This window comes from Peromyscus californicus, unplaced genomic scaffold, assembly GCF_007827085.1.
Source record: "Peromyscus californicus insignis strain IS unplaced genomic scaffold, ASM782708v3 Scaffold_13__1_contigs__length_99412109, whole genome shotgun sequence".
In the NCBI taxonomy this organism is placed as follows: Eukaryota; Metazoa; Chordata; class Mammalia; order Rodentia; family Cricetidae; genus Peromyscus; species Peromyscus californicus.
The window spans coordinates 35,461,185-35,749,542 of record NW_026294424.1 but is presented as its reverse complement, the minus strand read 5'-3'; the positions used below and the strand labels follow the sequence as shown (position 1 = coordinate 35,749,542).

The window sequence follows — 288,358 nt, the reverse complement described above, 5'->3', positions numbered from 1 at the left end:
CATTTCTCTGTCGTTGGGAGATCCTTGTGTCTTTCTCGGGGTCCTCTTTACTAGGTAGCCTCCCTGAAGGTGTAAGTTACAGTCTTGTTATACTTTGCTTTACATTTAGTATCCACCTATGAGTGAGTATATACCATGTTTGTCTTTCTGAGTCTGGGTTACCTCACTCAGGATGATTTTTTTCTAGTTCCATCCATTTGCTTGCATACCTCATGATGTCATTGTTTTTCTCTGCTGAGTAGTACTCCATTGTGTATATGTACCACATTTTAGTTATCTGTTCTTCTGTTGAAGGGCATCTAGGTTGTTTCGAGGTTCTGACTATTACAAATAATGCTGCTATGAACATAGTTGAGCATGTGTCCTTGTGGTATGACTGAGCATTCCTTGGGTATATGCCCAAGAGTGGTATAGCTGGATCTTGGGGGAGATTGATTCCCAATTTTCTAAGAAAGCACCATGTTGATTTCCAAAGTGGCTGTACAAGATAGAAAATCTGAGTAAATGAACAGGAAACACAGATGCAAGCATAACCAACAGAATACAAGAGATGGAAGAGAGGATCTTTGGTGTAGAGGATACAATAGAGGAAATGGATTTGTCAGCTAAAGAAAATACCAAAGCCAAAAAAGTCATAACACAAAATGTCCAAGAACTCTGGGACACTATGAAAAGACCAAACATAAGAAAAATAGGGATAGAGGAAGAATACCAACTCAAAGGCACAGAAAATATATTCAATAAGATCATAGAAGAAAACTTTCCCAACTTAAAGAAGGAAATGCCTATGAAGATATAAGAAGCCTGTAGAACACCAAACAGACTAGACCCCCCCAAAAGTTCCCTCGCCACATAATAATTAAACAACTAAACCTACAGAATAAAGAAAGAATATTAAGAGCAGCAAAGGGAAAAGGCCAAGTGACTTATAAAGGCAAACCCATCAGAATTTTCTTATTATAGAATTTGAAGTCTTTATAACATTTTCATAGTAAAAATGTTAAATGATAATTTTTCCAAGTTTTTTTTTCTTTGATTACTTTAGGTGGCTTTTTTCCATTGAAGTTTCTTTTTCAATTGGAAATTTTCCCTTGTTTTCATTCAAATTTTGGGGACAGTGTTTTCTAAAATTTCTTTTCAGAGTGTTAGGGGGATGGCTCATCTACAACTCAGGTTCCAGTATTTGAAACCCTCCTCTGGCTTCCATGGGCACCAGAAAAACACATCATACATATATGCATGTAGATAAAACACTCATAAAATAAAAATAAATCTACAGGTAAAATATACAAATAAGTAAAATTAAAATTAAATTTCTTTTCAGGTGATAAGATGCTTGCATGAGTCAAAATTTTATCTTACTTGTTTTTCTTTATGTCCTAGATATATTGCTATATGGATATAGCTCTCTTCTTTTGTATGTCTTACTGAGTTTAAATTTAAGTTTAAATTTAAATTAAAGTGGCTTTATAAAAATTTAAAAGCTTCCAAGGGTAGATGTCACTCATTTCCACTATTCTCTATTTATATCATTGAGGATATACACAGTCAATTTATTTTTCATTAACATGAAAGAAGAAAAGTTCAGAATGATCATTAACTAAATTGAGAAGAACCTCAGTACCTTCATAATTGACATTTCATTTATCTGGAAACCTTAACTGATCTAAACAATATTCATTTTCCTCATCTAAACTGCGGTACTTGTTACTGCTCCTATCCATGTGTATTTAATGAGGACTCCACAATCTCACTAACCTACTCAATCATTTTACCTGTCTGCCATGGTAATTTTAATTCCTTCCATCCACTTTGATACTTATCATTGCTTTCTCACACCTACCAATGCTTCCTAATGCTCAGAAATAGGATAATTAACAGTGGGGTATTCTATGCATGACTTTAGGTAGACTACATTTTCATTCTCCTTATGGGGAGGTGGTTTCAAGCTAAGAATAATTATTCTATTAAAAATAATTAAATTCTGAAAAAATAATTAAATTACTGTATTTTAATCAATAATGGAGAGTGAATTTTGCCCAAGGCCGTGTTAATCTCCACAGTTATGATTATATTTTTCTGAGAACTAGTAATTTGGCTTTATTTAAACATTTAATTTTAAATTAATTCTTAACATTTTTAAATAATATAATGATATAGCATTTAAAACACCATATTAAAACCTTCTTGCTGCAATCATGATTTGCATATCAAATTATTTATATTTATTTAATTTTGTTTAGCTATGTCCTCTTACTATAGTAAATGTCATTTTGTTTACTAGTATTTTCTGCTATAACCCAGCAGACACCTATAACCAGGCCTAGCATAGTATAATTGCTCCAAAAAATGAGATTTATCCATTCAGTAAACTGAAAAATCCCTATTTACCTTTTATGTGTTAGAATTCAGTATTAAGTACCATATGATTCACCAAAAGCTCTGAAACAATTTAAATATCGTCAAGCTTATCTTTGCTCTCAAGTTATGGCTAGGTTAAATCAGCAGGGAGGCTAACTGCTAGCCAAAGGTGGTTGGTTCTGCACCTGTTATGGTTGGGTTTAGATGCAGTGAGCTCCCCTAAGCATTTAAAGCAGATTTCAAACTTAGCAATAGTGATTTTCAATTTTGAGTGAGTTTTTAAACTGTACCTCTATCTAATGATCAAAATTAACATATGTTGACTGTTTGCTACTTAGATATGAAAGATTTTTTCAAGTATAACATTGAATATACTTACTTATGCATTTTTGTATCTATTTAGTATATGTAACGTATTAAATAATACATATTTAATTTAAGAACAAGTTAAAAATCACTGTCTCAGTAATTAATATATCATTTGCTTTTCTGGGTTTTATGATTTATTAAAATGGAATGACATTATTTGTGGCTATCTATGGTACATTAGTTCAATACTATCCTGAATACACATGTGTGATTGTACTTTTCTGGTAGCTCATTCATATTTGTTCCTGTAAGTATACATGTTAACTTGCTCATATTTTTTCCTGGTTGAGAAATATTGCACTAAATATTTGACCATTGTCTTCTCATACTTGATAGTTTTTCAATTTGTTTTTATGATTATAACAACTTCTATGTTTTTTGTCTTTTGACAGTTCTATCAATTTCTAATTTGAAGAATTTCTCAGTTTCCACATGTTGGCATGTAGTCAACACACATTTCAGTCTCCATGTTTAATTTGCTGTATTATTACTTTAATAATTATGGTTTCATTCCTATTATCACTCATTTGTTTTTCTTGAATCTCACCAAAGAGATATTAATTTATTTAGCCTTTTGTCTTACTTATTTGAAATATATAATTTGTTTTTTAATAATTTCAAAAAGTTATTGTGTGTATGTGTTTTGCTTGTATATGTGTATATCTATGTAACACATGTGTGCCTGATGCTGTGATTCCAGAAGAGGGAATCAGATCCCATGCGACTGGAGTTACAGATGACTGTAAGCTGTTATGTGGATGCTGGAATCAAACCTAGGTCCTCTGGAAGAGTAGCCAGTGTGCTTAACCACTCCCCAACCCATAATTTCCTTTTCTACACTACACTAATTGTATTAAGTGAAGGGTTTCATTACATTACCATACATGCATATAAATAAATTTGGTCATATTCACCCCCTCTATTTCCTTTTCCTCTGCTGGGTTTAAATGTGGACACCAACCAGAAGACAGCTTGTCCCACTTGACTGCCCCAAGCTTAATTCAATGAACTTAGAATTATCTCCTTGCTTTTCCTAAAGATGTCTGGATGCTGAATCAGTGTTTTTGCCTTCTATGTCTCTCTCTCTCTCTCTCTCTCTCTCTCTCTCTCTCTCTCTCTCTCTCTCTCTCTGTCTCATTTTTGATCTTTGGTTTATTGCTGTCACTTGTGTCCTTATAGCAGCTTGATTTATTTATTTGTTTGATACTTTATAATTTTCTACAGTGTCTAATGACCCAAACAATATCCTAGAAGCCACATTGTTCAGTCAATTTTTATAGAAACTAAATCTATTTTAGCAGGAACATTATTCATATATGCAAATATAACACAATGGTATAAATCAAATAGTCATACACATGTTTTAAATTCTGAAATATTTAATCCGTCTGTATCTCTTACAATTTTTATATAGGTAAGCCTCATTATATCACGAAATAAGGTTTTTTTTCTTATTAGTTTTTTTAGTTGACTGATATTTATGGTTATTTATGTAGGCTAATCTGGGTCTGTGGGTTCATCACATGTCAACAATTTGCTTCTATAAAGAATAAAGATTCTTTCATGGTAGAGTCTTTATTTTTTCTTTTGGCTTGTTGTTTTTGTAATAGGCATGAAAGTTAGTACAGTGACTACCTTAATAACTACATTCTGTATTCTTAAATGTGTTTCTTTCTGAAACAGGGTCTAAATTAGCCCAGGCTAGTCACAATCTATGTAGTGAGGATAATCTTTTTTTCATATATATTTATTTATTAAGAGATTTTCTGTTCATTTTACATACCAAACATAGATTCCCCTGTCCCCCTTCTCCCGCCACTGAACCTTCCCGCCCCCAATCCACACCCGATTCCCACCTCCTCTAAGGTAAGGTCTCCCCTGGAGACTCAGCAGAGTCTAGTACATTCAATTGAGGCAGGTCGAAGCCCCTCCTCCCTGCACCAAGGCTGCACAGTGTCTCATCATAGGCACTAGGTTCCAAAAACCAGCTCATGCACTAGGGACAGGTCCCGAACCCACTGCCTGGGGGCCCCCTAAACAGTTTAAGCTATACAACTGTCTTGCTCATCCAGAGGGACTAGTCCAGTACCATGGGGTTTCTGCTGAGGAAAATATTAATGTTCTGATCTGCCTACTGCTTCCTACTGAGAGCTGAGATTACATGGATGTTCTTCCACACTCTGTTTATTCTATACTGAGGATTAAAATCTAGGCTTCATGCATGCCAGGCAAGCATTCTACCTGTTGAGCTACATGGCCAGAATAAAGTAGTCTTTCTCAAGTAATTACATTGTTTGCTTTCTAGATATTACTATGAAACAAACAGATGAAGAAATTGGTCATTATTACTAAAAACAAGCAAAGGAATAAAGGCAGTTACTTCTATTAACAGTAACAAAAGCAATGGGTGTGCCTAAAGAACTCAGATGTCACCATTAGCTATAAACTACAGAACGACTGGTATTTAGAATGGTGACAGAAATTAGTTGGAGTTCACAAAATGAAGGGAAAAAAATCATCAAAACTGTGAGTTAGTGATACAGAGCGTTAGACATCCAAATCCTAGTATTTCAGAGTGGAGGCAAGAAGCCAAAGTAGTCCTCAGTTATAGAGTGAGATGAGTCAGCATGGGATAAAAAGATCTGGCAGTAAAAACAAGAACTAAAGGGAGGTAAATATAAAAATATTTTAAATGTAACACTTAAAAACTAAAACATAAATTGGAGAAATTCCATAATCCATTAATGTTTAGCATCAGAGGAGACATAGCCTGATAAAAATAATCAAACTCAAAGGCAGACACATTTATCAGAATTGTGGAGATAATGCCATTTGCATAATAAATCAACACAGTGGACATTGAACTAAGATACACAGGACATGAATAACATGTGATCTTATCTTATGAACACAATCAAACAGTTTTGCACTTACAAGTAGAGTAGAATAGTGGTTGCTGGGAGCTAAAGGCATGGGAAAATGATGAGATTGTGGTCAACAAGTCTCATGTCATGCTTGAAATTTCCCCAAAGAGAAAATTCAATGTGTTCTGTCATCAAATGAAAGAATAAGGAAAAGAAATCAAAATTAAAGGGGAGAAAGAAAATGTTAAATATGTAAGGTAATGGCCATGCTCATTAGCTTGACTGTGATGATTGTTTCAGTGTGTGTGTACTTATCAAACTATCATTCTATAGCTTTAGTACCTATCTCTAATAAACTGGGAGGTGGTGCAGCATTTGTAGTATTGTAGGCAGACTACTGCACAGAAATACACATATAAAACAAGAATAAAGACAGAAAGAACAGACAGCCTAATGAGGGATCTGTGCCGTGGGAGGAGCTATTGATTTGGTAAGTAATTGAAGCCTCCAGAGTTAATAGCCAGCTGTGATCAGAGTGACATCAGAGATGAGGCCCTGACAATGCTAAATCTAACTGAGAACTAAATGGAAAGGCATCTTGAGGTAGAACCTCCAAGCTCCTTATTTTCTGAGTCAGTGACCTACAAAAACTTGGAGTTAATAGTGTATTATGTTAAGATCCTGGGGGTAATTTGTATGTGAAGTGTGGGTTACTTTTCTTGTTGCTGTCACCACATTCCTGACCAGAAGTAACTTTAGGGAGGAAGGTTTTATTTTGGATCATGGTTTGAAGGATTTTAGTAAGTCATGATGGAGAATGTATGGTGAATTTAGGTTTCATAGAGGATGGGGATGGAAATTAGGTTAGACAATGACAACCCTCAAAGCCTTCTCCTTGGCCACACAGTTGCTCCCATCAGGCCCTGTTTTCTAGAGCTTCCTTGGCCTTCCAAACAATATCACCAGGCAGGGACCAAGCAATGAAACACAGGAATCTCAAATACATTCCATAGTATGCTGCCATGAACAATGTGTTTACATGTCCTAGTCAGCTTGTTGTACCATGATAACATGCCAGAAGAGGGGGCTGAAGCAGCAGGGTTTTATTTCAAATAGCTTTGGAACTGAGAAGTCATAGATAGAAGATGAAGCATGCTTGCTTCATCTTTAATCACCATTCACTTTCTTTCTTGGTCTTCTTTCTAGGGGGTTGCTTTCTTCTAGTGTTCTCATGCACACAGGATGGCAGAGAAGCCAACACTTTAGTATCTGTTTTTACAAGGATAGAGGTTCCATTATGAGGGCCCAACTTCATGACCTCATCTAGAACAAATCATATCCAAAGACCCTACTACCAATAACACCACAATTAGGATTCAAACATCGACATTTGGAGTGTGTGTGTGTGTGTGTGTGTGTGTGTGTGTGTGTGTGTGTGTGTGTGTGATAACTAAACCTATACCAACACAAGAAAAACAAGCATCTGTGTAGATAGATACATAACCATCAATCATCAAACACGGAACTCACTGCAAAGCCTCAAGTTATCAGCAATGGATTTCAAGCTATTTACCTCATCCTACACAGACTCTTTTCTTCCAAAATCTATTGATTTCTCTTTGTGGAAAAATCTTGTGCTCTTGGTCAATTTTCTTTCCTCTTATGAACACAGAATTTATTTTAAATTATAGGGAAGATTACTCTGTTGCTTTTCTAGTCAAAAATATATTTTGGTTATGTTTCCAAGTCAGTGCAATACACAAATATGTGTTGAATTTTGCACAGGTGGCAGAGTGTCTTGGGTCATGAATCACCACCCTTTGTATAATGTATCCAGTATCGATGGACATTTAGCTTCCTTCCATTGCTTTGATTAACAAAACAGAGATGAATATCCCTGCACATTCATCTCTGCAGCACTGCTAAATTGCTGCCTCAGGAAGTGTTTCTAAAAGTGTGATGGCTCTCTGCTCACAACAGAGTGAACATTTCAAATGATTTATCTTCCTTTTCCATTTGCAAATTATATGCCACACTTTTTCTAAAGTGTGCTGTTTATCCCAACAAGCCAAAACCAGAAAACTATGTGAAACCCTTCCATATCTCACCTCAAGCCCTTCTTTCTTATGTTGTCTAACTTACTGCCCTTGTTTATTCAGACAAAGCTAAGCCATGCTTCAATGTGTCTTCATGTAGCTCATTGTAAAATATGTTAACTCTATAGAGTAGTTGATTTACTTTTAGAGGTGTCTTGTTTCTTTCATCTTTATTGAATTGGCTTTGATTTCCAAAAGTTACACATGTAATTTTTAAATTAACTTTAATTAGTTAAGACCACTGATCATTTGCCCTGGGTCATCATATCTTCTTTCCAGTCATTGTCAGTACCTGCCAGATAATAAAGAAAAATAAATTCTCCTCTCTCTCTCTCTCTCTCTCTCTCTCTCTCTCTCTCTCTCTCTCTCATCTATCTACCTATCTCTATCTCTCTTTCTTTCCCTCTGTCATTTTTTGTCTTCCATATTATACACTCAGTTTCCTTGTTTTTATCTTTCAGACTCTGAATTTCTGTTAACTGTATAACTTTGTTTTTCATTTGAAGGTCTTTTGATTGCATCAGGCCTTGTCTCTGTGGTGAAGAGATATATGAGGTTGCAAATGGGACTGACCTATATTCATTTGGCTTGATCTCTTCAATTGATATACATATCATATACATATAAAGGGTATATATACCATATATATATGTGTATATATATATATGGTATATATACAAAGGATATATATAAAACACATAGTCCAACTGTGAACAATGGCTATTTACCAATAGAAGATCCAGGAATTCAGTAGTTGTTCCATTCATGAGGCTGGATGTCTCAACGTTCTTCAGTGTACACCAGAATCCCAAAGAAGTAGGCTCTAATGCCTGTGAAGGAATGGGCTTGGCATTGAGACTGAGAGCAAGCAGACAGAGAGAGCAAGTTTTTTTCTTCTATAACCTTTATATAGGCTGCCAGAAGAAGATATGCCCAGATTAAATTTGGAGCTTCCTATCACAAAAGATCTAGATTAAAGGTATATCTTCTCACTTCAAAGACATGATTAGAATTGGGTCTTCTGAATTCAAATGACTTAATTAAGAAGAAATTACTCACAGGTATGCCCAGTCATTTGGGTTTCAATTACAGATGTAATCAATTTGACAACTAAGAACAGCCATCACAAAGGCTTTAGGAGCATCTGAAAAAAGCAGAAACTCTAACATACTGACTGTGTTGATTGTCATCCCTAGACCCAGCCCAGGCTGTCATGGCCAAGTGAATGAATCTGAACACTGGACCCATTATTGAGACAAGATTATCCTAATCAAAGTCTGTATGAACAAGTTAGGGAACCATAACTACACCCATGGAATCTGTCAAACCCTGAGTTGTCTCAATGCTACTTATCTATTTTTATGATATAAAACATAAGCAAGAGAAATTGCTGCAAGTTGCAGCAAAATATAATGGAATTCAGCTACTAAGCTACTACTTGGAAAGGTCAAGGACTTTTCTGAAGGTCAAGTCATGGCTTAAGAAGTCTTGGTGATATTTTAGCTTTTGTATATATATTAGCTGGTTCCTACAATTGATTTTCTTGTATGCTATGTGTGCTTCCAAGAACTCCCAACAGTGTATTTATCTAAAATACCTATCAAGCATCCAAGACCAAATGATCTCCAGAACTAAGGTAATACCCTTATGGAAACAACACCTGTCTCCTAGGTCAGGTGGATAACTTTATTTCTTCTGCAATTTAATCTGAGACCCTCCTTTCTTACACAGCCTTACTAACATTATAGACTCCTAACATTTTGACCTAACCACTTCTAGGAATGTAGTTTGAGTACATAAATTCCCTTTTTCTAATATATTAACCGATTTTTGCTCTCAGTTGACCTCCTCCTTTACCACTCCTTTTTGGGTTGTGAAAAAAAGCCTGAAGGTCACTGCCTGAGGAAAACTCTTGTCTGCCTTTATGACCCTATAAGAATTCAAATCTGGTGACCTTGCTTTGGCTAGAGCACTGCTAGCTATTGCATAGGTATATAATTGTAAACCTCAGAGACAAAAAAATGATTTTGGAGGATTTGGACTGGAAAGAATTTGGACTGGGGAACTAGATGGAGAACTAGAAGAATGAGATGGAAGATGAGGAAGAGCCAGATGGGAAAGAATGAGGGGGGTAAGAATGAGATGAAAAAGACCAAGATGAGACAGAACTAAGATGAGAGAATTAAGATAGAACTTAGAGGGGACAGCAAATAAATGTAGAGAGAAATCAGGCAAGAAAGGAGCTAGGCTTGAGTACAGAACTGTAGCTGTGTAGATAGAATCTTATTCCATAGGAATAAAGTAGACAGACTAAGAGCTCAGTGTACTTAGATCCATTTCCTGAAAATAATTCTCACTGTTCATAGCCTCTCTCCTGGGCCCCTGGGAAGAATATTGTTAAAGATGGTCCTATAATAACATTCTAGAAGAAATGGCTCATTTTCATTGACAGAATAATAAGTATCAGGCCTGAAAAAAATGTCTGATGTAGTCCAATATTGTGGGTTCAGCATGGAGTTCTTATGGAAGCCAGGGAGCTAGAAAGAGGCAAACAGCAGGTGGGTGCCTTAAGGGTCAAAGGTAGTAGAATTTTGGGTCTATGAAAGCAGAGTGGGGAAGTCCTAGAGATAGAAAGTTTTAAGCAGGCAAGAGTTGGGGAATAATGGAAATAACTACAAAGTGAGGGGATCTTAATTTAAACAAATGGACTATAATAAAGCCAACAAAATATAAACCTGCTGGGCAGTGGTAGTGCCTTAATTCCAGCACTCAGGAGGCAGAGTCAAGTGGAGCTCTATGAGTTTGAGACCAGTACCAAGTGAGATTCAGGAAAGGCACAAAGCTACACAGAGAAACTCTGTCTCAAAGAACATGTGTGTGTGTGTGTGTGTGTGTGTGTGTGTGTGTGTGTGTGTGTGTGTATGTGTGTGTATGTATGTATATATATATATATATATATATATATATATATCATATTTAGAAAAAATGGAGAGGAAATACTCTGTATAGTTGGAAAGAGTTTCAACTAAAATCTGTAGGAAAAAAAAGAGGAAAAGAAAAAAACAGTGTAGGGGGAGAGACAGCTCCTTATGAGTGGGTGATCAGAAAATTCTCTAGGATATGAAAACAATACAGGCTCTTGCCATTCCTCTGGCTTGTTCTGTCTCTCTGATTTTTCAGCATTCACCCCAATACCTGGCTCTAGGTTTGTTTTTATTAACAAAACCTTCTAACAATTCATGCTACAGGAAAGTAGGCTAAGTAACACATGAGGAACAAATCATTAACCAGAACTCTTCCATGATTTCTGCTCAAGGTCCTGCCTCCAGGTTCCTAACTTGAATTTTTGCCTTCTCTCAGTTATGACCTGAGAGTTGTACAATGAAATAAACCCCTTCATCCCTGAATTCTTCTCTGTCATAGTGACCATCCTGTCAATAGAAACTATAAATGAGACAAGTGCTATGTAGGCAGCCATAGGCAGGGGCATCAATGATATTACCCAGCTATGAACCCAACTATAAGACAAATCTGTTAGGCAACTTGTGTCCACTGAATAAAATAGTTGAAATATTTTTACAGAGACACTGATAAGATTTGAGTCTTGCTCCATGGGAAAAAATCTATTTCATGGACTACAGATTTTGTCAAAACCCATGGATAGGGAACTACAGGCTTCACTGGGGATGCTTCATGCTATACCATTGGTTAGCTAAACTGGCATAGTGTCAAACTGCATTGTAAGTATTTATGTTTATTGTGGTGATATACTGTGTACCCTAATAAACTTGCCTGAGGATCAGAGGACACAGACAGACACTAGATTAGACAGAGAGGTCAGGCAGTGGTGGGTACATAACCTTAATACTATCACTAGGGAGGCAGAGATTCATCTGGATCTCTGTGAGTTCAAAAGCACACTCAAAACAGAGCCAGGCAGTAGTGGTACACACCTTTAATCCCAGTACTGGGAAATACACATGCCTTTAATCCCAGGAAGTAATGTCTGGGCAGAGAAAGGTATATAAGGCATGAGGAAACAGAAAGTCACTCTCTTTAGGCTGAGGATTTTGTAGAGGCAAGAACTAGTGACTGACTGCTCTACTTCTCTGATCTTTCAGCTTTCACCCTGATTTCTGGCTTTGGGATTTTTTTTTTATAAAAACACCATTTAGATTAGAATAATATTTGGTGTCCAACATGTAGGGCATGAATTCATGAAAAAGCCACTTGTCTGTGGCCTTTCAGGCCCCGGCTCAGGCCTGAGCTGCATGAGTCCAGAGACTCCACCCCATGTGGGCCAGAATCTCTAACACCTGGCTGAGTTTCTGTTGGAGCCTCTGCAAAAACTCCGCATGCTCAAGCACCAAACACTCCAGAGCTGATTTTGCAGGTTCCTGGGTGCACAAAGCTGGCTTTTTGGCTTCTTTCCTCTCCTGGTGGGTCCTGGATTTCTTTGGGTCCCCTCCTTGGGCTGCTGCCACACCGTCGTCTAAATTGTCATTATCAGCAGATTTGGTGAGTCAATGAAGATTTCTTACAGGGAGAAATTAGTTTAAAAAAGAAACATTTTTTACAATGGAGGGAATTTGGTTTCTGTTTGATAATACAGTTGACAGTCTGAAAATGGAACAATTAACTGAGAGGATAATCAATGTAGATTTATCTAATGTCAATTATAAATATTATTTGTTTGATCATTTTTGTTTTATCATCAAAAAAATGGTTAATTTGAATGCCAAGATAAAAATTTTAGAAAAACTTGTTAAGACAGATCATAGAGATATTCAGATCAGACAGAGAAGTTTAAAGGTGAACCAATCTTAACATTGCATTATATGGTTACAGAGAAACAGCCTAAGTCTTTCAAACAGCCAACCTTAATCTATCCAGTAACCTTACAGGAACTGCCAAATGCTCAAGGCTGTGTAAAAGCTGACTGGACTCCTGTGTAAATGTTAGATTTGAGAAGATTCAAAGAAACTATAGTGTCATATGGTATGCATGCTCCATTTGTAAAGCAGATGTTGAACTCATGGTCAACTTGTAACAGAATTATCCCTCAAGACTGGAGAGATTTGGTTACAGCTGTTTTAGAAGCTGATCCACAATTACAATGCAGGACCTGATGGAATGATGAGGCAAAGACTACTGAAGAACAAAGTATAGCTAGAGGTATAGAAATCTCCCAAGATCAACTTCTTGGATAGGGAGATTATGTAAATGTAGAAAGGCAATCTCTATATGATGACCACCTAGCTTTATACTGAAAAGCAGCCTTGAATGCTTAGGACAGAACTGAAAAAATAGGAAAGAAAATTGACTCATTACAAAAGTTATACAGTGCTGAAAAGAAACCTTCCCTATATGATTTCTTATAAAGGCTGTCTTTAGCGGTAACTAGAGTGATACCAAATTCAGAAGCTAGGCAGATAATAATTGAATCTTTGGCCTTTGAAAATGCTAGTGCACAATGCAAAAAAGGAATTAGGCCATTAAAGGTAAGATCAGCACCTTTGGAGGAGTGGATCTGAGATATGAATATTGAATCTCAGGAACATGATGCTGCTTAGATAGGAGAGGTGATTTCGGGTGTTTGTAGAAAAGTAGTAATGTCAGATGTTTCAAATGTGGTAAATAAGGTCACCTAAAAATGGACTGTAAACAGGGAGTTCCTAGAAACATTGTGTTTTCAAGGAAAAATGGCAACAGAATGCCCCTCTCTTCTGGATCATGCAGAAGATGTGGTAAAGGCAAACATTGGGCTAGCAAATGTTGATCAACAAAGGATGGAGGAGGTAATCCTTTGCCTTTGTCATTGGGAAATGCCCTGACAAATTCAATTCAGTCCTTTCCTGCCATCATGGAAGAAATCTCTTCTCAGAGAAATTAAAGAACCTAATGCCTATTGAAAAAATCCATACTGCTCAAGGTGATAGAACAGCTATAGAAGAGAAAACAAAAAGTTTGGCAAATATGTGCCAAACTTCTATAAATGAACAAAGATCAAAATTAAAAATTCAAATAAATGATATTCTTATTGAAGGTCTTGTAGACATAGGTGAAGATGTAACAATAATTGCACCAGAATTTTGACATTCAAATAGGAATCTTCAGGAGGTAAATTTTCAAATTTTAGGGATTGGAACATTATCTCAAGTGAAACAGAGTATGAGGTGGGTTGAATGTATAGGGTCAGAAGGACAGAGAGGAAAATTTAAGCCATATGTGGCTAATATAGCTCTGAATCTATGTGATTTATTACAACAATGGAATATCTAGATCAACATTCTGCCAGTCTCAGAAACAAACCATAAACTAACATAGGTTTCTGAGAAAATATTAGAAGGTATTATAAAGAATAATCACTGATCATCCAGATTGTACAAAAACAAGGCACTTTCAAAGATATCAACAGCCCTACCTTTAAAATAGTTAACAGACAAGCCTGTATGTGTTCAGTAATGGCCTTTAAAAACAGAGAAACTTAATTGTATGCTATTCTGTTGGTATTAATGGATTTTAGAGAACCTCTGAACACAGCTACTGACTCTCACTATGCTGAAAGAGTGGTCTTACATATTGAAACTGCTGAATTTATCTCTGAGGAGTAAGAATTAACTTTGTTATTTATTCAGTTACAAGAGATAATCATTAATGGGAAACATCTCTTATATATAAAACTCACATCTGAACCCAGATGTGTCTGTCAGGGCCCCTAGCAAAAGGTAATGATGAGACTGATAAACTATTGATAAGAAATGTGCTGGAGGCCTCAGAATTTTATTAAAAACATCATGTCAATAGTAAGGGTTTAAAAGGAATTTTTCCATAACCTGTCAACAAGCCAAGGAAATTATAAGGAAATGTCCACTTATTCTTTATAGAAGCAAACTACACTACCAGCAGGATGTAACCCAAAGGGTACTCAAAGAAATGAAATCTGGTAGATGGATGTGTTTCATTTTGTAGAATTTGGAAAATTGAAATATGTAAACCACATCATTGATACCTATTCAGGAATTCAATGGACAAATAAATACTCTGAGTTCCAAAAAGGCTGATTCTGTAATCACACATTTGCTAGAAGTTATGGATGTACCTGTCCAAATTGAAACTGACAATGCTCCAGCATGTATCTTGTAAAATGAAACAGTTTTTTGCTTATTGCAATATAAAGCATATTACAGGTATACCACAAAATCCTACAGGCCAAGCAGTCATAGAAAGATCAAATTGAACTCTAAAGTATATGCTAAATAAACAAAAAGAGGTAACAAAAATCCCCATAAATAGATTACATAAAGCTTTATAACTTTGAATTTTTTCAATACTAATGACAAAGGAACAACAGTATAGAAGAATGAGAAGAATTTCAGCTCAAAGATATAGAAAAAATAAATTATAGAAGTAAACTTTCCCAACCTAAAGAAACACATGCCTATGAAGGTAAAGGAAGCTTATGGAACACCAAAGAGACTGGACAAAAAAAGTCCCCTTGCCACATAATAGCTGAAGTACTAAACATACAGAATAAAGAAAAAAAGCCAAGGAACATACAAAGGCAGACCTATTAGAACTACATCCAACTTCTCAATGGAGACTCTAAAAGCCAGAAGGTCTTGGACAGATGTTTTGCAGACAGGAAAAGACCAGGATGTCAGCCCCAACTACTGTACCCAGCAAAACTTTCAATCACCATAGATGGGGAGAAAACAAAATATTCCATGACAAAACCAGTTTTAAACAATAGCTATCCAGAAATCCAGCCCTAAAGAAAATACTAGAAGGAAAACTCCAACCCAAAGAAGTTGGCTGCACCCACAAAAACACAGGCAACAGATAATCTCATACCAGCAAAACCCAAAGAACAGAAACACACATGCTACCAGCAAAAAAACAAAAAGCAGAAAACAAAAAACAAAAAAGTAACAGGAATTCACAATGATTTATAAATGGAGGCTTTTTTCTGTCCTGCCATGTTCCATGGCCACTTATAAATACTCACTCAGAGCTGCTTGATATTAATTACAAACTGTTTGGCCTATTGCTCAGGTTTATTACTAACTAGCTCTTACAACTTAAATTAACCCATTCATTTATTTAAAGAATTTTTTGAAGATTTTATATACCAGCCATAGATGCTCCATTATCCCTCCTCCCACCCCCCCAACCTTCCCCCTTACTCCCCATTCCCTCCTCTAAAAGGGTAGAGGCTCACATGGCAAGTCAGCAAACCCTGGTACATTCAGTTGAGGCAGGACCAAGCCCCCACCCCACATTGCAACAAGGCTGAGCAAAGTGCCCACAAGGTAAATTAACCCATTTCTTTTCATCTGTGTTTTGTCACCACATGGCCATGGCATTATGAGTCTGCTGGCATCTTGCTCCTTGGGCTGATGGTTGGTGTCTCCCTCAACACTGCCCATGTTTCTCTCTGCATTCAGTTTGGCTTTCCTGCCTGGCTGTGTTCTGCTCTGTCACCAACCAAAGCAGCTTTATTAATCAACCAATAAAAGCAACACATATTCACAGCATACAGAAGGAAATCCTACATCAATCACTGGTCATTAATATTTTTTAATATCAATAGACTCAATTCACCTATAAAAAAAAGCACAGGCCAACAGAATGGATATGAAAACAGGATGTATCCTGCTGCATACAAGAAACACACCTCAACTTCAAAGACAGACATTACCTCAGAGTAAAGGGTTGGGAAAAAATTTTCCAATCAAATTAACTTAAGAAGCAAGCTGGTGTGGCTATCCTAAAATCTAACAAAATAGACTTCAAACTAATATTAATCAAAAGAGATCAAGAAGGACATTTCATATCCATCACAGGAAAAATCAATCAAGATAAAGTCTTAATTCTGAATATATATTACCCCAATACAAGGACACCAACATTTGTAAAAGACACATTACTAAAGCTTAAATCACACATCAAAACTCACACATTAATAATGGAAGGTTTCAACATCCACTCTCACCAAGGGGCAGGTCTGTCAGACAGAAACTTAACAGAGAAATAAGGGAACTAACAGAGGTTATGACTCAAATGGACTTAACAGATATCTACAAAATATTTCACCCAAATACAAAAGAGTATACCTTCTTACAAGCACCTTCTGAAACCTTTTCTAAAACTGATCACATACTCAGTCACAAAGCAAATCTCAACAGATACAAATAAATTGTAATAACTCCCTGTATCTTATCAGGTCCCCATAGATTAATGTTAGAATTCACTGAAAACACAAACTACAGAAAGCCTACAAACTCATGGAAACTGAATGACTCTCACCTGATTTACCACAGGGTCAAGGAAGAAGTAAAGAAAGAAATTAAAGACTTCCTAGAAATCAATTAAAATGAGTGCACAACATACGCAAACTTATGGGACATTATGAAACAATGCTAAGAGGAAGTTCATAGCACTAAGTGCCTGCATAAAGAATTTGCAGAAATTTCCTGGTGGTGGTAGCACATGACTTTAATCCCAGCACTCGGGAGGCAGGTGTATCTCTGTGAGTTCAAGGTCAGCCTGGGCGACAGAGTGAGTTCCAGGAAAGGTGGAAAGCTACACACAGAAACCCTGTCTCAAAAAACCAAAAAAAAAAAAAAAAAAGGATTTGCAGAAATCTCACACTAGTGATTTAACAGCAACACCTGAAAGCTCTAGAACAAAAGGAAGCAAATGTAGATGGCAGGAAATAATCAAAGTCTGGAATGAAATCAATAAAATAGAAACAAAGAACAATACAAAGAATCAATAAAACAAATAGTTGGTTCTTTGAGAAAATTACCAAGATAGACAAACCCTATACAAATTAACCAAAAGGCAGATAAAGATTATTGAAATTAACAAAACCTGAAATGAAAAAGGAAACATAACAACAAACATGGAGGAAATCCAGAGAATCATTTGTTATACTTCAAAAACCTGTACTGCACAAAATTGGAAAATGTAAAAGAAATGGACAATTTTCGTGATAGGAACCACATACCAAAATTAAATCAAGACCAAATAAACAATTTAAGTAGACATATAATAGCTAAGGAAATAGAAGCAGTTCTTAAAATGTCTCCCAACCAAGAAAAAGTCCAGGGCCACATGATTTCAGCACAGAATTCTACCAGAATTTCAAAGAAGAGCTAATACCAATACTCCATCAAAATTCAATACCTCTTCATGCCAAAGGTGTTGGAGAGATCAGAAATACAAGGAACATACCTAAACATAATAAAGCCAATTTACAGCAAGCCAACAGCCAACATCAAATTAAAGGGAGAGAAACTCGAAGTGATTCCACTAAAATCAAGAACAAGACAAGTCTGTCCACTTGCCACACCAACTCCAGTGTTGTTCGTGTGACATGAACAATTATGTCAATAATAGCGGATGGGAGATACATGTCCCATGGGACTAAGCTCCCTGGAGGTCCCTGGCAGAGTGTCCGTGTTATGCCTCCTTCTTGAAGGAGGCGTGCTTCATGGATCATGAGCTCCTTGGGCTATGAGTTCTGTATAACTGCTTTTCTGATAATGTTCTAATTAATCTATAAAACATAGTCAAAATTAATGAATGCTTGGGTTGTGAACTATGGAGGAAAGGGGAAGCTGGACATGGACCTTATTTGGATATAGCAGAATGAGCTATTCCTTAAATACCTCAAGCCACTAGATAATAGAAAGTATAATAGTTCAGGCACTTCTAGGGAATGACCACTCACCCACTAGGAATCCTTTAGGAATCCCAACTAAAGTGATTTATGGCAGAAAAATGTTATCTCATAGGAGGCAGATGGTGGGCCCCTCTGTTGAGGAAGTTCAGCATGGGAAACTTAAGAACTACAACAGAACTCCTTCCCCTTACAGGAGTAAAAGTGCAAGAGTCCATATTTCAGCACGTAAAAAGGTTTTATGTTAAAACAGATATGTGATAAAATAACTGAAGAAAGACTTAGGGGAGGATCTACAGCATCCAAATTGGCTAAATGGGTCATGAGAACCAGAAAAGTAGAAATACATAATAAACTAGAGACCAACTGAGATAAAAATGAAGGACACAGGCACAACCACAAAGAAGCCTTCACAAGTCTAGGGACTGTACTAAATTTAAAAAACACAGACTGCTCTTTGGGTCATAAAGTTCTTGTGGGTGAAGGGATATGTCTAGCGTCAATTAATAATTGTGTGCTTGCTGTTTTTTAAAGATGATGTAATTGAATTATTGCCAAGCTCTTGTTGTTCCTTGTATGATTTGATAGTTTTCTTTTCTGTATATAAACTACTGATTTACAGAAGTAAAGTTGCAGCAGATTCAAACCACTTCTGAGTGTGTTGTCTGTCATTCACCGAATCCTTGCCTTCCTGACTACCCAAGCTCTGGTCCCCCTACGGTCATGGTACCCCCGATGGGCCAGTCCGTGACATCCACTCTCCCCATATCTATTCAATATAGTACTCAAAGTTCTAGCTAGAGCAATAAGACAACAAAAGGAGATCAAGGGGATACAAATTGGAAAGGAAGAATTCAAACTTTTGCTATTTGCAGGTGATAGGATACTATAATAAGTGACCCAAAAAATTCTACAAGGGAACTCCTACAGCTGATAAACACCTTCAGTGACATGGCAGAATAAAGATTAACTAAAAAAAAAAAAAAAAAAAAAAAAAAAAAAAAAAAAAACAGTAGCCCTCCTGTATACAAATGAAAAATGGGCTGAAAAAGAATTCAGAGAAAAAAATCCCTTTACAACAGCTACAAATAATATAAAATATCTTAGGGTAACTATAAGAAAATAAGTGAAAGACCTGTATGACAAGAATTTTAAGTCTTTGAAGAAAGAAATTGAAGATGTTATCAGAAAATGGAAAGATCTCTCATGCTCATGGTTCAGTAGGATTAACATAGTAAAAATGTCCATCTTATGAAAAGCAATCTACAGATTCAATGCAATCCCCATTAAAATCCCAACACAATTCTTTTCAGACTTTGAAAGAACAATATTCAACTTCTTATGAAAAATAAAAATAAAAGAAAGCTAAAACAACCCTAAATAACAAAGAACTTCCACAGGCATCACCATCCCTGACTTCAAGCTCTACTATGGAGCTAAACTGGTAAAAACCACATGGCATTGGCATAAAAACAGACAGGTGAATAAATGCAATTAAATCAGAGACTCAGACTTAAATTCAGACACCTAAGGACACCTGATTTTTTTTTTACGAAGAAACCAAAATCATTCAATGAAAAAAAGAAAGCATCTTTGACAAATGGTGTTGGCATAACTGGATAGTTGGAGTGTAGAGGAGTGTAAATACATACATATCTATTACCCTGCACAAAACTCAAGTCCAAGTGGATCAAAGACCTCAACATAATCCAATAACACTGAACCTGATAGAAGAGAAAGTGGGAAGTAACCTTGAACATATTGGCACAGGAGATGATTTCCTGCATATGACACCGGTAGCAAAGACACTGAGATTAACAATTAATAAATGGGACCATCTGAAACTAAAATCTTCTGTAAGGCAAAGGACACTGACAATAAGAAAAAAGCAGCAGCCTGAGAAAAGATCTTCACCAACCCCATATCTGACAGAGAGCTGATCTCCAAAGTATATAAATAACTCAAGAAACTAGACATCAAAATACCAAATTTATCTGATTAATAAATGGGGTACAGATCTAAATAGAGAATTCTCAACAGAAGAATCTCAAATGGCCAAAAGACACTTAAAGAATTGTTGAACATACTTAGCTATCAGGGTGATGCAAATCAAAAGGACTCTGAGATAACATCTTACACCTATTAGAATGGCTTAAATCAAAAACACTGATGGCAGCTTATGTTGGAGGGGATGTGGAGTAAGGGGAACACTCCTCCACTGCTGGTGGGAGTGCTAACTTTGTACAGCCACTTTGGAAATCAATATGATGGTTTCTTAGAAAATTGGGAATCAATCTACCTCATGACCCAACTATGTCCAACCACAGTTGCTCAACTATGTTCATAGCAGCATTATTTGTAATAGCCAGAAGGTGAAAATAACCTAGATGCCCCTCAACTGAAGAATGGATAAGGAAAATGTGGTGCATTTACACAATTGAGTATTACTCAGGTGTAAAAAGCAATGACATCATGAAATTTGCAGGCAAATGGATGGGATGAGAAAAAAAATTATTCTAAGTGGGGTAAACCAGACCCCAAAAGAAAAACATGATATGTATTCACTCAAACTTGGATATTAGGAGTACAGGATGACCAACCTACAATCCACATCCACAGAGAGGCTAGATACCACAGAGGGTCCAGAGAGAGATGTGTGGATTTCCCTGGGAAGGGGAAATAGAAGAGATTTCCTGGGTAAAATGGGAGCAGGGGTCGGGGGATGAGAGGATGGGAACTTGAGGGAGTGAGTTGGGAAGGCTGGGCATAGGAGGTTGGTCAGGGACAGATTTAAAACTCAGCAAATATCACTTGTACAGAAGGGCAGTATAGCTTTACTATATAGGGAAGACCCCTCTAAGGAGGCAGAAAGCTGTATACAAGTTTAGTTATTGAAAGTCCTCTATCCTTATTCACTAAGAATGCTGACTTTATCACTTATGAACCATCTTCAAGTGTTTTAGAAAGAAAATTGATTCATTTTATACTCACAGTTTCTATACTTTCTTTTCCATTATAAAATGTTTCCATGCAATTCATGATTTTTTGGAGTTTTGCTCTAAAACGATTCCAATGAATACAATCGCCTGCTTTCTAAAACTTTCCCATCTATGTCCCCTACTACAAACATCCATACAACTACTCCTTGGCTATATTAAAGAAGGACAGGAATGGGCTGAAGATTAATTCACTGTCAGATTTACTATTCCACAGTCCTTCATAACATGGAGTTATAGGAAAACAAGAGAAGAATTGTTTCTACCAGAATTCTGGACTCTGGGGAATCCTCCAATTTTTAGTTCTTCAGACTTTAAAGAATCAATTTTTAGTCATTATACACTTGGAATTTTAGCGGCATTCTGGTTTCAGATTAGGTACTTTCGTCATAGGCACAAATTTGAATTTCAGTGATATTGGAGACAAAACAGGGAAGATCAAAAAGGAAATCAAACCCCTACTTGGACTCTGATGCTTTTTGACCCTGGTAAGAGCTGGCCTCCTCGATCTCACAGGCTCTATGACCTGGTTATTCAGGGCAACAGGACCTGCAGTGCTTATGTCAGTATATCCATAACAGCTTTGTCAGCAACTCCTTCTCTTGTTCTCTGACTTCACACGTGGTCACTGTACATTACTCACATACTGAATACCTTGCAGTGAATTATTTGGACTTGCACTGCATCATCTCACTCTGGATGTTTGGCTTCTGGGCTTTTTCATGTCAGATATTTCACTGAGGTGGACAAAGAATGGGAATCAGTATAACAGGATCATGTAACCCATGTCTCTCAAAAGCTAATCTGTTAGGGAAAAGAGCTAATGATTTGGATAACAATATCAATAAAATAAAATTGTCAAAATTAGTAAATTGGAAATAATGGTGTTTAATTTTCCATTCAACATTAGGCATTGTATATTTTGTTAAGTACTAATTACTCTTAGTACAGAGTTGGCTGGTCATCATAATGATCAGCAATATCTAATATTTAAAATCTTACACTCTACTGGGCAAAAACAATTGCAAACATGGGCAAATAAGTATGAACATTTTAAATAATCATAAGTGGTACTACATGGTAGTGATATGGTGGGACCACGGAGTTCATAGTGTGATAAATGTAATTTTTGTTTCTGTGATAACCAGGTATATAAAACCACCACCACAAGAAAATTTTGTCTATTCTGAGTATTTTAAGTGGAAAACTTGAATTTTTCCAACACCAAATCTTGATTCATCTTGTTCCCTCAGTCTGTTTGTTGTTCATGAGTTATAATTATGCAAAGCACAGCTCAGTTAACATCTCTCAAACAAATGCCTTCCAATTGTTCTGGCTCAAATTAATTATACATACCTTGTCCTTTAACATGGCCACCAGCACTGCCACCTTAGCACTTACTCCACATAATCTTCCAGTGTGTTTGCGTTGGTGGCTCCCCCAAAGACAACAGATTCTGTGAGGGGAGAGGCAAGGCTTCATTCACCTTCCTTCTCCCAGGTGTTTTGCATTTGCATGTTTCTAGAAAATTCAAAATTGTAGACTTTAGGGTCTAAGCAAATAGAAAATGAAGTTCATTTTATAGGAAAAAAACTAATGTTTAAAAAGCAAATAAATGCTGGGATATATATATATATATATATATATATATATATATATATATATATATATATATATATATATATATATAAATTATCCTTCACAGTTGAAGTTTATTTCCCTTCTGTACATGGGGACAAAATAAATAATTCTTTTGGCATTTATATTGACATGGATTAATCATTAATTATTTTCCCCCAATTCCAACCTTTTCTTTGGTTTGACACTGAAGTTCCCTTACTAGGCTCTGGTTGAGATAGAAGAGTAGAGTTCATCCTGTATTAAAAATATACCTAAATTCCACTTCTACTCTGGCATGTGGTTTTTTGGGAGGCTTTTCAACAGGCCAGACAGTCTATTATGAAGTTCCCATTGCTTTCTAAAGAGGATACAGCCAACTCAAACCATTTTGTCTCAAACAAGAGAGCAAAAGGAGGGGTGATGTCCCTGTGATGTGACAATTTCACATGCCTGTTCAGAAAATCCATGATCTATCACAATCAAGCAAACTAAATTTCATAGCAAGAACCAGAAAGATACAAGGCTGGGGATTGTGAAATACAAGTGATTATCTTCTCATTAGTAGCAGAAATTGCTTCTGAGAAGGCAAGAAAAATAAGTCCATGATTCTTTGGGTGAGAAGTCTGCATATACCCTGGAAAGCAGGATCTCAGGAAGGCTGACTTCTCTGGAGGAGGTTATTCTTGGAAACTGAATGTGAGCCTTCCCAACATGCCGATTCTTTCCCATAGGAGCCTTCACAAGCATTTTAAATCATTGGCATTAGTTCTTTTAATGTTGATACAAAGTTTAAGTAAAATAGTTGTTGGTCTACTGCATGCTGATTCTTTCCACAGAAACTTACTAGAACAAAGGCATGCACAGCCCAGAGAGACATAAGAATTTCCATTCTTTTATGACATGGATGGCCCAGTGGATAATACATGACTGAAGATCCAGGAAGAAAAAAGCCTGCAGTTTCATGGACTGATGGTAGAAAGCACTAACACATTTTCTGTTTTATAAACTCAAGGGTCATGTGACATTAATACTAACTGTTCCTGCCAAAAGCATTGATCCTGATGGGAATACTAATTCATTTGACCAGATGTGTGATAATGTCACTCTGAAAGGTGGTTCCAGTATACTGATCTGACTTTCACTAACACTGAAATTGCCCTGCTAATAGAGTATGTCTGCATTAGTGGCTTGCCAGTGGGACTTCAATCACTGTAAATCATATAGAATCCAGGGCTGCAAAGCTAAAGAAAAGATTTTCAGATTCCAACAAGAGCACTTCACTGAGATCACATTCCAGAAGTCAGGATTATCAACACAGATATCAAATCTCAATTGCCTTGTTCTGCTCATATAGTCCTGTTTAAATGAATAAATATGTATTAAACATCATTACACTGAACATCAGATAAAAATATATGACTGAGATGAGCAAGGTTCCCATTTAAGAATGTTTGCCTCTTTATAATGTCATATAGAATAAAAATATACTGAACCAAAGACCAAGGAACTATAGAAAGGCAAAGGGAAAGTATTGAAAGACTTGTCTGGGGTGATGGAGCAGTACTTAGTAGTGTGAAAGGAAGGATCAGCTCTTGTAAATGTATACATGCTGAGGGATAATGCTTTTGTACACTGGTTTAATAAAACAACTGATTGGCCAATAGTCAGGCAGGAAGTATAGGCAGGATAAGCAGACAAGTAGAATTCTGGGAAGAGGAAGGCTGAGTCGGGAGACACCAGCCCACCACCCAGGAAGCAGCATGTAATGTCACATAGGTAAAGCCATGGAAAATGTGACAACACATAGATTAACAGAAATGGACTGAGTTTAAGTGTGAGAGCTAGTCAATAGTAAGCCTGAAAAAATGGCCAAGCAGTTTAAATTAATATAAGCCTCTGTGTACTTACTTGAGTCTGAGCATCTGTGGACCAGGTATGAAAAGGAAATCTTTGGGCTACAAAGCAGTGGAAGGAAACAAATAAAATGTTCAAGACCTAAAAATGGAAATAGAAGCAAGGAACTACAGATGCAAGCAACACCAAGAGAATATACAAGATGGAAGAGAGAATCTAAGGCACTCAAGATACAATAGAAAATTAGATACATCAGTCAAATAAAAAAAGTTAAATCTAAAAAACTGACACAAAACATCCAGAAAATCTGTGATACTATGAAAATACCAAATCTAATTGTAATAGAAATAAAACTTGAGAAAGCTTAAAAAAAAAAAAAAGATTCTAAAACAGAATTAAAAACAGCTTCCCAGTTGTCTCTCTCAGGCCAACCACAGCCTGCAGGCTTGAGCTACTTGCTCTATGGCAGGTTTGTGGCATGCAGGCTTGACCTGCAGCATGATGGATTCCCACCACAGTACACAGAGGCATCTCCAAGCCACACATTATGCTACGTGGTGGATTTAGCCTTTGCTAGTACAGATTCAAAAGAAAAGAAAAGAAAGAAAAAAAGAGGTTTCTGGGCTACATGCAGCTTTGATAGAAGCATAGACCCACTGCCTCACAGAGTCACTGGACAGCATAGCTCCCAGAGCTGGCTGAGAATTATCTCCACCATGTTGGAAAGCTGAGGTGGGCAGAGCCAACAGCTGAAGCTGCCATTTCAGTCCTAGTCATGCTGCAGTTTAAAGCAATAGATTCACAATAAGACAGATTCAGATGGGATAAACCCTAAATAGTTTACAATATATGTAAAAATGTATATAGACTTGAAACAAAGAAAAAAAGAGGATAAACAGTTAAAGAAATAAAAAGTTTTAAAAAATAAAGTCTTTAAAGAGACAGTAAAGGTAATGTAAAAAACAAGCCACATAAAGATGGATATCACACAGAGAGTCTAGTTTATATTGTCATTGGGATTTTTAATTACAAAAAGACATTCGATTGCAAAAGCTGCTGAGTTAAATCAATATGTATATTTTAAAGATATCTTGACTTCAAACTTTATGTCTAAGGATATGTTGCTTTGAAAAAGAGGGTCTGCTTTTGTTTCCACAGAAGATGAGAACCAGGCTCATATGGTTTGATCAAGGAAGAACCCCTGAGAGGTCTCCAGAAGTTCCAACATCCAGATCAGCTTCAAGGCAACTGGCTCAGGCAATGCTGTAGCTGAAAGTTTTTCTGTGTCCTGCCTGGTCTGCAGCTGCTCAGACCCAAGTAAACACACACAGGCTTATATTAATTAAAATTGCTTGGCCATTAGATCAGGCTGATTACTGACTAGCTCTTACACTTAAACTCAGGCCATTTCTATTAATTTATATATCGCCATGTTTTCCATGGCTTTACCTGTACACCATTACAAGCTACTCCTTGAATGGCATTCTGGCATATCCTGACTCAGCCTTCTTCTTCCCAGACTTTTCCTTGTCTGATTATCCTGCCTATACTTTCTGCCTGGCTACTGGCCAATCAGCATTTTATTTATCAACCAATCAGAGCAATACATATTCACAGCATACAGAACATCCCACAGCACAATGTAGCCTCACAGACTACTCCAGTCAGGACTTGACCACAATTGTTAATTTTCTCAGTATCCCCATAAGACTACCAGTGCCCCCTCTCAGCAGGAAGTAGTAGAAGAAGCTATGCCCAAATTCCCTAAATATTGTTTATAAATGCTTATTTTTATTTAAAACAGGTTGATTATAAGTACAATCTCTTTCTAAAAAAGAAAAGGGGATATGATATAGATATGCTAGGATGAAAGGGTAGATTAATGAACCTACTTTTAAAGAGCACCAACTTGTTTAAAATGATTTACATTGGTATAGATTTTAGTTTATTGACACAAATTTAAAGTTAATTTTGTTATACTATATGTATATTTGTACTCTTTTTTAAGGTATTGTGTTTGTGCAGCTCATTTAAATTGTAATGGATAGTTAAGAAATACAGATTAATAATTAGTTTTTTATGCTAGTCAAACTTATAGTCATGCTAAGTTTTCTAGGTATATATAGATATAATTTAGTTAGGTAGGTAATCTTCAAACACTTCAAAGACCTACAGAATAGGGCATTTAAAATGTTTTAAAAACTGGAATTTCTGGACAGTGAGACATGTCTGCTCCTGGCAGGACCAATTTACTTCAGAGAAAAAGATGGGCATTGAAGACACTTCATATGGAGTTTATCTTCTTCTTGGCAAAAATAGCGATTTGGGCAAGAAACTGTTCTTGCCTGGACTGCTTGACAAAATGATGTATCTACTGGACATGCAGGACCCATAGGAACTTTGCAAGGTGAGGTGGTCCTTCAGATTCTTGCTTCACAGAAGAAACTGCCACCAGACATTCTACAGGACACAGAGAGAAGCAACTAAGAGACTGTAGGCATGTAGGCTGAACCATGTATGCCCCAATGTTACGGAGGAACTTTGGATGACTGTCCAGGCAGCCAGATGTCTCTGTCATTCTAGAAATTTGGAAGTTGCTTACAATGCTCTTCTTGTTCACTGAAGTAATATTATATCCTTCATAGGTCTTTGATGTAGTTGAAGACTAGATAGTTATAATTTTCATTAGTTATGGTAAAAGACAAGTTAGATATAAAACCTTAGACTCACAAATATAGGATAAATAAAATATTTTCTTTGAATTTGTCAAATATAAATAAAATAGATATTATAACTGTAATTCTTGGTTGATGCCTGTTTTGTTATATATAATTTTACCATGTTAAAGTTAAAACTCTCCTTTTTAATTTAATGGAAAAGGGGAAATGATGTGGGATAATGCTTTTGTACACTGGTTTAATAAAACACTGATTGGCCAGGAGCCAGACCGAAAATATAGGCAGGATAAGCAGACAAGTAGAATTCTGAGAAGAGGAAGGCTAAGTCAGGAGATGCCAGCCCACTCTCCAGGAAGCAGCATGTAAGGGTACACAGATAAAGCCACGGAACACATGGCAACATATAGATGAACAGAAATGGGCTGAGTTTAAATGTAGGAGCTAGTCAGTGGTAGGCCTGAGCTAATGGCCATGCAGTTTTAATTAATGTAACCCTGTGTGTGTTTACTTGGGTTTGAGCAGCTATGGACTGGGCAGGACATCGGGAAACTTTCAGCTGCATATACAAGAATCCATCAAGTGATGAAGGATGTTTCCAGGCAGAATAAAGTTGTGATGTCCATATAAACTTGGAGAGGAAAATGGTCCTGAAGAAAGCTGAGGCCCTTGAAGCATCTGTGCAAATAAAATGGTACAGCATGGTTAAAAGAGAGAAATAGGAGAGTTCAGGTCACACAGACAAGTTCAGCTGTGTTTTGCCATAAGTACAAAGAAAATTTAATGAGGGGTTACATGGAGAAGCCATAGACTCTGTAAGTCACCTAATCATATACTAGAGCCTATCTGAAGGCATGTAATTCAGAGTACTCTCATAGAATTCTATAGTTGATTGAAGTGTTACTTAGCTTCCCAGTTGAATTTATGGGAGAGAGAATTTTAGAAGGACCTTAATTTGAACAGTCAACTTGCTGGAATTTAAATTAAACACAGGCCATCATCTCTTGATGGTGTTGGTGGTCTGTTGTGTGGGTATCTTTGTGGATTTCTGTGGGCCTCTCTAGCACTTTGCTTCTTCCTATTCTCATGTGGTCTTCATTTACCATGGTCTCCTATTCCTTGTTCTCCCTCTGTGTTGTTGATCCAGCTGGGATCTCCCGCTCCCCCAAGCTCTCTTTCCCTCAACCCTCGCCTTTCATTACCCCCACTCATGTCCAGGCTGTTCATGTAGATCTCATTCCATTTCTCTGTCATTGGGCGATCCCTGTGTCTTTCTTGGGGTCCTGTTTTCCAGGTAGCCTCCCTGGTGATGTGAGTAGCAGACAAGTCATCCTTGTTTCATGTCTAGTATCCTGCTATGAGTGAGTATATACCATGTTTGTCTTTCTGAGTCTGGGTTACCTCACTCAGGATGATTTTTTCTAGATCCATCCATTTGTCTGCAAACCTCATGATGCCATTGTTTTTCTCTGCTGAGTAGTATTCCATTGTGTATATGTACCACATTTTGTTTATCCATTCTTCAGTTGAAGGGCATCTGGGTTGTTTCCATGTTCTGGCTATTACAAACAATGCTGATATGAACATAGCTGAACAAGTGCTCTTATGGTGTGGTTGAGTATTTCTTGGGTATATGCCCAAGAGTGGTATAAAACCGACATGTGGACCAATGGAATCGAATTGAAGACCCTGACATTAATCCGCACACCTATGAACATATAATTTTTGACAAAGAAGCCAAAAGTGCACAATGGAAAAAAGAAAGCATCTTCAACAAATGGTGCTGGCAAAACTGGATATCAACATGTAGAAGGCTGCAAATAGATCCATATCTATCACCGTGCACAAAACTTAAGTCCAAGTGGATCAAGGACCTCAACATAAATCCAGCTACTCTGAACCTGCTAGAAGAGAAAATAGGAAGTAGTCTTGAACGCATTGGCATAGGAGACTACTTCCTAAATAGAACACCAGTAGCACAGACTCTGAGAGAAACAATCAATCAATGGGACCTCTTGAAACTGAGAAGCTTTTGTAGAGCAAAGGATACGGTCAACAAGGCAAAGCGACAACCTACAGAATGGGAAAAGATCTTCACCAACCCCACATCTGACAGAGGACTGATATCCAGAATATATAAGGAATTCAAGACATTAGACATCAAAATGCCCAACAGTCCAATTAAGAAATGGGCTATAGAACTAAACAGAGAATTCTCAACAGAGGAAACTCAAATGGCTGAAAGACATTTAAGGAATTGCTCAACATCCCTAATCATCAGGGAAATGCAAATCAAAACAACTCTGAGATACCACCTTACGCCTGTCAGAATGGCTAAGATCAAAAACACTGAAGACACCTTATGCTGGAGAGGATGTGGAGCTAGGGGAACTCTCCTCCACTGCTGGTGGGAATGCAAGCTTGTACAACCACTTTGGAAATCAATATGGCGCTTTCTTAGAAAATTGGGAATCAATCTCCCCCAAGGTGGTCTGTGTATGTGTGTGCACACGCTCATGCACTGTATCCTGTAACGCTTGGGCCTGAAATTATGACTGGGATGGCATGGGGATGAAGAAATTGCAGATATACATACAAAATGTTTAGGCAGGGTGGGATGTGCTCACTCTGATGGAGGGCATCTACCTCAGTGGAAACTCAGTCAATGTGTTTACTGTGCACGGCACAAGGATGAATGGCTAGTTCGTCTTGGTGGGAGGACTCTGGGGGAATCAGTCTAGAGGAACAAACCAGAAGGAGGAAATTGTTTTCTAGTTTTCTGCAAACAAGGGATTTAGCTAAAAACGAACCATGCATAGACACCCATACTTGAACCAGAGAAATTCTTTGCCATTTCTCTGATCCTCATCTGGGGAAGGAATTTCCTTAACCATGGGTCTGTGGTACCAGAATCCCTGAAATGATTGTGCACATGCCAACAATACACAGTCATTCAGGACTGCCTCTGCTCACCATAGTCTTAATTTGGATTATTTTGGTCTGTTTGTTTTTACTTTTAATGATTAGGCTTCATAGCTTGAGAATGGTAGAATTCTCACACATACCCTCCTAGTCCCATAGCTTCTCTCTTTTCCAGTTTTACATTCACATATGCAGCTAGTGCAATTGTTAAAGGGATGCAATTAGTTAGTAGTAGTAGTAGTAGTAGTAGTAGTAGTAGTAGTAGTATTGTTGTTAGTGGTGGTGGTGGTTTTGTCATTGTCCCTCAAGTTCATATTTTTCATTGTGAGTTTTCTAAAATAGTTACTATCCATTATAGTATAGTTTATAGTCGTAAAGAATAGTTTGTTGTCTTAAAATATTCATTTGCCTCAGCCCTCCATCCTTCCTCTTCCAGCACCAAAACTTGAGTAATCTTTGATCTTGTTAATCTGTCAACAGTTTTACAGTTTCATACGCAGCTAGCTGGAATCCTTCAATTGACAGGCCTTCCAGATATGCCTTAATGTCTATAATAAACATTAACTCCCTCCCATGTCCTTCAGCAACTTGATAGTTCATCATTTTTTACCTGGATAATTATTTCACCGTAAGGATATGCCACACTTGACTTTTTCATTAACCTGGGTAAAACTATATTTCAGATTCCTTTAGTCTGTAACCATTGTAAGTAAAGATGTTCCATATTGTCAAGTGTAATTCCTGAGAACATTTTCAATGCATCTAGGTGAGCATCCTGAGCAAAATTCCTGTATTACATGGTGTGAATGTGCAAAGTTTTATAAGGAAATGCTCAAACTGCACCAAAGTAGAAGTGCTCCTTCCTTCACATTTGTGTTCCTTCAGAAAAGGAATGAGAGACCTCCTGGGTCACACACCATTATTGTGCCCATTCTGGTAACTGCATCATATCATACAAGTGTATTAATAATATTGAAGATTTTCATCCATTCATTTTTAACAATCAATTTAGCAATTATTCATTCCTACAACAATATTTCATTTACAATAATATAATAAATAAGAATTTTTTCTATTAATCCACTATATGCTCTAGTGTGTGAATCAGACACTAAGGGTAGAAGATCATTTAAATAGCACTCCCACTTTGCTTTCTTCTGGGAGCTCAATGTTTTACAGGGAAGGTAGAAGTTTAAGCAGAACTGTGCCAAGTAGAAAAGCATGGTGCAGTGGAAGTCCTGAGGGTTCGTACCTAACACCCCTTTAATACAACTGGAGGACTTTGTAATGTGAGGAATTCTAGAATTCTATACCAGCTGGTGGAAAAAGAAGGAACTATGGGCTGTTCAGTCTGGTATCTGGTACAAACCTCAGGTCCAGAATGGCAATCTTGTTGGATATGTTTCCAGAGGTATTGACAGGCAGGCCACTATCAGGAGAGCTGAGTGATATGAAAGAGTATGGTTATTCAGCCTCGAAGTGTTTGCTTACCTAAGCCAATTTTTCACTAAGAGTCTTAATTTATCACATTGATAATATGTAAAACTTCATAATCTGTACAAAATACAAATAGTCTTCATAGCATTGTCACAGGCTTTAAAAACATTCTAACATGTTATGAGACACAACTTGTGTGTGTCTGTTATAAATTATTTAATGCATGATAGTTACATAAAATATGAATGAATCAACAATTAAGTAATGATCTCACACTAATAAATTATAATTATGAACATTTTAGTTTATGATATGCTATGTTTGCATGCATGTATAGATGAAAGCATTAAGAAAATTGATCACTCAACACTAGTTCATTTCATTAAGTGGAGGTTTCAACTTCATTTTAAATGGTTTCTGAGTAATCAATCTTCGAAATGCACAAGGAATGATTTATTTATCAATTATCCCTTGAAGGTTAGTTGAGGCACTTCCATTTTTTCATATTATAAATAAATCTCAAATGGAATTATGGTACAAAATTTGGGGAAAATCAATTCAATTATTTTCCTCAGGAAATTCATTTTGCATTTAAATTGTAAGATCAAAGTATATGTATCTATTTAGTAAGACTTTAATAAACGTTGCTAAATAATTAAGTAGGTTTATAAAATAACATCATACTGTGAGTTTGTATAACAATGTACACATGCATGTGTATATGCCATAGAATTCTTAGAAGGTAAGAGATGTTCAATATGTGTTTATTTTACCATATCTGTGGTGTGTTTTAATCTTTATCAATATAAGAAGTATGGGATGTCAGTGTTGCTTAATTTGTCACAAAAAACCCCATGGTTAGATTCTTGTCATTACCCGCCCATTCTCTTGAGAGAGAAAAAAAAAGTGAATTCATTTTATCACTGCCCACGTCTGAAATACCTTGGGGTCTTGTTGCTATTAGAATACAGGCTATCTGACTGTCCTTGATAAGGTTGCTTTACCACCTTATGTTGAGATTGGAGAATACCGGAGTCCTACGTAGATTCTCACTCTTCACTTTGTTTTGTGGGTGTTTCTCTTCCTTCTGCTACTCTGCCTGCAATAATATTTTTGAGATAATGATCTGACAGACAGTACTGCTCCTGAGTAAGACCCCAGTCTCCTTGTCAGTACCCTCGAGAGGACTTCTTTGGGATGCTAATGGAGTGCCAGCATCACCCACAGACACCTCAGAAAACAACTCCGTTTTGTTGTACTAATAACACTGTCTGAAATGACTTCTTTTTTTTTTCCCATGGCTCTTTTCAGTTTATTGCATGAAGGAGTTACACTAGTCCAAGTTAAAAGCGGACCCCAAATGACTACATTATACAAGCTGTGAGGTTTTTAAACTCGTGACAAGGGACAGAAGGGAAATTCTACTCATTGCAAGGAAATCCTCACTTCAGAGAGTCACAAGCACTTAAAAAAACCCATGGACCTTCAGCTGGTCGTCCTTAGCCAGTCCAGTCTCTATCAGGAATTGGCATATGTTCTTGCGCTGGTCACCCTGTAGCTGAATTACTTCTCCATATTCTGGATGCTCAATTACAGTACCATTGCAGGTAAATTTCTTCTTAAACGCCTTCACTAGTTTCTTTTTATCGTAATCATCAGTGATCCCTTGGACAGTAGTAAGGGTCTTCCTGCCGTTTCTCTGTTGAATTCTTATATGGATATGATCCTCAGTGGCAGCAGGAAGCAGGTCATCACCCTTACTTGCATCAGCAAAGAGGTGGAGGTTCTGGATAGCAGACATACAATATGATTTCTTTTCCTCCGTGGAAACGGCCTGCCTGCGGAAGGCGGCTGCAGGAGAAGGCGGACGGTGGGGGGACGGAGCGTCTGGAAGCGAGGGGGCTCGAGGGAGAGGCAGCTGAGTCCTCGGCGGCGGCTCAGTGACTGGGCCTGAAATGACTTCTTGTTAGGACTTTGCTCATGTCCTCTAGTCTACTTTAAGCCAATTGCTTTGATTTTTTCTAATATGCCATAAAAAATGGTAAATACATAATATATGACTGAATTATCATTTTAGTATATATTATAATAATTAATTTTAGATCATATATTCCTTGTATAATTAAAACTATAGATTCTCAATCTTTCTATATTAAATTGGATATTCATAATCTTTATTTCAACTGATTGTATCTTCCCCTTCTTAAGAATTCTTTGCTTGGGAAAAAAAACAACAGGATAGCCAAAAGAATCCTGTCCAATAAAACAACCTCTGGAAGCATGACAATCCCTGACTTCAAGCTCTACTATAGAGATACAGTAATAAAAACAGCTTGGTACTGGCATAAAAACCGACATGTGGACCAATGGAACTGAACTGAAGACTCTGACATAAATCCGCACACCTATGAACATATGATTTTTGACAAAGAAGCCAAAACTATACAATGGAAAAAAAGAAAGCATCTTCAACAAATGGTGCTGGCATAACTGGATGTCAACATGTAGAAGACTGCAAATAGATCCATATCTGTCATCATGCACAAAACTTAAGTCCAGGTGGATCAAAGACCTCAACATAAATCCAATTACTCTGAACCTGATAGAAGAGAAAGTAGGACGTAGTTTTGAATGCATCGGCACCAGAGATCACTTCTTAAATATAACACCAGTAGCACAGACACTGAGAGAAACAATTAATAAATGGGACCTCTTGAAACTGAGAAGCTTTTGTAGGGCAAAGGACATGGTCAACAAGACAAAACGATAGCCTACAGAATGAGAAAAGATCTTCACCAACCCCACATCTGACAGAGGGCTGATATCCAGAATATATAAAGAACTCAAGAAATTAGACATCAAAAATGACCAACAGTCCAATTAAGAAATGGGCTATAGAGCTAAACAGAGAATTCTCAACAGAGGAAGCTCAAATGCCTGAAAGACAATTAAGGAATTGTTCAACATCCTTAATCATCAGGGAAATGCAAATCAAAATGACTCTGAAATACCACACCTGTCCGAATGGCTAAGATCAAAAACACCGAAGAGAGCTTATGTTGGAGAGGATGTCGAGCAAGGGGAACACTCCACTGTTGGTGGGAATGCAAACTTGGACCACCACTTTGGAAATCAATATGGTACTTTCTTAGAAAATTGGGAATTAACCTCCCTCAAGACCCAGTTATGCCACTCTTGGGCATATACCCAAGGAATGCTCAATCATACCACAAGGACACATGCTCAACTATGTTCATAGCAGCATTGTTTGTAATAGTCAGAACCTGGAAACAACCTAGATGCCCTTCAACAGAAGAATGGATAAAGAAAATGTGTTACATAAACACAATGGAGTACTACTCATCAGAGAAAAACAATGACATCATGAGGTTTGCAAGCAAAAGGATGGAACTAGAAAAAATAATCCTGAGTGAGGTAACCCAGACTCAGAAAGACAAACATGGTATGTACTCACTCATAGATGAATACTAGATGTAAAGCAAAGTATAACAAGACTGTAACTCACAACTCCAGGGAGGCTACCTAGTAAAGAGGACCCCAAGAAAGACACAGGGATCTCCCAATGACAGAGAAATAGATGAGATCTACATGAGCAAACTGGGGGTGGGTGGGTAATGGGGAGCAAGGATTGGGGGAAAGAGAGCTTAGGGGTCCCAGATGGATCAGGAGCAGAGTGGAAGAAAGGGGAGGGAGATACCATGATGAATGAAGACCCCAGGGGAATAGGAAGAAGCAGAGTGCTAGAGAGATCCCCAGAAATCCACAAAGATAACTCCACTGTAGATTACTGACAATGGTCAAGAGAGTGCCTGAGCTGACCTGCTCTGGTGATCAAATGGCCAAACACCCTGACTGTCATAATAGAACTCTCATCCAGTGTCTGATGGAAGCAGATGCAGTGATCCACGGCTGAGCCCCAGGTGGAGCTCTGGGAGTCCAATTGGCAAGAGAGAGGAGGGATTGTATGAGCAGGAGATATTGAGACCATGATTGAAAAAAGCACAGGGACAAATATCCAAACTAGTGGAAACGCATGAACTGTGAACCAATGGCTGATTAGCCCCCATGGAACTGGACCAGGCCCTCTGGATATGTAAGACAGTTGATTAGCCTGAACTCTTTGGGCAGCCCCCAGGCAGTGGAACCAGGACCTGTCCTTGGTGCATGGGCTGGCTTTTTGGAGCCTGGGGCCTATGCTGGGATACTTTGCTCAGCCTTGGTGTAGGGAGGAGGGGACTGGGGCTGCCTAGGCTGAGTCTACCAGGCTGGACTGACTCCCCAGGGGAGACCTTGCCTTGGAGGAGGTGGGAATGGGTGGTGGATTGGGGAGGAGCACTGGGGTTTGGGAAGAGGGAGGATGGGGGGAATCCTTGGCTGATATGTGAAATTAAGTTAATTATAAAATATATATATATATATATATAAAGAATTCTTTGCCACTGACACAACAATAATGCTTTCCATGGCATTTCTCTGAAATATTTACTAACTAGTCACTTGTTTTATACTTTTTAAAATTGATATCTGTGTGTAATTATTCTTGAAGTCTACTTGTCAAAATGTGTAAGTCTCATTTTGTGTCTGTGGAGGAGTAATGATGGTAAAGTCCTATTTGTAGGCTTTGCCTAAAAATTAATGTGTACAACACAATGTGCCTATTGTTTCTCCCAGAGTAATTATAATGATACCTTTCATAAGTGTACTGGATAATTGGAAATCATATTGTTATAGAAATGGAGAGACTAGCCGGGCGGTGGTGGCGCATGCCTTTAATACCAGCAGTCGGGAGGCAGAGCCAGGTGGATCTCTGTGAGTTCGAGGCCAGCCTGAGCTACCAAGTGAGTCCCAGGAAAGGCGCAAAGCTACACAGAGGAACCCTGTCTCGAAAAACCAAAAAAAAAAAAAAAAATGGAGAGACTAACAAATCTTATTTTTCTCCAAACAACCCCTTTGTTCCAATATGCTGCTTCTGATCTATTCTTTACCAGTTATTGGAATTATTTGTATTAACATTCTAAATTCAAAAACATAATTCACTCTCAACATTTTCATTGCTGCTAAATAATTTATCTCATTTAGATCTGTACTGTCATCACTGAGGTTTTGTTAACTGTTGAAGTTTAAACAATAGCAAAACATGACACCCTGCAAGTTTCCTTTGTATCTGTGCAATGTTGACTTTTCCAAGTAAGCTTGGGGATATTTTCCTCAAAATTGTCTCACCCCCCCATTGATATTAAAAATCACATTTTTCAAGTACTATCAGTTTGTGTAGAATTGAAAAGTTTTTGCCTTAATTGTGCTGACTCAAATTCACAGTCTATATCTGTATCCATGTCATGATGTAACTTGGATATTTCTACTCAATTTCTCTTTAAATTTAAATTTAAATTATATAGTTCAAGTTTTATTATTTTATTTATAGCTATACAAATTTTAATTCCTGCTGCATATGAAAACTAATTGTATGGAACTGCTAACGTTTCATAAAGGAAACATTAATTTTGCCTCAAAAGCTAATAATCAAAATATTTTTACTCATTAAAACAAATTGTGTTTTTTAAAAGATGAATTGCATTCTGCTAAGATTTATACTATTTCTAAATGATAACGATAATACTTTTTAATCTGCAATGTTTGCCACATTACTTTCTTTATAATTTTCCTGAAACTTTTAGGAAAGCATCTATAAAAAGAGGTAATAGCTGACAGTCCTTGTATTTGTTAACTGAGCCTTATATTACTTCATTTATCTGAACCATTTCCTCTCAGAAGGAGGGAGGAACACTGTGTTATTGAATCACATTCTACTTACACATTCATGCATGCAATGGGTAAGATGTGAGCATTTTTTTGAGGACTGAGAAGCTCTTTCCCCTTCAGGTGTCTACATGTGTCACCTTCCGCCTTTAACTGTACTCCACTTCTGCCACCTCACAGCATGTGTCACAGTCTGTTTTCTTTATGTTGTTTATTTTCACATTCACTAGTTCTCCAGCTCAAGTTGCCTCATTTTTAATGTAGAATATGGAACATACACATTTGAAATTTGCATAAATGTTTAATTTATTTTTAACTGGTACATAAAAATCTAAAATTGAACTGTGGTGGTATTGTGTTCCCCAAAATATTGTGTACCCTAATAAACTTATCTGGGGACAGAGAACAGAACAGCCACTATATATAGAGGCCAGAAGATGGTGGCACACACACCTTTAATCCTATCCCTTGGGAGGCAGAGATCCATCCGGATCTCTGTAAGATCAAGGCCACACTGGAAACAGCCAGGAATGGTGACTCATGCCTTTAATCCTAGGAAGTGATGCCAGAAAGGCACATAAGGCGTGACGACCAGGAACTAGCGTGGTTAAGGTTTTAGGCTTTTAGCAGCAGTTCAGCTGAAATCCATTTGGATGAGGACTCAGAGCTTTCCAGTCTGAGGAAACAGGATCAGCTGAGGAATTGGCAAGGTGAGGAAGCTGTGGCTTGTTCTGCTTCTCTGATCTTCCAGCATTCACCCCAATACCTGGCTCCAGGTTTGTTTTTATTAATAAGAATTGTTAAGATTCCTGCTACATTGACCCAGAATAATCATGATCCAAAACATGATCACATTGAGTAATATTTGAAATAGTGAAAATTATCTCTCAGGTGTTTATCATTTCTGTATGGTGAAAACTTTCAAAATTTCCCTGTTCTGTATTTTATTAACATGTAGATTGTAAATGTTATCTATAGCTACTCCACTGTACAATAAAAAAAGCAAAACTTCTTATTCACAGCTGCCCATTGATCAGTCTCTTCCTCCTTCCCTCATCTTCCAAGCTTCTAGGGAGCATTGTTGTACCCTCAACGTTCATGCAATCAAATAAATATCATTCTATAATGCACAAATAGTACTTTGTCTTGTTGAGCTCAACACTTCTCACATGAGTTTGGTTCAGTTATTGACAGATACAATTCTTTGAAGACTAGCATCCATCAGGCAAATGGACAATGATTATATTAAGTGAGGAAACTTGTGGATTCATGTTCATCACAGTTGAAGCACAGCATTAAAAAGAAGTGCATGGGTTCACTCTGTGATATACAAGTGTGGATGACTTCAAAGCAAATTCTTGATTTCCCTATGTGATATGTAATCACTGTAGGGATACATTTCAAGGAATGCACCATTTGAGTACTTTTGGTATTCTCTGAATATCATAGAATGTAGTTAGACAAATCTATACTGTCTGGTAAGTACACATCAATGGCATATGTTATATAACATCATGTGTCCAATATTTCATTGCCTCAAAGTTTGTTATTATCATTGAAAATCCCCATGACTTTTTATCTTCATTGCTGAATTACATTTTCCTCCAAAACCCAGACTGGAGAAATAATGTATAAGGAGTCACATTTTTGAACCACCAATAATAATTTAACACATTTTTCAACCTTTATTGTTTCTTTGTACTATTTGATTGTTTACCAGAGATTTCTTTTGAATAATGTGAATCAGAGCATAAAAAGGATAAAAATTTAAAAATAATGAATGGGATCTTGGAGAGACTGCTAAGTGGTTATAAAAATCTTTTGGAGGACTCAGGGTCTATTCCCAGCATCGACTTGTGACTCATAATCATCTATAACTACAGTTCCAGGGGATCTGATATACTATTTTAACCTCTGCAGTCACCAGACACATGTGAAGTGCACATATACGAGTGGTAAAACTTTCATACTCTTAGAATAAAATAAATATAAACCATTTTTAAATTATAAATAATTAACAGGTATAAAGATCAATACACAAAGCTAATGAAAGAGGAAAAAGACAGAGGCAGAGAGAATGAAAGCAAAGAAGAAAGGAAGGAAGGAAAAATGGTTTAATTTTCCTCCTTTTAAACAGGCCTGAAGTTCAATTAGACAGCTGTTGGTTTCCATCAAGATCTAAGTACCACTATTGCACCTTTAGAGATATCTTGCTGTGGTGGCCATTTTCGTAGTTTATAGCTGTCACAGAAGGGTAAGACTATTGATTGCTTCCTTCCTTAGGCAACTTGCATAGCACCCTCTGATACTGTGGAAGCTAATCCTCAGGGAGGACGTTTTCAGATCATATCTACCTCAGATCCTCCAAGTCTTGTATACTAAGTGTGTAATGCGATGTCTTCAGCAATAGGAAACAACCAAAGGCAACAGCAATAGCCTGACTTGTCTTGAGAGTCTCTTGGGTACTCAGACCAACAACTCAAAAGTAGTTTCTTATGCCTGGTACTAGATTTTCTGTTAGATAGTCTACAGCTCTTGTGGGAGCATTGTCACATCGTCAGCCCAAGTAGTATAATTTCATCTCTCTCTCTCTCTCTCTCTCTCTCTCTCTCTATCTCTATCTCTCTATCTATAAAATATGTGTGTATTGAACATTATATAATATAGTATATATTATATCTCAATTTTAAGCAAATATAAAATAATGTAATATGATTTCATATGGCATTTCCACCCATCCTTAGTGTTGTTTCTTCTCCCTTCTTTCTCTATTGATCCATCACAATTAAAGATTCCCTCCTATCAACTTTATAAAAACATACTTTATGCCAAAATAGTATTTTACAAAGTGTAAATGTGCATTTATTACTGTATATTCCTTAGCACAGAGCTCAATATATACAATCCATTGCTCATGGCTACAAATTTGCGTATTTTTCCTCTATCATCTTATTCTTAAGTAGCATTAGAGTAGTGTCTGCGGCACTTGTTTAGTTATTGGTAGATAAAAGTTTTCTCTTTCTGTAAAGCTTTCCTGAAAGGCAGAGACTGTATCATACCTATACTTTTTGTTTATTTTTCTATCAGGAGAATTAGTAATCAGTACTAGATTCTTTATAAAATGTGTGGTTGTAGTGAGAAACTATCGGAATGGTAAAATCAATTTAGATATTTAAAGCAGTTAAACATCAGCTGCCGTCTGTTAATAACATAAGACAACTAGCTGGGAAGCTCCAGAAATTTGCTGTATTTAAAAATAAATGATAATGCTGATTTTTAAGATTTCAGATTTGTTTGTACTTGACCTAACCTTAAGTGTGTGTGACCTAGCAAGGTAGAGAGAGCTGAGTGAAAATTATTTTTGTTTGATCCTCACAGAAGACTATCTGTCCCTTACTTAAGGCTTCTGCCATGATCTTCCTGACTGCAAAATTCTGTCTGGAACTTCTGTTCACCTATTATGTTTTATCCAATATGTTTTCTACATTCATGAAACATTGACTTAGCAGTCTTGAATATCCAGAATGGAGATTTAGAGAGTAGTAGTGTACACTTTGAGGAAAGAGGTTTTAAATTCTAAGAATACCAGGTATCCTAAGCTTCCTGAGTGCACAATTGGACTGGATGTATGCAGTAATATGAGCAGAAAATGGTGGCTAGAGAAATGGCTCAAAACACTTGGTATAAAGCTCTGATGACTGGAGTTCAGATCCCTGTACCCACCTGACTAGAAAGACAGGAATGTAAATCGACATCTGTAACTCTAGTTTTGAAGATGCAGAGTTTGGAGGATTACAGGGCCTTATTGACTTTCAACTAAGCTGAAATACACAAGCTCCAGGTTCAGTGAGAAAACCTGCCTTAAAGTAATAAAACATAGAGTGATAGAGGGAGATATCCAACATACTCCTCTGACCTCTATGATCAAATATACCACCTACACCTCTGTAAGTCAAACCAGTTCTACATATTAACTTGTAATTAGAGCTCCAGCAATTTATACTTGATGTTAGTCATCAAAACAGGTGTATTGCATGTGGATAAGTCAGTTTGGTAAGCCTGGGGAAGGCATGGATTGAGGCACTTTAGAGAAACATTTGAATTTTATGAAAAAGAGGGAATAGCCACCAAGAGATACTCAGTGAAGAGCAGCTCTGAGATGATGTTGGGAAAACCAGAGTGTAATTTATGTGTTCTTTTCATATTCTTGATTGAAGTAATTGCATGGAGTCCACTTGCCATCTTTTTTTTTTTTTTGGTTTTTCGAGACAGGGTTTCTCTGTGTAGCTTTGCGCCTTTCCTGGAACTCATTTGGTAGCCCAGGCTGGCCTCGAACTCACAGAGATCCGCCTGGCTCTGCCTCCCAAGTGCTGGGATTAAAGGCATGCGCCACCACCGCCCGGCATCCACTTGCCATCTTAAAGCTTCAGTATCTGCAAGAAATGGAGATTCAACAGCACACATGACACAATGAAAGAAAATAATGAAGGTTTTGTGGGTGCAACTTTCTATATACAAGTGGTAGCTTCTCCTATACATAAGAAACTATCCCAAAGCAGATGTCTGGACCTCTGACTCTCACAATTCTCTGACTTCCTCTTCTGCAATGTTCCTTGAACCTTAAGTGTAGGGGCTGTGTTGTGTATCCGTTGGGATTGGCTCACACGCAATCAATTGTTCTCTTCATTTTGACCAGTTGTAGATTACTGGGAATAAGGAAAATAGCAGTTGCCATGCCAATGTGGATTGGGGGAATGTTACAATGCCCCCACACAGATGAAAAACTATTGCTGAAAGAAAGAATAGGCTTTATCCAGGGACAAACCCACTATTAAACTGTTAGGTTATTTACCCCCAGTGGTCATCCATAAATACACACTAAATAAATAAATATTAAATGATTTTAGAAAGTTTTATATGTATATATGTGTGTGTAAAACAACTGTATATATATATATATATATATATATATATATATATATATCAACAATAATTAAAGAAGTTATAAATTTGGGAGGGAGGTGGGAAAATGAAAGGCATTGGTGAGAGGAAAGGGAAGGATGGCAATGATGTAAACACAGTACTCATGTATTATATTCCCCAAAATAATAAGAATTATGTAAAAATCAAAATTAAATAATAAAAATAAAAACAAAATAATGAAGAGCACTGGTTCTTTAGATGTACATAGCTCAACATATGATACTTGTGGTCAGGAAAGTCTTATCCTTCCTCTTTCTGAGAATTCTGTGTGCATAGTAGGAACATTTAAAGCATGTCGGTAAGATGATGACCCATGTCTCTCCTTAATCATCACTATTTTGCTCTCTTTTAGGTCATTTACTTTTTTTAACAAACATTTGAAACTTATTGTGTATGGTGATAATTGTGTTCCCCCAAATATTTTTCACCCTAATAAACTTATCTGAGATCAGAGAACAGAACAGCCACTAGATATAGAGGTCAGAAAATGATGGCACACACACCTTTAATCCTAGCATTCCGAAGGCAGAGATCCATCTGGATCTCTGTGAGTTCAAGGCCACACTGGAAACAGCCAGGCATGGTGACACATGCCTTTGATCCCAGGAAGTGATGGCAGAAAGCAGAAAGGTATTTAAGGTGTGAGGACCAGGAACTAGAGCTGGTTAAGCTTTTGAGCAACAGTTCAGCTGAAATTCCTTCTGGATGAGGACTCAGAGGCTTCCAGTCTGAGGAAACAGGATCAGCTGAAGAATTGGCAAGGTGAGGTGGCTGTGGCTTGTTCTGTTTCTCTGATCATTCAGCATTCACATCAATATCTGGCTCTGGGTTTGTTTTTATTAATAAGAACTTTTAAGATTTGTGCTACAATTGTGTTGTAGTATTTGCAAGACAAAAACCTGAAATGTTAAGAATTTGACAAAATTGCCCAAGTTTATAGTAGACCCTAAGTGAGTGGCCTTAGTGTCTACATTCAATATCTACATTGAAAGGCCAAAATTGTTTCTAATCCTCTCTACTTGAATTTAGGCTGGATAAAGCAACTCCTCTCTTATGAGTAGAAATTCACATTAAATTGATTCTTCTCAGAAGAATTAGGTATTATAAGATGGTAGCTGCCAGACTGGATATATCATATTTGCTGTCTTGTTTATTCTGAGGAAAGGCAAAAGCCATGATTGCTGTGGGGGAGGCTGGTACAATGTGAGTGAACCCAGAAATATGTCTTCTAAAACTTTCTACTAGCCAATAGAATGATCTTGGATTATCTTCCACTGCCTAATCACTGCTTTAGAAGTAGATCATGTCCCACAGGATGTTTGAGATGATTGCAACCAGGGTCCATAGCTTGATTACAAATTTATGAGAGAGATGAAGTCAAAGCAACTCATGTAACCACTGCCCAGGTCTGAATCATGGACACTGTAAATTAATAAACAGTTTTATTCTCAGTAGCTGAGTTTGGTGAGGATATGTAGCACATAAATAGCTAAGAAAAGATTCAATATTACTCCAGAAACCTGCTTTCTGGTAATGCCACAGTAGAATTAATAGCATGTGCCATTTTTCTAAGCACTTTACAATTTCCAAGAATGTCAATATTATGCAAGATCCCAGCAAAGAAAGTCTATATCAACAATTTACAGTCAAAGAAATTCATATATAAAATATAGAGATCAATGGTGTGATGTATATGAATAATGGTATAATTTGCTATTTTTAAATTTACAGTGGAAGATTGTTTAGCTGCCATGATGATAATGGAATTAAAGGATAAGAGTAAATGACAGATTCATTCAGGAAATTAAATATGTTGACTTTAGAATAATTGACTTGCTGAGTGGGTGGAAATGACTATTGAGGAAAAGGTAGAGATAATGAAGGTGTTTAAATTTTGATTGCAGGTACCTGGAAAATGGATTTCAGAAAGCCTTCTAGCTAAGAATAGCAAAACTAGAGAAACAAAATGAGGAGGAAAAGAGAGCAGGCTCTGTTTCTCTCTCAGCTCATGCAATTTGTTTGGCTTCTACACATTACTCCTCTCCTATGCATTCCTTCTCAAGGAGCCCAGTGCTTCAGTCTTATTTCTCTGGATATTCAAATAGACACTTCTTTTAGAACACAATTACTTTGAGGTACATCCAATGTCTGTGAAAGGGCAACTGGTCCACACTGAGGGACATTAAGCAGGAATGAGAGGTGGTCTCCTCTGCTGAGTCTGATGTTAGGAAAACATTATCAGTTTTTGTAGATGTTCTTATTGAGGCAAATTTACACAACAAAATTAACCTTTTAAAAATCATATATGTTTAATTGTATATGGATGAATATACGCCTTCATGTATTTCTGTGTACCACAGGCATGCCTGGTACCTATGGAAGATAAAAGGCACTGGATCCCCTGGAATTGGAATTATAGATGGTTGTGAGCCTGCATATGGATGCCAGGAACCAAACTTGGGTTGTGTGCAAGAGGAGCAACTGATCGTAACCACTGAGCCCCCTCTTCAGTCTCAAAATTAGCCTTTATACAGGGCATTTATCACAACCACATGTTCCATAACCATCATCTTTGCCAGCTTCCAAAATTCCTATCCATTCTCATCCTATCTACAACCCCTGACATTTTGCTATCACCAGAGATTTACCTAATCTTGGTATTTCACATAAATCAATCTACATAATATTTGATATTAAATACCACATTTATCGATTATTTCACCAATTAACATGTTTTTAATTGAAAATATATTTTTTCATACAGTATATTTTGATTATGAATTTCCCTCTCCCAATTCCTCTGACATCCTTTCCATTCCCTGCCATCTAAATCTATATCTTTTCTGTCTCATGTTAGAAAACAATAATAATAATAATAATAATAATAATAATAATAAACAAATTGTAATAAAATAAAACAAAGAAACAGAAGTAAAAGAACCAAAGAAAAATCCTGAAAAACACATATAAACGTAGAGACATACAGGTTTGTACATATAGAAATCCCACAAAAACACAAAACTGGAAGGTATACCATATATGCAATGACTTGTAAGGTATTTTAAAAAATGACATAACCAACACATTAGGTGACAAAGAAACTCCAAAGATGCCATTGAGTTAGTTTTGTATAGACCCCTACTACTAGGCATGGGGCCTACCCTCAAGAGTGGTTTGTATCTCCAGTGAGATAGAGAGAACTAACTTTTCATTTGTGATTACTTCATTTGGAGATAGCTTCTGGTTTAGGTATGGGGGCTTGTGTCCATTTTCCTGAATTCTGAGACCTCATCTGTCACAGACCCATGTAGACCCTGTGCATTCTACAACAGTCTCTGTGACTTCATATGTATATTTGTCCTGTTGTGTTTTAGAGTCTTGTTACCTTGGTGTCCTCCATCCTCTCAGTCACTTACAATATTTCTGCCTCATTTTCTGCAGAGTTCCCTGAGCCCCAAGGGGAAGGATTTGATGGAGACATCCCATTTAGGAATCAGTGTTCTAAGGTCTTTTACTCACTGCACATTGTCAAATTGTGGGTTTCTTTATTTGTTCCCATCTGCTGCAGGAGGAAACTTCTCTAATGATGACTAAGCAAGGTACTAATCTATGAGTACAACAGAATGTCATTAGGAGTCATTTTATTGCTACTTACCTTTAAAAGAACAATAGCATTACTTTTCTCATAGGTTCATGCCCTATCTAGTATTAGGTTATTGGCCACTTTAGCACTGTTGTGCATGGGTTCCAGGTCATAAAGTGGGACTTAAAATCAATTTTCAACCAGAATTGTGCCATGTATCAATTCTTTTCCACAGCTGCATAATATTCCACTATGTCATACTACAACAGCCTATTCATGTGTTGAAGGGCATCAGTCTGTTTCCACCTTTAGGATACTGGAATAGACCTTTTATTGATCAGTTGTGAAAAGTTTTGTCTGACTCTCTGCTATATATATAAAATACACTACATTTCAGGAAGTATCTAAGAGTCATTTTTATGAGTATTATCTTAGCTCACTTGCACGGATATTTAGTTTTATTTTCTCTATTGTATCTTAAATCTGTATAAATCCTTCGTATACCAAGGACGTTCTGTTATTTTCTGAGTAAATATTACAAGCTCTACTTGGTTACCTAATAATACCAATGCAGCAGTCAAAAGCATTCTCAGATAACCATTTCAATTTTAAGTAAGAGGGCACCATTATGCTTCAAAACAGTTTCCATGATTTGCTTAAAATATTATCATTTTTTCTTTGTCTTTTATGAGCTCCAGTGCTTTGTGAAGTCACCTACCACCTACCAGTTTATGATTTGTTTACTTCAAAGTCTTTGGAGTTATTTCCAAGGGAGTCTGCTACACTAAGCTATGGATTGCCTCAAAAGTCTTGAGAGATTTCCCTGTTTCCTGGTATTGTTAGTGATTCCCCTTGTTTCTAGCCCATTTTATATCTCTCTGTCAATTACGTGTCATGTGTTCTGAATAATGTAAGAAGGGTCTCACAGCAGCATGTAGAACAATAGGAGACTTACAGCATGCTGCTCTTATTTGTTATTTAAACTGAGCCCAGTGGAAAAACGGAGTTTGTATTTTTCCTTAGTGTTATTTTTTTCCTTATAAGCTTACAACACCAAAAGATTTCTTTGAATTATAAGGTTATTATTAAGGAGGAAAACAGCCACAATATTTAGGCTCATATAAAAATATTTCATTTCAATGTTGTCTTATGATAAATATTTTGTTTCTAATGGTTAAAAACTCGGTTTGACATTTCATTTGAGACATATGAAAATAATTAATAACCCTGGGTCCAAGGGTCTGTTTGTTGATTTTTGTTCTCTGGTTTGAATGTGAAGTGTGAAACTTCCAAAGGATTCAGACAGAATCCTTATTCTTATTTAGATTCTGAACGTGAAATCCAGAGCCCCATTCATGCCAATCAAGCAATCCACCACTGATATAAAACCCCAGGCCTTGAATCCTGTGATATAAAAGTCCTGGTGCTTATCAAACTAAAAGGAAGAAAAGCAGTAACAACCATAGTGCTTTTTAGCTCCCATAGACACCTGTAAGAGGTCAATAGATGTTTTGTTTATTTATTGAGCAGTAATAGAGTAAAGAATGGGTACATTGTTATCAGTGGCTTTGGTTAGGTTTCAGTGCTGAGGCTGGGGTGGACAGTTATTTATGTGTCTCAGTGGTCTTGCCAAGTTGAGTCTCCACAGACCCTGCTGATGAGTATTTAATTAGTGGAAATAATACATTCAGTTGGGAAATCTTCTGATCCAAGACCTTCATACTTTTCTCTGCTTTTCACGGCAAATACAATGAGTGTCCTGTAAAGAGGTAATCTATCAGGAACCAACAGGGTGTGGAGCACAACTTACATCTCTCAGTTTCCCTCTTCCATAGTCAGAAGCTACCCAAGTCCAAAGTCTGTCCTCACTAATGCCCAAAGAGTACTAGGAACAATGCAACCAACACCCAGATGTTGGTGTGGTTTGGATTCTTGCCTTAACTTCTTTGTTTTAGAATGACCCTTTGATGTCAGCTACCCTTAGAAAGTGGCTCATTCAGCCCGAAGAACTTTCTAGAGTTTATGAGATGGACATTTACTTCAGCTTTTTTTTTTTAATAAAGGTACTCTTTCTTGAACCATAAAACATGTATGACAACAGTTCCTATCAGTTTCAGATTCTTTGAAAGTGAAATGTATAACATGTCTGTATACCTCCCTCTTCTGTATACCTCCATAGCCTAATCCTAACCACCTTAGCCAGAAATCTATCCATGTGCTCTTTGCCTCACTCTTCAGACCTATTTTGCCAATGTCCTTCTGGCTTCTCACATGGAACTAATAAAATTAAAGCCATCACTCCCAGAATGCAGAAGTCATAAGCATAACATAGGTTTATGCGGAGCCATCTTAAGGTTGCCCCAGCCATGTTGAACAGCAGTTTTTTCTTATCAAGTCATGTTAATAGCCAGATAGTTGATTTGTGGACAAAGCCTTCTACTGTAGCTTTCTATTCAGAAGGTGAGTATGCTCCTGTTTTATGCATTTAAGGGTCACAGTTGACTTCTTTAGTTGAGTCCTTGATATCTCAAAGTCAGGTATCTGTCAAAAAATGGGCATTTCTGATTTGATGCCCTATCCTTACTTTGTATCTTTGTTTCTCTCCCTTTCCTTTCCTTTTATCTCCATATGCTTTTTGGTGGATAGTGATGGATTCTATTTGTCAGATAATCTGCAAGACACTCAGCAAATAAAAACAACCAAATAAGTATGCAAATGAAAGCTTCCTGTAGAAGAAGCACAGATGAAGAGAGATGGATGATAAAATTCAGTCAGCAATGAGGTCACAAATATAATACCCAGTAGGTAGGATGTGTCATACTACATATTATTTTTTGTGAGAAAAGGAAGTTTTAAAAAAATGTAGAAACAGTTCCAACTCACTGAACTGCTGAATTGCCACCTAGTGGGGAGAGAAAAATCAATGTCCGGCAGCTTGCAGCAGCATGCTACAAAGTCAAAGAGCAGAGCATACTAATTGATCATCCAATATCAAAGGATTAGCCCTGAAAGCATATACATACAAATGACAGTATATGGACTGATAAGGCTGTGTTTAGATTCTTAAGAAAACACAAAAGCACATACACACACACACACACACACACACACACACACATACACACACACACACACACACGTACACACATTCATATGTAACAACAATTAAAGAATAGAAGGCCATTAATTTGAAAGATTGCTCTGGAGGGAGGAAAGGGAAGGGGCAAATAATGCAACCATATGAAAACCTCAAAATATTTTTTTAATTGAGAAAAATCAAAGGTTGTTGCTTGGTAAGAGTCTTTTTTTTCCTGGGGTAGTTGACAGATAACTTCTGCATAAGATATTAAAGCTTAATTTTGAAGAATTTATCATTGTCAGAGAAACTGGACATATTACAGACTTAGAACACCATGAAGTAAAAGTTGTAAAGTCAAATTATTCTTTAAAATATTTGGAACGAAACAAGGCCAGACTTTAGATTAAATGGAATAGAGAGTTTATAGGTCCCCAGACCACTACTGTAGGTTCTGGAAAAAACATTGTGAAGTTATTTGGCGATTCACAAAAACCAATCTACCAAAGGAAGGCTGGGAAACCTTGCGGAAATGAGCCCAGGAGATGAGGAGTTAAGAGAATCTTGTATATACGGTACTCAGAAGAAGAGTGAGAAAAGCAGTTCACTGAGGAAACCCCCACACAGCCTAAATGATCTGTATCTTAGAAAGCTAACAGAATATTGCTATGTCTTTAATGCAGCTGAAAGAAGAAGCTGAAAGAAGGAAAATCATTGGCTGAATGTTAAAACCTTGTGTGGAGCAGGAGTTAAATGATAGCAAACCAATTTGCCATTTTTTTTAAATATTATTTTTAATATGACACAAAAGCTTGAATGTTTCCTCCAGTTTATCTTTAAAGAATAGAGTGCCATTCCACATAACTCACACTCGCTTTTTTATGGATGCCTTTAACTCTTTTCTGCTTGAGGGTTGTGTGTTTAGTCATATCCATCTATGACAATGTACCTTTCAGTGTAGTGTAGTGTTCATTCCAAGAGCAATCCCATGGGTGAGGGGGTGATGCTGTACTTATTATGTTTGAGATGAGAAAAGAGATGTTTAACATGTTACGGGGACTTTATCAAGGTCATCAGACATCTAAGGGAGAATTGAAAAAAGAATCCTTTGTGTTTTTACTGTCAAATCAAAAGAGTCAAACTCTACTTGCATCTTTAAGCCTTGCCTACATCTCAGAGCCACCAGATAATCCTTTAAAATATAAATTACATTTGGGAAGCTTTCCATTTGCAGACATAAATGAAAGGATAATGCAGAGAGTCCTCCAGATACCTTTCTATATTATTGATATCTTACAACTGTGAGGAAATGTGTTATATCAACAAATTAATACTATTATATCATCAACCAAAGGGTATATGTTATTTATACTACCTTAGTCTTTTATGCAAAATCCCTTATCTGCCCTTGAATGTCACATTATTTAGTCTCCCAAGGCTCCTTTTGGCTGTGACAATTCCTCAGACTTCAGCATTACTTATGGCTGTTGATTCTGATCCAGATCACCTGGGCTGAGGTCGTGTTTGTCAGATTCCTCCACTCTACAGTCCCTCCTTTTCTCTCCTTTCCAGGCTATGCCCATGGGCACGAGGAAGGAGTGGGCATTTGCTTCCCATTTCTAAGGACAGAGAAGCTGTGGGAATCCTTCTTCATGAGACATCTGCCTCTCTTTTCATTTAATTAGGCAATATTTTATTCATATATGCATGGCTTCATAGTTATTGATGTTATACTTTTAGTCTTAATTTAATATTGCTTAATATTATATTCAAATTGTTCATCATTTGACATTTGGTACAGGTTTTAAAACAATAAAAAACAAATTTACTTTCAAAATTATCTTTGCTGGTATGTAGACAAGCAGCTGAACCTGCTATATCAACCTAGTATTCTGCAACCTTTCTATATTTGCTTATTTCCAAGGAATAGTTTTATCCTTTTTAAAAATAATCATTCACTTCATTTATATTAATTCTTAGTTAATTTCATATGTGTATACAATACAATATGCTCCTCAATATGCACCACATTCCTTCTCCAGCCCCTTCCTTACCCCTCTTGTCTCACATCCTTCCCAAATTCATGTCCTCTTTTCATAGGCCACTAAGTGAAGTCAGCATTGTTCTTGTGTGCATGGGTGTAGAGCCATCGGCCAGCACATGGGCATCTTAGTGGACCACACTTCTCCAAAGAAAACTGACACTTCCTACCCCAACAGCCTTCAACTGTGGAGGTTCCTCAACCACACTGGGAATTTTCTACATACACAATCATGTCATCAACTGTGAGTAAAGGTTTCTGTTTGCATCTTTCTTTAACTTAAATTTGTTTTCGTATTAGTGTACTGCTTACAACTTCCAGTCCAGTGATGAAGAGAAGTGGTGGTGGGAAGAGCCATGCCTTTCTCTAGATCTTAGAAGGAATAGTCTAGGTTATCATACTTACAGAAGATGTTATCAGTAGATGTTTAATAGGTGGTGTTTGTCCACTAGAGACATTTGTTCTGCTTTCCTAATTTATTAAGAGATTTTATCATGAGTGAGTGTGGGGATTTTGTTACCTGTTCTCTGTAAGTTAGCAAATAAGATCTTTCCTTTTTAGCCTATTGATTTATTTACAGCTTGTGTCATTGGGCTAGTACTCATTTGAAGATGCTTGATAATTATTTTATAAGTGAGTAGGCAGTGGCTGTAGTTGCCATTGTTTTGAAGTGTTTGCCCCCATGTTTATGAGAGACATCAATCTGTCATTTTGAACTTTTGTGTTGCCTTGGCCAAGTTTTGGTCTAGTTCAGTTTACAGTGAGAGACTATGGTTTTCTTCCCATAAATATTTGGTATAATTTACTATGAAAAAATATTTAAGTCTGGTTCTTTTCAGAAAATTATTAATTATCTATTTAATTTTTTTAATAAAAATAATCTAATCCAAGTTGATTCTCTACATTTTATTATCTTTAATCTTTCAAGGAATTTGGTTCATGTTTTTATCCTTTATCAAATTTTGAACATAGAATTTTTCATAGCATTCTGTTTATCTTTTAATGATATTAGCTCAGTAGTAAAATATTTCCCTTATTTTAGATATTAGTAAGTAGGATCTTCACTTAATAAGTCTTATTGGTATTTTCAATGAAACAGCTTTTCATTCTATTAATTTTCTCTATTGATTTTTTTTCCTTTCACTGATTTCTGTTCCAATTTTCACTTATTTTCTTATAGTCACTTTAAGATTGCCTTGTCCTCTACACAGTTTTGCTTTTAACTTCCAGTTGCAAAGAAATACTTTAGGGGCAGCCCCTACCTCTACTCGATTACATGCCAGTGCTGGCTATCCCCACACAAAGATGTGTTTCTTAAGCATTGCAGATTGAAATTAAAGGGACTAAGACATTTCCTGACTATCTAGACAGTTGCCATCTATGTTTTCTTGGTATGTGTTTGTCTTCATTAGATTTTCTATTACTGTGAAGAGACGCCATGATAACGGCAATGTTTATAAAGGAAAACCTTTAATTGAGGGCTTAAAGTTTCAGAGGTTTAGTTCATTATCATCATGGTGGATCATGGTAGCATGCAGGCAGACACAGTGTTGAAGAAGGAATTGAGAGTTCTACATCTTGATCTGCAGACAACAGGAAGTGAACTGTGTAACTGGACATAGCTTGAGTGTAAGAGACCTCAAAGCCCACCCCCACAGCAACACACTTCCCTCAACAAGGTCACACCTACTTCAGCAAGGCCACACCTCCTAATACTGCCACTCCCTATGAACATATGGGGGCCAATTACATTCAACTTATCACAGTGTTTCCTATGGAACTTTATTAAATTGTTCTCTTTGAAAGTAGTGGCTTCTCTATGACATCAGTTGGTCCTGAATTGTAAGAAATATCGCATTAACATTTACCTTGCCTCAGTCACACTCAATAGCATGCGGCTCTAAGTAGAGAGTTAATATTTTCTCAGTGATCCTAGGTTATGAACTAAGGATAGAAAAAAACTAAAAAAACTCTATCAAATTAGAAATACAATAGCTACCTACTTACCGTATCTCTAGAGGAAAAGAAGGTGAGGGATAATGGTGAAAGCAGATTATGACAATAAACACAGGAAAAAAAAATTTCCCCCTCCAAAATCACAGGAAACCTGTAAAGGGATGATAAAGACACAATATTGCCTCTGCCAAAGAGTAATGAATAGTTTAAAATGTAACAATGATGTGATAAAGTCTCTTCCACTATGTGAGATCCACCCTTGGCTTCCTGGAGATAATGTGGATCCAAATTCCATATCTATTTCCTTTGGAATGAACAATAAACTGCTGGGGGGAATACAACTATGCATAAAATCATTGGCTTTTGGATAGTACCAAAACTGGATTTAGTAATTGAAATTAGCCCTTTTAAGAGGAGAAAATATGCTATTTTATTATGATATCCACACATAGGAGTAAATAGACAATTCCCATTCACTGATTCATTCTACCAAATGGAAAACATCCTTTTATATGTTATGGTTTACTTAATCATCTCTTGGCTTTTGTTCTTGAGGACAACTAAAATAAACTGTCCTAGCCATTATCTATTTGTGAGTATTTGAGATAAACAGGAAATATTGTAGCTCATCAGATTCATCTTATCATAATATCACATGACATTTAATTACCAGACCAAACTTAGTAACTTTTCCATTCACTCTTAAATATTTGGGAAGTACTTTCAGCACAATGCCAGGAATTGAGTCTAGAGGTACATGCATACCTCTATACTGAGCATGTCACTTGGGATTGACTCCAGCACTGCATACATGCTTGGCATATCAATAACATTCCTGACCATTTTTTAAAAATATGTCTAAATAGAGTCTCGCTGATATAAGCCATGATTGAAATTTCAGTCTTCCCAAGGGCTGAGCCATGTATGTGCTGTTAAGCCAGCCACAAGGCTATGTGTTTAAATATTAGTCATATGATTTGACTATAAAGCAAAGCAATAGCTGGAGAGATGGCTCAGTGGTTAAGAGCACTTAATACTCTTGGTTCATTTCCCAGCACCCAAATCAGATAACTCACAATTGCCTATAGTTAATAGTTCTAACTGATCTAAAACTCTTTTCTGTCCTCCATTGGCACCTGCATACACAAGGTGCACATAAACTCATGTAGGCATGATAACATAACATAATGAAAATAAATATTCTTTAAAAAGCAAGCATCATGTATGATGCTAGTCAGTACCTCAAAGATAAGGGATATTTAAGCATGCCATACTGAAAACTGCATCAGACTTCCCCTTAGTGAATATGAGATAACTTCTTTCTTATGCTTCTTGGCAAACATTTATTGTATGAATAAATAGTAAGTGGGTTTAAAATCACCTGTGAGATAAAATATGGTGTCACCATGAAGGAAGTTGATTGTTGCAGAAAATCTAATTGCCATGTAATCAGGTGTGAGTTGTTTTTGAAATTAGTACATACTGTCACAGGGACTCCTGAGAGGCAAACACTAAAGAAGTCTAGACAATCAGATTTGGTACTAGATTAAAGCTGATAACAAATGATATCAAATGTGGCTCACACTGGGTCAGGCCTACAGAATTCTCAGAAAATAGGCTTGAATATGTAAAAATCACTGAAGTGAGATGGGGTTCAGTGTATACTGAGGAGGGTCAAGAGACCTGGATAGATGGAGAAGGGGCTCAATGTTCACTGAGATTGTTAAGAGGGTCTAGAATCAGAATGTTTCTCAGGAAAGTTCAATCAGGTGTATTGTGCAGTGCCTAGCACATGGTAAGCACCTAATGATATTTGTAAGTCTATCCTCTGACTTTGCTAAAATGGGGGCCACTAGAATGTTTAGTTAAGGCTAACCCCTATAAAGACTGCCCTAGTTCTTGAGTGACTGGAACAGCCATGTGGGGCAGAATAGATGAGAAACTGTATTCAGGAATGGGAATGGTGATGGGACCAAGATGAGACTCTCAAGACCAATCACAAATGCCCGACTTTCTGCAATTTACAGAAAGCAAAACAACAAGCATTCTCCAGTTACCCACGGTTGTTTTTGATAGACAACAGCAGGAGAAGGTCTATGTTCACAAACTGCTGTAAAAATAATGATTGTTAAAATCAACTTATTCCTAACAAGCAATGTCAGAAACCTTCCATAAATGAAACTTTGTACGAGTATGTGAAAACATGATAAAATAATACGTTTTATGCCCTCCTCTTTCATGGCTTCCTTTCCAAAATGTGTCTAAATGAATCTAGAAATTCTCTCTTGTGTGACAGAACAGTTTAAGCTTTCAACTATCTTTCTTAATAGGCAGAAATATAAAACTTTCAACCAAATAATACCACCTGCTCTCTCCTTTCATCCTCTCAGCTTTCCACACCAGGAGATTTGACCAGGTCTCAGCATGTGTTTAATCAACCCAGAACCAAGTTCTTAAGGATGAGTATTGCCTTCCATCTCTTAAAATTCCTGCCTGAGAAAAACGTCCAAAGAATTGCAGTGTTTACACTACAACAAAGAATTGTCAAACCTTCAACACCCCGTCAAAATGTACCTTCTATGACACAAAACTGTGTAATTCCAAGGCCTGAAAACAATGAGGCAACAGACGGGATGGCAAAATAACTCAGCAAGTGAAGGGTTTGCCTTTTCAATCCCCAGAAACCACATCAAAAAATGAAATAAAATCTGGGCATGGCAACACATGTTTATAATGACAGAATGGGAAAATCGAGACAGGTAGATGTCTGGGGGTCACTAGCCAACCAGTTTAAAGTACTCAGAGAATTCCAAGGCAGTGAACTGTCTCAAAACCCAAGCAGCAACCTAAGGAATAATGACCAATGTTGACTTTTGGCTTTCTCTCTCTCTCCCTCTCTCTCTCTCTCTCTCTCTCTCTCTCTCTCTCTCTCTCTCTCTCTCTCTCTCACCTCTCTCTCTCTCACACACACACACACACACACACACACACACACACGCACGCACGCACACACACACACACACACACACACACTGCAGAAGGTATGAACCTCACTTCACCAGCATCAGTTAGCAAAGAAGAGTGTCATTAAAGACTTTCCAGTCATCACTTTAAAAGGCTTCCATTTTCAGTGTAGTTTAACTCAGTTTCCACTGAAGTCATCGTCCCCTGAAGCAACAGTCCTAACAAATCTGTCTCACTGTTTTCACATGTGCCTTGTTAGTCAATTTTCTTTTACATGCTTCATTGGCATAATTATTTTCTCCCCTTGATTTGAACATCACCAATACACAGAGGGCAATCTACAACCATGTGGAGAAACTGCAACAATGCAATGTTTTACTCAACACTGTAGCAACAGGACAACAAGCTGTACTGGCAGCCCATCTGCCTTTCTTCTCCTCATTAGAACTTAGTTTTGAGGTGACCAGTGCTGCCTCTATTGGCTCTTACTTGACAGCAGCTGCAAACCCAGCAGCTCTTGCTCTGCAAAGTGGCCCTGCCTCCTGCAGAGGAGATTTCCTCTCTCATCCTAATGCCTTCAGAAGATCAAATAAAATGACTTTCACTTCCATTTCTTTTGTAAATCACGCTCATTTAAGTTCCAATTTCTTCTTGTTGTTAGAATTTTTTCGACAGGACACGTGGTGGCATATTGTAACAGGGAATGGAATTGGGATCAAAGGGCCATCCTTAGTTGAACATGGTGATTCTATTTGTTTCATATGGTTTAAATTATCCTGAAACTCATGGATATCCAAGCACAGAACATTTGGAAAGTAAATGGCTCGGCCCTGGCAGGCACACAGTTTTTAGATGATGAGTTAGATATTGCAGAACATCTTGACTCCCTACGTGTTCACAGATACCTCTACTAAACATTGTATTTTATAGAAACAAAAGATACAGAGGAAAGACACTTAACCTTGTCCACTGATTAAAAAAATTTAACAACATTAGGGAATGATCTGGAGTAGGAAAGTTAGGCATTCACACAATGAGAGTCCTAGACTTTACAGAATGGATAAGTTATGGAATGGTATAGAATTCTCTATGAGAATTTTAGTGACAGATTCCTTCAGATGAAATGACAATTATCTATAACAATCAGCTCAAGAAATAAAAGGGCTTTACTTCAGTTGCTGGATAGTATCACAAAATAGACCTGTTCTCTACACATTAGTATAACAGCTTATTTGTTCATACTGGCTTTGCTCCCATATAAAAGAAGGTCAGAGCACTTCTGTCATCTGGCCTCTACTAAAAGCTTTCAAAAGTGACCTGTCAAGAGGTGGAGTTGCAAAGTGGAAAGGATCAGTTCTTCAGAATGGACAAGTGCACTGACATAGAATCCAAGCTATTGTGGCAGCAAACCATAGATAAAGAAACCTGGAATTGTGAATAATAGACACGTACTATCAGCGTTGTTTGAAATCATCTGAGACAACTTCTAAAGCTAATTGTAAAGCGGTTAAAGCCACTCTTACAACAACATTAATGACAGACCCAAAGAATACTGAGAAGATCTGACCTAGATCTAGGGTTAGGCTCCATGGCAAGGGAGGGAAAATTCTTCCACACATTCCATGTTTCCTTCAAAGTGAAGGGACTCCATTACTATAAAAATCCCTGGCCCTATTGTTACCTATCTTACTTCCTCTCTTGGAAGATGGCTTGTATCTCTGATTGGTGCACATAGGGGAAGGAATATGATTTGTAGAACTGAGACACTCTGTTTTTGAAGCAGGTCTGCCTATGCACAACTTTGAATTTTGACAGTAGCCTGTGAAGTGAACTGATTTGAGAGCTCTGCCACACTAGGAATAGATGCCCAAAGGCTGTCTGGATGAGAATTTCAAGTTCATACCCTATGTTTAGCATTAAGACATTCACTTCACCAATATCACTCGTATTTGTTGCAAATTTTTGGTTTCTTTATAGGACTTTGCTGGTGAATATTTAATACACCCTTCCAGGAAGAAAAACAAAACAAACATATACACAAACAAAATCCCACATGTGTAGAATCTGCAGTTCTATGCTGCAAATAACTCAAGCAAAGTTTATTTCACCAACACAAATGGATGAGAATTAAAACAGGCACACAAGGACAGGCAAATGTGACTCATCCCTATTAGTTCCCACTTCACTTTTTTACCTAATTTCACACGGATAAAATTCTAGTTAGAGAAGAATGGCTATTGATCAGGCTCTCTCCCACTCCACTCACTTATTCCCATATGAACACTTACACATTTTATCACAGCATCATTTGGGGGTTAAATCCCCACTACTCATTACACAAACAAACTTGTAAACAATATATGTGGTATTTACAATGTATACAATATTCATAAAATGTGTGATCATACATAAACATATATGCAGTATTATACAAACTTGTAGTAACTGCTCATGTATTAAGAGCTTTGAAACTTAATGAACTTGATTCTCTGTCTATTTTATCTCCATTACGTTAATTTTAAAAGGCTAAGGTAATCACTCAAAATAAGCAAAATCTAAATATTAGTTGCAATCTGAAGCAGAAAGCCATCAAGGTGGTAGATGTGAGGTGTTTCACAGCATATAGTTCTCCAGTTCTGCATATCTGTAGGCCTTTGCTAGTTGATTTCTCTCTGCCTTCATTGGTGATGAGTGCCTATCCATGCAAATGTAGCATACAGAATAGATGGAAACGGAGAAAGGCACACTGCCAGTCAAAATAGCAATACAAATGCATAAACTGGGACTAAAATTTGTCTTGTCTGTATGTAGTGATTGTCTTTGAGATACAAGAAATTCCTCTGATTCCTTCTATGGCATGCTTTAATAGGGCAAAATTACACACTGCCTGTCCTTGGCAGCAAATAGCAGGCAGATTAAAGTTGTGTTTGGCTTATAATTAAGGTATTGCTCTGACACTGAAAGCTCTTAGAAGACTGAATCTCAATTAACATCCTGAACTTCTGTCATTTTAATTGACCATCTAACCTTTCTATTTTAAACAGAAGTTTATTTTTCCCTAGAGCCATGTCTTCTGTTGATCACTTTCCCTGCCCTGTATTGTGAATTTCATTGATATTATAAAATATTGCCATTACTGGGTTGCCATTCTCTGCCTCCTAGGCACACATATGTACTTACTCCACATGTGCACAAATGTTTAAAGTTTGAAATGTATATATGTTTATAGCTATATGTAAAGATGCACACACACACATATACATATATATATATATATATATATATATATATATATATATATTAGGTATTACCACATTACTGTCTTAAATTGTGATGTTCTTTTTGAATATATATATTCTTGAATGTGGTCATCTGATGATTAAATACATTTTAATCACACAAAAGTAGGGCTGGATATAGCTCAGTGGTAGAATGTTTGTCTAGCATGTGTGAGGTCTTAGGTTCAATCTCCAGCCCTGCAAGAAAAAATAAACAGTATGCTCCAGGGATAACCGTGTGTGCTCACACATTTATTCACACACAGGTACACATAAATGAAGAATGTGGTATTTTTAGACAGCTGGCAAAAGCATTTACAGTCAGATGACTGCAATCCCTCTCCTAACTGTCGCTGCAGGGCTCTAAGTGTTCCTATCAACAGGGCAGCCCTGGCTGGAAACACCTGAAACTGTTCTTTTGGGGAACTGCCTTTGGTACTAACTCTTCTCTGTACTAACCAGTGACAACTCTTGGCAAAACTCGGCCCTTTGAGAGTTGACTGAATTTCTCAAAACTGCCACAGGCACTTGGAATCAAGAGTGCAGAGTGTGGCTGGTGGAAACACTGTGGATACAGCTTGGAATAGACGGCTCTGTGTGACTTTTCTATAATGAGGCTTTATTGCTCTCTGTAGCTCTTGACCTGTGTCTAAAGTCAGGTCTAAATAAGGCATTCATAGCACACTAAAGCAAGTGCTTATGAAACCTCTTTTCTTAATTGCCTCCTTTGGCTATGCAAAATAACATGTAATTAGGAGCAACACATTCACTTTGTACCAACAATGAAATGTAATAATTCTTAATGAATGCTACTGGCTACAAGGTATGACATATATACCTTATTCATGTACATATATACATGCATGAAAACCTGAAATATATACATATAATATATTAATACACATACATGTTTGTGTATGCATGTATATGTTTCTGAGGTTGTGGATTTAATAGTTTATTTACCTTGTTTGTGAGGTGGGCATGAGTCTCCTACATAAGGAGATTTTTTTTGAGGGTTAGATAGGAGAGCATAGGATATATGCTTTAAAGATCTTGAGGGAGCTACATGCCTTTAATATATACTTATTAGCTTTTCTTCCACTAATCATTCCTTCCTCTGACAATTAAAATTTGGGGGAAAGTTCTTACCTTTTTTAATGATTTTGTAAATGCAGTTAATAAGTGCTACATAATCAAAAGCAGGAAAACAGGACATCGCCACCAAATGCACGAGTCCTAAAAGAGAAAGGCCAAGAATTTTAGGGTTTCGTAGTCACCTCAATACCACAAAACACTTTACATGCAGCTGATAAATTATGAGAAAACATCTCAACCTGAAGCAAAATGCTTTGTGTAACCCATTTGCCACTCACACTTTGGTAGACAATGATAAAATAGACAAGGCGAAAAGGCATGTGACCCCAAAGGCTCAAGACAAACAAGAGCACTGGCAGCCCCAGTCTACGCAGCCTTTTCAAACACTGTTTCATTTCTGGCTCCCAGAGAGCCCAGCTGAAAACAGGAGATGCGGCAACGCTGATTGTGTTGACTTTGAACTGAGTGTGTGACTGCTCAGAGGTTACAGTCCCCAGGAGCCCTTTGCTTCTGTGCTTCAACCCCCACTCCCCTCCCACACACACACATTCAGAACTGCTTGCTCTCACTTGGTTCTGCTTAGTGCCAGCATTATGTGAACACAAAGGCAGAAGTGGGGCATTGGGATGAACCTGCCAGCCTCAATTTCATTTTCTCTCACAGGGGCCACAACAGCTATTGAAAAAAAAAAAAAAAACTTCAACCATTCTTTAACAGGCCACAGAGGAAAGCTATTTTCTAAGGAGTGTATTGTTTCACTTACACTGAATTTTGTTTTTGTTTTCAGATGGGAGATGTGCTTTGGGGGCTGCTTTGGGGGAAAATGGCTCAGAACCAGAACCTGTCATTAGGTGGAAGTGCTCCTTGGCAAAAGCAGTAATTTTACACCATAGCCTGCATTTACCACCCAATCAACTTATTGCAGAAGAGGTTTTTATCCTTTACTTTTGACTGGATCCTTGTGCCTGATAGTGAGAGAAGTTCCTGCCTGAGCCCAGCTGTCACCCCAGCCACAAGGGGAGTAGCATTATATTTTGCATTTCCTGGATTATGGCTAAGGTTGTTGAAGTATTTGCATGAAGTCAATGGGAAAGGACAGTCTAAGTTTCAACGACCCAGTTTCTCAGGTAGAACACAGCTGTGACCTAGTGTATGATGGGACAGTTAATACAGAAAGTCATCAAGCTCACTCTGGTGTCCACGTGTTAAGACTAAGAGAATTTGGTTGTTTTGCATGATGACACAGAAAGAATTGGGGCAGCCTACAAGTGTTCCAGGAAAGTGGAATAAGGTCTCAGAAACAGAGATCTTAGAATTTAAAAAGAAAGAAAATCAAAACAAACAAATAAGAGACAAATAAGACAAAAGTAAAAAAGGCGAAAGTAAACAAAATGAAACAAAAAGCTCACCAAAAAACAAAACAACAACAGTAAAAATGGAATTTATTTTGTGTTGGTCAGCTACTACTTTGTAACTATGAATGTTTGCCTGTGGTATATACACATGCCGGTGTAGTATGCTTGAAAGTCAGAAAAAGGCTTTGGATCCCCAGGACCGGAGTTACAGATGGTAGTGGGCCACCTTGTGGGTTGCTGGGTACTGGATTTGGCTCTTCTGCAAAATCTGCAAGTGTTCTTGTCCACTAAACTGCTTCTCTAACCACAAGAGGTAAGAATTATTTGCGCATGAGAAGTGGCATCCCCAAGTGAGATGAGAGACATTAAAATATACTGTAGTCAAGAACCAGACCTAGGGACAGTTCTTTGAAAAGATCTCCTTGATATTTCATCATTAACCATTTGGTTTTAGCTTTCGTGAGTACCTGCTTGGCACAGATGCTCCAATTAACTTACATTCTGCTTAGACAAATGGCCTGTCATAGGACTATTTTATGCAAATCAAAAGAATTCTGTTTGATGGTTTGAAAAAAAGCAAACTGCAAGAAGCTAGGTGATAGAATATGAAGAACAGAGCATTTGAGTTTGTAAAAGAAAAGGGGATTAAAAGAAGCAAACATCCTTGAATGAATTCTGGAAAAGTTTGGGAAATTATGAGGAACATTTGGTGGCAGATTAGTATCTGAACCAGCTGATTAATAGTTAAATGTTATCATTTGGTGCAGACCTAAATCTCAGATACTTGAAGCTGTTTCAAGAAACTAATGCTAGTATGGTTAACACAACAATCACACTTCAGTTTTCCTTGGCTTTTCCATGGGTGAGTCTCCAAAGGTGAAATATAAAACCTACATTATTTAAGGTAGTGTGTAAGATTTTGATCTCATCCTACTGTCCTTATTTTGTTATCCTAAAACTTTGTCTACAACACCTGACATTGAGATAAAAAATAAAGAGGAGGGGGGAGAGTATGAACTAAAAACTCTACAAAATTGACCTGGAAAATAAAACCAATTTCATAGGCAGTTACAGCATAGAAGGAAAAGAGCCAAAAAACCAGTTATGTAAAAAGATGGAAAATTTGGGGGGATGATGTAGTTCCCAGAACCCTCTTTCTAGTGAGAAATTAGTATTCTTAACAAAATGCTAAGTGATTTTTCTGCTGAACTCTAATAGGATTAAGCTGTATTCTGGGACCTCACTCCATTGACTGCCAGTTGGCTGTCAGTCAAGAATCCAGTGACCTTTAAGAGATTTTCTTTTCTTTCTGTATCTAACATGATTATCCACATTTAATAGATAATCTAACAAGGTTACTCACTCCTTCTCTCCCTTAAAAAATACCTACCAAGAGTCAATCTTTGAATTTTCCCATTAAGGGGCTTTATTAAAATCTCTCAAGCAAGACTGTAATAAAACTTCAGCCCTTGAGTATAACTACATGGTCTGATTTATTTTTTATTCAATAAATGTATACAGGAGCCTACTGTGGATGTCTCAAAACAACAAAATACAAAGCTAGAGACCAGATGCTGCTAGTAGGCAGAAGTGCAAAATATACATGTGAAAGACATAGATAGCACTGGGGAGGAGGAGGAGCATTACTTAGAATTCACTGGTTACAGTATCATACTTTGACAATGCCTGATAAGGAAAACCCTGGGTATGTGGGGTTATCTAGCATTTGATATGGTACTAGTATAAATTGAGATGTGGTATCATATACATTTGTTTGGGAGACTGTTAAAGGTAGAATTTACAGTATCAATAAAGATTATATGTTGAAATCAAAAGCTTTGAAAGTAAAAGAGTGTATAAACTATATTATATTGCAAAATGAAATTTACTTTAAAAGAATAATGATGTTCCAAGAAAAGAGAGCAATTACATATTTATGTTTCAGTGGATATTCAAAGAGTTCTAGATGATGTTTGTGTCCTCTGGGACCCTGTTTTATATGTTGCTTGGCTGGCTTCCTCTCAGTTCTAAGAACAATATGTTACAAAAATCATGCAAAACTGTTCCCCAACTTGGTAAGGGATGATGGTAGATGATATCTTTAATTTGATAGCAAACTAAGAAGATACATTTCTAAAACTGAAGCACTGAAGTAATGTGGTGATGTATTGGTTCAAGCAATGTCATTTAATTTCCAATGCGTACAGAACATTCTGTTATATTCTGCACGATGGTGACAAAAATCACCTGTGTGCTTTGCTCCTCTAACTACAGAGCTATGAGTGACACGTTTCACATTTTTAAATACAAACACATAACACACCAAAGAATCATGCTATAGGTAAATCCCTAATAACCACTGATAATTTACCAGGGGCCCTAGACAGTTTAGAGAGTTTTTAAGTGAGCTGTTTTTGTGGCCTATAACATGTACTTGGAAGATGAGCATATAATTTTTTGACTTAAGGATCTCTTCTGCAGTGGCTGGCACTCACTGGTACACGAGATAAATGTGGTTTTAAAGAGGGAACCTGAACAGCACCCCTCAATTTCCCCTCAGATTTAGCTTGTCCGAGGTATCCATCTATAGTCATTGGTGGAGGTTGGGACTACTTGATTTAAGCATGAAGAGCCCTCCCTTGTGTGGCCTCTAATAAAGCTACAAGAAGGTCATTACAGTGAGTTAATACACTCAGATATTTTATACATTAGCACTAGTAATACAGTGAAATGGCTCCATGGTAAAGGCACTTTCTATGCAGCCTCACAACCCGAGTTCAATCCCCAGGGTCCACACCTTGGAAGAAGAGAAATAACTCTCACAAGTTGTCCTCTATCCTCCTCACAGAACACTCACAAAAGCAAAAGTAAACAAGATGAATATATGTTTTTAAAGTTTTTATGTGTGTGTGTGTGTGCATGCGTGTGTGTGTGTGTGTGTGTGTGTGTGTGTGTGTGTGTGTGTGTATGTCCCACATGTACAGGTGACTATGGAGCCCAGAAAAGAAATTCAAACATCCTGTAGGTGAATTACAGGAATTTATGAGCTGTAAGACATGGGTGCTTGGGAAATGCACTTGGGTCTTTTGGAAGAACAGCAAATACGCCAAAAGCACTATGTAATATATCGTAACCACATTTTTTTCCCTCTGCAACTCTAATTTTCCTCAAGTTAAGTGGTGTTGACTGGTGCTCTTGCACCCAACCATGTGGAAGATAAAGTAGACTCATTAAGTTTGATCATATCTGGTAATATCTATGAAATTTATGAACATTTCTGAGATTAGTTATTCCTGGTCATCCCAGCAGCAAATTTTGTGAGCTTTAAAGACACAGAATAGTAGACCTGGTGCCTGATCGTATAACATATGCTATTAAGTCTTGAACCAACAGAGGAAAACAAAGTTTGAAATATCAGATACCAGCATCTAATGTCTGTAACACCAGTTTAGTCTTTGGTTATTTTATGCTGCATGTGGAAAATTATCAATTCTCATAAAAACCTACTCAAAACAGAAGTATGTTCTCTTAGGAATATATCTCAGGTGGTAATGGTCATGGGGAAGCGGTAGTTTAAAAGGAGCCTCTCAGAGGCTGTCGTGCATGTCTTGTGGAATTGGAACACAACAATGCCTATCAGTTTTTTGTCTCAATAATGTCTAGATACAAAAGGAAGACTAGAAACTGCTTCTCCCAATAACAGAGTAAAGTACAAGATACACTTTCTCCATGTGTTTCCTAGCAAAGAGAAGACTCCATAAACAAGCATCACTCAATCCAAGAAAACCATAGTTGAGATCAAAGAAAGAGTCTCTGTATACTCAGAGATGAAGAACTATCCAGGAAGTCTCACATCATAGGCTTTCTGATCCTAAGTAGCAACACAGCCACCCACTTTCCTACAGTGTCCTCTCATCTAGAAGCTATCAGAAATAGTGCTAAGTAGTTGTCTTGGTTAATGTTCTATTGCTGTGAAGAAATACCATAACTAAGGCAACTTATGAAAGAAGGCATTTTTAAGAGGCTTGCTTACAGTATCACAAGGTTAGTCCATCATTATCATGGCAATGAGCATGGTGGCACACAGGCAGGCATGGTGCTGGATAAGAAACTGAGAGCTTTACATCCTGTTCCACAGGCAGAGAAAGAGAAATAGAAAGGGAGGGGCACTAGCAAGGGCTTTTGAAACCTCAAAGTCCAGCCCCAGAGATACATGTCCTCTAACAAGGACATATCTGTTCCAACAAGGTCATACCTCCCAATCATTCCAAGTAGTATATCAACTGAAAACCAAGTGTTCAAACTTGGGGGTCTTTCTCATTCAAACCACCACAGTTATAAAAGAGAAAAATAGCCGGACGGTGGTGGCGCATGCCTTTAATCCCAGCACTCGGGAGGCGGAGCCAGGCGGATCTCTGTGAGTTCGAGGCCAGCCTGGGCTACCAAGTGAGTTCCAGGACAGGCGCAAAGCTACACAGAGAAACCCTGTCTCGAAAAACCAAAAAAAAAAAGGGAGAAAAATAGAAGCCTACATCAGATCCTGGCCTATAAATGGACTGAGAGTCTGAAAAATTAGCCCACCTGCAATCCTACAAATGCTAAATCAGAATGGAGTTTTAAAGGAAAGAAAAAGGACGAAAAGATTGCCTATTATCTAATAATATTTAGTGCTTGTGAAATCATCCTAAAATTTCAAACACAAGTTAAAAAAATAAGTCCCTACAATTCAGCAAAGAAAGAATGACTAGCTTACATTTCTACATTTCTATTTAAAAATTTTTGAGAATTTTTTACATGTATACTCTATTCACATCATTTCCACTCCCTGTCTCCCCCCACGAACTTCTCCAATCTCCCCAAATCTCTCATTTTGAGGTCCCAATATGACCTCTTTTTCTTCAATTATTATTGTGACACATATATGTGCTACATATGTATGCATAAACATGACCTGTTTAGTTCATTTTAGTATTGTTCATATGTGTATATGTTTAGGGATAACTACTTAGGAATAAATAACCTTTCACAGGCTCATCACTGAAGAACACTGATTTTTCTTCTCTCAGAAACCATTAATTGCTTTTAGCTCTACATGGTTTTGGGGGCACTTTTGAGATTCCCCCATCTACACTGTTATGTCAACTGCTGTTGTCATCGTACCAAATCCCTTGTAGGTAACCATGAGATATAATGGGTGCAGTTCCCTGTCATATATAGAAGACAATGTCTAAAGAGAAATGTTCCAGTCCTTTGGTACATTCTGTTCTTCTGCTTCATTTTCCATGATGAGCCTTAGAGGTTGTATTCTAGATGTAACAATTTGTGCATTTCACAGTCTGTTTTTCTCTTCATTTTTACCAATAATGAGCTGTGGATTTCCATAATAATCTCCATTTAGTATATAGACTAAGAGATTCTTTGATGAAGGATGAGAGCTAAATCTATCATAAACATAAGTTTTCAGAATGGCATTAGAAATTATATTGGTTTAGAAATGTGTCAGAAGTATGTACTCTTCAACAATCTAATGAAAATTGTAAAGTCTTTGCACCGAAGTGGCCAGCCTCTAAAGAATTCTTCAGTGTTGCAATAATGACACTTGCATCTTGGCAGTAATCAACAGCTGTTTAATTGAACTTAATGTCCATTCAGTAGAAGGGGATTCATGCCTGGTATTGTAAACCTAGCCAACTCTCCAAGGCTGATGATGTCAACTCTACTTTTCTAGCTCAGTTTTTAGAATTTTTTTTTCCAGACAGGGTTTCTCTGTGCAGTTTTGCGCCTTTCCTAAAACTCACTTTGTAGCCTAGGCTGACCTCAAACTCACAGAGATCCACCTGTCTCTGCCTCCCAAGTGCTGGGATTAAAGGCATGAGCCACCACCGCCCTGCCCAGTTTTTAGAATTAACCCAGTTTCTCATATGGCAGGTGTAAAAAATATTTGGTTACACATGCTTCTTTTCTACCCATCGGGTTCACTCCTTCAATTTTGTTTTGTTGTTGTTTTTGTACTTTAAAAAACAATACTACTGTCACATATACGCTTATCATGTAGCACATTTTAATAAGTGAATAACTGCTTCTGTTGTGCACATGATCTATGTGAAAAATATTAAAATGAAGAACAAAAGCACTCCTTGACCCTAGAAAACATTCAGTGTACGCACTTAGCAGATTAAAGTTTTTCAGACAATCACAAGCTCCAGGGAAGTGCCAACTCCAGAGTTTCAGAGATGTACCAATGTGATTTGTCTTGTATGTTCAACACTTCTGAGTGGGTATCTAAAAACCTTGCTAATGAATAAGGTCTTATTACATCATCAAAACTAATGAGAAATTTCAACATTTGGCTGAATCATGAGAAAAATTTTCGAAGTTATTGGGCATATTGATCTCCCAGCAGGTCATTAGCCATCTAAAGCAAACTCCACCACGGGAGCTGGAAACACAGGAAATTTGCAGCTCAGATGGAAAGCTCACCCATCAGGGGTCTTATTTATCTCTCCCAGTCCACACCCGGCACCATCCCAGCTTCTGGATCTACATCCCTGCTGCTTCTTTCTTGGTCCTTTCTATTTTCCTAGAAGGCCTCCTAGTGCTCCCTGCGTCAGGAAGCTAGCAGGATATCCAACAGAGGTTTAAGAATGCATGCAACTTTATGGCCCATTTACTTAAAACCATATTTGACTAAAAGAAAATTGGAGCAGAGGAGCCTCTCTCTCTCTCTCTCTCTCTCTCTCTCTCTCTCTCTCTCTCTCTCTCTCTCTCTCTCTCTCTCTCTTCTCTTTCCCTCTCCTCCCTCCCCTCTCTCTTCTTAAATAAATCTTTATCTAGCTCATCCCCCACCCCCCGCATGAATATATTTCTTTTCTTTCAAAATACAACTGAAATCATTCCACCCATGCAAAATCATACTCAGCCACCCTGTCATAGATGCATATTAACTTCTTCTAATCACATAATATAGGCAATCTCTTTTAATGTATCGGGAAATATAAAAATATATAGCAAACCTTGGGCAATAATTGAGGCCAGTTGTCATCTTGAAAGCTGAACATCACTCAAAATGATTTAATAATTTTCTGTTTACAATAATAACTAGTAAGGATAAAATCTCCTAATAATAATAGTTAAGAAGTGCATAGAGGATAGGTTTGTGTCAATTTTTATTCATTTTTAACAAAGAAATTTAACATTCTCACCTACAAGACTTACCTGTTCAACACATAAGCCACAGCAACATCTGTAAGTACCACATAAGTGAGGAAAAATGTACCCCAAAACATCAGTCTACAAGACAGCAAATCAACACAGAGTCCCAACCCAGTGCAACTGAGCTGTATTGGAGGCACTCATTATTTGCTTGAAATCTCAGCAGCAGATAACTTTCCAAAAATAATGGTTCTCCTGAGCTGAAATGTGCATCTCAAAAGTTCATATGTGTAAAATCTATCTTAGTATTCCAGAAAGATTTGAGGAAAAGGAACTTTTAAGAAGTAATTAAGTTAAAATGAAGTCTTCTAAGTGAGTCTAATTCCATTATAAGTTGTATCATTAATGTTTGCAATCATTATATGTGTATTCATGTATGCAAATAATATGTATCATTATTCACATATTTACCAAGTAAAGATCTTGGAAGATGGCCATACACAAGACAAGGGGACTTTAAACTAACCATCTGTATGGATAGTTTGACTAGGATTATAGTCTCTAAAACTGATAGGAAGTAAATGTATATTACTTGAGCTTCTCAGTCCCTGATAGCTTGTGACAGCTCCTACTACAAACTACAAAGAGGGCAAGGGTCTGTGATGGTAATTTAGAAATTTCACTCTGAGATTATAAAGTGAGCAGAGTAGATGGAAAGCCAGTGACCCTAGAAGATAGACACATGGACATTTCCAGATGTATGTTGCTGGAGAGCGGAGCAAAAAAGCAGTATGCTAATTGGTATAGATTTCATCTTATTAGACAGTGAGTTGTTGGTTAACAAGAGAAATAGTTCTTCGCTGTGGACTACACATTAGCAGAATTGTTTCACCTTCTTTACTTCCCTCGGGCATTTTAATTATTCTATGATTTGTGACTTATTGCCATTCTCACCTGCAATGAAGAAAGCCACATGCCAAATGGGGGAATAAAGCCACCTTTGCAACAGGGCATTAATTAATTGGCAGGGAGTCTGAAAGGGTGTTAGAGTGGATTGATCACAACAGATGGAGACAAGTCGCTTGTAGAGGGGAACATCTGGAGTTGTCTATGCTTCTTCTCCATGCTTGCAAATTCAAAGCAGAATTAATACAACCTATTATCAGAAGCAATCAGCAACCACATGAGTGAAGCATTTTATTCTATGTAGGAATGCAGTCATTAATTAAAAGGAGTCAGGTTCTTAACTCTATGATTTGGATGACTGGATGGGTTACTAGAGCTCAGCTGTGATGAAAAGTATTTGCAACATACTGTTGATTTTGTTTCATTTTGGAAAGCAAGTTTTGTTTACCATGAGGAAGATATCTAAGTCAAACCACATTAAACCACAAAGATTTAAATAATGATAGCTCTGTGGATTACAGAAGCATACTGCTTTGGTTCAGATCCTATGACCATTACATTATGGTTACATAATCTACGGAATGTCAAAGGCATCGCTCTGCCTCTGATTACTATTACTAAAATAATTGAGGAAATAATGACCACAGCTACAAACATTATGGCTTCGCCATACATTACAATGTATTTTAAAGCTATTCTATCATTTAATCCTCAGAATAGCCTTATTATCATGAAATTGAGGCAGAAATTAGCATAGTTCAAGTCACTGAGGTACCAGGTTATAAAACTGAAAACAAACCCAGGCAACTTTTCCTGCATCTGTGCTTTCCTGATACTCTGATAGCTCAATGTAGCTTGTTTTCCTATTATTGTTCTTATCAATTATTTTTCATGAACATAAAATCATGTATGTACATGTATTGTACATACATGTCATGTACAACTGGTCAACGTAAATCTCATCTTTTAATGCTGGTCTACCTCATTCTGAGTCTTAAGCAGGTTGTTTCTTGAACCCTGAACTAAAACTTTGCTCTCATCTTTCTTGCCAAGATGCTGATTGGCATGGTCTCCTCTCAATCCTTCAGTTCCCTCCAGAATTAAAACCAGCTATTGATGTGCATCTAAATTCTGGTATCTGACCAGAGTTACTCTTGCTCAGAACTTTGTTTTCAATATCTCCACATTCATTTTATCTACTCACCAATGCTTCTTCAAATAAGTTCAGGCCACTCTTTATATTGCAACTACATCTTCCCCATTGACGCATTAGGGTACTCTCAGAACATATATCTTCCTTTCTTCCAGATAACTTAATGAAGCTTAAGGATTTATAAATGGAAGGAGAATATATGATTGACAAAGTGGGCTAAGAACAGGAAGCACTTATTTTGAACTCCTGATGTTAGTGTGTATGAACTGTGTGACTTCAGATGATGCGGCAGACTTATTTTGGACTTAGATAAATCATCTTTACCATGCAGGTGGCATTAGTCTTCTCCTTAGAGAGTTGTCTTAAATATTAAGAATGAACACATGTGCAGATCTCATCACAGGTAGCAGTATATGATAATATTACTTTGTCATTATGTGCAGATCTCATCACAGGTAGCAGTATATGATAATATTACTTTGTCATTATGTTACTTTATCATTATATATATGTATATATATATATGTTATTATTATTTTGACTTTAATTTTCTTTAAGTCATTATAACCTACAGTACAAAACATATTAGATACCCTAGTGAAGAGTCAACAAAGAACACATGATCAGATTTTCTTCTCTAAATTTCCAAAGGATTGTCATGACTTTTATTTTGTGGGGGATTGCACATACTACAGCTTTTTGTGGAAGTTGGAGAACAACTTGTGGGACTTAGTCCTCTCCTTCCAAAATGTGGATCCTGATGTCTGAACTCAGGTCACCTGGCAAGTTCCTTTCTCTGATGAGGCATCTCATGAGACCATCTTCTACTCAAGAAAAGCAGATACTTGTGTAACCTGAGTGCCTTCAAAGCACACATAGTCACTGATACATTTGCAAAGCATTTTTCTTTGTTGCTGAATGCTTTTGAAGCATCTGAGGATTAACAATTGAGTTACTAAAGTAAAATTCCTAAGGCAGCTAGCTCATAATGAAAAGTTCCATTAAGTTTAGTATTTCAGAGATTCTAAATTCAAAGCTGGTTGGCCTCTGTGGTTTGACATTCAGTGAAAATGGTGGATGATGTCTTATCAAGGCATAATGATATGTAGAAGAAAACTGATGTAGAATGTGGGAATAAAAAAGAAAACACCACATAAAACCCCGTGAGAACTCAAAAGGAACTTGTGTAACTGCTAGATAGCATGTGCAACTTTCCCTCAAGGAGCACACCTCCAGTTTCCTGTTGTGGGAGGGACTTTCTGTATGCTGTGGATATGCATTGCTACCATTGGTTAATAAAGAAGCTGCTTTGCCTATGAAAAGACAGAAGACAGCCAGGTGGGAAATCCAAGAGAAGTACAGGAAGAAAAAAGGCAGGGTCAGAGGAGACCCTGCGAGCCACAGCCTGAGAAGCAAGATGTAATGGAACTCAGGTAAAGACACAAGACACTTGGCAATACATAGATTAATAGAAATGGGTTAATTTAAGATGAAAGAACTAGCTTGCAAGAATCCTGAGCCATAGACCAAACAGTTTGCAATTAATATTAAGCCTCTGACTGGTTATTCAGGTACCAGTGGGCAGGAAAGATTCATACAGCTACATTTGGCACACAGACGTTTGGCAGGAATTTTCACATAAAACCTGAGAACTTAAAAAAGAAGTTCTATCAGTTGCTGGAGAAAGGTTCTATGATGACAGTTAGGGTATTCACTGATCTGATTACTGGGGTAACCCAGTTTGGGTACCCTCACCAGGCCGAGCTCCAGGAGTCCAGACAAAGAGAGAGAAGAGGGATTTTATGAACAAGGGGATCAAGAGCATGATGGGGAAACCAACAGAGAAAACCAAACCAAACTAGTGGGAACCGATGAAATTTAGACTGACACCTGTGGAGCCTCCATGGAACTGGAGTAGGCCCTCTGCATAAGTGAGACAGTTATGTAGCTTGATCTGCTTAAGGGGTGCCCTGGAAGTAGTATCAGGATCCATCACTGGTGCATGAACAGGCTTTTTGGAGCCCATTATCTATGGTGGGACACCTTGCACAGCCTTGAAGCAGGGGGAGGGGCTTGGATCTGCCTCTACTGATGTACCAGGCTCTGCTGATTCCTCATAGGAGGACTTACCTTCTTGTAGGAGGGATTGGGGGGTGTGGGTTGACAGGGAAGGCTGGAGGGGCAGAAGGAGGGAAGAGAGGGGGATCTGTGATTGGTATGTAAAATGAATAAAAAATTTCTTAAAATTTTTTTTTAAAAGGTTCGAAAACAGAGCCAAGAACAGCTTTAGTTCATGTTGCTCATTATGAGCTGCAGTACAGAGATGAGTTCCCGGGCTATGGCGAGCTTCACCAGCAACATGATAGACTCCCGTGGTCTCTTACAGGCCATGATACAAAGAGGCTTCTCCCAGTAGCTTCTTGCAGGCTTGAGAGCACAGCTGTGGGCTTAAAATCACAGTTCCATGCTACTTAATACTACTTCCCAGAATTGGGGAGGTAAGCATGACTTATTGGTACCGGCACCATATTGAAAACATGAGCAGGGCAGAGCCAACAGCCAAAGTTGCACTTTTATCCTGGCCACTCAGCTTAGTTTAAAAAATATTCTGGTCAGAAAAGGATTAAAGATACACAATACAGCAGATTCAGATGGAAAAAAAAAAAAAAACCTCTAAACAGGTTACAGTGTGTTTAAAAATACATGTAGGCTTGAGAGAGAAAAGAAAAAGGGTAGAAAAAGTCCTCAAAAAAGGAATAGAGTAATTTTAAAAAGCCACATAAAGATGGAAAATACACAGAAAGTCTGGATACTGTACATTATTATGTTGTCTTTGGGATTTTTTTTTTTTAACTGCAGAGAGACATTTGATTATAAGGGCTGCTAAGTTAAACAAACATATATATTTTTTTAAATTTTTTTTTATTTTGCAATACAATTCAGTTCTACATATCAGCCACAGATTCCCTTGTTCTCCCCCCTACGGCCCCCCTCACCTTCCCCCAAGCCCACCCCCATTCCCACCTCCTCCAGGGCAAAGCCTCTCCCGCAGACTGAGATCAACCTAGTAGACTCAGTCCAGGTAGGTCCAGTCCCCTCCTCCCAGGCCGAGCCAAGCAATCCTGCATAGGCCCCAGGTTTCAAACAGCCAACTCATGCAATGAGCACAGGACCTGGTCCCACTGCCTGGATGCCTCCCAAACAGATAACCCCCCCCCCCCCACCATAGACTGCTGGCAATGGTTGAGATACAGACCGAACTGACCTACTCTGGTGATGGGATGACCAAACACCCTAATTGTTGTGCTAGAAACTCCATCCAACTACTGAGGTATCTGATGCAGAGATCCATGGCTAGGCCCCAGGTGGATCTCTGGGAGTCCAATTAGTGAGAATGAGGAGGGTTTATATGAGCGAGAATTGTTGAGACCAAGGTTGGATAAAGCACAGGGGCAAATAGCCAAACAAATGGAAACACATGAACTATGAACCAATGGCTGAGGGGTTCCCAACTGGATCAGGTCTCTGAATGGGTGAGACAGCTGATTGGCTTGATCTGTTTGGGAGGCATCCAACATATAGATTTTAAATGTATCTTGACTTCAAAATTTGTGTCTGTGGATATGTTGCTTTGGAAAAGAGGTTCTTCTTTTGTTTCCACAGATGATGAGAAGTTGTGAATTCCTTCCAGGTTAATATGGTCCATCAAGGAAGACCCTCTGAGAAGTCTCCAATGGGAGTTATGGCCCAGATGATCCAACATCCAGAACAGCTTCAAGACAGCTGGCTGAGATTATGCATCCTCACAGACTACTCCATTCAGGACTTGACCATAATCCTAAATTTTCTCAGAATTCCTATAAGATTGCCAGCACTCCCAATCATCAGAAAATAGTATAGAAAGCTATGCCTACATCCCCCAAATATTGTTTATGAATGTTTTTTTTTGTTTAAAAGGGGTTCATTATAAATGGAATCTCTTTCTAAAGAAAAAGGGGGATATAATATAGAAATGATAAAATGATAGTTATTGAATCTACTATAATCAAAAAAACCTGTTTATCTCAAAGTACTTTACACTGGTATGGATTTTGGTTTATTAATACAAATTTAAGGTCAATTTTGTTATACTGTATGTACAATGTACATTTCTACTCTTCTTTAGGGTATTATGTTTATGCAGCTTATTTAAAAATGTAATTAAGAAATACAGATTAATAGTCATTTGTAGTATCAAACTTATAGTCATATTAGGTATGCTTCCAAGGTCAAACAGATGCATTTTAGATAGATAGGTCATCTTTAAACTCTTCAGAGAGCTACAGAATATAGCATTTAAGATGTTTAAATAACATAGATTCTTTTGTTTAAGACAATAAGACATGTCTGCTCCTGGCAACACCAATTACTTCAAAGAGGATGATGGGCATTGAAGAAACTCATTACAGAGCTTGATTATAATATGGAAAAGGCTAGCCATTTGGGCAAGAAACTGCTCTTGCCTGGACTGATTGATAAACTGGACATGCAGGATCCATAGAAAACTGACCATTGGACTTTGTCAAAACAAGGCAAGATCGTCCTTCAGGTTCCTGCTTCACAGAAGAAACATTCTGCAGGCCACAGAGAAAAGCAAGTGATGAACTTTGCCAAAAGATGAAGCATTACTTTAAATTTCCTGCTTCACCAAAAAATATACCAGGGATTCTAGTCCTGTAGGCTGAAGATAGATGCCCCAGTGCTACAAAGGAAATTTGAGTGACTGTCCAGGCAGCCAGATGTCTCTGTCATGTCTAGAATTATGTAAGTTGCTTGCAATGAACTTCCTGTTTACTCAGATAATATTATAGCCTTTTGGGGTCTTTGATGGAGTTGAAGACTAGACAGTTATAATTATAGTTTGCCTTAGTCATGATAAAAGATAAATTAAATATAAAACTTTAGACTCACAAAAATAGGATAGATGATAAAATATTTTCTTTAATTTTGTCTACTACAAATAGACTAGATATTGTAACTATAATTATTGCTTGATAACTGTTTTGTTATATGTAATTGTACTATGTTAAAATGAAAACCTTACATTTTGGTTAGACAGAAAAGGAGAAGTTCTGTGAAATGGTCTTTCTGTATGCTGTGAATATGTGTTGCTACCATTGGCTAATAATCTACCTTGGCATATGGTAAGACAGGTTATATATAGGCAGGAGGCAAAAGCAAAGATACAGGGAGAAAAAAGGTGGAGTCAGGAAGATGTCAGGGGCAAGATGCCAGCAGACCAGAAATGCCATGGCCACATGGCAATACATAGACTAATAGACATGGGTCAATTTAAGGTGAAAGAGCTAGCTAACAAGAAGCCTGAGCCATAGACCAAAGAGTTTGTAATTAGTATTAAGCCTCTGACTGATTATTTGGGTACTGGTAGGCAGGAAAGATTTATCCAGCTACAGTTTCCTAGGAACTTTCCATTGACATTCACTTCTCAAAAGTTATACCATCTCTCCAAAACATCATCCCTAAACCAGACCTTCAACACACAACCATTTGCAGCTATATCCGCTTCCCAATCACAGCAGTTTCTGTAATGTAGGGTGATCTCCAGAAAAATCAGTAAGAAGTGATTCAAAGTCCATGAGTTTGTCAGTCCAATCACTCATATGTACAAGCTTTATCCTCCAGCCATTACCAACAGGAATATTTGGGTCCTTCTTTGCTGAAAAGTTGATTTTATTTTACAGCTAGTTCATGGTCCAGGTCAGGGCAGAGAGAGATGTTGTTTCCTTAGCTCCTCTCAAACAAATATGATGTGTGAGTTATGGACCTTGAAAAATGAACAAGGTATAAAATTTTAGAGAATAAATTATTCATGGAATGACTTTGTTATTAGTGTGGTTTGAACAGATACCTGTCATCCTAACCTAAGCATAGGTCATGCTGATGTTATTTTTTTCTGTAATCTTGTTGAATTGCAGCCTGCATCATATAGCACAGCCGAGTTTTCAGTTGCAGTTAGTTTCACAAATGTGTGGCTTCTGGTATACTTATGATACAACTAAGAGTTCACAGTACAGATTATTACACATCTATGGCATTTTTCAAGAAAGATGCCTGACAAAATTTGCAGTTGTTTCTGGAATGCCACCCATGTATAGACTCCTGGCATCCAGGTTGCAGCATCCAAGATTTGGTCTGTACTGTGGTCCTGCAATCCACATTAGAAACCATCCCAGTAGAGAATGGCTTCAGAGAGTACATCAGAATTAGCCAACAGAGATGGAAATGTGACTGCATGAAGATAGCACTATGATAGATATTTTGGAATCTCTTGCACTTCTTATTATGTCATTTGTCACTTTCTTTGTTTGCTCCCTACTTGCATACGATCTTGCTGCCTTGATGTTCTGTCCTACCAAGGGCACAGAATTAGTGAAGTCAAGAATTGTGGACAAAGGAGCTTCAAGAAAACACAATTTTCCCTTCAGAGGGAGTAATAGACAGCTTATGGTAGAGCCAAATGTAAGTGGCCATGGCCCATGAACATAAGACTCAGGTTGCTCAAAATTTCATGTTCAACATGGTAGCAATTTTATGAAGTGTAATAGAACAAGGAAAGTCATAAGTCAACACTTCTCAAATACATTGATGGAATCATCAGTTAAGTTGGTTATTGTCCTCAGATGCTATCTAATGAATTTACCATCTTGGTTGATGCATAACAAAAGATTTTTACTTAATAGTCACAAGCTATTTATTTAATAATCACAAGGATGTTAGCACACATATAGAAGTGTGCACTAAATGTTTAATAACAGGGCTAAAACAGCCCAATAATATTTAACACTGGATTTACCACATTTCAGCCTTACCACATTGACTATCAGTCTTTGTAGTTGCAAATGCTTTCTGGGAAATATTCACAACAGAAATCTTGGAACTAGTAAACAAAACAAAGCCTTCCTTTTCACTTCTATCTCTTACCATGACATGTGATGGGAAGTCTGATCAGTGCACTGAGACTGAATTCCAATTAGAGTTTGAACCCAAAGCGCCATATCCAATCCTTAACACATGTTACTTGCTGAAGACCTGGACTCGAGGCAGACTGGGAAGTTGAGATACCTAATGCCATGTGTAAAAACAATGAATGCTCAACTTGCCCTGGCAGACAGTATTCACAGTGAATTGTAGTGATGCAATGAATAATGATAAAGTTAACCCTTCACAGTGATATTTTCCCAACTGACTTTAATTCCACCTTAGATACCAAAGTTTGGCAAACTGACAGATATACAGAATGGCCCCAGAGAGGCCAACTACAAGATAAGAATACTAAGTTTCTGCAAATAGTTGTGTCAGAAATAATAGCTTCTGAAATGGCTTCTTTAAAAAAAAATATGTGAATGTATATGTCCTTGTCTGTATGTGAATGTGAGTGCAGGTGCTCACAGAGAGCAAAAGATGATGTCTCATGGCCTGACCTCAGGTTGCAGGCATCAGTGAGCCACCCAATGTGGGTGCTGGGGACAGAACTTCTTTGCTCTTTATTGCTGAGCCATTTTTCCAGCCCAGACATAACTTTTTAAAGAGTGGTTATTGTTAGCATTCAGACCCACCCCTTGGGGACGTGATCAATATGCAGACAATACCTTGGCCCTCTGAGGGTCCTAACAACATTATGCGTTCATTGCTATGTGATCTATCTGCATATGTGCAACATCTTTTCATAAAAGGTGGGTACCCCACCCGCTTTCTCTCTTTCTCTATTCCCATGAAGTTCAGTCTTCACCTCCTCTCTCCCCCCTTCCAATCTCTTTTTCTCTTCTTCTCTTCTTCCTCTTCTCTCCTCAGCTCCCTCCTCTCCCTTCCTCCCACTAAAACTCTTGATGTGTGTGTGGTCTGCATGGTGTTATCTTCTCTCCACGGCTCCCACCTGCTGTGACCACAGTGCTCCATTTTAAATATACAACAGCTGTTATCTTGTGTTTTCCGGTTCTGTGACGTCAGTGCCAATGACATAACCATTTTGTCTTTCATGACTTCTTTGGATGGTTAAGCTGGTGAGAAACATCACACAAACAGTGTTGATCAACAATTCTAACATCATGGAGGAAGAAATAGATCATTTTTGAGAAAGAAGAGCCAATCTACAAAAGCTAAAAGGATAATATCTCCACCAACAAGTTGGTGGCCCTTCTTGCTGAGATGGAATGTACTTTAGATTTTCAATTTTTCCAACTTCGACTTTCAAGCATAAGAAAACTTGGGAATATGCTTGCATAGATATTTAGTATACTTGAATTTCAATTTAGAAAATAGTTCATCTTTTTTTAGTATTTTTCTAGTGATGTCATGGTGTTAAAAAAAATCTAAATTCAATCAACTGTCTCACCTATTCAGAGGGCCTGATCCAGTTGGGGGCCCCTCAGCCATTGGTTCATAGTTCATGTGTTTCCATTCTTTTGGCTATTTGTCCCTGTGCTTTATCCAACCTTGGTCTCAACAATTCTCGCTTATATAAACCCTCCTCTTTCTCGCCAATTGGACTCCTGGAGCTCCACCCAGGGCCTGGCTGTGGATCTCTGCATCCAGTTCCCTCAGCCATTGGATGGGGTTTCTAGCATGACAATTAGGGTGTTTGGCCATCCCATCACCAGAGTAGGTCAGTTCGGGCTGTCTCTCGACCATTGCCAGCAGTCTATTGTGGGAGCATCTTTGATTGGCTAGATCTGTTTGGGAGGCATCCAGGCAGTGGGACCAGGTCCTGTGCTCAGTGCATGAGTTGGCTGTTTGAAACCTGAGGCTTATGCAGGGACTCTTGGCTCAGCCTGGGAGGAGGGGACTGGACCTGCCTGGACTGAGTCTACTAGGTTGATCTCAATCCTCGGGGGAGTCTTTGCCCTGGAGGAGATGGGAATGGGGGGTGCGCTGGGGGGAAGGGGAGAGGGCGGGAGGGGGGAGAACAAGGGAATCCGTGGCTGATATGTAGAATTAAATTATATTGTAAAATTAAATTAAATTAAAAAATATAAAAAAAATCTAAATTCAAATATGGGCTATTTAACTTTGTTAGTCTGGGGAGTAATAGGCAGACACCTGGGAAGAGGAAATGGCTTGTTAAGTTTCTGCTCTGATGTGAGTGTAAGGAAAGCATGATGCTAAGAGAATATGATATGGATCAAGGGAAGAAAACAGGAGAGGATTACCTCTGTTTTCTTTTCAACTGATATCATTAGTAAAACACTCGCAACTTTTCTATTCTATAACTTATCACATCATGAACGAATCTTGCAGCTGATAGGCAGACAAGTCATAAGCTGTACACACTGAACTCAAAATCTTCTTATTTGGAGAAGTCTGAAATCCTTGTCTTTTTGCCTTACATCATACACTTTTCTCTTTCTGTCGACAGAGCCTTGGGTAGCTGTTGTGTGGGTGGAAAAGCATCTTACTAATCTCTTTAGATGTCTGAATTGTGAGTCAGGGCAAAAAGCAGGGAATGTACCTGCCAGGTAAATACAGTGTGTCCCTCAAATGTATGTTATCATCAACAAAGAAAGATTTCCTTGTATGTAGAGAAGCTGGTTTTGTTTTGACTTACTTCTTCAAATGCACATGGATAGAATTTCGAGGGAATTTTCCAGTCTTGCAGGGAAGAAGAAAAGGGTATAAAATGAGTTGTCTCACAATCTGAGACAAATGTACCTGATGTGTGTGGTAGTATAGGAGAGAACAGAGTCGAAGTAGCTGGTATTTGGGGGGTTGTGATCATTTAGAACATTCTGTCTATCTGGAAATAGTTCCAAGTCAGCATCAAATGTTCTTTGCACCAGGGTCAAATGAGACAAGGCTGGAAATAGGGATGAATTGGCTCACATTGTATGTAAGTCATCTCAAGCTTTCATTTTGTGGGAAATAAAATCTCAAGTGCATTGGTATTTCCTACCTATATGTATTTCCCTTTTGGTCAAGTCCTGGGGAAGTTTTTGCCAGTCACCAGGGGGTATTTCATGATATAATCTGCTGTGGAACCTATAAAAAATGTCCATTGTAAATACATGAGAATATATTAGCCCCCTTTATCAATCAACATCTTTTGGTGTTCCTCTAAATTGAAACGCTCTTGAAACAGCAACAATTTCCACCTTTGAACATACCAAACTTTGGGTGACAGAGCTCTCTCACAATGTCAACTAGTCTGGTTGCTACAGAGAAAAGCAGAGCTTTTATCTTCCTTAGAAGTAATTCTCCCAACTCAGGCAAGCATTCCAGTAAAAACAGCGTGTGTGTCGGAGTACTCAAGTGCCATCTCTGTGTAGTCGAATCAAAACAGGCTCACAGAATTTGGGATCTGGCCTAGTCTTATACATATATTAGCTATATACTTTACATATATATATATATATATATATATATATATATATATATATATATAGAGAGAGAGAGAGAGAGAGAGAGAGCAAGGCTGAATTCTGAAACTATATCACATGCCTGGGCCAAAGTTTGACTCTACCTCATTAACTCTCAGTCTAAATACAAGTAAAATAACGATTGCTTGATGCCTCAGTTTCCTCATCAGTATAATGGGAAATTATATTTCCTAAGTTTAAATCCAATATATGAGATAAATGTAATTTTCTTGAAAATTCCCAGCATAAGAAATATTGTCAGCTAAGTGTTTTGTTTTGAGTTTGTTTCATGATGATATAAAGCCCACATTCTTTGCTCTCCATTGAAAGCTCTTTGCATTAGCAGATCTGTATGTATGACAGTGTTTAAAGCTCAACTACCTCAGGGAACAATACCTTCTTTCTACATCATGAAGTCAGGACTGTACCTAATTCATTTTAGCATCAACCTTGGTGTAGTCATCCCCACTTAGCTGCACTTACATATTTGGTACTTTTAGTTGCCTATGATCAACTATCTTCTAAAAATATTAAGTAAGTTACACAAATAAACAGTTCCTTTGTTGTTAGGAGCTAATGTTCTAGCATATTGTCATAATTGCCCCATTGTCTTGTGAATTATGACATTTTATTGTGCTTCCTTTATAAATTAAATTTGATGCCTTTGTATGTGCATGACAAAGAGTCAGTGTGGGGTCTGGTACTATGCTCAGGCTCAGGCACTCACCAGCCTTGGAATACTTCTGCAGATAAGGGGATTACTATCTCTGTATGAATATGCATTAACTGAGTGGAATCACCCATTCTACCCCACAAAAGACTTGTCAGAGACTCCACCCTTGTCCTAAATGCCACAGTCCCAGATCTCTGAATTCACAAGCAACAACCTCTTCATGTTCCTCTCAACTCAGGTCCCAACAAATGTTTTCTCTCTGGGGATGGAGAGTATCTTGGTGAGTCTCACCTCACATGTCATAAAGCCTGATTTCTATCCTTAGCATGGCCCAAAATGTTACAAATTTTAAAATATGTGAATAAATATTACCTCCTAATGCTTAAACTACCATTGTTTAAAAGTTGTGAGAGAGAAGTAGAAGAAAATGAAAATTAAGAAAAAACAAAGACAAAATACCAAAACAATTTGTCTACACTTTTAAAAAGGAGTTAATGTATATTGCATTCTGATTTTTCTTTAATCCATGTAGAAGCAACAGAGTAAATAAGGAGGCCCACATTTTACCAAAAAGAAATAGTAAATGTAATGAGTTGAATGTATATTAAAAAATTAGTAACCTGTTCCAATTATTGCAAGCTTGCTCTTTTACTCACGGTATCCTGATATTAATGGAAATTAATCTTTATATTTTAATTTCATGGTTAGGATAATTCAGATGAAAGTGTTGCAAGCCCTTGGTATTAATAACCACTCATGAATATTTTGACAAAAATTCTGGGTTGTTTTTTTTTTTTTGCCCTGTAGTTAGAGTTGTGTTTCTACATTCAAGCTGCCCTTTAATTTCCTAAACTATTTTTTGGCTGGTAAAAAATTCAACCACAGAAAAAATGTTTAATAATTATAGTATTAATCCACATGAAAGTTTTGTGTTATTAATCTGAAATCTGGGCCTTTAGCCCATTTGCTCATAATTTAAATGTCTTTTTTATACAGAGAAAATATTCAGGGAGCTGAAGTCTGAGAAAACTAATTGTCCATAAGACTTCTCCAGAGGAAGAAGAGCCAGGCTTTATACCAATAGGGACCATAATATGTGCATCTACAACAGGAAGCTTTTCAGTATGTCAGTTCTAGTCAGCATGCATGTGAACATGGCCCTTGAATCATTCACACACATAGATCATATGAACGCTAGCTACTAATTCAAATACATGGCATGAAAATTTCATCTATCATGTCAATTCTATACTATCCTAACACCCCACTGGCCATGACCTTGGCAGAGGATTTTACACCTGATCATCTCATGCAGAGAATTTTCAAAATGAAAACAATGACAGAGTGAAACACATTCAGTTAATGATAGCTCCATGCCATGTGACTTTGGGACTAGTGACAATACCAGAGGTAGCTGGAAAGAGTTCCAGAGCTTCTAACATTTCAGAAATCCTTCCAATATGTATTTATTTTTTATAAAATTCCTCCTCTTTGCTTCCTGCAGTTGTAAATCACAGTATGCTTTACTTATAGGAAGGTCTATTTGTAAGACCAGAGAAGAAAGCTCACTGTTTCATGCCAGCCAGGGTTACATAGTGAGTTCACATCTCTAAAACGCAATTCATTGCATCAGAACTCTTTATTAATAAGTAGTGTGTTTCATTTGCTGCCAAGTTAAACAAGATACCTCACTTGAAATATTGAGAAGAAATCTGTGTTGAGTCTGGTTAACTTTTGTGGGTTCATGCTAATTTTATTATGGATGGATCCTAGTAATTCCTAGTGTGGATAAGTGACCCTGACCTAAGATTTTATGTAAAATGTCCACAGAGTCTGAGTACTCAACTTTGGAACTTGCATGCATCTCAAGCCAGTTAGTGTCTGTCTTCCCTGGAAATGTTCTATAGCAGTTCTACTAACGTGCAATGGCAATGCTTACAAAGGAATATCACTGGGCAAGGTGATCAAGAAACCAACATGAAGAACAAGGGAGACACAAGAGAGGATGGAAGCACAGCCAGGATTTCACTAGAATCTGCAGTTACCTCAGCTAGAGGTTAGATGTACCACATCGAGCTGAGTGATAGGAGCTCACAAACTCATGTGTGTTTCTCAAGCAGTGGCTTTCAGAACTCATGTAAATCATCCTAAAAGATGTACTAATGACATAAGATATAAAGTAAACGTCATGTGCACTGACTTGTGGCTCAGGCCACGGCACAAGAGGTGGCTCGAGTCCAGAGGTGGAGGACTCTGTTTGACAAAGTTCCAGCAACACTTCACCAAGAGATCTGGTGACCAGTGTGCTGGCTTTTGCTTTCATTTTTAGGAGCAATTGTTCACATAATGGGGAGTTTTCTATTTAGGCAGCCCTGGGGGAAATATATTCATGTTTGTGAAGGAAACTTTGAAGACAGGGGTCATGGACTGAATGCAGTCACAGAAGGAAGCATCTTCCTTGTGCCCCAAGGATTGTGGTATCAATAGGGTAGATTCTGAGAAACGCAGCTGTGGATACAAGATGTCACGAGTATATCCATTGCCCTATACTGGAGCCTAAATAGAGGAAATAAGAATAGTGTGAGTTGATGTAAAGGGAATGATATACCAGAACCTTCCTTTCTGGGAGTATATGAAAGGAACAGGTTCATACTACAAAAGTGAGGAATAGAAAAATGCTATAATCAGCCAGTTAAATGCTTATCATGAGATATTTTGTAAAGCTTGCATTTTAGAAACCTTCAAATAATTCTACCATGTTACTTGGTTAAGGTAAAAATATTTTCAGACTCTCTAACTTATTGTAACCACATGAACAGGGAACTTAGACACAGGCTGTAAAAATAGAAGGTCCTATGCTTTGCAGACCCTAAGAAATGTGTAACTTCCTAATTTGACAGATGCTGTCTGAAGATGTTATTTCAAATAAGACTGTGTTTTGTACTTTGCTTTTTCACCACGGATATTTAATGGGGAAGAGAAAAAGAGATCTGGGACTCTGATGCTTGCCAAATGACTTGTGTAGTCAATATGCTATATAAACAAAGAGTCTCTCTGATTAAAAGAGAGCTGAAGAACCCTCAGATGAGCATTCAACCCTTTACTCCCCTGCTGAATCCACATCTCCTCTTTGGGGCCTGAACTCCACTAAAGCTGGACTTTGGCAGACTTGTATGATATTTCAGATGAGAAATCTGAAGAAAGTGACACGTGTTTTACCCTACATCATTTAAATAGTTTACAAACCAATGACGTTTCACAATTAGGATGGAGGGGGATTTCTATTTCAACAGTGTCTATGAGTGTTATTAATAGTATTACTCTCCATATATCAAATGATTATATTATATAGATAGTGGTACATAGTATATCAGTGCACACACATTTACATATATACATATATATACTTTTACATATATGTTTGTTTATGTATGTTATATGTATATATATATATATATATACTCATATATGCAGACATATGTAATGACATAATACAATTGACATTTTTTGATGATAGCTCCACTACTCACTGAGTGGATATTCTGCACAGCTGAACACTTCCTCACAGAATGAGAACAGAATAAATACCTGAAGATCTTAAAATCATCTTGGTTTTTTTTTTTTGGTTTTTTGAGACAGGGTTTCTCTGTAGTTTTGCACCTTTCCTGGGACTCACTTGGTAGCCCAGACTGGTCTCAAACTCACAGAGATCCACATGCCTCTGCCTCCCAAGTGCTGAGATTAAAGTCGTGCACTACCACCACCTGGCTTAAAATCATCTTGACCTGAGAAAAGCAGGCTGATCTAAGGCATGGAAGCCTCAAGGACATTCTTCATAAAATCTATGCCCCTTTTCACTGGTTTAAATATTTTATTTTCCCTTCCTGTTTTGCATTTAGGATGAGCAATGGAAGTCAAGCTGAGTGCTTAAGCACATTGTTGAGAGTGCCATGTCACTCTAGGTAGAACATTTCTTTGGCAGGTGTCATTTCTGTTTCCCCCACGTGATGTGGCAGTCTTGATTCAGAACTGAATCCACTAGGACTTGTTCCCTTTCGTTTAAGCTGTTTGTGACTAGGGAGGCAGACAGGAGTTTTACATTAGTAAGTCTCTAATAGTGAGAACAAAATTCCTCAACTCTGGGCACTCAGCAGCATAAACAGAAGCACATAACAATGGAAGCAAACTTTGTGTAGACACCGAGAGGGAGAGGTTAGCATGACACCATAATTGCTATTTCTCTCCTGATTTAAGGGCAACACAGCTGACCTATCCATGTAAGGAAGAAATATGGAACTTGGAAAATCTTATTCCTTCATGTTCAAAAACAAAACAAATCAAACCAGGAATTTCAAGTAGAATATTAAAACCTTTAGATTGAATTTTAAAATGTTTAAACACTTGCGTTTTCTAAAAGCCAAGACAATTTGTTAACATAATAGAAAGCAGTATTTCAGAATAAAAATTAATACATTAAAAGTAACAATAAGACCTGTTTTATTATCTTTCTCCTAATTTCGAGCTTGTGACTTGATTTTTCTAAGCAGCATTCTTTTGACTTGTCTTAGGGGCAGAATAATCTGAAATAAAAATGTGGGCAAAAATTTAAAGCATTTATCATTTATAAACATACAATATCAAGGAAAGATGAGGTAAGGCATCATGGAAAGACAAAATAGTATCTATCCAGGAGGTCTATTCTTGGTCCAAAGCTTAGGTGAACTGCTGGATCATGGATCTGTTTCCAAGGGATCAGAAAGACTTCCATTTCATAAATTCATTTTTATTTTGTTTATGGAACCTTTAGGAGGTGGGTCTTTGCTGAGAAAATTCATCACTGGAAATGGGCTTTGAGGGTTTGTGTGTAATAAAATCTGACCTCTCTGCTTCTTGTTCCTGCTTCCATACCATGCCTTCTCTGCCACTATGGACTCCCATTCTGGAGCTGTACCTTTCTTTCTAAAGTTGATTTGAGTCATGATATTTTATCACAGCAACTAGAAAGTAAACTAATACAGATTCCAAGAATACACAATGATAAAATATTTTATTTCAAGAACAATGGTATAGGAAAACCTGGGTATTCATATACAAAAATGAAACTGATTTTAGCACACACTGTGCAGAATAGTAAATCCAAAGCCATTGTGATTTACATGTAAAACTTGAAATGATACTACAGGGAAAAAAGTCAGGAGGAAACATTATGACTTTAGACTTGGCAATGATTAGAAGCACAGACAACAAAATGAATCTGTACTTAGACTGAACTAGTCAGAGCCCCTTCTGCACAGAAAGGAAAATGACCAACAGAATGGAAGGGCAATGTGCATGACGACAGAGGGAATTATTTGCAAAGCATGCTTCTGATCAGAGTGTAATCTTCAAATTGAGAAATTCCTCCAACCCAGTGTTCAAACAAAACAATGGATAAAAAAAATCAACAACCCAGTTTAAAGGGAACAAAGGATGTTCACTGTGCATTTCTCCAAGTAAAACATAGAAATTACTAACAAGTTTATGAAGGAAGGGTGTAATGGCAACAATCAAGGACAGACAAGTTACAAACATGATGAAATCCATCTCACAGTGGTCAGAATAATTAGTGAAAAGCAGCAGTTGTTGTCAAGTTAATAAGAAATGGGGAAACTTGTAGACTTCAATAGTGAATGTCCACTGATGCAAGGGCTATACACAAAACTATGGGACTTTCTCAAAAGGCCAAAAGCAGAGCATATAATCCCCATTCGTTTTTCTACATATAGACATTTAAAAGGCATGATATTAGCATTTTGAAGAAGTGTGAGAACTACATGTATTGTGGCACTTTACACATTTAGAAAAATTCCATGTGTCTCTCCATGAAAAAGTATGTAGATGAAGATAGCCTGGTATATGCACACAGTAAAAGAGTAAATCCCTCCATTTCCTACACCATTAAACTCAGAAAAAAATTAACATTAGTATATATACCAATGTAATAAAAAATAATGCTGATTTCATGTAAACTCGTGAGATATATTAGACTTTGGAGCACAAAATCAGCAAAGTTCATGTGAAAATTTTTCATGAAAGTTGGCAAGAAGGTATAAGCACCTTTGATATCCTATTGCACATTGGAGATCAGGGACTTTCTTTTGGGTAATGTTACAAATATTAATGCCATGTGTCACGGACCAAGTTGAACTGTGCCTGGTACGTGTCTCTCCAAAATGAGTAGTACTGGATGCAATACCATCTCATGAGGACATTTTAGGATGATTGTGTCTCAAGTTCTCCTTCCTTTAAGAAATATGTGAGCAAAACAAGTTAAAAATGGAGAAGAGACTTAAGGCTTCAGATTTTCTTTTGTTTTGGTTTGGTTTGGGTTTTGTGTCAATATCACTTACTTGTCTCTGTTACTTCTGGGGCCTTGGACAGGACAACACAGCAGGGAGGATACAGAACAAAGCTGCTTCCCTGCGGAGAGCAGGCAGGGGAAAACAGACAGAAGAATGTACAGGGGGCATAATATTGTCTTCCAAGGTACCCTGTGAGTCAGCATGCCCACTCCCCGTCTCTTCCAGTATCTCCCAATAATGCCATCAAATTATGCATCCTTCAAGGTATTGATTCATGGATTAAGTCAGGGCCCCTTATTTTCTCATCACTTTCCAAAAGGTAAGTCCCTTTAACCAAGCCCCCAATGCATGTTCCTGTGGAGGATATTTCATAATCAGACTATAGTGCCACCCCTTCAGTGAATCATAGGGAAAGGCTTTGGAGAGTAAGAAATAGGGAAGTGCTTGTTCGTTCTATTAGTTGTTTTTTTATACCACACTAGAATATATCCATTTCTTGCAAATCTTATATCATTCTGATTGCCTCTGGCAGTTACATATACATCAAAAGTTTTGTTGCAAGAATGCATTCTGTAGTCTGTGCACCATAACCTGTCTAGTTTAGAAATCCAAACCTATGCTATGAACACTGGAAAAACAAATTGTAAACATGCCCATTGTTACACTTATTACAAGCTTGTTTCTAGTTCCCTAGACTATGGTGGTACAAAAATAAAAGCTATTCTTAAAATAATCCAAAAAGGCTTAGAGAGTATTACATTAAATTTAAATCATTTTTGGTGGAAAAGTAGATGTAAGTTTTTGTGAATTTCATTTAAAGGCAGAAAAGATGGCCGTAATCCACCCCTAGAATAGTCATCCTCCCCAAAGCCATCACATTGCTTCCCTCAGTCCTTCAGGGTTCTTTAAATATTACGTTCCTTATAAGTCTTCCTTGTGTACTTTATCTAATATTTAATGCCTCTCCTGCCTGAATGTTTTATACAACCTGTGCTTCTATTTTTCTCCATCTTATCATGACCTACTAACCTACTACAAATTTTATTTATTTTTCATGGTACTCTAGAGGCTATGTACTGCCTACTTTCATCGCATGGAAATAAGTCCACCAGAGTGGGACATCTGAACATCTTGGTCACTGTTTTAAATCCCTAGTTTATAAATTGATGCCTGGTATATAATTGTTAGTTTGTAAATACTTACTGAATAGTTCAAATAACTAATTTTTTTTCCACTGAAAATCAACAAAACAAGTGTTGTTATCTATGTTTTAATATAAAAACACTGTGTCCAAAGGTGGTAGTTGCTACGCTACAACCTCAGGGTAAATAACAGCCTTCCTCTGAGAAGGGACAATATGAAAGCAGGTCAGGCTAGCCACATGACACACGAAGGTGGGCACAGAAAGGAGAAAGTGCAAAGCTGTCGTGAAGGTACACCGAAGTCAGCATGAAGTCTAAGGATCAAAACCTGAGGAGGGAATTCCAGATCCTCACAGAGATACACAATTAAAATGGTAGTGTTGAGGAAAATAATAATGTCTCAGCAGAATGTGTGTGACTGGGCTGTAGACTTATCACACTGCAATAGTCTAATAAAAGCCACAATGTCTTATATTGAATAGATAAATCGTAGCTTTGAGCGTGAGAAAGCATAGGGCCAGAGAAATGACCCCTACTCTTCCAGAGGCTGTCTCACTCACTCTTCATTTCATTCCTACTGCTTTGCACGAACAATTTCAAATGGAGAACTGAGTTCTAAGAAGTCATGTGACTTTCTCATGATGAACACATGACTGAGCTGAAGGCAGAGATGAGAGCAGGACAGGCTTTCAGACCCACTCCCAGCCCTTTATTTGGCCAATTATAGCCAGCTTTTATCCACTATGGGAAATAAATGAGCCCTCCAAAATACAGAAATGGCTGCAATAGTGCCTAAGAATATATTTGTGGCTCAAATAAAGAAAACTGATGCTGTGAGCTCATTTGCTTATCCTGGAATATAAAATATTAAAAATAACTCTTGACGGTGTATTCTGAAGTGGAGCTAAGCAGAATTAAAATAACCTTGCTGAAGTGAACCTGGATTGGCTTTTTCTCCACGACAACCGTCTAAAGGATAATGATTAAGTTTTTCAGAATAAAACATTGCAATGAGCTCAGGAATTGCTATATTTAAAGTAGGTCGATAAGCTCACTGGTTGACTCATTGATTCATTTACTTGTTACTCAGAACTGTGTTTTAATATATCACCAGATGGACTTCAGTTTTATTTTATATTCTGTATTAGGTTCTGAATATAAAAAAATAACACCCGCCGGGCGGTGGTGGCGCACGCCTTTAATCCCAGCACTCGGGAGGCAGAGCCAGGCGGATCTCTGTGAGTTCGAGGCCAGCCTGGGCTACCAAGTGAGTCCCAGGAAAGGCGCAAAGCTACACAGAGAAACCCTGTCTCGAAAAACCAAAAAATAAAAAAATAAAAAAATAACACCCTTGATGAACTTAACAGAGAAAAATTATAAACTTGATGCATGTTAATATTTTTCCAGTGATAAACTAAGATGTTCAGGAAAGGTAGAATTAACTTATTAGTTTGCAAGCATAAAAGAAATAAACAGTGATATAGCAGTCCTGTGCCAGCAATATATATATATATATATATATATAAATGTGATCTTACCATAAATGTAATATACCATTGTATTTCTATTTAGTAATTGTGAAAAGGAAGGAATAAATATTGGGAATTTATGAAGGGTACACATAACATATACAGCATTGGACAAAAAAATACTTATAAGGAACTAAAAATTCTTATAGTCAGAGAATTGCGTTGTCTTAAAATATACAAAATATGAAATAATTGAATAAATACATAGATTTGTAAATGGCTGGTTCACTCAGCTGAATAATTAAAAATGAAAATAAATGGCAGTGCAAAAGATTGGAGAGAATTTTATATTGATGATCAATGAATTTAAATATATTACAGCCTAAAAGAAACAAATATAGAACAGAATTGATACAGTCCTTTTATCATCAATGTCTGTTAGGGGAAATATCAACTATGATATGATGTGTATAGATATCACTCACCAAGAATAGACATGTAAAGGGAATGGTAAAGTAAAGCTATGGATAAGTATTATACAAACTCAAAAATCAGGACTTCAGTAATAGAGTGAATGTGGAACTGGGGATATTAGGCTTTACAGAATTTAAATATTATTAAGGCTATGGTATGGTGTAACTAAGAAATAAAAACATGTTGCAGGGGATGGAGGAGAAAGAGAAACAAGGTATGAGTGAGAAGGATTCATAGATTAGTGAGATCTTATTCCTTCCCAGAGAAGTGTCTTTGTACAGTAGACAGCGTTTAATAAATTCACAAGTGGTCAAAATGAAGAAAATAAGTGTCTCAATAAGGACACCTATATTACAACTTGTATTCGTTACTTGTCGATTACTATAATAAGACATCTTGACCAAGGCAACTTGAAAAAAGAAGAAGGAGAAGAAGAGGAAAAGGAGGAGGACGAGGAGGAGGGGGGGAGGAGGAGAGGGGGAAGGAGAAGAAGAAGAAGAAGAAGAAGAAGAAGAAGAAGAAGAAGAAGAAGAAGAAGAAGAAGAAGAAGAAGAAGAAGAAGAAGGAGACTTTAGTTAGGCTTAGGTCCCAAAGGGTTGAGAGTCTAACACCATCAAGGCAGACAAGCATGGCAGGAGGCAGGCCAGGCTGCTGAAGCACCAGCTGAAAATTCATGTCTTAAACGACAAGAAGCAGAGCACTCACTGAGATTGACTTGAAGCTTTCAAAACCTCAAAGTGACATAGCTCCTCCAGCAAGGCCACATCTCCTAAGCCTACCTGAACAGTGCCACCAACTGGGGACCAAATTTTCAAATGCTTGAGACTACTGGTAACATCCAGTTCAAACTACCAATTAGTGCCTACCCAGAGAACATTGTGGAAGATATGAGCATTGGATTGAAGAGCTAGAGATCAGGAAAGACTGGGCAAAATGAAGTTCATGTTAAGGCAGGGCTGTTGCAATTAGGAACTCATAGCAGTTGCATTTGCCTGGACTAACACAAGCCAATCAACACTGTAACTTAGATTGGGGGATCATCACACCCCACATGTCGGTAGGCAGCTTTTGATGGCTGCTGGGGAAGAAGAGGTAGTTTCCTTTAAGGAAGTGGCCCCTGTTAGAGCAATCATACTCCAGTGAGTGGCACCATACGCATGCATATATGAACAGCACCAATTGGACTCAGTGGGTTATTCTCAAAAAATGGATGGTGAAGTTGGAGAAGGGTGTAGAAGTAGTTAGCAGATGGATTCAGGAGGATATGGAGTGAAGGGTGGGCAGTAGGGGTGAATACAAACAAAATACATTGCATTAATGTATGAAAAATTCAAAAAAGGAATAATTGGTATTTGAGGGAAGTGAACTACTTTTGAGCTTTAGAAATGCAATCCCATTATTTCAAGAAATATATATAATTCACATGATTCTTGAGAGTTGTTGAAATAAATCCTCAGAATATAGAAACAAATGAGATATGTGTGCTGTCCTCAACAAATGTCTATGGAAGTAAAAGATTTGTGAGCAAGTAATTTCAAGATGGTTTGGTTTAATCAGTAACAGAATACAGATAAGATATGCTAGTATCATAGAAAGGAGACAAGCTGCTACTCTAAATGTTGATAGAACATTTATATGGATAATATTTATAATTAAATCTAAATTGCTATTCAGGGCAAAGAGCCTTTGTGTCTATGTTCCCACACTTTAAATTTGTTTTAATTCTTTCTTTAAACTCCAGTGAGCACTGCCCCTGAGTGCTATGTATTGCAACCCATAAATAGCAAATGGACCTGAGCCCTGTGTTTGCAAAGCCAAACGATGTTGATGTCATTTGAGCAAATTAGTGTTCCAGAATTATTTCTTTAACTAGAAAAATATGCAGATGCCAACTTTTCACATGGATGCCATTGACAGAAACTGCTTGGCCTCCTCCATGGCATTTCACAACAACACAAACAGAACCTCTGTTCCAAAATAGACTTCTCTGTAAGTTGGCATCTTCCTTCCAGCTTTTGTTCATGGGTATTTGAATATTATCTATCCGTGTGGAGGGTGGGAGTTATTTGCAATGCAACATCTTAAGCTGAAATGTGTCTAAGGGAATAAAAACAAATGTCGAAGGTTTCACAAGTCTAGGTTGAAGAATAGTTACTTAAAGACTCACACTGTTTGCGGCAATGTGTACTTGGACAGAAGGAAAGATGAAGCACCCAGAATGCTGATTTCTGGTGATGCCATCACAACAGAGTGTTTATACAGAATGGTGGAATGTACATCAGACATCAACACCTGATATTAGCACTGACAAAAGGAGAATTCCAAGGACCAAAATAATAAAGGGAAAATTATTAAAATCCTCATATCATAGACTAGATATCAGCCAGGGACAAAACTAGAGTGGTAGAGGGAAGAATTGCCCCAGAGATTCTGTCACGCAATGTGCTATACAAGATTTAATTTCAATAATTGAACAAAATTGGTCTTTCACTGGAAAATCAATTATTTTGCATTTTTAAGAGGTAGAAAAGAGTAGGGTAATGACATTTTAAGCTACAACTGACATTCAAAGCAAAGTTTGACAATAAGATAATAAGATATGTAAAATATAGACCTGTTTTCATCAGAAAGAGCACATTTGAATATATCTTTATATGTGTATAATGGTATTTAATTGTCATATATATGGCAATTGAAAAAAGCAAATTTAAAGACATTTTATTTTATACATATATGGAAATTATTGCAAATATTATCTGTAATTTGGATATGTTTATTAATTTATGCTGACACAATACTCAATTTATTGATTGGCATGTGGTTCACCCTCCATAATTCTGTTTCCATCTTTGCCCAATGTAATTCCAAAGTCCTTATAACTCAGTAAGTAAATGTTCCCAGAATCTGGAATCCCTGAAATGCCTATAGAGTAATAAAGGTGTCTAGATGTGTGGGATCCCAACCGAAACTTTATTTGCAGGTTGTTTCACTGTTTTGAGTGGACCCTTGTTGGTTTATAGCTAAGACCCTGACCAAACAATGCCTCTTAGAGTTCATGGATGCTCAGTGTACGATGTGGTCTCTCCTGCTAGTCTTTTACCTTGCATATTGTGCATATCCTTTTTACTCTATGTAAATCTTTATTTACTTATTCCTCAGTGAGATAAAAAGACAGAATCAATAGATCAACTCCTTTGTAGTTATTCACAGATTAAAATGCAGTAAACCATGCCTTTAGGAAACATAAGAGGAGACCTAGGTGGAAAAAAACATTTTATTTTATCACGTTTTCTTCAAATGTTCAGAACTTTCTCCTGAGAGTAAAGAGGCAGCCAGTGAAGGTTGCATGAGTGAGTATAGAGTGCTGTCCGTAATGTGCTTGCCCTTGAGAAGATCAAGGAAAGACACAGGGATCTTTAGCCAACACTGCTCTCTTTTTCTCTTTCTTCTTCCTCTCTCTCTCTTTCTCTCTCTCTCTCTCTCTCTCTCTCTCTCTCTCTCTCTCTCTCTCTCTCTCTCTCTCTCTCTCTCTGATGAATTCTGAATCAGTGGCCCAAGTGTTCTTTCTTGTGCTCTTAGGTGATTTTCTGTCAACAAAGAACCCTAAGCCCCTTACTGCATGGCAATAAATTCAGCTCATTAACCAACACCCCAGAAAGACACAAAGCATCAGTACTAATAGATATTCTAAGGAATTCGGCACAATCTTCAACTCCATGAGCCTATGTTTCAACTCAACCTAAAATCTTCACTGCAAATATACAATCACAGAAAATATAGAAATTATCCATATTCTTAGAAATGAAGTAGATCTTGATTATATCCTCTACAAGACATCTACATATTATATAAATATGATAGATTACCAAGGTAAAGTATATTGTATATTTTCATTTAAGGATTTATGATTTGGGGAATAAGCATTAATCATAAAACTCAGAAGATCTGGGCATAAACAAGAACATAAATAAATGATTCATCCACTTGGTAGCTACTTTCCCTCTCTAAATGCCTCATGGCCTTTCTGTAACCCACCTCTTATCATGCCAGATCTCATTGGAGCAATCAGTAATGTCCCAAGAAATGAGAATTCTCACTCCTTGGAGTAGAATGAACCAAGCAACGACCACAGCTCACACAACAACCTCTAAACCCTAAACCAACAAAGACCAAATAGCAGGTTGATGTTCTGCTTCAAATTTTGTCCTTTTAACTGAGACCATGGAAGGGCTGTCTTCTCCAGTACTTGTCTATTACTTCTGCATAAATAATTATCTCACTTTTAATAGTTTCAAACAAACAGAATATTTACAATCTCACTATTTCCCAGGGTCAGAAGCTGAGATTGGTCCAAACTGTACCTTCATTTTCTAGATGCTCGCTTACCTTCTCTAATCAAAAAAAAAAAAAAAAAAAAAAAAAAAAGAAAAAACAAAAAAACAATATTCAGTTGTGGTATCAAAGACTGTCCCAAGACTGCTGGTCAGGATCATGCCTAGACAGTAGAATGGACACAGTTCTTTGCACAAAGGCATTGTGATAGGTCACCTGGACACAGACTTTACCTTTTCCAAGCCAGGTAGAAAGAAATATCTTGGCAAGAATGGGATGCTTCTTTTAAGAGCCTCCATCATGTAAATCATGCCTACATACAAATGCGTCATTTTGATGAACTGATTATGTACATCCTTGTTATTTTCTTTATTTTCTATATATTTATTATTTTTGTCTTCATTCATTACAAAAGATATAACACATTGTTAAATAAAAATGTCAGAGAATTATTTACTTTTGCATTTGTTTTTCACTTTTGAAATGACATACAAATATTCTCTTTAAAATGTAATCTTTGAAAATTTCATACATGTACACAATGTATGTTGATTATGTTCCTTCCTTCCAGATACCACTGGCCTCCCCTACAACCCGACTCCTCCCAGCTTTATGTTCTCTTCTTTTTTGGCAGCATACTGAAACTAATTAAGTGCTGTCTTTTATAGGTATAGGGCCATTTTCTGCGGTATGTGCAACCTACTGGTCATCAATTCCCAAAGAAAAGTGATTCCCACTCCGTCAAAGCCATCAAATCTCAAGGGACCCTCAGCTATAGGATCTTGGAAATCCCTCCTTCTTCTACTCTTGTATTTTCAAATGCCTTGATCTTACACAAATTGGTTTTGTACAGGGTACCACAAATTCTGTGAATTCATGTGTGCAGCATCCCCCCCATATTCAGGGAACAGCATTTCATAGCAGTTTCCATCATCCACCAGTTATTTTATCTTGCTCTTTCTCTTCTTCATTGTTCCCTGTGTCTTAGGAAGGAAGTATTAATTTATATGTCCCTTCAACAACTGAGCCCTCACTATCATATATTCTCAACACCTTGAACAGTTATGGTCTCAGCATTAACCAGTACCCATTGCAATACGAAGCTTCTATGATAAACATTGAAAAAAAAAGCACAAATCTGTGGATCTAAACATAAATATTTAGAATACAGTTAGACAAAATGGCCATTAGAAAAAAAATCAATTGATTTTCTATTTGGTCTATGACTTTCACAGTCATAGACTTTGACCGTGCTATAGTATTAGGCACAAAAATCCACTAGTTAATTAGCAAATTTAAAATCTAATCGAAAAAAGAGTTTGAACAGAAGTACCCCACATGGGTGAGCAATGCTTCTCCCAAAAGACATGTGTTATTAAATGAAAATCTCTTTGTATACTTATGATATATTGATTAGGGAGTTCTCAGAAGCACCCAAAACCACAGAAGCTATTGCCTTTGCTTTTGGTTAACTATCATAATGACGTGGCAAGACCCTATTGCTGAAGATGCATTATGCTGCCATTGAAGGATAAAGAGAAATCAATTTTGAATTGACCAGGAATCTCCCTGCTGGGTAGCTTTGATTGTGCTGGAAGGTGTTGTACAGGCTGCTGGAAGAGAAAAGACATCAATCGTCTTATCCAACATTGGACCCTGAATTCTATACTACTAATCCCCCAGGCAAGATGTGGCCACTGATGCAATAATGACATGAGTGTTATGGGGAAAACCAATCACTCTTGATTTGACATTAAAATATTCTATCAACATTCAATACATTCTATTTTGAACTAAAAGTAACTACATTAATATTAGGATGTTATCTTGTATGTTTAATTTGCTGTTTGATTTTTAAATTATGAACAAATATTGACTTTTCAGCATGAATGTTATTTTTATACAGTGGTTTCTTTAACATTTTAATGTGATCTAAGTTTCAATTTGAGTAATGTATGTGTCCTTAGAATATATTCACCTTCATATTTTACATATATGAAGCAACCAACTATTTCCTTTATATAAGAATGCATATTGCCTATGCTTTTCTTTTTCTCTAACTACTAAATTCTGGTTTTAATAGCAAAGTGAGTTAAACAAAATTTAAGTAAATAGATAAACTACATAATTAAAATTATAAAATAAAGGCAAAATAAATTGAAGATGACAAAGTAAGTGAAAAGAGGCATTCATGTACAAGTTTATGTTCAAACTAAATTTGTGAAAATGTCCATACCACTTAGAATGATTTAGTGATCCAATGTGATCACTCCCAATGCCACCACAAAAGATCCCACATTGAAAAGCAATCTTAATAAAATAATAAAAGTGAAAGCATCAAAAGTCCTGATTTTAGGAGAGTCTGTCAGGATCCAGCAACCAACACAGCATAATCTTAGCATAAAATTTGACTCACGAAATATGAATAGATTATAAATAAATCCAAGACATGATGCATGCATCTATAGCAATGTGTGAAATATACACTGGAGAACTTACAGCCTGTTTAATAAATAGTGCTGCAAAAAGTGAAGGTCCATGTAGAGAACAACAAAGGCTGGCCTCTATCTTGAACAATTCACGTAAACCAACTCAAAATATATCAAATACCTAACCGTAAGACCAGAAAATATAAAGCTACTTGAGAAGACAGAACTGAAGGACTTTTAATATATCACCATAGGCAATGGATTTTTAAGACTCTTAAAGTGCAAGCAACGAAGAAGGAGAAATAGATAAATGGAATGATGTCAAACTGAGCAATTCATCATAGCAATGGGAAGAGTCAACATAGGGAAAAAAAACAACCTAATGGATTAGGGAAATATCTGCAAGCTTTACATCTAAGAAGAGATTAACTTCTAGAATACAAAGGGAGTTTTAAAACTCAGACATAAACCTCAATACTGTAATTTAAAAACAGGCTAATGAATCCCAGTACATAACTCTGGAAAGAAAATAAGAAACGGTCAATCAGTACATGAAAATATGCTTAATGTGTTTAATCACTGAATAAATGGAATTTGAAAATTGCAATGAGATATCATCTTACCCAGCTATTCTCAACAAGCAAATAATAACAAATGCTATTCAACAGTGGAGAAAAAGCAATCCTTATTCATCAGTGGATATGTAATTTATCTGGACAGCAAGAACCACGCAGAGTATCTTCAAATGCTTCAAATTAAACCTCACAAATGATCTACTAGTGCTTAGGCTTCTGAACGAGATACCTGTGTGACAGTGAGACAAAATACCTCAGAAAAACAGTTTACAAGAGGAACGATTTAGTTTGGGTCATGGTTTAAGTGTGTTGCAATCCATCACAGCAGTGAGGTTTGGGAGCATGTATGAGAAGGGGAATGTATGGCAGAGATCCTTACATCATGGCACACTTGAAAACAGAGAGAGTACGGTTGGGAGAAGAGGAAGGTTTATCATTCAAAAATCCACCATTAACTAATACATATGCCTTTGAATTCCCGTATTCCTTCTTGTTCCATCTATTCGTTGGCTACTAAAGATAAAGTGAGTGACTAGACTCTGCTTTCAGTCATGATTATTTTTCCTTGACACAAACCAAAGACAGCAGATGATCACTACCTGAATCTTCTGGAATCATAAGTCCAAACAAATTTCCCTCCTTTAAAATTGTTTCTTTTTTCAAGTATTTTTTCACTTGTGATGTAAAGCTTATTATAATATTATTAACTGATCCTCAAATTATATAACAAAGTTATAATAATTAAGAAATCATGTTTCTGATATGAAAATATTAACACAAATCCAGGCAAGGTGATTCATGCCTATAATCCCACACTTGGAAGGCAGAAGCAGGAAGATCATGAGACTCTGACTGGAAACAACACACACACACACACACACACACACACACACACACACATATACCACACACCATATACACATACATGCATACCACACAACACATACATACCATACAACACACACACATACACACACACACACACACACACACACACACACACACCACACACACGCACATACACACACACATGCACATACACATATATACAAATACATACACATGCACGTGCGCACACACACACACACAAACATAACACACACCACATACATCTCACACATGTATATTATCACATATGTATCCCATATTTTATATATATATACATACATATACATATACATATATATATATAATACATAACTACTTGTGCAAATCTATAATCTCAGTACTTGTTAGGCTGAATCAGGAAGATCTCAAGTCCAAGGCCAGCCTGGGAAACTTAGTGAAACTCTGTCTCAAAAGAAAAAAAATGTCTCTGCTGTTAGGGGCTAAGTAGGGACAGAGGCCCTCCAGAATCCTGGGTATTGACAAGAATACTGGGTATTTGTCCCCTCCCAGGTCCTCCTTGAGAAGGCCAGCAGTGGACTGGTGCCAGGATTTCAGGGGTTCAACTCTGGGGTGTGAAGCTTGTATTTTCCATGCAGCAGCTGTTATCAAATATTACAGACACTGAGATGTGAATTCTCTGCTTAGTGTACCATCATAGACCTTGCAAAAAAGGAACTAGATGTACTTTGAGCTCCCATCATTCTGCTGTCAGGGAAACTTTACTGCCTGTTTTTCTACTTCCGCATTTGAGGATATTGAATCTGTTGATACTAATAAACTTGCTGACTTGGGTCACCAGCTCTTGCAGCACTCCTGATCCCAGCTTTTGAATCTTTCCATTCTCATACCTGATTCCTCCTTGTTGGAGTCCTAGCATGAACTCATGAAGAACATTTGGCCTGGCTCACTTAGGATATAATTTACTGAGGGTATACTTAACCTACCATGTGACCAATCCCTAGGTTCAGTTCAGAGTGATGTTAATTAACTAATCAATCAATTAATCAATAAACATCATTTAATAAAAGAGAATAGGAAACTATAAGACAGACCCACTCATTTTGTAATAAATTGATCAGTAACCAAATTTCCAAGTACATAAGAGAAAATAAACTTTCCTAATGAAGGACATTGGGAAAAGTAGATATTCACATATAAAGCATAAAACTACCAAACATCACATTAAAAGAACCTCAATGTGGATTAAAGTGTTATAGATGACTTGAAAACAGAAGAGTGCCTATGCAGCATTGTCTCGCCAATAATTGTTCAACCTTGAGTGCTCAGGGAATGAGAACATAAATAGACAAATGTGATCACAAGCTAAAAATTTTCTCTCCAGAAAAGGAAACAATTAACAGGGTGAAAATACAACCTATAAAGTGCTATAAAATGTTGTAATGCATTTAGGATCCTATGAGTCAATTTACTATCAAGAAACTATCCTATTAAAAACAGGCGAAGGGCCTAAATGCCATTTATCAAAGGAAAGCACAGAAAAGGATAAGACTCAATACCATTGATCATCAGGGAAATATAAACTAAAACCACAGTGAGATATAGTTTCACACCCACCAGCCTGGCCTCTGTAGATTTGAGACATGCCGGCAAGTATGTGGAGGATAGGGAGTCCTAGCACATTGAAAATGTAAGTTGATGGAGCCATCATAAAATTTTCTCTAAAACCAAAATTTGAGTTGCTTTATGACTCAGCAGTCCTACATCTGAATGTGCGTCCAGAGGATCTGCAATCAAAATATCAAAGGGTAACTGTGTTCTTCGGTATAACATAGCATTGTTCACGAAGAGCTACTGTATGCAATCAACCCAAAGCTCTCCACCCAATGAATGGAAAAAAGGCACAAGCATACACAATAGAATGTTTCTGCTTTTTGAACAAAGGAATTGTGTGTGCTATTTCTTGACATGGATGAGCAGAGAGTATTGGGGGTGGTGTTATGAGACTCCTGGAGAGATGTGAACAAAACACACATCTGTTCATCAGAAATAAGGGACCAATGACAGACCAAAGTAACCATTCTACCAAGTCCACCTTACAAACCAATGAACATGTTGGGGTTACTTACAAGAATGCAAGTGAAGGGATGTTTATATGGGCATGGGAGGCTCACAGGCAACTGCTTCACCAAAATCCCCACCCTAAATCCGATGATAACTCATGGAAGCTGCATTCCAGGAGTTCTGTGCATGGTTTGCAGCAAATTTGACAAGACAGTTTCCTCTCTACCAAGGAGTTTTTGTATGGTCTTTAGGAAAGAGGAACTTTGTAAAACTTGTAAGTTTCAGGGACTCTCTGAGGTTTGTGAGTCCTTTACTTTCTAAATCTTAGATGTTTCTCTCTAGGATGGAGTGTTTAAATTCCGAAGCTGGTCCTACAAAACAAGTGGTAGATATGCCAGTTAGCTTGACTCAGTCATTCACAGCATAGGTATCTAATGTATTACTTGTCCTTCCATAAGTACATATGAGTAGTACTGGTAAATATAAAATGAAGCTAAAGATAAAATTTAAAAAGCTAGAGACCACTAAAGAAGCATATATGTTTATGCTTATACAATTTACTTAGTGTAAACCTATTTTAAAGGGAGAAAAGGTATATCAAATTGCTTTTTAAGCTCAAGCTTTAAAATCTTATACAAGGAGATAGACATGATGGCAAACACATATAATTCCAGGTCTTGGAGGTGGAGACAGGATAATTACAAAATTTCATAGAAGAATTTCTTCAAAAAGAACCAAAAACTATAGGAAAGTATTAAGCATGTAATCACAAGGCCCCAAGTTCAGTTCTCTAGCCTCCATTAAAAGCCACATGAAGTGACACATCTGTAACTCCAGTGTTATGTGGAGGGTTCCACTGGACAGTCTGGCTAGCTGAACTGGTTCACCTCAGGTTCCATAAAGATACTGTTTCAAAATAAGATGAAGTCAGGGTTTGAAAGTGAAACTGCAATGGCCATCTGTGAGGTGAAAGGCCAAGTCAGGTCTAAAAGAAGGAAATCGCAGTTTCCAATCTAAGTCCAGGTCCAGATAGGTGAACAAGTGGGACATGCAGTGGAGGAGGCAGAATGAACAACTTGTACCAAGCTGAAGCTCCAGAGCTAGTCAGGGGAGACACTTGCTAGTTGGTTTTTGATACACACACCAAGTATCAGGTGATGGGTGGTTGTGGAACCCTGCCAGTGTCTGGTGTCCATTTATTTAGGGGCTGCAAATGAGGGAGTTGCACCCTTTCCTCAGTCTGGCGAGTCTGACATGATTTTAAAACAACCATGTGCCCCTACAGTAATTATTCACCCTGATAAATTTATAGCTAGCTCCCTTTCTACTCCTAGGAATACGTCATTGATCAATCTGTGCTACATGGGTGGTGCCAGAGAGATGGTGTGGTTTGTGCATCCACCAGGAGCTACAGTCATCTCCCCCCACCCCACTTCCCCCCCAAAAATGAAATCAAAAGCTGCTTGTAAAATGGAATCTCCTAAACCTAGGCATAGCCTGAAAACTTGTTTTAGATAATGCAATATGAAGTAACTTTGAGGAGGGCATAGGCTGATCTCAATGGATATCAACTGAGGAGGATATCTATTGTCACCCTCTTGCCTGCCACATGTACACACATACACAGAAGTGTACATAGATTAACACATACGAATATGTATTGTGTGCATAACTACAGAAAACGGGGCGGGGGGGAGAGGGAGAGAGCAATTCCAGCAATATAATGGTGCTTTGTTTGTTTCCATAGCTGTTGTCTAATTTATTCACAAAGGAAATCTAGAAAAGTGGGCATTGTAATTTCTATCTTTATCTCAGGGCAAAGAAACCAGAGTCTCTGCTTGGTGGGGTGACTTATTCCAGAACATTTGGGCAATCTGCAGTGCAGCCAGATCTTAAATTGGCAGCAGTTGACTGCAAGCTCAGTGTGTTTTCACTCTGGTCTGCTGTACTCGTAAGTAGTACATTTGAGTAATTTTTCATTTATATTAATTCTCTAAATGTACTTGGGGGAAAGTAAGATGTGCAAGAGCATTTTAAAAAGCAATTGGAAAATGAAAGTCAGGAGGGCAAGCCCTAAAGCACAATACACCAATTCAGAGAAATGAAGGGCAGGTCTAGCGTGGCTGTGGGGCAGGCAGGGTAGGACATGAAATAGAAGCATTGAGGTCAAGCTTAAGATGACAAATGCCTGTGAGGCTGATTCCCCATTATTATTGTTATTCAAACAAAGACCCACAGCTGCTACCTGGACCTTTGGCCTAAACCACAGGCTCCTTTAAAATCTGTTGTGAATTCCTCTCAAAGGGTTCTTCTTAAGCAACATTTTTTTAAGTGAATAAAAGATTTTAAAAAATGACAGTGGACGGAGCTCCTTTGCTCACTAGTGAGTTTGTAGCTTAATAACTTAATAGCTTCTGTTCCCAACCTCCCCACATGAGAATATTAAATAATAACAAAACAAAGCAAAACACCACTTGCTGCAGATATGAAATAGGAAGTACCATAGTACTTCATTTTGTAAGAGCTCCATTGGCTCACTCAGATAGCATTGATGGAGGAAGGAGGAAGCAGTTGGGAAGAAAGCTAAAAATTTCATTTTCCTTCCTAACATCAGACACTCTCCTATGCATTTGCAATGCAAGTCTCAAAAGAATTCGGCAAAGCAAGTGTTTTTCCCTTAGGCCGCTTTGGCAAATGTGTTGCACAAACTAAAATCCAACCTGCCACCTGTTTTGTAAATAAGGCATTTTACTTCTATTAACTGGTGCATGATCCTGCTTTTGACTTAAAACTGTTACAAGAATCTCACTCTGGCTTCCCCTTTGTTCCATGTGATTTCTGTTGAAATATTTTCAAAGAAACGCACAGTGTAGAAGATGGAGTTCATCCCAGAGTGAAGGGAGGCACCTGCAAGAGATGAGACTGAGGACTGGCCAAAGAGACCAGTGTGGAGGAAAATACTTTCATAGGGTGAGAGTGAACAATGGTTGGGAAGAATAGCTAATGGGTATCTTCTCTCCAGAGATGCCACTGTGAAGCAGAGCATCATCAAGGGTAAGAGTGGACAATAGCCATGGAGCCCATTGCGCAGCTATGCAAGGTTTTGTTGTTTTTATCAAAGGTAGTTACCCAAGCAAGTAATAAAGAATGAAATAGGTTGAAATTTCCTACTGTACTTATAGTTAAGAACAATGTGCTGTGGTCTGCTTCTGTAATTCTGCTTGCTTCCTGCATCAGCTAAACCCAATTTCTTTACCAAATAGTTAATCAAACCTTATTGTTCCAGCTTCTGTAAACATGCCTTCTGCAAAACAAAACAAAAAACTCTTGTTCATGGTCCTTGGTTGCATAAGCTAAAGTTCAAACTCAACAATAACAGAAAAGTTCAGAAATGACACTAAATAGTCTATAATGTAAAAATTGTGGATCAGGACCCAACCTTTCAGAGTGTTAGCTCAACTGGGTCTGCCAGGATAATAAAACGGAGTTCTCTAACTCTCCAATCTGTGCTCTATCCTGAACCCTCCATTCCCCCTTTGTGCCAATTAACCAATCACATCAGACTGAATTGAGAACTCCCACCAGTGGAATGAGATGCAGTCACAGCTTATGTTAGGGATAAAAGACAGGAGCCATGTTGGCCCTGGTGGGTTCAAACCTAGCCCAGTTTGCATTCTGGTGCAAACTTTTTACAAAAGATTTGCTTTGCCACTATACTTTCACTTTGTGATTTCCTTTGTGCAACATGGAGATTATTCATTCCTTGCTTCTAACACCTAAGTGATTAAGTAGGCTTTGTACTATTTTCTGAGAATGTTTTCCTGGTGTGACTGACAGACTCATTTGGACCACCCCTTAAGAGAAGGGCCAATGAGGAGGGTTTATATGAGCGAGAATTGTTGAGACCAAGGTTGGATAAAGCACAGGGACAAATAGCCAAATGAATGGAAACACATGAACTATGAACCAAGGGCTGAGGGGTCCCCACTGGATCAGGCCCTCCGAATGGGTGAGACAGTTGATTGGCTTGATCTCTTTGGGAGGCATCCAGGCAGTGGGACCAGATCTTGTGCTCATTGCATGAGTTGGCTGTTTGAAACCTGGGGCCTATGCAGGATTGTTTGGCTCGGCCTGGGAGGAGGGGACTAGACCTACCTGGACTGAGTCTACCAGGTTGACCTCAGTCTGTGGGGAAGGCTTTGCCCTGGAGGAGATGGGAATGGGGGGGGGGTTGGGGAGAAGGTGAGGGGGACGGGAGCGGGGAGAACAAGGGAATCCGTGGCTGATATGTAGAACTGAATTGTATTGCAAAATAAATTAAAATAAATTAAAAAAAAAAGCATGTTATAATTGAAAGCAAAAAAAAAAAAAAAAGAGAAGGGCCAGTGGTACAACTTTTTAGCAAGAAAATCTCTTGCTAGATAGAACTCCTTGATATTTGGGGCATTTTAGAAAATCATAGCACACACCTTTAGTTCCAGCACTAGGGAGGCAGAGGTAGGCAGATCTATGTAGATTTGAGGCCAGCCTGGTCTACAGAGTGAGTTTCAGGATAGCCAGGACTGTTACACAGAGAAACCCTGTCTCATAAAACCAAATACCAAAACATAAAAAAAAAAGAAAAGAAAGAAAGCCATATCTTTACCTGGGACCAGAAATGCAACTCTGATCTCCGTCCAATTGAACAGTGATAAGAACTTGGATATTTTAGATCTTGAATTCACAAACTGCTCATAACAAGGACAAGTCTGTGCTGGTTGTTTTAGTATCTACTTGACACAATCTAGGATTATCTGGGAACAGGGAAACTCAATTAAGAAAATGTCTCCAAAAGATTGGCCAGTAGGCAAGTCTGAGAGGTACTTTCTTGGTGAATGGTTGATTGACGGGGGAGCAAGCCCAGTGTGGGTGGTGCCACTCTTGGGCAGAAGGTTTGAGTGGCCTAAGTATGTAGACTGAGCCAGCCATGGGACAAACTAGAAAGCAGCTCTCCTCCAAGGCCTCTACATCAATTCCTGCCTCCAGGTTCCTGCCCTATCTTCCCTTCATGATAGACTACCACACAGAACTGTAAGAGATAACAGGATCCCTCACCTTTCCCTAAGTTACTTTGGTTATGATGTTTATCATAATAATAATAAACAACTATGGCAAAGTCTATCCTCAATCACCTGCAAGCCTGCTGATATCTTGCTAACTATACAACATAACGTTGGAATAAGTGTAAGAGAAGTAAGGCCATCAAAGTCTTTTCCTCAGTTTACTAGACCTTTGCAGAAAATTTCTGTAAAATCCTAGGCAGAAACATCGAGACAAAGAGAGGAAATGCTGTGTTCAAGGTAAAACAACTCTTCCTTGAGAACACATTGATCTCTCATTTTCTTAGTTTGGTGAGAGCAAAATGCAAAGATGATCAAGACATGTGAAATATGGTTCTTAAAGGGAACTTTCACATGAGGGATGATAATTTTGTGTGTGAGAACCTAGACCTACAGTGGAAAAAAAACTTTCACCTCAGAATTTGAACTGTAAATAAGATAACCAGTTCCTTCATATTTAATGTGAGTTTTACCTTCTATTATGCAGTGCACAATGTTGATCATTTTAGTCTGTAGATGAGGAAGGAAATATTGATACACGCCAAGTGTATCCTTTGCTATCAGTTCAAATGCTTGTATTTCTGCTAGAAAATGTGCTCACTTTCAAAGGATTTCCTTTTGAATGTAATATTTCTTTGAGTGTTTTGCTTTGCTCTGATTTCCTATGACCCTGCCCTGGATGAAGGGGTGAACAAGGCTGCTGACTTCAGTCCACAGGGAGGAAAAGGCTTGGCAGGCAGGAGGAAACATCTGGGCACAAAGATGTGAATCTCTGAACCAATAGTGGGTACCTTAATTTTTTTTTCTTATTAGCATTTCCTTTGCACCTTAGATAACTATTCACTAGTTTTGTTTTGTTTTTGATGCCACCAGATCACAGAGTCAAAAATTCATGAGATTATTACTTTGAGTTATTCAGAAGGGGACGGTACTTGTCTTTCTTGTTAACCATGTGACTGGGCACCTGAGGATGCATTCGTGTCTCAGCATCTCTGCCCTCATTTTCTCAATGGGTTACTATAAATTTCAAAACAGCTAATGTGTGTACATACAGCTTAAAGCAACTCAAATACAGATTTTAGAGACCAGGTAAGAAAAAAATTAGAGGTATCATAGTAAGGTGACAATGGTGATACTGATAATAAAAAGATAACCAGTTGAAGTCGGGCGGTGGTGGCACACACCTTTAACCCCAGCACTCAGGAGGCAGAGGCAGGCAGATCTCTGTGAGTTCGAGGACAGCCTGGTCTACAGAAGGAGTTCCAGGACAGGCTCCAAAACTAAACAGAGAAGTCCTGTCTCAACCCCCCGCCGCCAAAAAAAAGATGACCAGTTGAAAACTCTTTTGAAATATAATTAGGCTGTTTTTATTATGTTTTCTAGGGAAAATATTTTAAATCAAGATGCTCTAAGAAAAGGAAGCACAATCACAGAAAGACTCCTTATACACCAGGCTTCAGAGAACGTTGGCCCAGAGAACATTGTGCAAGTCAGGGGCTGAGGAGGAAGGATGTATAAAGCTACCCAGAACCCAACTCAATACAAAAATCTATAAGTAGGCATGAAAACGTAAGAAGACGGCAAGTGGCCTATGTTGATGCCCTCTTATTAGTGATGTCTTAGTACAGTTATCTTTTAATAGTTCGCTCGACTTATACATCCCTCTAGCAACTCAAATTCAGTCATCTCAGTCTCAGTTCTTATTCCCCACATCCTTCTCCCTTAAAAAATCAAGGACACTTTCCCTTATTCATGATGTCACATTAATGTATTCGTTCCTATTAAGTGGCCCAGTTTATCTGGCAGGAAAACTGGTTTTTGTTTTGTTTTTCCCATCTAAAACTCATCAAATCTGCTCTCATTTGGCCAGGCTTACTTACAATGACTCTGGCCAAATAGTTTATCATATTTTCCTCCACTCCAGCCATGTCCTTTGTCTGGCTTCCCTGATTTCAGTGCTTCTTTCTACTGAACTCCCTTTGGTGTCCTTTTGCTCAGTTATTTTCTCTTCTAAGCTTGCACAGTATGCACAGTATGGCACAGCGGGTGATGGCATTTCCACGTTGTCACTGGGTGACTGGCCATTTTCATGCACTACACTAGACCACAGAAGCTATTTCAGAGTAAAGCTGTGAATTCCACAAACTTGGAATGAAATAGAGACTTGGTAACTTATTCCTGGTTGGCAGGAATATAAACATTTACTCTATGTATACCAAAGTGCAAAATTGTGAGATGTCTGAATCTAGAGACATTAATGAACTTTTGACCTAAAGTGATTTTCAGATGTATATAAATCTGAATAAAATATAATTTTAAGTGTATAAATTATGCACAATAAAATATTTTAAAATAATAAAGGAGAATTAAGAAGGTTCCATTGACAGCTCTAAACTGCCTGTGTCTTCAAGACTGTCTTTCTTTTGTTTGCAGAAGTAAGAACAAAGATATTCCATGTGACTTCTTTCCCATGATTTTTATCCTGAAAATTTTGTGGCCATCTTTCTACTTTTAACTTCCTGATTTATACAAATGAGAATAACCTTATCTGAAGGGTATTCTAGAATAATACTGATTTTATGAAAATACATATTACATTCTATAAACTTCTATAGCTATGGGAAATCTTTACTATCTAGGTCTGTGGATTCCAAACCCTTTTACAAGACAACACATTAGGAGATCAAAGTGATTTTTAAAAATACTTTGAGATATGAAAACTTTTACAGTGCATTTAATTTCATCACATGAAATCAGAACATATTTACTATGAGAAAATGTGCGTCTCTGAAGGCAATGTGAAAGGCAATCAATGCTGCTGGAAATGGGGAAAAAAGTGACTTCAGGGAGAGTTGTTTCACCAAGCTCCTCCTGCTAAGGTTGCTGTTGATGTCTGCTTCCATATACTATACACACTTATTTTACCTTTTGTTAGTACTTGTCAGGGGCTAGGTAACGCTAATTGAAAGAAATTAGATATGCCCTCACACTAGAGAAAGTTTTAAAAGTTGACTGAGTTTTTTCTGTATCTTTGTGAAAAGATGTAGATGGGTTCCATAACTAAGGTTTTAAACCTTTAAACCTGTATTTGGAAGTGTGAAAATATTTTTATAGTTAATTTATTGCATGATGAATAACTAATACTTTCAGCCCAGGTTATACTTTGTGCAAAAAATATTTCTTTATTTTATTTTTTCAACTTTTAAGGACCAGAGAAAGTACTTAAATATTCTGAGAAAAAAAGCAAAAGTGATATTATCCAGTTTCATAGATGGACTTTGGTCAGTGCCCAGACATATGTGCTCTGGTGACAGAGTGAATATATCATTGGCATAGGGCAGTAAGGTTAACTTTGTCAGATGATATGACAGGGAGAGGCTCAATATTTCTGGAATATTGAATAAGTATGAAAGGAAACTGATAAGAATGTCATAGATAGGCTGCCCTTTGCTGTGGTCTTGACATGCTCCCTATAGAATAGGCACTGAGACTCCTAGAGAGTTCCTAGAGAACTTAAGATTTAGAGACAAAGATGCATGGTTGCATTCCAGCTCCTTTATGTGTGCGCTGAACTGTATTTGGTGACTTGATGGGCTGGTGTTAAATTCTTTGTTATATATGCCTAACTAATAATAACTGATAATTCTGTATAGATGATAGTGTCCACAAATACACATAAGCTCAGCTGTCTGGTTTTTCTTTGAGACAAGGTCTTATGATGAAGCCCGGGCTAATGTAGAATTTATAATGCTTCCTGCCTCTTGCACCTGAGTGCTGAGATCACAGGTGTGTACCATCATCTCTAGTTCTGAGTTGTTTTTTTTTAATTATTTCTTTTATTGTTGGAATTATAACATAATTATATCATTTCCCAATTTGCTTTCCTCCCACCAAAGCCTACCATATACTCCCCCTTCATCTCTTTCATATCCATGGACTCTTTTTCATTAACTGTTGTTACATACAAGCATACATATGTACCATACTTCTAAATACAAAATACAACCTGCTCAGTGTGTATATTACATGTATGCTTGTAAGCATATAAACACAAAATGCCTTATATTTATAAATGTTAGTAAGTACCAAATTGTTACTTACTAATATAAGGTATGAGAGATGGGATATATCAAACATTTATATTTATTACTATGCCAAGATTATATACACACACAACTATTTTTTAAAAAGGTTCAGTGATTAAACTTGAAATAAGAAATGCAGAGATAAGAACTTTGGAGATATGAAGTAGACAGGAGCTAAGTGATATACTCCTCAAACTCGGAAAAGTGATAACCAATGCTTCTGCTTTCATCAGAACCACACATAATTTTTGCTTAAAATATCCTATGTTCCTTTTCTAAAGAAACATGAAAATCCTTCTAACTGAATGTTAAATCAGCATATCTATGTCATTATCTCCCAATGTTCTCTTCCTGTGTATTGCTCAAAATGCTGAGCCTGCTTACTACATCAGCTAATGTGTCCAAGATATTCTGCCATAGTTTCATGCCTGTTACCTGCGCAGTTTCCAGGGAACTGTTGTGTCTCTTTAAGTGTGTATGCCCCAGCAAGTGAACAGGTGTCTATATGAATGAGAGAAATAACATTATTCCTGGGTAATTATGTGCTGCTTTGTTTAGTTCCTCCTCTATGAGTATAAAGATCCTGAAGGAGCATGGAAGGAAGTATTAGTTTTCCACAGTAAGATTCAGAACACTCAACTGACTTAGAGTGATGAGGATAGGACTTGGGGTGGGGCAGGTTCAAGACCTGGTGTCACATCCTGCCTCTGACTTGCTTGCTTAGGTGATTTGTCTGTGAACTGCAATGCATGACTGGTCATGTCTAGGTCACCATACAGAATATTTTAAAATATCCCATATACCAAGCATTCTGAAATCTTTGTTTATTATTGTTATGACTGTTTCATTACTTCTTTTTTAAATAATTTTTTATTAAAAAATTTCTTTCCTTTTATATACCAACCTCTGTTCCTGCTCCCTCCCCTTCTCCCACTCCCCCCACTCCTCCCATCCCACCCCCATTCCCTCCTCATAGAGGGTAAGGTTTCTCTTGGGTAGTCAACATAGGCTGGCATACCAAGTTGGGGCCAGGCCTAGCCCCTCTCCCCTGCATCAAGGCTGAGTAAGGCATCACACCATAAGGAATGGGCTCTAAAAAGCCAGTTCTTGTACCTGGGATAAATCCTGGTCCCATGCCAGGAGATCCACAAACATATCAAGCCATGCAACATTTACCCACATTCAGAGGGCCTAGTTTGGTCCAATGCAGGTTCCTCAGCTGTCAGTCTAGAGTCCATGAGCTCCCATTAGCTTGGGTCAGCTATTCCTGTGGTTTTTCCCATCATTATTCTGACCCTCCTTGCTCTTATAATCCTTCCTCTTTATCTTCAACTGAACTCCAGGATCTTGGCCAAGTGTTTGGCGGTGGGTTTCTGCATCTGCTTCCATCAGTCACTGGATGTAGGTTCTATGATGACAATTAGGGTTGACACAAATCTGAATGCAGGGGAAGGCTAGTTCAAGCACTCTCTTCACCATTGCTATGAGTCTTAGTAGGGGACAACCGATCGTGTGAGTTCCTGGGTTTTCCCTAGCTGCAGATTTCTCCCCATCCCTTTGATGGTACACTCTGTCAGGATATCTCTTGCATTGCTCTCCCTCCCTGTCTCTCCCCCATGTTCCCACTTCCCATCCCCCCATCTCCTCCCATCCCCTCCCATCCTCTCTCCTCTATTCCCCACTCCCAGTTTACCCAGTAGATCTTAAACTTTTCCCCTTCCTGGGTGATCCATGTGTGTCCCTCTTAGTGTTCTCCTCTTTACCTAGCTTCTCTGGGGTTGTGGATTGTAGTAGCCTGGTTATCCTTTGATTTGCATCTAATATTCACTTATGAGTGAGTATATACACCATTGTATAAATATACCACATTTTCTTTATCCATTCTTCCATTGAAGAGCATCTAGGTTCTTTCCAGTTTCTGGCTATTATGAAAAATGCTGCTATGAACATAGTTGAGCATGTGTCCTTATGGTATGATTGAGCATTCCTTGGGTATATACCCAAGAGTGGTATAGCTGGGTCTTGAGGGAGGTTGATTCCCAATTTTCTGAGATACTGCCATACTGATTTCCAGAGTGGCTGTATAGGATTTTTTCCCACCAGTAGAAAGAGTGTTCCCCTTTCTCCACATACTCTCCAACATAAGCTGTCATCTGTGTTTTTGATCTTAGCCATTCTGACAGATATAAGATGGTAACTCAAGAGTTGTTTTGATTTGCATTTCCCTGGTTGCTGAAGATGTTAAACATTTCCTTAAATGTCTTTCAGTCATTTGAGATTCTTCTGTTGAGAATTCTCTGTTTAGCTCTATAGCCCATTTTTAGCTGGATTATTCGATATTTTGCTGTCTAGTTCCTTGAGTTCTTTATATATTTTGGAGATCAGCCCTCTATCAGATGTAGGGTTGGTAAAGATCTTTTCCCATTCTGTAGGCTGCCTTTTTGTCTTATTGGCAGTATCCTTCACCTTACAGAAGCTTCTCAGTTTCAGGATGTCCTATTTATTAATTGTTGCTCTCAGTGTCTGTGCTAATGCTGTTATATTTAGGAAGTGGACTCCTGTGCCAATGCGCTCAAGGCTACTTCCCATTTTCTCTTCTATGAGGTTCAGTATAAGTGGATTTATGTTGAGGTCTTTGATCCTTTCGGACTTGAGTTTTGTGTATGGTGATAGATATGGACCTATTTGCATTCTTCTACATGTAGATATCCAGTTATGCCAGCACCATTTGCTGAAGATGCTTTCTTTTTTCCATTGCATAATTTTGGCTTCTTTGTCAAAAATCAGATGTTCCTAGGTGTGTAGATTAATGTCAAGGTCTTCAATTTGATTCCATTGAGCAATGTGTCTGTTTTTATGCCAATACCAAGATGTTTTTATTATTATATCTCTATAGTAGATCTTGAAGTCAGGGATGGTGATGCCTCTCAAAGTTCCTTTATTGTATAGGATTGTTTTGGCTATCTTGGGTTTTTGTTTTCCATATGAAGTTGAGTATTGTTCTTTCAAGGTCTGTGAAGAATTACATTGGGATTTTGATGTGGATTGCATTGAATCTGTAGATTGTTTTTGGTAAGATTGCCATTTTTTACTATGTTGATCCTACCTATCGAAGAACATGGGAAATCTTTCCATTTTCTGATATCTTCTTCAATTTCTTTTTCTTTTCACTTTGTTTTTTTATGAAAAATTTTCATTTCATTTTATATACCAATCAAAGGTCCCCCTCTTCCCTCCTCCCACCTCCCCACCTCCCCCTCCCAACCCATCCTCACCCCTCCCCACAAGAAGGCAAGGCCTCCCATGAGGAGGCACATCCAGTAGAGGCAAGTCCAAGCCCCTCCCCTTGCCTCAAGGCTGAGAAAGGTGTCCCATCATAGGTAGTGGGCTCCAAAAGCATGCTCATGCACCAGGGTTGGATTCTAATCCCACCACCTCGGGTCCCCCAAGCAGGTCAAGCTACACAACTGTCTCACCATGCAGGCTCCACAGCCATTGATCCAACTTTCATGCTTCAAAAACTTAAAGTTCTTGTCATACAGGTCTTTCACTTGTTTGGTTAGAGTTACCCCAAGATATTTTATGTTATTTGTAGCTATTGTAAAGGGTGATGTTTCTCTAATTTGTTTCTCATCCAATTTATCATTTGTATATAGGAAGGCTACTGATTTTTTTTTGAGTTAATCTTATATCTTGCCACATTACTGAAGGTGTTTATCAGCTATAGGAGTTCCCTGGTAGAATTCGGGGATTTCCTTATGTATACTATCATAACATCTGCAAATAGTGAAAGTTTGACTTCTTCCTTTCCAATTTGTATCCCCATCATGTCCTTTTGTTGTTTTATTGATTTAGTTAGAACTTCAAGTACTATATTGACTAGGTATGGAGAGAGTGGACAACCTTGTCTTGTTCCTGGTTTTATTGGAATCACTTTGAGTTTCTTGCCATATAGTTTGATGTTGGTTGTTGGCTTGCTGTATATTGCCTTTATAGGAAAAGGAGTGCTGGAAGTTATTGCTAAGAATTTCAGACACTTTACAACTCCATAAATAATATTATAAATATCATAAACACTAGTATCATAGATCATAAAGATTCAGAAGAATACACACACACACACACACACACACACACACACACACACACATATATATATATATATATATATATATATATATATATATATATATCAGAGTAATTATATGGCTGTGAAAATTACCACATTTATAAACACAATGATCATTTACTGGTATTGCAAAGTATGTATAAAAACACTAGGGAAATGTATTGTGTGCAATGAAGCTATCTTAGCTTCCTAATATTAAAGAATATTGTGTTTATATGCATACACACTCACATACATACTACAAAAGTAAAACTAAGTATTATTAAAATATATGAAATAAAGATATTAATAAGCTAAGGTGAGGGTTATGTTTTCTCCCAAACCCTGGGCAAGCCTTGAGGAACCAGACATCTTAAGTCTATGCAGCTGTAGGATAGACAGTTTCAGAAATCTCTAATTTATGATAAATATGAATATGATGAATCTGATTCCAGGCTTACATAGTTATGACTCAGAGTAGTCTCTTTTCTTCTTTTCCAAGTATAGATAAGGAGTTTGTATCTTATAAGCTTTTAGCCAGCATGTGTCAGTGGCACTGGCAACCCAGTGGCAGCACCCACTCTCATGGCTGAACATTCAGAAAGCATCTAAAGTTCTTTCCTATGTGGACTGTTTCAGTCACAACCTAAACTAAGAAACATTGAACTTTGGGATGGATATTGTCAATACCATATTATACTTCAAAGGAATATAAGGGTTCCATTCTCTCCTCTATACTCACACTCTGGCCTGATACCTACAAGAAAAATGGTTTCAGTGCCCAAAAGATGAAAGACTGTAGCAGATGCTTGACACCTCATTGCCTTTTCAGTACCTCAGCAAAATGACATATACATAGCAGTTGATTATTACCTAAAAAAATAAATAAGCATGTGCTAACCTCTGTGACCACAAGATAAACCCAAGTGTGGGCCAGAGATTGTATAAACTTCAATCTAGTTCCTATGTAGGCTATATGCATTGAAAATACATGGACTTGCTTGCAATGTTTTGTGGTATCTTTGAACTGGACTTTAACATAGGTAATTAGAGCATCTGTGCATGCTATCTTCTGAAATCTAGAGTTATAAAAGAATTTATGCAGCTGGGTATGGTAGTACATGCCTTTAATTCCAGCAATCAGGAAGCAGAGACAGGCAGATTTCTGAGTTTGAGGCCACACTGGTCTACAGAGTGAGTTCCAAGACAGCCAGAGCTACACTGAGAAACCATGTCTCAAAAATCAAATAAAAAGTATTTACCCATATATGTTTCAAAATATTCTATGTTTCTGCACAATTTTAATTAGCCAGTGCATTTCTTAACTCCATTTACTGTGTTTGCCCTTTAATGGATCAACTAGGGGAAATTGCTTTCAAGCTTTTATAATATGAAGAAATAAATAAATCAGTCCTTTTTTGATCATATATTACTGGAATCAACTTCCTAATATTTTGCATAAATTTTTTACAAGTGTGCTCATATGTTCATAAGTGAAATTGAAATACATGTGCCAGTTTTCATATTTTTCATGGTTTGATATGAAAATTATCTCAGTCTTAAGAAAAGATACAGGTAAATTGCTCATTTCAAAGTTCTCTGGCACACTATGTAAGCTCAGAATGGACTCTAATCTCCAGTGCTTCTTGGATCTTCAGTATTACTATCTGAGAAACTTGTCATTTTTTCTGAGTGGGTTCAGCCATTTTTCCTTAGAGAATCACTGTGTTCTTCCCACAATAGTTATTCAATTTAGACAAAGAACAAGCCTTAATTGTCGCCATTCTTATTCTCCAACTCCGACTACCTCTAGTTTTTATTCTGTTTCTTCTCTGACAGTCCTTTCTCTTTCTTTATGTTCCCATCAGAGATATCCCTTTTGTATAACTGTCTGAACTGATCCCGTTTCAATTTTCTCTCTTACAGAAATCTCAAGGACCCAAGAGAATGGAGCACATCAGGGTTCAGGAAATGGCCTTTCAATATTTTCAAGAAACTGAATGCTCCCATCTTGCTAAAAAAGACCCATTACCCAATTTCTGAGTGTTCCTTGGAGGAATGTATGATGTCTTCTGTAAAATCATTTGACAGGTATTCAAAGAATACTGCATATGCCCAGGCCCAAGCCAGGTATTGAGCACAAAGTACATGCTGACCTTGTCCTCTTTGCCCCAAACTCTCACAGTGGGTTTGGTGATGAATTTTCCACAAGAAAACAATTAGAGCCAAAGATCAATGAATAGATATGAAGCAGAGAAGCCAAAGGAGGGAATATTTAAATGTTAAGGGACAAGAAGTTTAAGGACAAGGAGTGAACTTTCAAAGAGCAATTGTAGATAACTGAGTCTTTGCCTAAGAATATCCCACTCACTGTAGATAGCACAACTTGTGGATTCCTGTGGTCTTTGGCAAGGAAAGACAGTTTATTTTCCTATTTACATCTTATCCATTGTCGCATGCTATCACATGTTTAAAGTTATACCCGGTTACAATTGCTTGTTCCATCAGTTGATATAACATGAATAATCATGAGCAGTAAATGTTCACCAGTCATCAGGATGGCATAGCAACTAGGAAAAACAACGAGTGTGTCATCACCATACTCTTTTTTTGGAAGTGAAAGTCATTCTGCCTCATGAAAAGGGCAGTAAAAACATGAAAGGACAAGATATAAAATTGCAGGAATGATCAGAGATAAAAGATGATCAGATGGTAAGAGTTGGTTGAAGACTATAAGCTTATTTTACTTATGTTAAGGTCTGTAAAAGCTGATGATGAAGAAGACATCAGCTTAGCCAAACAGCAGGGGGAGGTGGGGGGGGTATATAAACTTGTTATGCCTCAGCATACACAAGCACCTTTGCATCTACAGGCATCCCACTTTAAAAAAAAAAAAAGAATTGCCTGCAATTTTTATATAACAGTCCAGTCTTGTGTAGAAGAGAAAATCTCTCAAACTGAAAGTTGTATGTGCTTATCAGACTCTGTGACCCAGACAAGCATTTAAAATCCTCCAGCCTGGAGAATTTGGAAAGTCTAAAAGAGAAACATCTAAATTTAGTTGCTTTGCTCTGAAGGGAAATACTAAGGAAATACCTGTGGACAACTGTAAAAACTGAAAGTCTATGTTTGGGATCTGTAGTTGGAAGAACTAGATGGATCAGGATAGAGGAGAAAACAGATTGAAAAAATGGAACTGAACCCACGAATTGGCTGCAGAACTTCAGCAAGGTTGAACAATAGGCCTCTAAACTGGGCATGAGTCTGCAAGAGCACATTTTGACTGTTAAAGTTAACTGTAGACAATTTGCAAGTGAAATAGATCAGCTTATGACCTTGGTGCAGAAGAGAGGCTGTGTTTCAGCTAATTTTGAAGTTGAACTAACTTCCAAAAGAATCAACAGCCCATGAGGCTAATAGAGAATGTTTCACTAACCATTACATATCAAATCATTTCTCAGGCTGCTCCAACAGGAGTCCAGGGACATCCAACAGAGACTCCCTTGCTCTCTATGAGCCTTAATCTCTTAGCTGCAGGCATTGTCAGAATGCCACTGATACTTATTTGCCAAAAGAAAACGATTTTGGTAGCTGCTCTAGGTTATTATACTGTGTCTTTCCCCAAACAGCCCTGTGTGGTCCCTGGAGTTGGGTCAGGAAGTTCTGGAAGGGTTAAGATGCTTTTAGTAGATGGGTTGCAGTATGGGGGGTGGGTGTCTCTTAGGTCCAAAGGCTAGTATCTCATTTCGTTGTAGCTTTGGGGTCCTGGCTCACAAAAGGAACTGTTTCTTCTACATATGTTCACACCATGTGCTGACTCATTAGAGGCCTAAAGCACTGCTCTCCCAATCTTGGAAGGGAGCTGTAAAATCACGAGGTCAAGAAACCCTTTACTCTTTATATGCTCACTTAATTCCTTCAAGCAACAATTTGTTCTAGTAAAGAGAAGTTGAAGAATGCAAAGATGGACCCCTTCTCACCCATAGATCTCTACACTTTATAAGAATCTCACATCTTGTCTATTTCTATGTTATTTCCTCCCAGCATTATAAGTGGTGTGAGAACCATTGATTGTGTGTAGATAAACTCTGGGTCACTTTGATGTGTCTAATTTATCATTTTATTAAGACAAAGTTAGAGATTATATCACATTGATTAAATTTAATGTGTGTGTGTCCTCTCAGAGTTCTTGTTGAAAACCTAATCCTAATGAGATGATGGGATTTATATTTGGGCATTTGGAGAGGTAACTATGTCATGAGGCTGTAACTCTTGTATTGGAACTAGTTCCCTTATGAGAAGAGGCTAAACTTGCAGTTGGCTGCCATTGTTTTTTTTTCCTGACACACCCAGAGTGAAAAAGGTAAGCCATCGAGATCCTTGGAGAAGAACTTAAGACCCTTCCAAGGCAACACTCTGACTTGGGCTTATAGTCTCAACAAACATGGGAAATATATTATGGCTTTTTATAAACCCATTGTTCCTAGTACTTGTAACAGCAGTTTGTTAAGACATCTCTAGACATAGCACACTCACAGTGACATTAGGTCCCAATAATCCACAGACCGCCAACGCCATGGCCTTAAGAATTTTGTGTCTTGCGTTTCAGTCTATGTTTTTCTGCTAACTGCTGCCACAACCCTAGTGTGACTTCTTTGTTTACCCTGAACTTGTGCCCTGTGACACACAGGAAGAGGAGATGGTAATTTTACTTCCTCACTTATGGCTAGACTATAAAGAAAGAAATGATGTTAAATATGTTTGAATACTACAATTGCTACCAGGAATGTGAAATGAAAAAGCAGACTCGTAAAAATGCCCAAGTTTAAATTAGAAATAAACTTTGATCTTCTAGTTACAAATGTGAATGAGACCTGTAGATAACATCAATGTCATGGAGTAGTTCACAGTCTCCTCAGGGAGCCTGAGCACCTTGGTCTACACTCTCTAAGTCCAATAATCAGACAAGTAGATAGTGACAAGCAGGTTTCACAGATACTCTGCATTTCAGGTTTCTTGTCAGATAAATTTGAGTAATGTTACCCAGGCATGATACTGTTATACCAGCGTTAATGGTTATCAATTGTGTCTATGCACTTGATGTGAAGGTTAACTATCTTAAAGTCCATAAGGTACTTTAATCAAAGCCTTACACAGAGAAATCCCTCAATCCATGCTAGTAATCACATTTATTTCAGTTATGTTTTCTGAAATGAAAAGGATTAAGATACTTCTCCCTATAGCATAGTGTAATTTATTTTGAAATGCTATGTCAACATCAAAACACAGCTAAAATTTTGTAGTAGGTAAAAGTGAATAACAGGGAAGAGTATTTTTTTTCTTGATAGAGTATAAGTCATGTATCTTAGGTGTAATTCCTAATAAATTTTACACACACCCACAACCACCCCTATACACACACACACACACACACACACACACACACACACACACACACACACACACCAGAATGAACATCCAGACACACTGTAGTTTTGATTACTCTCTGTGTAGAATCATTTTCTTCTTCAGTATTAAACCTTGGGGTATAAGAACTCAGGACTTCCAGAAAATCAGCAAATGTTACTTTGTTTCAGAAAGTTCTTTATTCCTAAGAGATCAGTGAGTATAAATAATTAGTTTTAGTACTTTCTCTTTTGTATTATTATAAAATTTTATATATATATATATATATATATATATATATATATATATATATATATATATATATATATAGTATTTTGATCTACTCTCATGACCTTACTCCAACTTTCCTGAAGGACCTCAAATTCACCCCCCACACCCAAATGTAAGTTCTCCTTTTTCTTATATAACCTACTGAGTCCAATTAGTGCTACCCATGTGCACATGAGCGTGGCAAAATTCACTAGAACATGGTCAACTTACTCCACAAAGAAAAGTAACTCTCCAGGAGTCATCAGCTGCCAATAGGTCCTCAGCTTGTTGGACCTCAGATGCCCCTCACCCCACATGCTGGAATTTTTTTTTTTTCTGTTTTTCGAGACAGGGTTTATCTGTGTAGTTTTGGTGCCTGTCCTGGAGCTTGCTCTGTAGACCAGGCTGGCCTCAAACTCACAGAGATTCACCTGGCTTTGCCTCCCGAGTGCTGGGATTAAAGGCATGCACCACCGCTGCCTGGCACGCGAATTTTTTAGCCAACTTGATTTTGCATAGGTCTTCTGTAAATAACCGTAAATGCTGTGATCCCATGTGTGTAACAGTCATGCCCTGTTGAGAAGATAGCACTCCACAGACACTCCTTCTATCCTCATTACATTGTTTTCAGCTGCCTCTTCTGAGATGTCCCCTGAGCCTTGGGAGGAAGGCTGGATACAGATCTCTCACCTGGGACTGATCACCCAAACTCACTTATTTACTGTACTTTGAACAGTTGTGAAACTCTGCATTAACCACTTCCCACAGCAATAAGCATCTCTGACCAATATTGATAAGAGCATAAATCTGTGGATACAGGCATAAATATTTAGAAGGCAGTTTGACACCATGACCATTTAGCAAAAACAGCATCAGTATGTTCTCCTCAGCATGAGCATACACCAAAAGGACTTCATGACTTATTACTGAGAGAACTGTTCATTCATGTGTTCATTACTGTACTATTCATAATAGCTAAGAAATGAAATAAACCTAGATGTCCAACAACTGACAAATGAATCATAAAATATGATGCATGTTGTACATAATGGAATATTACTTGGCTGTGATGAAAAAAATGAATTCATAAAATTTGCAGGTAAATGGATATAACTATAAGAAATTATACTGACTGAAGTCACCTATGTCTCAAAAGATGAACGCCACATGTTATTTTTTCTCATATTTGATTCCTAGCTTCAAATATGTTGTTTTGCATGTTTAACCTGGAATGCATGCAGAAATTAGAAATCTATAAACAGACTGTATTAAGGGAAGAAGATAGTTTATTATAGGTAAGATGATGGTACAGAGAGGAATACTGGGGACAGAAAATTTCAGACAGGTGAGGAATGATAGGGATGGGAAATGAGAGGATGGGAGGAGGAGTAACCCAAATGAAGAGTACATGGAAAAGCTACAGGGGAACCTACAATCTTGCAATGCAAGGAAAAATATAATGAGGGCATTGCAAAGCACATGTGCCCTGATTAGTTCTGATTATTAATTTGACACAAGTTGCAAAGAGAGAAGTTCAGTCTGAGAATTTCTTTAATCACATTGGCCTGTGGACATTCTATAGGGCACTGTATTGAATGCTAATTGATTTAGAAGAACACAGTCCACTGTGAGTGGTATCATATCTAGGCAAGTGGTTTTGGGATGTGTAAGAAAGCTATCTGAGAATATACCAGTGAGTAAGCCAAAATTACACCAGCAGGCAGAATTTCTCTATTATTTTTGCTTGAAGTTCCTGCCTTGAGTTCCTGCCCTGATTTCCTTGATGATGGACTGTGTCCTAGAAGTGTAAGTGAAATAAATCTATTCCTTCCCAAGCTGTTTTAGGTAAAAATGGCATGTGCTCTCATCACTTTGACCAGTTATAAATCTTTGTATTAACCACTGTTCAAAGTAAAATGTAGCCAGTCTGACCAAGGTTGAGAAAATCAAGTGTATATAGGAATAAACACACTATTTTAAAGGCAGTTTGACAGCATAACAAAACAATAGAGGTTCAACCCTAGGGCTACAACTTCCTTAACCATAGGCTTTTGACCAGATTTACAATTCAATAATTCCTTCCTACAATTTGGATCTCAATCTAATCAGAAAGTATTTGGTTAACCCATAGGGTCAGTCACATCTACCACTATTGTTATCATAGGATACAATTTGCCTGGCAGGTTGATATTGCATGTAGTATGCAATATCCAGGACTCGGTAATACCATTCTTATCTGTGGTGATATATTCTGTACCCTAATAAAATTTACCTGAAGATCAGAGAGACAAAGGAACAAGCTACAGTCACTACCTCTTACCTCACCAACTCCTCAGCCTGAAAAAGCCATCAGTTCCTGCCTCCTCATGCATTATATGCCTTTCTCCTCCCAGCCATCACTTCCTGTCTCAACCTTCCTAATGCTGGGATTAAAGGCATGTGACTTTCAAATACTGTGATTAAAGGTGTATACCACCACTACTTGGCTCTGTTTCTCTCCTAGACTGAATCAATCTCATGTAGTCCAGTGTGACTATGAACTCAGAGATCCAGGCAGATCTCTGCATCCCAAGTGCTAGGATTAAACTTGTGTGACACCACTGCCTGGCTTCTGTGTTTAATCTAGTGAGTTGTTCAGGTCTCTGATCTTCAGGCAAATTTTATTAGGGTACACAATATATCACCACATTTAATACAAGGCATGAGGAGACAGGAACTGAAGGCTTTTTCAGGCTGAGAAGTTTTTGAGTAAAGAAGGGTGGCTTGTTCCTTTGTCTCTCTGATCTTCAGGCAAATTTTGTTAGGCTACACAATATATAACCACACTTACCTTTTCTCTTCCAGCAATCTGAAAAGCACCTTCTAGCATTACAGAAGCTACACATTATGGAGGGACTTTTGAAGTCATTTGGAGATAGTTTTCTCTATGTCATACAACCAAAATGTGTAGTGTCTTCAATGGTAGAATTTCAACATCTATTAATGGCAGGTAATCAAGAATAATAGTTATAGCCTGTATTAATAGAGGTGCAGCTGGAGTCTCTCTGGCCAGTAGCTCATAGGGAGTTATCCTGGGTCTTTCTTTTAGAAGAGTAACTGTGAATGTTCAGCCATAGATGGTATAGCTAGACCATCAACTCTCCCTAAGACTTAGAAAATATGGATCAAGATGGGTTGGAAACAATATAAGAGCTTGAGGATATGGAAGTGTGGTGTGGATGCTGTTTCCTAGATATAACATGCTCATTGCACTCAGAAGCCCCCAGCCACTATGGTTAACTACACAAGATTTGCACAAGACAAAGTTAGACAAAAATTCTAGAATGGATGTAGAAGGAGTTTTACCACCCCACTCCTAGCTATAGAGTCACTGGTAGTTGATGGGTGTTGAGAAAGAGACTGAATTTTCTTTGAGAGTGCAACCACTGGTAGTTTGAATATGCTCTAATGACTGGCCCCAAATGCATGTTCATATGAGCAGCAGCAATTTGACTCAGTTTGTTAAAATTGCAAAAGGAAGAAGATGTGAAGTTGTTGTAGGAATTGTTTTGCCAATAGCTTTGGGGTACAAGCCTTAGGGTGTGGCTTCTTGTCTGCATACAGGACCACTTAAGGGGAGAGAAAGAGAGGGCCATGCTCTCTCTTGGGGTGAGGAGACTGGGTCAGGCAGTAGAAAGTGGCTTGCAGTTGGTCCCCATTGGCCTTGAGGAGAATGGAAGCTGGTTCAGCAGGCAGCAAGTCTACTTTGCTTTGTATTAGTGAGTCTGTTTCCCCATCGCACCCCTTAAATTGACATATACATATACCTCTATGGGCTCTCCCCTCATGAAGTTGGAGGGGACATTTGTTAAGGAAAACTTGGAGGAGCTGGAGGTAGCTTAGGGAGTGGATGTTTTACTTAGGTTTCTATTGTTGTGATAAATCCCAGGACTAAAAGCAACTTTGGAAGGAAAAGATTTATCTCACCTTGCAGATTACATTCCATCATTGAGAGAAGTCAGAGTGGCAACTAAAGGCAGGAAGTTAGAGGCAGGAACTGAAGCTGAATCGTAGATTGCTTCTCTTGGCTTGCTCCACCAATTCTTTTATAAAATTCAGGGTCATCTGCCCAAGAGTGACAGTGCTCCAAGCAACCTGGGCCCCACCATAATGTGGTGATATTTTGTTTGTGCTTTATCAAATAAATCTTTCCTGAAGATCAGAGTGGAGAGCTAGTCCCTAGAGGCCAGGAAGTGGTGGCACACACCTTTAGTCTTACCACTTGGGAAGAAGAAACAGGAAGTGATATGGCTGGGTGGAGAGAGGAAGTGATATGGCAGGGTGGAGTGGAAACAGGAGCTCAGCCTTTCAGGCTGAGGATTCAGTAGAGATAAGAAGTCTCTCTAGTGGCTGGCTCCTTTACTGATCTTTCAGAAAGATTTATTTGTTAAAGCAGAAACAAAATATCACCACACATATTAATCTTTATTCAGGAATATACCCTACAGTTAATCTCAAGTTGATAAAAAATTAACCAGGATGTTAGATATGATCAAAATTTGTCAAATATGTGCATGAAATTCTCAAAGAGTAAAAATAAATAATATAATTATATAATATACATTATTGGGTACTAAGTGTTAAAATAAAATTTATTATAAAATGTATCATTGATAAGGTGGTCTTGTTCTGGCAAAATGCTTTTGAGAGCTCATTTTTAAATCATTCTGCTATGCAACTTATATTATTTAGGTTTTCAACACCTCAATTTTTGTCACTTAGGAAAAATAATAATTAGGAATGAAAATATTTAAAAATCCCCAGGAAGTTTTCCATGAAAAATTCTTTCCTCTTTTATGGGTATCCTAAGTTGTTCACTCATGTATTCATCCAAAGCATTTTGTAGGGTGCATCCTTTGTATTGAACACTGGATGATAGATAATAAGTAAATGGAATTAATGAAATTTGAACTTGAAGAAGCACATGTTCTAATGCAGCAGTGTGAAGATACATGAACAGATATGAAAAGACCTTGAATAGGTGGTATTTATAATAGAAGTCCATCAAGGATTCAGAGTGTTGTATCTGGGTGTTTCTGTTAGATTCAGGAATTGTTCTAGGTGGACTTCTAAGAAAGATGACTAGAAGTTGTTTGCACAGGGCCCTGTAAGGAGAAGAATATTCTATTTCATAGACACAGTATCATAGTTAGGGTTTCTATTGCTGTGCAAAGACACCATCATGACCATGGAAACTATTATAAACGAAAACATTTAATTGGGGTGACTCAGAGTTCAGATGTTCAATCCATTATCATCATGATGGAGAGCATGATGGTGTATAGGCAGATATAGTGGTGGAGTATCTGAGAGTCCTACATCTTGCAGGCAACGGGAAGTCAACTGACTTATTGAGTGGTGTCCTCAGCATAGGAAACCTCAAAGCCCCCCCCCCCCCCACAGTGACACACTTCCTCCAACAAGGCCGTACCCACTCTAACAAAGCCACACCTCCTAATAGTGCCACTCCATATGAGCTTATGTAAGCCAAATTATCACATAGAGATAGAAGTTTGAAAATTCATAAGGATCAGCTTTATCATGAAATAAGAAGCAATCATTTGTTGATTCTCATTAGCACAGACAGCCACATACTGAAATTCAAGTATGAAAGTCAATCTATCAAGTGAATGAAAGGTGAAAGATATGCTCTAGCTATTCTCATAACTGACAAATTACAATTCAAACAAAAATTATGTAGGGACATAGATAAGACTACTAAACATCAATACAGTGATTAAGCCATTAGGAAAGTATAGCAAGTTAAACATTTATACATTGTTGTCGAATATTATTTTAACTATGTAAAGATGTGTTACATTTGTTTATGCTGCAGATATTACTTTAATTATTTAAATTTGTGTTACTTTTGTTTATGCTACATTTGCTTAACAATATAAGGATGTGTGTTTAATTATGTAAAGATGAATTTCATCTTTTTCATCTTGTCTGCCTAAGGCGCCAGATTGATCTAATAAAAAGCTTACTGGCCAATAGCTAGGCAGGAGAAAGGATAGGAAGGGCTGGCAGGGAGAGAGAATAAATAGGAGGAGAAATCTAGGCTCAAGAAAAAGAATGAGGAGGAATGAGAGAAGAAGGAGGAGGAGAATGAGGGAGGTACCTGGAGCAAGAAGCCAGGCAGATGCCAGTCAGACATAGAGAAGCTGTGAAAGTAAGATATACAGAAGTAAGAAAAGTAATAAACCCCGAGGCAAAATGTAGATAAAGAGAATCAGGTTAATTTAAGTTAAAAGAGCTATCCACAAATGTGCCTAAGCTAGGCCGAGCATTCAAAACTAATAATAAATTTCTGTGTCATGATTTGGGAGCTGATTGGTGGCCCAAAAGAAAACACCTGGTACAATAGATCACATTCAGGGACTCTAAATTTCCTAAAATACACAGCAATAGACAAACAATTACATAGTTTCTGATATAGTGATGAAGGTAATTTTAATAATCCACCATCATCTTTAGATAGCTCATCCAAACCAAAAATTACCAAAGAAACTTCAAAATCAAATTGTGCCATAAAACAAGCGGATTTAACTGATATATATGGATTATTTCATCCAGGATATGTTTTCAGTTGCCCAGGAAACCTTCTCTTAAACAAGCCACAGTCTAGGTAAAGAAAGCAAAGCAAGGACTAAGGAATGTAAAAGAATAGAAACAATTTCTCATGTTTTGGTAGATTATGGTGGAATAAAACCAGAAATCAGTAATAAGAGACATCATGAAAACTTTACAAATAACTAGAACCTGAACAGTACTTATCCAATACTAACGGATCTTTGAACAAATCAATAAGGCCATGAAGAAATTCTTAGAGTCAGGTGCTGGAGAGATGGCTCACTAGTTAAGAGAACTTCCAGATCGCTACAGAACCTGAGTTTGAGTCCTAAGACTCATTTTGGAGTCTTCTATAACTCCATCTTCAGATGACCTGGTGCCCACCTCTGGTTTCTATGGGCACAGGCTCATACATGTAGCAGACAGACAAATACAGATACACATGCATTAAAAAAAAAACCATTTTGGGAGACTGGCCCCCAGCTCCCATCCTTCCCTGGACTTCCTTTCTGGACAAGAGGTGAGTGTCTGGACTCAGCCTAGATCCCATCCCTGGGCACCAGCCACTCTGGGGAAGACCTGCCCAACTTGGCCCCAGGTTCTGGCCACCAGGCAGGTTCCCTTCTACCCCTACCAGGAAGGCTCCCCTTCTCCAAGACCGCCGGCAAACCCTGCAATCTCCACACCCTGCCCCCACGCCCATCATCGCCCAAGACCCCAGCCACTTCCTGCGACTACAGACCGGCCCCCAGCGCCCATTTTGCCCTGGACTTCCCGTCTGGACAAGAGCTCCCATCCTGCCCCGGACTTCCCATCTGGATAAGAAAGCTCCCATCTGGCCAAGAGAGAGAGACTTCCTGAATCTGTCAGCTCTTTCTGGACCAAGTGCACTGATAAGACAAAGAAACAGCCTCCAGAATGGGAAAAGGTCTTCACCAACCCCACATCTGACAGAGGACTGATATCCAGAATATATAAGGAACTCAAGAAATTAGACATCAAAATCCTAAGGGAACTCTCCTCCACTGCTGGTGGGAATGCAAGCTTGTACAACCACTTTGGAAATCAATATGGCGCTTTCTTAGAAAATTGGGAATCCATCTCCCCCAAGATCCAGCTATACCACTCTTGGGCATATACCCAAGGAATGCTCAATCATACCACAAGGGCACTTGCTCAGCTATGTTCATATCAGCATTGTTTGTAACGGTCAGAACCTGGAAACAACCTAGATGTCCTTCAACTGAAGAATGGATAAATAAAATGTGGTACATATACACAATGGAATACTACTCAGCAGAGAAAAACTGACATCATGAGGTTTGCAGGCAAATGGATGGATCTAGAAAAAAATCATCCTGAGTGAGGTAACCCAGACTCAGAAAGACAAGCATGGTGTGTACTCACTCATAGGAGGATATTAGATGTGGAACAAGGATGACTGGACTGCTACTCACATCACCAGGGAGGCTACCTGGAAAACAGAACCCCAAGAAAGATACGGGGATTGCCCAATGATGGAGAAATGGATGAGATCTACATGAACAGCCTGGACATGAGTGGGGGTAATGAAGGGCGAAGGGTGAAGGAAAGAGAGCTTGGGGGAGTGGGAGATCCCAGCTGGATCAACAACAGAGAGGGAGAACAAGGAATGTTCATGGTAAATAAAGACCACATGAGAATAGGAAGAAGCAAAGTGCTAGAGAGGCCCACAGAAATCCACAAAGATGCCCCCACAATAGACTGCTTGCAATGGTAGGGAGACAGCCCAAACTGACCTACTCTGGTGATAGGATGGCCAAACACCCTAAATGTCGTGCTAGAAAACCCATCCAATGACTGAGGGAACTGGATGCAGGGATCCATGGCTAGGCCCCGGGTGCAGCTCTGGGAGTCCAACTGGCGAGAAAGAGGAGGGTTTATATGAGCGAGAATTGTTGAGATCAAGGTTGGATAAAGCATAGGGACAAATAGTCAAATGAATGGAAACACATGAACTATGAACCAGTGACTGAGGGGCCCCCAACTGGATCAGGCCCTCTGATTAGGTGAGACAGTTGATTGGCTTGATCTGTTTGGGAGGCATCCAGGCAGTGGGACCGGGTCCTGTGCTCAGTGCATGAGTTGGCTGTTTGAAATGTGGGTCTTATGCAAGGATGCTTGGCTCAGCCTGGGAGGAGGGGACTGGACCTGCCTGGACTGAGTCTACCAGGTTGATCTCAATCCTCGGGGGAGTCTTTGCCCTGGAGGAGATGGGAATGGAGGGTGGGCTGGGAGGAAGGGAGGGGGGTGGGAGAGAGGAGAACAAGGGAATCCATGGCTGATATGTAGAATTAAACTATATTGTAAAATAAAATTAAATTAAAAAAATCATTTTGAAAAAGAAAATTCTCTGCTGAGTAGTACTCCATTGTGTATGTACCATATTTTATTTATCCATTCTTCAGTTGATGGGCATCTAGGTTGTTTCCAGGTTCTGACTATTACAAACAATGATGAACATAGCTGAGTATATGCCCTTGTGGTATGATTGAGCATTGCTTGGGTATATGCCCAAGAGTGGTATAGCTGGATCTTGGGGGAGATTGATTCCCAATTTTCTAAGAAAATGCCATATTGATTTCCAAAGTGGCTGTACAAGCTTGCATTCCCACCAACAGTGGAGGAGAGCAAGGGGCTCCACATCCTCTCCAGCATAAGGTGTCTTCAGTGTTTTTGATCTTAACCATTATGATGGGTGTAAGGTGGTATCTCAGAGTCATTTTGATTTGCATTTCCCTGATGATTAGGGATGTTGAGCAATTCCTTAAATGTCTTTCAGCCATTTGAGCTTCCTCTGTTGAGAATTCTCTGTTTAGCTCTATAGCCCATTTCTTAATTTGACTGTTGGGCATTTTGATGTCTAATTTCTTGAGTTCTTTATATATTCTAGATATCAGCCCTCTGTCAGTTGTGGGGTTGGTAAAGATCTTTTCCCATTCTGTAGGCTGTTGCTTTGTCTTGTTGACCGTGTCCTTTGCTCTACAAAAGCTTCTCAGTTTCAAGAGGTCCCATTTATTGTTCCTCTCAATGTCTGTGCTACTGGTGTTATATTTAGGAAGTGATCTCCAGTGCCAATGCATTCAAGACTACTTCCTACTTTCTCTTCTGTCAGGTTCAGAGTAACTGGATAAGGTCTTTGAAAAATAATGACATCATGAGGTTTGCAGGCAAATGGATGGATCTAGAAAAAATCATACTGAATGAGGTAACCCAGACTCAGAAAGATAAACATGGTATGTACTCACTCATAGGTGGATACTAGATGTAAAGCAAAGGATAACTAGATACTCACAACTCCAGGGAGGCTACCTAGTAAAGAGGACCCTAAGAAAGACACAGGGATCACCCAATGACAGAGAAATGGATGAGATCTACATGAGCAAACTGGATATGGGGGTTGGGGGTAGTGAAGGGCAAGGGTCAGGGGAAAGAGAGCCTAGGGGAGCAGGAGATCCCAGCTGGATCAAGAACAGAGAGGGAAAACAAGGAAGGAGATACCATGATAAATGAAGACCCCATGGAAATAGGAAGAAGCAAAGTGCTAGAGAGGTCCCCAGAAATCCACAAAGATACCTCCACAATTGACTACTGGCAATGGTCTAGAGAAAGCCCGAACTGACCTACTCTGGTGATCGGATGGCCAAACACCCTAACTGTCGTGATAGAACTCTCATCCAATGACTGATGGAAGCAGATGCAGAGATCCACGGCTAGGCCCCTGGTGGAACTCCAGGAGTCCAATCGGTGAGAGAGAGGTGGGATTATATGAGCAAAGATATTGAAACCTTGATTGGAAAAAACAGAGGGACAAATAGCCAAACTAGTGGAAACACATGAACTATGAACCAATAGCTGAGGAGCCCACATGGAACTGGATCGGGTCCTCTGGATAAGTGAGAGAGCTGATTAGCTTGAACTATTTAGGAGGCCCCCAGGCAGTAGGACCAGGACCTGTCCTTAGTGCATGAGCTGGTTTTTTGGAACCTAGGGCCTATGCTGGGACAATTTGCTCAGCTTAGGTGAAGGGAGGAGGGGACTGGACCTGCCTCAACTGAATCTACTAGTCTGAGCTTAATCCCCAGGGGAGCCCTTGCCTTGGAGGAGGTGGATTGGGGGGAAGGTGGGGGTAGGGGTGGAAGGAGAGAGGACAGGGGAATCCGTGGCTGATATGTAAAATTAAATTAATTATAAAATAAAAAAGAAGAAAATTCTAGAATCAAATGAATATGAAAGCATTATTTATTATAACTTTTGAGTATATTTATCACAGTTCTAAGAGGGTTATTAATAATAATTATAAGTATTTATATTGAAGAAATTGGTAGGGTCTCAAATAAATATGCTAGTGATAGACTATAAGATGCTAAAACAAACCAAACCCCAAAGAGTTAGGTAGTAGAAATAATAAAGATTAGAGCAGTTGTTACTAAAATGGAGACTAATTTATATATTAGATACTTAGATATATTTAGATAATATTAAAATCCTAATGATAAATGATATACCACATATAATATAGATGAAGCATCGTAATACATTTAAAATAGTAAAATATAAATTATTGTATACCATGTAAATATCCTCTTATTTAAAGTTCAAAACAATTCATCAAAATATGTACTTATTTGCAATATCATATGTAGCGAATTTCTAAACAGTCTTTTAAATAAGAAACACAGAGCCAAATACAGGAGTATTAGCCGAAGAGATCAGAGAAATAGCAAATAGCCATGACTAGCCGTAGATTAACACCACACAGTAGCTTGCCCGGAGAGAGAGAGACTTCTTCCTTTCTAACCTGTGTTTCTATTGCCTTCCTGTTCTGCCTTTTCATTGGCTCTAAGCCCAGCCACATGACTTCCTCATCACTGCCTGTCTATACAGACCTCCAGGTTTCTATGTTTGGTACTGAGATTAAAGGTGTGGGTCACCATGCTTGGCTGTGTCCTTGACCACACAGACTCTGCCTGCCATGTGATCAGATTAAGGGCATGTGCTACCACCGCTGGACTTCTATTCCTGGCTTGCTATGACCTCTGATCTCCAGGCAAACTTTATTTATTAACAAACAAATAAAATATCACATTTCAGCACAAATAAAATATCACCACAATCATATATACACAAAAAACAAAATAAAAGAAATTTGGGGATGGTAGTTACTTGAAGTAAGTAGGATACAAAATAGACACTAAAGGACCCTATATTAGTATTCCAAGATCCTTCCCTGAGTTGTGAGTTCACAGTTTTGTTTTGTTTTGTTTTTATGAAAATATTTCAGAATAATTTAATTTCGAAATGAAAGTGATCCATGAGTCAGAGATAATTTCATGTCCAAGGATTATAAATAACACAACTACACGTGTCCTTTAAAGAGGAAACAAAATCAGAAGGCCTGATGTCTTTTAGGCATCAAAAATGAAATGTTGATAGTGAGAAAAGTTCTTGACCTCTTGAAAGTCTAAATTAGGTCAAATGTAAATAGAAGACCATGCTCCTTGGGGCCCCCTATGTCAGGGAGAGGCTAGCCAGACAGGAAAGAATCCAAAGATACAAATAACAACATAAAGCTCTACCACACTTTTGAAGTTGTGGATGATTGGGTTAGTCTGGTAGCCATCTGACACCAAAATGTCCAGAGTCAGCTTGACATGTACATACAAAGGCCACAAGGGGCAGATGGACTCCGTTCTGGGAGTGTGGCAGAATTGGAGCCTAAGGGGCAAAAGAAATGGAAAAGAATAATTTATAAGAGAAGTTCCATAGTACATTGAAATACATAGGGTATCTGAATAATTGCCTTGAATCCTGATCCGGCTGGTTCTTACATTGTTAGGAAAAGTCATTTCCTCTGCCTAAGCCTAGGTTCATCCTGTGCTGCCATTCTCAATTACAGAGGCTTATTTGGGGATCAAGTGACAATATGTACCCAAACATACTTTAGAAATTTTTTTAAAAATGCCTAACAAAGGAGAGAAGTATTTATTGTTTTGTTAAGCAAATATGTTGAGGATTGAGCAAGCCTAAGACACACTGGGATATCTCTGACATTTTTAAGTACCTATTTAATTATGTAAGTGGACAGTACGGTTTTAGAAGACGGAAGTATTAATCTGCCTTTTATATATGCCTTTCACCTAGCTTGTTAGCTGCTTCTACATTTTCTGTACACACAGAAGTAATTAATAAAATAATTATGAACAGTTTTAGTGCTGGCCTTTTTAAACCAGTTGCCCTATGACTTTGGTTTGAAAGGTGGGACCCTTCCAACCACCCTCTGTATAGATGTCACTGTAACCCTCATGAGAGAAATACAGTACAATCTTGTTTAAAAATTCACTTACTCATTAAAGTCACAAATGACAAATATTCAAAATTTGTAAACATAGTGGTAGCATGGTCTGTCTTCTTATCTTTTGGATCTAGTCATCAGAGGAGGCGGCCAGGTGCACTGAGTTCTAGACATGCACCATGCTGTTTTCAAGCTTTGCGATATCCCACTCCTTTCCCCGTGCCTGGCATTCTCTTGCCATTGTTGCTCTGCGTCTACAGTGAACAGCACAGGTTACCGTAACAGTCAGCACCTATGCATCTCCTTCCCTCAGGCCCTGACAGCAATTGATAATTCTTCTATTTGCCATCATAAACACCACATAAAATAAGCAATTCTGTGGGAATTCTCTTATGGCAAATGAAACTATACCCTTCATCTCATCACCCACCATCTTGCTCAAAAACATATTTATATATTATATGTATATATTTGGTGCAAAAAGAAGGGGATGAATCTTCTACCGTCTGCCTTTGTTGTGCACAGGGGATATCCGTAGTGGGGAACAGGGAATGATGGCATTTCCTGTGGATTTCTATACAACAACCCACAACTAGAACAAGGGAAAATAGCAAGTAATATTTTGAGCTTCTCAAATTTGCCCAGGACTGACAGTCTCTCTTATACAGAATTGGCTTTGAAGAATTTAATTGGATTTTATTAAACAGTAAATTGTCACGTATGTAATATGTGGAGGTGGGTGATTGATGCAGAATTCTGAAAAATTATTTTAATGTGCCAGAAGAACAATGGATTTGTGAGAACTGTAATTTATGGTAGTTGGACGTGGGTATGCATTAACCTAGATAAAGACAAGCCACATTTAAAGGAACACCACTGACCTCCTTCTCTATCTACAGCATCATGGTTAGCAAGGCCAGGCTAGCCAGAATAGCTCAACTGTATTAAGTTTCAAGCTGTTACATCTGCTTCATTTGATCAACACTTCAGAACATTTCTGCTAGCGCTTGTTTATAAATGTAAGATTTTGAATATTATTAAGTCATTATATTTCCAGCAACAAAACATGCTGAAGAAATTAACCATGTCTCTCTTGTTTCTTTTTTAAAGAAAAAAAATTAAGTTCATGGATTTCTCTAGGGGACTCAATTATTTCTTCTCACAAGCTCATATACTGAAGATCTAACTTCTAGAATAACTTTATGGGGAGGTTAAAGCCTTTAAGAGATGAGAAAATTAAATATAGTCATAATTAGATCAGCAACCCCACTTGCCTGGAGAATTAGCAGGAAGAGTAAGAAGCCCCAGTGTCCCTGTCTCACTGGGCACATGAAAACCTCCAGTCAAGGTGACTCACCAGACATGTTTAGATCTCTAGCTTCCAAACTAGTGACAAAGCAAATGACTGTGATTTACACAGTTCACCATTCAGTCCCCAGCATTTTGTTATGGCATATTAGCACACCAAAAAAGGTAACACAGGGAAACACCGAGTTGAAACATACATGGCAGTAAATTTCAACACATGCTTATCATCATGTATGCAGCTATCAACCAGGTAAGTGAACATTTTTATTTACAGCAGTAAAGCAAATTCCAGTGCCCTTCTCTGAGAGTCTGGCCTCTCCTTGTTACCCAGAGGCAAACACTGTTCTGAATTGTGACACCATAGGTTAAGTTTTGCCCAGAGAGGTAACAGTTAAGTGAAGCTTACAACACATACTGTTTGTCCTCTGAATTCATTCCCTTCAGTGTGTCTGAGATTTATCTTGGTTACTTCATGTATCAGTCATTTTTACACACAGAGGGAGATTCGTTTTTTTCCATAAACATATCTAGTTGTTTCTGCTAAATTAATTAAAAATAATTTTCTTTGCTGAACTAGTTAGTTGTCTTTTGTTAAAAATTACTTAGTGTGGTTGTTGTGAATGTGTTTGTGGAAACTGGATTCTACTACACTATTAGCTTATATTTATGAAACATTGATGCTATCTGAATTACTGTCTTTATATGGAATTAGATTTTTTACTTATTAAATATTTAAGTTGTTTTAAAATTAAAATATAGCTACATCATTTCCACCTTCTCTTTCCTCCCTCCAGCCCCTCCCATGTACTCTCCCTTGCTCTATCTCAAAATCATAGCCTCCTTTTTGTTAATTGTTATTGTAACAACCATGTGCACATGCACACACAAACACACACACATAATGCACATATATCTAATAATATATATAGGTCAGGGATCAGGCTTTACATGTATCAGGACGACTGTTCAGTATTGAATAGCCAATTAAGAGCTCTTGCTCTTTATTTTTCATTTGTGTCTGTAAAAATGAATGTGTGTGAGTGTGTTCAAATGCATGTGTAAGCACATGAAAGAATGGGCATGTGTCATTAGATGCATGTATACACATCATCACTTATTCTCTTCATGTTAACTGGTTATAGATATGTCACAGTCTCCATCTTTTTCAAAAGGAAGCTTCTTTGATGAGAAATGAAGGCTACACTTATTGGTGGATATAAGGGTTGATATTAGAAAATGCATGGAGAATTATATTGCTTTAGAAACGTGGCAGTAGAAGGTTGTTCCCTAAGGCCCATGGCAGTTGGAAGGGGTGCAGGACAGGCACTAATTCCCTGCTACTGAGTGAGCCTTAACTCCTATTAGACTGTTATTGTTTATCGTCAAGATATAAGTACCACTACTACAACCTTCAAGATATCTTTCCATGCTGATTATTTTGTGGTGGTGAATATTACACCTGGGCAGGACTGTTCATCACTTTTTTCCCTTGTCATCTTACACAGCAACTTCAGATTCTACGAGAGCTAGTCCTCATGGACTTCAGGCCAGTACCAGCTTGATTCTTCCAAGTTGTGTGTCCCAAGTGTGTGGTGTCTTCAGTAATAGTGTCTTACCTTCACATTCTGAGAGGCAACCAAGGGTAATAATAATATCCTATATTATTTTGTGGGGTCTCTTCAACCTCCCTGACCTAAACCTCAAAGGAGGATGTCCCTTGCCTGACACTGGAGTTTTTATTAAATAGTGTATAGCTCCTGGGGGGATTCCATATGAAATAACACCATATATAACATCAGGTAACACACACACACACACACACACACACACACACACACACACACACACACACACGCACGCACATGCTCCCTGATGCTTCATGTGGTATTAAAATGGGGGTTTAAGGATGAGAGTCTAATGGATGGCAGCTAATTATTGGAGTGCTACCCTAAGAAAAGATTCTGGCACTTGATGGACCCCAGTTAATGACTGAAGGAGTAAATTCTTATAAAAGGAGTGATCCTGGCCTGTCATTCCTGTTGCATCCTTCCTTGACATGTAACTTCTTTCTCTCTATCATATCTGCTCTTGTCTGGTGCCATCTGCTGTACTGGCATGTAGCCAGAATATTTTCACTGGAAGCCAAGATGGGACTTTCAGCCCACCCCCCAAACATTGTGATATAAGCTTCTTTTCTTGATATATTACACAGGCATAGATGCTTTTATTATAGCCATAAAAATGAGAGAAGATGCCACTTTTCATTACATTCATTAATTTATTACAAATAAAGAAAGTTCCTTGTTAGACCAGAACTTTGTCTTCTCCTAGTTTACCCAAGCAGTAAGTTTTAGGAAAAGTAAACACAATGCATACAAAAGTTTAGAATATCTGGTTTAGAGCTCTAATGTAATAAAGGTGACTCAAGGATACTCAACATTGGATGAATATAATATACAGAATAAGACCAAACATTTCACTCAGTGATAATAGGACAGTAGGGTACCTTGGTATTACCTCATTCTTGCAAATAAACCAATGGTTAGATATCCAAAGTTCAAGGATAGACATACTCCAGAAAAGGAATGTAGCTATGATGTTCTGGTTCCTAGTCAGCTGGATGAGGCAGAGATGATTCCCCCCTTTAAAAGGGAACTCAAATACCTACCCTGGAGATGAGGAGGAATCCCTCATGGGGAAGCTTTGGTAAGCATTATACCTACAGACTGGTCTAGGCTTCAAGGAACACACACTAGACCAATCCCATCTGCTGTTGGCATGAAGAACAGGTACCTCCTGCTTGCTGTGGTTAGGTTTGTTCTGACTGCTGAGGGGAGACAGCTGTGCAGGTGGAGAGATAGCAGGAAGCAGTGAAGAGGCTTCCAGAAGCAAGTTTCTTCTCTTTAATTGACCACTCCACTTATATATAAACCTTACAGTGTACAGAGATTGGTATTTAAATCAAATACACACAAGCTTCCCATACAAATTTGTCGTTTAACAACTTCACAATTCAAGACAAATATGCTTTGACATTTCTGAGACATATTTCTGAGAACAAAAGGAAAATAATTCCTTTGTCTTTGCATAATTAAATTAAATTTCTGTAATGCATAGATAGTCAATTTGCATTTCTTAAACATTGTTTGGGAGACATGGGACATATTTCAAATATATAACTTTTTAACTTTAAAATATAATAACATCATTTCTCTCCTTCCTCCTGCTCCTTCCATATCTGATCACCCCTCCCTCCTCTTCAACAACTGTATGGTTACATATTCATTTAAACAAGTGAACATATAATTACAACCTGCTAAGTCATTTAGTGTTACCTGTATGTATATGTTTCTAGGGCTAATCATTTGGTATTGTATAATATCAAGAGACTCATCCCTAAAGAAGACTAATTCTCTCTCTCTCAGTAATTATTAATTTTTGCATCTCTCTATCTAGGGGTGGGGGCCTCATGAGATTGGGATGTGTTTTTTGTCCTACTCCAATATTACTATTTAAAGTGTAAATTTAGATACTAAAGTGTCTTATGTCTTCACAACAGCACAAGCATGTCAAGCTGTGCACTTAGCTGGCTCATGATTCTGAAGGCTGGAGCTTTCAAACAGCATGATGTCAACATTTTTGTGGGTTTGGTGAGTCCCCCTTCCCTTGACTATGTCTATTGTTGTGAGAAAGTGGACCAGGAGCTACAATCATTAAGAAAGAGAGAGAACATAATGGAACAGAAAGATGCAGAGATTCATGGGCCATGCTCAGCCATCTTGGTAGCAACTGACATTTGTAAAACCTTACAAGGATCCTATAAAAACTAAATTAACCTCTTCCAAGCAGATGATCCCAGGGACACAATTACTTTTCACCAGCATGCTCTTTTTTAAAACTTACTTTAATTTTGAAATTATAATGTAATTGCATCATTTTCCACATCCTTTTTCTTCTTCCAAATCCTCTTATATATACCCCCTTACTCACTTTCAACAGCATAGCCTCTTTATTCATTAATTTTTGTTACATGTATATATGTATAGACACATATATTGCTAAATATAACAGGCTACACTCTTAAAAGTTTTGCTGCCTCTTGTCATCACCATACTCAAGAGTCTGTCTTCCATCACAAGAACCAATGAGCAACACACTCAAAGCATAGCTAACCAATATGGTCTCTACATGTCAGGATGTCAGGGAATACCAACTGAAGGCAAGGACAGGGGGATCAGAGCTGAAAGACCAGAACAAGTCCTACATCTTGAGTCCTTATTTCTGGCAAGAATTTAACTTGATATCATTGGTCATGACTTTGAGAGATCTGATTCCAAATGTTTATTATCCCTTACTATTTTTGTACCCCATGAATCCTGGAGCAGTCTCAAGGGAGAGGGACACTTTTAAACCACATGAAAACATATAATTGTATATTTTATAATTTTGCTTTAATTTATAATAATATTGCAGCTGTTTGACCATGACTACCTGTCCCACTTGATAACATGTTATGAGCGATTTCCTGTGCCAGTAAATAGAGCTCTATGCTGTTATTTTTGGTAACTGCCTTTGTCCTATTGTATAGTGTGGTATAATTTGCTCCACTCCTCCTGGCTTATTTTTCAGTGTTAAGGATGTTTAATGTTTGGGTTTCAATAAGAACCAAATATGCAGCTGTGGTTATGAGCTACTAAATTTAGCTCTAAAAAATTTATCAACCTTATTTTATTTCATTTACCACACCTTTTCAGAGTTAAATGGAAATGGCAATGTTTTATAATTATTTTAAAAAAGCTTAAAGTGTTTTATAAGGACTTCAGAGAGGTCAAAAGACACAAAGAAACATGTGACTCAAAATGGCTTCCCTATTCCCTGGCAAAAATACATATTATTAAATTTATGAGAATATCCTCTTCTCACATTTCCTCCAGACCCTCAATTAATTGTGACACACTGAAGGTACAGATAGACATTCATCAGAGCCATTGGTTAGATTAGCTCCAAAGATAAAGATTCCACAAGAAGATACATTCAGTGACACCAGTGTCCTGGTGACACCTCCTTTGCCTACTCCTTCCCAGAAACGCCAAAGAAAACTACCCTTCGACCACATATTTGAGGTGCTACACAATAAATCATGCAAGCAGGGTCCATTAAAGATAAGAGATAAAATGTTATATTAATAGTTATACAATGCAACTGGCATAAGCAAAATTATGCTGGCAAGACTGAGACACACAGACAATCCAAATGTATTGGCTGAAAAACTCAGAAATGATTGCTGAAGGGTTTTATTCTCTTCTGCAGCTGAGAAGTTAGTTGGAAACTAAAGTCAAACTTCTGCTCAGGGTCTCTTCCTTCTCTGTGGATTTCTACATGCTCAGATGACTTTGCAAGTTAATTCTGGAGTTTTAGACACTTATTATAGCAACTGTGTGGGATCAATTGGCTACTGTGTTGCTGCTGTTGTTGTTGAATTACCTTCCTAGACATAATTCTGGGTAGTATTTACTCTTATTTATACTCCATTTATTATTTTATTCCTTTGTTCTTCACATTTAAAAACTCTTAAGTTCATGCCTATATATTAAATAATTGTGGGCAATATCTAAGTCAGTAGTTTTCAACCTTCCTAATGCTGCAATCCTTTAATAGAGCTCTGCTGTGGGATGTTCTGTATTCTGTGAATGTGTTGCTCTGGTTGATGAATAAAAAGCTGATTGGCCAGTAGCCAAGCAGAAAGTATAGGCCAGACAAGCAGACGAGGAGAATTCTGGGAAAGGAAGGCTGAGTCAGGAGACACCAGCTTGCTGTCCAGGGAGCACCATGTAATGGCATACAGGTAAAGCCACGGGACATGTGGTGATATATAGATTAATAGTTATGGGCTAATTTAAGATATAAGAGCTAGCTAGCAAAAGGCTTGAGCCATGGTCATGCAGTTATAATTAATATAAGTCTCTGTGTTTACTTGGGTCTGAGCAGCTACAGAACTGGCAAGTGAGAGAGATTTATCTCCACTGCTGACCGGCCAGGACACAGGAAAACTTCAGTTACAGAGCTTCTCATGTTGTGGTGACCCCCAGCCATAAAATTATTTTCATTGCTGCTTCCTAAGTGTAATTTTCCTACTGTTAGGAATCGTGAGCCAGGCAGTGGCAGGACATACCTTTAATGTCAAAACTTGGGAGGCAGAGGCATGGGGGTCTCTTTGAGTTCAAGGTCAGCCTGGTCTACAGAATGAGTTCCAGGACAGCCTCTCAAAACACATTCCCCTAACTCCCGTGCTGGACAGCGGTGGTGCACTCCTTTAATCCCAGCACTCCGGAGGCAGAGCCAGGCAGATCTCTGTGAGTTCAAGGCCAACCTGGTCTACAGAGTGAGATCCAGGACAGGCACCAAAGTTACACAGAGAAACTCTGTCTGGAAAAACAAAACAAACAAAAAAAATCAAAACACATCCCCTCCCTCGCCATGAAAAAAAAAGGGAATCATAATGTAAATATCTTATAGACAACAGCTGTTTGGCTCACAAGGTCGCAACTCACAGACTGAGAACCACTGATTTAAGTATTTTGTGTTTTTTTTGTTTTGTTTTGTTTTTTTCTTCCCATGAAATTAAGGAAAGGCAAAAGGGTAGTTCATAGGTTTTAACACTAGAGGGAGTGCTGGCCAAGATTTTGAGTCTACAACCTGAAAGAGCAGTGACTTTCTAAAAAAAGAAACACCTGGGGTTGTTTCCTTAAGTCTGAAACAGAATGAGAGTTTATCTGTGCCCCATAAAAGCCTTGTCTTGGTTTATGCTTAAATGCTGTTTGAATTTTAACAGCTATCAGGAATTTTAGTTGCTTCATCTGTGGCCATCCATCTGAAACCTCATTCTTCCTTTTTTCTATAACCCTCCTGGTTTTCTGGTTTACCTCTGGTAACTAACTCACCATGATATAGTAAAATTACTTGGTGATGTTTCCATTGCAATGCTATGAGTTTATGAGGTTAATGGGGGCATAATAGCTTCACTCTTTCTAGCACAAAGTTGATGTTTGGTTAGTGCCAAGTGAATAATGAAAGAAAGAATGAATAAATGGCAAAAAAGGAAAAAAAGGCGATAAGATCAGACATGAAATAATACAAGAGAAACTTGTGTTTTAGGATGGAATTTTGGTATAAGTTATATGGACCCTTCTGACTAGGGCTGTAAAATTCAATTTAAAAGCTTCAAAGATAGAAAGAACATCTGGAATAAAATGAAATAGATGGTTACTGTTTTGGTTTATTTTCAGTTTCTCATAACAGGGAAGTGATGGCTGCCTCATATGCTTTGACAGCCCCTGGCTAAATTGAGACTCCAGGACAGAGCAGCTTACAACTCTGCCTTGATGGAAATAAAAGGGGCTTAGGCGGGCTTGTGTACAGCGTGGCTTTCACTTGATACCTCTTTTTACCTGGGATATGGGCTAATGCCTGTTTTGTTGAGCAGTCATCAGGTTCTCTCACAGGGGAAACTAGTTCCTACTAGCCCATTTCCTTGTAGTTCTTGTTTGATTCTTGTTTAGATTGTACCTGTTTGATGACATATGTGTTCCTGGAAACCTGGGCTGTGTTCTCTCTGGTGTGCTGGGGAAACCCAGGATGGGGTAGCCTCTTCTGGAGGTGGAGTATGCAAATTCACAGCACAGCCACAACAGGAATCAAGTTCATAGCATTTTACTTATAGACCCTAGGCGGGAACACTGTTGTCAGCTGGGAGCTTGTCTCTTGCATGGGTCAGATGAAACACGAGGCAGTAAAAGGGCCAAAATTACCTCATCAAAATTCTTGTTTACCTTGAAAAAGACTAACAAGTATGATTTTTCCTATTCCCTTTCTTTCTTTTTCTTTTCTATCTTTCTTCCTTCCTTCCTTCCTTCCTTCCTTCCTTCCTTTCTTCTTTCCTTCCTTTCTTTATTTCTCTTCTTCTTCTATTTCTTCTCTTCTTCTTTTTAGTTTAAAGATACATTTTTGGATCATTGGGTATAAGGTTCTTGATTCTGCCTTGCAGGAGAGTTAGTACTCCATGTCACATGTCACCAACTGCTGTCTATGTGCCTGCAGTCAGATAACTCTTCAGTTAAAATGTTGTAATGAATAAGATTGAAGATAAGACATCCAGGTGATGCCTTGCTATAGGTTGGTGCAGGGTTTGACATTCACTCATTAATTCTTTCCTTATAATGTACATGAACACCTACGAGTTCAATTATTATTCTGTCACAGAACCCACTTTTCTATGTCTTGAACATGATGAGACCATGAGCTTCTTTTTCAAATGCCTTTTAGAAACCTGGTTTTAAAACTAGGCATCTATTTCAGATTCTAATATTCCTGTCAGACATCATAGGATTTTAATTTACCTTGACACATGCTTCAGGACAGGTTGTTATTGATCCTTCATTTCTACGTAAGTGCTAATTTATTCAATTATTCAATACAAATTATTTTGAATGGATTTTCTATGATATACATGCACTTAATTCTTATTTCAAATGCTAAAGTTTAATACTTTGTCTATTTTTGCTCTTCAAATCCAACACTCTCTGTGTGCTTTCTGTCTTCAGATGGTTACTTTTTTTTCACTGTAAAATGTTGAGCCCACAAACACTGATGAGCTTTCTCTAATGTCAACTTCAAGACACTCTAAAATCAATATCAGAATGTAATTAGCCTGCCATAAGCTGGACATTTGAACTCAAGACAATTTACAGCAAATTTCTACTTTGCTCCATTTCAGATGATTTTCCTTCCTTAGGATGTTTATTTTTGCCCCTGAAGATGGTTGGCCAGCCATTCTTTTCAGCCTTTCATTGACACACTGACAAGCATCCTAACAACATGGACTCAACACTGCTCAGGTCCCTCAAGTCTTTATACTGTGTATTGGGCAATTTAAGGAAGAAAGAATTTATTTGGGCTCATGGCTCCAGAGCGAGAGTCCATAATGGTCAGGGAGGCACAGTGGCAGACAACAGGATCCGGACACTGAGAGATCACATCTCAGCCACACACAGGAAGGAGAGATTGGACTGGTAGTTACATAAGGCTTTCCAGTCTCAAGGCCCATTTCTGGTGATGTATTTCCTCCAGGAAGGCTGCATGTCCTAAGGGTTCTATGATCTTTTGTAAACACTGCTACTGACATTGGGTACCAAGTGTTCATGTATTCAATCCAACAAGGGACATTTCTCATTCAAGCCATTATACTCTGTAACCCAAGTTCCATATAAAATAGAAAAAAAGGGGGGGGGAGAGCATGACTAAGGATATTTTCTGATATTATAGAAAAATACCTGAGACTTAGCATTTTACAGAGAAATCAGGCTTATTTAGCTTGTATTTGTGAACTGTGAGGTGGGATGTCAGAGCTAGAAGTCTATTGTTAAAGAGCTCCATCAGCTAGGACTCTTTCAAAGGCCTCCAGGAAACAACTCTGCCATGGGAGATGCTAACAAGGAAGAGAGCACACGGAGAGGCAGGGAGCAGAGAAACTAGAGGTTGACATTTACTCTTCTGAAAACAACTCTATAAGTCAACTGGCACCAGGATCCTAATAAACTACATGTCTTATTCTCAATGGTGACAGCACAGCGATCTGAGAATCTTCCACTAGCATGTGTTAAGTTCCAATCTCCTTTCAACGTGGCCCCAGGAGAACCAAGCTCCCCATGAAACTGTGAGGAGCACATTCTGAAACATAACAAAGCCCCTCACAACATTTCCCTACCTTGCTTTAGTTTGTGACATCTGGTCTGAGACCAGACTTTTAGGAAGAGCTACTTCTGTTCTTTATATACTACATTTTCAACAAGCCACAGATATGACTTCTAAATCAAAATTTTTATGTATTCTTCATGTGTATGTGTGTGTATAGATGTGTGTGTGTGTGTGTGTGTGTGTGTGTGTGTGTGTGTGTGTGTGTGTGTGTGATGTCTGCACATGTCTAGGGGGTCTGTGTATACATTCAGGCCAGGAAAGGATATCTGTTTTCCTGTTCTACCCCTTCTCTCCTTATTCCTTTTAAATAAAATCTCTCACTGACCCTGACTGAAGCTTCTTGTGACATCTAACTTCATGTGATCTGTGAGTCATGGAAAATTTCTTAGCATGAGATGGAGATATAGCTCAGTAGTGAGACACTTGTCTAGCATGCATTAGCTTCTGGGTTTGATCCCTATCACACAGGGAGGCAGGGAGAAAAAAGGAAAGGAAAAGGGGAGGAGAGTGAGCTTAATCATGAATATAAAATCCTATGGCCCATTTAATTTTTAAATAGATCCAAACAATGACCAGAAAAAAATCATGACTTGCGCGTTTTTTTTTCAAATGGGGAGGGTTATCAATATTTCTTAGTAAAATTATCTTTTTTGCTCTCAAATACTGTATTCACAGTGGCTTAATTTAAAAACACTTTGCAAAATGGCTGAGTAAGAATGCTCAAGCCATAAATCCACAAGCTCCCACTGAATACTGATTGAGTGCTTATGTCTATTCACAGAAAATTTATTATGGAAAATGAAGAGAGAGAAGCAACAACAATTAAGATATAAATAAAGAACAAGGAGTGAGGACAGGTCTCCAAGGCCTAATGTGACTTTTGTGTGCAATTTCTCATTTCCTTTCAGTTCTCTGTCTTTTCCTATTCTCTCCCAGGAACACCGTCTCCTCAGGAGCCATGGTCTTCCCTGGTGCAAGATCACTGGAAACTTTACAGAGGAAATGGCTCTTTTGTTTTCACTCTTCATTCATCCTCTTTTCTTTTGCCAAAACAAATATATTTGCATTCTGAAATGAACAGCCCAGCCAACAGTGCTTTCCACTGTAAAAGGTTTATTTGAACCTTCTGGAAGCTTCGAGGGTAAAACTGAAAAGTCCGAGCTCCCTTCCTTCATCCCACTTGGAACTCCTCAGAAATTACACTGTCAGAATGAATGCTTCCTCCTCAGTCTCTTGACTTATTGGCTTTGTGTCAAATTCTTTGGTGGTTTTATTTGTCAATCAGCGCACATCCTACATGACTTTCATGTGAAAAGCATCTTAAAACTTTTTAAATGCCTATTCAGGCTTTTCTCTTGAAATATTCTGTTCTTGGCAACATTGTTTTCCTGACATGGGAAGGAAGGTAATGATATTTGTTTTCCATATAATGAAACTGATATTTATTAGAATTAGCAACTTATTAAAGTCACATGGAGCCTAGCAAAGCCAGAATGTAGACACCAGAATTACGATGGCACATTAAAGATGATTCTGGAATATGCTCTTAGCATCAAATATGGTTAGGCTTATAGGGAAGGATACTAGTTATATTACTCACACTGAGTAAGAAGACAAATGTTTCGTTTGTGACGAGGGGTGTTTGTGGCTCTTCCTAGAGTCACCAGAGGGGACCCTTGAGAAGAGTGGGGACAAAAACCAGCACTCCACAGATTGAAACTTACAGGATGATGTAAAATTTAAGAGAAGCTCTTGGTAGAACTGCACCCTGTGCACTCTCTAGGCCAACTGCCTGAAAAATCTGCTCTAAGACAAACCCATGTGCTAATGAAAAGTTATTAATGGAAGTCTACAAATTGAAAGTTATTAGGGAAATGAGGGAAAAGGAAAAAAATCAAAAAGTTGGTTAAATAGTATCTACTGAGAAAATTATCCATTTCCTTTGGATTTTCAAATTTGCTGAAGTATGTATTTTCAAAGTATGTCCTTATGAGGCTTCAGATTTCCTTGGTGTTTGTTCTTACGTACCCCTTTTCATTTCTAATTTTGTTATTTTGGAATTTCTCTCTTCATTTTTTCATTTAGATAAGGGTTTGTTAGTTTCATTGATTTTTCTCATAAAACCAACTCTTTTTTGTTTTTTGTTTTTGGTTTTTCAGTACATGGTTTCTCTATGCAATACCAAACTGGCCTCTAACTCACAGAGATTGCCTGCCTCTGCCTCCAGAGTGCTGGGATTAAAGGTGTGTGCTACCACTGCCCTGCAAAACCAACTCTTTGTTTCATTGATCCTTTGTCAATTTTTTTTTCTATTTTATTGATTTTAGCCCTGAATTTGATTTTTTTCTTGCTGTCTACAACTTTGGGGTGTGATTTCTTCTTTTTTGTTCTAGAGATTTTAGGTGTGCTGTTAAATTACCAGTATGAGATTTCTCCATTTTTTTTTAATGTAGGCACTTAGTGCTATGAACTTGTTTCTAAGAACTACCTTCCTTGTGTTCCATAAGTATGATCATGTTCTATATTCATTTTCTTTCAATTATAGAAAGTTTTTTTAATTTTTAAAAAATTTCTGTCTTAACCCATTTTCAGTCATTAGATTCAGCTTCTATGAATTTGTTAGCTTTCTATTGTTTCTGTTGATGTTGATATCCAGCTTTAATCCATATTGGTCAGACAGGATGAAGGGTATTATTTTAATTTTCTTGTACCTGTTCAGACTTGCTTTGTTTCTGAGTATGTGGTCAATTTTGTTGAAGGTTTCTTGAAGTACAGTGATAAAAGGTATATTCTTTTGTGCTTAGGTGAAATGTTCTGTAAGTATCTGTTAGGTCCATTTGGTTCATAATGTCAGGTAGTTCCAACATTTCTGTTTAGTTTCTGTCTGGGTGACCTGTCTGTTAATGAGAGTGGAGAACTGTAGTCTCCAACCATCAGTGTATCAGGATCAGTGTGTGATTTAAGCCGTAGTAATGTGCCTTTTACTAACTTGGTTGCCCTTGTGTTTGGGGTACTGTTGTTAAGAACTGAAATGTCTTCTAGGTAGATTTTCCCTTGGGTGAATACGTAGTATTCTTCTTTATATCTTCTGATTGATTTTAATTTAAAGTCTATTTTCTCAAAAATTAAAATGGCTGCATCATATTGCTCCTTACACCTACTTATTTGTTTGGAATATCTTTTCCCAACCTTTACCCTGAGGTGATTCCTATCCTTGATGTTAAGGTGTGTTTTTAGGATACAGCAGAAAGGTGAATCCTCTTTTCCTATCAGTTACATTAGTCTGTGTCTTTTCATTGGAAAATTGAGACCATTGATATTGAGATATATCAATAACTAATTATTGTTGATTCCTGTTATTTTGTGGTTTGTGTTCTTGTTGTTATTATTGTTGGTAGTGGTGGTTTTTGTTTGTTGCTGTTTGGTGGTAGTGGTGGTGCGTGTGTGTGTGTGTGTGTGTGTGTGTGTGTGGGTGTGTGTGTTATCCTTCTTTTGAATTTGCTGGTCTGGGATTATTTATGTGTTGGGTTTTCTTGGGTGTGGTTAACCTACTTCATTGGAGTTTACCTTCTAATACCTTCGGTAGAGCTGGATATGTAGATAGATATTGCTTAAATTTGGTTTTATTGTGGAATGTCTTGTTTTTTCCATCTATGGTGTTTGAAAGTTTTGCTGTGTATAGTAGTCTGGGCTAGCATCCATGGTCTCTCAGAGTCTCCAGCACATTGTTCCAGGCCCATCTGCCTTTTGGAGTTTCCATTTAGAAGTGAGGTATAATTCTAATAGGTCTGCCTTTATATGTTACTTGATCTCTTTCCCTTGAAACTTTTTAACATTCTTTCTTTGTTCTGTTTGAGTAGTATTTTGATTATTATGTGCCAAAGTACTTTCTTTTCTGGTCCATACTATTTGGCATTATATATGTTTCTTGTACTTTGATAGGTATCTTCTTCTTTAGGTTAGTGAAATTTTCTTCTATGATTTCATTGAAAATATTTTCTTTGTTTTTGACCAGCGTTTCTACTCCTTCCTCTGTTTCTATTATTCTTAGATTTGGTCTTTCCATAGTGCCCAGATTTCCTGAATGTTTTGTGCCATCACTTTTTTTAGAGTTAGCATTTTTTCTTCTAGAGTTAACATTTTAGAGTTAACATAGACCAAGGTATTCATTTCTTCTATTATCTCTTCAGTTCTTGAGACTCTCTCTTCCATATTTTGTATTTGATCGGTGAGGCTTGCCTCTGAGGTTCCTGTTTGAGCTCCTCAACTTTTCCTTTCCAGAATTTCCTCACTTTCTGTGTGTGCAAGTGTTATTGATTCTCTTGATACTTTCAGGTCTTGAGGTGTTTTGTTTTTCATTCCCTTCTACTGTTTGTTTGTGTTTTCATAGATTTCTTTAAGAGAATTATTCACTTCTTCTTTAAAGACCTTTATCATATTATTTATACAGGCTGTTGTAAAGTCTTTCTTCTTGTTCTTCAGCAGTGCTAGGATAGTCTAGGTCGATTGTGCTAGGGTTGCTAAGTTCTAATTGAAACATCTTCTTGCTGTTATTGGTTGTGCTTTTACCCTGGTGTCTGGGTATCTGGGTTTGGGAAGATTGTAAATCTGGGTCCTGATAGCTCATCCTATCTTTGTTGGGTAGATGTTTTCTTCCTTGGTTTCTGTTGCCCTTTGGTTATTAGGTGGTCTTATGTTGCCTAGAAGGAAATTCTTCTGGAGTTTTGGCTCTGCTTCCTTGTCAAGAGTGGCAGTAATTAGGAAAATTTTAAACTAAACAGATGAAATGGAGCTGAGCAGATAGCCCTGTGGCTACAATGCTTGTTATACAACAATGAGGCCCTAAGTTCATATCCTCAGTCTGTCATTTAAAAAATAATAGTAAACAAACAAATAAATGAAAAAAAGCTGATTAAACAAATAAATAAATAAATTAGGGAAGAAATAGAGAAAGACATGTAACATTGACTTCTGATTTTCATATGCACATGCTAAGATTATAAAGAAATTAAAGAGTTAAAATTTAGAAGAGACTTTTCTGGAAGTGCATGGTTGCTGCAGAAGATAAGCAGTGAAGCTCCAACAACCATTTAATACAGCCTGATTTATAAGATGAAAAGCAATACAACAAGTTGTGGATAATTTAAGGAAATCCATAAATTTAAAATAAAACTTGATTGGGATTGCATTGTTAATAGACTACTAAATTTCTAGTAAATTTAAATTTTAACCCATTAGAACCAATAAGAGGATAATTATAGAGCAAAGGCTATATAATAAAATAAAAAATAACTGTAAGATTCATGTAGAAAGATCAGGAAACTTACAGAGAAGAAAATATTAGGCAAAAAGTTAAGTGTTTAACACCAACACGTTATCTCAGAAGGTAATGTAGCAAGATATTTAACATGGTCCTGTTACTTCTCTATGGATTCTATCTAGACCACTCAAGATTTTTTAATTCCACAAAATCTATAATCAATATATAGAATTCGATATATCCTGAGTTAAGCCTGCATTGCTGAGCTTTTTATTCAGTTGCTACTATTGTCTCATTGAGCATGAAGAGGTACCTTGAGTATGCCAGTAAGTTTTTTATATTTTTTTATTTGTGTACATGTGGTGTGTGTGTGTGTGTGTGTATGTGTGTGTGTGTATGTGTGTGCGCACGCGTGTGTGTGTGTGTGTGTGTGTGTGTGTGTGTGTGTGTGTGTGTGTGTGACCTGTGTGCTGGTACCCAAATGGGACTGGGGAGGGTGTCAGATCAACTTCAGCTGGAGCTTCAGGTTCTATGAGCTATCATACATGGGTCCTGGGAATCAAATTCAGTTCACTGATCTGTTTTTCTAGACCTTAATGTTTTAATTTTTGTTTTTGGACTTTCTTTATTTGGTTTGTTATTGTTATTTTATTGAAATGGGTCTTACTTCATGGCTCCGGCTGGCAGGAAAGCAGAGCTCTGCCTGTCTCTCCCTCCAGAATGTTGGGATTAAAGGCATTGTTAAAGCTTTTAATGCACACTAATATATTGCTAAAGAAGCAATTGAGTTATGTGGGAAGTTAAGGGTTTCTTTCTAGGTCATTCAGCTAGTCATTGACCAAGTGGACCCCAATATCTGTTCATCAGTCCAATATTTGTCTTCCAAAGCAAAACGTTTTCCATTGGAACTATAAATACAGTTAGTAAAACTTACAGAAAAATCTAGTTTATGAAAATATCTAAAGTCATTGAATTCAGACAGTGACATATAATTAGGCTCTTTATCAAATAGTTTACATGAAAATTTATATATATATATATATATATATAGACATTAGGGAAAAAAATGAAGCGAAGAAAGTTGTAACCAGACTGAGTCTTTGCTTGAATAAATTATGATTGAAAATACTTTTTAACACACAAAGGAATAGTTTCACAGTAGAAAGGACACTGCTGAGTTAGGGACCATATCTCCATATATATTATTCCTTTCACTTAGTCTCCAGAAAGATGACAATAAAGAAAAAAAACAAGAACTCCATAACCTAGAGGAGAAAAAGAGAACTAAAAATAAATATGCACATATCTCAGCTATGAGTACTTTAAAGTAGAATAAAATCATAACTCTTATTTTAAAGTGTCTTGGTACTTATTTCAAATGGAAGAGTTGCATCAGAAGCAAATTGTGTTGTTACAACCCATTAAAGCATCATTTGACACCAGAGAGGGTTAAAATATTCCCTGATGGTCTTGTCTCTGTACCTTTGTGTTCTTTCTTCTTCCCACTGCAGGGGGTGGAGGGCATTTAAATTGATTCATGAGGGTGATATTCTACAACCCCTCAGATTTAGGAACAGGTTTTTTTTTCCTACTCACAATTAGGCTCCCATACAAAGTCTTTACTTCAAGCACATGTTTAATCAGTCACACTAGATTTTATTTACAATGATTAAACTTATTTTTATTCTCTACAGTGTCAGACATTGTAGCAAGTGCTGGGCAATTTTAGGTGGCCTCATCAATAAGGCAGCTTCCCTCAGGTTCCATTTTTCATACTTTATACCAGTCCTAGACCGAGATCTAAACTCATTCCTAACTGTATTTTCTTTCTACATGCTCTAAAATGATCCTGTCTTTGAAATTGTGCAAAATGTGGTTGTTTATAAATTCCTTCATCAGGTACTTTTCCAATTGACTTCAAATGTCTTTTTAATGACAAACTCACAGAAATTATGGTTTGAAATGTGATCAGACATACAGCAGAATATGCCTTCTCTCTGATTCAATCCATCAGATGTCTGAAGGCCACAATTCATCTTCTCCATCATTGCTGCCAGGGATGATGGGCTAACGACTTTTTAAAGAGACCAATCCTTAGAGCATCGTGCATGCTATCCACTTCTTCCTTGGCTTAAAGTTTTAGACGCGCCGGGCGGCGGTGGCGCACGCCTTTAATCCCAGCACTCGGGAGGCAGAGCCAGGCGGATCTCTGTGAGTTCGAGGCCAGTCTGGGCTACCAAGTGAGTTCCAGAAGAGGCGCAAAGCTACACAGAGAAACCCTGTCTCGAAAAACCAAAAAAAAAAAAAAAAAAAAAAAAAAAAAAAAGTTTTAGACGCAGCTGCCTTCCTGAAGCCTCTACACATTGGCCTCTGGTTATGCAGACTTAACAGAAAACAATGCTGGTCAATTATGGGAACTGCTGTTTGCTCTGTTCATCACGCACGCACCCTCCCTCTGGGAACTGTGCCCTACTTTCCATCAAGAAAACTTTCTTCTTCCAAACTTGGTCTATCAAAGAAGAGAAGCAAGTATATTGTTTCCCAGGACCAAGTCAGTCAAGTGTGTGCTCCTCCTGGGACAACAATCTTAGGGTTGAATACAAACATAATGCAGGGAAATTAAGGGGAAAAACTTCAGCTCTAGAGTTATTTTTTATTTGAGTTCTGTAGCAGGTAGCTTGTCCTCTTCCGTCCTTCCTTCCTTCCTTCTCTCCTTCCCTCCCTCCCTCCCTTTCTTTCTTCTTCTTTCTCTTTTTCCTTTTTCATTCTAATTTGCCAGATGGTTTCTCTTGCAAAAGAACCAGACATCTTAGAAATAAATATCCGTTCTATGTCAATTCTCCAAGGAGGTAGAAGACTAAAAATACCCCAACTTGATTAATAAGGCCAACATGACCTCATAACTGAAATGAGATGAAGATTTTATTATAATATGTTTATTAATTCTCTGGGAGTTTTATACAATGTATTTTGGTCACATTCACCCCCTTACTCTTCCTTCCAACTCCTTTCAGACCCACTCCCACTTTATAGTCCTCCAACTTAGTATTTTTTTTTTAAAAAATAATCAACCAAGATTCCTTAGCACTCATTAATAAAAAGTTTTAATATGTTCTTAACTGAAATAGAATTATACCACTTTTTCTTTCCTTTTCCTCCCCCTAGCCTCTCCCAGTTACCCTTCCCCAGAACCCTCCCATGTTGCACAACTCTCAAGTTTTCTTTTTCTTTATTATTGTTGCATACACATTTGTGCATGTGCAAATATCTATAAATAGAGTCTGGTGCATCCATTTTTATTGGTGCTGTATACATGGTTTCAGGGCTGACCACTCTGCATTGGACAATCAATAATGGGACTCATCCCTGAGAAAGACTAATTATCCTTCTCCCAGCAGTCACTAGCTGCCTGTGAATTTCTGTCTATGGATAGGCCCCTACAAAAATTTCCCCCTTTCACATTAATATGCTATAGGTATTGCCCTTGTCCCAGCCTTGTTTATGCATTCATTTCTATGAGACTTTTTCACAGTAGACTTCCTGGTATTCTGGCCCTTACATTTTTTTCTGCTCCTTGAGCCATAGATGCAGGAGCTGTGATGTAGATGTATCCACTGGGGGGTGGGCTTGGCTCCCCACAATTTGTTGACACCTGTGTTGTATACCGAAGTGATTTTCTGTGGTCAAAGTTTGCTTACCAAGAGGTAGTTTTCTACATTTTTGAAAATATATTTTTACTTGAAATTTTTTTTTTTACATTTATTTATTTGAGAAGGTTACATGCCATAGTCCACCTGTGGAGGTCAGAGGACAACTTGTGGGAATCGATCCTGTCCTTCCACCACGTGGGGATCTAAGGATCCAACTTCAGCTTGGTTGTAGGTGCCTTTTACCCACTGAGCCAGCTTTCTGGTCTAGGCCTTCTTTTAACTATTACTATAGAGAGTTATATGAAGACACAAGACATGTGGTGGTTAATCTATATGTCCATTTTGCTAACTAAGAAATGCTCAGTTATCAGGTGAAGTGTTATTCCTATCTGTGTTTATAATGGTGTGTATGGGGGGACTAGTACTTCAGTTAGTGTGCTGGGTACAGATTCTGCTCACCAATGTGAGCAGTCATCCCCCACTCGACTCAGGACTTAAAAAGAAAAGAAGAAAATCAGTACAAGGCAAAATTCCTCCCCCTTCCTGAGCCAGGATGTTCCTCTTCTCTGCTCTCAGACATGGGTTTCCTTGTTCTTGGGTCTTCAGACACTGGATTCAGACTAAACACCTTTTTTTCTTTCCTCTGTATGTCAGAGCTCAGACTACACTGCACCATTTCACGACTTCTTAATTCTTTAGTTTTCGGAGAGCATATTGTGAGACGTCTGAGTCTCCATCAGTCTGTGAGCTTATTCTTCAAATATTGTCTATGGAATATAGTCCACAGATAATATATATGCCTGAAATTGAAATCATGGATTCAAAAATCCCTAAAACAATGTCATCAAATCCAATCCAGTAGTATATAGAAAGAATGTGTTATAACCAGGTTCATCTTATACCAGCAACGTAAATTTGATTCAGCCCTTGACGTGCAGCATAATTCACCATGTTAATATACTGAAATCATAAAAATATGACAACATCATAAATATGTTACAAATTTCAATATTCCTTTACATTATAACCTTCTATGACACTAGAAATTAAAATGAATGTTACCATTCTGAGTGATGACATGATACAATGCTTTTTTATAAAAACTGAATTCTTTCCTCCTAAAATTAAACAAAAGCAAAATGCCTGCTCTCTCAGGTTCTATCTTATATTCTGTTGACATTCCTAACAATACAATCAATGAAGAAAAGACACACTAACCACAAAGAAATGAACGCACATATCTTTCTTTGTAGACAACATGATTACTATAGAAAAAGTCTCAAAGAGTCTAAAAGAACTACTGGAAGGAATAAATACTTTTAACAACTTCATCAGTTCCTAGATAAAAGTAAGAAAGAATCAATTACATATCTTAACACTAGTGACAAAAAAGAAGTTGAGATTTATAAACAGTGTTACAGCAGGTCAAAATTTAAGATACTAGTAGGTAAGAAATTGACAAAATGTGTGCCAGTGTTATATGCTGAGAAGTATACAGAGGGAAATAGATGTAAAAAAAATAGAGAAACATGCCATGGTTATGAGTTCAATGACTCAGTATTGATCAATTTTATCAAAATCAATCTACAAATAACAACATAATGCTAATTAAAATCTTTACAATTAAGTTTTTATAAGAAAATAATTTAAAAGTTACAGAGAAGACTAACATAAACAACTTAAGCAGTATTAGAAAAGAACAGAGCTGAAGTATTCACCATCTCTGATTCCAAGACTAATTGTGAAGCTGAAATGGCTAAGATAGACACATGGTGAAAGATGCAGCAAGAGAAGTCAATAACTTTAAGGGACAGGTTCTCCAATGCAGCTGATCACCTCAACTATCTGGGTGGCTACTTTACAATAAAACTTAATGTAAACTAAAATTTGAATTTCATGCAACTTTCATATGTCATGATTTTTTTGATTGAGTAACAAATTCTCCACAGGTGCCTATCCTGAGCAGATTTCTACCAGGGTCTAGAATCGATGTTACAAGTGGCTGGGATACTAATCTGAGGGATATCAAATGAATCTAAGCACACCAAGATCTTTAGCCCATTCACTTTATTCTTCCAAGTCAATTCTATCTACACAGCTTCGTTTCTGTTCTCATACTTAGCTCTTCTCTGTCCCTTCTTCTGCTGTTTTCTCATTGTCCTAAACTAGGTTTCTCTTTCATCTTTCTCCCCGCAAGCATATATATGTACATTCATTAATAACTTGTTAGTTAAAAACTACAAAGTAAACTCTCAAGGACAAGTATTCTGATAAGAATCAAACTTGACAAAGACTTGGTCAGCTTAATTGGTGACTGACAACAGCTGTAGGTTGTAAAAAGTCCTGGCTATCTCTTAAAGGGATAGCTGCAAGGATTACAAGGGAAGAAATTAAACCAATGAGAGATTTAAGGAAAAGCCAAGAATACCTGTGCTATTTTATGTGGTTAATAATATCCAGACACAATTAGTCAGTTAACAGCCTTTTTCTGTTAATCACCTGAATCTCAGAACCTATACATAATTAGTCTACTGAGCCTAAAATCTTGCAATAAAAACTGGTGTAGAAATAAACACAAAGTATTAATTGCTTTTGAATCAGAGTGGAGAAGTACCAGTGGGAGGAGCTTAGGGCAACATAGATGTTATTGATCTCTTGAAGGACTAAGATATACTAAGGCCAGACACCTGCACTATCACTTCCAGTTAGCTATAATTCTCCTGAAGTGTTTTGATCCAACAAGACCAGGCACCTGCAATTCTTCTCTGTGAAAGTTCTATGAGGATACTTTGCCCAGTTTTGACTTGTGAGTGGCTAAGGATGGAGAACAAGACCTCCAAGTGCCTACAGTCCACATGGAACAATAGATCTAGTATGAAGCATATTTTAGTGTTTCTATTCATAAAAATTGTACAGTTAAATAAGAAACCGTCTTCTAGACTATCCACAATTATGTATGCCCATAAGACTGACATGTAGTCAATGAGATTACATGTACACATAACATGGAAATGCACGGTAAATAGGGAGATTCATAGCTATTATTGCACAAGAAGTTTACAACAAGAAATAGTCAATTCATTCAAAAGGCATTAATTCCATAAGGCCTTGCATGATGTTTCCTACAACAGAACCCTTCTGGGCACTAGTTGTCACTTGCTGTATACTCCCATGGTCTTTTGCTACCAGCAGCTCTCAGTAAATAAGAATACACAAAAATATTCTTTAATCACAGATGATGTAAGTAGGCAGCAGGTCAGATTTTGCTAAATTCTGCATTTAGAGATTAGCTACATGGCCAATTATCAACAAAAATAAGACATTTCAGGGGAAAATAATAGTCTGTTAAATAAATATTTAGGGGCAACTAAGTCTTCCCCACCTCATGCATACTAAAAAAAAACTAAAAATTTATCATATGTATATCACAGCTCTCAAAATTACAGAATGTAAAATAGAAGCTAAATCTCTGTAATTCTAGTCTGTGAAATAAATTTTAGTATATAAAATAAATCATTAATACCAAGCACTGAAACAATGAATTACCTTAGTTCTCCTCATTGGTGGTTTTCATAAAATAGTGAAACTACTTTGGAAAAAAAATGGTGTTTCCTTATTCAGTTAAATACTTACAATTGATTAAGGAATCCTAATTCTAGATGTTAGTCTCAGAGAAGAGAAAATACATCTTCAAATGAGACAAAAATCTTTGTGACTGATAAGATTGGAGTAACTGACTATTTGGAATAAACTAAAATGCAAGGCTTGGGAGCTCTTGTGAGGGATTTCTTGATAGGATTACTTGAAGTGGGAGGACATTCTCAGTTTGGATGGCACCTTCCCATGGCAGCCCAGATAAAAGGAGCCAGAAGGAGGAAAACTTGTTTTTGCCTGCTTACCTTCACTCTCACAAGTGAAGTACATTTATACTTTGCCGCCTCATTCTCTCACTGATATCAGAACCTGGCTAATTTGAACTTCTAATGAGGACTGAAAACCATAGCCTTTCCTGGAATCCTCAAGAACTTCAGCACTAGACTGAGACTGCTGGAGCCATTGAGCCTCCTGAACTGTGGGAACCCATAGAGGCTTCCTAGTGAGAAATTACTCAGGCTCAGAGAATTTGAGCTTGCTTTACCCAGCAGGGCTGCATAGTGAAATGATTTGACCACGGGTGTGTTTACCAGGTGTTTGGAAGGGTCTACACTTGGCTGTATGGTGTGCTTTGATCTTGCAAGAGGTCTTTTGCCTCTCCCCTTGGCTTGTTATAAAAAGCCCTTTTGAATAAAGGATGAGGCTGGTGTGTATTGACCCAAGCCCTCCCGAAGTTATCTTGTGTTTCTATCTTTCTTCTTATCAATTAGGTCTCTTTTTCTATCTATCATTTCTTAATTCCTCTCTCCTCCTCCTAAGAACCCTTCGAAAGGTGGGAGCCGGACTCCCACAGTGAACAAAGCAGCTGCCAGGTTCTAGGCTTTTCCAGTGTGAAAATGGCCATTGTTAGATTACTCAAACTATATTCTGTAACTCAGTCTAACAAATGTCCATTTGTATATATTCATGCTCTAGGTCTCTTCCTCTAGATTACCCTGAATAATACAGTCTATATGTGAGTATTTATTATTAGTGTCCCAAACCTGAATGCACCAACCTGTCTCTTCCCAGGCAAATAGATAACAAAGCTATGGCTAATCCATGTGATATGATACCACTTAGAAAAAACATATAAAATAAAAGAAATAACAGGAATAAATATTTATCACACTCTGCTATTAGAAGAGGCTCAAAAGACAGCAATGCTACCTGATACTCTCCTGTAGAATGAAGATGAACATCCTTGTCATGTTAACTTTACTAATCAGGTTGAGATATTTTTACTCTTTTAGTTATCGAAGCAGTGATGAAGAGGTAATATTTATTCCTACAATATCTGATACCTTTGCCAGAAAAGCCACGTAGCAAATTAGAACGAAAAACCAAAGGTTTTATCTTAGAAAAACGAAGGAGAAGGCCGTTAGAAGCACACTAGAAACGTGGCATGAAAGCAGTTCTCCCATCCAAGTACCAACCAGGCCTTCCCCTGCTTAGCTAAGGATAATGCTAAGTCAGATACAATTGTCTCATTCAGGATAACGTGCCTGTGAATTTATAGTATTTCCCTTCTCTGAACTAGTAGAGGTTATATGAACTTTGGTGGAGGTGGCAACTCTCATCACTGTGAATGTTTATTTGCCAGATGTTATAAAAACAGGAACCAGGAGTGGGTGCACCTTACCAACATTCCCATTCTATCAATATCAATTTGATTGGAATGGACAAAAATAAAGCATCAGAGAAATATAATCTCTAATTTTAATGAGAGTCTCAAGTTGAAGGACTTGGAGGATCAAAAAGAACTAGTATCAGAGAATGAGGAAGTGCATGAGACAGGCAGAGAATTGAGAGTGTGGAACGCTGAAAACCAGGGTACACTGTGTGGCTGCTGAGCAAAAAAGGAAGGAAGGAGTCAGGACACTGAAGGCCATAGGGCAGAGACAGGCAAGGCTGTTTTAGACATAAAAGTATATTAGTCTCAAATGAAAATGGAGAATGAGAAAAATACTGTTAGAGTTTTATTGAAACCAAACACAGTAAAATGAGGCCTAGAAATGGAATGAAAATGTGTCCTGTTTTTCATGATGACACTGCAGGATTATAGGTGGATGTGAAAATTCTTCCTCGGGGGAACAGAAGAGAGGACATAGTATCTGGAAGATTAGCAAAGCCACAAGAACTTCAAAAAGACCTGGCCTTAGGAGTTTCTTCTCTACAGGAAAGCAGGTTCCTGCTCAAGGGCCTTGTGTGATTTGGCACAGGATTTCATCTGGGAGGATTCCAGGGTAGCAGGAAGTGTGGTGGAACCCAGAGAACTGGGGGACATAAGACTTAAATTTCAAATTTGAATAATAACTAAGATGTTTATGTGTAAGCAAAACTTCAACTGTAAATTTAAAAACTTGACACAGGAAGGGTAAATTTAGAGGAATATAGGAAGGTGGGCTAAGAAAAGTAGGCAAGATTTTACTCCTGGACATTTGGAGTCATGCCATAAAACTTTACATCTCTGGATGTGGACAGGTGAAGAATTTTGAATCCTACATAGCCAACAGCCCCATTGTAGCCTAGAACACAATGCTACTCAAAGCTCAACTTTCCCAAGGACAGCTAGGAATTAGGAGAACCCTGCCCTCACATTTTAAGGTTAAGTAAGAACATAGGTAACAAATTGTAGTTGGCAGCAGTTAAGAACCACATCTGTTGACTTGGTTCTACTTATTTCGATGGGTAGTTAGACTGTGTGGAAGGTGCAAGGAGACTGACGGATTGTGATTCAGTGTTTGCTAGAACACTGAGGGAGAATAACAAGCACAAACCCCATGGCACCATCACAAGTTAAGACCCCAGGAGCCCAGGAGGAAACCGTTCTTAAGTGATTATTATTACTTCATATGAATGTAGCCATTTTTCACCATTTTATGAAAAGTTCATTGAAATAGCGGAACATATTGGGAAGAACTGTGATTGAATAAGACCAAGTTTGCTCTAAGCCTGAATTTCTTCAGGAATAACAGCTAGTGTTTTAAATTTGATTGTAGATTGTAAGGAATGCTCAGAAATGTGCTCTCCTGTTGTCTTCACAATGAAATGATTTTGTCTTCATTTTTACAAAGTGAGACTTGTGACCCAGAGAGAGAAGTTGTCTTGATTAAAAGCATCCAGCAATAGCCGTTGTCACAGAAGCTTCTTCCTGCAGCAGATGGGAATTAATACAGAGACACTCCTTTCAGGGCTCAGGGAACCCTGGGAAAGAGGAGGCAGAACAAGAGTAAAAGCCAGAGGGGATGGAGGACACCAAATAAACAAAGCCCTCTGAATCAACCTGACCAAAGCTCAGGTGAACTCTCAGATACTGAAGCAGCATGCCCAGGGCATGCGCAGGTCTGCACTGGGGACTCTGAATACATATATCATGACTCCCAGTTGAGTGTTTTTATGGAATTCCTGAGTTTGCAAACAATTGAGTCTCTGAATTTTGGCCTCTGGGGGCTCTTTTTCCTTCTGTTTGTTTTGTCCCATTCTGATGCATTAGTTTTTACTTTCTCTTATGATGTTTTGTTCTATTATTATTGTTATCCCTTAGAAGCCTTTTTTTAAATGAGAGACAGAAATGGGATAGGTCAAGACTGGAGGGGAGCTGAGGAGTAGAGGGAGGTGAAAGTACAATTATGATATAGTGTGTGAGAAAAAAGCTCTATTTTCAGTAAAGGGAAGGCAGCCAGCAAGTGAAAGGGAAAAGCAGACAAGCGAGAAAGGACCCTCTGTTCAAGGGAGGTGGCTGCAATTCACTTATTGATTTCTGTGGGACTAATAAGTAAGTTTCCTACCGGGGGGTGCGGAGAGTAAGGAAAAAAAAAAAACAGCAAAGGCCAAGCTGGAGAGAAATCCAGTCATCTGATTCAGACTCTAATGATGTTTCTGCTGTGTCTGTGTATTGCTTTAGTGGCTAATTGTCACATTATTGTAATGTGTGAGCAGAAAATCTGCATCCCTAAGTCTCTCTGATTTGGTCCAGTGGTGCTTTGGAGACTGCTTTAACCTTCTTGACATCGCTAAAGATTTTCTCATCTGAGAGATTCACTCAACTGTGTGTTGTGACTTAGCAGGGTCATTTGGGAGAGTCTTTTACAGAGTACCTAATGCAGCCCAAGTCTGCCTGAGAGGTCCCAAGGAAACTGGATAACAGGATGAGTACAGCTTTGAAACTAAAGACCATAATGAGCTATCTGATAAATGCCCTTTGGTGAGTTAAGTCATCTCTATGAAACTTAATATATTAGCATATATCATGTTGCTATAATGTTACTGAGAGTGGGTACTTTATACAGAGAGGAGATTCAGCCCATGTTTTCAAAGTTAAAGTGAGTGGCAATGGCACTTGTACCAACTGGCTCTGGAGAGGATCCCCTTGGATGTATCATATGAGACAAAAAGTGGGAGAGAAATGCAGAGAGCCGCTGAGGTGGCTGGATCATTCTTTCGTGAAATTTCCCTTGTTAGAATGTAACTCAGTTTTCCAGAATGACCTAAGTCACATCTGAAGGCAGCACTTCCACTGATTTAACCAGCTTCCCCCATCCCACCACAGGAAGACCCTTCTTTATCTCGGCAGTGCTTCACTGGGACTAAGCTCTCAACACAGGAACTCCAGAGAGACACATTCGGACCACATTCAAACCATAGCCCTGGACTTTCTAATGTACAAGAGCTTAAGCTACTTTACAGAACTGCAATGAAAACGTTGCTTAAGCAGACAACATCACTTACGATAATTAAAAACAGAGCTTTAGCCCGGTGGTGGCGGCACAAGCCTTTAATCCCAGCAGTCTAGAGGCAGAGCCAGGTGGATCTCTGTGAGTTTGAGGCCCAGCTGGTCTACAGAGTAAGATATAGAACAGGCACCGAAACTACACAGAGAAACCCTGTCTTGGGGAAAAAAAAAAGGCAAAAACAAAACAAAACAAAATAAACAAACGAACAAAAAAAAAAACCCCAGAGCTTTAAAAGTTAAAGTTTGGAAATATAGGGGACAAAAAAAAAATCCACAATTGAAAAGTCACAAAGATAAGATAATACTGAAAATCAAATGAGCTCTGAGAGTCATCTGTAGGATCTTTTGGTTAAGATTCTATTTTAACACAAAATTATTCTACTTGGCACAAAATTATCCGTCTATTGACAATATTCTGAAATAACTCATACTCAAAGTTATTCAAGATAGTTGATGGGTTTTTCTCCCACAAACATACACATAAAACCTGCAGGATGTGCATTTCCAGAGACCTAAATGGAAACTTCTGCAATTCAAAATAAACCCAAGTTAGTGGTGTCTAAAATTAAGCCCAGTGTGTTTCTGTCTACAAAGGGGAATGTGAGAATGTGTTCCAAAGATGACAGTTACACTCTGCTGGGGAGTGAGGCCCTCTGTGAGAGACAGAGCTGATGGGCAATATGGGCACTGTCCTTGTAACAGATAACTCATGTGCCTCTCCAGCTGAAGCACATTACTTCTCTTTGCCCCAAAGCTAGCACCCAACCATTGTCACATTCAGATCCAGCTTTGCTGGAGGCACCATGCCACATCTCTGCAGAGACTTCCTCCTTGCTTAAGACATTCTTGCTTTGCAAGTTGAGACAAGGACATCTGCTTATGAATGATTCAAGATACACAGGTGGCCCAGAGCTGGGCCTGGCAGGCAGATCCTGAACCCCACCCCCACCCCAGGAAGATCCTTTGTAAATGGGAAGAGCAGGCCTACAGCCAGATTCCTGCTTGGTCAATTATGCACAGTGGCTGTCAGTCAAGTTCTCCTGCTTGCTTCCTCGTGGAGGCTGATCGGTGGTTAACATAGCTGGGCTATGCTTGAGGGTGGCACTCATACATTTATGGAAGCCCCAGCAACCTAGGATTGCAGCCTGACTCCTCTTGCTACAAACAGAAAGCTGTGATTATCTTCTTGTACGAAACAAGCTGTTATCGAGACTACAGTATGTCCCTTCCTTTCCTTTTTTCTCAGCCCAGATTTTCCACAAAGCCTCAACCTGTACTGGATATCTCAGCAGGAGAGAGTGAGTATGAAGGGTTATGCAAGCCCCCTCCCCCAAATTCATTGGTTGAATTCTCAACTCCCAATAACTCAAAATATGAGTGCAATGGGAAATAGAGCAGTTAAAGAGTCATGGTGGACTCATAGCAGAACTAAATGTGATGTGATGGCATCCTTATCGAAAGGAGGTTCAGGCTCAGACTGACAGAGAGCACCTTGGGAAGATGGAGGCTGATAAGCCAGGGAGCACGAGGAGGTGCTCACTATTTACACTAAGCTAGAGAAAGGCAATGACTCTTTTCATGTCCCTCACTATGATCAAAAACTGCTGATGCCTCATGCTGAAACAACACATCTCTTCTGTTTAAGCTACTCAGCCTCAGATGTTTTGTTATGGCAACTCTAGTGAACTTTCATGAGGACTCTGGTTTCTCAGAGGATGATTCTCAAATCCTTAAAAGTCTACATGTGTTTCTAGAACATCAGACAAATTAGGACTCAAAGTTTAGAACTAGATAGAAGTCAGTGAAGTTTGTCTAAGTCTAAACAGTCTGTGAGTCTGTTTTGGAGTCTCTGCTTAGAAGTTTAGAATCGTAGTCATTAACATAGTCAGGGACTTAGGAGAGTCTGATTAAGAATGTAAAGAATCCTGGCCCTTCACTGGCTAAATAGTTTAGTAAAGCCACTTCAACCAAATGCTCCTTTTGTTATGGTTCATCTAGCAGGGATCTCTTTGCTTTACGTGAACTCCATATGTGGGCAAAGAGAAGTCCTTAGTATGAACAGTTCTGGGTCCTTAAGTATCAAAAGCCTAGGTTAGGGCTGGCTTACTCAGTCTTCCTTGTTCAAGTTCTAGGAGCTAAGGACATGTTGCTCCAGTCTGCAGAGGCCAGAGATGTGTGGCTTTAGATAACTGAGTTGGAGGCTTACTGCTCTGGGATTTAACCACCAGTGGCCCCAGCATTCAGTAGTTCTTTGAATTCAGCTTTCAGTATCAGGGAATTGCAGCAGCAGTTAGTGGCTGCCACCATTACAGCTCCTGGGTAGGTCTTGAGTATTGGAAGTAGCAACAATCATAGCTTTTGCTGCAAGTGTGTTGGGACCCTTGACCCTTGACCTCTAGTGTCAGATAGCTCTTAAGGCTGGGATTCAAGCCTGCCTTTCTGGCTTTTTATTTTGTTTTTGCTTTAAGACAGGGTCTCACTATATAGTTCTGGCTGTCCTGGAACTCACTGTGTAGACCAGGCTGGCCTCCAACTCAGCGCTCTACTTCTGTATCCCAAGGGCTGAGATTAAAGGCATGCAGCACTACACTCATCTCTCTTTCAGTTCTGAACAGTTGCTGGGATTGCAGTTCTTGTGCCTAGAGCATCAGAGCCTTGGCAGGTCTGACTTAGCATCTACCTAGAACTCCTCTGGTGACAAGGGTCCATAGTTTCCATTTCCCAACTTGTCTATACTTCTACCATTCCCTCATTGTCTCTGCTACTTCTAATTCCCCTTGGTTTTGTTCCCAGCCACCCTCTGGAACTCTTTAGCTGGTGTCTTGCCTCTGCTGCTTCTATCACTTCAAGTTTTCCCGAAGTTTCCAGGCAGCAAGCTGCCACTGCCTCCACCAATGCCGTTAATCTGCTAAAGCTTCCACTGGTTTCCTTCTGTGTCACCAGCTCAGCCCATTCTTCTCACAGACAAGTTCAGAAACAAGCGAGAAACATTCTTTCAGAAGAAAACTTTTATTGAGTCTAACTCTGCGATACAAGAGGCAATCAAGGAGGGAGTGACTTGACAGATTTGAAAAATGAGTAAGCTATCTTATATATATATATAATCATAAAGAAGTCATGGCAATGGCCTGTGCACAGTATTTACACAACCATTCATAAAAATGAAAGATCATGATCCATACCAGTCCCAGGCCTTTTGCTGGGACATCAGAATGAGAGTTCCCCCTTTGGCTTGAGTGTACACAGCTACAGGGTCCTCTAGAGTTCACCCAGGCTCATAAAGCTTAGGGTGTTGCCTTTTTCTGGGCTGGTAGAAGCTGTCTGGAGTAATTAGTACTAGAGCATGTTTTTAGTGGTAGTTGTATTGATTCTTTACAGCTGTTGAGATATCCTCAACATGACTAAAGTGTTCATAACAGATGGACTTCCATGACAGTAGTATGGCCAATTTCTGCTGAAGGGCCTGCTTAGTGACAGTTCTGTACTCCTGGAAGTTAGACATCAGAGGACAGCCTATTTTGTTGTCTGCTCTCGACAGGTTTGATGAATCATTTCCAGGCATGATTAAAGGGGTTATTAACAACAAAGTCTGAAGCAAAGCTCAACACTAACACTTAAAATAACACTTAATACTACTTCCCAGTATTTAATACCTCCTGCCCTAGTGCTCTGGAGAAAGGGTTGGTCCTTCTAAACATAGGACACAGCATCTCCCATCCAGGAAGCTTATGAAGATATATGCTGCCCAGGCTAGGCTTCTTTTTTCTAAAGAAGCAGGAGAAATTCTGTCTTCCCATGGTTAGGTACCTTCTCCATTATCTGGACATTTCAGTTTCCCCTGAAGATTCTTTGGATGGTGACCTTCAGGAAGTCTTGCTGACTTTTACAAAGCAAGGCCTACATATGAACCTATTTTAAAATAGGATATTAACATGTGTATTTCTCATAACAGACCAGGTCCTTTGTTTAAAATGTTATTTTAATTTCCAAATCTTAGTCCTTTACAAAATAAGTTTACATTAGACGTACAATAAGTGAGTAAATTAATGAATGGATATAAATATATAGCGTGGTACTGAGTCAGGGGCACCTTCCAGAAAGGAGTTCTACTTTTCCTCTATGTTATCAATGGGGTCAGGTTTTAAGTTGTTTATTCCTGATGCTATGGCATGGCACAATGAGAAAGAGAAATATAGAAAAAAAGTGTATGTGGAGTGGGAAATTTATGGACCAGACCAGCCACCCACAAAGAGACTGACAGTTTTCTGCTTATACATGGAAAGACCCTCCATCTTATATTTACAAAACAGTCTTGTGCCTGGTGTTTATTTAAACATCACTTCAACATATGAGGTAGGCCAGGAAGACAGTTCTACTGTTTGGTTTTGCGTGTCAACTTGACTCAAGTTAGAGTCATCAGAGAGGAAGGAGCCTCAGTTGAAGAAATGCCTTCATGAGAGCCATCTATAAGAAAGGCATTTTCTCAATTAGTGATCAATGGGGAAGGGCCCAGCTCATGGTAGGTGGTGCTATCTTTGGGCTTGTGGTCCTGGGTTCTATAAGAAAGCAGACTGAACAAGCCATGTAAAGCAAGCCAATAATCAGGACTCCTCCAGGACCCATGCATCAGCTCCTAACTCCAGGATCCTGCCCTGTTTGAGTTCCTGTCCTTGACTTCCTTTAGTGATGAACAGCAATGTGGAAGTGTAAGCCAAATAAACCCTCTCCTCCCCAAATTTCTTTTTGGTCATGGTGTTTCATCACAGCAATAGAAACCCTAACTAAGACAACAGTTTTCTCATGTACAGTAGGAAAGCTAAGTCAGAGACATTTTACAATAAATATTATATAATTAAATGAGAGGCAGGGGCAGCTCAAGCCTAATATATTTTTAGGTAGATGACCCTTTTAATTTTATGTTATTGATTTTTAAGATAGGGCTTAGGCTTTTGAATGAATACCTTCAAACAGATAGATAGATAGATAGATAGATAGATAGATAGATAGATAGATAGACAGATAGATAGATAGATAGATAGTCAATGATAAATGATATGTAGACAAATGATAGGTAGAGAAATGATAGGTAGACTAGGTAGACAGATGATACATAGACAAATGATAGGTAGACAGATGACAGATTATAGATAGATGATAGATGAATAAATTTATACAGTTAATTCATAGAGAGTTAGATAGATAGACAGACAGACAGATAAATAGAAAGATAAACCAACAGGTGGCAGGTGAGTTAGTACATGTGAGCTTTGTGGATTAGCTTTCCTTGGAACACATACCTCTATAAAATAGTAATCTGAAAGTAACCCTTTTGAGAAGGGTATAAAACTTACACATCTGAGAAGCACATTCTAGAGGAAATTATTAGAAAATAAGTAACTTCTATAAAACCCTAGTCATTGTCTTAGTTCCCACCATCATTAACTAGTTGATAATTTATCTCCAAGTCTCAGTGCTGTTGTCTGTAGCATAGATAAGAGTAAGTTCTGACTTCACTTCTTAGGGTTATAACTGCATCAAGACAAGTCACTCTCCAAACCCTTTGAGAAGGTAAAAAATTGAGTATTAGTGTGTTTCGAGGTCTTCATAATCACTTTCCTTCCTATGTATGCCTCCATTGTTATCTTTTTCTCAGACATTAAATACATCATTAACTTGCTTCAAATAAACTGTGACAGAACAACAAGAACAACAAAAGCTGGTTAATGTAAGAAGCAGGCCACAACACATCCCTATCTCACTTGTCAGACTCAGTCAAGAACGTCTCAGAGACATGGAGAAATAGGATTGGGAGTGTTACTTGTAACAAGCTTTCCATCTTCACATCTCCCTCTTTCATTACCATTGTGACTGATGTTGTCATGCTTGAATCTCAGGGACCCCCAAAAGACCACCACAGAGACCGAATCCTGCATGTAAAAGCAAAGCGCTTTTATTTTCAAGCCTGGAGCTTGGGCTCTCTGTTCCATACAACAGTGAAAGCAGAGAGCCCAGAGCCCAGGCAGGGTGAGGGTTTTTATCATAGTAGAGGTTGAGGTGAGGGGGAGTTCCAAGACCCAGGACCCTGATTGGCTGACATTTGTCTAATATAGGGAATGCTTGGAATGTCAGGTATATCCTCTTAGATGAAGGCCCCACTGGGTGGGGTCAGCTTATGGCTTTTCCTGAGTCCAGGTGTTGCCTGCCAGAAGTTGGTCTGGGCCTCTAAGCCTGTCATGGTAGCTGTGTGGTCAAGCTGTTTTGTCCCCCACCCCACCCCCCGACACACACAATGTCATCATTGCTGTGTCATTGTATACCAGCAAGGTTAGTGGGATGACCCAAATCAAATACATGTGTTATGCATGTCAAAAAATTCAAAGCCCCTTGATTGGAATTGAGGGGACTGTCTGTGGGGTGAGCTTACTGGTCATGACTTCACACATTATACTCAATGTTTCCTATCTTTAGATTCCATAGTCCAACACTAGAATGAAGCTGAATCTGAGATCCAATTCTTCCTTCTCTGTTTCGGGTTTGCTGAGACATTTGACTCAGCTTCCTGCCCTGCCCCCACCCCATTATAGCAATCACTTCCTGTCCTACCTCTATTCTATTACGTCAATCAGTGTCTGTGAAGGACAGAAGCCATTCAAGGAACTGACCAGGAGTGAATAATGTCTTCCCTTAGTGCCAAAAGGTTTTCTAGAAAGTTCCAAAATTAACTTACAATAAGTGTGAATTTGCCCACTGAATAAAGTGTGTCTTCCTGAAATAAGGTGACTTATGCAGAGGAAAACAGCTAGCAAACATCTGATTAGAGACTTCAGCTAAGACTCAAAGGGTTTTTCATTTATTATATCAGCATTAGATTATAATCACATTGGCTTTTCCTCCACCTCTCCCCATCTCAGGGTGTTAGTGCTTCATTTGGTAGGTGTTGAAGTGGAAGCATATTAGTAAACCAAGAGATGCCAGCTTTGTTCAGAGTCCACCACTGAGAAGAGATTTTCCCGGCCCAGACTGATCACTTCTTCCCTCATCCTTTTCACAGAATTCCTTTTCTCTATTGCAAAGTTACTATGGTTTTTATAGACAGTGGCAGCAGGTTCCCTAATCTTTTTCTTGCTTTTAGTCTCAGCCCTACTCCAATTTATCCCCCACACTGTAGCCAGAGGTAGCTTTTAAATTGTAAATTTGACAAAGTAATTTGCTGCCTAAAACCTGTCAGTGTCTACCAGCTCCCTTCAAGACAGCATTCAAAAGCCTTAAGAAGCCTTTCAAATCACCTGGTAAGCCAGCCCAAACAAGCATTCACACTTCATCTCTCACCCCACCTTCATGGAGTGCTTGCAGAGAGAAGAAGAAAAAATGCTAAGAACATGTAGGGATCCTAATTTTGCCTTTTTACATCCTCTGAATCTATGTAACTCACTCACATTCAGTACATGTTAGACCCATTGCCACTCCACATTTGCCTTTGTGTAGCATCCTCAGTATTCAGGCATAGACAAAGCACAGGGATTGGGCGTGGGCTGGGGCTCTCTCTCCTTGGCAAGCTTCACTACTCAGCTTTTAGGAATTCGACTTTAAAAAAATAAAAGTCTTCTTTAAAGGTGACCCTGCAGCCTCCTCTTGTAGCTCTTCTTTTCTGTCCTTCAGTTGACCTGCATTAGGCTCAGCACCCATGTAATGAATACCATGGCTTCTCTGCCCACACATGGCTGCCGCTGAAACAGATTCTGAGAAAACTCCTCGACTGCTTTAGACAGAGTAAGAGAGGAACAAAGTGCAATAGTATCTATATGTGTCTTTGCAAAAGGCAATCTGTTCCCAAGTTAAACTCAATTTGACAAGGGCATGTCCAATAATCAAGCTTTCATTCCCAAACGCAGTCAAAGCACACTCAGATAAAAAGAGAATCGTGCACAGAGAATTGGCAGTCATAGGACACAAGGCATTCAGAAAAGGGTACACTGGAGGACACTCTGCAAATGCACAGCTGACAAAGCACACTATGGTTACAGAGAGCTGTGTGACCAGACAATCAGGAATGGGCACTGTGTATGAACTGTACAATAAGGCCTTAGGAAACAATTATGCTCGAGCTAAATACACACTGTATGTATTCATTCAGTACTACAGACAGCCAATTCATCTCCACCAATATCCTCACAAAGTCTTATGTCATGGTAGATATGTGTCTTTTCTAAATTATAGCAAAGTAAAATTCTGGTCCAGATACTAAAAACCTAGAGGAAAAGACTAGGTACATAGTAGAGTCTCTGCTTCGTCAGTGATGATGAGGCATGATTACACAAGTTATTCATTTAATTTGTTTGACTAATAATGCTGATCCTTAATAGACAGCAGGCATAAAAGTGGGCAATGAATAACTAAACAAGTCAGAAAGTAAACTGGTATTGTTAAAAGGTTAAAGCTGGGTGGTGGGGGCGCACGCCTTTAATCCCAGCACTCGGGAGGCAGAGCCAGGCGGATCTCTGTGAGTTCGAGGCCAGCCTGGTCTACAAAGCGAGTTCCAGGAAAGGCACAAAGCTACACAGAGAAACCCTGTCTCAAGAAACGAAAAAAAAAAAAGGTTAAAATATAGTTGTAGAGCCAAGATATGAAAGAAGATAATTTCTGATGATTTTTGTGGTAAGTGAAGAAAATGAAGCAAAGTAGACAGCATCAGGTAACTTAGGAAAAGACTGAGATGAGTTGACAGAGTCACAGGATGAGGATGACAACATATGACAGAGAGGTCAAAGGATCCTGAAAGTTTCCCCTAAGACTTCTTACAACTCCACTTATAAAGGAGGAATGACAAATGCCCTGCTTCACAGGAAAGATACAGCAGATAGCAGACAGCAATGGGGAGACTTGGAAAAAATACACAAGTACAACTGATTTACTCTCTCTCCAACGCAATAGACATTTCTAAGAATGTCTGTGTTTTTAATTGTTTGTTTTGTTGGACTTTTTTTGGGTTATCTGCATATTGGTAATAGGACGTTTGCCATTCTCATTCTCATCTTTTTCTGATAATGATAACAAACTTTAAGCCTATCGAATGTGTGGTCCTCAGGTTGTAGGATTAAGCAAGGGTAAGATGAAGTCTAGAACAGGAAAACAGGAGTCAGGAAACTACAATCTGTATCTTAATCCTGTCAGTCATCTGTTTTTGAATGGGAGATTTGGCAAACTTTGCTTCTTAGTTCTTGTCAATTTCAACAAACCAGGGTCACCTAGGAAGAGAGAACCTCAATTGAGATAGTGCCTCCACCAGATTGCCCTGTGGGCATGTCCTTTGGACATTTTCTTGGTTAATGCTTGATGTGGGAGAGCCCAGAGCATTATGGCTGGTGCCGCCCATGGGCAGGTGGTTCTGGGTTGTATAAGGAAGCTGGCTGAGCAAGTCATGAAGAGTCAATCAGTAAAGTTCAATCTTCCATGGGCTCTAACTCATTTTCTATTTCCAAGATCTTGCCCTGAGCTCTTGCCATGGCTGGCCTGTAAGCTGTAATGTGAAGGCCTTTCTTCCTCAAGTTGGCTTTTGGCAGTGATTTCATCAGAGCATCAGAAACCATAGCAGGAAAGAAATCAATATCAGAGAACAAGGTATTTCTGTAATAGACCTGACCATGTTGGAGTTTTCGGGAAGGACTGTGGAAAGATTTGGGGGATTTGGACTAGAAAAGGTTATTCAATGATCAAAGCTGACTGAGCTACTATGGAAATTTAGAAAACAGGAATGCTGAGAGAGGTGCAGAGATTGGAGACCTGGCTTTTGAAGGACTCTGTCAAGGCCATTTGGGCAATATTTTGTACTAAGAATCTGTTTTCTGGTCAGTTGGGGCTGAAGAATCAGCTGTGATTAACAAGATACCAGCACACCAATCTCATTTCTTCAGTTATCTGCAATCTATGGTTGCCTTTCTAACTTCATTTATGCTGCTGCAATAAACAGAGGAACTTAGATTTATAATTCTAGGTTATAATCCACCACTGAGGAACTCAGGGCAGAAACTCAAGCACCTGGCATCACACCTGCAGTCAAGAGCTAAGAAAGAATAGATTTGTCCTTGCTTGTTTCTTAGAAATCATCTAGGGGATTTAGCTCAGTGGTAGAGTGCTTGCCTAGCATGCGCAAGGCCCTGGGTTTGATCCTCAGCTCCACAGGAAAAAAAAAGAAATCATCTAGCCCGTGCTTTTTCATATTGTGGTGTTTGGACCCAAGAATAGCCATCTCAGAGATAGGGGTCAGAGCGTCAACTTCTAACATAGGCAAGAAAACTAAAAGTGTTCTTATTTCTGTAATTTATGAGAAAGGTGGTCACAGAGACTTAGAATCCATCTCTTAATGTGAGGGATACCAAAGGATGTAATAGGCTCATCTCTAAACCTCCATTCTGGCCACTAACATCAAATTTTGCACATTCTTACTAATGCAAAATATAATTCCCAAGACCTCCTAAGAGTTTTATAGCACAATGACATTAGATTTATCCCCAAGGTCCAAATATTTTTTTTAATTTAAATGAACTTGTTGCCTGTGGTTCCTAAAGTACAGATCCTTTGCCTCTAGATTCTTGTGGTGTAAATCATGAGATTGGAACCTTATTAGACTATATAGCAAGCCTGTATCAAAACAATAGGTAAAACATGAATAAGTCCTACCAAATCTCCATGAGAAGATAACAGTCTAGATAAACTTTAACTGTGTCAAGGTAGTGAATTCAAACTTCTCCTTTATATGATTCTATTTCGCATTTGGAAAATCCACAGATGACCATGACTTAAAATGTAGAACTCTACACTGCTATTATCTTCAAATTATTACCTCAAGAAGACAAAGCTACTACAAAGTCTTCATGCTCTTGCTAATATATAAAGTGCACTGCCACTGCGGGACAGAAGATGAATGTGTAGTCCCTCCCACTTTTTCTGGTTCCCCTCTTTTGTGTTATCATGGACCCAGTGAGCACTTGTTCATGATGTAATGCAACCAGATTCTTATACAGTCTACATGCATAATAGAAGGTGAAATTTGTACCGATGTGGACCCTGTTTTGCTGATGGAGTCTAAGTTTTTGTTTATTTTTTAAGACCTTGGTTTGTCCCGACTGTCCTCAACTTTACGGCCTCCTCAGTTAGATATGGCTTACCTAACCACAATTCCTGTATTCAGGTTACCTCAGGATAGGAAGGTCTGTTTTCCTGATAAAATCTAAACTAGTACAAGCAGAAGAGTGAGTTAATTGCCATAGAGTAATGGACAATAACATGTCTTACATATAAAGGTAGGCGAAGAAGTCATCAGGGAACATGTAAAGTTTTTACAGAAGCGACATTTTACCTGGTCCTTTCCATTTTTCACAATGTGGGGAGAACTGGAAATGAACATCAATTCACCCTTATCGAGGATTACTGAAATTTTCTTCTATCACACGTCATGCTAACCTCTAGGCTTTCTCTGCGACCTTGTATGAACTCCTGTCTTGTCAGGAAGGTCTTGGAATTCACAGCACCTGACTCATAGCCTCTCCTCCTGATTCTTTTCAGAAGCCTTTATAGGAAGTTGCTATTTATTCCTATACATGGCAAGGCCGGGATGGAGAATCTTAATGACTTCCTCCTTTCTGAGCTGTCTCTTTGTGGCTCTGCTTGATTACCCTATTTGTCGTGTGTTCCAAGAACTTCAGGCACACCCATGCACAAATGTGTGTGTCTTTTAAAAATGCTCTGTCAAAGGGAACATCAATCATTTCTGAAGCTAAATATAGACCAGTTGTTGCATTAGGATTCTATATGAAACTTCAGTCTCTGAGTTGCAGCCACTAATAACTTCGTAACATAAGATAAAAGTACTTATTTATGGTAGGCTGACTGATGACAGCGGTGTTTTAGATAGTATTTAAATTTAAAATTAAATTTATCCTTCTTTCTCTTCCTTTTGTTTTAGTATAGGTGTTTTTTCTGTATTTTCTATTCTTTTATATATTGATAATAGATTCTTCTCTCCTACAATGCATCCCATCCAGTTTCCCTCCACTCCTCCCATCTACCTACCACCTCTCCTCTTCCCCAGATTCATACCCTCTCCTTTTCCTCTTCAAAATAGAGCATGCCTCCAAAAGATGACAGCAAAGCAGAATGAAAGAAAATACAATAAGACAAGGCAAAAAGCCCTCATATCAAGGCTGGGCAAGGCAACCCAATAGGAGAAAGAGTCCCAAGAGCAGGCAAAAGAGTCAGAGACACATCTACTCCCAGCATTAGAAGTCCCACAAAAATACCAAGCTAAAAGCCATCACATGCATGCAAAGAACCTGGTGCAGACCCGTGCAGGCCTTATGCTTGCTGCTTCAGTCTCTGTGCGCCCATGTGATCCCTGCTTAGTTGACTCAGTGGACCATACTCTCCTGGTGGCCTCCATTACTCTAACTCCTACAACATTTCCTCCCCTCTTTTTGCTGGGTTCTCTGATCTCCTAGGGGAGAAACCTGATGGAGGGACTTTTGCCTGTCTTTATATGATGGAGACCTCCAACTTAGACTCTCTTTCTGAATAGTGTCTGGCTATGAGTCTCTGCAGCTGCTCCCATCTGCTGGCAGGGGAAGCCTCTCTTATGGCTGGACAAGGAAGGAATCTATAAGTGTAAATGAATATCATTAGGAATCATTTCATTGATATTTTTGCCTGTCCTGTTTGCTTCTCCCTCAGGACTCTAGACTATCCAGTCTTCTGTTCCTGGGCATCCAGGCAGTATAAGGCATGGGCTCCCTCTCATGGCATGGGCCTCAAGTTAAACCAAACACTGGTTGGCCACTTCCACAAATTCTGCACCACCATTACTCCAGCATATCCTATAGGTAGGACAGATTGTAGGTTGAGGTTTTTGTGACTGGTTTGATGTCCAGGTTTCTCTTCTCCCCTTTTCCATAGCCTGAAAATTAGCTTCTCATGCCAAGGAGACTAAAACATACTGGTGAAGGCTCCAAGTAGGCACTAGCTTACATCTTTTTGCAAGGAGCTGTTTGGATGTTGCCTTCCCCAGTGGGGCTCCACTGTTAATCTGCAGAGAGCAACCCTCTGTCCTAGGTCCTGGGTTGTTTAGGGATATCCACAGGACCCACTTAGCCAACAACTCAACCAAATGCAACTCTGTCCCACCACTAGAAGCCTTGCCGGTTTACAAAAGATGGCCAGTTCAGACTCCATATTTTCCATTACTAGGAGTTTTCACTAGGGTTACCATCATTGATTCCAGGAAGTTTCGACTGCACTGTTTTCACACTGACGATCCCCCACACACACATACACCATGTCCCCAGTTCTAGCTGTCTTTCCCCAAACTCTCTCCCGCCATCTGTACCCCACATGATCCTTTCTGCTCCTATCCCCACCCACTCCCAGTCCACCTGCTAAATCTATTCTACTTCCCCTTTTCAGGGAGATCCATGTACCTTCCATTCCCTTGAGCCCTACTTGTTACTTAGCTTCTCTGCATCTGTAGATTATAGTGTGATTATCCTTTACTTAATAGCTAATATCCACTTATAAGTAAGTACATACCATGTTTGTATTTCTGGGTCTGGGTTACCTCATTCAGGATGAATTTTTCTAGCTCCATCCATTTGTCTGCAGATTTCATGTATTTTTTTAATGGCTGAGTAAAACTGTATTGTGCAAATGTGCCTCATTTTCTTTATTCATTCTTCTATTGAGGGACATCTGGATTGTTTCCATTTTCTGTATATTATGAATAAAGCCTCAATGAACATAGTTTGGGCAAGTGTCCTTGTGGTAGGATGGATAATCCTTTGGGTATATGCCCAAGAGTCCTATAGCTGGATCTTGAGGTAAATTCATTCACAATTTTCTGAGGAACTGCATTATTGATTTCCATAGTGGCTGCACAAGTTTGTGTTCTCTCCAGCAGTGGAGGAGCATTCCCCTTCTTCCCCCATCCTGTCCAGAATGAGCTGTCAGTTGCATTTTTTATCTTAGTCATTCTGACTGGTGTAAGATGGAATCTCAAAGTAGTTTTGATTTGCATGTCCCTGGTGGCTAAAGATGTTGAACATTTCTTTAAGTGTTTCTCAGCCTGTTTGAGATTCCTCTACTGAGAATGTATGTGACACAGTTCACCTAGTGCAGGAACATAAGAAAACCTCCTTATTTAGAACCCAGTAGACTCCAATACAAACTTAAGATGTTATTAAAGCTGTAGAAGGAGATAACCCTGTGAATATAAGAACATGTATACCTTGTATTGGTCAGTTATTGTTCCATTGAAGACCAGAAAAGAAAGTGATAAAGCACATAGAGCAAGGTATGTCACCTTAGTAAGAGCTGGTTCTATGTCTGGAAAAGACAGATTACAATACAACCTGACAGATGTGATTTAGATCTAGTTTAGTGGAGGGTAAGACCAGGGTAGCAAAGTTCTTTCTGAGTTCAACCTTTGAACTCCTGGCCAAGCTATGCCGACAAGGTTTCCTGTTAAGTGATGGAAAGGAAACATGTGGAGAAAGGAAGCAAGGGAAAATATATTTGCACGGATTTAAGCCCCAGGCCTGTCTATCTCTACACATACACAGAAACATGAATCCCACATTTCTGCAGATACAGAAGCTAAGAGAAGAAGGTCCCTCAAATGTACAGAATTCACCTACTATCCCTTTCTGTGAAAAGAACAATTCACAGCACCATATACATATGTATTTCAGCTTGATCTACCTTGAAGCTTTCCGTTAAGGAAATGAGATATCTTCAGAGATTGTCATTTCTGGATCTCACAGAGAATAGAAGAAAGCAGTGGCATTAGTACACTTTAAGTCATGATATATCAGTACTTTCATTTCATGAGTACTTGTGCATAGTCCTTGTGACTTTATCTTGCCTGGGATCTAAGAACTCTTTGGTACTCAATTTCTAAGACTTTGAATAGAGAAGAGAGAATAGATAATGTCCTCAGTTCCTGTCAGCTTTAGCATTCTGTCAGAAAACCTTGTGAGCTAGGTTTCTTTGAGGAACTTAAAGACAAAGTAAAAGCATAGAGTTTTATTATTAGGGAAATTATTTTGTGTTCCACAAAAAAGTCTCTGATGCATGACTGGTCTTTCTGCAGGAAAAAAAAATGGTGATTTTGCTCAAGCTAAAAATAGAGTGTCTCCAAAAAAAGTCACATTATTTATAAATAGCATTGCTTCAACTTGGGCATGCTTGGTCAGAAAGAGCAGCTAAACAGAAGAACAAAGTAAAAATATATCTACTTAACTGGCTTGGCAAGTACAACTACATGATTTAGTGCTATGGCATATGGGTAAAAGCATAATGAGAAGACAAACAATGAAGAATTGCTCATTGTACTTTCTGGGAACAGGAATATGTGTCCTTGGTGTCCATTTGTTTTGCAGATGAGGAGCCTGAGGTTTGGAGGAACAGGTGACTGGAACATGGTCACAGAAGTATGTAAAAGGATGGGACTCTATCTCTGACCGGCTCCTTCCAATCAATGGTCCTACTTCCAGCAACCATTCTGACAGTAATGGAACTTTCTATGTACCCACCAATATATTTTTATCCAGTGGATCCTAAACTCAAATATGAAACCAAGAGGAAAGAAGGACAATGAACACTGAAACAGACTTGGGAAGAAATACCTTCTAGATCAATTCATGAGTGAAGTGAAGTTATATACTGCCAGAGACTTTGGGCAATGAAGAGTCTGTGGAATGTACTGTGAGAGTAGTACAGTCTTCAATATCAGGAAACTTATGCTGCAATCAATAAATTAAGATGATACGCCTATTAGAAATACAAAACGTAAAGAAACCAACAACAATTTATTTCTTGAATAGTCACCAAATTTCACTCTACTAATATGTGGACATTCACATCTCCTATGAATTTTGTTTTTATTTATTCTTATTTGAATATATATATGTATATATATATGAGTTTCACAAAACTTAAGGACATAAAAGTAATAAATTCTCCAGCAACCAACACTTAAAGATGCAGCATGTCAATGTAGCATTACAAACATCTAGTTTTACAAGTTCTGTTTTTAGCAGACTTTAATAAACTTTTAGTTTTAGAGAAATTTTAGATTTACAGAACTGTTGGGTAAGAGTTCAGTATTCTCATATAATGCTCTTACCTTCCACAGCTTCCTCAGTTTGTTGTTTTATTATTCATGTAGCATATTTATCACAGCTAATTGGCTCACATTGATGTATCATTGTTACCAGAAGTTCAGAGTTCACCTTAAGGTTCGTTTTTGTTATCGCACTACTTCTGGTGTTTGATAAACATGTGGTGGCATGTTTCTATGGTCACAGCGTCACACCTAATAGTTTCAATGGACTCTGTTTACTGTACTTCATGTGTTTGAACTGTTCCCTGTGGAGAGCCTAGCTGCTAATTGTTTTACTGAATTTATAGTTTTGTCTTTTCAGAATGTTGCATAGTTAGGAACCCATCACATCCTTTTAGGATTGGCTCCTTTCTCTTAGCAGTGTGGATGTAATGTCCCTCCAAATATATGGTGCCTGTGTTATTACCCTTTGTCTCTGAATCACACTGAACTTCTCTAATGTCCCATATCTATTAATCTGCATTCTGGAAGACATCTTGATTCTTTCAAACATTTACAATTATGAGTAAATCTGCTGTAATACTGACATGCACACTGTGTATGGACACACTTTTAATTGGTTAACAGAGGATGTCTTTAGCTGCACAAGGAACAAGCTTTTATTATTTTAAACTCATTCTTGGAGAATTTCATACATATATGTGATATGTTTGCTCATATTAAAAAAAAAAACTCATTCCCCTTGTAACTCCTCTTAGACTCTTCCCTGCCACATCTCCTTCCCAACTATGAAGTTTGACAAACATTTTTAGTTCATTTGGGTATTATCTCTGGATCCTCTGGTAAGAATATGCCTGGGTTTGTAATAAATTCCCATATTGTCTTTGAAAGTGACTGCACTATTTCCATTTCCACCACTCATAGGTGAGACTCCATGATGTCCCACATCTCTGTCTGCACTTGGTATTGACTATGTTCTGAATCTCAGCTATGATAACAGATTCATAGTGATGTCCTTGATTGTCTTTAAATTTTCTAATGACACAACACATTGGCATGCTTAAGATGTGTATTTACCATTTGCACATTCTTAAAATATCTGTGGCTTTTTTGTGGCTCAGTTGCTGGCCTTTTTATTGTGGGATGTTAAAAAGTAGTTTGAAAAGAAGTTCTCTGTTGCCATATGTTTTTACAGACTTACTTTCCATTTTTGGTTTCTCTTTCTGTACCTTTCTCAGTTTAATTCTTAAGAAGAGATTTCTTAACTTAAATAAGGTCTAACCTTTTATTTTTTTGCCCATCAGCCATGTTCCTAGTGTTAGATCTAAAATGTTCCTGTTGATTCTAAACTTTCTCCTGTGTTTTTCAATGGATTCTTTCATCCCCATTTTGCATCTAGACCTATGGCCATTTGGAACCCCAATGTCTCTGTATGTAAGTGTTCTTCATGTGGCTGTCTACTGCAGGGAGAAAGAGTCATTGAATGGTCTGTCTTTTCTCCTCTGAATTATCTCAATCTTGTTAAATATTAGTTGACTTTCCTTTGAGTCTCTTTTGCAATTGTTCTTAGGGTCAGTTGAAAATCTAGGTGCTCCTGTTTGTCATACTACACTGTCTTCTTTACTATAACTGCATGGTGAGTCAGATAGTAGGGCTTTGTATATTCATTGTTGTTTTTGGCAATTTGGCATCATTTGCCACTGGAACAAAGCTTCGAATCAGTTTGTTAATATCCACAAAATAACTTTTGGAGATGTCAGTTGGGGCTCTGAGTACATGTAAAAGTGATATTTTGAGGAGATAAGTCTTCCTATATGTGTACATTTGAGAGAGTTTCTATTTATGTAAGACATTTTGCATGGCCTATGCTTTAGATGAAAAATAAATGTTGGTAATGATGAGAAAGGAGTGGATGCAGATAATAGGAAAATTATAAAAGATGATATAAAGCTAATTATTTTTCTTCTAATTCTGTAGTGGATATTTTAGTTTTGGTGGTTGATGAGTGTGTAACATATATTTAGTATTAAAAGTATAAAATTTATTATGAAGCTTTACAGCTCAGTTTCAAATTCCAATTGTCTATAAGTTCACTAAATTGTATAGACTTTGGAACTTCCTGATTTTGGTCTATGATATTTTTATTTATTTAAAAATTTTAAAAATATACAATATATTTAAAAATAAGTAAAGATAAATGTTGCAGTATGGAGTGTGTTTATGCCTATAGGTAATACACTTCTACTTATCATCATTGCTGAGCTTACTCAAAATCAAATGGAAAGCAAGATGCAATAAGATGTGGAGGGATAATAATGGAGGTATGTGTATAATATCACAGGAGCTCCTGCCAAACAAGATTAATACTGTGAAAGATTGATGGACAGAACAGGAGCACAATAGGATGAAGATGGATGAGAAGTTCACTAAATACAAGGTATAAGGGGACAGAAGTGTGTGTGTGTGTGTGTGTGTGTGTGTGTGTGTGTGTGTGTGTGTGTGAGAGAGAGAGAGAGAGAGAGAGAGAGAGAGAGAGAGAGAGAGAGAGAGAGAGAGAGAGCTTCCCTTTCCTGGAAGGTTTCGTATAATCTAAGGGGAGGGGAGGCCCTGACAACGAGCATGTCAGGTGTGCAGCAGAGCTGATGAAGTGTCAGATTGGTTTAAGGAATGATGAGAAGATTGATTTCCTGATGTGTGGCAGTGATTTGTGAGGATAAAATATGAAAGAATGAATACCCTGGTGTCTTCTCAACCAGCAGCTCCATTCCTGCCTCCTTTTGCATTGTTTTCCTCTCAAAATCATTTCACGAGGGCACTCCGCCAGAGATTCACTCATGCATCTATTCATCCGTTAACTCTTTTGTTGGAAATAGTGCACCACATACTGTCCTAGTCTTGATACTGGCCTGCAAATGGGCAGACAGATCAGTGGAAATCTGACCCTTAAGCCATTGAATACTATCTCCACCTCATATGTCTATCACAGATTAACTGACTCAAATCTGTTACTTCTTTTAAAAAAGAAAATACACATATTTATTTTGTGTGTATTGTGTGCCCGAGTGTATGTATATGTTTCATACACATGCTGTGAGAGCATGGGCCAGAGGTGATCATTGTATCCTTAGATTTTGAGTTATGGTCTGCAAACCATCTTGTGCAGGCTGCAAATCAAACCCAGTTCTTCTGTAAGATCAGTAAGTGTGCTTAACTGGTGAGCCATCTCTCCAGCCCCTGCAAACCTCTCTTAGTTCCTTAGCCCTTTCCTTTGCTAAGGAATTAAGAGTTCCTGACAATCTAGAATACTTTATCTTGTTCATTGACCTTACATTTCCCTCAGCTGCCTCTGATCCCTGTCCTCTCTGTCACCTTTAGGCCTGAAACTATATTTTCTTCTGTGATGCAAGAACATGTACTACCATTCCTACCCATAGCAACATGAAGCCATAAGCATGGAGGATCCTTTTCCTTTGCAAGGGTGGGAAATTTGGATCATCAAGTCACACCTATATTACATAAATGGCATAAATATATTTAATGTATTTGTCTATGTTGCTTTTACAGATTAACAGTGCTTCTCTTTCAGGAAGGATGAAGTGAAGTGTCATGAGGAGGGGCAAGAAGGGCCCTGCTCTGGACTGATTTGTAAGTGGAAGGAATGCTTCATGATCTGTTCCTGAGGAAGATGATGGAAAGACTACAATGGTTCTAGAGACTTGTTTCACATACAGGATTCCCAGACAAGAGAAAGAGTTAGGAATAGAGTCAAAGCATAACATTCTATATTCCATGTATACACCACATCTGCAACATTTCCTTTAATTCCATCACAGTCTTGCTGTTGTTCAGATGTGGTTTGTCTCCTATAAGCTCAGGAATTGGAGAGTTGGTTTTATGGATAATGGAAGCTTGAAAATATGGGGTAAGTAGGAGGTCCTTAGTTCACTTTGGGGAGGTACTGTTGGAAGGACCAAAGCATCCCAATATCTCTCTGGATTTCTGTCTTGTGATGCTGTCTCTTGATCTCACATGCCCTCTGACCATCACATGACCATAACGTGATGCAACCAAGAGGGACAAGTCTGAGTCCAAATGAATGAGGCTGCCCAATGGTGGATAATCTCTTTCCAAAACTACATACTGAATACAGCTCTATTCTTTACATCAATCTCCCTTAGGTCTTTCATTCCAGCAACAGACTGATAGAAGCATGAAGAAGTGGTTCTGTTCCTTACTGAGGCTGGAGAACATTATATAATCCCTCCCCCAAGTTGCGCTGTGTTTTTGGTATCAAAGCTTCACTATACAATGTCTCTCAACAGTTAGTAGAGTTTTATGTTTTAATAGCTTTTCCTGCCGTATGGCCTACCTCTCCCCATTGTTAGCCATATCCTCCTGCAGGTCTGTAGAAATGTCTATATGAGATTTCTCAGCTTCCCCACAGGTTAGAAGTTCTCTGAGGTACCAGGACAGATGAGAAGTAGTGGACAAGCAGCCCAGGAACCCAGAGTAGAGCTATTCTAGGGATGTTGTATGCAGAGTCTCAGAGTTCTCTGGCAATGTTAATCTCAAACAGACCATGAAGATGATCATGTACCAGCACATGCGTTTTTGTTTCTTTCTTCCCGGTCTGGTTTCCCAGCTCCTAGAATAGTGCTTCTTAGGCTTATCAACCCGCTTTCTCAAGCAACTCAGTGAATCAAACCCTAGTCTCAGGAGTCACTTTCTTGAGAACCCAATTTAAAATTCACATTTCACCTTAGAAATAATGAACGCAGAATAATGAATAATGAATCAGAAAGGCTGTCAAAGATCTTTGAAATTACAGGAACCTCTGTCTACAGATGAGCCTCCCGTGCTGTCTGTGGTTTCGTTCCTCATCCCTCTTCCTGTGATTAGCACACTCCTGACAGCATTAGAGCTCGCTGCACTTGCATTGAAGGAAATAAAATAAAAATTAGTGTTTGAAGGGGTACAAAGGTTTGGAAATAAGAGTTAAAGGCTAATTGTGTCCCCAGGGATCCTGAAGGCTCTACCCCTGAGTCCTACAAGACTGAGTGAATAGATGAACCATGGGAAAATCCACTACTGACAGTGACCACGGGAAGGTGGCCTAGTACCTATGTTTCCACCATGCTCTGCTTCAAAGCTGGGAACTTTCAGCAAAGATCCACAATGTACTACTCAATATATCTTTACATTTGTTAAAACCTCAGACACTGCTTTTTTTTTTTTCCTATGATAGGGTTTGAAACTCTTAACCATAGCCAAATATTTTAATAGCTATTTTATTCACACATCCCTTCTTATGAATGTATATTGGAAGATATGAGGGCCCTATCAGTCATGGTCAATCAACTACCACCTTAGCTTGGACAAAGTTCCAGATGACAGTGGGTCAGAAAAAACTTGTTCATAAATAATAAGATAGCTCTGTCAGGCTTGGAGTATGACATAGAGACTTCATGCCTGAGGAATAAAAGCATAGCAATAAAATATCAAGAGTCTATGCCTAGTCACTAGAGGCTGAGGATGGTGCTGGAACTCCCCCTTAAGAGAGTGTAGGTGTGTCAGAAGAACTTTCCATTTCTCCTGTGACTCGTTCAGTCATTTAGAGAGTAGGGAGGCCGGGAGACAGAGAGACTATACCATAACCAGGAAACAGTGTTCCCTGGGTGAAAGAAGAGAGTTGGTTGTAAGTACACTTTGTGACCCTCAGCATCTGTTCTGAAAGGTGGTGCAATAAAAGCTATCAAGCATACAGTGTGAGTGTGTGTGTGTGTGTGTGTGTGTGTGTGTGTGTGTGGCCTCCCAGGAAGGGATGCTAATTCTGGCTCCTTGTAACCAGAGTGCTTTTCCTAGCCTCTCTGCACTGGAATTGCTCCGGCTGTGAAATGGGATTCTTAAGCTATGGCAGATTTAGAATAAGAATTAAAATGAGTTTTTTATATATCAAACCCAAGGAATGCTGTACGCAGTAAATAGCAACCCCCTGATTGTTAGACACAATAACTGTTCTCTCTGAGATGAATAAAATCTTTCTTTAATGAGTTGATTAAAAGATTCATTTTTTTTTTGGCTTATCCACAGAAAATTCTCTGTAGATGCTTCTTAAGAAAAACACTGAAATGTGAAAGCAGTCATTGTTTGTCTCAGGATTTACTAATGCATACAGTTAACTATGTCAGACAAAATGCTCTGCTCCCATAGCACTCATCATTGCAGACGGGATTGTTCATTATAGAAGCAGAAGGCTCAGTTTAGGGAAATACACATCATTCAGAAATTGACTAACCTGACAATGTATATTTTAGTAATGGAGGGGGCTGGAGACTCTAGGGTGTCTGTGAAACTACATATATTGTGGAAGGGGATTTCCAAGTGGAAAAAAAAAAACTTCAAATAACAAATGAAATCAGTGGAAACAGCTGACCAGGAGTGAGGTGTCCCTGGAGAGCCATTCTGGTGGGAGGGGCATGTTTCTTTTCTCTGAAGACTTGGCCCAGGACTGGCTCAGTCCTCCAATGATGGCATCAAAGGTAATATTTTCCCCTGGATGATTTTATTTCTGCCTTGTGTCAACACCACGTAGCTAGTGTAATTCCTCACTGTATTGCCTAATTTCAATAAGAATCCACTCTGTCCAACTCCTTAGAGCATCTGCATTCATTGCATTCTGGGGGAATGATGAGAAGTTAATCTTTTTATATTTATTGTTCAGAAAAACGAAGCCTGCAGCAAGAAGCACTTTTATTTCTTCTGGAAGGAAATAATTTTAGGAACATAGCTCTCAGCCTAAATTACACTCAAAGAATAAGGATCTATAATTAGTTATCTAATGTGATTTTTGTTCCTGAGACTATGAGGTCCTCTCAAAGAAGAAGTAATTACACACAAAAAATAATTTCATTTAAAAAAATGAAGTGATTTGTTGCAGGTTGAAGGTGGTTCCTCATCTGGAGACTGCCAATTGCTTGATTGTCTCTTCCACTAAAAGTTTATGAAACAAACTGAGAAAGAAAGAAGGATTAAGAAAGACATAAAGTATATCTCTTCCTGGATACCTTGTGCAGCTCTTTCAAGGAAAGGCCTTCAAGAAAGATTTCAGTTGAAGTTCACTGAAAGTTTAATTGAAGTTATTATAAAACTGCTTTTGGCAAAAAAGAGAAAAAACTGAGCAACAATCTTTGAATAGTGTATGTAGTTATGTTTTTCTATTAGTTCCTAACTTGCCCATATTTCCAGTCTCCTTGAGGAAGAGAATAGAGGTACTATGTGAAAGCTGGGATGGCTATTGGTTTGTTCATTTGGTTGGGCTAATGAAAGTTGCAGTGGGAATATTAAGTAAACAAGGTGTGTGTGTGTGTGTGTGTGTGTGTGTGTGTGTGTGTGTGTATGAGTGTGAGTGAATGTGTGTACGTGAGTGTGTGTAAGCACCTTTGTGTATATATGTGTGTATGTGTGTATGTGCAAGTGTGTATATGAGTGCCTTTGTGTATGTATGTGTGTGTGAATGTGTGTGAATGAATGTGTGTATATGTGTGTGAGTGGGTGTGAGTAGGTGTATATGTGAGTGTGTGTGAGTCCATGTGAAAGGGACAGTATACATGGAAAATAGTAAGCTTTGTATTCTTAAAACTTATGTAATAATATCTTTGTTGTGACAGTTTTACATGAAAGCTATACTCTCTTCTGCACAAATCATTCTTTTAGGTAAGAAACTCTAAAACCCTAGTTCTTTGGATCCCAGAGCATGCTTCATTCCCAGACTACAGTGTACATTCACAGTTACATTATTTGTGCCAGCACATGATTGCTCCATGTAGATTTGAATGAATGCTCATAAACAGATAGACAGGGAACATATTTGTGTCAGTATATCTGAAGAGAAGATCTGTTCAGCCACAAGTGGACATCCATACTTAAACAGAGATCACTGTCGAGAAAGTAGTAAGGGTGCATATAAGAGGGCTGTTTCCTCCTCTGCACACACACACACACACACACACACACACACACACACACACACACTTCATGTGTGTGGAAAGGCAGAATGCGTGTCTTCTTTATTTCCCTATGCAAACCTTGACTCTGTTAAGACACTTGAGATTGCAAATCCTGCTTGGGTTAAGAAGGCCTGTGCATTTACTGTGCGGTGTCCCAGGGAAATCAATCTAATCTATGGAATATAATGTCAGTGCTTAATTTTCTTTGAGAAAACAACAGTGCTTTTAGGGTGGTTGTTTTGTTTCTTAGTAAAACTCTCATTAACTCTGGATTTGACTTTTACACATGGACATTTTTCTTGGTCTCAGTGTGTCTGGCTGTTTGTGCATGAACCAAAAATGCCCAGTGCCATTAACAAAGTATCCTATATCTTCTTCCTCTTCCTTCCAACTAGGAAGCAGCTAAGTTAATTATAAACCAAATTCTGAATAGTTTCCCACAGAATCCCACTGACTCAAGTCTATAAATGATGTAATAAGTGGCCTTACAATATTTTTTCATGTATATTTTCCAATTGTATTTTAGGGCAACATTAAAATTATTTACCATAACATTAGTTCATAAATTTAATATCTGAAACTCCAAAGGTTTTCATAGCCACTAATTGGTAGAATTGAATTTTAAATGAGTATCTTTGATTTTCAGTTAATATAAATTTTCAGATGCTGTTTCCTGTGGAGTAAGTGGACATAATAAGGATTAAATATACTATATTGAAGTTTAAATAATAAAGATTTACTACTGTGTGTGTTTGTGTGTGTGTGTATGTGTGTTCCTTATAGCAATGCAATATTAAAATCTGGTTAATACAGACCTTCTCAGACTAGAATTCCAAAATAACCAAGGAAATCTGTTAATTTATAATGTAAGCGTTACTGAGGCACTTTGGCTTGAACTCTACCAGAGAGTGAGAAAATGTGCTACTCCTGACTCTGACACAGTGCTCACTTCAGTGTGTCCATTAAAACTACAGAATTTCAGCAACATCCTCTTCTATTCGGTCTTGATCTCACTTGTGATATTCAGGAAGAAGTATATGAAAAAATGAGGACAGTTGAAGGACATTAGAGATGACACAAGAAGTAAATGGAGTATGAATAATGAAAGATTTTTCCTTTCAGCGATAAGCTTGGAAGTCTTCCATTTCTAACCAAAGGCAGGGGAGTTTACAGCACTCCAACAGGAGAGAGTTTGAAGAAAGCAATCTCAAGACTTTTGGGTTGAAGATATATTTGCATGGAGTGTCACACATGTTAGTTCCAAGATATAAAATGTTGCAAAGGAAGCAAGACCTGAAAACCATACATAATCACAATTGATTTTAAAATAGTCCATTGCTGTGTGATTATGTAGATTGCCTCCAATAATGGAGAGTCTTTGTTTATGAATTTAAGTTGGCCACTTGATATGTGTTGATCAATAAGACATTAGCAAAAAAAACCTCCTGGTCACTTGTGTGTCTGAGCTGCCTGATTCTGCTCTGGGAACTCTAAGGTTATCACATGAAAGAGTCTAAGACAGATTACTTGCACAAGGGACACCACTGAGAACTATGACAGCTGGCCAGATGTCAGACAGACCAGCAAAGATCTCCTTCAGGGACCACTGCCAGCTTGTCTCCCAATTTCCCGAACATACATGATAGACCAGCATGGGTCTGACCAAAAGAGACCTCTGCAGAGTCCTCAGTGGTATAAAACAGTGGCTGAGTTCTGTGATAGCTATAATGCAGTATGCTCTGATCCACATGACAACAAATTGCTACCATTGAAGTCTGAGCTTCAAGTTATGATCTCAGAGAAAATGCACATAGCACTATTGACAAAATGGTACATTCAGCTTCATGCTTGCTAGCAACTGGGTCCAGGAGACACGTTCTTTGTGCTAGACAATTAACACAATGATTGTCTTTTATGGAAAATAAGAAAATAGTTTGTGCTGCACCACATAGGATTGACTATGGATCAGAAATATGGGTTCAAATTACCCCGAATGTTTTTTATTATTATTTATATTAGGAAAAAGACATAAGGCAGAGAACAGGAAAGGCTGTAAATCAGTACTTTTATCTGATACATTGGTGGTAGCATTAGGTTGGCGGACTTCAGTCAAGTAGGGAAATCTCTTATATGGATTTCAGATGTTGAAACTTTCTTAACTTTAAGGTTGGCCAGTGCTAGAGATCTAGTGAAAGAGCAACATCATATTTCAAGAGTGTTATTTAAGGTCCACTGAAATGTTAAGTTTAAGAAGCTATGAAAGCAGACAAGATAAATTGGGTTCTCAATAGGCAACATTTTATCTCTTTACAATCATAATGCCCCCAATCAATGTCCAACAATCTATAGATGTGGCTTCTTCAGAGAACTCCAGCTCCAAGAATGTATTGTAAGCCTTGTAGACAGTGTATGGAGGTTTTTATTGTTGTTGTTTTGTTTGTTTGTTTGTTTGGTTGGTGTGTGTGTGTGTGTGTGTGTGTGTGTGTGTGTGTGTGTGTGTGTGTTGGGACAAGCAACTGAAAGCAATGATTTAAAAAGAAGAAAAACTTCTTTGTGTCTTAGTTTTAGAAATGAAAGTGTACAACTGGCTCTGTTGTTTCTGAGCCTGTGATGAGGCAGAACATAAAAAGAGCAAGGGATGGAGTAGAGCTGTCCATCTATCTCATGGAGTTCAAGAAACAGAGAGAGGGAAATGAGCCTGGGGTGAAACAAGTTCCTCAAGAATATGCCCCTCTACCAAAGGCTCCCATTACCTCCAATGAATCTATCAAAAAGATGAATTCATCAGTGAATTAACCTGTTATTAATCTAGAGTTTTCATGATCCAATCACTTTTCAGTGATGCTGGTCTGTAGAGGTTGGAAGAGGACCATGGATCTCCTTGAACCGGAGTCACAGATGGTTCTGAGCCACCATGTGGTCATGTGGGTGCTGGAAACAGAACCCAGGTCCTCTTGCTTATGAGCTAGTGCTCTTACCTGCTGTACCATCTGCTCTGCCCCAGCATGAGATCATGTTAGGGGAATACTCTGTATCTAAACTGTGATATACAGGGAGACCATATCTTCAGTCTCACAGGCCCTCTGGCCTCTTTGAGTGTCAGAATTTTCATCTGTAAAATAGAATAAAAAGTCTTTTTAAAAAAAAAAAACATATATGTTGCCAGTTACTAAGTTCACTGACAAGCATATAGTGAATGCTCCAAAAAAGAAAAATTGCCATGCACTGTCAGTTTTGGAGATCATAAAGTTGTAAAAGAGGTTGATCTGGGGGTCACACCCTCACAGAGGCCTGGGTTCTTGTTCAATTCAACAAAGAATTTATGGTCAGAAATAGAGTGCTAAATATTTATTTAGAAGAGAAAGCATGAGAGAAAACATAAGCATACCTACTGGGTGAGTGAGGATTCACTGTGGGCAGTTGGATGCATTTTCATTAAGTTAGAGATTTGGATGAGAGGTTGAGAAGTGTTTAGGGGAGGTCAATTAAATAGGTCTACATTTTAGCACAATTCTTTCATAACAAGTTGCATATCTGAACCTTGGGCTCCGGGATATCATTGATTTGAAGTTGCAGAATATGTACAATGACCAAATCGTACCTTAAAATTGTCCTTACTGTCAAAGGGCCACCAGTAGAAGGATATATGCTCATTTGGTGAGGGTTTTAGGCAACCACATGTACTTGGGGAATTTATAGTTGGCAATGATTTCAAAAGCATGTGGGCATGTGGGACTGCTTTCCTTACTTATTGATTGAGAGAGACTGGCAATTTGTCTCCTAGTATGTAACAGATTGAGGGACAGGTATAGCAAGGGGTTCAGGCATTATTCCAGGTCCTTAATTCCTTGACTAATGATCCTTGCTCAAAGATACTTTTGTGAGTAAGAATTTCACACCTACAATAGGAAAAGTTTTCATGTGTGCTGTTGGAATCACTTCTGCTGTTTTTCTGATTCATCTGTTCCTGTGGATTACTGTTCAAGAAGGACCATCATCTGGCATGACACCAAGATGATGAAGAAACATAACAATGAAATCTAATAGGAGTCCTTGGCCATACATCTTATCCATGATGCTTCCTTGAATTAAGAGGATATTATATAACATAGAGAAATAGAAAAATAAATTTATTTATAGTTTGGGCCAAAATTGAGCAGAAAGAAATTCACAATCTGTTTCCACCTTGTCCATAAAAATGTCATAACTTACCAAAGGTGAACCAAAATCCAGGGACTCTCCATGGGCAAACAATGTTTCTCCTGATATCAAGGCTCTTGAAAAGAATCTTCCTAGAGTAATCCTAGGCATCCATGGTTATTGATCAGTGTAGTCATCTTGATTGGATTCTGAATCTTTGTGAAGGTTGCAAGGCAAACTTCCTGATGTGCATATGTTTATGATGTCTGAGGACGTTTCAAGAGAGGTTAAATCAAAGGGCAAAGATCTGTGACAGTGTGGCCCTCACATCCAACAAGCTGGGGAAACAATGGAATAAAAGAGAAAAAAGGATAAAGTCAGTGGGATGGTATCATTCTTTTTTTTTTTTTTTTTTTTTTTGTGCTCCCTAACCTGCTGTGATGTGAATTCAGTTGCTTTGATACCTCTTCCTTAACCTTGATGAACTGAGTTCTCTGAAATCATGAACCAATAGATCTCTCTTCCTTTAAGTTGTCCAGGTCAGGTAAATTAGACCCAACGGAAGTCAGCAAAACTCTAAACAGATGAGATCTGATGGTTAATATGCAAGCATATTCATCAACACCATTCATCCACTGAGCCATTGCTGGTGAGCTGGAACTTCTGCTGTGTAGGTGCATAGAGCTAGAAACAAAGACAGTGAAATAAAATTAGCATGTTCAACTGCTTATTGTCAAAAATATCTCTTATTAGTCCCACAAATTATTCCATTAAGTTTTATACTCAGGAATTGATTTAATATTAATGAAGGAATAATCACCAGTTGAACAAATGAGCTGTATTTTGTGATTGGTATAAGTTGTAAAATCTTATTTTAATAATAAAAATATGTAAATTTAAGTGAACAGGAAAATAAATAAACTTTTGATTTCATGTTATGCATGTGTTTAAAAAACAATAATGTCATGGGAAGGCCAGCAAGATGTTTCAGCTGGTAAACATGCTTGCTGCATAGCTTGACTACTTGAATTTGTACCCCAGAATCCATATGGTTGTAGGAGAGAACTGACTCTTACTAGGTGTTCTCTGTAAACACACACACACACACACACACACACACACACACACACACACACACACACACTAAATAAAAGTAAATTATTTTTAAATAAATAAAATTTAAAAATAAAAAGAATACCGTAGTATTTTGTTTCTACTAAAATTATAATTTTATTGTTTTAAAGAGAAATTAGAAGTAATATTTTTCACTCTAAAACATGTGAAAGTATAGGGAAAGTTCTTTTAAAGCTATGTCTACATAAATAAAGAAATCATCAGGACTCAAACTAAAGTAGATCTTAGCAAAGAAACTGGTGAGCGCACCCATGCATTCTGTGTATCCCCTGGTAACTTCAAGCCTTCTTTCCAACAAGAGTCTGGGCCCTCCATGCTTTCACAGTTAAAAGAAAGCCTACATGAGCTGATGAATTAATGGGGCCACAGCCTCAGTAAATACACACACCATAATAAAATACACCTCAACAGTAACATGATTTTTCTGTGGGATTGAATAGAATTGAAAGTAAAAGTGTAAGCCCATTTCTCATAGGAGAAAATTTTTAATTTTAGAAAAAAATACATATTTTGTCCCCCAAATCCTATGAATTATTATCAAAATTCAGGAACTGGAAAATTTCTGAAAATTCAATGACACAAAAATTAAAACTTCATATATTTTTTTTCAAAATAAACTACTAGCAACATAATGGTAGACAAAAGGACTTGGTGCAATTATTTATCATGTGTCCCCTTAATCAAAGATTCAAGTTACATGATAGAAAAATGGTCAAAAGATATAAACAGCCATTGTGTTAAAAAAGGAAATTTATCATCTAAAGAGGGGCAGTGGTAATAAATCTCATTTTGAATATGGGTATGAGAAAGGCAAAACACAATGTCATAAGGAGTTCCTATATTATATTCACTAAATAAGAAATACATTTTTTTCTTTTCTTTCTTTCTTTCTTTCTTTTTTTTTTTTTTTTGAGAACTGAAGACTGAACCAAAGGCCTTGCTTTTGCTAGCCATGTGCTCTATGGCTGAGCTAAATCTCCAACCTAATAAATATTTTTTTCTCTTTTTAATAATTTTTTTCATTTATTTTACATAAAAACCACGGTTTCCCCTCCCTCCTCTCTTTCCATTCCCTCCCTATATCTCCCATCTACCCCACCACCACCATCTGCTCCTCTTTCAGAAAGGGGCAGGCCTCCCATAGGAGTCAACAAAGCAAAGCATATCAAGTTGAGACAGGACCAAGCCCCTCCCTCTGCATCATGGCTGAGCAAGGCATCCAGGCATAGAGAATAGGTTCCAAAAAGCCAGCTCATGTGCCTGATACAGGTCCTGATCCCACTGCAAGGGGCCACACAAGCAGACCAGGCTACACAGCTGTCATCCACAGGCAGAGGGCCTCGGTCAGTCCCATGCAGGCTCCCTAGCTGTCAGTTCAGAGTCTGTCAGCTCCCACTAGCTCAGGTCAGTTGTCTCTGTGGGTTTCCTGTCATGCCTTTGATGCCCCTGGTTTGTACAATCCCACCTCCCTCTCTTCAATTGGACTCCTGGAGCTCAGCCTAGTGCTTGGCTGTGGATCTCTGCATTTGCTTCCTTCAGTTACTAGATGAAGGCTCTCTGATGACAATTATGGTAGTCACCAATCTGATTATAGGAGAAGACCAGTTCAGGCACCCTCTCCACTATTGCTAAGAGTTTTAACTGGGGTCATCCTTGTGGATTCCTGGCAGTTCCCCTGACACCAGGTTTCCCCCTAACCCCAAAATGGTCCCTCTCTATCAAGGTGTCTTTTTCATTGTTCTCCCCCTCCATTCCACCCCCAACTAAACCAACCCGATCTCTCATGTTCCCATCCACCCAACCTCTCCCCCTGACCCTCCCACCCCCAGTTTACCCTGGAGATTTCACCTATTTCCCCTTTCCAGGGAAGTCCATGCATCCCTCTTAAGTTCCTCTTTGTTATCTAGCTTCTCTGAGGCTATGGATCGTAGCCTGGTTATCCTTTGCTTCACATCTACTATCTACTTATGAGTAAGTCCATATTGTGTTTGTCTTTCTGGGTTTGATTTACCTCACTCAGGATGATTTATTTTTCTAGTTCCATCCATTTGCCTGCAAATTTCATGTCATAATTTTTTATAGTTGAGCAGCGCTCCATTGTGTAAATGTACCACATTTTCTTTATCTACTCTTCAGTTGAGGGGCATCTAGATTGTTCTGGCTATTACAAACAATGCTGCTATGAACATAGTTGAGCAAGTGTCCTTGTAGTATATGATTGAACATTCTTTGGGTATATGTCCAATATTGGTATAGCTGAGTCTTGAGGTAGATTGATTGCCAATTTTCTGAGAAACTGCCATACTGATTTCCAAAGTGGCTGTTCAAGTCCAGCAGTGGAGGACTGTTCATCTTACTCCACATCCTCTCCAACATAGGCTATTGTTGGAGAATATTATTTTAAGTTGTGTTACTTTTGTTTATGTTGCATATGTTTAACTCTGTGAAGCTATGTTGCTGTACCTGTCTAAAATATCTGATAGTCTAATAAAGAACTGAATGGCTAATAGTGAGGCAGGAGAAAGGATAGGTGGGACTGGCAGGCAGAGAGAAGAAATAGAAGGAGAAATCTGGGCAAAGGAGAAGAAATAGCCAGAGAAGGAGGGATACATCAAGGGCCAGCCACCCAGCTACACAGCCAGCCGTGGAATAAAAAATAATGAAGGTATACAGAAATAGAGAAAGGTAAAAGCCCAAAGGCAAAAACTAGGTGAGATAAGTAAAGCTGGCTAGCAACAAGCCATGCTAAAACCAGACATTTATAATTAAGAATAAACCTCTGTGTGTGATTTGTTTGGGAGATGAGTAGCGAGGTCCCCAAAAGAGTAAGAATAAAAAACTAGCAACAAGCTGTAGCATTTTTGGTCTTAGTCATTCTTACAGGTGTAAGATTACCATCTCAGAGTCATTTTGATTTGCATTTCCCTGATAGCTAAGGATGCTGAACATTTCTTTAAGTGTTTCTCAGCCATTTGAGAATCTTCTGTTGATAAATATCTGTTTAAATCTGTACTCCATTTTAAAATTGGATTATTTGGTGTTTTGATGTCTAGTTTTCTGAGTTCTTTGGAGATCAGCACTCCGTTAGATGTGGGAAAGGTAAAGACCTTTTTCCATTCTGTAGGCTGCTGTTTTGTTTTATTGACAGTGTCCTTTGCCTTACAGAAGCTTTTCAGTTTCCGGAGTTCCTCTTTACTCTCAAAAGCCTTTTTCTGTCTTAGGTGGTCATGTATCCCACCTTTGTGTGCCTGGTTGCAAAATAAAGGGATTCATTATTCTGCAGACACAAGATCTATTGAGATTTCAGTGAAAACTCTTATCTTTGAAATCTATAGAGATCATAATTTCTGTATGGTTCTAGAGCTTTATTCTAAATTAATGTTAAGATTGATAATTTTAACACTGCTTAATAATGTGCCTTGATTATTATTTAATATTTAATCTTGATTATTTAATAATATATTATTTTTGGAGAGCAAGTTACTAGCATTGACCTAATCTTTTAATATTTTTAAGTTATTTTAAGTCCCTTATAACGATAAACTGTAAAATATATTCCAATTTAAATTTGTAGCTTGCATTTTCCTTAGAATGAATTTATAGATATCGACGTGTTAGGTAAGAAAGCATGTTCATCTTTGCAGACTAAAGTATCTGCAGGAAACAGATACTACTGAAAGGCTCAGTCAACATAAACCTTTATCACATATTTGTGAGCCTGCCCTCTTCTCTCTTGTGCTAAACCTGATAATTGTAATTTTTAAAATTGCTGATTTTATAAGTGCCTTTTGGTTTTAATTTGCATTAAAATATCATGATATTAACATCATCTGTTTGTTTTGTTTCTACTTATTTGTTTTTGAAATAAGGTTTCACCATGTAGCCTAATCTGATGTCAAGTTTACAGTGTAGCCAAAACGGGCTTTAAATTTGGAATCCTTCTGCTTCAGTCTCCCAAACAGAATTGTAGACCTGCTTCTTCATACTTGCTTGGCTCCTTGCTGTGTTCTCTTCTGGGCTTGACTAAGGCCACACAAACATTAGCCTGGTCAACTACAGCCCTATCTGAAATCTGACTGTGCTTTTTTCTTACTAATTTCACAATTTCCATATCTCTCCTGTCTGTCTCTTCAGGATACATCCCCACTGATTCTGCTGTTTGCAGAGCCATTGCTCAAATAGCCAGGGATGCATTTCCAGAAGCTTCTCTAGAGAAAGTATGATACCAGATTCATACAATCTGTCATTTGGGGGGAGGGAACTGTTTCAAGGTACAGAGTGATTCTCAGAAGTCCTCTCACAGATTTTGTGCACGTCTATTAAATCTCTTCTTTATCTACAGAGGGTAGAACCTGCATTGCAGGAGACCAATGGATGGCTGAACCTTTGAGAGATAACAAACCCAGCATAAGATGTACAAGTGTGGTTTTCCTCACATAGTCACAGACATGATAAGGTGTCAAATATTCACCTTTGACACAAAGCAAGTGCTTTATGGCTTCTTTTTATACATCTGAATTGCCACTATCACTATGTGCAAGTATGTGCGATGATTTATCCCTAACATGCTTGAGGGTCAGCTGGTCCAAACCAGTAAAAAAAAAAAAATACTTTCTAAGAGTCATCCTTGGTCGGCTGAAGGGCCTTCGAAACAGCAGCTGAGACATGATCTGGAGATGACCTGGACCAATGAGAGGCAACCATGTCACACCAGCAATACATATTCATCCGACCTTCCCACAGGGTAAGATGGAGGGTATAGAAGTCTTGTCTCTTCCTAAATAAACTGAGCTTGCTGTTTTGACATTCTCCCAGAGTCTGTGAGGTTTGACTCTGCACCTAGTTGGCCCTCTCCCCCAAAGGGAGCAACAGCACAGGACCCTGTTACATTTGGTGCTAGAACAGGGACTGTTTCTCTCCCTTTCTTCTTGCATGGCACTGGTTGAGCAGCCCCCTTGAGCAGTGAATTTTGGTGAGTAGGCCCCTCTGTGTTGTGTGATTTCGGTCCCTTCAGCAGGTAAGCACTGGGACCTCCTCCCCCCCTTTTCTTCTTGTTTGTCTTGTTTGTGAGTCTGTCTGTACAGTAGGGTGGCACATAGTTTTGTTCTCCATATAAGGGCTGGTCCCTCAGGAAACGGAGCCATGGTCTGACCACCCAGGGGAGAGGGTATGCTTGCATTTTTCCCCAGAATACCACTACAGTGATATGGATACCCTCCAGAGATGAGCATCCTGCAACAAACCAAAAGACTTTGGTCAAAGAAGAAGCTTCAGAGGGGTAATGTATGATTTGCTCTACTACTGTGGCATTAATAAAGGTCATGTCATTACTGGCATGCGACCTTAGATATAAAGCAATTGCCTCACCTGCTACAAGTTCACTAATCCATCATCGGAAAGACTCAATTGGCAAAATAAATATGACTAGGGTCCCATCCACATCCTTGAGACTGAATTTTTGACTAATCCTTCTCATGTTCAAATATCTTCTGCAACAGGTTCACCAACAGAAGGCAGCCACAAAGTTGACGCTACAGTTTTTATTGGCTCTCAGATACTTAGAACAAAGTCCTTCTAGAGATATAATGGCTTGCTGAGATACAGAAGGCTACCACCTGGAGCCTATCACCAAGACAGCTTTCCAGGATTGATGCTCTTCAAGTGCTAGTAGTCAATGACAGGTACAAGCTTGTTTGGCAAGCCAACCTAATCCAGGCACAGTCCATTATGTGACACAGTCCATTATGCTGAGCTACCCTGAGGTGGGGTTAACAAAGTTAAGGTAATGCACCCCAGCTCCCACTGAGCATGTCCCATAAAATAAAAAATGGTGGATATGTGGGATAACTCATCCCTAACAGGCTTGAGGGTCAGCTGGCCCAAACCAGTCAAAAAGGTACTTTCTGAGAGCCAACCTGGATCTGCTTAAGGGCCTTAGCAACAGCATCTGATACATGATCTGGAGATGTCCTGGACCAATGATAGGCAGCCATGTCACACCAGCAGATGAATATTCATCAGACCTTCCTCCAGGGTGGGATGGAGAGTATATAAGGCTTGCCTCTTCCTGAATAATTTTATATACTTCTTGCCAACTACTAACCAGTCAATATTTTCCTTTTTTGAGACAGGTATTATGTAATCCAGGAAATCCTTGATGTCCTGATCCTCTGGCCTCAACCTTCTGAGGGCTGGAGTTACAGGAGTGTACCACTATGCCCAGTTTATATGGTGCTGAGGATCAAACCCAGCACTTGTACATGCTAGACAAGCCCTCTGCCATCTAAGCTACATTCCCAGGCCCCTCTCTAATGCTCATGATCCACTAACACAGGTAAGGCCAAATACTTTGCATAGAGCTTATGGTGGGAGCACATGATGCTATTTATTCTCTTAAGAGATAAACCCCAGTGTCATAAGGGGCCTTGTGGAAAGGGAAGCATGTTTCAAGGTACAGAGTGAGTCTGAGAAGCTCTCTTACAGATTTTGTACACATCTATTAAATCTCTTCTTTATCTATGGAGGGTAGGACCTGCATTGCAAGAGGCCAGTGGATGGCTGAACCTTTGAGAGGTAATAAACCCAGCATGAGATGTACAAGTGTGGTTTTCCTCACACAGTCACAGACATGATAAGGTGTCAAATATTCACCTTTGACATAAGGCTTTATGGCTTCTTTTTATATATCTGAATTGCCACTATCACTATGTGCAAGTAGAGTAGCTATTCAATAAATAAGCGTTCTGTGAGCAAAGGCATTGTGACACTGAGAGTAACTAATAACTTAGATGTCTGTTGAGAGACTAATGGGTAGAAAAGATACATAATGTGGATACTCTTCATGGCAAGATCATTCATATCCCAGTCAGCAGAGGAAGAGGATGAGATATCATTAGGGAGCTTAAAGCATTTTTTTTTTATTTCTAGAAGTTTCTACACAGTGTAGACTGCATTTGGCCTTGGGCAATGAACTAAGTGGTGGGGGCAGATATTTATACATTTGTCATTGGCATTCATCTATTAGTGATATTTGATTATCTGCCACTGATGCACTGACGCATGTAATGGAAGCTTAGCTAACATATGAAAGATACAGTTTTTATTTTATTGCTTGTATTAATTTAATAAAAAAGTATGAGTTTGCCGGGCGGTGGTGGCGCACGCCTTTAGTCCCAGCACTCGGGAGGCAGAGCCAGGCGGATCTCTGTGAGTTCAAGGCCAGCCTGGGCTACCAAGTGAGTTCCAGGAAAGACGCAAAGCTACACAGAGAAACCCTGTCTCGAAAAAACCAAAAAAAAAAAAAAAAAAAAAAGTATGAGTTTAATGAATGGTAGTGTATGCTTCTGACAAGTGTTTATTATTAAATTTATTTTCTAGTATATATCAAATAATTTTATACAGACTTTACTCAAGAAATTTTACACAGAATTTTTAAAAAATGAATGAAAATATTGGTCATTTTGTTGTTTACAAAATGAATATGTATTCATTGCCTCATAGTTACTATGTCCATGTGATTAAGGAAGAAGTAAAGAAGATAAATTTGTGATATGCCATTCCTTTAATATCTTGAAAGTATTGAAGACTCATTTCCTCTCTGTGAGGCCGGCAATGTCTCCCTTTCTCCATCCCTTTGCTTTCCAAATGACAACATTATTTAAGATTGTTTGCCAGGTACAAGTTTTAAATACGCAAATATATGATTATTAATTTTTAATATATAGTTATATACATTCATGAATTATTTCAGAGACTCTCACTCATTTAATATATTAAAAAGAAATAGATGAAGCTTCAAATATGGGTCTAATTCCATTAACAGATTAGTAGTCCATTTGTGATACCCCAGTATATTTCTTAACGGAAAACTTTACAGTTTTAGATGGAAACGTGTGTGTGTGTGTGTGTGTGTGTGTGTGTGTGTGTGTGTGTGTGTGTGTGTATGTATATACATATGTGTATATATATATATGTCATATATATACATATATATATATGACACAGATAAGCACCAGGACACTTTGGTTCCTAGATAAACCAGGCAGTAAGAGGAAATACATTTGGATCCGGAAATATCCACTAACTCACAAGCTCTGAAATAGACAGATCTATGTCAATTGAACCTCCAGTCAGGGAAGAGAAACACACTCGCAAACAGGCAGCATTGCTTTCTCTTGTATTCTCTGCATGAGTTGAGGTTCTTCAAGCTCTAAATGATAGAACAGGAACTCTTCTTCAACTTAATTAAGTCCAAAAGGAATTTTTTGGACAATTAAAAAGCTGAGTGCTTTCAATGGCTCAGATTTGTCTAAACCTAGATGCCCAAACGATGCCACTGGAATTTAATTCTTCTGTCTTAGTTCCTCTTCCCATTGCTGTGACAACTTACTCGACAAAAGCAATTGGAGGAGAAAGGGTTTATTTTAGCTCATGGTTCAATAAACATTCCATTATAGCGCAGATGTCAAGGCAGCAGGAGATAGAAGCAGGGGCTCTCACTGAATCCACAACAGGACACAGCTTGATGAATGCACACTGCGGTTCAGTCCCTTTATCCACTCATATAGTCTAGGATTCCAACCAGGGACTGGTGGTACTCACAGTGGGCAGATCTCCTTAATTAATGTAACCAAGATTCCCCCTCAGGCACAGCTAAAGGCCCATCTCCCAGATTCTGTCAAGTTGATAAATAACACTAAACATCACACAGTCTCTAACTTTTTGTGGGCTTAGACCTTACCACAGTTTGCTTTGATTTGTTTTGCATGTACTGTTCTGCTGTAGTTTTACACATGCCGAGTCTGGCAGCATCTGGCTTATGTTGTTAGAATGAGTAGTCATATTGGAAAAAATACCTGTTTTAATAGCTTCAGAAATAAAGACAGGACTGTTATTTTCAAATGGATATGGTCCATTTTGAAATGTCTCCTGGTATTCCCAAGTTGACCATTTACACTGTTGTTACTTCACTTAACATACATCTATGGAGCACTTAATTTGTATCAGGCACTCTTACAAAGTTGTACAGCAGATATGTGGTTCTGATAGTAGAGTCTATGTGTGGGATACAGGAAAAAATATATAGCACATATTACAGTGTGGGAAGAATCAGGAGGAACTAGGCATGGGTCTGCAGATCCATGAAGGGACAGACAGACATCCAAATCTCAATAGGTCAAGAACACCTGACCAACATGCTGGAGTCAACCAAGATGGCCTTAGGACAGGACTAACTTTTCTTTTCTTCATGTGGTAGGGTGTGTGCTCCCAGAGCTACCACTACTGGCTCCCTGAGAGTCCTCATGGGTTCTCTGCACATAAAAAAAAAGCGTGGTTCTGCCTAGAAGGCATATTTTTCTTTCACCTAGGGAAATCAGTATCTGTAACTTGATTTTTTTTTTTCAAAACACTTCTCTAATGCATGAGAATTTGTTTTACATCTGATTCATTATTTATTTTCTATTAATGAGTCGTTTGATTATTTCCCTTGGTGAGAAGAATTTTCCAGCCCTTGAAGATCTGAATAATGCAAGGATAACTAATTATGTATTTTTTTTATCCAGCATACACATACAGATGCAGAAAAGTTTGTACAGAGGGAAAATTGAAATCAAACATCTTAAATTGCTATTGTCTAGAAACTGTGATGGGAAAAAATATGCTCTAGTTTAGTTTGAAAAATAATCACTAATCCGGGCACATTTTTAGAAAGCAACAAATCATGGACTCTGTGTTAAACCTACAAATCAAAAGGGTGAATGGTCAGTCCTTGCACTGGCCACAACATTGCTCAGGAAGTGAACTCAGAAGAAAGCTCTCTATTCCTCAGCATTGTTCTTCATTTTCCACACAAAATTATTTCAGTGCTGATAGCTCAGAAATCAATGAATCTATGTAATAAATTTCAATATGGGGCCAGAAAGATTCTACTTTGTTATAACAAATAACTTCTGTGACTTTTAGAAATCTGTATTCCCAAGGTAGATTATCACATCAACCAACAAAGATATGTTAAACATACAAAGCCATGGAGAAAATGATTTTATTGCATTAAAACACAAATTAAAAAATAAGGAGTTAACAAATAGAGAACTAATGATATTATTTCTAGTAATGCTGCATTTTTTATATTATATGGATGGTTTCATATTTTGTAGTTTCTTATTTAATTAAAGTATTTACTCATTGAAATTGATACCCAGTGGATTTTCATTATGGCCATGTTATATGTTAACTGCTAGTATATGTTCTGATAAGGCACAACTGATGCTACTCCAAGAATGAGATGTCTTGAAATAAATTTTTGCATAGATGTTTTTATGTGAGGAAAGCCCATATTTGGGATGTATACCTTATAATAGGGTTTTTGGAAAGAGAATTTCTTCTCAAATGAATTAGTTGTATGCAAACTGGAGGGAAAACCCATAAACATGGCTTAGTAATAACAAATGTCAGACTCTGTTGTTAAGAGAAAAATCAGAGAGACCTGAATGACCAACTACTGGATCATTGGCAAAGATATCAGGAGATACTAGAAAAAAAATGAGGCACACATAATCTTTTCTCAACCTCAAGTAATTAGCAAGAATAAAAATTGTGGCTCCACATGGAGCAGATCAAACAGAAAGGCTGTTTATGCAAAGGCATAAAAATGGATGTGTAGTTGCTGAGATGAAGAATTGCTAAGATAGCAAAATTTAAGTCCAAACCTTGTCATAATCCCCTGGGAAGCCTTTCTCTATATCAATATTCAGGTTGTATCATGATAAGCATAATCAGAATCTCTAGAGATGAGAGAAGTGTTCTCTTAAGCAAACCTGTGTCCGATACTAGTTTTAAGGGTCATTGTTGAGAGCAATACATATGAATGCTAATTTCTATGGGCATCCAGCTATGCATGTTGTAAAGGAGTTACTATTGACAAAGTTAAGGCACAAAGAACTCAAACTGCAGAATTTGAATGAAAATATCTGGAGATGTATTTCATTGGTGGAGTGCTTGCCTAGTCTGTGTATAAGTCTAAGACCTGGGCTTCAATATCAAATACCAGAGCAACAACAACAAAAAGGAAAATTGCACAGAGAATAATTGGCTTTGCCAGGTTTGTTGATGCAAGACTATAATGCTAACACTGGAGCAGTGGGGCCAAGGGATTCAAGGTCATCGTCTGTTACATATGAGCTATCGAATTCTCAAGGCCAGCCTGGGCTAACTGAGAATCTATTACCAAAAAAAATTATTATAGCCAGGCAGAGAGAGTTACCTTAGTTCCCACTGCTGTTTAAACCATAATATGAAAAATCCATTATTTGGAAATTTCTAGGTCAGGTAATCTGCATGACCGCAGAAAAGACTCTCAAACTTCTAATGTATTTTCTCTAATCTGTTAAATCAAAACTAACTTAGAGTTACTCTGAGAATTAAATAAAATGATGTAAGACAAATGACAGGTAAAATGCCAGATGTCTAAGTCCATGTTTTATATTTAGAAGCAATATTGACAATATTCTCAGAAATTCTATGATCCTCTTCAAAAACATCTTCTTGGGTTCCTACAAGACTGATATCTTGCATCTTTAACTCCTGGGCAAGTCCTCCAAAACCCTGTCCTTTATAAAGATATCTGTGATTGTAGACCAAGCCATTCAGCAGCCCACATAGTTACAGGGTTACAGATAAATTCACGAAGTAGCTCATAATGAATCTCAGTAGCCTGAGCTTAGTTCCTCTGAACAGGTGCCATAGATAAGGCTACTTCTTTTTCACACAAAATAATGGATCCATGCACCCACTGAAGTTTCTGTTTGGAAACTGTCTTGAGTGACATAATGAACTGTGATTCCCCACCCCACCCCCTTTTTTAAGTGCAATTTAAAAAATGATGTTAGGAACTGTTCTAGACTGGAGCTGTGGAACCCGAGCTTCTATGGGGCCAATATTTCCAAAGAGATATACAAACTGAAGGATTTACAGGGGATGCTGGATTGTCCATGTGCCTTTAATTCGATCTGATGGGGTGTGGCCTTCTAGGAGGCTTTACCTTATGTTCATGCTCTTAGGAAAGAAGGTTCTACTTTTGATTTGTCGCTTACTAGATACTGCAAACAGTTGGGACCAATTATTAAGGGTTCAGATGTAGGTCTCTCTGGTGAAGCTTTACATGTCACAGATACTGGATTCATTTTTTTTTCTCCCCTGCTTGCTAGGTTTTGTTCTCTGGACAACTATGCATCTTCTCGGTGACTCAGTGTCCTCACCTGTTCAGTGAGAATTGTTACACTCCTGATACCTTTGCCTCAATGAAAAGCAACCTTACATGATTCTACTCAAAAGGCTTAAAAGCCATGGTAGCAAATACGAAGTCATTGCCTGCTTGGGAGAACACAATTATTCAAATCTAAATGTCACCTGGATGAGTTACAAATATTTATCTTCTTTTATCTATCTTCATTTTCCTTTTTAATGTGTTGATAATGTTATAAAATGTAGTTCATACAAAAACAGAGGATTACTATATAATTTCACAGATACTTATGAAATAATTATGAATTTCCATTTACCCATGAAACTCTCATCCATTAGAACATGGTGGCCATCCCTAAGCCAACTCTTCTCCTCCCTAATGGTTCTTTATCTTCAGAGGTATATGATCAGGACCGTTTGCTTTTTATAATAGTTTCAACATTCACACAAATACCTAAAAAATACCGTATGTTGTTTGCTAATCTCCTAACAGTAAAATAAAATAACATTTTCCTTTCCTCTTTTTTTGTTTCCTAAAATAGCATTATGCAAGATTTACATTTTGAGAACATTTTTGTTTTTATTTTATATCATTCTATTATGTAAATTCACACACACACACACACACACACATATATATGTATATATATATGTATATATATATATACATACATATATATATATATATATATATATATCCACTGTTGTCTGTTGTTCTGTTTCCAGTTCTAATAATCCATGTAGAAATTACTGTATATTTTTGGTTATCGGTGACTTGGTCTGAGTTTCATTAAAGCTTTGGTTAAGATAACAGCTGGGCTGTAGGTGTATTACTTGAGAATGATCCAGAAAGTGACTGTACAAGTGAATCTATGCAGGTAAGAAAGAAAAGAAAAACTAATAGCATTGCTTCTGCTCTGGGTATATTTTAACTTCATAAAAATTATTTTTATGCATTTATTGAGTTGGGATGTATTTTTATGATTTCAAAATTTTTAAGATTTCAAAATTTCTGTGAATTAAATTTTCTTTGCTGTTGCTGAACAATGTTTGAATCTTTAACATAAGAGTGTTAACCTATGATCTATTCTACATTTCAGGCATTGTTATAAAAATTCGGGTTTATTACATACATTTTAGCATTTGTTTTATACACATTTTAAGTTTACATATATAAGTCTATAGGAAATATATACCTCAGGAATATGCATAAATATAATTTACTAGTACATGAGTCAATTTTACATATATTTGTATTTGCATATGATACTATGTTTCTCAGAGTTTGGCTAATAGCACATGGTTGTACAATTGCTTAAATATTATTGTCCATCTGTGTGAAGGCTTGACTGAAGATGTTTATTTTATGAACAATTCATACAAATCACTAACAAAGTTTTCTTTGTTTGAACTTTTCAATGTGGAAGGGTCTCAGTTGCTAATTAAATGTTTGTGGTGGATACAAGTATATTTCTGACACTTAGATGTCAGAAAGTTACATCTCTGAGATATGTGTCTATTCTTCATTTTCAAGTTTACCAGTATAAGTTACCCAGTTCACTGCTTGCTGTCTCAGAAGAGATTTCACTTAGAGTGACTGGTGTTCTACCTCGTTCTTGACTTTGCTTTCCTGTGCTATCAGTTCCAACACAATTGACATGACTCGTTTGTCTATTTCTAGCTTTGCTGGGACTCTAGCTTAGGGTTTGTGTCTATTTGGTTGGATTTGCTCTTGCTGTGTTCTGAATGCTGATGGCAAAGCTACAGATGGTGGTCCCCTGCCTTCTCATCTCACTTCAGGGGGAATCCTGAGACTTCAGGTTTTTGAGGAATACTGAACAGTAAGTATCCTATGCAGTCCTGGCCTTGAGTTCTGCACCTAATTCTGCAGTCAGTTTTAGAAAGAAAATCCATTTTCCTGCATGTTGTAAAAGTAGAGACACAACCTAAATGTGGAGCTCAGCAAACTCAATCCCATTTTCCATTAGTTGATCCTGAGGATTCATTAGTGACTTGTCAGTTTTCAGATGAGTGCAAGAAGATTATGAAACATTTTATTCAGCTTTATTAGTCTTGTGGGAGGTAGATTTGCTTAAATAGCAAGGAATGCCTGCATTTTAACTTCCTTCATCACTGTGTTTTATCCTTGTTGGGCTTATGTTCAGGAATAGGCTTGGGACTGTCATAACACAGTAAGAAATTAAATGTGACACAAGACTATTATACACGGATAAACAAATGCACATGTGCTTCTGTTTCAACCCAAACCATTTTATGTAAGATTCTTTATTTTCATTATTGAAATGTTAGCATGCCTGCTCTGCATGTACACAATTATTCTTGGGTTTAGAGAATGATGCAGGTATCACTCTGTGCTGATCAATAATTCAGTAAATATGACCATTCATACCCATGTGTGACCATCTTTCAGCAAGTGTATATTAATTTAATGTGCTTAAAGGAGATATTCTATAGCAAATTACTCACTTATTTTCCACCCAGCACACATATATACAATAGAAGCAATCACATTACATTTTATATTTTCTCTACCAAGAGAAAAATACCAGTCAATAAATACACCATTGTAGATGGAGAAACCCCACAGAGCTCCACCCCTACATGAAGAGATACGGGTGATCAATAGTTATGGAGATTGGGAGAATCCATTTTCTCCAGAGGTGAGCCCCCAATAGGTTCTAATTCTAAGTGACCAGCTCTAAACACATGTACATATTAGCAATATAAGCAATACCAAATAGACCAAGTAAGATACACATGTGTATATGCACACACACATACACACAAACACACACACACACACACACACACACACACACACACACACACACACACATGTCATTGGATTACAGAGAGGAAGTGAGGGGAGCATGGAAAGATTGGAGGTGTGTGACAGAAATGATATAAATACAGTATCCTGTTGTGGAATAATCCTCTTGTACACTGTAAAGATTTGTCACTCAAATTAGTTTAATAAAACACTGATTGGCCAGTAGCTAGGCAGAAAGTTAGGTGGGAAAGCCAAACTGGGAATGCTGGGAAAGAGGAGGGTAGAGTCAAGGAGTAGCCAGTCTAACACAAAAGAAGCAAAATGAGAATGCCACGCTGAGAAAAGGTACCAAGCCACATGACTAAATTTAGATAAGAATTATGTGCTAATTTAGGTGTAAGAGCTAGTTAGTAATAAATCTGTGCTACCCATTAAGCATTTATAAATATTATTAAGCCTCTGAGTCAATTATTTGGGAAGTGGCTGCTTGGTATTTGGGAACAGGCAGGCAGGAGAGAAACTACAGACTACAGTATCTGTGTATGAAATTATTAAAAATAAAAAAGAAGATAAGGTTAAATTGAAAAATAAAATCTTCAATAACCTTAAAGCATTTGAAAATGACACATTTTTTAGGATCTTAATAGGGGCATCACATGCCTCTGTATAAGGCACTAGGTCTTTGCATATGCCATATCAAGTCTGGTTTTCTTTCATTTAGCCCAAAGTATTGAGAATTACAAAAGCAATCATGCTCAATTCCAGCCTGTACCTCCTTAGAAGTGATGTGAACGTATAGAAGTAGGGTGAATGTGGTCATAGGTTCTCACCTGGTTTCTGCTTTGTCTGTTTTTTTTTTCTCTTGAAAACATGAAACACAGGTGTAATGATATCGAAAAAAACAAAGGCCAGCCAATCACTTAGTAAGCTGAGAAGGTAGCAACACAGTAGTATCCTTTTGATTCCTATTGACATCTATAAAAAGACTAAGTCAGAACTTTGGGACTGTCCAATCTTTTAATTCCAAATCAACTATCATTATGTCCTTGTCAATCTCCTCTTCTCACTAATTAGGCAATCCAAACTTGTCTCTATTATAAGCGATAGAGTAAAGAGGTCACATGAACATTTGAACTCATTCGTCCTAAGCACAAACATTTAAAACTTAAAACTACACTTTGAGGGGTTCTTGAGTGAAATTTAACTTTTGGTTTTATTTCTTAAATTTTTTGAGATTATAATATAATTATATCATTTACACCTAGCTTTTATTTCCTCGAGACCTTCCCATATACCAGGATTTAAAATGTTCCTCCTGAAGGTTTTCAAACATGTAAGATAAAAAACAATTGTTGGTTTCTGTAATGGTTTGGATGAGAGTGTCCCCCAAAGGCTCTCATATTTGAATATTTGGTCCCCAGTTTGAGGTGCTCCCTTGCTGAAGGAAGTATGTCACTTGGGGGTTGGCTTTCAGAGCTACAAACCTCCTTCAAACTCCAGTTATCTCTCTCTGCTTCATGATGTGAGCTTCTAGCTTACTGTTCTGCCACTGTGCCTGCCACCTGCTACCATGCTGTGTCTGCCATAATGGAATGTAGACTTCTGGAAACTTAAGGTAAAATAATCTCTTTCTTCTATAAGCTGCTTGAGTCATGGTGTCTTATTACAGCAACAAAAAAAATAACATATATAGGCATATTGTAACATATTCCAGTTGCATAAGAAGGCATTTTGGGTACATGCTTTCCAGTTCTAAGTAAATGGTCATCCCTCATTGTACCTATCACTAATGACTTTTTTTCTGAAAACTCTCAAAAAATTTTTCAACTTCAGACCTCCCTCTGAGAAGAAATTCATCAATGAAGTCATTTCTTCACACAACCTGTCAGTTATTCATTCAGAAATCTGTTGTTGTCTGTCTTAATTAGGGTTACTATTACCATGTTGAAACACCATGACCAAAAGCAAGTTGGGGGTGAAAAGTTTTATTTGGCTTACACTTCCAAATTATATCCCATCATTGAAGGAAGTCAGACCAGGAATCTAGAGGCAAGATGTGATGCAGAATACCGTGGAGGGGTACTGCTTACTGCCTTGCTTCCCATGGCTTGCTCAGCATGCTTATTTATAGAAACCAGAGCTACCAATCCAGGGGCAGTCTCATCCACAATGGGATAAGCACTCCCTCATCAATCACTACAGCCTGAGACTATGGAGGCATTTTCTCAATTAAGGTTCCCTCCTCTCTGATATCTATAGCTTGTTTCAAGTCGACATAAAACTAGCCAAAATGTTACCTATCAATTATGTTTTGGACACAATAAATATCCTTGTCTACAGAAATATAAATATAGTAAAACAAGATCCAGAATAAATTAGAGGAGACTGAACGTGGAAACATGGTTGGAAAAGTTATAACCAAGATACATAAAGAATGCTCTGGGAATAGAGCAGAGGATGACATTCATTGGAGCACTAGACAAAGAGCTATGTAGAAAGTGGTATCCGAAAAGAACCCAAAAATAACGTTTTCCTAAATACTTTAAACTGTACCTTTCATATCATGGGCTAAGGCAGAGGACATGACAAGATATAACCCTTTGTGTTAAAATGTCCTGATTCTTTATTTGGAGCTTCTGATAATAGTCAATGTCAGTCAGTTTCTTTACATAGAAACTTTCTATTTAAAGCAAATAAATGGCATAGCGTGATGAAAATAAAAAGTAATTTATATGACAGATGCTATGGATTGAGTACTGAGGTCAATTGACCTCTCTTAAAATGTTTATTTCTCTAAATAAATAAAAAGAATCATAAGTGATGAGGTCATAGCAAGTAACAATGAGTACTCCATGCTACGTTCTTCAGGGATTATTGATGAAGCATGCTGTAAGCTACTGGGCTTATTTTTAAATCAACTATTCTGCATATTGCCACTGCATAGTCATTTGTATTTTCCCTATCTGAGAAATAATAATCAAAGAGAAAGATTTCAATTTTTATACATGTGGAAGAAATCCTAGTAGGGAGAAATTTTAAAGAAGTATTTTTCTCTTATATTACTCTTGTTTCCAAGAATTTTGATTCAAAATGCAGTGTTTAAGGGCTAGAAGGTTAGCTCAGTGGGTAAAGGGATCACTGTACAAGCATGAAGACCTAAATCCTGACCCCCAGCCCAGATAAAGGGCTAGCACATCAGGCACGGTTAGTAGTGCATCTCTATAACTTCTGGGGGTGTGGAGGGCAGAGATAGGTTTAACTTGAGAGCACACTGGCTAGACAATCTAGGCAAAATGATCACTTCTACGTTCTGTGAGATATCTTGTCCCCCACAGTAGGTGGAAAGAAATAGAGGGAGACACCTGACATCAACGCCTGACCTTCACATGTACACGTACACACACACACACACACACACACACACACACACACACACACAATTCAGTTGTTATCCATTGAGCCTAATAGATACAGTTGCATGGAAAGTCTTTAAAATTGCTAAATCATGGTTTATGCTCTTATAAATGCAGTCATAGGGACTGTGATCATGGTTGGGTAATAGCACTTGCTGTACAATCATGAGAACACAAAATTGAATTTCCAGCGCCCAAATGAAAACTCTTGACATGGCTCAGAACTCCAGAACTGGGGCAGGGGAAGAGACAAGGCTAGACCAGTCTAAATGGCAAGTTTCAAGTTCAGCAGGATATTTTGTCTCAAGTGACTCAGGGGAAAGAGTGATAGAAAGATACCTGATGACCTCTTGTGGCTCCTTCAAATGTGGATGCACGTGCACAAAGCATGTGCGCATACACACACACACACACACACACACACACACAGAAAGAGAGAGAGAGAGAGAGAGAGAGAGAGAGAGAGAGAGAGAGCGAGCGCACCTGGAATTTTAAATAGCCTGAAGGCAGCCTAGTGAAGAGCTCCTGACCTCCCATTGAAGCATCTCCTATGCTTCTGGCTCATGCCATTGACCCTGGGTGTGGCTGAAGTATGCAAACTGCGGATGTAGCAAAGGCAAACTGCTAGGCAGAAGAGGCAAGACATTCTGAAGATGTGGAAACAGAGAAAGTCAGCAACAACAGAAGGTAAGAAAGAAACAGGTGGCAAGGGTTAGTTATTCTACATGTACATTGTTAAAGGTTTCACACATACCCATTATTAAAGTTGAAGTCAGTAGAACTAAGCCTGGGCGAAGTGGTTAATCAAATCCTGGATATGAAAAGGTTATCTATAAAGTTCAGCTAGGGACAGTTTTACTTGAATATGTAAAAAGAGGAAACTGGGAGTGTAGACCCCTAGGATGTCAGCTCTTGTGTGCATCTTAATTAGATTTTCATTAAAGGTCATGGAAAAGAGATTAAACAGAAATAAAAACAGAGATTCCTGTCATTGATACTCACATAGTGCTACACAGACAAATTCAGAAGGCAGAAATAATGCAAATATGGCTAAAGATGTTAAAATTGAAAACATAGCATGGCTAGTAATCCCACCAAAGAGTAAAAGATGAAAGTTATAGAATGAATAACATTAGAAGCAGAAAGGATTAGCAGTGGCTTGGAGGATGCTCAGTGAGTAATAATAGCACTTGTTCTGGAAATTCAGAAATCCTGGCTTTAATCTCCAGCTCTCCTGTAAAGAGATGGATGTAGCTTTGCATGACTGTAACCGCCACACTGAGGGATAGAGACAGGATATTCATAGAGCTCAGAGACTTTGCTGGTCAGCTACCTCCATGGAATGGCAAACTTCTGATTCAGTGAGAGTCACTTTCTCAAGACCGTAATGCAGAGAGCAACAAGGGAAGATACTTGATGTCCTGCCCTGACCTTCTCAGCCACACACCTACACACTCACACCCACATCCCACCTACATTGCCACAAACACAAGTAAAGAAGCTTAGCTGGGCTTGGTAGCATAAGCCGGTGGTCTCAACTTTGGGGTCTGAGGAAGGAGAATCATAGTTGAAGGCTAGTCTGAACAATTTATTGGAGCCCTGTCTCAAAGTATAAAGTAAAAAACAAAAACAAGCAAACAAAACAAAACTGGAATATAGCTAAATGGTAGACTGCTTGCCTAGCTACTGTGAGGTCCTTGAATCAAGACCCAGAATTAGGAAAAAAAAAAAAAAACACAGAAAATATTTTAATTTTTGCCTTAAATATGCTTCAAAATTAAACAAGTTATAAGAACATTTGATTTTAGTTTAATTCTCCTACATTATCTTAATTTGTGGCAGCCTTGCCTAGGTTACCTAGACATGAGAATGAAGAGATCTGATGCACACTTGAACTTTACAGTACTGTAAGGTTTACTTGTTCACACATCATTTTACTTTCATAGAAACTTTCTAGAATTTAGATCCACAATGAAACTGAAGCTCACAGAAGTTCCATCCACACTGGCTAAGGATCGCAGGCAAGGTCCAAAGGTTGATTCTAGACTAAGACATTCTGCAGCCTGATTTGTTCCACTTTAGAAATCCAGACACTCTGGACCTCCTGTTAGAAATCGGAATCAGAGTCTCAATCTCCACTTGACAGTTTTGCAAGGGCGCCTTCCCACACCCCCACACATGCCATTCAATGTTTTCCGGAAGGAAATAGGGACAATAGAGAATAACTTCCAAGGTGTAGAGCTAATTGCTTGGAATAACTCACTTTGTCCAACATTCTGCTGTGGGATTTTCAGACCCAGAACAAAACTGAACGAGATTTCCAGTATGCATCAGCATCTTTGACTTGTAGACCAAACATGTACCATTCACATGTGAGCATACTTGCTCTGTAACAGATGTACCCATCCTTCAATCGATTGACTCATTGTATTAGTTATTTCTCTCCTGCTACGATAAAATACCAAGACCGAAAGCCGCCTACAGATAGAAGAGTTTATTTTGACTTACTGGTCAAGAAGGTTAAGTGCCCATCATGGTAGAGAAGCATGGTGTTGGAGCAGGAAGCTCGGAAATCCTATCTCAATCAGCAGCACTAAGTAGAAAGTAAGCTGGAAGTAGGATGAGACTATTAAATCTCAAATCCCGCCCCAGTGATTATCTTCCTCCAGCAAGGCTGCACCACCTCCCCAAACAGCGCCACCTACTGGAGACCAAGTGTTCCAATATCAGAGCCTATGAAAAGAATTTCTCATTAAAACCAGGACACTCATGAACCCACATAATTATGATGCATAGTCTAATAACTCTTGAAGATTTTAGTATATTTGTCAGTTTATAGCCTGGAAAAAACATTATAAATGCATGAATCACAATATTAAGATATGTTCCTTTTGTTTATAAATTGTACTTCTACTGATTAGAACAATACAGCTTACCTGCTCGCTCCTCTGGGCCTGCCCAGTGGCAATTTCTTTTTGTTGTTGTTGTTGTTTTGTTTTTCAAGACAGGGTTTCTCTGTGTAGTTTTGGTACCTGTCCTACCTAGATCTCACTCTGTAGACCAGGCTGGCCTTGAACTCACAGAAATCCACCTGGCTCTGCCTCCTGAGTGCTGGGATTAAAGGCATGTGCCACTACCACCCAGCGACAATTTCTTTAAGGAGGACAAATCAGCTCTGTAAATATTGCAATTCCAAACCTCACCCTCATTCTAGTTACTTGTCCACATCTGACCATTTCCCAAAGTATTGTAAGGACAATGCATTCTCCATTGAGAAGTTCTTGCAGAAACCCAAATTTTGTTTGTGGAGGTCCAAATTACTCAGGGTCACAGAACTTGAGCTTGTTTTATCCAGCAAGGTTGCATAATGGGATGATTTGACCATGGGAGTATTTACAAGGTATTTGGAAGGGTCTACACTTGGCTGTACAGTGTGCTTTTACCTTGCAAGGGGAGGTCTTTTGCCTCTCCCCTTGGCATGTTATAAATAGCCTTTTGAATAAACCTTCGAGGCTGTTGGGTATTGATCCAGGCCCTCCCAAAGCTATCCTGTATTTCTGTCTTCTCATTGGCTAGGTCTTTCTTTCTATCTAATATTTTCTTATCCCTCTTTCCTCCTCATAAGAACCCTTCAAACAGGTAGGAGCTGGACTCTCACAGAGGTTGAAAAGAAAAGGAGCCATAGATTGAGTATCCACTATATCAGTGACTTCACACTTTATTCCACAATATACAAAATCTTCATGTAATATAGATAACATGTAAGTAAGTATCTAGCATTCATTTGATATAAAATACATGAACACTTATGTACATTTTTAAATACAGGATCTCACACTATAATCCAGACTTGCCTGAAACTCACTATGTCAGGCTGGCCTCAAACTCATGGAAATTCTTGGCTGAAGCTTCCCAAGTGATGGAATTATAAACATGAGTCACCAGGTCTGGCTCACAGTTATACACTTGTATATATTGCTTACAAAATAGAAATACTTTAGAATGTATACTCATATGAATATTAAAATGCATATAAATGCATCCATAATTGTGTAATATGTTGATGGTAAAATCATGTTTTATATATCTTTCATTTATATACCAACATATTTCCTTTTTTTTTAGATTTTTGTAAAGTAAATGCATGTGTATGCACACTCATGTGTTTGGTCATACATATGAATAAATGTGGGTATCTCTACTCATGTACAATAGTCAGAAGTTGACATTGGGTATCACATTCTGTTGCCTTCCACCTGGTTTACTGAGGCAGGGTCTCTTGCTGAGTTTGGAGTCACTAATTCTGGCTAGGCTAGTTAGCTAGCTTGTCATAACTATCTGTATCTTCTTTCCAAGCACTAGGATTACAGTTGTCTCGGCATCCCTGCCTAGATTTCAAGTGTGTTCTGTACATCTGCATTCCAGTCCTCATTCTTGCATGGCAAGCACTTTATGTACTGAGCCATCTCCCCAGCCCTAAACATGCTTCTTTATGTGAACTTCAGTGGCTTCTGGGATCGCCTTCATTTTAATGAAATGTTGATAAAAAGAAAAATTGCAGTTTGGAGTTGTTTAGTCTTAACAACAGCATAGACTATAGCACTGGGGGTGGACTCACTGTGACAACTGAAGGAATTTAGCATCATGATGGTGGGAAAAGCTCCCAGAGTTGTGGAGGCAGGAGGATGACATGATTTCCACTGTGATTAGCTTGAAGCAGTAGTCAGCGATTGCTATAATCATCCATGGACCGTATGATCCTGTCATCTCCCTGAGAAAGCCAAATTAAACTCTGTTCCCTCCAAACATACACATCTGAACCTCCTTGGTAGTGCTAAAGTATGAAGTGACCAGTCATGCATCCTAGAGAAGTGCTCTGATTCACACATTGACATCTGGCATGGATCTATGTGGTTTTCACAAAATGTGCAGCAACCATCCCCATCCCAAAGATTTCTTGAGGTTGGTGATGACACCAGGAATGAAGCACGAAGCAAAATATTAACATTTCACACAGCAAGCAGGTCACACGGTGTGAGTTTCAGGAACAAAGTGCCTATATTTCCCCAGAGTTTATGCCCATGACACGGCCTCTTGAACAATTCATTACCATTTCTCTGATGGCTTCTCCCAGAAGAATGTATTGACTTTTGTTGGCATTGAAAAGATGCTCAAAAGATCAAAATAACAAAATCAAGTGGAAACAGCCTCGGCAGGGATGAAAAGCTTCTGCTCAATGATGCCTGAACTGGTCCTGTGTCCAAGGGATGTTTCCCACAGAGAGCTGCATGTGAGCTCTGCCTTCTCCGGAGCACCATGGCATGAGAGACAGAGGGGAGGTCAGGAGGAAATGTGCCACATTCAAAGATGTTTACATTTCTTTAGAGAAAGGTTGGTACTGCAGACAAATGCAGAGGCTTCCTCTCAAGGATACTAGCAGCTACAGGGAGTGTCACTTCTGTATAGCTCTTTCCATCCTAAAATGTCATATTCAGAGAAGAAATTCACAAAGAGCATAAAACTTCCAGACTCCTTTTATGTGTAAGCTTATATTATTAATAATTGTAAAAAGTGACAGGTTCCATTATGATATTTTTATGTACCTATGTGACACTCTTTGGTTCTTGACATCACTGATGACCATGAAAAAAAAATCAGATTTTTTTTTTCTCCACAGTGATTAATCAGAAATCAAGCAGCAAAATGGGACCCTGTCACACAGGCAGATGACCTGCATCTCTTTGAATACTTGTTATAGACTGGTTGGTTAATATTCACCATCATTGAGCCTTTTCTAGAACCATTCAAAAATTTCCCTTTTGTTGAAATTAAATGTTTTTTCTCACGTAATATTTCCTGATTATAGTTTTATCTCATTCTACTCCTCACAGTTTTTTGCTGTCTCCTCTCCCATCAGATCCACTGTCTTTCTGTCTGTCATGAGAAACAAACAAACAAACAAAACACCCAGGCTTATAATGAATAATAATAAAATAAAGGAAAAACTAACACATCTGAATAGGAGAAAATAAAAAAAGAGAAGGAAAAGAGCCCCAGAGAAGGTACAGAGGACAGAGACCCAGTTGTTCACACACTCAGGAACCCAGTAAAGACACTAAACTGGAAGCCTTAATATATATGCAAAAGACATGTAGGTAAAAAGAAAGAAGAATATATATATATATAAAGAAAATGCCCTGACACAACTTTATGAGACAAGGAACCTCCAAAGATCCCACTGAGTTCATTTTCTGCTGGCCACCTATAGCTGGGCATGCAGCCTACCCATTAGAGTACTCTGTTTCCCCAATGAGACTCCCTTACAAGAAACTAAGTTTTCATTTGCAAGTGTTTATAAGTTAGAGATGGACTCTGTGTTATGGATGTGGGTAAATGAGTTAATATATGCAATGTTTTTAATGATTTAGAGGGCCTTGTTCTCTTGGTGTCTTCAATCCCTCTGGATCTTAAATCTTCAATTCTTTCTAACTTCTCCTGCAGCGTTTCCTGACTTCTTAGAGGTGGGATGGAGACCTTGATGGAGACATCCTGTTTAGGACTGAATGTTCCAAGATCTCTGACTCTCTACTTAATCTCTGGCTATAGGTCTGTGTAATTGTTCCTATCTGTTTCAGGAGGAAGCTTCCCTGCTCATGGCTGAGAAAGGTATAGGTCTATGAGAATACCAGTTTGCCATTAGGAGTCATTTTATTGCTACTTTTTTGAGTAGTGGTGTTTGCTTTCTTGTTTTTAGAACACTGGAATTTGGTTTTACTTTAGGACACAGGACTTTCTATTCTCAGGTTCTTGGTCACCCAAGCAGCATTGAGTTCGATCTCATGGAGTGGGTCTTAAGTCACATCATATATTGGTTAGTTACTCTTTTAAGTTTTGTGCTACCATTCCACTAGCATGGTTTACAGGCAGGATACAGTTGTAGATCTAAGGGTTTATGTCTGCGTTGGTGTTTGTGTTTCTCTATTGGTAACATGCAGAGTACCTTCCTATACCAAAGATACTGGAATGTAGGGGTGAAGGTTCTTCATAGGCACCAGCTTGACTTCTCCATATTCAACGAGTTGTATAGATGTTGTCTTCAGCAATAGGGCCTTACCATCAGTGTGTGGAGAGCAATCTATTATCTGAACAACCCTCTGGGTTGTTTGGGGATTCCCATGGGACCACTTTGGCCAACAACTCAGTTAGATGTAAATCAATCTTGATATTGGAAGCTGCATTTGGTGACAAGAGCTGTCCAGTTGGGGACCTGCTTCCCCCATTATTTGGAACTGTTATTTAGAGTTCCTTCAGCCTTCATATATGTATTTATTTTACAAAGCTTCGACTATAATAGGTTTCACACTATATATCAAATGGCCCTTTTATTTGTCTCTCCCCATATTTCTTCCCTCCTCCCCCTAGTTTCTCCCATTCTACGTTTGATCCTGTTTTAGTAACCTTCCCCCATCTATCCATAACTATTTTTTTGATTTCCCTTTCCTATAGTGATTTATCCACTCCCTCTCTCACTAGTGTGCCTACCTTCTGCTGTTGTATGGATTGTCACGTAGTTGTCATTGACTTAACAACTCCTATCCACACATAAAGGAAGATACCATATTTTCTCTGTCTGTGTTACCTCACTCAGGATGATTTTTCCTAGTTACATCCATTTATCTGTGATTTTTATGATATCATTTTTTAAATGGCTAAGTAACACTCCATCGTGTAAATGTACCACATTCTCTTTTCCATTCATCTGTTGAGGAAGAGCTAAGTTGTTTCCAATTTCTGCCTACTAGTAATGGAGTAGCACTGAACATGTTTGAGCAAGTGTCTCTGTGGTACAATAAAGAATCTTTGAGGTAAATGTCCAAGAGTAATATAGCTAGATCTTGAAGTAGATCTATTCCCAGCTTCATATGGAACCCCACACTGATCTCTAAAGTGGCTGTACAAGTTTACATTCCCACCTGCAATGAATGAGTGTTCCCTTACTCCACATCCTTACTATCATGAGCTGTCACTTGTTTTATTGAAATTAGCCATTCTTAAAGATTTAAGATGAAATCTCAAACTATTTTTGATTTGCATTTCTCTGATGGTTAAGGATGTTGAACATTTCTTTAAGTGTTTCACAGCCATTTGAGTTCCTTTTCTGAGAATTCTTTTTAAATTAGGTTATTTTGAGTCCTTTTATATTCGGGATATAGCCTTTCTATCCTGCTTGTAGCTGGCAAAAATCTTTTCCCATTCTGTAGGCTGCCACTTTGTTTGAATGGCAATGTCCATTGCCATACAGAAGATTTTCAGTTTCATAAGGTCCCATTAATTAATTGTTCATCTTAGTGCCTGTGCTAATGCTCTTCTGTTCAAAAAGTCTTTTCCCATGCCATTGAGTTCAAAGCTATTACTTCTATCAAGGCATTCTCTTCTGTCAGGTTCAGTGTTTCTGGTTTTATGTTGAAGTCTTTGATCTATTTGGAGTTGAGTTCTGTGTAAAGTTGATAGGTATGACTCTACCATACAGTTTGATAAACATCATTTTCTGAAGACTATTTTTTGTTTCAGTGTGTATTTCTGGTTCTTGTAAAAAAAACACATATTGCTAATGTATGGATTTGTGTCTGGGTCATAAATTCAATTCCATTGTTCAATGTATCTGTTTTTGTGCCAATACCGTGCTGTTTTTATTACAATAGCTCTGTAGGGCAATTTGAGATCAGGGATGGTAGTACCTCAAGCAGTTCTTTTATTATTCAGTATTGTTGTAGCTATCCTGCTGTTGTTGTTTTTTGTGCATGCATGTGTGTGTGTGTCTTTCCATATGAAGCTGAAAAGTGTCCTTTCAAGATATGTGAACAATTGTGTTGGAAATTTAATAGGAATTAATTTGAATCTGCAGATTCCTTTTGGTAGGATGGCCATTTTACTGTATTAATCCTACTAATTCATGAACATGGGAGATCTTTCTATCTTCTCTTCTTTTCTTCAATTTCTTACTTCAATGTCTTAAAATGTTTAAGCATACAAGTCTTTCACTTGATTGGTGAGAGTTACCCCAAGATATTTTATATTGTATTTTATATAAATTTGAGGTTATTTGTGGTTATTATTTCCTTGATTTCTTTCTCAGACCTTTGTCACTTGAAATATATGAGGACCACTGATTTTTGTAAGTTAATTTTGTGTCCAGCTACTTTGATGAAACTGTTTATCAGCTGTAGAAGTTTTCCTGGTTGAATCTGTGAGGTCATTTATATATACATACCATCATTTCATCTGCAAATAAAGATATTTTGAGCCGGGCGGTGGTGGCGCACGCCTTTAATCCCAGCACTCGGGAGGCAGAGCCAGGCGGATCTCTGTGAGTTCGAGGCCAGCCTGGACTACCAAGTGAGTTTTCCAGGAAAGGCGCAAAGCTACACAGAGAAACCCTGTCTCGAAAAACCAAAAAAAAAAAAAAAAAAAGATATTTTGACTTCTTCCTTTCTAATTTGTATCCCTTTGGCCTTCTTCAGCTGTCTTATTGCTCTAGCTAGGACTTCAAGTGCTCTATTGAACAGGTGTGGAGAGAGTGGACAACATTGTCTTGTTCCTAATTTGAGTGTAATTTCTTTGAGTTTAAGTTGATGTTGTCTATGGGCTTGCTCTAAAGTTCCCTTAACATGTTTAGGCATGTCCCTTGTATCCCTAATCTCTCCAGGATTTTTATCATTAAAGGGTGTTCGATTTTGTCAAAGGCCTTGTCTTCATCTAATGAAGTTTTTGTCTTACAATTTGTTTATGTGGTGCATTACCTTTACTGATTTACATATGTTGAACCACTCCTGCATTTCTGGGATGTACCCTAGAAGATCATGGTGGTTGATCTTTTTGATGTATTTTTGGATTTGGTTTGCAAATTTTTGCAAAGTATTTTTGCAAGTATATTCTTAAGGGAAACTAGTCTATAATTTTCTTACTTTGTTGGGTCTTTGTATTGTTTGGGAATCCGGGTAGCTGTGGTCTTATGAAATGAATTGGAAAATGTTCCTTAATTTCTGTTTTGTGTAATGATTTGAGGAGTATCGGCATTAACTCTTCTTGGAATGTCTCACAGAATTAGCTCAAACCATCAGGCCATTGACTCTTTTTGGTTGGTCTTATTAATGACTGCTTCTACTTAATTAGAGATCATGAGTTTGTTTAAATTTGCTTGTCTTTTTTTAACTTTGGTAAATGTTCCGTTTTGAGAAAATTCTCCATTTCTTTTAGATTTTCCAAGTTGGTGGAGTACAGGTTTTTAAAATATGTCATTATTATTCTCCAGATTTCCTGAGTGCTGTTGTTAAATATCCCTTTTCATTTTTAATTTTGTTCATTTTGGATCTTCTTTCTCTACCTTTTATTTAACTTGGATAAAGGTTTTTCCTTTCCTTTCCTTTTTATTTATTTATTATTTTGGAAAAGGGTTTTCCAAGCTTATTGATTTTCTCAAAGAACCACTCATTGTTTCATTGATTCTTTGTATATTTTTTGTTTCTTTTTCTGTTTTCTCGATTTCAGCCCTGAGTTTGATTATTTCTTGCCATCTACTCTTTTGTATGTGATTTCTTCTTTTTCTTCTAGAGCTTTCATGTGTGTTGTTAAGTTACTAATATGAGTTATCTCCAATTTTTTATGTAGGCACATAGTGCTATTAACTTGCCTCTTAGAACCACCTTCATTGTGCCCCATAAATTTGGGTATCTTGTATATTCATTTTCATTCAGTTCTAAAAAGTTTGAATTTCTTTTCATACTGTCTTTACCCATTTTTCATTCAGAAGTGAGTTGTTCAGTTGTCATGAGTTTGTAAGCTTTCTGATGTTTCTCTTGCTGTTGATATCCAGTTTTTTGGTTTTTTTTTTTTTTTTTTTTTCCGAGACAGGGTTTCTCTGTGTAGCTTTGTGCCTTTCCTGGAACTCACTTGGTAGCCCAGACTGGCCTCAAACTCACAGATATCCGCCTGGCTCTGCCTCCCGAGTGCTGGGATTAACGGCGTGTGCCACAATCGCTCGGCTGATATCCAGTTTTAATCTGTGTTAATCGTATAGGATGCAGGGTATTATTTCAATTTTCTTATATCTGGTGAGACTTGCTTTGTGTCTGAGTATGTCATCAATTTTCGAGAAAATTCCATGAGGTGCTGAGAAGAAGGTATATTCTTTTGTGTTTGGGTGAAATGTTCTATAAATATGTTAGGCTCATTTGGTTTGTAATATCAGTTAGCTCCAGCATTTCTCTGTTTAGTTTTTGTCTGAATGACCTGTCCACCTGGGAAGAGTGGGTTATTGAGGTCTCTTGTTACCAGTATGTGAAGATATGCATGTGATTTAAGGTAGAGTAGGTTAGTTAGTTAGTTAGTTAGGTTTGTTTGTATTTATGAACTTGGGTGTCCTTGTATTTGGTTATGTATGTTAAGTAAGCATTGAAATGTCCTCTTAGTGGATTTTTCCATTGATGAAATGTCCTGTATTTCCCTATCTCTTCTGATTAGTTTTAGTTTAATGTCTATATTGTCAGATATTAAAATGGCTACCAAAGCTTGCTTCTTAGGTCCATTTGTTTTTTTATATCTATTTTCATACTTTTATCCTGAGGTGATGTCTATCCTTGATGATAAGGCATGTTTCCTAGATGCAGCAGAAAGATAGATCCTGTTTTTGCATCCATTCTGTTAATCTGTCTGTGTCTTTTCCTTAGGAAATTGAAATTATTGATATCAATGAGCAGTGTTTGTTGACTCTTTTTATTTAGGGTTCTTTTGTGGTGTGTGTGTGTGTGTGTGTGTGTGTGTGTGTGTGTGTGTGTGTGTGTGTGTGTTTCTCCCTTCTTTTGAATTTGCTAGTCTGGGATTATTTATTTGTTGAGTTTTTTGGCTGTGGGTAACCTCTTTGGTTGTAGTTTTCCTTCTACTGCCTTCTGAGGGGCTAGATTCCTGGAAAGATGTTCTTTAAATTTGGTTTCATCATGAAATGTCTTCTTATCTCTATCAACTGTAATCGAAAGTTTTTCTGGATATGGTAGTCTGGGCTGGCTTCTGTGGTGTCTTAGAGTCTGCAGTACATTTGTCCAGGTTCTTCTGACTGTTAGAGTCTCCATTGAGAAGTCAGGTTTATGTGTTACTTGGTCTTTTTCTCTTGTAGCTTTTAATATTCTTTCTGTATTCTATAATTTAGTGTTTTGATTATTATATGCAAAGGAATTTCTTTTTAGTTTGTTCTGTTTGGTTTTCTATATGCTTCTTGTAACTTCATAGGCATCTCCTTTTGGTTAGCGAAATTTCCTCTATGATTTTGTTGAAAATATTTTCTGTGTCTTTGACCCAGGTTTCTTTTTTCCCTCTATTCCTGTTATTATTAGATTTTGTCTTTTCTTAGTGTCCCAGATTTCCTGGATGTTGTGTGCCAGAATCTTTTCAGTTTAACATTTTTTGACCAAGGTATTCATTTCTTCTCTCAAGTCTTCAATGCTGGAGAGTCTTTCCCTTTTCTCTTATATTCTGTTAGTAAAGCTTGATCTGATGATTCTATACAAGTCCCTAAATTTTTCCAGAATTCTGTGTTTGGGTTTTCTTTATTGATTTTATTTCCACTTTTGGGTCTTTTACTGTTTTATTAATTTCTTTCTACAATTTATTTATGTTTTCACAGACTTCTTTAAGGGATTTATTCATTTCTTAAGGACCTCTGTCATACTTAAATGGGCTGTTTTAAGGACTTCATCTTGTTTTTCAGCTATGTTGCAATCAATACTCAGAGCCTACTGTGGTAGGATTGCTTGGCTTTGGTGGAGACTGTTAGTATTTTTTACACTGGTGTTGAGGTATCTGTGTTTGGGATGATTGTAATTCTTGGTTCCTTGGTGCTGATATTTGGCCTTTTCTTTGTTGGGTTGGTGTTTAGTTCCTCAGTTTCTGTTTTCCTCTCTGGTTCGGGGCAGGGAGGGTGCTATGTGTTGCCTGGTTTGGAATTTTTCTTTTTCCTGCTAAGTGTGGCCCCTGAGAGTGTGTGTCTAGGTATTAGGAGCTGATACTTAGAAATGGGGATGGGCTGGGGTGGGGGACTGAGTGGTCCTGAACAGGGAGGAAAAAAGTGTTTTACAAGGATCTGCATTGACCCCTCAGAATGGAGGCAGATTAATACTCAGTTCTATTAAACTCTAAAACTTGGGCAATTTCCAGTATCACATGCTCAGAGTTGCAAAGAACATTTATAAATTACTACTTATAGCTATGAGGTAAGAGTCTAAACTTATGTAGGAGATTCTTTTTATGACAGTTCATCTCTAATTTAATATAAACCCTACTGGCCTAAGGATACAAGCAGATACAGACTCTTGAGTCATTGAGTTTGGGGTACTTGGCATTCTGCATTTCCATTAAATGCCAAAGTGATGCCAGTGTCCTGCATACATGGCTGATTGGAGGATTGTATTTGAAGCGCAAAGATTTAGAGTGTGTGATCTCAGCAAAACAGACAAGGTTTTAGCCTTTTTCAAAACAGTGTTTGAGAGGATTTGCATTAAATAGCCAAAGTGACAATCTCTCAGGCTGAGTATTTTTTAGTCTTTTCTACAGTGGTGTCAAAATTATTTCCCCAGAAGGAGCATTTAAGTTCATTTTATTCAACCCCTCAACGGAGATTTATTGGTTAGCTGTAAAAGTATCCATAGCTAACATTTGTCAGGTACTGTACAACTTAAACATCTTTTCATGTGTAATCTTATTTAATGTCCATAAAATATATACTAAAAAAAAAAAAAAGAAAAGAAAAGAAAAACGAAAATCCTAAGGAGGAAGGAGGCACTGTGACAAATGAGATCTTAAGATGTGTTTCAGTGGCTTGTATCATTATAAAATGCCCAAGGAAATCACCTTAAGAAGGGTTTATTCTGCTTCACACCATGTGAGCTGTGTTTGTATGTGTGTGAATGCAGGCATGTACATGTCACAGTGTGTATGGATGTCAGAGGACAATTTAAAGGAGCCAGTTCTCTCTCTTCACCACTGATGTCCCAGGGATGGACTCAGGTTGTCAGGCTTGATGATATCATGGGAGCATCTTGATGGCTGAAGCTCATTCTACTCCAGCATATAGACCCATTATGTTGATGTGTATCTGCAGCAGCTCTGTTTGCAGTAAGCCCAGTGTAGGTGAAGGGGTTCAGACACTAGTTGAATAATTTTGCAGGAGCATAGTTCTGCTGCTCATAGACTTATGTTCTAGTGAAGGTCTGAGAATTACACTGTTGTACTTGTGCAAGTCATCACCCATAAAGAGGAAGGAATGACAACTTCTAGGAGATCTTGAAGAGCTCTGAGGACATGCCCCCCCCCCCCGTTAGTCACTGCCCCTGTAATTGGAGTGTTGACCACCCAGATTGTCCTAAGGATGTAAGACTCAGAAGGACAGATTTCAATATTATCCCGGGCATCAAAAGGACTGTTTTTTGGGTTTTTTAAAGATTTATTTATTATTATACATACAGTGTTATGTCTGCATGTGTCCTTGCAGGCCAGAAGAGGGCACCAGATCTTATTACAGGTGGTTGTAAGCCACCATGTGGTTGCTGGGATTTGAAGGGCAGTTTATGCTCTTAACCACTGAGCCATCTCTCCAGCCCCAAAAGGACTGTTTTATCAAGTATAGGAACAAAGTCAACCACAAACCTGGTTTGAAAATAGTAAATAGAGAATGTTTTCAAACCACAAAACTGTAAGTCATAAATAGGATCAAATACAGCTTGAATTTCCCTGGTTTAAAATCTCAAATGCTCTGAAGTTAGAAAGGATTTGACCCTCAACGTAACAGCAATGAGAAAAATCCTACAATTGTTCTTACATGGTGGGTGGCAGTCAAATTTAAGAGCACCAAAAATGTTTAAAAAAATATGAGATTATCATCAATATTGAGTGTATATAGTGTATGAACCAAAATTAACTTTGTGTCAGACTTTGTATCCATATGAACCAAAGTAAGTCTGTGTCAGTCTTGGTGCCAATATCCAAGATATTTCATTATTTATGTATAAATTTTTCTAAATCCAAAAGAACCATCAAAACCCAGCTCAGTTCTGATAGCACTTCTGAAGCACCACAGACAGTTTCCCCAAGGCATAATGTGGATTTTATGTTCATTTATGGGGGTGAATATTAAGCAATTTCAAAATCAGACTTTAGTTTGGACAATGAGAACACTCCCTCCAATATCATAGGAACTATCTTTTATTTCTCTTTTAACAGATAAAAATATTGTGTTAGAAAATATGTGGACCAATATATTAAAATGTCAAGGGTAGGCCGCTAAATATCGAAGAACAAATCACAGTGGGAAGCAAGAAAGAATCATTACTTTCAGTACATTCTAGAACCCAGGTGACCTGAATTTTACACAGGCAAATTACAGAAAATCTTTTGTTAGATAAAAGTAAACCAGGTTGTGTAGCTGTATATGTATGCCTATGGGTTTCACAGGCCACCCGTCACATGAAGTGACAGACGACTCTGAGACCATCAAGAGGCTGTATTTAGACTTTTCTGGAACATCGTCAAACTTGCTGTTCTATGTGTGAAAACAACTCTTTCTCAGTTAGGAGAATGACATCTTCAGGGATTTGTCTTTGAAAGGATGCAGTCACCAAAATTCACAAGGAAAGAAATGTTCACACTCTGAATAGGGATTATCTCACAAGATAAATAGCTTTGGCTGCATTCAGGCAGAAATGCATTTTGACAAGGTCAAAGACTCCCTTCTTGTTCCTGAGGCTCCCGTTCCCCAGGACACATAAGGTTCCTTGTCTGAGTGGAAGAGCTAAGGGACTGGAAGAGTGACAACTCATTAATTTTGTCAATAGCCATTCCACTCCATCTTAGCATTTATAGACTGTCTTGAGTAAAAGATGGGCTTCTCTGTATTTTGCTATTCCGTTCCCAGAGTGATTTAAAAATGGACCTTTCTATTTTCAGCTAATACCACTCTCTTCATCTGATATTCATGGGGTCCATAAATCTACCTCCTCTTTACTCCTCCCAATGTCTAATCAATTCTTTCTCAGCCAGGAGCTTTGCCTATAATCAGAACAATTAGAAATCTCTCATCTCATCCAACACAATGCATTTTCTTGACTTTTCACAGGTGATTTTCATTTCTCCTGGATTTCTCTCTCTCTCTCTCTCTCTCTCTCTCTCTCTCTCTCTCTCTCTCTCTCTCTCTCTCTTAAATTTCACTTGCTTTCTTTTGCATCTGTCTCATCCTCCTCCAGGATAGCCAGTGTCTTGCACATGTCCCATCACCAATGTACCAGGCCAATGACAATTATTACCAAATGACCACACCATCTTGTGTAACTGAGTTTGAATGAGTGTCAAAAGATCTTTTTACTCTCACATGACACAATTCTTCAGGCAAAGATATTGTTTTGACAGAAAGATATAGGTGAAAGAATAGCCAAGATGAATGCAGATCTTAGGATGGTAAATTGTAAGGCTATTTGTAGCACATTGAGGAGACATCATGCATAGAAGTGAGCGTGTATTTCAAAGTCCTGAGAGATACAGAGAACAAATGAGAGTTAAATTTAGTGACAGGAATTTGAGTCTCAAAATCAGAGGCAGGATTCAGCAGCATATTTAACTATTCACTATATTCAAGATGGTATACCAGGAGTTTCATTTATATAGTTTCTTTTGTCCCACTCAATAACTTGATGGGCTTTTAGTTCAGCTGCTTCATGCAGGAAGAACCCAAGTCCCACACAATCTAGTGATCCTGGTCAGTTCATAAGAGGTGAATCAGCTGCTGTGTGTGTCTGTTACAAGGAAGTAGAGACAGTCAACAGTTAAGTATACAATCTCCTGGTTTCTTGTAACAGCTTGTCAGCCTTCTTGTTAACATTTTAAGACCTTTATTTTGCTCATGTTCTAAATTGTTTAAAGAAATTTTTAGTCAAAGCAAGTAAAATGAATTCTGTTCTGGAGACAGAGAAAGAGGAGTGGTAGCTCATGATGAGATTTTATTACTGTGAACCTGGCATTTTCTTAACTGAAGAAATAGTTTACAGCTGGTCAAATTTCAAGGTAGGAAATATTCCATTTGTAAGGAAAGGAATATATAACTTTTCTACCATATGCAGACAAGTCTATAGGAATCACTTCTGATTAACCATCCACTATTTAATTTAAACTCCAGTAGGTTTTGATAACTGCAGGCATTCTTTATTTCCTCAACAAAGCAGAGAAGTTCAGATAAAAATTTATCATATTTTTTGTCATGTTCTTGACTATCCGTTCCTAAATTGGAAGCTCACCAAATAAAAACAGGATAAACAGAAGATCTCTTTTAGCTCAGGGAGAATGACAAGAACCAGAGACTGCACATATCATTCAGTTAATCAGCCATTGTTTATTTGGCAGATCTTGAGAATTATTCAATGTTCTTAGCATACAAAAATAGACTTGACTGTAGTCATATCATTATACGTTCATATCATTATATGTTCATTATATGTTTCATATCAAGAAAGTTCAAGCAGGCAATAAGACATTGACCTAATAAAGATGCCAAATTGCTTCACATTTTAGAGAGTAATGTGTTCATTGGAAGGAAGAACAAACAGATATGTGAGAGGGGCTGTGCAGTGCTAAAATGAACAGATATTTACATTTTTAAGAAATTTAGCTTTGTCAGCCTTCTTGAGAAGATGCAGTCTATGTAAGTGATGTCTTGAAGCTCGTGTGTGTTAAGTGAGATTTGAAGAAGTTCCTTTTCTAAGCCAGAGTGAACTACTTAGGTCAGGGGTAGGTCTATGAGGAGCACATCTGGACCCAGAGCTCCTCACAGTGGGAGTCCAGTTAGTACACACTGAGTGGATCATGCTGGCTGTACAGCATGCTCGTACATGGAAAAGTAAATGAGTGCAATCAAGTAAGAAACAACAAACTGGGCTGAAGAAAGAGTCAAGGATGGTTGGCACTTGAGAAGCACTATTAAGTCTCAAGCCTAAAAGCTATTCACGGTTTTCTTGTCTTTCAGTTCTGTTGTGGAAAGCACCACACATAGGCTGACTGCACAGCAAAGATTTGCTTCCATGCAATCGTCCAGCTCGGCACTGTAAGATTAAGGACTTGGTAGAGTTGCCTATCTTGCCCTATTGATGGCTATCTTCGCTAAGTGTTTTCAGATGGTCCTTCCAATATGAGCCTATTGCCAATGATCCTTCCATATACAAATTTCTTCTCACTAGACTATCAGGTGTATTTGCTTATGGTATCCCCAATGTTTCCAATTTAACTTAATCTCTTCTGTGAGCCAAATCTCAAAATACAGCATCATTCTGATGTCCTGGAGGTAAAGGTTTAAATACAAATTTGAGGGAACAGGGAAGAAAGATGAGTCAGTTCATGACATTGGTTTACCCATGGAACAAGTAACCTGAGATTTGATTCACAAGGGTTTTGGAGAGGTTATGAGTCAAAATTTTATTGGTAGTTCAAGGAGTCAGAAGTTAACAGGCATTTTCTGGGTTGGCAAATGTGAATTGATGAGGTCAGCTAATGTTAATGTAAACTGAAAATGCCCTAGATAGCTACTTGTCACTTAACAACAACAGCATCGTGAAAAGGGTAAATTCATGGATGAAGAGTGGCAACTGCAAAGAATCCAGGATAAAGAAGGAGTATGCTTACAGGGTAGTATGTTAGGCAAGAGACAAATCTCGGAAGAAGGTAGGACTGTGGTCACTTCCCTGCAGCCTCTAAAAGTAGTTCAGCTCTCTCTTGCAAGATGCTGAGATTTGGGGCAAAGAGAGATATCTCCATCAGGAAGACCACACAGAGGGTTACACTCGACACAGTATTGAGGCAAACATACTAAAATATGGCTGATCTAGAGCAACAGAGAGATAAACCAGGCAGGGTGAATCTCTATAACCCTAAGAGCAAAGGGATAAATTTGTAGCTATTTATTTGCAGTTAGAACCTCAGCCATCTTGACACCCCTTTCCTACTCTATCTCCTTATGTGGAGGAAGGATGCTTTGCAGTTAGTTGCTATAGCAGCAAATGTTTGACTCAAGAAAATATAGCCCTTCCTTGGAGGCCAGTCCTAAAACACAGTATTCTTAGAACTCAACTTGGAGTCTACTCCCTTCATTCTCTTCTTAGATCCATGAGCCACAGGGTGCCTTGATGAACAAGCTTTATGTTTCAACAAGCTTGGGTGGATTCTGTTTTCTGAAGCTAAGCACTCTGACCAACAAAATGATAATAAAATCTCAGAAAGTCATTCAGAAAGCCAATGTCAGTGACACTTATTTAAATATGTTCATAGTACCCATGCACAGGCCTAATACCCAACTTTGATGTATTTTATTTTTGATCCAGGAAAGATATGTGTTGCTTCAAGGAGGTAAATGACTAAGTGGGGACTTAGTATTATAAAACTGGTAACCTGAATGATACTTAAGATCCAGGGGGAAAGTAATGTGGAGTAGGGGAAGGTTTAGCTATTGAAATAAATATAAAAATTCACTTATTTTTAATTTAATTTTCTTTATTTTTTTGAGAATGCCATACATGAGTCCTGCATTTGTATCACTCCCACCCTTTCCTCTCCCCTCTCTGACTCTTCATGTTCCCCTCATTCCCACTTATGTTCGTTGCATCTTCTTCTTTATTATTGTTTTATATATATATATATATATATATATATATATATATATATATATATATGAATATATACAACCTTTTGAGTCAATTCAGTATTGCTCTTTGTGTGTATATTTGTATGTATATATATTTGTATGTGTGTATGTACATACTTAGGACTGAAAACTTATCATATGCCCATCCCTATAGACAACTGATTCTCACTTTCTTGGAAGCAATTGATTGATTGTAGCTCTTCATCTAGGGATTGGGCTTTGTGAAATGTCCTACATCCATGTTGGCCTGTCCACTGATGCGGTTATTATGCAGTCCTTATTTAGGAAACAATATAGTTGATGTTTCATGGGTGCAATATCCAGGTCATGTCTAGAAGACATTATTCTGAAGCATACTCTATGGTCTTCTGGCTTTTACAATATTTCCACCCCTCCTACAATGTTCCCCAAGCCTTAGGTATAGGGGTAGTGTTGTAGGTGTACCAATTGGGGTTATACCAACCATAGTCATTTATTCTTTGTATTTTGACCATTTATAGATCTCTGTAATGGTCTCAATCTTTTGCCATAGGAAACTCCTTTGATGAGAGGTATGAATTACACCTATCAGATGGGACTTAACTTCTTGAATACACAGTCAGAAGTATACATATTTTTATATTATAGATACCTAGATAATTATCATAATACAGTAGATCATTCATTGACTCACTCAGTTATTTAATTCTGAAATATATGAATATAAATGAGGAGGAAGATCAGGACTAAGGAAAAGGAAGACTAGGAGGCAGAGCAAGAAATTCCATACATTTGTAAGATCATCCTCAGAATGAGACAGTGAACCTAGTTTACTTCTCCTATGGCAAAAATACTGTGATTCTCATTCTCTGCAAAACACTAGGCAAGTCTCAGAGGTCAGTAGTGGTAGAGGAAAATGTCTTTGTGTGGAGAAGGAAAGTACAATGTCCAGTTCAGTGACTATGCAATAACTATCTACATAAAATTCCATGAGTAGAGCACCAGGGAAGCATCATCCCTAAAGGATACATGGGTGGTAAGAAGACCTACAGCCGTGGTGGAGTTGTGGGGTATATTTTGAGAGTGTACATGTTGTGGAATATTTAACTATGTAAAGATGTGTTGTATTTGTTTATGCTGAATTTGTTTAATTATATGAAGATATGTTGCATTTGTTTCACCTTGCCTGCCTTAGGTGCCTGAATGGTCTAATTAAAAGCTTAGCTGCCAATAGCTTAGGCAGGAGAGGGATAGGTGGGACTGGCAGGCAGAGAGAATATATCTAGGCTAAAAGGAATGAGAAGAAAGAGGATGAGGGAAAAGAAAAGGACACACCCCAGGCTAGCCAGGCAGCTGCTAGCCAGCCAGACATGAGAAGTAGTAAAAGTAAAATATACAGAAGGGAGACCATGGTAAATGAAGACCACATGAGAATAGGAAGAAGCAAAGTGCTAGACAGGCCCACAGAAATCCACAAAGATGCCCCCACAATAGACCACTGGCAATGGTCAAGAGACAGCCCGAACTGACCTTCTCTGGTGATAGGATGGCCGAACACCCTAATTGTCATGCTAGAAACCCCATCCAATGACTGAGGGAACTGGATGCAGAGATCCACGGCCAGGCCCCGGGTGGAGCTCCGGGAGTCCAATTGGCGAAAAAGAGGAGGGTTTATATGAACGAGAATTGTTGAGATCAAGGTTGGATAAAGCACAGGGACAAATAGCCAAATGAATGGAAACACATGAACTATGAACCAATGGCTGAGGGGCCCCCAACTGGATCAGGCCCTCTGAATAGGTGAGACAGTTGATTGGCTTGATCTGTTTGGGAGGCATCCAGGCAGTGGGACTGGGTCCTGTGCTCAGTGCATGAGTTGGCTGTTTAAAACCTGGGGCTTATGCAGGGACGCTTGACTCGGCCTGGGAGGAGGGGACTGGACCTTCCTGGACTGAGTCTACCAGGTTGATCTCAATCCTCGGGGGAGTCTTTGCCCTGGAGGAGATGGGAATGGGTGGTGGGTTGGGAGGAAGGGAAGGGGGTGGGAGGGGGGAGAACAAGGGAATCCGTGGCTGATATGTAGAATTAAATTATATTGTAAAATAAAATAAAATATAAAAAAAAACTTTTAAAAAAAGGAAAAAAAAGATATACAGAAGGAAGGAAGGTAAAAAGCCCTGAGGCAAAAGGTATGTGAAGAGAAACAGGTTAATTTAAGTTAAAGAAAAAAGATCCAGAAACAAGCCTAAGCTAGGCAGAACATTCAAAACTAATAAATCTCCATGTTGTGATTTGGGAGCTGGTTGATGGCCGCCCCCCAAAAGAGAAAGCCTAGTACAAACACAGAGTTCTAGAAATTCTGAGAGGCATCACATTATAATAATAGCGTTGTGCTTTGCTAGAATCAGCTCTGTCATTTCCTGGATACCCTGGTTCTCTATATATGGCCCTCTTCACACTCTCACAGTGCCTCAATTTAGGAGATAAATGATGTGTCCCCTCATCTCTAATGTGTCCCCATAGAAGGGTGGAATCATGACCACTCTGCTGATTTAAGGGGACTAGGAAGAACATCCATAGTCTTTGAACCCACCACTCCACTACAAGCCATTTCCAATGGAGAAGGAAGTACAAGGGTGTACCCATCTTCCACTCATGACTAGACAGGATTATTGTGTTTTCTTTTCTCCCTGCAAATTGTCCAGGGATTCCTTCTTTTCAGAAACAACCAAGAATTCACTTCCACTCTATGTTCACGCCTTACCTCTGTAGAGGAAGAACAAGTTCCCATAAGGCAAACCAACCACAGCAGGACTTACAACTCTCTGTGGTGCTTTGAATGAGAATGTCCCTCATGTTCTCAGATGTTTGAATGCTTGTTCCTCAGTTGGCGATGCTGTTTGAACAGGTTTAGGAGAAGAATAGATGTCACTGGGAGAGGGGTGGTGGGTTTCAGGTTCCATAGCCCTACCCCATTCCCAGTTTTTTTTCCAATGTTTTCTGCTTTTGGTCTAAGATGTGAACTGTCAGCTATTCCTGTTGCCATGCCTGCCTACTATCACACTTCTCTGCTCTGATGTGATGGGCTCTTAACCCTTCCAAAACCTTAAACCCAAATAAATTCATACGCCTATATTTTGCCCTGGTCATGATGTTTTATTATAGCAATGGAAAGTGATTATCCCTTTCAGAAGACAGCTTAGTCATGGTAACATGGTGACAATCTCTTAGTCTTAGATTTTTCACTGAGATCCAGAGGCAGCCACAGCATCCTTGCATGCTTTTGCTCCATATACCCAGACACCCACTTCCTTGGAAGACTTCTCAGTTTCCCTTCAGTCTGTGAGCTTAGAGATACATGGTGTTAGCTTCCTCCCTGAGCTTCATTTCTCCATGATAGATGTTTCTAGTGTGTCAAAGGGGCTGAGAATTTCTAATTCTTATGGTCATTATATATTTTGTTTCCCTTGGTTAACCTTAAAATAAGCATAGTTCATGAAGTTTATGAAGTATAGTCTACCAATAAAGTAGATGTTCTTTTTCCTTTACTCATTAGAATTCCTTTCATTAAAGAGAAAGTTCTGCTGCTGTGCCTCAAATGTCACCAGCACAGGCTTCTAATTTTATTATTTAAAACATGGAAAAGCCCATGAGAGGGTATCACTGCAAGTCACACAACATACATTTTAAGCTAGTTCCCAGAGGTAGCTCTTTTTGTTTCCCCCCTTTCCCTTGATTTTGTTTTGAAGAAAATAAAAAAAAAGAGCTTTGCTTATTTATATTTCGTGGGAAAAATCATTAGCATTTTGTATTTTTTGGTAGGCTTTTCTTCTTCCCGGGGAATTATTTTACATCTGAAAGGGCATTATTTCATTATTCCTCCATGAATAATGAGAACGATTTCAGGAAATCTTTCCCTTTCAGCTCGGTTCCTTCCCCAGCCCCCTTTCCAACCCACATGTGCATAGATTATGCGACAAGAGGCCAAAGAGTTAGTGTGGACATTGGAGGCATTTCATTTCTGGCCTCTAAGTCACTCTGTTTGCAGAATGACAGCCATTGCTGCCTATAATGGAAAAAAGAGGGTCCCTGTCATTGACTCCAAAACCCAACATGGCAACTTGTAGGAGAAAACATTCTTCAAGACAGGATTGCCATTGGACCTATCAACTGGATTTACACGCTCAGATTTTCAGTGACTATAAACGTACTGTAAGACTCACACTCACAAAATTATTCAAGGCTATACATACAAATCAACTGCATTTCTTCAGGATAGTCCACGCACTCTGTGTTGGATAACCCAAACAAATCATTGTCACTGAGCTGAAAAAGATGAGATGCCCACGAGGCTGCTTCTCTGTCCTCATGGGGGAGGGGCTGCAGGTAATATATTTACAGAGTGTTTAAAATGGGATGCAAATAAGGTCCTTGCACTTCTCTCCCATTGGTGTTGTAGTCTGGATAAATCACACCCTTTGGCATTTGCACTGTTACAACAAGAACATACCATGCAGCACAAATAACCTCATTTCCATAAAACAGCCTTTTAAAATTAGAAAATGTATAATTCATTTGGGGTGGCTATTACTGCTTTTGGGAGGGATTTAGACTTGTATTTAAATGCAAATAGCAGAATGTTTTTTTTTCCTTCTCCTAGTTACACATAGGAAGCCAAAAAATTTAGAAACTCCAAGCTATACCATTATGTTAACTATGACTTCCAGATTATAATAACAATAACAAATTATATGTATTTTCCCCATTAGAATTGGCAGCCAGAATTCACATTTTAAATTTGGCCTTCCATGGCCCTTGAGGGAATTTGTCCACTTTCCACGTGAGGAAATTGAGGCCCCAGCTAACTGACCCCTCTGATTCACATATTCAGAAAGTGGCAGAGCCAAGACTTGAACCCTGATTTGAAGACATCTGAGCATGCAGACAGATGGAATACTCAACAATTGTTCCAAGGTAGGCAGGCAAAGAGTCAGCATGAGGGAAGACAGAAGGTGAAGGATGATTTTAGAGCAGGCATGCCATCCCTTTTGCAAGGATGCACTCCTCCACCTGCTTCCCTCCATCCCCTTTATGTTCTGTGTTAGATTTCAGTCTATAATAGTTGCTCACTGCCTCTATGAGCTTTCCTCCTCTATTCAACTGTACTGCGGTCTCCTTTCTTAGAGTAGGCTGCTTATCCTGTATTCATGTAGGAAGGAGAGATCATCTCTAACCCACCTCCTGAAGCTTGGGTCTCATTTTCAGTCACGAAAACTGTCTCTCCACAAAGGAGCTTTGTGCCTGACTCCTGGGTCTTTGCATAGACTGAGTTCTCATGTCAAGCTTGCCACGATTCACCACTAACCTCCTTCTTCCTTCCTCTGGTTAATTCCCCCTCATTCTTCAAGTCCACAAATGCAGGAGTCCTCTGGGAAACTTTGCTCACAGTACTTCCCCCCAGCAACCAGTCTAGACAACAGCCCCACTTTCTCAGTCCCATTGCTCAATGAAAGCTTTACAATCTCCTGCTCAAATATCCAGTGCAAAGTATCCTGCCCCATTGGGCTTGGGCTGGGAAACAAGGGTTTTCCTTGTTCAACTGTGGGTTTCCAGTAGGTGTCATAGAAAGCAGAATATAGAAAGGACTATGTTTGTTGAGTTCCAATTCTGCTCATAATGTGTGAGTTTTATACAGCTAGGAAAATGATCTGAACCTCAAGGCAGGTTACTGTTATAAGTTTTGGTTTTGTTTTTTTCTATTCTTTGAGACAGGGTCTCACTGTGTATCTCTGGCTATCCTAGAATTCACTGTATAGACCAGGTTGGCCTTGAATTCAGAGGGATCCACCTGCTTCTGCCTCCCAAGTGCTGGGGTTAAAGGTATACACCAGTCACTACACCTAGCATCTGAACCTCAGTTTGCATCACTGAAAAATGAAACTGTAGCATGGCTAGAAACAGGAATATACAAACCAACAGAGGCAATGTACCCAGGACACTCAACATACACAGCAAACAGGCACTGCGAGGACCCTTGCTTATATCAAGTTACTAAACACATGTCTGAGTAGTAAAGAATGCTGTTGTAGTTTGTTCCTTTGGTCTTTGGATAACAAAGCTGGAATCAATTAAACTCACTCCCATAGAAAATGTCCCCACATCCAAGCCACAGTCATGTCACTACAACCCAACCTATCCCCTTCTAGGCAAAAATCACCTTGAAAATCTTTCACAATTCTAAATACATATCCAACTTTAATACACTGTGGCAAACTGGCTTCTCTGAGGTATCTGATGGTAAAGCTACTTAGAGCTTTCCAGACACCTGGATTATTCCATAGCTATCCTTTCTCCCTTCCTCACTTTTTGCATATGCCAAGTGAAGAGATTAGAACACCTTACAATTCAGACTGCAGATTCTCAAGACCTGAATGGCTTTCATTGGGGATGTAATTAGAAACACACAGCAGTGGAAAATGCACCTCCTGAGGGGAATTAGGACACAGCAAAAACACTGGGCAGAATGAGATACTCTTCTCTGAAACTTTGGTCCTCATCTGAACCAGGGGAAGGGGATTGCAATAGACTCAGTGTAGGGAGTGACAGTTATCGTCACCATTGGTTTTTGTTGGTGAGGTCACAATGTCCTGCAATGTGAGGAGCCCTCTTATGAAATGGGGAACAAGTCTACCCACAGTGTCAGAACCAGCCCCGTGGAGGAGCCCTCCGGACTATTCAGTAATCTAATCCCTGCAGATGATTCCTGCTGTAACATTCTGTGAATGGACCATGGGAATAATGGGTGCAAAAATGAATTTAGACTTAGGAGAGTTTTCAGTTAGGCAGTGGCCTGACTTTGCTGATATAATGTAGAACTCTAATTATCCTTGAAGTTCTGTACTTGGCCTACATCGAAAAGCTTCAACAGTTTCTTCTTTGAAGCCTTTACTTATAGAAATGTTATGTGTCCTCATTTCCTATAACCTTTTCCTCTGGTGCCCACATCAAATTCTTGGCATATCTCAAGGCTCCAAAGAACAGAACTCAAGGAATTTACAACAACTACCTAGGTGTTGGGTGGGTTTCTGTTTCAGTAAGCTGATTGCACCTCGTAGTAGGAAAGCTGAATGCATGAAACTATATTTCTGCTATTCTGAATCTTCTTTCTAAAATTCACATGCAGATCCAGTGTGGTAGAGGAGTGGTCACATGATCTTGCCACTGAGTCTGGCAACCTGAATTCAATCTCAGGACACAAACAAAAGAAAGATACAATTGGCTTTCTCAAGTTTTCCTCTGATCTCCACATGAAGATCATGGCATGTGGCCTCAGACAAATACATAAGTAAATAAACTGTCATATACACATTCAAATTTTTTAGTACCTTCCCCTCAGACAGAGGTGTCTTTCAAACTGTTGCAGGCTTTGACCTTATTATGAACTCTACAGTGTAATTTGTACATGGTTTCCCCATTTTCAAATTAAGAAAATCAGTTTTAATGGGGTGTGTACATTTGCCCAACCACAGACCTTAATGATGGATGTAAGTATAAACATGCATTTGTTTAATTAATTTTCAGAGGAAAAAAATCATTGAATTCTTTCATTGAGGTTTACAAAAACAAACAGAAAATGATTATCTAAGTCATGGAAAACCAATAATAACATATACTCTCTTCTGTATAAGCAGAGTAAAACTATGACACATTTTCACACTTGCATCTATTTGACAGTGCTACGTATTTTTAATTACATATATGCTTATGTATCTATGTACAAATTTATGTGCACATGAGTGCAATTACCTACAGAGACCAGAAGAGGGAATCAGAATCCCTGGACTTAGAGTTGCAGACTGTTTCCCCCCAGGGAACAGAGGAACTCAGGTCCTCAATAAGAGCAGCAAGAAGTCTTAACCACTTAACAATCTCTTGCATACCGAGCTACATATTTTCAAGGACTAAAAGGTATCAAAGTAGTTTTTAAGCTACAGATTCTAGGTTATAATTGGTCTACAAACCACATTTAACACTAACAGAGTCTAAGGCCATTTAGCACAGACTCATGGCAGGACCCTCCTTTCCATGTGTTGATAAGGCAATCCTGTTGGGAGGCAAATTTTCAAAGTGAAATTAAATGTCCAGTCTGCTTATCACTCTGTGTCCTGTTTAGTTTTGACTGTCAACTATGGCCTAGAGTCATATAAGAAAGAAATTGTCTAGATTAGATTGGCCTGTAGGTATGACTGCAGAGGATTACCTGAATTCCTAATTAACATAAGAGGGCCCACCCCACTGTAGGCAGCAGTATTTTCTGATCAGATAGTCCTGGGATGCATAGGAAAGCTATCCAAGAGTGTACCTGTAAGCATGCTATCAAGCAGCAATCCTTCATCATTTCAACTTCAGGTTCCTGCTTGAGTTTTTGTACTAGCTTCCTTCAATGGTAGACTGTGACTTGCAAACTGAAGTAAACCCTTTCCTCCCCTAAGTTGCTTTACCCCTAAGTGTTTTATCATAACAGAAAGGAAACAAGAACAATCCACCAACTCCAATAAGTCTACAGAAGGTTAGAAACCAAGTAAAATCTGTGTCTTAGCTAGAGTTCCTACTACTATGATGAAACAGCATGACCAAAGATACTTGGGGAGAAAAGAGTTTACTCAGCTACTCTCCCACATCACAGTTCATCATCGAAGGAAGTCAAGACAAGAACTGAAGCAGAGCAGGAACCTGGAGGCAGGAGCTGATGCAGAGGAATGCTGCTTACTGGCTTGTTCCTCATGGCTTGCTCAGCCTGCTTTCTTATAAAACCTAGGACCATCAGCACAGGGATAGCACCACCCATAATGGGCTAGGCCCTCCCCCATCAATCACTACTTAAGAAAATACCATACAGGCTTGCCTGTAGCCTGATCAGATAGAGGTAATTTCTCAATTGAGTCTTCCTCCTTTCTGATGACTCTATAGCTTGTGACAAGTTGATATAAAACTAGCAAGTACAACCTGGGAGTCAAAGGAAAGGTTATTGGAAGAGATGTTGGAAGATGATGCCTGAAGACTTGGGGTGTAGATAAGGTGATAATTCTTGTGTGTGTTTCCAATCTCAGCAAAGGACCAATAAATACCAAATGATGGACAATCAGTGGGATGGTGGTTATTGAGCCACCTCTGTTTCTCTGGGGTAAAGACTCCCACCATGGTTGTCAATGCAGCATTGCTAGTCTGCCTAGTCATGTAACTAGACAGAGACACTCTTTATGTTAATATCAACACAGAACTGCAGGTGGCTGTAAGCTCCACTCTCTTCACTTATTATCACAGATCTGACAGCTCTCAGCACCTGGGCATGACTCTGACAATCTTCATAGATGACACACCAAGTCAAAAACACAAAGACTGCCCTAAAGGAAATCAGAATGTAGTATTTGGGATATCTAAAGAAAGTTACCAGAAAAAAAAGAGAGATCTATTGTTAAGGTCAGTTGCTAATAGGCTAAGGCAAAATGACTAAAGATTATGTATTAAGTAGTGCATGAAACAGGAACACTGCTGGATTCAAGAGACTCGGAAGGAATTTAAAGAATATGAAAGAAGATCATCCTTTAGAGAATTTTACTGTCCTGTAAGGCAGGACAAATAAATGGAATAATAACTAGAGGTTAAGCCCCAGTAAGGGTTATTTAATGTAGAAAAAGTTTTATACATAATTTTAATCAAATGTACCCAGAATGAAAGAGGAAATTGATGATGCAGGGGAAAAAATGAACAAATTTCTGGTTATGTTCTCGAGCAGACGGGATGAGTAGACATTAACATTGGACAATGTACTTGGCTCATTGAACTTGGTCTCAGAAAAATTACCACTGAATTATTTAGAGCCTTCTCAGCAGATTAATGTAAGTCAATGATGAGAGATGATTCATATCCACTTTTGATGTGTGTTCAGCCACTCATGAATACTTTTGCTGAGTAAAGCAATGCATATGCCTTCATTGCATAGATGCATGAGTCATCAGCATAAGGGAAATTTTTGAGCTAAGCTTCATTTGTGGCTGAGGAGGGACATAAATTAGGAAATACCTTCAAAGTCTTGAGTGGCAGGTTTTTTCTTTTTTCTTTTACCTAATGAACCCAGTTCTTGCTCCATAGCCTCTTGGTATTTTTGGTGCTCTGTGTGACTCTCATGCTTTGTCTGCTCTAGGTTTCCTCTTTTTAGTCAAATTTAAAACTGTTTTCAAATGTTACCTGCTTTCACATACATACTTTCTAGGATGGTGGCCAAGTCCTTCTATCAGGTATCTGTAGCACCACATCCAGTGTTCAATCCTTGGAGGTAATCCAAGAATTTATGCTTGATCTATCATTCTCATTTCCTTCTTTCTGGTCACCTCTTCCAATAGTGTGTGATAATGAATAATACTCTCCTGGTGGTGTTTTAAGGTGAAAGTTCTTTGTATTCATCCTGGAATGATATTGATAGTGTAATAATGTTCCCTATGAGTCAGTGCTTGTATTATCTCATCTAACACTCCTAAACACCCTATGTGTTGCCAAGAGAAAAGCAGTGCTCATAGAAAAAGAGAAACTAAGTCTTAGTAAACCTCACAGATACTCCTACATTGTACTGATAATCACCAACCTCAACCTAGTAACATCCCACTTCTGGTCCCAAAGACACTTTGGCCATTGCCCAGGATGAACCGAAGGTAGTGGTTGCAGTTCAGATACAGTCAAGGCATGACAAAACACAGAATACGATTGTGGAATGTATAAGGTTAAATTACACCTTATAGGATTATGGATATTCCAGAAACTCTTAGTGGAGCAGTTCAGTATATCTTATGGGTGGATATAGCATTTTCTGAAGGAGTGTGAGAGCTATACCACTCCAGGAAATTTCCTTCTTCAAGGGCAGGGTATAGGCCAGTACTGGTGGGAAAGTTAGTCACTCCTTTCCTCCTGTGGCCCAAAGACTACACCCTGGTGCCAATGAGACATCTTCCTGCCTAGGGTGTGTGTGAGAAACGGAACTTGGAAGCTACAAGTCACTACTCATGGAAAGAGTTTCGGTCCCAGATACTGGAAGTCAAATTTAAAATTGAGATTTTCAGAATGGAGAATAAGGAATTGATGACACTGTAAGCAGGGGTGAGAGGAGAACATAGGTTAGCCTACACAAATGGTCCCAGGATGCCCAAATTAAAGTAATAGGGGCTGCACATGCTCATGCACATGAGCTAGAGTGCATTCAGTCACACAGATCAACTTTCCCTGGAATAGCAATCCTACAGATGCATAACTTCACATATGATCTCTGAAGATTAATATTCAGCTCCTTTGAACCCCAACTTACAGGCACAAGCATCTATTTGACAACTCCACTAGGAGGCTGCAGGTGTTTCTGAAATTGATCTTATATAATTTCTCATTCTTCCACTGTCTGCTGTACTGAATAAAATTTCTCCCTTTCAGTGACTGGCAGCTTTAGTTTTCTGGCTGGCCAGGTTGAAAATTTTAGAATCATCCTTGATTCTTTCCTTTCACTCTTCCAATGCAATCTATCTGAACACCTTCTGGTCCCCCTACCTTACCCACCCATTTCACACTGCTTTCTCCCCATGCACCAAGCCATCCCTGTCTGTCTTCAGATTATTGCTATAACACCTAATTAATGTTCTTTTATTTCACAGACAAACTAGAAATGCTTAGGACACAGAAGCAAGGGTGACCATCATAGAAAATAAATGAAGTGTTTTCAACACAAATGTGTCCCATACCTCCCAGGAAGAAAGCAAAATCCTTAATGTGATATCTAAATCTTTATGTGAACTCTCATCACCATCGAGACTTGGGCTCCACTGTCCTCTTTTTACTCTTCTGACTTGTTTTTCTGTTATATGGAAGCACCAACAATGTCATTGTCTTTGGATTTTACTTGTGTTCCCCGCCTTGGCTCTGCCAAGATGGTTGCTCTTCCATATATTCAAGGCTGTTTCTTCAGATCTATCATGTTTTCTCAAATATCACTTATAGGTTTTGAAAATAGATACAGTCTCTGTGGTCCCTTTCCCTGCTGTGCTTTTATTGGTAGCATTAGTCACCATCAGTCATACTTTGGGTTTTATTTGCATAATTTTTGTCTCCCACTGGATGTAAAATTCTGTGAAAGAGGAACTTTTGTCCTTTGTTCTTTACTCTAGGGCTTCTTAGGCATTCTCTGTTCCTGACCCCTTTTTAAAACTTGAGAAACTTGCATGAGCTGGGTGTGTGCGTACATAAAATAAATGTGCTAATCAACATTTGCTGATCATAAATTACAAGGAATTTATTCAGAACAGTTTTTAGTATACATAAAATTTTATTAGTTAATAAAGATGAAATAAATTTTCATAATAATGAGCTAGATATACATATTTATTTTTACATAAGGAGAATTAAATTCTGGCTGAATATGTGATACTGCAGGATATAGAGTTAGTTGGTATTTTTATTTTATAATTATAAGTGTTGAGGATGACAGTTGCACGGATATGTAGTACAAGGTGGAGAAATATATTTAGGGCTATTTCAGAAATTTTTGAAAATTCTCTCCTAATTCCAGGCCATAGTTCATTTAATGACATTTTATGAAACTCAAATGAACAACTTAAATAGTCCTGTTTCTTATAAGTATACCGTTACATTTCTATGAGAACAGAACCGTGATACTATGTGGTAGAACATACAGTACAAAAATATGCATGTTCTGTGTTCAGAGTGGGCCTACAGTGACATTGAAATGCAAGATGGTCAAATTCTGCCAGAGATGCTTTGATTTCATCACACATTTGATTTTGAATTAATTTTTGCCAATGTATGTAAAGAACCTTTTCACTGTTGCCGAAGTTTGCAACTCCCATATTCAGTTATGCGAACTGTGGTGCCATGCCTCACAAGTTGGAAAGTTGTGCTCTCCTCTACCACCTATCTCTGGAATAAGATTACGATAGAATATGTGCCCTATCCCACACCTGATATTGAAGGCTAATGACAGCAAGGGAAGGCTACCAGAGGTAAGGGCTATATTCTAAAATGAGTATCATGGTTGTTACCAAAGTAACACTGGGCAGAGAATGAACTGCTGGAATAGCCACCTCCACATATTTTCCTTGTTTGCTCAGCTTTTTTAGTGCTGCATAGCATTACCACATCCAATGGGAACACAGAAGACAAGAACCCATTGGATGCAATCAACTTGGGAGAGTATGGCAAGATCCAAACAAGAATAGAGATAGCTCTGGAGAAGCAGGTAGCATATAATGGACAATAGAGCTGTGGGTGATGCTTTGTTAAATACAAAGCTCATTGGTTTTATTCACTAAAAACCAGGGTATTTACTATGAGGAGGATTATAGAAATGACAATGATCCAGAGGCACTGCTTTTGTCTTTACAATTTTCCATCCATTTCTTTCCAATGAGCATCCCACTTCAGTGTGTATATTTAACTTGGAACATCTATTCCAAATGGGAGCTTTAGTTTCTTCCTTAAATGCTTATAGTACAGTAACCAGAGACATTAATTAGCACTGGTGATATATGCTGCATTTAAATGTAGAATACTGGGAAGGTAGAGTTCTCAACTGAAGTTCTATTGTGCTGTTCTGGGAACAAAGTCTGGGCTGATATTGGGTTTGGGCTTTACTGTCTGCCCAAATAACACCAGACTGCATGAAAGAGACTCTTAGAGCCTCTGTTTATACTGCAGCAATGGCTACCTGGGACCTCATGGTCCCCAAATGTCTGCAATAGTGGCTTTGGATCATAGCTGAGACTCTCACAGCCCTGCCTTAACTTTAGAACAGATTTACTGAATCTCACCTAATTACAGCGTGCTATCCTAAACCAAAACTAAATTGTTTAGACTAAGCCAGGACCTAATATCTCTTTCACTCACATTTTCCTTTCTAAACAGTTTTTAAGACATATAATTGATACTCAATTATTATGTGTTAATTTTAAAAACTCACTTCGGGTACTGCAGAGATGGCTCAGCCGTTCACAGTGTTCCCGCTCTCCCTGAAGACCTGAGTTGTGTTCCCTGTACTCCCATCTGGCAGATCAAGACTACTTGTATTTCCTGATCCAGGGAGTCCAATGCTCTTTTCTGACCTCTGTGGGCACACAGACAGATTCACACATACACAGAAGCAAAAACAAGTCTAAAAATCAAACAAACAACAATAAAAAACAAACCTCATTCATGTTAATATGAGAAATACACAGAATTTAGTGCTAACAAAAGTATTTTTGTTAGTTATTAGCTATCAATATGCATTCAATAATTTTCTGACCTTTGAATTAACTAAACATTTATTGAAGAATAAGAATGATAGTAAATTTTAAAGTGCTACAGAAAGTAATGGTTTACTCAAGTTCTTTTTTTCCTTTTATTTTTGAGATTACCATACAATTATGTCACTTTTCCCATTCTTTTCTCCCTACAAGCTCCCCCTCACCCCTCCTAGCTCTCTTTCAAACTCATGGCTTCTCAATTATTCCTACATGCGTATGGCATATATGTATATATGCATATATTCCCAAATATAACCGGCTCGTTTTGAACAATGCCACTCACATGCACATTGTTGAGGCTGAGCATTGGATATTAGACAACCAATTGGTGTACTTATCCCCGGATAATATACACCAATTCTGTTTCTCCCATGTACATATTTCTAAATGTTACTGTATGATTAAGTGGTCATTCAATACTATTCAGTTTGTCATCAGATGCTCTGTGTGAAACCTGCTCAAGGAAAGCAAGGTGGTTGAGATGAAGCTGAACAATCAGCATAATAATCTTCCTGTGGTGAACATTGGTGTTATAAGGTTCTCTGGGCCTCATCTCTTATCTTTAGAGGAAGAGTAATAGTACAAGTACCATGCTTATTACAGATTTGGTAAATGTCTGCAATACATAGGACGGGGTTTAGAATGGAGTTAACTCTGCCTAAGTGTAGTGGGAGGGGTTGTTCTTTTTTGTGTCTGTGAGTATGGGCACTGGTATGTGCTATGAAATGTGTGTGGAGCTTGAAGACCCTTGAGTGTTGGTTCTTGTCTTCCTCTTTGAAGGTTTGTTGCTTTTCAGCAATGTACACTAGACAAGCTGGCCCCTGAGTTGCCAGGGATTCTGCAGTCTCCCACTTCTCATCTCCCTGTTGGAGCACTGGGACAGAGGATGTTCATGCTCTGCCTCCAGCTTCTATGTGGATTCTGGTGGTTCAAATTCAGGTCCTTGCATTTGTACAGCATACATGTTTACCCACTGAGCTGTCCCCCAGGCTCTATAATTGTTTTTCAAAAAATTAAATGACTGACATTCCATTCATATCCTTTTCCTATTGATTAATAAAAAGTTCAGCAATAGCATTTGAGAATTGCATAGTATATCTTATAAGAAGATTTGTGCTAGGCAGCAATGGTGCATGCCTTAAATCCCAGCACTCAGGAGACAGAGCCAGGCAGATGTCTGGGAGTTTGAGGCCAGCCTGGTCTACAGAGCAAGATCTAGGACAGGTACCAAAACTACACAGAGAAACCCTGTCTCAAAAAGCCAAAAACCAAAGGAAAAAAAAGAGTATTTGCTGGACCATATATTAAGTTCTATAAGCTTGCATTGTTTCCAGCAGATTGTTTGTTTTTCTATCAGCTGTTGTTTATTGACATATAGGTAGATTCTAAGTCAACAGGCTAGGAGACGTTTGCAGTGGTGAGGAAAATGGGTAGAAGGTGGAGCAACACCTGAAAAGAGAATGAGTTTCTTTGTTTCTGATCTAACTTATAAATGAATTATGAAGTGTATTTGGCAGAATAATAATACCACCACCATTAACACACACACACACACACACACACACACACAGACATGTCCATCTCTGTAGTAACAGAGGCTTTGATGATGTAAATAGAGATCTTGATAAACCTGAGTTTTTCAGATGGGTAAGGTCTAATACTTAAAACAAGAGACTATTTACTAATTATGACCAAAAAGAGAAGGGTTATAAGACAGACAGAGTCATGTGACACTGCTGGCAATGAAGAAAGAGAAAGCAGGACACAGTCTAAGGAATGGGGCTGTTCTCTAGAAGTCAAAGGCATGAGAAATCAAGTTCTTTCCAAGAGCCTGCAGACACTTCTACTCAGCTCCGTGAGTGTCTGAGGGACCTCTGACCAATAAATCTCAGATAATAAATCTGTGTGGTTTATAGCCACTCACTTCAGGCTAATTTGTCATAACAGCCAAGAGAAAGTATGTGAGTGACCAGACTAGCTGAACAAGCCATCTCCACTACAGACAGTGAATCCTGTGGTGTTTGGACATCTAGATTTATCCACTTTTATTTAGAAGGATAGGTTCTATAGTTTAGTAAGGAATTTACTCTAATAAATTTATTCACACACAACTTTGAAAACTGACAGATTGTCAAGCCATGAAACTAGAAGGCAATGGGCTTTGGGCTTTATAGCAGTTGAACCTATCGTTGGCAGATTCATTAAATACTTCACTTATTGTTTTATGTGGCTATTTCCTATACCATAATCATATTGTACATAAAGAAACTTACGCTATCTGAAATTCAAATTTAAGCAGATACCTTATATTTTAACAGAAGTCTGTCCAAGGGAAATCATAGCTATCCTAACTCATTGGCCCCTCAGCCAATGGACTGCACACTATCCTCTGGAGAGTCTATAACTCCAGATACCCAGCTTCCTGTGGAATGACAGAGTATCATCATCTCCAAACAGCAGACAGGGGGATATGCGTCCATCAGGTTTAGCCTGTATGTTCCAAGTATAAGCAATAGCTTAAAGAATGATGCTTCAATTACACTGTGTATGAGAATCACACAGGAAAATTATGATGAGGTAGATTCCTGGATTCATCAAGAGATTCTGATTCAGAACTGGAAACAGATTCATAGATTGCTGTTAACAAGCATTGCAAGTGGTTTTGATGAAGAATCTGTGACTCACACTCTAAGAAACCTAGACTTGACCTCAGTGATTTCTGACAGAGAAACACCACCACACTTGCTTTGTGAGGATTATTGATAGGCACATGTGCTTCAGACATTTGCTAAATGCAAATTGCCTAAAACTCATTAGCATCTCTTCCTTCTTCTCCTCAAAGTTCCCTGGCTGCCCTGAAAACTTCGCTAATTTCTTTAGCTGTTCTGAGTCCTGCCCTCACCTTTGTTTTCCTGTCCTGCCAGGACATTATGCCAAGCCAATCATCTCAGGCTGTTTCTCCTGATTGGAAGTGCATCAATCTTGCCTTTCCAGTTTTCCTGGGTTTTCACGGATAGAGGAAATGAGGTTCCTCCCTTGTTTTTCTCTTTAATCATCTTTGTGATCCTGAAAACCTGATATTTTGCTTCCTTTGTTCAACAGCTTGCCAAATCTCTATATTTTTTTCCTTTTGTCACTTAAATTTCAGAGATTTTGTTCCTGGCCAGCACAGCCATACACAACATGTGTTTTCAGATTTGGAGCAAAAGGTACTATCCACTGCTCATCTTGCCTGGAAATAAGCCAAAGGCAGATTACATTTCTCCATAACTTTGGTGTTCCTGTCACCCACTGCATCCCCACCCTCTCAAGAAATACAGGGGACAGCCACCCAGGGCAGTACAGTGGGTGACTATGACTGCTGCCTTGTGGAAAACACAGTAAGCAGGAAGAAAGACTTTGTCCTCCTCTTCCTTAGTTAGTTCTTGGCGCCTGAAAATTCACAGTTCCCACTTGGAAGGACATGAATCCAAGTAAGCAGGCATTGGTCCTTGTGTTCAGGGCCACCTGGGGCTTAGCTGAATGGCCCAGGCCTCCTGGTTTTGAGAATCAGGAAATAGCAGGCTGCAGGGTCAACCAGGCCACTCCTGAAAAAAATAGCTCACATTGTTTAGAGCATGGGGACCAATATCTACAAATATCCAAATGCTTTTTAGACGAACAATAGCAGCACAAATGAGCAGTTTCCCAGACCCTTATGTTGCCAAGCAGGGTTTCCCATGGTATGGGAAAACTAGAGTATAGTTTTAGTGATTGTAAAGAATATATAACAAGTTTAGCAGCCTGAACTCTTCCTGTGTGTTATTGTTTTACTGACCCAGTATCTCCCGCTGATATGCTTTGTACATGGCCAAGGCTGGAGAATTTGAACTAGAAAAGAACTGAGTATTAACCCAGCACTGTCACTAATAAGTATGTGCACTGCAGGTGTCTTTATCTCCTTGGGATTCTATAACCATGGTGAACACTAGTAGACGACTTCCATTGTCTCTATACACAAGACCTGGATGACTCTAAAAGTGTATTTCCATCCACATCTCAAAAAAGCTCCAAGTTTCTGCTTAGGACACTAAGAAACCCACAGCTGACCAAATGCCTACAGTTATAAGAGGCAAGAGACTACCTATAGCACAAACCAGGACAGGCTGTGGCTTGCTGGCGTGGTCTCGGGCATGAATCATATCAGAAGGGTGCTATACTCTCTGAGAACCACTGGCGACTTCACTTCAAGGGAACTGGAGTATCAGCAACCCTTCACCTATATCTGGAATAACCTCCATGTCACCAGGACACACTCTTGAACTAACACACCCATGCGTGCAATAAGCTGACTAGAGTAGGCAGTAGAGTAGTAGAGTAGGCTGACTGGTAAAAGCTGCAAGATGGAGAGATCCAAAAGAGGTGCACCTTGGGACAAGGGAAGTTATTGAGGTAGGCAGGTTTGCAAGTTGCAATTTGAAGTCCATACTGAAATGTGGTCTTTCTCTTTTTTTTTTTTTTTTGGGGTTTTTCGAGACAGGGGTTTCTCTGTGTAGCTTTGCACCTTTCCTGGAACTCACTTGGTAGCCCAGGCTGGCCTCGAACTCACAGAGATCCACCTGGCTCTGCCTCCCGAGTGCTGGGATTAAAGGCGTGCGCCACCACCGCCCGGCTTCTCTTTTTTATCTTAAGTAAATAATGCTTACCTCACTAACTGGCTGTTACGTGGTGAGTGACATTTTCATATTATCATTAAAGCTTTTTCTAAACTCTCTGATATGGAAATGGCATGGGCTGAAGATTAAGAGTGACAGAATGGCCTATCATAGCACAATGTAGGTTGATAATAAGTCCACTTATCTGAGATTCCCCCTCTGCACAAGGTCAATAATACTATGATCTAAATGATAAATGTTAAATGGACTCAGTTACAAAAAAAAAAAAAAAAAATGCCCTACCCTAAGTATGACTTGAACAAGGGCAACACTAACAGGCACTGTAAAATGGTCAGAGAAAAACTCAGGTGACCTCAATCCTACACAGAGAACTACAAGCAACTAAGGATGCTGAGAGCTGGGGAGATAGTCTCCAGGGAAGAGAATGTGGTTTGTTTCTCCAATACCAAATAGTCAATCCTGAACATATATTCATGCAAGTAACATCATACAGCCTCAGTGAGGGAGGCAAGGTGGTACAGAGGAATTTGGAGGGACAAAAGGAAAGGGAAATCATACACATTATAATCTCAAAAAATACATATTTTTTAAAAAATACTCGGCAACTAGAAAGAACATAGAATATTCAGAGGATTTTATTTCCTCTCTTTTTTTGTTTTCATTATTTTCTCTATTTCATTTTTGCCTCCTTTGCTTTTTTCTCTAGTCATCTGCTCCAGGAAGACTGGAGCAGACACAGTGGATAGAAGAAAGTAGAGGCAGGAGAGGAAGATAATTCTGAAAGTCTGTCTGGCAGGCGGGATGCATAAGGTAGAGTACACCTCAGGAAGCCTGACAAGCAGTTCCAGCATGATTCATCAGGTCACTGATAGTGAACAACAGACTTGGGCTAGCCCGGGTGTTGTGACCATGTCTTTAATCTCAGCACTTAGGCAGGCTGATCTCTGTGAATTTGAGTCCATCTTGGTCTTATGGTGACTTCCAGGTCAAGCAAAGACACACAGAGAAGGCCTAGTTCAAATAAACAAACAAACAAACAAACAGATAAACAAATAAATAAATCGTGGCCTGCTAAGAGAATGGGTTTGGCTTCTCCTGACGCCTCCCTCCTCAGCTATAGTTACCCTTGTTCATCCTGAATTCTGATACGATCTTTACTGTTTACATGCCTGTGTCTACACTCCAATGTTTAATGCCTACAAGGATTCTGGTTATAGTAGGTTAAAGACCACACTGAAGACTTCATGTTATTCTGAAACACTGTGGATAATCATTCCAAGGTTTGGCTCTTGAGGTTGAAATACTTCAACCTACAGCAATGTCTCTGCTATGGAAGAATAACTAAGGAGGTCGTGTTTCTACTGTTCAAGAGGGAGATAATATGAGTTTGGACAAAGATGAGAGCAAAAGAAGTGGTGAGAGGTGGCCAGACTGGGATGTATTTTGATGAATTAATTGATGAAATTTGCAAATAGATTGATCATATAAAGTAATAAACATTAAAAATCAGTCAGGCAAATTTTTTTCAGTACTTATCAAGATGTAGAGGGTGAGAGGAAGCTTTTCGGAGCGTAATGGCCAATAATTTTATTGTTGACCTAGTAAATCCCTCGTGACTATTAGTTGTCAGAAGCAGACACTGACCTGAAGCCCTATGGAAATATGAGGGTTTAAGCCACAAAGACATGTTGTATTTGGGGTGCTTTGAGCTTCGGTAAAGTCTCCAAAGAACAGCATAAAGGTGGAAAGCAGGAAGAAAGGGCAACCACTGAACTTTGTAGATTTCAGCCTTTGAGAGAAAGAATGAGGATGAGAACAAAATGAAGGAGACAGAGAAACAAAAAAATCAGGAGGCCATGGAGTCCTTGGAGCTAAATGAGGAAATGTTAAAGACAAACTTCAGTACCACCTGCTGCTGCTAAGGAATTGCTGGCAGAGTGATCCCAGGAGAGCTGGAGACCTGACCTTTGGATTTGGCAAGATCTAGACAGTTAATGACCTTTACAAGAACAGCCTCAGACAACAGTAGTGCTGAGGTAAAGAGCAGCAGGAAGAGAGAAAATGAATTCAGAGAATAATCGTGTTGAAGGACTTTGCTGTGAAACAAAGTGGAGAAACGGACAGTGATTGGAGGAACTAGGGGCTGACAAAGACATACGGCATATTTTGCTTTTTATGGTTTGCAGGATCTAGAATGTGTTAATAATTCATTAAAGAGGAACAAATCCTAGTAGAGAAAGACAGGCAAAAGCTGAATAAAAAACAACAAGAAGAAAATATTAAACAGAATAATCAAACAAATCTAATCAATCCAGGGCACATGCAATGACATTGACTCCCAGTAAGATTTAAAAAAATAGCTATTGCGAGAAAAAGTATAGTCACTAAAGAGATAGCTCAGGTGGTACGGCACTTGCCACACAAGTATAAAGACTCCAGGCCAAACCCTCAGCCTACATTAAAAAAAATCAGTATAGTATAGTGTTCAGCACTCCTTATCCCAGGATGAGGAAGCAGAGACAGGTGGATCTCCAGGGCTCACAGGTCAATTCTGGACTAACTTTTTAATGCCAGTTCAGCTAGAGTCCCTATTATAAAAGACAAGAAACCTCAGGAAAAATGACCCCTGAGGATGTCTTCCAGAGTCCATACACAACCAAACATGTACTCCAACACACATGAAAATGAAGGTATAATCTATTAAAGTGTGGATGACTTGATGCCAGCTGAACCTTAGTCTAGAGCTACATTATAATAGAGACCAGTGTTTGTTTCTTTACTGTCATCATCGAGGAACCATACAGCCACCCATAAGTCTTCTATCTCTCACAATATTTAGCTAGAATTAGAAACATTTGAACAACCCAAAAAGGGGTACTTAGATGCTCTTCATAGTGCTTTATTCCACAGAAATTTCCCATCAATTTCTTTTTTCAATGCCAAAAATACTTAGTTTGAGTTAGTAAATTACATTTCATAGTCATTGAAGAAAATAGCTTATCAATGTCCACTCCGCATTTGCTAGCAACACTGTCAAACTTCCAAAAAAGGAAGGGGGACAAGGAGTGGAGAAGCCCTTAAATGAAGAGGGAACAAGAGAAAATGTGGAGAAATAGATTTCAGCATCAAATCATGGGTTTTAGGGAAGAGTGCATACCATCAAAACATTATGAATTATATTCATCTTTAAAAGCCCTTCCCCTATACTTTTGAGAGAAAGGACAGTGCTATAATATAGCACTGCCTCCATAGACTGCATGCCAATGATTTGATCTCTCTACGATTCCTGCACTCCAGTGTAAAATGCTACCAGTGTGTGTCCCTCAGGAAGAGGCGTTTGAAGTTAAAAATGTCCCTAAATAGACGTCTGGGCCTACAGCAGGTGCTCATTTAAAGGCTATCTCAAATGAATACCTCTTTTCATGTTGAAGTTAATTAAGTGTACTGACCCATTGCCAAATAGGTTAATAAACTGAACTTTCAGTAAGCCCTTACTGAATTCCAGGTAGGCACTTTCAAGATATTTTGTGTGATACATTATTTACAAAATTGTCTCTGCTCTCCAAGAGTTCATCAAATTCCAGATGACAAACTGATGGTCAGTAAAAAGGATATATTCATTTACAACCATTCTGAAGAGCTGGAATGAAAATCACTCCATCAACAGTGATTGTGCACATGGCAGCCGGTTGGGAGTTTGAGCGAATTTCTGTGACATTGGCTGTGTCAGTGAACTTGAAGGGAGGGAATTTCTGCGCATAAATTCATATTAAGATGCCCATGGTAATATGGATGAGATAAGATCTCTTTGTCCTTATAGCAACAGTAAAACTAAGAATCTCAATAACAAATACATTTTGTCAGTCATTGTGCACTTGTCTATGTGTTGAGGTGCAGAATTATGTAAGAGAAGCAAGATCCTTCTCTATGGATGTTAATATACTTGTTGGAGAAATGCAGTATAGAAATGAATATATTTATACAAATCTCATGTAGTGGGTAGCCATTCCAGCCTTGATCTGGAAATTCCAACCCCCATTGAGGCTTCAGTAACTGTCACGCCTACAACTCGGGGCCAAGAGAGGGCCCTGAAGACCCAAGATCTGGATGCACCAGTTCTCTTAGTTCCTGGACCCTGGACGCTGGAGGTAGACCGAGCAGAGTTCTCCAGAGAACACCACCGGACTGTGCCATGCCTTTCCCAGACTCTGTAAACTATCCATTCACTTGTAAGTTATCCCACAAAATAAACCTCCCTTTTAACTACGTGGAGTGGCCTTAATAATTTCACCAATACTCTCATATTTAAATATGTGCAGTAGAACACATCAAGTGTGACATAGATGATCTTTAGGCAGCTTTTGTGTAATTCAGAAGTCCACAATCTTCCATTGTGGTAGTACCTGAAAAATTATCATGTACGGGTCACATCTACTTAGGTCTTATGCTTGCACAGATATGTATTAAAGCACACTCATGCCTGCCTATTTTGTGATGATACCGATTTCTACAACAATATAACTGAGTACATGCAAGACAAAACAGGAGACCCTCAAAGACAGAACTTTCTACTCTGGTCACTTTAGCCTTCTAGACTCTGTGTTGTGTGATCTGAACACTATTCAGCTGGAGTTTTAGGTGACAAAAGTCAATTATGCATTTATGCGACAGGAAGCCCAAAAGAAGACAATTAAATATTCTCAAAATGAATGTTGACAGTATTAGCATCCCAAGGTATCAGTATGATATCACCAAGTGCATGGAATCTGCCCTGATTCTCTGAACCTTCAGTGGGTTGTCATCATGTCTTTGATTTTCCAAGATGGTCATCTTGTTTACAATTGAAGTTGGAATGCATGGATGGAAAAAAATGAGCACCTGTATTTATGTTTCACTTTAAGGATGGTGAACTTTCTCAGATCTTCAGTGTACCATTCTTTATTGTATTATTGACCAAAATTCAATAGAATGCTCATTATTTTTCTTTTTCTCTAATATTTTACTTTATTATTTATGTATATATGTGTCTGGTCGGATGGTGTCTAGATTGTACAACACAGAAGGCAGGAGCCTTATACTACCAGAGGAGTACATGAGGAGTACCTACACATTGGTGCAGGTGTCCACAGAAGTCAGAAGAGAACACTGGGTCCCCTAGTTATACTTAAATGCAGTTATGCACCATTAGATGTGGTCACTGAGAACTTAAGTCGGGTCTCCTGTGAAAGCAGTACGTACTCTTAACCATTGAGCCATCATCTAGCCCTGATATGCCCATTTTAAAATTAATCCTTGATCAGAACACTAAAATCACTATGTGCACACATGCACACTGACACATATGCATGCACAAAAACATACACTAAAGAATAAAGAAAATAAACAAAACCAGGATAGCCATAGAACCAATCACATTTACGCTATCAGTTGCATACTAAACTACTCTATCATATCACAGATGTTCTTATAAAATGTTACAAGTTAAATAAACACTAAAACATACTCCCCACTGTTATAGCAGTGCTAACTATTCTGTACCATGGCATTCTTCTTTGCCAAATGTGTTTCGTGTAAACTGGTAACTTTTCTAGTCTTCCTTGCACTCGTGAAAGAAAAGACTAAGAGGGAAGTTCATCAATGCCTATCTTCTTGACGACTATGCTTTCAAAGTTCTAATGAGAAGCAAGAGAAGTCTAAATGAAAGGTCATTAACCATGATAAATACTAAAAGCACCAAACCCATTGCCATAGACTACAGTTTTTGTAATCTCAACTTCCATCTTCAATAAAGTGAATGGTAAGAAAGGCTCACTGACTTCTTACAGCTACACAGACATGAAGCCATGCTAACAAGTTTCCAAGATAACCTTACCTTCATCTCTGTGTTCAGAATAACAACAGCCTGGAAAGAGGGTCAATTAATTGTGATTGCCCCTCTTCTCATTTCCTTTACTGACAGAAGACTAGGAGAGGCACAGGAGAGCCACCCAAATAGAAAAGGAGTTGAAAATGGGCCACTTTCAACATGGCTCAGGTTGCACAGAATTAAACAATCCAATAAGTTGAGGACATTCACTGCATGTGTTCATTCTCTGGGAAACATTGAACTAGACCTGGGGAGAAAGGGTGAAAACAGAGCCAAGCTCCCTACCAGGAGGAAGCAGGGAAACCATGGAAAATGAAAGGTACCTTAGAAGAGATTTCTGCAAAGGTCATAACAGAAGACTGGGACGCTGGCCAAAGTAAAGAGGGGGAGGAAGTGAGTCATGTAGACAGAGACTCATACACAGGCTCAGGGATGGAGCTCGGCATGCTGGGTCTCGGCTCATGTCTATCAGATGCCTAGAATCAATGTTGACATTCAGAGGACAAGGGGTGTAGCTATGTGCTACCATTAGAATTTCTTCATTTGGCCATTTACAGAATGTCTCTGAGGCCAAAAGACATTCAAGCCCCCTTAGTTTTTCTGATATTTCTAATGTACTACAAATGAAGCCAAAAAAAATGTTCAAACACATTGCTATCTAGCAATAACTCATTGTTCAAAAGAAAATACCACTCCCATGCTAAACACAACATGCAGTTAATAAAAAATAATGAGGTCACCACACCATGCACAGTCAGATAATGGGACATAGCTTTAAATGTCCAAATTATACCAAGTTTATAACTTTATATACCATTTCATTTAATTTTACTTGGAGGCTGTACAAGAGTTTAAATATAAAGCCATTGTGACATTCAACCTTAATGACCTTTATTATAGTACCCAATTCATTTATTAGTTTGACAAGCATTTACTGTGAGAAATATTTATAAAGTAGGGATTGTGGAAAAATGATTTTGCAATTGCCTCATTGGTCCTGACATCCCCAGATATAAGGCAAGCATTGAACACATAGAAGTAATTCTACTGTTTGGTGTTATGCTAAATGCTTTCACGTCAAAACAAGCTCTATAGGACTCAATTTCTGTAATTATAAAGAAAAGAGGATGAACCTATACCTTTCAGCAGACCCAGAGATTAGAAATGCTAAGCGTAATTAGTCAAACTCAAAGTTAAGGAGACAAAAGGTTGACAGTAGTGTTGCATCAGAGTGACAAGGATTGCTTGGGAACAGCAGCAGAGCTGGGAGCCTCTATCCAAGGCCTCCAAAGGCTTGGAAAGAAGAAAGAAAATTGAGTGGCCAAAGTCTCTGTAGGCCTCTTGCTCAGGGAGGTACAGAAGCTAGGGACTTGGGGGAAGCCCTTTTGTATCTGATAACCTCATACATGAGAAATCTCTGAGACCTGGAAGAGGTTAATAAACTTCTGCAGCACTGACTGAGCTAGTCCTTCTGGAATCTTGAGAATGGCATTTGCATTCTGGGAAGTTCTATAGACTCTTGTTTTTCCAGAAATGCAGGTTAGCTGAATCAGATAGTATTTCCACCAGCCAAGAAATGTCCTATTCGATGCCAACATTTCTCACCTATGTACAGGAACACATCTGAGGAGAATGAGCGTAGACCTTCAGGAATGAGGAAAGTAAAGTAACCCACGGAGCTGGGTAAGTTGTCCCATGAGCCATATTAGTGGAAAACAAAACCTGGGAAGGGGCTGGTTTTAGAAAAAGATGAGGAAGTGACCCTGGCTTCCTAGAACAAGGGTATGCTTCAATGACACAGAGCTCTTTCTTTGGAGCAGAATAGATTTTCTCTCAAATACATAAAGCTACTGTCCAGTAGGAAGTCAAAGCATCTTGTGTTCCTTTCTCTGTAGCCATTTTGGATGTGTGTGTGTGTGTGTGCGTGTGCGTGTGTGTGTGTGTGTGTGTGTGTGTGTGTGTGTGTGTGTGTGTGTGTGTGTGTGTATGTGTTAACATGAGGTGTCTTTCTCCATTGCTCTCCACCCTATTTTTTAGGACTTGGTCTCTCATTGGACCTGGAGCTTTCCAGTTGCCTAGGTTATCTAGTCAGTAAGTCCAAGGTATTCCCCTGTCTCTACTTCTTCAACATTAGTTTGTAACAGGCTGGTTTTTGTTGTTGTTGTTGTTGTTGTTATTTCCTTTTCATTTGTTCCTTTTGTTGTTTTATTTTGTTTTTATGTGGATGCTAAGAATCCAAAAGAATCAAGTCCTCAGAATTGCACCAGAAGTACTTTCCCAGCTGACTCATCTCCCCAGCCCCATTCTGAACAAATTAATGGGTCTTTACCTTCCTAGATTTGGGACCTGGGAGTCAACATGCTCCATGAAACAGCATTACAAGTCCATTCTCCAGGTCCCCAAGCTAAGGAAAGATTGTTTGCTCTTCCCAGGAAATGAAAAGAGCTCAAGACCTTTTATCTCTTCACCACTTATAGCTGGATCTACTATTTCACTTTGATCCCACAGCATAAGTTCCACTGATAACAATGTTGCACTACTTGACAGTCAGACTACTCTCTAGAAGAAACCTCGTCTGTTAACGTTCTAAATATCATTTAATTCTCATCATCAATTTTGAGTTTCTTCTTTCCATTTCTAAATAGTCCTAGTTATATGCTTATTCAAAATATATATATTTGGGGGGCTGAGGATGCATCTCAGAGAATGTGCACCAGCCTGGCATGCACAAGGCTTTGGGCTTGATCTTGAATGCAACAGAAGAAGCATGCATACATTGTAACTGCATTGTGCATAGCTCCTCTGGCTTCTGTTTCCATCATTTGACAACAAAAGTCAGCATCTTCCAACCTACATCTTAGAAAAAAAAAAGCATGATTTTATCATTATGACATTTCACAACTCGTGAGCAGTGGCTGGTAACTTTCTCAAGACATTCATATGCTTTATTATTAAATACACAGTGCTCTTATTACAACATAGAGTTTTTCTTTTAGTTGGTTACTCAGGTTTCAACTGGACCAACCATTTCATCTTGAAGCCCTGGTCCTGCAAATAAAACGTGAGTTCTCAAAGGAAAGCAGATGCCCAACGTGATTAAATTACTTGAGCAACCAAAGGCAAAAGTTTCTAAATTATACACTCAAGTTCATGCAGCTTCTGAGCAATGAAGACAGAGAGGCTGTCAGGAGGACTTGAGTTAGCAAACCTGATGCTGCATCCATGGTGCTGCTCACCCCAGAAAGAATGGATATTATCAAATATACAAGTGCATTTCCTCAGCATCAGGGTAACCAAAAGAAAGAAAGATAAGAGTATTGGTGGGGCTCGATTTCCTCATAGGCCAAAAGAACACACAAAAAGTTACCTTTTAAAATAAAGCAATTATTTTAAAAAGAATGACATAACTCAAAAGTTTAATAATATGGGAGAAATAAGCTTCTAAATATATCCTGGAAATATATATCATATATATATATGATATATGTGTGTGTGTGTGTGTGTGTGTGTGTGTGTGTGTGTGTGTGTGTGTGTATGTGTTTAAATTTTTCCCTTAGCAGTTCCATTTCCATAAGTTTATCTGAGGAACCAATCATGGCTAAATAGCATACAGTCATGAAACCGTTGCATCTGTGTCCATTAACATGTCCACTTATTTGTACAAATGCATGGGATAACTGTAACAGTGTCATACACAAGCATGTGCATGATTTTCTGTGAATGTTGTAAGAAAAAAAAAAAACTAAAGAAGATACTTCTAAAAAGCTATAGCCAGCCTGGAAAAGACCAGAGGATGGAGTGCTGGATACTTTACTCCGAAAAATAGCTTAAGGGCTGAAGAGAAGGCTCAGTGATCAAGAGCTCTGTCTGCTCTTCCAGAGGATCTGACTTCAATTCTCAGCAGTCATGTGGCTCATAACTTTCTGTAACTCCTGCTGTCAGGGAATCTAACAACCTGTTATGGCCTCCCAAGAACTGCACACAGATAGTCATACATAGTTAGCCAAATATTCATTCACTTAAAATACAAATACATCTCAAAAATTAAAAATAATAGCTTTATTTTAATCAGATTTAGGTATAATTATATTGCAACGTATTTAACTGCTAAGATTTACAGAGACAAACACAACCCTTTGGTCTAATTATAAAATGAGAAAGGGCTTTAAATAAACATTTTCAGTACAGCATGCATGGGAGAAAATATTGTAAAGTTACAGAGAAGGGAATACATTTACTCAAGGAATGAGCTCAATTCTCAGGGCATTTATTTCACTATGGACATGACTACACCAGGACTGGTCATTTCTGATAATATTTGATCCAAACAGTCTTCTAAAATTATGTAGTTTAAACATAGACTGCATAAAGCATGGCATCTAAAACCAATGCATAGTTTTCAATTAAGTTGTCTTTTAGTAACAGTTGCAAAAAAATAAATTTGCTTAGTGAGAAAGTTCAATCATCATTGATCATTGGGTGATATTACCAATATAAAGTGAAATGATGAGGCAGGATGTGTAAGGCAACATCCCGGCAGACTGTGCACGCCGAAGCTGGCAGCTAATTCACAGTTGATACTCGACTATAAGGATGCTTTCTATATGTGTTTTAAAATGTCTTGGCTTCTGTTAAAAGCATATTTTCACCTATAACAGGAATTATGTCTTAATATATTCAGTATATTTCCTTGTATTACTTCTGAAATACATGTTAGAAAAAAAAAATCTTACTACTTTTCTCCCCACCTGGAATCTACAAATACTCTGGGGAAGTAGTTGTTCCAGGAAAGGTTTGTATTTCAAAATCATCCATTTCCCTTTATTCTGAGACAGAAGTAGGAAGAGATCAGGAATTCTTTCAAAGACTCACAGCTCACAATGAAAAACTCCATTGACTGGAGAGATTCATCTACGTTACCATGGGCACCTTATTCCTGCAGGCACCCATCGTTTAAACCATCTAGAAATCAAGAATTTATTGAATCTGTACAAATTCCAAGCCCTTCTTTATACATAGAGTTACATGGTTTAATAACAGCCTTTGTTCTCAGTGTATACACATTCTAGCGGAAATAAGGAACTTGGTCTCAGTATTACATGAATTTATAGTTACACACTAGGATACAGACTATGACAGGAGCGTTCAAAAAATTCAAAGAACTTACAAAACGAAAGGTAGTCTCATTCAGAGAGTTCAATGAAGTGGTGTTTCCCAGGGAAGAACTAGAAAGTGTGGAAGGACCTTCTACCATCTTCCATGCCTTCTTGCTGTTTGTTACGTGTACTCCTGCCTCTGGAACCCATCACCTATCAGTTCCTTTGTGACTTGCTTGTTGTTTTACAATATGAAAAATAACTTCTCTCCTTTTTCAGGTCTGCTTAAAGTTTAATTCCTTCATAAATTAAATCAAGATGCCTTTTTGCAAAAAGGTTATATAGGACTCCTAATCCTTGACATGCTAAAGGCTGCCAATTTTACTAGATTAACTGACTCTAATTTCCTTAAAGGAAAAAAATCTTTCCTCTGCTTTGCTCACCGGTGTACTCGAAGTAATCAAAAAGATAGTAAAAATTGTGTTAATTAACTTATTGCCAAATTAATTAATGGTATTGGGTCACGATAATTTGTAACTATTTTGACTGGAGACTTTATAATGTAAGCATGCCTTCAAAAGCTAGGAAATATAAAATGAGACTATAAAGATTGCTTTTTACCTTACAGGCCTGGTGGGACACATGTGTCACCTGCACGTGACACACAGAAACATCAGATAGTTAGAGAACATAGGAAGACATGAATGAGCCTGTGAAACAATCCCTTTGTTGGACCATAGGGCAGTTTAAACAGTTTCCCACGAGGAGTCTTGGTTGGTTTGATTTAAAGCAGTTGGGAGGTATTCCAAGTGGTCACATAGAGAATGAGAGGTGGCCACTGTGTTGTACCTGCCAAGTCCATGTGGGTTGTAAGGATCCATGGAGCCAGCATGTAACTTTTCCATAGGAAGGCAGTCAAGAGGAGGACATTGTATACAGAAGATACAAAGGGACCAGCCGCCAGAGGAACTGGAGGTAGTGAAGACCTGAAAATTGTATCAAAGGTGATTGAGGCTGCTTCTGCCATGTGAAGTAGATATTTTACACAGATAACAATGCATATATTTTTTTATTTTCCAAATATAGCAAGTGGTACTGGATTTCTATTCATTGCATCGTAAAACTTAGTTTGGAAGACACACTCTAGAATTGTTTAAAAGTGGATAGTTAAAATCCACAACTAGGACAGACAGATTCAGGTAGCAGTCTGATGTGAACAACATTTCAAAGGTAGTGTGGAAAAACCTCAAGTTTGGAAAAAAGCAAGATTTATTTAAAAAAAAAAAGAAAGAAAAATTATGTCTTGCTTCTCATCACTTATCCAATCAGTAACCAATTTACTCATTCATTTATTCATTCATTAAGTACATAAATATTTATGAGCATCTTTCAAGTACAGCGCTCCAAATAACAGCACATGAGAAGCAAAATAATGAATGTGATACAGCCCCTGACCTGAAATACTCCAGAATCTGACAGGAGAGACAAACACGTGATTACAATAGCAATGGAGTTGACCTAGATCTGAACAAGGACCTGAGTGTGGCCCAGGCCAATGCAAACTTTTGGGATTTCCATTTTGACTTCAAATCCCTGCTTCCTTATGTCATTCTAAATGATCAATTTAAAGTACAAGGCTGTCATGAAGGTGCAAGATGGGCTTCTGCTTTAGAAGCAAGGGCCCCAGCCTACAACACTATTTTGAAAGAAGTTCAGTTTTCAGGAAGTGAAGTCTAACAGAATGAAGTAAATCATTGGGGGTAGGCCATTGAAGATGACACCCACAATTAGTTCCGGATGCTTTCCATGCATCCTGGCTGACTACCATATGATCTCCAAGCTCATTCTCACACTGATGGAACACCTCTGGCTGTGACCCTCTGAAACTATGAGCCACAGTAAGTTCTTCCTGAAATTGCTTCTATTAGGAAATACACATTCATAAGAAAAATGTCTAATACAGAGACCAATCCTTTTCTTTAAATTATGATCCCAAAGCAAATCTACATCACTGACTTTCTTTGCATATATAAGCTTTATTGTACGATTATTTGGAACACAGCCTTGTACATTCACCTAAATATTGTTTGTGGATGCCTACATTCTGCTGAGACCAAATAGCTGAGACAGTGGCTGCAAGGAATACTGGAATATGGTGATATTTGATGTTTTATAAGAAAAAATTTATCATCTCTAGCTTTTGTCTTTCTTCTCACGACCAGTCAAAATTCAAATGCCCTATTATAGCATGTGCAGCCTTTTTAATCTTATCATTTATAATATTCCTAAATTCATGACCTCTCTGAAACCATCCAATTTCATTTTCCAAGAGAGATTTAGTGCTTCCTATCATTCTATGCTATGGTGTGACCATAGTCTAAGGAAACCAAAGCATTTAACATTTTAACATTGAGTTGTTCCTACCCCTTATAACACAATCAGAACTCCCTTAGCTTTTATGTCAGCATGCTAGAGGTGACAAGTGCTTACATGCTGACCTGTAGCCCACATCATGTTTTGTTTGCATAGTCTATTTGCATTAACTCATGGTTTCTACCCATCTCTTAACAGTGGTGTCTTCTGAAGGCTTCCTAGATTTCACTTGGTTATATCTTTGGCTAGACCTGATTTTATTGGAAAATATTATCTCAGAAGAATAACAGGCTCTGTGCCCCCAAGATTCTTCAGGACTGAGAATATTCTAAAAACAGTAGGAGTCACAGTTTCTTTTCATTCTTTCGTGAACATACCCCACCACCTCTCCATTTAGGTACTCAGGAGTCTGAAGTCACCATATAGTCTGATCTTGGGCTCTCATGGACTGCTTCATACTATACCCCTAGCCTAACTTTGAAATATATGATTCCTTTCAGTCTGTTAATTAAAATATTTTTATTTGATGGAAGATTTTACACATGTGTTTGAATTGTCATTGCTGTTGCAGGTAGTTTCATGGAGTGAATTGGAGTGGGCTTTCTAAGGTCAGACTTCCAGAGGTCACATCTATTCTTCTGTACTTGTTCAAAAATGACCTTGAAAAAAAAGATCTGACCTGTTTGTACCTGAGTTTCCTTCTACTATATCTCCAGGACAATAGAATCCACTCCTGAGATTGTAGTGAATCTTAAATGAATTAGTAAACCTAAAAAGTGCCACAGAGTATTAGTTGTAATTATAATTATGTGATAATCTTTGCTTCACCCCCATGTCTCTAATATTTGAACTGATATACAAAATTGTTATTTTCCACTTCATTTTCTGCAATTTTCCTAAGCCTGTTGGATTTTGTTTCTAGCCATGTTCGTTCACCCAGTAAAAATCCGTTAATTAGAATTCCTGTGTGGGGCTCTGTTATGACTCTTTCTCCTTTTATTTAGCCACAACTTAGCTCTACCAGCGTGCCTGAATACACTTGCTTAGGAGCTGGTAAATTTCAAATGCTAAGAGGAAGATAAGAAATAGTTCAGGTTTGTGGGAAGCATGCAGACTGTTGCTTATTCTTTTCAAATGTTTTAAACTATTTAGACTACTTTCAGCCTAAGAATTCTATGTAAACTGTGAGGTGGGCCACAGAGGGAACAGTTTGCTCATGGAGAAGGTCTTAAACATTCCTCTGTGTGTGTGTGTGTGTGTGTGTGTGTGTGTGTGTGTGTTCATATGCAAATGTGTATATGAATGTGTGCAAGAGTGTATGCATGTGTGTATGTGTTATTTTAACTCTAGAACACCTTTCTTGCAGATCTGTGAAATGTGACTAGGATTCAGTTAGAATGTTTTCCATTTTAAAGCTGGCATGATGACTCACTGAGTAAGAGTGTTTGTGCACACATCTGACATCCTGAGTTTGATCTCCAGAACCCACACTGGAAGGAGGGAATCAATTTCTGAAAAACTGCTCTCTGGTCTCCACAGGTCTACATGACATGAGAGTGCCCCCTACACACACACACACACACACACACACACACACACACACACACACACACACTACATATACACACTAAAAATAATTACAACTTAAAATGATATAATACTATAATATTTCCATCATAATCTCCTTTAACTTCTGTGTTCCATTGATCTACTTAAAGGGTCAGATGGGCCTTTTGGGACTGTGACATTTATTTTGAGAGAAAGCCATTCTCTGCTTAAGAATCGACCTAAGAGGTTGATAATTGGTTGCCATCTGTCCAAGATGTTTGACACACATTCACCATACCTTTTATTTTACTGTGGTTTTTACTTTTTTCTACTGAGGAAGATATTATTTTACTTCCATTTTTTTTTTTCTTGTTGCTGATTATAACTTTCAAAAGACAACACGGAAACAGTCTCAGATGGCATCTGAAAACAGAGCTGGTAGAAACACGTTTTGCAAGTCTGTAACCCAAAGAAATAACTGGAGTTTAAAAAAAATAGGTGCAGCACATGAAAACCTGATAAGCTTTGCTGTAATGAATTAATGCATAAAGCAGGAGCTGAATGACATATGTAGATATGGAACATATTTCCGAAGGCTCCAACCACTCATTTGACCTCATTTTTTAGGAATCTTTGGAAACAAGGCTAGTTCCTGTATCCTCCAACGGCATGCCTCCCCCGGAGCCATCCTCCTCACTGGGTATTTGCTTCTAACCTCTACAGCTCAGCTTCAGATGCCCAGCAGCCAATAGAAGCTTCAAGGGAAATTAGGACTCCAAGGGTAAGATGAAGACTCCTGAGACTCCATGAGTAGGGCTGTTGCTGCAAACTGGGTCATGGGGCCTCAGGGACGTGGAGGTGGTATGGCTTTGCTGAAGACTTGACATCCAGCCCTGTGGGGGTGTAAGCAAATGGTTTTGCTATAAGTTTTAAACCCTTGTTATCCTCAACTGTCTCTCGAAGTGGAAGTCTAATAAGCAGGTAAGTTTCCAACTGGAAAATTATTTGGAACTTTTAAAACAAGGAAGTAGGTTAAAGTTATAGGCATGGGTACATAATGGGTCATCTTTGGCAGACTATAAAAATTTCAAGTGAGAATCAGCTGTGGGGACAGAAACACTCTCTCAAGACCAGGACAGTACTGACTGGAAATAAAAGTGACAAGACAAGGTTCTTACAGTACAGAGAGAGTCATCTCAACCCCCCGCCCACCCCGCTTTTTGTGTGTGTGTGTGTCCCTTCACCCCTGTCCTGTTTCTTTTTGCTGCTTCTTTCTTTATGTTTCCTAGTTCTCTTACCATGTGCATGTGTACATAGATATGGTGATATTTTACTTGTGCTGAAATGTGATTTTATTTGTATGCTAATAAATAAAGTTGCCTGGAGATCAGAGATAAAAGCCAGCCATTAAGCAGAAGTCCGGTGGTGGTAGCACATGCCCTTAATCCAATCACAAATTGCAAAGTCTCTATGTGGTCAAGGACATAGCCAAGCGTGGTGACCTAAGTCTTTAATCCCAGTACCAACCATAGAGACCAAGAGGTCTGTATAGACAGGCAGTGACGAGGAAGTCATGTGGCTGGGCTTAGAGCCAATGAGAAGGCAGAACAGGAAAGCAATAAAGACAAGTCATGCAGGGAGAAGCTCTCTCTCAGGGGAAGGATGGCAGTGAGTGGTAAGCTAAGGGTAGTCTTGGCTCTTCACTAGTGCTCTGATCTCTTGGGCTTTTAACTCTGCATTTGGCTCTGTGTTTCTTATTTAATAAGACCATTTAGAATTTTGCCTACACATAGATGTTTCATATATGGAGTGTTTACCACCATTGGTTCAGTACATAAATCATTACCAAGATCATTAAGTATACTCAGGAAATTAGATGAATGAATGCACAACTCCCCCTCCTCCCCCCAAAAAAAAGAAGACACAAAAGGTAAGATACTAAAGAGATAACTGGAAAGGTCATATGTAGAGCTTCATTCAGGCACCTAACGGAAAGAAGGTTGATGCTCTCATAGTATAGAAAAACATCCATGGGTCATATTTACATTCATTGTCCCTGGTGCCTGTGGACTCCAAACAATGAGCTATGAAAAAAAAAAAAATGCAGTGTCAGTGAATGTCTGAACATTTTGAGCAAATGTATTGCCACAAGCTCTCTACATAGCCATTTTCATGATCCTCTGAAAAAAGAGTGGTATCTTCTTGCAGTCATAACTAGGTGGTGTTAAATCTGAAAATTTTGAAGAGAAAGACCAAATTCATGATTGTCCAGTTAAAGCAAGCTTTATTAAATACTGGCCAAGAACATGGACACTGGCAAGGTCCATACCTGAGAATCACAGAGAATTGGCATTTAATTAGGTCAGTTAGGTGCCTATAAAGGCCAAACCCACAAGGTTTTCTGACTTCATCCAGTGGAGGCCAAGCACACATCCTGATGTACTTCCTGCTTACGTATCTCCCGCTCATGTATGATCAAGCATATTCTGTGCAGTTGGGACACCCAAACTTATTTGTTGAAGTGAAAACATGTGCCTTGTTATCTTACATCAACAACAGCCCTCAGCATTCTAGGAAGGTATCTGTCCTTAAGCAAGTGGGGCTTACAGGTTAACTTTAGCCCCTGCAGTGGGAGTTCCATAACTCTTTCTCAATAATTTGGCACAAAGGTAGTGCAGAAAGGAGAAACAAACTTTAAATCAAATCCTTCTAAATAATCCAAAATTTGCTAGCAAGGCTAAACAGTGGCTCAAGACTATTTTCAAGAAAGTCTATATGTGCTAGGCAAAGGAACTCTAAAAAACACTTTATAAAAAGTGGTTATGATGAAAATTTAAAGATAATGAATCAACAAACAGAATACAAACTTTTCTGATCAGATCAATCAACAAGAAACCTGTTGCAGAATATTATTTTAAGATGTGTTACGTTTGTTAATGCTGTGGAAAATTTGTTTAATGATGCGAAAATGTGTTGTGTTCTTTTATGCTGCATTTGTTTAACTCTGTGAAGCTGTGTTACTATGCCTGTGTAAAACACCTGATTGGTCCAATAAAGAGCTGAATGGTCAATAGCTAGGCAGGAGAAAGGATAGGTGGGACTGGCAGGGAGAGAGTATAAATAGAAGGAGAAAAAGGGAGATCAAGGAGCCAGAAAAGAAGGGGCCAGCCACCAAGCAACCCAGCCAGCCACAAAGTAAGAGTGAAAGTAAGATGTACAGAAGCAAAAAAAAGTAAAAAGCCCAGAGGCAAGAGGTAGATGTGATAGTTTAAGTTAAGAAAAGCTGGCTAGCAACAAGCCAAGCTAAGCAGGGTGTTTATACATAATAATAAGCCTCCATATGTGATTTCTTTGGGAGATGGTAGTGAGCCCCCCAAAAGAGCAAAAGAATAAAGGAGTAAAAAACAACAACAATAACAGAGGCTTTAATATATAGGGTAACTTGAAGGCACTCAAGATGGAGACCTTCTGCAGGGCACCGGCCATAGGGTGGCTCTCTTATTCCCTCATTTGTGAAGGACACCACAGCTCATAGTGTCTCACTCACCACTCTCCTATTTTGAGCATCATTCATTTCACCAATGAGAAATCATTTCTCACACACCTTATGCTGTTCTTTCTTTTATAAATTTTAATATCTGAAGCACTTGCCAAACAGCCATGTAGCCTGTTGGTTCCTGATTCAGCACTCCAAACACAATTTAATAGCCACTGAAGTGTAAATTAGCTAATCTTCATATGTATTATGTGTTGACAGACATGAGTACACCTTACATTATTCATACTAAACTATTTTAAATAAAATTCTGTACAAATGGTATAATGTATAGAATTCAGATTTGCCAGAAAAAAAAAATTGAAAAGGAAGAAAAATGATGAGTTTGATTTAATTACTTATTCATTAATTCAATAAATATCTACAACAGGATTCATTTTGGTTACCTTTTATTTCTTTTTCTTTTTCTTTTTTTTGGTTTTTCAAGACAGGGTTTTTCTGTGTAGCTTTGGAGCCTGTCCTGGAACTCACTTTGTAGACCAAGCTGGCCTCAAACTCACAGAGATCTGCCTGCCTCTGCCTCCCAGTACTGGGATTAAAGGTGTGCGCCACCATGCCCGGCTACCTTTTATTTCTTTTGATTGCAAAATGTTATGGTTAGAGTCCTTGGGATTGATGCTGCAATATTTTATAAACATATTTTAATAGAAAAAAAGAAGAAAGTCATGTTGAACTTAACTCAAATAACTGCATCTCAAAGAGTCAGAATTTTTTCTGATCAATAAGAAAAAACAAGTGGTCACCTCCTATTGGTTGTAATATATTACTTTGGAGTATATACAGTTCATGTTGGATTATCAGGCATGTTGAGAGATAAATCATTATGGGGATAGATGAAGCCTGTTGAGTGACAACTATTCATGAGCATATCATATTGTTATAAGTGTGTATGGTAGTTTGAATGTAATTCATAAGAATTGGCACTATTAGGAGCTGTGGCTTTGTTGGAGTGGGTATGGTCTTGTTGGAGGAAGTGTGTCACTGTGGGAGTGGGATTTGGGGTTTCCTATGCTCAGAATACCACTCAGTGAGTCAGTCGACTTCCTGTTGCCTACAAGATATAGGACTCTCAGGTATTCAACCAGCACCACATCTGCCTGGATGCTGCCATGATCCCTACCATGATGATTAAAGACTGAACTTCTGAAATTATAAGCAAGCCACCCCAAATGTTTCCTTTATAAGAGTTGCTGTGATCATGATGGCTCTTCACAGCAATAAAAACCCTAACTAAGACAGTGTGGATTTGAATTCAGAGGCTGACAGCTAAGTGTTCCAAGTTATTGTGTTCTGGAGCAAGGGTGTGGACAGAGACAAGTAGGCTATGAACAGAAAAGGCAATAGTCTGTTAAAAGGAAAAAATACCCCCAAGCTTGGAAGTGAGCCAGAACTGGAGAGTAACCTTGGCCTTCAAAGAGATTTGGCCATGGAGAGGAGATGAGGCTGTAACATTTGTAAGTTATTTACATATTTGCCTTTTTCTGCATGTGGTCTGTTTAGATACCATAACCTGAGTGTGTGGGGCTATCTCCAGTCTTCCTCTGCCATAGTTTCTTTCATATACTAATTTCGGGATCTCTGGAATCTTTCTCTCCACTCTATTCTCCTAGCTTGAAAATTCTTTCCAAGTTGGAGAGATGACTCAATGGTTAAGAGCACAGGCTGCTTTGCCAGAGGGCCTGGGCTCAAATTCTCAGCTTCCACATGGCAGCTCAAGACTGTCTGCAACTCCAATTACAGGGGATCTGACATCTTCACACTAAAGCACATAAAATAAAGTTAAATATACCCAGAACTGATAAGTGGATTCCAGACCCCTTCCTTGCCTTAGGGGTTATTAAAAAAAAATGTAATTGAAAATTCTTTACAAATTCTGTGCAGTCATGAATAACTTTTTTCTTGCTTTCCAAAAAATCACTTCAAGTAATTTTATTAAAAATAAAGAACTTTGGGCTCCCTCTAGAATATTTTTATTTACTCCTGAAGACAAGAAAAGAAAAACAAAAAAAGAAAGAAAAGAAAAGGAAAAAATGGCTGCCGTATCTAGAACTAAAGGTACATGTCTTAAGTCCTCACTACTAGAGAACCTAAGCTGGGTGACTTGTAAGTTTGAGGGTTAGCTTGTGAAATTTGGTGAAGTCTTTTCTGAAAATAAAAGTAAACAGAGGGCTGAGAGATCTCAGTGAAAAAGTGCTTGCTTAGTACACACAAGATCATAGAGTTAAACTCTGGGACCGTAAGGTTAAATAATTGAGCAAACAATAAACAGATGCTGTGAAGGGGCCCCAAAACAGCTTGACCACACAGCAGCCATGACAGACTTAGGGGCCTAGACACAGCTTCTGTGACAGGCTTACTGGCAGGCAACACCCAGATCCAGGAAAAGCCTTAAGCTGATACCACCCAGGAATCCACCCAGGGGTGAGGAAGTACCTGACATCCCAAACATTTCAACCTTTAGATAAGGTGGCCAGATGTCCTTGAATCTGGCACACACCTATTTTTTGTTTTACAGATACCCCTAGACAATTGTCAGCCAATCAGGTCCTGGACCCTGGAAATCCCCTCACCCCAACCTTTGCTATGATAAAAACTCTGCCCCACCTGAGCTCAGGGCTCTCTGCTCTAACCACTGTGTTGGACAGAGGGATCAAGCTCTGGAGCTTGAAATAAAGGCTCTTTGCTTTTACATTCAGGATTCGGTCTCCGTGGTGGTCTTTTGGGGGTCCCTGCGATCTGGGCATAACAATGCATTAACATATCATGACATACAAGAGTTTGGTGTCAGGAAGATGTTGATGGAAATCACTGTTTGGTTACACAGTACTACAGAAATGACCCCACGAGCTAAAGGGTAGGGACATAGACGATGGAAGTATATCATGTACTTGTGATTGAAGGAAGACTGACCCATCAGCCACCAGTGGCCTTTTCATCTTTTTATGCACAAGCTGTGCTTTGTTGATTATGGCAATTTTAGTATCTGGAACATACTAGATACTGGGTACATGTCTGTGTGATTAATAACATATGCAAAAAGCTCAGAGAATATTTGATGTTTGCTTACCGAAAGTCATTGTTAATACTGTTATTATTAAAATGAGTAAAAAAAAAACCAAAAAACAAAAAACTTGAGCATCCCAGGGATAGAAACTTTCCCCTTTATCATTGTCAATACCATTTAATATGGCTATGTTTTTGCTCACTAGAGATGAGGAGCATGGAATTCATGGCCAGGGTATGAAAAATGACCCTGTCTATCAACAACAGTGAATGATAAGAATTGGGGAATAAGTTGCTGTTCTAGGTTACAGGAGAGCTGAAGCCAGGACAAGCGATGCACACCCAGGTTTTGGGTGTGTCCTGTTCCTTTGCTAGTGTTAATGCGAAAGTTCCAGTTAACATGCAGGCTTCCATACATACAGTGAGTTCAATGAGACAAAAACAACTTCATGAACAACAATGACAAAAAAAAAAGTAAGAAAAAAATAAAAGAGAAAACTGAGCCTACACAATAAAGTGAACACACTGAGAGCTAGAGGCTCAGAAGTCTTGAATTCCTAAAATACCCATGTAGGTGTTGATTTCCTTATTTTAAAGACTTAATAACTTAGTCTCTGTTTTTGTTTTTGTTTTTTTCCTTTGTTCAAAGCCAATCACATTTTTCCATCATTACATTTCCCAGAGTTAGCTGGTCTTCTCTGTCAGCATTAATGCCATTCAATGTGGCTGAGTTCCTGCTCATTAGAAATGCAGAACCCAGCAGTCAGAATCCATGAGTTCTATTTACATAGCAAGACCAAATGAGAGCAAACCTCAAGCCACAGTGAGACAAGCTGAGCCCTTCTAGCCTTTCTAATGTGTTCTCTGGAAAAGGAAACAAAACTCCCTTGTTGTTGAACCAACTTCCTATTGCTAAGACCAGCCCATTCCTTGTCTAAATAGTCAAAGAAAGGCTTATTGAATGAAAGTACTCTGAGTTCCTTGGAATTTACACCCAGGATCCTGATCACAGCAAAGTAAGCATGCTACTGAAATAATTTCAGGAGAATGAGGTCAGAGCACACCACTTAGCCATGTGATCCTGAGATAATGGCCATGAAGAGAGCAATTCTTAGGAATCCTTGCTTCTCCTGAAGTGAGTCATAACGAAGTGCCCCATACTCCATTGCAGTGCTGTTTAAACCTTCTCATGAAAGGAGAGCAAACTCTGAGGGTGGCCAGGAAACACATGAAAGGGGAGCCAGATGACAGATTATAATCTTCAGTTTTCCAAAGAGACTCTTTAGAGTGACTCCTTCTACTCACTGCTGTCATATTCATTGCTCATTTCATATGGGTCGACTCAGCTTCATCTGTATATAGATGGGGCTGCGGGGGGTAAGTGGGGCATAGTGTCTGACAAGAATTCTGCCTTTGTTGAATTTATGTGGGGAAGAGCTCCATCTGGTACTCATCCAGGTGAAGAGTCAAAGGCTACATAGCTAGAAGCCCTGTTCCTAACAACCTTTCATAAGTTGGTTCTATCTCAGTTCAAGATCTCAGAAAACATTTCCAAAAAAGAAGCAGTGTGGCCTGAGTGCCTGGGCAGGACCAGAAATGGAGCCAGGAAAGATGCAGGAGCCTCTCAGGATAGAGGGGCTGTGTTCAGAAAGGACTAGAAAAGAGGGAGAGCATGACAAATACATGAAAACGGAGAGAGGTGATATGAGCAGAGTGGGAAGTAAGGTAGACAGAAAGGCTGCCCGGGTGACCAGAAGTCAGAGTGTAAAGGGGCTTACTGAGAAGTTCAAGGAGAGCTAATGTCTGGCACATGATACTGAAGAGATGACAGAAAAGTTTGAAACACAAGGTGGCAGACAAATAGAGAAGTTTGGAAATTTGTTCAAGTTGCATTTGAATTGATGAATGCCAGGCCTAAAGAATGACAAATAACCAAAGACAAAACAGCTGTCTAGTTTGTTGAACTAAAAGAAATGAATGCACAAATATAGACAATTTGGATAGAATTGAGATCTCAGGAAAGCAATTTGTATGTGGGTTCACATGCGCATTGATGTATGAGCCTATGGAAGCCAGAGAACAACCTCGGGTACTCTGGATCCTCAGATGCTGTCTACATTTAATTTTGAGGCAGGGTCCCTCCTTGAGGCCTGGGGATGGTTGATTAGAATACAGTGACTATACAGAGAGGTTGAGCTCTACCTGTGCCTGCCTCCCTAGTGCTGGGTTATTGTTATGTATCACCATGCTATGGGGTCTGGAAACAAAACTCAGGTCCTCATGCTCGATGCACAAGCATTTTAACTACTGAGTTATCTCTCCATGACCCAATAAAAATGTTTTATCAGGACGAATTTTGATGGGTGCATTCTTTGCAGCATCACGCACAGTTTAAAGGCTCTACCTGTACCTCACCATGCAGAGTAATATCACAAGTCCATCTCATGACATCTCTATAGTTGCAGGTCAAATAAATGGATGAATATCGGGCAATTCCATGGGGTTCCTTTTCTCTTAACAGCCATGCTCTATTCAGCATCTGTGGAAATTCAATCTGGTAAAAAATGAAATGTAGACATAGTGTCAAGATTTAACACTTATAAGGAGATTTCCATTGCCATAGGATTTTATAAGTTTAGACCTCCAGAGACACATCATGTTATCAGAAAATCTAGTTCAATCATTTTCTTTAATGGGCCAGAAAATTGCTTTACAAATGTTAAAGTATTAAAATAAAATAAGAAAATAAAAAAATAGCACAAACAAGATCTTCTTTAGCAATATCTAATATCAATCCCTGAAATGTGAGATAATGATGATATAAAATAATCTGAAAGGCACACACTGGCCTCTAAGGAGGCACTTTGTAAACTTCATGATGTGCCTTTTCCAAACTTCAAATGGAAACACACTTAAGCATCAGATTGATGTACAACCATGTCTGTACCTACTGGATGTTCTGAGAGTCTGTCAGTCTGGTGTTATTTTTGTGAAGGATCTTTATGGCAGGGCACTTAGTCACTCAGAGTCACATCACCACACATTCCTAAGAATAAATTGACACTCCTGTTTCTCTTGACCCACTTGTCAGAAATGCCAAATTGTGGGCTGACCTGTGTGGTACTTTCATTGGTATTATATAGAAAGAGAATCATTGAACTACCCTGTGACAATGTCTCTAGCAATGTCTCTCATCCCTTGTTCTTCATCCACTTCTTCATCAGGAACTCAAGTAAATGGCACCTACCATCCTCAGGTATCAACTTCTTTCTGGTGAGGACACATGCCCAGAGTGTGTTCCCAGTTCTGCAAGCCATCATTAAGACGAGATCCTGATAAAAGGGTAAAAACAAAATTTACTGAGCATCTATTTTGAACTCCATTTGTTACACAAATAATGACAGGTAACGTAACCTCCTTTAAGTACATGTCTCCCAAAATCATCTAAGATACCCACTTTCATATAGCCAATGTGGTATAATCCAGAATCAAACCCATATTTGTGCTATTTAGATACCAGTGGCTTTGTATTCTATCATGTGGTCATCAGGAATCTAGATAACGTCCCTCTCTGGGGAGCCAATTTTATCTCCAGGAATGAACTCTATCTTCCTTTTGACTGAGCAGCAACATGTATATTTGCACAGACTACAGATTTGTAGAGGACACTGGAAAAAAAATAACAGGAAGACAGCATCTCGTCACTTAAATAATTAAACAGAAGCTAACACTTCTGTCCAAACAAAACATGGCCTTTTGGTGTCAGGCCAACGCCGTCCCCAGTGGGACGGTCGCAATGAACTTATAAGCACAAACAGGGAAAACAGAACGGACACAAGTCCTCTGCTGAATGATCCCATATTAACACTGGAACATTCAGACTATAAAATATGCAGGAGATGCAAGGTTGAATCAAAGTGCACTCTGTAATGCGCACCACACCAACTGAACAGTAAAATGTGATTTAATTTACTATATAATTTGCTTGTTCAACAAAGCTGAAAGATAACTCACTTAGTGCCACTTTGCTTATAAGTAAGCCGGTAACTGGTGCTGTTCTTCCAGAGAATGGTTCTGTTGTTGATGCCAGAGAAAGCTGTTTGAGTGGAAAATACACAAAATTAGGGGTCTGCTGCTATAGGACTTACAATGCACCCCTTTTGTCCTCATCAAGTTTATTTCTGCACGGAGGCAATTATAGCTCTTTGTTTTTCTAACTCGATGAAGTCACTGTGTCTTGCTTGATGGCACACAGCTAGGGAGAAAAAAAATGCATTCAGCCAAATTTAGAACCATTTGGAACTCACGAGTTGTGAATTGTGAACCAAACTTGAATCTTTTAAAAGCTCATCTGCTCTACGGTGCATGCCAGCTCTGCTCACAGCATCACAGCCTGGGCCTTCCTCAGAGGACCAAAGCCAAGGGTCCTGAAGTCCCCCATGCTTCTTGACATTGTCACTCTCGAGTGTTACATGACACACATTCTTGGATGCAATAAGATGAGTGTACAAGACCCTGGCACAAGTACCCTGAGAGGTGATACTCCTCAAAGGTGAATAAGGACTCATTTTTTTTCTAACCTTTTGAAATTATCTAAATGTCTCTACAATCTATCACTTTTTGCTGACATTCTTATATAGATGGGCTCTAACCTATATCAACCAGAACCTGGTAATGAGTTTCTCCGGCATATCTCTCTTACCTGAAGTTTATTGTGCATATTCTCTTTCAAAATTAAGTGTGTCGCAGGGGGCGGTGGAGGGAGAGGGAGATTTGAAGGGGATATGTATGTCATAGCTCACAAGCTGAGAGAAGACTTGCAGGTGTTGGCTCCTTCCTTCTACTGCATGGGTCTTGGGTATCAAGCTTGGGTAGTTAGGCTTAGCAACAAGCACTTTTACTCACTAAGTCAACAGTTCTCAACCTATGGGCAGTGACCTCTCTGGGGGGGTCACATATCAGATGTCCTGCATGTCTGATATTTACATTATAATTCATAACAGTAGCAAAATTAAGATTATGAAGTAGCAATGAAATAATTTTGTGTTTGGAGGTCTCCACAACATAAGGGACTGTATTAAAAGGGTCATAGCCTTAGGACCCTTTAAGCCATCTTGAAAGCCTACATCACACATAGTCCTATCATAACATCTTTGTGAAATCTCTGATTGCATGTCTCATGCTCCCATTTCAACACAATTCCAAAGTCTGTTACTTATGTATGTATTCCATCACTTTTATTCATAAGAGTTTCCTGGACAGCTCATATGTACCAGGAACTTGAGTTTCTCCATGAGTTAAGCAGCCTTGAGTAAAGGCAAGAACCATGGCCATTCTTGGCTTTGTCTTAGTCAGTTGCAAATTGATGATTACTCTGAGGAAGAACCTACAGTGGGTACAGGAAGGCCCGATAAAAGGTGTCCAAAGCCTATCTTCCAGGGAAGCCATTGCTTACAAGGAAAGCCTGCCAGGAAGGGTGGGGAAGAAGGAAAGGGGAAGGCTTGTCTGAGCAAAAGAAATAGCACATGAAAAGGCACAGGCAAGTGAAAGAAGAAAACCAACTTACCGGCTCTTTCACTGAGCGTGTGGGCATGCGCCTGCAGCAGGTGTCCAAAAGCACATATGTGGCTCCAGTGATGAAGTCCTACAGGAAGTATGGAAGCAAAGGAAGCAGCAGGTAGCAGTTCATGAAGGATACAGCTCAGTTTGGACCTTTTCATAAAGACAAGTGGTCAGGTTTTACATTGTTTTATTGTATGTTTATTTACTTCCTTACTATGTTGGTGTGCATGTACATGTGTAGGTGCACGTGCCACAGTGTGAGGCTAGTAGATAGAAGACAACTTTCAGAAATTAGTCCCACTGTGCGGGACCTGGGGAACAAACTCAGGTCATCACACTTAACAGCAGGTTAATCCCATCTTGCTAATCCTATTTCATCAGTACAATGATTAGCCATTTTATCCAATAATTAATTTTTTAAACTGAAAATAAATTCTTCATACAATATATTTTTATTATAATTTCCCCTCACCATAGTCCTCCCAGAACCTCCCCACTTCCTCACCCACTAAATATATGCCCTTTCTTTCTCTCTCTCATTAAAATACAACAGGCATTAAAAAAGTTCAACATGATAAAATAAAAACAAACCAACCAGTTTATGGGATGTGTGTGTGTGTGTGTGTGTGTGTGTGTGTGTGTGTGTGTGCATGTGTACACTCAGCAGAGCTTGATATAAAGCTGCTATAGGGAGTAGTAACAGGAGATGTGGATGTAGACTAATGGGAGATACTAGTAATGACTGAAAGAAGGGGTACCCAAGGTATCCATAATGGTAGCACCAGTGGTGACAGGGCTAAAGCAAAGACAACTAGAAGAAACACTTGGGAGGACTTAGTTACACTTTTGTGTGATGGCTTAAGGCCCAACATCTTCCTTCCAAAGAAGATGATTGACATAATGAGAATAATATTATGCAATGGCAATCATGGCAATGGCCCAATGAACCTGTTCCTGATGTGCCCAGGAAACCAATTTCTTTGCAATAACTCATGCAGAGAAAAAAACATGCAAAAAGTGCTAGGCACTAAACATGCAATTATAGTTTTCTGATTTTAAAATTGTGTTTGGGTAAGTGGTGCACAATCTCTAAAATATAATTACTGAGGAACATAGTTTAATTTGTATCAGTCACAATTTACGGCTTGTCTATGTTTATAGAAATGATTATGGTTCGATGCTCCTTGTGCTTTCCTCGATGCATAAAAATGATTATCAAGGCTTCAGCAGAAAGCCGCCTTCACAGAGAATTGGCAGCAATGGGCCCTTTAATCAGGAACAAGATCCTACAGAGTCAAGGAATGTAAATATGCAATCTCAGAACAACAGTTAACTTTTCATAATGAGAGTGTTGGAGACAACTGGGGTGAGACACCACAGAAAGTACCCATCTAACCAAATGCCAATAATAAATGGCTACTGGACACGGAGGGCTGTTCTCACTCCTACAACATTTTGTCAAGTCCGAACATAAGCCAGGTTTTGCCATCATTATATGATACTTAACATTGTCATTACGGCAAATAGAGTATGAGATTGGCTGCCAACCTCTCCTAAAAGATTTCATGAGCAGAGAGTGAGGAGGCAACCCAAAGGATGGTTTCCCATGAATAGAGCAACTGAGACATTGTGGGACCATGAACAAGTCATTTCATTGCTCTGGACTTCATTATCTCTGATGTTAAAAAAGAGAGAGAGAAAAGAAGAGAAGAGAAAAGAAAGAAAAAAAAGATGATGGAACAAAATGGCTTTGAAGACTACATGTTCTAAGAAATGATCAATCTTTGTGAAGAAAAACATATAGTTCTCAATCAGTGAGTGTATTTGCATACATACATGCTACACTCACCACACACATACATATAGGCTACATTTAGGTTATGAAATGCTAACAGATATATTATTTCTTTTGTTTGTTAGAAAGAGGGAAAGTGTTTGATGGATTTTTGTAGCCTTCTATACATTAAACAGTGTGGCCATGGACAATTTTCAAATTTTATGAAGATGAGTTTCTGGTAGAAAAGAATATAAAGTTTAGGGACCTGAATGTGACAATATGGATGGCCCACCTTTCCTGCAGATTCATTCATTTCTCTGGTCACCTAGAAAGCTGTACACCCTGTTCCTTGGTAAGTAGCTAATGCTTTATTTTTTACAAGATTAAAAGCTATTGGAGAGAGGTAGAAAGAAGTGTAAATGCACTTAAAGGGATACTCAGCTCCAAATATCCCTACTATAAAGCATTTAGATAGTACTTCACAGGTACAAAGTTCCCACTAATCATCATGTTTCTATGAAATAAATGCTGTGGAATTTGTCGTCTTATACCCCAGAGTGGGTTTAAAGGCTGCAACCACTTATATAGAATGATTGTATAGAGAGTCACTTCTCTGTGAGTTTCAAATAATAACTCCTTATCAAATTACTACCTAACAAGGCACAAGAGACCAGAGAAGAGAAGGGGAAGGTTGGTGAAGACTGGAAATGTAAGTTTCAACAGGACTATGGATGAATGGAGAAAAAGACTTGAGGGGAGAGTATAAGCCATGGGGATTTATAGGGCAGGTTCAACTCAAACAATGGTGAGAGCTAAATAAAAACCATATGATGAAAGCCTACCTATGGGTTGTAAGAAATGTTAAGGTCAAAGAGGTATAAATGAGGAAAGGGTAGAAAGACAATACCACAAAGTAAGAGGAAAGTGTCACATGGGTCTTAGAAATGCCAATAGTGTTGGCTTTTTGAGCTGTTGGGGGTGGGGGTTAAGCAGTGGATGAATGAAATCATATTTAAAATTCCTCTTCTTGGCAGTACACCATGGAAAACAACCTGTAGAGGGTAAGGACAGAGTCATGTGTGATCAGGTGAGAAAGAGGAACTAGGAATGCTGGAAGAAGGTGGAGTTGTAAGGAAATGAAGACTAGGCTTTCATCAGAAGTTCTCAACCTATGAATAGTGACCACTTTGAGGGGGATCAAATGACCCTTCCGCCAGGATCACCTAAGACCATCAGGAAATACAGATATGTACATTATGATTCACAACAGTAGCAAAATTCCAGTTATGAAGTAGCAACAGAAATAATTTTATAGTTGAGAGTCACCATAACATGAGGAACTATATTAAATTTACAGCATTTTAGAAAGGTTGAGAACCACTGCTCTAGATATTCCTCTTGAATTCCAAGGGGGCATGGACTGTTGGATATGAGGTCATCTTATGATTCCAAATGAATGCATTGAGTACAAGAAAGGTGAATTGTCATCAACTGAGAGGAGAGGTCTTAGGTCAGGTACAGATTTAAGTGAATAGACATTTAAGCATTAATTTCTAATTGAAATTTAGATGCTTCAGTATAGAATTTGGCACTGAACTTTATAATACAGAGGAGACATTTAAGACAGAAATAGAATTATTCTACGACCCAGCAATATTTCATCTGAATGTACACACAAAGAAAAGGAATCACCTCAGAGAGGTATTTGCACTCCTATGTCTATTGCATCATTACTCATGAAAGACAGATAGGGGAACCATGTAGTGTCTACTAGCAGATGAACAGGCAACACTTTTGTTACAATTTCTTATAATGGAATATTATTTGGCATAGAAATGAAATCTTGCCATTTGTTGTAATATGAGGTAAAAATCACTCTAAAAAAGTGCCCCATGACTCCACCTCTATGGAAAATATGAAAACCACATGAAATATAAAGAAGTACAGACTGGAAAACTGACTACCAGGGGCAAAGAGGTTGGAGAGTTAAAATGTAAAGTATATGGACCTATAGTAGTATAAAATTACTAGGTACATAGATCTAATGTATAACAGATCTAATTGTATAATAATATAATTATTAAATTGTATTTAATAATGTTGTTACAAACTGGAAAAAATGCTAAGAGATTAAATTGTAGTTGATTTCATCACACCCACATGGTAAGTACATGAGGAGGTGGGTCTGTTGTGACTATAGTAATTGTTTCATGTGTGTTGGGGGAGGCTTATTTGCTCATACTGTCTACCTTAAATACAGATAACAGCATAAATGAGATGAAAAAGAAAGTCATCACCCACTATGAGTGCAGCACTGGCAATACTGTGTAGAGGAACCTAATTATCAGACTAGAGCCTTGAGGCTGAGGATCAAGAGAAGCTATCAGTAAAGTTCAGGACAAGAGAAACGCCTCTGAAAGAAAAGCAGCTCTTGGAGACAAAGATCAGAACAGAAATGAACTGTTTTGGAAGCCAAGTTAAAAAAAAAAAAGATTTTAGGGAAGAGGAAGCATTGAAGTTATGTAAATTTACATGAAGAATCAATGATCACGGAATCATAGTGGACACCGAGGCTGTCAGGAGGAAGAGATGATGAACAAGTGTCCATAATTAGGAGGAAGGAAGAGGCCAGACACAGCACATAAAGGCCATGTTTTGTAAGTAAGTTATTTGTTCAAAGGGAAGAAGGGCAGTAGCTGCTGGGAAGAACATGATCAGTAGATGTGTGCTTTCTTTCAGTTTTATTGTGAAATGAGTGGAAATTGATTCAGATGTTGTGGGAATTGTGAAGACACATGAAAAATTTCAATATGAAGAACAGAAGGGAAACTGGCTGAAGCAGCATCGCAGACATCGTGTGCATGCAGGACAACTGTGGAGAAGCCCAGATCCTAACATCCAAGAAGTCCCAGGGATTATGGTAAGGATCATGAGGTGTGTAGATGGGTGGTTCGGCCTCATGGTCCTTATTCCATCGTGAGTGGCTCTTCATTGCCTCACCTTGTCTCCTGTCCCTCATGCACTATTCAGTGTGAAACCCAAGGTCTGCTCTGTCTAAGCTTAGAGTCTCCCTGATCACTCTTCGGACTGATTAAGAAAAACACTAAAGTCTGACTAAATTTTTCTGGCAATTCTGAATGTGTGCTTAAGGAGCAATCAAAACACATATAAAAGAGGTCAATAAACCTCTAGAACTATATAGCTAGAAAATTTACTTTAAAATGCCACTTCAGTTACAGAAATTCAAAATAATAGAATTGGTTTTTTGAATTGCTTATAAGAAGAGAGATGCCAGGCTTTAATGAACAGAAATTCTGGACATCTTAAAGTTCCTAATCTTAAGGCCCTAACCTGGATGTTTGGGTTCTGTACTTGCAGCCTGAAAGTAGTACAGGGAAAGCTAGATTTTTGTGACTGGTGGCAGAAGTAAGTGGGAGTGTGAATTAGTGTCTTGCCAGTGGAGAGGTGCTGTAAACAATGTCAGAAGAGCCTCATCGTATGTCAGATGTGAGTGCAAAGATAAAGAGCAAGAGAGCCAGGAGCAGCTGCAATAGGTGGGGGAAGGGTGGGAAAATGCTGAAGTTTTCAACCCCACACGGCAAACCTTCAACAACAAATTTAGGATGCTGGTCTAACTCCAGTCAAATGCAATAGACTCGGCACCTGCTTTCTTCTTGGGCTGCTTGAATCCTATCATACATCAGAGTGCAATTTCCTCACCCCAGATAAGCATTTATTTCACTTTAGAGTGTGTGTGTGTGTGTGTGTGTGTGTGTGTGTTCATGTGCATATGTGTATGCACATTGATTGATGGCCTTCCTCAGGAGCCATCCAGTATATTCTTTTTTCATGGATTTCTTTTCTCATGGATTTTCTCAGTATTTCTCATTGGCCTGGATCTTGGCAAATAGGCTAGGCTGAATAGTCAACAAACCTCAGGGATCTTCATGTCTATATGCCCCCTCACCAGCTTGAAGAGTTCAAGTTTCTGACTATCACACCTGACTTTTTACGTGATTTCTTAGAATTACACTCTGGTCCTCATACTTGTAAGGTATGTTCTTTTAGCACCTCAGCCACCCTCCCCCGCAACTGGATGTTCATAATTCTTGGCGGCCATGATAGTCCAAATTGCTAATTGTTATGTGTGATGGTTAGTTTTTGTTTTGTTTTTTCAACTTGATAACAGCTAGAATTACCTGGGAAGAGGAAATATCAGGTGAGAAGATAATTGATAACTCCATCAGATAGTGTGTAGACAAGTGCATGGGAAGTTTCTTAATTAATGATCGATTGATTGTAGGTGCTGTCATCCTTGGGCAGGTGGTTCTTGGTTGTATGAGGAAGCACACTGAGCAAACCTGAAGACTAAGCCAGTAAGGAGCATTCTTCCATATTCTCTGCTGCACTTCCTGATCCAGGTTCCTACCCTGCTGGAGTCCTTGCCTTACTTCCCCTCAGTGATGGACTGTGAGTGGGACCTATAATCCAAGTAAGCCCTTTCTCCCCCAATTTGCTTTTGGTCGTGGTCTTCATCACAGCAATAGGAAGCAAACTAAGACATAGTGGATTCAATGTGGTTACTCCTCACAAGGTTTCACTTGCTAGAAGTTTGGTCCTAAGTGTGGTGATGTTGCTAAGGCATGGAGTTTTTCAGAGGTGAGGCTTAGAAGAAGATGAATAGAACCTTTGGAAGAGCAAGCAATGCTCTTAACCTCTGAGCCATCTCTCCAGCCCCTGTTCCCAGCAACCACATGGTGGCTCACAACCATCTCTAATGAGATCTGACACCCTCTTCTGGCCTGCAGGGATACATGCAGACAGAACACTGTATACATATTAAATAAATAAATCTTAAAAAAAAAAAAAGAAGATGATGATGATGAATAGATCTTTGATATGCTGCCCCCAGAAGGGACTAATTCTTGTGAGACCCTGTTTAATGTCACCCCTGGCCCAGCTCAAGAAAGGGCTGTTTTGTAAAGAGTGACCTAATTTCTGGGGCTTTCCATGTTGCCATGAGCCCTCCCCTTCTCACCTAGCCCCCATGATTACTGAACTCACCATATTGTGATTCAGCCAAGGAGGCACTTTTAAGAGCCAAGAAGACATTGGTACTATGTTCTGGAATATGATGAGATGAGAGCTAAACCTCTTTGTTTACAATATACACAACCTCTGGAAGTTTGTTCTGGTAATAACAACAAAAACAAAACAAAGAAATAACCAGAAAAGTATACAACTGAATCCCATTAGCTTTTAGCTTGGCAGTGCCCTCCTGTCAGGAGAATGCTTCCTTGCCCTTCCACTCTCCCACCCTGTGCCGCCATCTTGGACCAGTACACACGTGCAGAAAACTTGCCACTTGTCACACTTATCTTCTGAAGAACTTCATAGAGATTACACATGGACTGCTAACAAACAAGTTATGATCACTCTGATGTCACAGGGAAACAAAAATGCAATTAGGCACAGAGAACTGACTGTTCAGAGGCACCGATTACAACTGTCAGAATTAGTGGTATTAGAGTCTTCCCAGCCAGAGTGCTTCTGCAGATGCCTCGGAAGCTCTGCTCTGGAGCAACTCCACAGAGTGGCTAAGTTATAGTTTTCATAAGTATAATTTTATTTCAGTATTTTTATATTAAAACTGCTTTCTCAACAGGCCCAAATTTGGTCATAAACAATTAAATTCACCCACTAAAGTTGAGCGTAAGCCAACTCCAAATGGTCTCATTCTATCTGAGCCCAAGTAAGAAAATAAAACACATCTTGTTGAAAATGTTATGATAATGACAGAAATGGAGTGTAGTTACTTAAGAAATCACTCCTGTGTCCCAAAATAACCTCTAAACCTGTAGGTGTATGGGTTATCACATAGGTGCTAGTCAAATAGAAAAGTGTCTGTGATTAATCTTGTTCATACATATGTTTTTTCTGATGATTCTCCACACTGGTGAATTCATTCCTAGAAGTCCAGCTCTTGGCCAAAAGCCCCTATGTGGAGGCCTTTGTAAGGGCTCCACTTGGCAGGCATTACAAAGGAATCAGGCCTGGGTACACCAGACCTAGGCATAGCAAAAACACAGTGCTCTCTGCAGGGACTCATCAATACTCAGCCCTCACTGGCTAGTTATGCTTTACTCGTAGTGCATTCCTTTCTCCGGGTGACCCTTTCTTGGGCCTCTTCATCACAAGCTTGGGCAAAAGTCCTCTTCTAGCACTCTGCCACATTCTGTCTGGGATGAGAAAAACCTTGAAGAACACTTTTCCTGCTATGTATGTTAAAACTCCAGACCCTTCCCCTGCATCTCTGGTCCACAAAACTGTAGAAGACTTTCTTTTCCTCATATATTGACCTCTACCACATAATTGACACACTATGTCACAGTGCACAGTGGAAAAAAGGGCAGTTGTACTGTCTGTGACTTAGATCCTGGTTACCTTGCAATCCCATCACAGTTTGTAAGTGATTAAACGTTTGATTATTACTTCTTCTTGGGCTTGTATCTTTAATTAGTCACTGAGGACTGATGGCAGAACTTCTGTCAGTTCTGTGAACAAACACTATTGAAGACTGATGAGGATATTGGGAATACATATGTACATATATACATAGTATATGTTTGTGTACATACATACCTTTTGTGTGGGTACATAATATACATTCTCTAACAAGAAATTATTGGCATGCATACCCATACACATGTACACACACACACACACACACACACACACACACACACACACACATTTGCCTTTATGGGTGTGTGCATACATATTTTCAACATACACTTAATCTACTCAAAACCTCCCACCTAGGTTCACCAAATCAATACAGGCTGGACCATATGGCTTTGTTTAGAAGTTGGGAAGGGCATTGTAGATTATTTAGCAGTTTCTCTGTTCTCTACTCATCAAATGCCTGTAACAATCTTCTCTCGTAGCTGTAAATCTCAAAAATATCTCCATAATTGCTAATTAGCTTCAGGAACACAAAGCCAACTCAAGTTGGAAGTCTCAACTCTACATTCTATCTATACCCTACAGTACCTTTACTAAGCAAGTACCATGATTACTTTTCACGTAAGAAAAATTGAGTAAGGATTGGTTAAAAAGACACTGCCAAGATCGCAGGTAGGAAGAGATTGAGGCTACATTTTGGCTGTATAATTACACCTAGACTCTAAGTGCCCCAAACTATCGCACTCCAAAGTGTTAGAGAATGTTCTAGAAGTATGGTCAAAGCAAAGCAGCTCCGTTAGTGTCTGGGAAGGCCACATAAGGGAAGCATCATTTGGATTGATGCTCGATGCCATCAGAGTCTTTTAAACAGCAATGTGAGCATACTCAGCTCTCAGAGCCCACAGTAAATTTCCCATGATGTTCCTTGACCCAAACAGTTGCATTCTGCTTCCTGCTATGTGCTCCTTGCTCTCCTTCTGCATATGCCATCAAGTTCCACTCTCCCTGCAAAGGTGTCCGAGAGACTTCCTAATAGGTTACTCATGTCACATCCTGTCCCAACAATTTTCTTTATCAGTAACCCAAATTCAGCCTTCTGCCATTCCTGACATCATTTTTGATCTCTTGTGTATTCTGCCATCAAATCTCTCTGAGTCAGGCACTATGAATGGCTGATGAGAACATCTTCTGTAAAGATAAATGTCCTGGTTCTGAATCTCAGATTAGCACATTTAGCCTCAAACTGTCCAATATCTCTACAGTCAATTTCCTCACCTATATAAGTGAAATAACAAACCTTGTCTTGTTAGAGGATAGGGAAACAGCTCAGTTGGTAAAGTCCTGGCTACATGAGCATTAAGGCCTGAGATCAGATCCTTACCATGCATGCAGATTAAGCACTGTATCAGCAATCCCAGCACAGGGAAGATGGAAGTGGGGCTTGTTGGATAGCTAGTCTATCAAAATTAGTGATCTCTGGTTTCATTGAGAGCTCTAGTTTCAAAAAATATGAGAATGATTGAGCAAGATACTTGATATTGATCTCTGGTTTACACACACACACACACACACACACACACACACACACACACACACACACAAACACATACAGAGAGAGAGAGAGAGAGAGAGAGAGAGAGAGAGAGAGAGAGAGAGAAAGAGAGAGAGAGAAGTGCTTATGCAACCATCAGCACAGAAATCTATACATCTGAGACTCATAGCCTCTCATCATCTAAAGCAAAATAGTTTGAGCACACAATGCAAGATGTAGACTACATGCTCAAAAAAATGTTATTCCCTGTCCTCAAATTTGCTGTACTTGGCACAACCCTCAGAAAGGTGCAACAAATGTCACTTCCAAGATTTGCTTGAAACATTATGCAGATGATATGAGCCAACTTTGGTGAAAAGAAAAATATTGACAAAATTAACTTTTTAGTGTGGAAGAGAAAGAGGAAGAGGAAATGAACCATGTGCAGTCATCTCTCCAGGTTGCTACTGTGAAGCATCGCCAACACCAATACCCCTAATGCAAATTTTTTCCTAGTTTGTCCATGCACATAAGGCACATGCTGAAGCTATGGTAGAGTCTATACCTCAGAAGCAAAAGGGCCCTTGTTGCAGGATATTTGTACACTGTGTGAAGATGTATCACTGTGACTGTTTTAATGAAAAGATGGATAGCCAATAGATAGGCAGAAGAGGGTAGGAGGAACTTTGAGGCAGAGGAACTCAGGGGATTAACCAGGCACAGGGGAGATGTCAGTAAGACACAGCAAGTTGAGATATACAGAAGGGAAGAGAGAGAGGTAAAAAGCCACATGGCAAAACATAGATAAATAGAAACAAGTTAATTTAAGTTATAAGAGCTAATTTGGAACAAGCCTAAGCTAATGTCTAATGGGATTAATCCACGGAGTCTATTTAATGAGTAAAGGAATTTATTTGGGGGTTAACTCACAACCATGGGAGATTTATCATAGAGTCCAGGAAAGTTGAGCTATGTCCCATGCTGATTTGCTTGGTCCAAGATCTCAGTATCTGAAACCACAAGGTAGCAAAGAGAGAGTACATATGTGCATCCCAGGTCTTAAGGGTCCCCCAATGGCCATACCCCAGGGGCATGTACCTCAAGGTCATAGGCAGGGTAACAGTTACCTGCTACCTCACTAGGGGTGGTGCTTCAGGACATGACTCAAACAACCACCCACTAAAGAAGGCCAAGCTTTCATAAATAATAATAAGTCTCTGTGTCATTATTTGGGGGCTGGCAGTGCAAAAAAGTCCAACAAGAAAGTCTTACTATGGACATAAGTCCATTTTTCATGGGCAAACAGATATCACAAACACTCACGAAACTTAGTGTGACAGAAGAAGGCAACTTCTTTCTTGATAAGAATGTCACTATCAACACAAACATTATTATTATTATTATTATTATTATTATTATTATTATTATTATCAGTTATATATTCTGTAGGAAAGTATCTAAGAAGGTTTTGGAAACAGAACTGTGATGGGCTACACTAACTACTTCCCTCAAACAAATGATCTGCCTAGACTATTTTCTAATCTGTGAGAGTGAGAAGGTACAATGAATCCCAACAGAGCACCTCTCCCCAGCCATGGTACACTCACTTTTCACTTCCAGGGAAGACTTATAAAACTAAGTCTTTGATTTTTCTTGGATGAGGGAACTATAAGAGAAGGACAGGGCACATCCTAAGTGAGGCTAGTTTCAATGACTTTAGAAACCCCTTAAGCAATGGTAATTGAAAATTTGACTGACACTCATTCATTCTCACTGTTTACTGCTAGGCTGAGATAATAGTAAAACCATTTGCTTGGCATTCCAGATGTCTCCAGCTGTGATCTCAGTTGCCCATGAGCAAAACAGCCAGTGTATAGCATTTATTTGCTTCTTCCTAGCTGACTTCCCCAATCCCCTAACTGTAATCCTAGGGTCATCTTCTGAATAAACTGCTTGTCTCAAGATGAGCTTCTGGAGAAGTTAAAAAACAGTAGATAATGACAATATGGAACACTTGAGTGACTGCATATCAACAGTTTAATGGGCTTATTTTAGCTGAAGTTCAACCAGGAAACCAGAAATAGTAGAAAGATATATTAAATAATATGTAGTATAATAATTTCTGAATTCTATGTGGCAGCTAGTAGAAGAGAGGGCTGGAAGAACAGAGCACCCTGCTTTGTGGCAACCCACAGGCACATGTTCGTCCTCAGGAGACCCTCAGCTCCACTTTTAAGAATTTTAAATGGATAGTGGCAAGTTCAACAGATTCTACTGGTCACAGCCTTTCTTATTTTCAATCAATGCATTTTGTACTTAGATGTCTGCAAAAAAAAAATCTCTACAGCAATGTGTAGCTTTGTGCCTTATACTCTGATGTGATCTGAAGAGCAGGTAAGTTGCTATGTTAAAAAGACCATCATAACCAAAATAAATACTCACAAACATCAGATTATTGGATATCTGGCATTGAAGAAAATGTGATGTCATGTAAAAGTTAAAAACAAAAATGGTTTAAGACTCAAAAAGTTAAAACCAAAAAATAGTTTAAGACTCAAAATAAATTTATTTAAAGTCTTTCTTGAAAAGGTCACCCATGGGCATGCATCTAACATTCATGCATCCAGCTCTGTGTTAGCTCCATTGCACACCATGCACTTTCCACCTAATACTAACTATATTGCAAGTATGTCTTATCTCATGAAATTGAACTTTAAGCTCTTTAATGACTAAATATTTTTCATCAATAAATGTTGTTTTACTAATGTCATATTCTATGGCAGATGTGGTGTCTTCTTATATTTTAATTCTTTGATGGACCTAAGTGAATAATTGAATCTTCCTG

At 38.4% G+C, this 288,358-nt stretch overlaps 1 protein-coding gene and 1 long non-coding RNA gene across 2 annotated transcripts; both read right to left on the bottom strand.

The window, feature by feature from the left end:
* Positions 1-33,346: 33,346 nt before the first annotated feature.
* LOC128109035 (eukaryotic translation initiation factor 1-like) lies at positions 33,347-33,682 on the bottom strand. Its single transcript, XM_052736034.1, has one exon. It carries the CDS (start codon positions 33,680-33,682, stop codon positions 33,347-33,349), a length of 336 nt encoding a protein of 111 aa, XP_052591994.1.
* A 27,012-nt stretch (positions 33,683-60,694) lies between these two features.
* On the bottom strand, positions 60,695-254,722 carry LOC128108865 (uncharacterized). Its single transcript, XR_008217609.1, has 4 exons — positions 254,609-254,722; positions 190,895-191,146; positions 190,535-190,800; positions 60,695-60,779 (listed from the first exon to the last, which is right to left on the bottom strand). It is a non-coding gene; the product is annotated as an uncharacterized LOC128108865 (long non-coding RNA).
* Positions 254,723-288,358: the final 33,636 nt, after the last annotated feature.

Coding starts and splice junctions, on each gene's coding strand:
- LOC128109035 (XM_052736034.1), bottom strand. CDS start 33,682: ATGTCTGCTATCCAGAACCTCCACCTCTTTGCTGATGCAAGTAAGGGT.